General features: G+C 36.9%; 12 protein-coding genes across 12 annotated transcripts; 9 read left to right on the plus strand and 3 right to left on the minus strand.

The window, feature by feature from the left end:
- The first annotated feature begins 5241 nt into the window (after positions 1-5241).
- On the plus strand, positions 5242-47200 carry LOC140159450 (uncharacterized). The gene is made up of 21 exons (XM_072182930.1): positions 5242-5252; positions 5812-5979; positions 7906-7994; positions 8507-8597; positions 12408-12451; positions 16130-16173; positions 22981-23036; positions 24069-24143; positions 25613-25650; positions 26794-26822; positions 30957-31066; positions 32983-33032; positions 33400-33431; positions 36280-36335; positions 36469-36554; positions 40171-40205; positions 40744-40802; positions 41886-41977; positions 42652-42723; positions 43288-43383; positions 45763-47200. The coding sequence occupies exons 3-21, from the start codon at positions 7934-7936 to the stop codon at positions 45984-45986; spliced, it is 1350 nt and encodes a 449-aa protein (XP_072039031.1). The 5' UTR covers positions 5242-5252; positions 5812-5979; positions 7906-7933; the 3' UTR covers positions 45987-47200.
- Positions 47201-47445: 245 nt separating this feature from the next.
- Positions 47446-65547, plus strand: LOC140159451 (uncharacterized). The gene is made up of 9 exons (XM_072182931.1): positions 47446-47456; positions 47992-48262; positions 52923-53186; positions 55569-55760; positions 56659-56757; positions 62932-63033; positions 63428-63487; positions 64263-64343; positions 65074-65547. Exons 1-9 carry the CDS (start codon positions 47446-47448, stop codon positions 65173-65175), a joined length of 1182 nt encoding a protein of 393 aa, XP_072039032.1. The 3' UTR covers positions 65176-65547.
- A 12278-nt stretch (positions 65548-77825) lies between these two features.
- On the minus strand, positions 77826-91893 carry LOC140158769 (HCLS1-associated protein X-1-like). Its single transcript, XM_072181982.1, has 6 exons — positions 91706-91893; positions 87880-88115; positions 81602-81750; positions 80963-81035; positions 79824-79957; positions 77826-79178 (listed from the first exon to the last, which is right to left on the minus strand). The coding sequence occupies exons 1-6, from the start codon at positions 91774-91776 to the stop codon at positions 78960-78962; spliced, it is 882 nt and encodes a 293-aa protein (XP_072038083.1). The 5' UTR covers positions 91777-91893; the 3' UTR covers positions 77826-78959.
- Positions 91894-92117: 224 nt separating this feature from the next.
- Positions 92118-95688, plus strand: LOC140158771 (uncharacterized). Its single transcript, XM_072181983.1, has 4 exons — positions 92118-92562; positions 93616-93823; positions 94133-94629; positions 95149-95688. Exons 3-4 carry the CDS (start codon positions 94186-94188, stop codon positions 95680-95682), a joined length of 978 nt encoding a protein of 325 aa, XP_072038084.1. The 5' UTR covers positions 92118-92562; positions 93616-93823; positions 94133-94185; the 3' UTR covers positions 95683-95688.
- A 16375-nt stretch (positions 95689-112063) lies between these two features.
- LOC140159452 (uncharacterized) lies at positions 112064-115463 on the plus strand. Its single transcript, XM_072182933.1, has 2 exons — positions 112064-112336; positions 113265-115463. The coding sequence occupies exons 1-2, from the start codon at positions 112064-112066 to the stop codon at positions 115461-115463; spliced, it is 2472 nt and encodes an 823-aa protein (XP_072039034.1).
- A 29-nt stretch (positions 115464-115492) lies between these two features.
- LOC140159453 (uncharacterized) lies at positions 115493-117365 on the plus strand. Its single transcript, XM_072182934.1, has 4 exons — positions 115493-115593; positions 115933-116236; positions 116594-116870; positions 116956-117365. The coding sequence occupies exons 1-4, from the start codon at positions 115493-115495 to the stop codon at positions 117363-117365; spliced, it is 1092 nt and encodes a 363-aa protein (XP_072039035.1).
- A 10809-nt stretch (positions 117366-128174) lies between these two features.
- Positions 128175-159351, plus strand: LOC140159454 (uncharacterized). Its single transcript, XM_072182935.1, has 3 exons — positions 128175-128518; positions 150901-152848; positions 158143-159351. The coding sequence occupies exons 2-3, from the start codon at positions 150949-150951 to the stop codon at positions 159102-159104; spliced, it is 2862 nt and encodes a 953-aa protein (XP_072039036.1). The 5' UTR covers positions 128175-128518; positions 150901-150948; the 3' UTR covers positions 159105-159351.
- Positions 159352-161782: 2431 nt separating this feature from the next.
- Positions 161783-174567, plus strand: LOC140158772 (uncharacterized). The gene is made up of 2 exons (XM_072181984.1): positions 161783-162053; positions 172659-174567. The coding sequence occupies exon 2, from the start codon at positions 172707-172709 to the stop codon at positions 174174-174176; it is 1470 nt and encodes a 489-aa protein (XP_072038085.1). The 5' UTR covers positions 161783-162053; positions 172659-172706; the 3' UTR covers positions 174177-174567.
- On the plus strand, positions 166926-169171 carry LOC140158773 (uncharacterized). Its single transcript, XM_072181985.1, has one exon. It carries the CDS (start codon positions 166940-166942, stop codon positions 167930-167932), a length of 993 nt encoding a protein of 330 aa, XP_072038086.1. The 5' UTR covers positions 166926-166939; the 3' UTR covers positions 167933-169171.
- A 10590-nt stretch (positions 174568-185157) lies between the features above and the next one.
- On the minus strand, positions 185158-188955 carry LOC140159455 (uncharacterized). The gene is made up of 3 exons (XM_072182936.1): positions 188884-188955; positions 188321-188536; positions 185158-187923 (listed from the first exon to the last, which is right to left on the minus strand). The coding sequence occupies exons 1-3, from the start codon at positions 188953-188955 to the stop codon at positions 186880-186882; spliced, it is 1332 nt and encodes a 443-aa protein (XP_072039037.1). The 3' UTR covers positions 185158-186879.
- A 500-nt stretch (positions 188956-189455) lies between these two features.
- LOC140159456 (kelch-like protein 32) lies at positions 189456-198591 on the minus strand. Its single transcript, XM_072182937.1, has 3 exons — positions 198410-198591; positions 191598-191984; positions 189456-189869 (listed from the first exon to the last, which is right to left on the minus strand). Exons 2-3 carry the CDS (start codon positions 191952-191954, stop codon positions 189456-189458), a joined length of 771 nt encoding a protein of 256 aa, XP_072039038.1. The 5' UTR covers positions 191955-191984; positions 198410-198591.
- A 3480-nt stretch (positions 198592-202071) lies between these two features.
- Positions 202072-242875, plus strand: LOC140158777 (asparagine--tRNA ligase, cytoplasmic-like). Its single transcript, XM_072181989.1, has 19 exons — positions 202072-202222; positions 209036-209199; positions 209796-209888; positions 219206-219295; positions 220474-220552; positions 222955-223025; positions 223547-223633; positions 224229-224315; positions 229793-229849; positions 232965-233005; positions 233614-233650; positions 234185-234262; positions 235026-235147; positions 236196-236331; positions 237556-237669; positions 239223-239270; positions 240934-241017; positions 241685-241816; positions 242355-242875. Exons 1-19 carry the CDS (start codon positions 202180-202182, stop codon positions 242484-242486), a joined length of 1695 nt encoding a protein of 564 aa, XP_072038090.1. The 5' UTR covers positions 202072-202179; the 3' UTR covers positions 242487-242875.
- The last annotated feature ends 918 nt before the right edge of the window (positions 242876-243793 follow it).

A 243793-nucleotide genomic window follows, 5' to 3' on the forward strand; every position in this document is an offset into this window, starting at 1 on the left:
ATATGCCAAAAATCAGGTTTGAAAAAATGAACCAAATTCATATTATAAGATCGTAAAAAATTAAAGGAGTATTCCTAGCATCCTCTTTTTATGACATATTTCAGTACATATCCACGAAAAAAGCATATTCGCAAAATTTCAGTTGATTCCGATATTGCGTTAGCGAGTTATGCATGATTATGTGTATTACACTGCTCCATAGACAATACGTTGTAATTTCGTTCTGGTGCACCAGAGCGAAATTCAAATTTCACGATATCTTTGCTAAGCGAATTAATCTGCAAGAAATATTTTGTACCGGTACATAAACATTATGTAGCCAGAGGTTTCCAGTGATATAAAAATCTCAACTTTTTTTGAGAAAAGTGGGGCGGTGAGGCTGTGGATCACGAAATGCCCCTTTAAAGCCTTAATGTATGATCTTTTTAAAGTTTTAGATTTTTCTTTTTTTCTTCTAAAATGATAATATGCAATCATTATGAAAGTTCCCAATACATTTGGACGCGAAAAACATTGGGAATTTGCAAAGAAACAACATCATAAACCTCACCTCTCACTCGAAACATCTCGCACTGTTTGGATTAGGACAGCGAGTGCGGCCTCAGAGTTAGTCTCCTCGCGGCCAGTTTGGTTACGCTCCTCCACATGTGGAGGGAGCGTAACTAAGCTAGTTTTGTAGGAGACTACGGTTTCGATAAATGGCCGACATAAAAAGTCATAATCTAAAAATTATGACTTTATGTCGGACCAACAGAAAATCGTCCCGTTTTACTACAAATAGGGGCCAATTTGACAGTTTGCTCATAGATTTAAGTTGGAACATGTGTAAATATTACAAATATGCCAAAAATTCTGAAAAAAGATCGTACATTATGACTTTAAAGGAGATTTCGTGATCCTAGCGATAGCATCCTCTTTTCTGGTTCTGGTTCGAAATTTTTTGTACATAAAACATTATGTAGCCAGAGGTTTCCAGTGATATAAAATCTCAACTTTTTTTTGAGAAAAGTGCGGGGATGATGCTGTGGATCACGAAATGCCCTAGGTTTCTGTATGCTTCGTGCATTGGAGGTATCGTTCATGAGTACACAGGTCGAAGCTATCATGTATTACGCATTACGTATTAAGTGAGGGGGGACCAAAAAGGTATAGTTACATTAGTTTACATAATTTTACACCCTTTTTAATTAATAATTCTTTTTTCCCGCCCATTCTGCCCGCCCTTTTTTCTTTATAATTCTTGTTGCCGCCCCTTTATCTTCCGGCCGCCACCCCTTCTTTTTGCCGCCCCCTGCTTTTACCCGGGGGGCTCGCGCCCCCAAAGCCCCCCCAAAATATGCTCATGATTATGCATTTTGATACTCATACAATTAATGTGCTGTTTAAACCCGGTGTTTAAATCACCAAAATAGACCATATCTTGAGTTGCGTAATTGTCTTTTATTTTCAAGATGCTCTTTCAAAACATGTGTTTAACAATTAAAGCAAGTAGCTAAGAATTGCTTTCAAAATGGTTTCATTTTTCGGCTTTTTGTTGGGAAAAAAAAGAATGAAAAAAAAATATGACTTTTAATTCCTGAACTTTTAAATAACCCTTGAGACAAAGGATTTTTTCCGGGCATTTTTTTAATAGCCTTAAAAAACATGAATTATAAGGCAAATTTAAGCAAAATTCAAAATAGAACTTTTATACACAATCCGGGTACACAATAATTATTATACTGATAAACAAAATAGAATACGTTTTGTCAGTCCATGACACTAAATACTTTAATTCATAAATCTTGACTTGTAGTTCCGTACCCATAAATTCTTAGGTTCTTGAGTTGATTAGTTTTGCTGCTTTTTTGTCTTTGTGTGTTCCTGTCAATGTTCTTGTTATTTTGGTGTTAAAAATCAACCATCTTACACTGAGTGAAAATCTGAATAAATCATAGGCAGTAACATTGGCTGTCGAAAAGAAAGAAAAAAACCTTTTAAAGTTGAGATTGCATTTTGCACATCCAATATGTCCAAGAATCAACATTTTATTCCATCATAATTTGAGGAAAATGATGTTATTGTTTATTTTTTCAATGCAAAATACTGTCTTTTCTTACAAAATATAAAGTCAATATAAAAAGCAATATCGCCTCATATCAAGTATACAAACAGTTCTAAAAGATTATTAGTGAGACACTGAATGAGAAATTAGGTTTCCAAAAAGTATGACGAGTATTATGTTGTGATTGCACAGTGTTTAACCCCTTGGTTTATAGTGCGAGAGGTTGATCTCTTCTGCAGCCACATTGACCCCATTTTTCAAATCCCTCTTTCTTGTTTTACTGAAGGTTTGAACCCCCTATAGTGTGTTGGATTTCTTTTCTCTCTTCTTGTTATGATGGTGCCCTTACCTAAATCATTAGCCTTCAACTAGCCTTCACAAAGCTGTCGTCAATAGCGGTCACCTAGCGGTCGAATGCCATGTGACCGCTATAGTTATTATAGCGGTCATATAGTACTCTGTAGTGAAAAATTAGCCTTCCTATTCAACTACCCTTCGACTACCCTTCGTATGAGGAGAATTATGCAAATGAGCCACGCTAACTAATGGTCGACCGCTAGTGGACCAGTAACCCGAATGCTATACTAATGGTCGACCAGTAAGCTGAATACTAGTACTGACCAGTAGTATTAGCGGTCGACCACTAGTGGACCAGTAAGCCGAATGCTATACTAATGGTCGACCAGTAAGCCGAATACTAGTACTGACCAGTAGTATTAGCGGTCGACCACTAGTGGACCAGTAAGCCAAATGCTCTACTATTGGTCGACCAGTAAACCAAATACTCTATTGACCAGTAGTGGTCCATTATCCAGTATAGCAGAATGCTATACTACATTGTACATGTAGCATAGGATACCTGAATGGGGGTTGGGGTGTGTGTGTGATGTGGGGGATGTGTATGCATGATAGGGGCACTTGACGAATACTGACGGTCAAGGACTTCTTTTCCCCACCAACTGAGGACTTCCAAAAGCTGTGAACATCACTGGTGCTACTGATACATACCTCTTCTGGCATTACAATATGGGGCACCATGGGGGCCCGGCATGGGGGTAGTAATTGATGACCCCGGTGTCCGAAGAATCTCCCCAGAATGTCCTCAGTCACAGTTTATGTTTTCATGCAAAACAAACAGCTTGTAAACAGTAAACACAGATGAATGGGGGACATTTTCCTGGTCTAAAATTCATGAAACAGGGACATTTAAGCACCGGATGTTCCCCGTTGTAAAGATACTTCTCCCCTTTGGCTAAAAGTGATAAAAATATGGTGTTAATTAAGATGTCCCCAGTTGTCGGGGGCGTAGGATATACCCGATTGTAGGTTTCAGACAAGTGTCCACAATTTACACACACAAATGTCCCTAATTGATACACAAATGTCCATAATTGGTGATTAGGCTAGAATTGCATGTTTGACAGTTTTAGGCACATGAATTCCCAATTGACACACGTTACAAGACAGGGTGGTGGGGCGTATGTGTTTACCGACAAACATAAGGACACATGCACATTTCACATTTAAACTGTGGACCATTTGCAATGGGAGACCATCTTCAGTTTCAGAGGTCTGCAAACAAGCACAATTGCATGTATATGTATCATGCATTTGTAAAAATGTCCTCAGTTTGTCAATTGAATGCAGTTTCAGACGTCAGCGTTTGCATAGTCCTAAACTGTCCACGTTTGGATTAACACTCAGGTGTGTGTGTATTGATCAGGGTTTCCTTTAATGCCAAATGAGGACACATGTAAACCAGATGTTTCTACAAACAAGTATCTATACATGCCATGAGGGATTGTATGACTGAAGGGGCACATCCCCCAAATGCCACGTACCCTTCTGCATCGTGCAAGCATGACTGGCAGCGCTTATGCACCCTAGTACTTTCTAATTTCTAATCTTTTGACAATATATATCATTCCAAACAATTCAAAAAATGTTCCCAGATGGAGGCCTGCATGATATATACATGCATGTATATACATTCCTCCATGAAAATCTTCAGCAAGTAGCCCAATTTATTACTGGGAAAAAATTAGCTGCATAGGCCTATACGAGATACAGTATGTAATAATTATTTACATGCCTCAATATAATATCCTCCTTGCACTAGACCATATATTTCAAGAAACTGCCAGCATGAAAACTTACATACCAAATTTACATCCAATATATTTTAAGCTTACCTATTATACTACATTATGCATGTAGCATTTTCACTTGCACACAATTACTATATGGCTCACATAAAATATTATTAATTGTCAAGCAACATCCCAATATTGTACAACAATGCCTGCAATACAGCTAAAAACATCCAAAAACAAGAGTCCCATCATCTCTGCATTCACACCAATTCAAAATGGCAGTTGGAAATATAGTCCCATCATGCACCAGTCCTTGACCCTGGGGTCGACCATTAAGGAACGTTAGTTGAAGGGTAATATACTTAGAAAATTTTCCTTCTTGTTGAGAATACTAAGCCACTTGGTCTGAATGGTAGTTAAAAAGCTATGAATAGTAAGAGGAAGGGTAGTTAGCGGTCCCTACTATTCAAAAAAACTTACACTAACGGTCGTACTACTATTCGAGTGTCTTGAATAGTAATGACCGCTATCAATACAGTATTATTAGAGTTCGAATGGTAGATGAATAGTTATCGAAGGGTATCTTAGCCTTCCTGTTTGGTAAGGGTGTGCATATTAGGCCGATATCTATGCAATACCTTTGTTTTGCCATGGTCTTCCCTACAATGTTTTTCTTTTATGCGTACAAGCTACATCAAATCATGAGATAAGATTCAGCAACAATGCTTAATTTAAGCAGGAAAGGACATGTGTCTTCAATATCTGAAGCTATTTTATTAAAACGTATACTTGTGTATTTGCTGGCTAAATTTTCAACATTGCATTACATAACACAGTTGTCACAACCCGTAATAATTTTCTATTGAACAAAAGTTGCCATCATACTGCAAAAATTTCCTTCCCCTTCTCAACACTGATGTTACATTTCTTTTTGTTTTGTTGTTGTTTTTTCCAGATTAATCTATTCAATAACAGTATGGGTCGACCCGTTAAGGACATGTGTATATTTGCAGATAACCCCAGTACAACTACAGATGAAACATGTGCCAGTTCAAATGAACTGACAAAGTCTAAAATTGGACAGAAAATACGAGCTGGAAACAAAAGAGAAAGAGGTATGTCATAAACTGTATTTTTGTTTTCAGTCAAAAGAAATGTTATGTGTACATTGGTTGAAATTTAAAGTACATTACTTGACAGCTATAACAAGGAAGTACAGTCATCACTTTTGTTGGCATCCAGGATATAATATATGTCCCCTGCAATTGCATTAATTGTTCCAATAATATTTTATTTGTCAGAATTGTGCCTGCCCTTGTTGATACTTGGCCAGAATGTTCCATAATGAGTTGGCATCCTCTATATTTCTTGACCTTTTTTACCCCCAACATGCTTATTTTGCATCGATAGCTCTTTTAATTTGTGTAATATTAATTGATATCAAAAATATACCAGCTTATTGAATTAACACCATGTATTGCCATCATGTAGGTACGTTTTGGCATCAACACCAAATACAGAATCCGAAAATAAAACTTTGTAAATTTATAGTTCTAATAAAGTTGATGGGTTAATGTATTCTGAAAAGTGGATTTTAAAATATGAGAATGTTCTTTTGAGCTATGTCACCATTGGTTGTCCAACTGTACATGAATACCTTTGTTTTTCTTATAGGGACCGATGCTGTCCATTGAAGCACCTGCTTCAATATCTTGCTTGGTTCTACCATCTTGTAATTGAGACAACTAAGGCAGCATCTACCTGCATCAGGAAGAAGTTAAAACACTCAGTTACAGCCATTGTTTACATATTATGTATTCTAGTTCCTATCCTTTTGTCCATGTAAGTATTGAAACCAATATCCCTTCTAAGGGTTTAATTTTAGTGCTGCAGTGATTGATCTTTTATATTTCCATGTCGTACGTATAATATGGGCCACTTGAAATGCAACACCAGTTGGCACCACAGGACATAATATCACATAGCAAAATGATCTACATTTCAGATATATTCAATGTCGTAGGTTCTTCTATATTGCAATTACATGTATTGGTGTTTGTCTCGCCTGAACTTTGTTCAAAAAGTTTTGCAATCACTATTTCTGTCTGGTATGTGTGTATGTGCTGACTTGATTAAAGTTTTGTAATATAGATGACATTCTCAAGGTATTAACTACCACTGAACTCAAACTTGAGTAATGATCATTGGGTAAGGGTCTTACGGTGGCCTGAAGGATGTTGAATTGATGTCATGGGGTCAAATGAGGTCAATTATGTACAAATACTAAAATTGAATTTTTCACCCTGGAAGTAATAGATCATTACCAAGGTTGGTCAAAATACTTATTGTGGGAAAGGCGATGGTGAAGTAGGGAGTCAAGGACAATATGGGCAAGGTCATCTAAAGAAAACATACATGTAATGCTAAAGATCAGTCTCTGGATGAGGGTATGAAATTATTTCCTGGAATATCAGTGGCATGTGATTATGGGGTTTGTACTTTGTAATCACTTGTTCAGAGCAAATAATGCATTTCTGTGAATGCTCAGTTCAGGCGAGGCTAATATGTACCATCGATACTTATTTACATCCTATCTGATAGAGTACTATACTTTCAGCTTTGAACATCATGTTCAAAGTGACAGAAAATAGAAAATTGGATCAAATTAGTACTATTAATACAGAAAAGCCAGATGCCTTGTAGCCCAGGGGGCACATCAAAAATTTTTGGTGGATATGTTCCCCCGGAATTTTGAGGTGGTGGGTCTTTGGGAGCTGACAGCGTACCGGTAAAAGGGGGTCTTTTGGAGTTGCGAACCGGGCTGTGAACAAGTAAAATGGGGTGTTTTGGAGCTGCGAACAGTCAAAATCAATGGTCTTTCTGGCTTTTTGGATGAAAATCACCTGAACAAACCAGAAATATGAGGAATCAGAAAATTTTTGGTCTTTTAGAGATGAAATTATCAAAATCAATTGTCTTTCGAAGCTCTATTTTGGTCAATATAGGGAGCTGCAAAATCCAAAAGGGGGTCTTTCGGGGAACATACCCGTATGGTCATTTGTGTTGAGTGCCTCCCCCTGGGCCTTGCAGCAAGTCTATTCAGTGTTCAGTCCCAGTCAGTACCAATATGTGCCTGTGACTGACAAGCTGAAAGAAACAAAATTTCAAAAGCTCATATTTTTCACATTACCTCAGTCAAATTATTTCACTTAGATGGTGTGTACAAAAACTACCGAGTTCAAGTATGCATGTACTATTCTATTGATCGTAGTAGTGTTATACGCATTTTTGTTTCTAAGGCTAGGAAAATCCAAAATTTGTTCCCATGTAGGTTGTGCGTATTTCATTTTTGAGAGTATTTTTACCACATTTTGTTTTTTCTATTTGAGAAATCCAGAAAAAGTAAGATTTTTTTGTTTACAAGCAATTTGATACCTATGAGAATCAACTTAAATCTATAATTTTCATATCAAATTTACTCTGCACTGATTTGACAATAAATATTTGTGATTTTAGGCATATACCATGCATATAAATCCTGACTATAAAAATAACAAAACATGAAAAAATACATTATTTAGTCTGGCCACTTACAGGAAACAAACTTGTTTTAGCCTAATATCAAAACCTCTGGAGCATATACATATGTAACTCAACTTTAACAAATTGAGTTCATGGTAGGCCTCAATGTAAGATAGAAAACAGAATATGAATAAAATTGACAACTCACCTGTAAATGCACACATTTTGTAATATTTTATGTTACAGTTCTTTGACCAACTATCATGTGGACCAGATGGACAAGATGGGTGAATGTCCAGCTCAAGTGCGGATGCATCATGATATGGATGCAGCAGGTAAAATTATTACTTTTCCCCTTCTTTCCATTTTGCCCCCCTAAATTTAACACCCTTTCATGGTTAAGGATGGGCAAATTTGTCACACCTGTACATTTATCAGCCCAAAATAAAGAGAAAAAAATAATGATACATCTAATCATTACTACCGTTTTATTTGGGAATTTTCAACCGAAAATGAAAAAAGACAATAGACATTCACAAGTCTTATGTTCTGTGATTTTTTAATCAAATTCATTTCAGACTTTAATTGCCATAAATTGTGTATTTCTGGCATTTTGTTTACAGAATATTCTCACAATGATTACATGTACAATCAACGTAAATGATTGGCAATGAAAAAACAATAGCAAATATCAATGCTGGATAACCCACCATGATATTTGTGAATCACTATAGTATTTTGACAATTGCAACATCATGAACTCTATTGACTTTATATATCAGTTTTGGCCTTAATTATTTGACTGGGTAGAAAAACTGGCACTGATTGCTTTACCTTTATTTTTCAGGTGAAGTTTCACATTTGCCATATTATGTTTGTAAGCTCCCAATGTGGTACATGGTTGTAATGAACTGCATGGATGATGTAGAGAACACAAGGTATGTATATTTTGTTTTATTAATTTGTTTGTTTGTTTTACTTATTTACTCTCTATTTTATTAACACTTAAAGGAGGATTTTGTGATCCTAGCATCCTCTTTTTATGACATTTTTCAGTAGATATCCACGAAAAGCAAGCAAAAAGCTTATTCCCAAAATTTCAGTTGATTCCGATTTTGCGTTTGCGAGTTATGCATGATTATGTGTATTACACTGCTCCATAGGCCACTGTTGTAATTTCGTTCTGGTATACCAGAGCGAAATGCAAATTTGGCGATATTTTTGCTAAACGAGTTAATCTACAAGAAATTTTTGGTACATAAACATTATGTAGCCAGACGTATCCAGTGGTATAAAAATCTCAACTTTTTTTTTTTTAAAGTGGGGGGATGAGGCTGTGGATCACGAAATGCCCTTTTAATGCAAATCTCTCTTTACATACCAATTTGAAATTAAATTTTTGTTTGTTTGTATTTCAATGTGAATTTTTATTTTACTCTGTACAAAGAAAAGCACAAACTTGTAAGTATGATATGGGTATGGTGAGGGTTGGGAGTAATTAAATCAATATAAAATTTGCTTCAAAACTGCATACACTAGTTTTTCACAATGAAATGGCAGGCATTTTATAGCTGATTCAGTCTGCCATATGACACTACCACTGATTCTGTCACAAAACTGTTGAGTCATTGATACAAAAAAAAAACAGGCACAAGGTAATAATGAAGATAGAAAGTAAAAGTGTTCATATATATGGTACACAACTAGTTGATACTGTATGTTGTATTCTTATGGCAACAATATACATGTGCATAAGTTAATGACCACGAGTGTAGTCACATAAAAGCTTTTTTCAAGCGCTTTCTGTAAAATGAAAAGCATTTTAGTAAAAATACATTAAAACAAAGAGTAAAATTTACAATGCAAGCTTTATTATTATGTTGTTAACTTGTTTGTGGTTTTCTATCAAAACTAGTGCACCTGTGGCTGTGAGAGCCCTGATGCTGTGAGAGAACTTATTGGGGTCTGGGCGCTTATTGGGGTATGGGCACTTATTGGCGTATGGGCGCTTATAGAATTCATTTCCAGCAAGTTTGGGCCCGATCGGACAAAGTTTGAAATTTACAAATCATTTGCAGCAATGCATTCTGGGTAGACATTACACTGCATTTCAAATTGGGCAGATAGCCAAAAGCTGAATGAAACCCGCTTGGGCAGCTTGAAACTTGTTGTAGATTGTCTACTGGATTCTTTTTATCCACTTGCTGCTTTGTATCCATGTGGGGTATTTTCTCCCATTTGACCTTTGACCTCGACCTCCGATGACCTTCAAAACCACATGGCCAACATGCTTTTCCCGATACCTACCTATATCCGAAATTTCAGCGCATAGAAAATGTCATATGTTTTGTAGACTGTTTGTTTTGAAATAAGCTAACATAGTTTTTGTGGCTCCATTTTTATTTGATGTGTAAGAAATCTTCACAAATTTAGACCTTGTGCCAGAATTGATACTTTACAGGGGATGCGTAGTGCGTAATCAATTACAGAAATAACACCTCTTTTCTTGTGACATCATTTGGTGAATTGTTTAAAAAAAGTGTGCCTCAAATTGCAAAAATTTGCAACAATTTTTTTTGCTTAGATGTTGAGAAAACAAAAAGTACAGCTATCACACACAAAAAAACCTGCAAATCAGCCTTCCGAATCATTTTCCAGGTGTGGTTCTGTTAATGAAACAACTGTTATTATTTTTTCCATTGGATAGGTTGGATCTGTGATCTCATATGGGGCAGTGTAATTTTGTGAATCATGATCACAGTGGCAATGATTAAAATGTTATTTTTCGCATGTGGGTTTAATATTTGTGCAATGGTTTGAAAAGTGTGACCGCGACCACAAATGGGCTAGGCTGTAATGAATAGCATTTTCACTTTTTGAGATATTGGACAGGCAAATACTCCTCAAAATAAGCTTTACATTGATATCATTACATGTCAATTGCACAAGGGAGTAAAAAATCAGTCAATTGGTTGGGAATTAAATTCTTTATTTTCTGATGTGTTTTTTTTTTTAGAGAGAGAGAGAGGTTCAACAGACCATATCTCAAAATAAGCTCTGGTGACATTATGTCCCATTTGTGGTGGATAGTGACAAATACTAATAATTATATTATGCATATTTTGTGACTCATTCCATGCAAAGATTTGTCAAAATGTTGCTGCTTTTGATATATTTATTTGTTAAGCGGAGTAAATGACACCAACCTTGCTTGGGCACCATTCCATGTACACTTTAGATGATATGATAAAATTTGCTTTGAGAATTTATAATAACATACGTATGCAATTTTGGGAATAAAGCAATTACAAAATCCTCAAATTATACACTCACTGAATGGCAGGTGTAAGAATGTATATTTTAAAATCCTTTGACTGAAAATTAGGTCTGCCAACATATTGAAGGTATGTGCACCCTAAAGTTTGTTTGGCTTTTATTAGGCGGAAATTATTTGGCTTTTGTTACTGCACGATTCAATAAAGTCCCAACTCACGCTCGCGTAAATTCACATAAGCGTGCACAGGTCACGCATTACGCAATGCACAACTAGCGTAAGCACTGCGTCCAACAGCGTGCATGCCATTCTATATCAATACACAGTGTTATGAGAAAGATTAAATAAATAAATAAATTTATAGTTTTGTAGGAATGGGTCACTTTTGCCATTGAATATGAATAAATAAATGTTTGAATGTAACCATGTAATATAATTCATGTATTTATATGCACATGTACATGTTCTATATGTGATGCGATTAAGCAAAATCAGTCGGAACTTGGAAATATTAAATTTTCAGTTTCTTATAGGATAGTAAAAAGCACTTGCAAAGCTGCATTTTGCAGAAAACTGCATTTAAATTGAACAACCAGATCCAAAGTTATGAGCAATTAAGGGATCTAGAATGAGCGTTTATGGCGTTTAGACAGTATTTTTTGGGACATGAGAGCACCTCAGGCGTGTCGAATTGCATTCTGAATACGAAGCATGTCTTTCTGATATCAAATAATTTTCATTTTTGAAATTCACGATATAATACAAATTTTATGACAAATTATTAAAATTTGATATTTTTCAAATCTTTGATATATAACAGTCCTCGAAATAAATGTTATAAATCTAATGATATATTCTTAAAGTGTATGTAGCTGGGAGGAAAATCCGACGATCAATTGAAAATTTTGACCTTTTATATTGAAGATATGGATTTTTTCCCAAAAAGACCTTTTTTTTTTTTTTGGTGTTTTGGGAAAAAAAATCCATATCTTCAATACTGAAAGGTCAAAATTTTCAATTGATCGTCGGCTTTTCATCCCACCTACATACACTTTAAGTATAAATCATCAGATTTATAAAGTTTACTTCAAGTACTGTTAAATATCAAAAATATCAATTTTAATGATTTGCCATAAAATGTGTATTACATTGCGAATTTCAAAAAATCAAAATTATTTGATATCAGAATGACATTCTTCGTATTCAGAATGCAATTCGATATGTCTGATGTGCTCTAATGTCCCACAATAAATACTGTCCAAATGTTCATACCCCAGCCCTTAAGGAGTTTCCAAAACAGCAGAATATTAAAACAAAAGAAAATATTTCCTTTCAATGGTTAGCTATATCTCCAAATCAATATTTCCGAGTTCCAACTGATTTTGCTTGATCGCATCACAATATGCAGTATAGCTGTTAATGATGATTGCGCAAGTTCTTTGTCACAGACTGCTCTAACTTTGTCTATTTATAGCGATGATCCAAGTCAGCTAGATGTAGATGTCAAAGAACTGTCAGGTATATAGCTATAGAAGCTCTTCCCAAATATTTTTATCCCTTTAAATGCTCAACAAGTATATTTGCATGCTCATGCTGGTATAATACTAATTCTTCTCTACAAAATATTTGTTTTTTATCCATCTTCCTTCTCTTCAGTTTTTGCTCCATTTTTATGTACATTGGAAGTTTGTAACAAATATTTCTTGCTGGCCTTATAATGCTCACTAAGAAAATTATTGTCTCTGTTAATGTTACTCTTTCTTTTCTCCATATGCAGTTTTTGTGCTAAACTGAAGGGCTTTATGTGGTTTCATCAAGTAAAATATCATGCTGGGTGGAATATTTGCACTTCATGGCCCATATATAACAGGTTACAATACAATTAAAATTGTATCTTCTAAGACATAATCATTTTTGTGTTACTGAAATCAGTGATAGAATTTCAAGCAGGTGAATAATTTTCTAACAGGATGTGGTTTCTTGATTGTGCTAAAGTCCATGCAGCCTTTTGCTTTTTCCTTTTTCATGTTTTTTTGTATATATTATGTTATGCTGTTGTGTGTTTTGATTTCCAGGTCATTCTACCGTCCACAAATGGTACATTTTATGCTTTTAAAAAAACTTGGAGTTTTTCTGATATTATAGGATGAAAATTGTTTATGGTTGAAGGTTGTCATGATATGATGATGTGAAACTAGCAGGGTTTTGAAATCTGTTTTTGCCATTTTTGCAGGCAAAAACAGATTTCCAAACCCTGGCACCTGGTTTTGCCAGTTTTTGCTTGGTTTAAACCAGCAAAAATGGCAAAAACTCTCTTAGTCAGACAAATACTATAAAGTAAGACATAAAGCTCATAAATAGTAACACACAACTTTGAATGAATCATTCCACATATTTTGTGTCTCATCAAGTCCTTAAAATGAAAATTTCTTAATATGTAATACTACTTATAATTACAAAATCTGGCCATATATACTCAAGAAATTAGTTTGTTACTTTAAAATCATTTGTTTTGAGATGAAAAAAGTGAAACATTTGTCACTTTGTTTTTAGCTGTTCCCCTTTTGGCAGCAAAAACTTTTTTTTTGCCAAGTGGAAAAATGTGGTTAAAACCATGCCTGCAAACCCTGAAAACTAGGGTTAGAGCATGTTCATGTGAGGCACTCTTCCCAATCCCACCGGCACCATGATCACATTTGCAAGGGATATCTCAATATTTACATACTGTGTAATTAACTTGTTTGTTTGTTTTGTTATTGTTTTATTTTGTCCTGTTACAGCTTAATGCAGGGGTGTGAGAGTTCAGATTAAAATCTGAGTTCAGATTTTTTGATCTTGATGTTTATCTCTTTTCTGCACTTCCTGTGTACAAAAGTATAGGAGCTTTCCAAGTTTCAGACTTTTTTTTATCTGTGGTCACTCACACTCCTGTTAATGTAATATTATGTTATTTTTAGCTTGCAGCTTTTAATTCATTCCATGCTCTAGTAGAAGTAGAGGTATTTTAGTAAATTGCTGTGAACTTTTGACAAGAGTGTACTTCTCTAATGTTCATTACGTTTTGTTACCTGGAGAGGTTTGATCATGTCTCACCTCCTTTTTCAACCAAATCGACGGTAATAACTCTTGTAGTGAGGGATCAACATTTAACCACAAATTGCCTCAGGCAAAACTCACTTCCTGGGAACTAAATACCACACAAGGTCATTTTTATGTAACTCATTGATTTGTGATACTGCCAATAGCTATATGATATCCTTGTGATCTGGTCAACTCATTGACATGTACCAACCTCAGGAGGGAATTCAATTTTTGATCAATTCTCTCCAGGTAGTGAAACGTAATGGTTGACAAGATGAAACAAACAGCACTATATATGACACATAGTTTAGTGATTTGAAAACAGCAGATCATGTAAGCAGCAAATCAGAGATGTGTTTTATACAATGAAAATGCAATGTACACTCTCATCAAAGGTTTACAGTAATTTCCTACAGTGAATGATTTTAACTACCATATAAGTGGTAATTTTCGTGCTTGTAATTTTAAGTCTCGATTTTGAGTTTCTTATAAGGCCTATATACATTAATTTAAACATGTTTGTGTATTTTTATTTTTGCAGTAGTGGCACAATAAGTGGAAAAATTAATGTTAAAAAATTTCACTTTTGTAGTAGTAGAAGTACAAATATAATGTAAATCATGTTCATTAGTTCTTTAATCAGGGTGTTTGTGAGCTTTTGTGGGTAAAACATAATCAAAACTTGCCCTGAACTTGTTTCCAGGCTATCAAGTTAAAAGACATAATGTAGAATTTCCATTCTATTTTATTTTTGTTATTCTTTACTCAAGATGCTGAAATAATTTTATCAATAACTGTCATGAAAGGTTTTTGTCCATATTAAGAAGAAATAACAAGGTGAAGTGAAAGAAACCCCACTGGCTATTTTGGAACATTTTAAAATATACAACATTATGCCAAATTGCTCTGTTGACATCACAACACAACAATGAATTTGGCTGATTCCATTTAGGTATAAGTTTGGACATGTGTAAACATTACAAATATGCCCAAAAAAATCAGGTTTAAAAAAAAGTAACCAATTTCATAATATAAGATTGTACATTATGGCATTAAGCATTTTTTAACCTTTTTGACCAATTTTACACTTTTACAAATACAATTTATTTTCTTTGCCATTTTCAGGCTCCAATATGTTTAGGTGTAGAATGTTGCCGCATTATAATATCACATAAATGAGATATGGTAATAAGACTGGTAATTGATCCTGGTTCTTTTACTCTGAAAACTAAATCCCACATTTATATATTCACAATATCTAGTGCAATAAGAGCCACTCACTATACTTCTTATTTGTCCCATCCCAAGCTTGTAAAACAGAGAATTATCAGAATTCTTGGCTTGAACTGCATGATCATGAGTCACATTAGTATATCATGTATAAATACCCTAGTCAATAAATACATATGTATTTACTTAGGATGTCATTTGTGAGAATTATTATTTCAAAGCTTGAACAAAATTACCACCATATAATAAAAGGTGAGTTAATTGGTTGCATATACTAGTTTAATTGTGGGTGCATTTTAAAACTTCTTTTTCAAAAACTGCAATTTGGAAACATAAAAAATAAAAATTTAGAGAAATAACATAATTCTTGGCAATTTTTGTTTTATGGTCACTCATCAAACAATAGTTTACATTATTTGTAGCTCTGATTTGTAAACAAACTTTTACCTTTATTTCTAAAACTGATCACAACCTCCTATTCAGACAAAAAAAGAATTTTCTCACCTAATTGATTTTTCCCTTGTATGTTTTTATTATCATTCTAATTTCTTTTCATTCTATGCTTGTCACTTTCTTTTGCTGTCTTTCTCATTTAATCTCTTGCAGTGCTAGCTACTAGTGCTACTTGTTTTTACCTGGTAAAAGGGATGTTTTTATGGTCCCGAAACGTCGGTTGTTTTGTCTTTTTAACCCTAAATTTTGGATGTTGTTGTACATATTAAACAGTTTTTAACAAAAAAAGAATAGCATGATATTAATTTATTCAAGAATCAAGAGTTTTATTATTTGGTAGCTGGATAACACAACCAGTGATAAATCAGCATGTAGAGAATTTCAGTACAGTACAACTAATAAAAAGACTTTTTAATTAATGCTCACTTTCAGATTTCAAGGAACCTGAAGAACCTGCTGAAGATCCTATACCTGAGGTATGTACATTACAGCAGTCTGTTACTGCCTTTTGCTTTTCCTAGTGCAGTTAGTAATGCCTATGGGGTGAGGCAGCTTTTTGTCACACACATCTTTAAACATGTAAGTGTGTATACTCCAGTGCTTTGAGTGAGCCCTCGTATTTTGAGCCTGCTTGGTATCTGTTCACATAGAAGTACAAACCAAATCTGTGGCATCGGGGGTTGATGCTTTGTGTCACACGCAATGTGTGTTTAAAAAAATGTGACGCGTAAAGAGCGTGGTGCGCTCGGCAAGTACAAATCACGCACCAGCTGGCGTTTCAGTTATGCTGATTTGATAATGTGTTCCGGTCAAAAGATTAAAACAAAACCCAGATATAGTATAAGTGGGTGCATTTTTGTCATGTTTTATTTCTATACAAATTTGTAAAAAGAAAGCTACAGTGAAAATTAGTTTCAACAACAATTGAAACTACTTGTACATTCTACCTATTTTGGCCATATTACGTTTAATTGATCAAAAATTGAATTCCCTCCTGAGATTGGTATCTGGCAATGAGTTGAGCAGATCACAAGGATATCATATAGCTATAGGCAGTATATAACACAAATGGTCAATGAGTTACATAATATTAACTGTCTATGAGTGTGATGGTCGAAATATAATCACGAGGTGAAAGATGGATTGTTCCATTCCACGAGCGGGCAGTGGAATGGAACAATATCTTTCACCAAGTGATTATATTTCACCATAACAAAATTTAAGACAGTTAATATTTGTTTTATATCACTCATACATAAATTCTATTACTAAAATACTATTTCAGGTAGGAAATACATTTTTCATCAACATAACACCATGTTTTGCCGTGATATACTTCACATTTTGGGGTCCACCCATAACTAAATCGGCGAGTCAAGAGTCAGCGCCTTACTGGCTTGGCGCCAGGCGCATCTGGCAGAGCACATGATGGTAAAGACTATCACACGGAGAGGGTGATAGTAAAAATGATAAATGGTAATCAACCAATGAACTGTCTAGAATTTATGTATGAGTGATATAATTAAAACTATCCAATTTTATATCAAACTTGAAAATACAAAATCTGGTGTCAGAACAGTTCATATCCAATTGCAACCAAACTTGAGCCAAAGCTGCATTATGAAAGCTTTCATTAAGGTAGTGTTCAAAGTCACATGCTGAGGTCAAAGCTCATTTGAGGTCAATTTGTAAAATTGGCTGCAATTGAAAAAAAAAGGGTTTTGCAACAATGCAAAAATGTTTCGCATGAATATTTACTATGTGTAGTGGTCACTACCCATATCTTTGGACGATCTATCTGGGACCACCGTCCCTATTTAAAGGGGCATTTCGTGATCCACAGCCTCATCCCCCCACTTTTCTCAAAAAAAGTTAAGATTTTTATACCACTGGAAACCTCTGGCTACATTATGTTTATGTACAAAATATTTCTTGCAGATTAATTCGTTTAGCAAAGATATTGTGAAATTTGAATTTCGTTCTGGTGCACCAGAACAAAATTACAATGCATTGTCTATGGAGCAGTGTAATACACATAATCATGCATAACTCGGACACGCAAAATCGGAATCGACTGAAATTTTGGGAATAAGCTTCTTTCGTGGATATGTACTGAAAAATGTCATAAAAAGAGGATGCTATGATCACGAAATACTCCTTTAAACCTGTGAACAATCATTGTCAAAAGTGGCTCATGTTTTTTACAAGCAACCACTCAAACAAGTAGCATAATTAAAGCCTGGCTATATTTATGTATTGCATCATCATAATACATATATTGTGTAATCTATTAAAGGCCCATTCAGTGATTTGCACATCCAGAAGATCGTAAGAATCATTAAAATTCAGGTTTTGGTACTTTGTCATTGTCATGCCAACATAGTGGTTCAGCCAAAAGCCATCATAAGCTAAAATAAGTCATTTTACATGAATGTGTAATTTATATACTGATATAAATTAGCTACATGTATTTGAATGGAGCTTCAACTTTGTAAATACTGCTACTTTGTTTTTTGCCAAATTTTTCATTTCAAAAATAGCAAATGACAATTTGAATGACTTATCCTTTTTACACTTTCGCTGGGATCACTGTTTAACCATCCATGATATGGATGGTTTTAGTACTAATGAAACCATAATTATTTTAAGATCAAGTCATTAAGTTAACATTTATGATATGCAAATAAGTACAAACATGCCTAGCAGTATATTGGTTCAATGGTTTAAGAAACACATTTTATAGGCTGTATTCACTAAACATGTATCTTTCTATATATATTTTAAGTTTTGACCAATATAAGGAAGTTCATTGGAATATTAAAATTGGGTGTGACTGCATATGTAGTTTGGTATTGTATTCAAATGTGTACCTGATAACAAGGTCACCTACATCTCAATCAGGGTAAGCAGGGTGACGTGTGTGCTATGCTTGAATAGATATATAATATATCAATGGCATTGTGATGTGAAGTAAAATGAATACAGATAAATGATTTCTATAATGTCAAACTGAATTCACTTATGCACAGTATTATAGCCATCAAAGTCTGCCGAGTTTGATTATGAATAGTTGCCCAATAAAATTGGATCAAATCTGGATTTTGATTATGCCCTTGAAACCCAATTCTTAGTTTCCCGGCCCATTTATTCAGCTCCTAATGAGGGAACTATTTAGTTTCCCAGCCCATTTGTTCAGCTCCTAATGATCGAGGGAACCATTTCTCATTGTTCACTATTTTTAAGATTTCATTATATTTATAAATAAACAGCTTTTTGTTCATTCCATTTCTGTATTTCCTATTAATAAGCCCAGTGCATGTCATGAACACACATTCATGAAGTACAAGTCATGGATTTCAAAACTTGAAATTATTCTTTTTTTTACAATATAAACATATGCATGCCTGAAGTATTTCACTAATTGTGATGACAATTATTGGCTTCAGTCCACAACATTGCATATCAGTTCAGTGATTTGACAGATTATGGGTCAAACATGTATTGATTATTAATATATTTTCAATGCTCAAATATTTTGAATTTCTTTGTTGTCATTGTCAAGATTTTCTATAGTTTTTAAAAAAAAAAAAAACAAAAAAAAAAAAAAAAGGTTTGAAAATGTTGCTGAACAAATTTTCTTGCTGGCTTAATAGTAGATATTTGCAAAAGAATGAATTATTCTCAGATTTTGCAATTCACACACAGCTAAAAAAAATCACAACACGAGGGGGATGACTGACAAGAAACTCAGAATTGACCTGCTAATTATGTATACTTAGTACGTACAACACATAAGGAACATCTTGTAGAAAATGCATGGGTTTAGTTAAAGATGAACATAGAAGTTTACATAAGAGTTTTGTAACAAGGAATTGCATGAAAAGAGCGACTTTTGATGGTTAGGGACCGTTCACAAACACTTGTTAGAGGGGGCCTGATGCAAAACAAATTTATTTTTTTCAGTCCCCCCCCTTAGGAGGGTCAAAAATGTCAGCCCCCCGCTCTTTGCATCAGGCCCCCTAACAAGTGTTTGTGAACAGTCCCTTACTTCATATGTGATATTCAGTGGGAGACCACTATTTTGTGCACTATTACTGTTATTTGCTAGATCATTAGTGTTCTATTTCAGTTGAAATCCATACAAGGAATGTCCTGATGATATCAAATAATTTTGATTTTTTTTTTAATTTGCAATATACATGTAATACAAATTTTATGGCAAATTATTAAAAATTGATATTTATCTAATGACATGTACACTGCAAAATTCCTGGCGGCAGAGTGACTACATCGCACTGGATCTCTGCAGTCACCACCGCCGTCGACGCCATAATAACCTACCTTATGGTGGCCGACGGAGTCACTACAAGAGAGTGACTACATCGGAAACAAGGCAGTAGGGTACTATGCAGCAGTGTCATCACGCAGTGACTACAACTGCTAGCCTCCGATGTGTTATCTCCTCGATGCCGCCGGCGACTCATGATGTACACCACTGACTAGATTCCGACAGTGGTCCACAACTTGTAGTCACATCAAAGTGACTTCCGTAGCCAGTGCCCCATGCGTTGCCTGCTGGGTACCCAGTCGGTGAACTTCAAGGTGACTACGCTGCCAAAAGGTCATTGACCGAACCCTGTTATGAGTTCGAACACTCTGGGGCGCGCGTGTATCTACAAAATACGCGCCCGATGATGACAAATACTGCGTATCATGCTTGTTTACTGCTTGTATACGCTCATGAATGGAATGAGTTGGTTTTATAATTGATTGATTGATGCTGCATGCTGTACAGTGCATGGGTGTGTGGCCGTACTGCCGTCTTTGTTTTTAACGTGCTTTTACATTCTTTATCATTTATATTTCAACTTTCGATTAATTTTGTTTCATTTATTTATTGTTCTCTTTTATATATTTTTAATTATTTTCGTGCTGCCTGTTTAATAATCTCGTCAACTGTGTGTGTTTTATTTGCAGTTCTTGTTCTTAGTTTATTTGTTTGTTTCATTTCAAACATTTTTATTTTGTTTATTTGTTTGCTTGTTTTCCTACAAAACTTATATCATTGCTTTGTTTACTTCAGTGGTTAGATGACATGTTTTGCTATTAAAAAAGGCCTATTTTTTCATATTTTGCATGATAACGTTATATAGGCCTATTGAAACTTTTTTTATATTTAAAACGAATTGTGTTTTTAAATGTTTTAAAAGAGATATTAATTTTCAGCCGAAGTTCGCAAAGTATGCCTATTATAGGCCTAGCATTTTCAATTTATACATTTTGATTTGCCAAAACTTTTTTTATAGGCCTAGCATGCATTTGTTTTACTTCTACTGCAAATTTATACTTTTACTGCCGTAAGTTTATGCAAAACTTTGGCTTGTGCTATTTTCTTTTTCCGTTTTTCAAAATGGTGTTTTTATAGGCCTATTAGTTTGATTCGTTTTTCATGTTGATTTTTTACGTTATCAAATTATGCCTATAAATCGGTGTCACATCAATATAGGCCTATTGAAATTTTTTTTGAAATTGTGTCTTGTTTTTTATCACGCAAATATTAATACTTGTTATGAATTATTATTGTTATAATTATTTATTTATTTTACACATTTAATATTTTAATTCATCAATAGGCCTACATGCTTCTTATAATATTCCGGCTTTTAACTTCTTTATTTGCAATTTTCTCAAGTTGTTTTCTTTACGCCAAGTGTTTCTTTGTTTCTTCCATTCTTCGTTTATTGGTTTCTTCCAGTTTATTTATTTCTTAATTTTTATTTATTTAGTTATTCAAATAACCACCAATTAAAAAATGTATTTTATTCATCATATTAGTTTATTGAATTAGGCCTATATTTTGTTTACTGATCATGTTTATTTCTTTTACTAACAAATTTATTTTATTCATCTATTATTTCCCTTATTTTTAAAGTCCAGTTTGCAATTTCCCCCTCCCTAATCCCCTAAAAAAAGCAAGAAATAAAGAATATTATTTGAATAAATCAAGAGAATATAAAAAATATGGCAATAAAAGCAAAACCGGCAACCCAAAACGCCGCTGAGCACCCAGGCCCAGTCGCGTAGTCACACCAGTGTGACTCTCCTCATGAAGTCACCACAGCCTTGTGAAGTCACTCTGTAGAAACCTAGGAGGCTGGCTACCCGGCTATTTCGGACCGGCGATATGGAAAACCGAGGTGTAGTTTCCGATGGAGTGACATTGTGATGACATCGGCGTCACACAGATGAGAATCTTGCAGTGTACTTAGAGTGTATGTAGCAGGAAAAGCTGTCCATCATGTGACAATTTTGACCTTATGTATTGAAGATATGCATTTCTCCCTAAAACACTTTTTAAAATGTAGGTCTTTTTGGGGAAAAGTGTATATCTTCAATACAAAAGGTCAAAATTTTCATATGATGGACGGCTTTTCCTCCCACCTACATACACTTTTTTAAGTACATATCATTAGATTAATAAAGTTTGCTTTGAGGACTGTTAAATGTCAAAATTATTTTTTAATAATTTGTAATAAAATTTGTCTTATAATTATTGCAAATTTCAAAAAATCAAAATCATATGATATTGCAGGACATTCCTCGTATTCTTAATGCATTTTGGTGTGTCTAATGTGTTCTCAGGTCCCACAAAAATACTGTGCAAACGTTGCTATCTGTGCCCTTAACCAATCGTTTATTTAAAGTAACTCAAAAAGTAAAAATCATAGCAAAATTTTGGCATATACTCCAAGATTTTGAATGCTTAGACTTGTTCCAAGTCTTTAATTTTTGTGACTCGATTGTCAGAAAACATGCTGCAAATGCATTTTTTGGGTTCTTTTTTTTTTCAAGTACGGTAGTTAGAAAAATATTGAACCTTTTCTTTTATCTCCAGTATGGATGATTAGGATTGAGCTATATGTTTCATTTAGCAGAACTTGATAATATTTTCTTAATCCCAAAAAATTAGTGCTGTATTTTTCTGAAATGGGGAGTAATTGCTGCCACTCAATTCCTCTCCCACCCCACTTGCTCCCTCCCCTGTGGGGTGCTGGCCGACCAATATTTAAGATTTTGTAGACTTTCTTTGTACTTTTTAGCCCAATTATGACCAGTTTGTCAATTTTGCATTCTTTACAGCCCCTCTGAAAAAGTTCTGGCTACGCCATTGCTCCAATCTTTTAATTGATTCATATCATTCAAACATGTAATGTATACATGCATGTTCTCCCAATCAATTATATTAGCTACTTTAGATACGTTTTCATTTTCATTTTTTGTAGGATCTCAATTATAGCATTACCAAGCTAACAACTACACCATGCCAAGAGAGTTATGGGTAAGTATATTTAGAGAATAAAGGTATTGTTTTTAGCTGCTGGAGTGCATCTATCGTCTCATATAACACAGGCGACATCATTATTTTAAGTAAAACAATGAGGTGAAGCCGAGTTGTTTTACGCCAAAAATAATGATGTTACGTGATATATGATATGATAGATGCATGACATGCATGGCTAAAAACAGTACACTTCAATTCAAATAAATATATTAATCATAAGTATACCAAATTTTAATCAAATTAAATCCTACATTTTGCAAGGAATTACCTAGGGCTTAGAATCGATCAGTCCCATTGTATGTTATGCACCTCCCGATTGGTTCAAAGAGCGTGTACGAGTATCGCGTCAACACGCACATGGATGTGATATCGTTTCATATCACATGGGTAAGAACCAATAAGATTGCACATTAGGCGGAGGTGCTGTGTTTAGTGTTAGGTTTGGATATTTGTTAGGACTATGCAGGCAATTCAGAAAATATCACCGGCCTGTATATTAATGAGGAGTATGCAGGTACCGGTAATTCAAATTTTATCCAAGTGGTGTTTGACCCATGAGATTACAGAATTCTCATCAACTAAAGGATAAAATATATTCTTAAACCTGTACTTCATTAGGCGGAGGCGCCATGTTTAGCGTTTAATTATATTCTTTATTTTCCACCCGTTCTGAAGAAAATGACATCCCCACTCATAATAGTGCCCTGCACATTCACTTGTGCAAATTAAGGCTGCAAAGACACTTTGCTATATTCATTTCTTTCATTTCTGTGAAGAAAAAATAAAACAAAAGAAGCGATGTCATATCATAAAATGTGACTCACGCCAAATAAAAGCAAGATGACAAGTGAATAAAATTATCTTCAGAGGTCAAAGGTGAGAGTATGTGGCAGGTTGCCAGGTTGTTGCCGTGGCAAATTATTTGTGGTTATGATAATACTGAAGTATTGTAAAGGGTTTTTCCTATTGTGCCCACCCTTTGTCCTTACATTGAATAACATTGTGCTATTGTTTTGTTTACAACATTAGAGCCATTGCAAGTGAGTGTAGTGTGACAGATATGTCTTGTGCCACCACCAGTGACATGCATGAACAGGGAAGGAGGTAAAACACTTTTTTCTTTGACTAAGCATACTTAGTATTGTATACAGCCAGGGCCGCCGCTAGAGAGGGGAGGGAGGGTGTTTGGTGGGGGGTAGTGACACCCCCAATTCATAATTTTGTCTGCTAAAATTGACTGTTGTCGGCAAAACCATTTGATCATCTGCAATTTACAAGAGTTATATACAAATTTAAAGGGGTACTACACCCCTGGCCAATTTTGTGCCTATTTTTGCATTTTTCACAAAAATTATAGCACATTGGTGACAAGTAACTGAAGATATGTATATTATAGGGGCAAGGACTACAACTACCGCACTGAAAATTTAGCAACTCAAAGCAAGTAGTTATTGACTTATTGATCAAATATTGGGTTTCCCTCATTTTTGACTGTTACTCCACAACTGTTGTCTGTGCTGAAATAAAATTTCCAGTGCAGTTTACTCAAATTCAGTTTTTCCAAATTTTACTGTGACAAAGGTGTTATGTCCTTTTATATGTCATAGGGACCAGCTGTAAAGTAAAACAAGAAGAGTCTTTCAAAAAGACACAGTTCACAGATCAGGTTATAGTACTTTGTTCTAACTTTCCATTTTCATATCTAACCTAGTCTGCACTGATCTTACAATAAATTATTGATTTGAGGCATGAAGAATGATACCTACATCCTGACTCTGGTTTATATACTAGTAACTCTCCATCCAGCAAGAAACTTATTGAAATACAAACTTTCAAATCAATATACTATCATAGGCATATTGAAATCCAATTAATATAACATGCAGATAATAACATTGGCCCAATAATTATTTAGGTTCCAATTAAGATAAGCAAACATTACTGGGTAGATAACAGGAACTAAATTTCGTCAGTTGGGAGAAATTGAGTAAATCGCCTGTATCAAAATAGCAGTGTATTTTTGTTCACTGCAGTGAACATTTCCCCCACTTGAACCCATATCTCATATGCACAGTTTATCCCTTACATACACTGTGTCTTGAATAACTATTGTAGCCCATCAACCTTGTGATTATGAGGCTAGGAAATAATTCCTAATGCCTCATACCCAGGTTTGTATCCCTTTATAAATCCGGTCCCACATGACAAGGACTTTTTAGCACATCTTATCTTGTATTGAGACAATGGCAGCCAGGACTATTTTTTTGCCTTTTTTCTAACCATGTTTACTATTGGATTGAGCCATCACATGATTATAATAGGCTCTACTGATTGGTGGGTAAGGTAAATGCTATTGTTTATTTTGTGATAAGGCTGAGCATATTACTGCATATATGAAAAATACACTGCTATTTTGATACAGGCGATTTACTCAATTCCTTCCAACTGACAAAACTTAATTCCTGTTATCTACCCAGTAATGTTTGCATATCTTAATTGAATCCCAAATAATTATTGGGCCAAGGTTATTATCTGCATGGTATATTAATTGAATTTCAATAAGCCTATGATAGTGATAATGAGTTTCTTGCTGGCTGGATGGAGAGAGGATGTAGGAGTCATTATGCCTCAAATCACTGATTTATTGTAAGATCAGTGCAGAGTAGGTTAGATATGAAAATGGAAGAACAAATTTCTATACACCTGATCCGTGAACTGTCTTTTTGAAAGACTCTTCTTGTTCATATATGCAGTAATATGATCAGCCTTATCACAAAATAAACAATAGCATTGACCTTACCCACCAATCAGTAAAGCCTATTATAATTATGTGATGGCTCAATCCAATAGTAAACATGCTTAGAAAAAAGGCAAAAAATTAGTCCTGTCTGCCATTGTCTCAATACAAGATAAGATCAAGATGTGCTAAAGTCCTTGTCATGTGGAGCAGGATTAGATAAAGAGATACAAACCTGGGTATGAGACATTAGGAATTATTTCCTAGCCTCTTAACCACAGGATTGATGGGCTTCAATCGCCATTCAAGACACAGTGTATTTAAGGGGTAAACTGTGCATATGAGATATGGGTTCAAGTGGGGGAAATGTTCACTCTGTGAACAAAAATATGTGTGTTGCTCTTGTGTAAGAACTTATTGAGTAGTCATGGTATGCACTCTAACCACATGGACAAGTACATCCTGTCGGAACCCGAACCTTATAATATGGATGTGGTAACTTAATGTTAAGGTATCCAGCAATAATTTTGTCAAGGACAAATTAATATTGCACATGGTCATCATTTGTTGAATGTTAATTGTGAAGTGAAGACTGGATGTAAACTACAACAGATTTCCATACATTCAGTATCACTATTATAATGAGTCATTTTATATTGCAAAAGAATAAAATGAGTGATTTTTGACCAGATGTAGACTGTTATAGCTGACTGCTTTTGAATGAAGTGAGCATGCCTTACTATGATGATATAATAATCAGAAAAATGCAATATATCTATCAATGCAAGGATATCGAACACAGGGACTTTACTTACATGTTTAGGGTTAGAAAATTGATGTGCCTGCTCAAAGGTGTTAAAAAGTTTATTTTGCAAGGTAATCTACAAGGATCAAATCATATTCAAATTAAAATACATTTGCATAAGATTCTCACTGCATTGTGCTCTGAAATTGCAACCTTGGGTTCTACTTGATAGCCAAGGTAATTGTTACCATTCTTTTGTTCTCAATTTACAGATGGAAACCACTTATTCAAAGCTGTACAAGTAAGTTGTATATTCAGTTAGTTTACCATCCTACACTTTTTTATCAGAGTTCCTTCACTTTTTTGCCAATATGTGCCCATCCACCACAAACTGGTCGTAAAGTCAGCATTTTCCATTTTGAGATACAATCAAAAACAGTATATGGATTTCTATGTAAAATATATTAAGAATTTGACCTTTGATGAACTATAACTTTACTTCTAGATGTCCAATGAAGCTGGTTGAGGTGTCATTTTAAAGCTGAAAGTGCATTCTTTCAAAATCAGCAATATTTCAAAGTTTTAGGGGCCTGAGCTTTCGATCCTAGCAGGATCTTTATCAAAGGCAGAGTGACAAGACAACACACAAACATGCATATATATAGGGACATGGACATAAAGGAAAAGGAAATTAGCAAGATAATAGAAGACATAAGTGTTTCAGCAATAAACAGAAAATGTTCTAGAGCCGACTTTACTACCACTTCATGGTGGATGGTCACATAATAGAGTGCACTGCATACCACTAGCTCTGTAAATACAGAAGTGGGGTCTTATTGGCTAATTGAATCATATGAAGATTTTTCATTGAACACATGGCCCGACATGACCTGGTTCTTTTCATACGATAAACAGGGTGCATGCATTGGCAAGTAAAAAGGAACATTGCTAAGAACTAATGTGGACATAGTTTGGTTCTTTTGGTTATTTTTTTATCTGGTAGTAGAAATGTACTGCAATGTGTTTCAATTCCCTATTGTGTATGATACAGGTCATATTTGTCAATTCCTTCTTTAGTTAGAACTTATAGGTGCTCATACACAATGTTCTCATTTGGTTTCTGAATAAGGAGCAGCATATTGTGCAATAATACTGATGCATGACTGTGTGGTTTCCTGGTAACATGTTAATTCCAGTAACATGGGAGTGTGACTAAAGCTCCATTAGGGGAAATACCAGATGTACCTTTCATATGATTTTATTGAAATTATCAAACACATGTTATACTAGGGGCAGTCAGTATGTAATAAGAGGTGACCCTTACCAAAGTGAACAGCTAATTAAGCCTTCACTAGGCTGTTACTCAGCAGTTGTAAGTTTGAACAGCCAGTAGCTTAGCTGCTACATGCTTGGAACAGCTATAATTTAGCTTTCACATTTTTGAACAGCTATAATTATAGCCTTCACATTTTGGAACAGCTATAATTTAGCCTTCACATTTTGGAACAGCTAGTTTAGCTATAGCTGTTCAATTTTTTAACTTGGCTTATAGCGGTTAGCCAGTTATAGCCATCACTTCCTCAGTGGTTGACCCAAGGGTCAAATAGGTGCGGATGAATGCAGATGGAATCTAATGTTTCCAGCTTTATTTATAGGCCTTGTTTTTCACTTTTTGGGATGCATGTTATGTGGACAATATCATATGTAATGCATGTAGTTATCTTTGTGTGCAATAATATATGCCGCATCATCATGGATAGTGTAAGTATAGTTAAGCTTAAATTTTACAGGCTTAGTACATGCTAATTAAGTAAAGGCTATAATCATTGAACAGCTAGTGAAGGCTATCATTGAACAGCTAGTGAAGGCTATTATTGAACAGTTTGTGAAGGCTGTCACTAGCTGTATACCTAATTTACATAATTCATCATTTTGAAGGCTTAGTACATGCTAAGTGAAGGCTATAATCATCGAACAGCTAGTGAAGGCTATTATTGAATAGCTAGTGAAGGCTATTATTGAACAGCTAGTGAAGGCTATTGCTAAACAGCTAGTGAAGGCTATTATTGAACAGCTAGTGAAGGCTATTATTAAACAGCTAGTGAAGGCCAGTGAAGGCTGTCACTAGCTGTACCTAATTTACATAATTCATCATTTTGAAGGCTTAGTACATGCTAAATAACAGCTACTATCTGAAGGCTAAATTACCTGTTCAGTGAAGGCTTTCAAACAGCTAATTGAAGGCCTTCATTTATGGTAAGGGGACTTGTGATGTTATATGTAAATTGTTTTCATGACATTTCTCAATGATTACATAATTTTCATTCTTTCCATTCTCTTTTTACCCCAAATGTTTTCAAATATGTGAGGCAGACACCAGTATTACACCCCTACTTGCACAATTTTTAAGCTTCTGTTTCACAAGTGGTGGATGTTATTATTTTTATGCAATGATAATATTTGTGTTTTCATCCACTCAAACATGCCTACAGGATAATCAGATGATGCAAGTGTCAGTTTTATGGTCAAGGAAACAGTGCAACCCACATTGCCACAAATAAGTCCATGTTCTGATAGTTGTAGTACACATTTGGCTTGTAAATTGCTCAATTTATTGTTCAAAGCACTAACAGCTCACTTAAGTTTGTTACTTTCTAAAGTGTTGATGCATTTAATTTGTTCAAATTTTTCCTCATCAAAACTGAGATTTTGGTGTCAGAAAAAAGCTCATATTTTTCTCCTTACCCTTGTAAAATTTACCCCTCAATTAAATTTGTCTTTTTCTAAGTGTTGATGCATTTAAGGGGGTACTACACCCCTGCCCAATTTTGTGCCTATTTTTGCATTTTTCTCAAAAATTATAGCGCATTGGGGACAAGTAAGATATGTATATTATAGGGGCAAGGACTACAACTACTGCAATGGAAATTTTATTTCAGCACAGACAACAGTTGTGGAGTTACAGTCAAAAATGAGGGAAAACCAATATTTGATCAATAAATCAATAAATACTTGCTTTGAGTTGCTGAATTTTCAGTACAGTAGTTGTAGTCCTTGCCCCTATAATATACATATCTTACTTGTCACCAATGTGCTATAATTTTTGAGAAAAATGCAAAAATAGGCAGTAGTACCCCCTTAATTGGTTCCAATTTCACAAATTTGGCAATGTATGACGCATGTGCCAGCATACACCCAAATTAACTGCAAAATACAGATACAATGCAATGACACAGCATTTTCATCAGTATATTATCATTTCCTGATACAAATTAAAGATTACTAAACATGACGTAGTCGCATACATATTATTGTATTGAAAGTGTGCCAATTTGAATGTTTGTTGTTTTCAAATTGGACACATGTATGTTTGTTTGTAAACTTGTTTTTCTTTGTTTTTGGTTTATGATTGAGCTATGGACTGGCCCAAATGATTGAAATTATCACCATTCAAGATAGTTCATGTGTGTTTTGTTATTTATTACTTAGTAAACAATAGTAGAATGATAACTGTTATAATTTTAGTATGTCGATGATAAAGCTAATTCTATGAATTCTAAAGTTCAATAAGTTCAAATCCCACAATATTTATTTATGCCCTCGAACTATATGGGTTTTAAAGATGTGCAGTACTTAGATATGTAACCAGCAGACCATGCAGGTCATTGCACCATTACTGTCTGCTCTTGTGATTCCAGATTTATTTCTTGTATTTTTGTAACAGGAAAGGAAGTTGTGGTTGGGCTTTGTAGTCCATTATCCTTTTCTGAATTACCATTTGCTTAAATTTCCTTTTCACAATGTTTGTATCTATGGTGATTCAAATAAATATTATTATTATTATAAACTCTGGATATGTAGGCTAAAGTTTTGCATACATATTTGTTTCTTGTTGCAATTTTCAAGATTTGAGAAATTGTCTGTTTTTCAAAATCTGTTTTGGGGATGTTAGGAGTGCATTTTTGTTTGCATGGGTTTTTTTTTTTTTTTTTTTTGGGGGGTTGTGTGTGCATTTTTTTGTGCATTTCTATAGTTCTATGAAAATTTTAATTTTAAAAACCTCTTGAAAATAAACATATACATGTCAACCAGAGACATATACACTTTTTTATTGCTTCTGCCAATCTAAATTTTCACATTTTTTGTCCGAAACATTTTTCCCATTCAAAAGTTATGCTGAATTTTCCATTTATAAATAAGGTGTTATCTAATGGCATGTTGTAATGCCAGACTGCTTTAGTGTGATGATTTTGGTATAGAAAAAACATTGGAAAATTGCATTTTGTAAGAAAATTGCATTAAGAAAATTGCATTTTGTAAGAATTTTTGTGTTATTTGATGCAAGTTTTCTTTTTGAATCCCGACAAGCCCAAGGATGTATGTGTATAGGAAATGTTTTGAGTGCATGTCTCATTGTGTGATATTTTTCTTTCAGCCTTCGCAAGAGTCTATTTGTAGAGATGTAGTTTCTGTTAGGAAAAAGGGAAGCAGTGAAATCTTGGCAGCATTGGAGTCTAGTCTGAAGACTAAAGATATCAACAAGCAGTAAGTAGCCTTTTTGGTTTTGCTCATTTGTGAAAAATCTGATTTCAAAGATGTCATTCCTATCTGCATCACTAAGTTATATTATAGTTGAGGGTTTGTAGGTTGGTATTTTTTGGTTAACCGAAGATACACTGTAGAAGTGTCTATAGTTCAGCACTAGGAATTGTCAGTTTGAGGACAGGAGATTAATATGAGGAAAAGGATAAACATTTAATTTGTACTAATAAGTTAATTAATATTGATTTTGTTAATTAATACTAATTAGTTTAATTTTCAATTAATAACTAAAAAATGAATACAAGCTAAACGAAAACAGGAGTCTACTCCTGAAAGGTTTGAAGAAGCACTTGAAATGTGCACCTACAATCCACGAAAAAAAGGTTGGCACACTTTGCCTGTCTTTTGGTATATCTCTGCCCCCGCTCCCCCCAATTCAATGTTGGACCAAACCATGTTGTCAACAGGTCTGTGATGAGACCCTCCAACATTGAAAGATGGGGAGTGGGGAAGGGAGAGAGATAGGGGTGAGCCTGTACTTCACATATATTGCATGCATGTTTCACTCGCCTCCCCATTTTTAATAGGGCACACATTTCCATTGTTTAGTGCAAGTGTGCCAACTATTTTTTTCCTGGATTTTAGCTCGGTTCACCTTTGCAGTGCAATAACTGCTTAATTGTGTTTGGAAATATTGGGGTTGTAGATTCTTTTTCTCATGTTTGTTTGTTGCAACAAGTGTGACCATATTAAAAGTTTTTATAAATAGCGAAAGAAAAAACCCTGGAAGAAAATGTGGTGTAAACTTCAAGAATACTGTAAAGTGGAAACATGCATTCCAGTGGGTTTTGTGGCATTGTATCAGAGCTCATATGACAAACCACATCCTACTATCTAGTGTGACTTTGGGCCAAAAGGGCATAAAAGGTTCCATGTATCAGACAGAACCCATGACATACAAACCAGTAAACAAAACATCCTATTGCCAAATTTCTTGCTTTCAATTCTAGTCAGGTGTAGGTTTACATATTTGAGTCAGGGCTATATATGTTAACTTCCTACATCAGAAATAGAGTAGTTGTAATACATCAGTGATACATACAGTCATTTTGCCAACAAAATAGATTTCAATTTTGACATCTTTAAATGAAACCCAACCCTTACATCTTTTAACACTAAAAGTTTTACAAGTTCAATTCAATGAGAAAGGCGAAGAATTAATATCCTAGAATTGCCTGTGTATGTTGGCAGCCCTGTTCTAAATGCATGGTGGAATAAACAACATACGTGCCATTTAGTTGAGGTGCTCTATGTTACTTTAAAGAATTATAAAGAAAACAGATCTAAGTCAAACTCAGTAGCAGGTTGTTTTTCAATGAAAACTTTCATATTGTATCAAAATAATGATAAGATGGTGCTATTTTTGGGTGTCAAACTTAAAAGACCCATTCAGTGATCCCAGCGCAAGTGTAAAAACATTAAAATTGTTTATAAATTGCTTAAAAGTGAAGGATAAGTCATTCAAATTGTCATTTGGTATTTTTGAAATGACAGATTTGGCAAAAAACAAAGAAAACAGCAGTACTGACAAAGTTGAAGCCCCATTCAAATACATGTAGCTAATTTAGATACTGTCAGTATCTAAATTACAGATTTGTGTAAAATGTCTTATTTTGTCTTAAATACATGGCTTTCGGCTGAACCACTGCAGAGCTATATGTTTGCACATCTATGACAATGACAAAGGTACCAAAATCTGAATTTTGGTTTTTACGATCATCCAGATGAGCAAATCACTGAATGGGCCTTTAACTGTATATCCCTTGAACAATATGATTGATAAATACATTAAATGTTTGAAATAGTGTGCAGAGTAGCACTCCAAAAATGCAGTAACATATTTACTTTGGATTTTCCAGGTATGAGTGTTGGATGCTTTTGAAATGTTTGATGGGACCAGAAGCCGTAGGTAAGGCAATCATAATTTGTTTCTCTCAGGGGCAGTGGGCAGTTGTCAAGAGGGCAGGCAGGCTAGTGGTAAAACTTGTCCTGGTATGTATCAATTTGGTCTTGTATATTCAGTGGCGTATACCAGCCTTGTTTTCCTTCTATCCTGCTCCAAGAGTTACTAGGCCTACTAGGTCTGCTTGCGGAAATTTGCAATTACATAATAATTTAAAATATAACAAACCTCAAAGGAAAACATTATTAATGATTTTTAATTACTAATTTTAACTTAATAGTAACTTAATACTATAGTAACTATTTCTTAAATACTTACCAACTTAGAATTGCTTTGTCAAAACTCTTATAAACTGTTTCTCTTTACTTGCCAGTCAACAAGGAGCCGATTTTCAAGGAATTTCAGGTAATATTTTAAAGACATAATTTTCTTCAATTCATGCACCTTTTTGGTAAATCCCATAAGCCTATGCGGGTAGACCTGAGATGTTGTCATTTGATGTCATTACGCCAATGACATGTGCACATCATTTATTTAGCGAACATTGTTACTGTGTATTTAAAAGCTGTGAAGTTCACAGTAACGGTTTGCGCATCGGCATGACGTCATCAGAGGTCTACAATGTAGGCCTACCTGCGAAGTCTTGTTGGATTTACTGAAAAGGTGAATAGTATTTTCTATTCATGGCATAAGCTTAATGTAAATTCAGTGGTGTAATTGTATTTAAAATTCACCTTGTACAGAATCAGTTTAAAAAGGAAGTAATCATTGCTTCGAATATATAACAGATGCCTCATTCTTCAGCCAAAAGTATAACATCAATCCATTTTTTAGAGCTGACATATTGTATTTGAAATGTCATTGTACCAAAATCCAGACTGAAAGTAAACATTTGAAGTAAATTCAAATTTATAGCCAGAAATCATTATTAAAAACTATACTTCACTAAGAATGCAGCTTAGTAAACTTTCTGGCCTCTTGACCTTGTATTTTAAAAAAATCAGAAAATATAGTGCTTTGGATGAGAAGATGATAGAGGGCGGGTATTGAACTGAAGGCCTATAGATAATAACATCACTGCTCTTCTCCATCTGACTCATTAGCTCAGTTGGTAGAGCATCGTTCCGGTGATCTGAAGGTCCCAGGTTCAAATCCTGGATGGTCAGTGAAATTTTTTCACTGGCTGTCATTTATGACTGGCTGTCATTTATGACTTGTGTTAAAAACCTTTCTCATAATTATAGTGCTTTGTGTTTCTGAAATTAAGAGAAACTTAGTGGATTTAAGTACTTGGCTAAAGAAAGTTTGAACACATAAGTAAATGACAGACTATATATAACAATAAGAAGCTAATAAGTGTCTGTGTTTAATATACATGTGTATAATCAGGGCTATGACACTCAACTCATTTGCATAGCAATAGCAAAATGACCCGTCTCCTCTGCAGCCAATTTGGTTCCGCTCCATCGAAATCAAGCTGGTCACGGAGGAAACTACCCTCCTTTGTGTTTGTTCATTTGTGTATGGAGAGCCCTTCTTCGAGTCCGTAATGACTTAGGCTACGCTCTCAGCTAGAGACCGACGCTGCATTGCACTAGAAATACCTTTTCTGTGAAATCGCTATAGAGCCAACCGGGAACACGTATTCGTTTTGAAAATATAGCATTAAAATTAGTATCACCCTTGTGGTCCCTGTGCAGTGGAAACCTTAATTCTTTCATTAAAAGGAAATGGAAATTTAAAAAAAACACGGATCTACCTGTGCACCTATAAAATGGGCACAGCAATTTGTCTCAAATATGAATGAATTTTAAGAAACATACGGGATATGATGAACATTGACCTGACGCCATGATAGTAGGATCTATTAGTCGTTTTTTATATAACACCTAAGTAGATCCTTGTCATTTGATTGGTTGATTGTTGGTCACATGTCATTCAATAAATAAACTATTTTACGACCTCGTCACTACCGTGGAATTTGGTTATATCGCCGTGCATTTTCGTTATATATGCACCGTGCATTTTCGTTATATTCAGTCGTTCTATTGCACGGCTAGATTACATGGTGTGTTTTTTCAGTCCGATCGGCGAACAGTATGCATAGCATAGGCCCTACCGTGTGACGGGATATTTAAAACAACAAACTTAATTTGCGGCAATTCTGGATGAATATTTTTGAAGAAATATAATCCACATCTACAAGGAAAGCCGCGAATATCCATATTCCGATTTTTTTTTCTTTGGGGAAAGAAAAAGTAGAAAACAAGAAAAGTGAAAAGGTAAGCTTACAATACGCATTGGATAGGCCCGGTGGCTAGGTAAGCTTAAATTCTATTTTACTGCGTAGCAAACGCCTGGTAAAAATAATAATAGACCCTTAAAATAATACTTTTGAATGGCTTATTTTTGGGTGATACAAGAATGTATTGCTAAAAAAAAGCCATATTTGTCTACGATTAGTACAATATTTTAACTCCTGCAAAGCCATTACAATCAACAAATCAAATAACCAAGATCTATTTAGATGTTATATAAAACAAATAATGAATGTTTTTTCATTCGTAATGGAAAGAATATTTTCATTAGTTGAAAAATGGAATGTTCCATTCAACTCAGCTTCGCCGTTGAATGGAACATTCCATTTTTCAACTCATGAAAATATTCTTACCATTGCACTCATAAACATTCATTATTTGTATAATATACAATGTATATACCGTATTGTCATAATACCAATATTTGTCATCATATATAATGAGTAATATTTAGCAACGTAAATGTGCAGTTCATATGCACAAACGAATACTGATCTTTATGATATTCAGGTTCTTGTACATCGCATATAACATGTCACATAGGAGGTCATACGTGTTGACCTTCATCTATTGTATTTGTTCATCTGTGTATGGAGAGGATTAACGCCATTAAAACTCCATCAGTATTAGGGCGTAGTTCAGTGAACTCACCGTATTGCTATTGCAAGTACTTTGATAATACAGATAATATGTATTAATGGGTCGAGACGATTGCATTGAAAAACCTAATAAGTTATTCATAACAGTTAAGTAATCAATCGATAGTGCGGACACTTTTCATTTGCAAACCACCAAAATTCGTGATCTTTAAGCGTTGGAAAAGAAACCGCGTGAATAGAGTACCCTCTCAAGAATATCTTCTCTCTGGTATAATGTTGAAATATAGATTGATTACAAATCTTCTTCATTTTCCTCTGCTCTATTCATTTTTTTAGCAGGAAAGAGGACTTCTGTGCCTTACTCCAATGTCTTGCCTAAAGCACCAGTTGAGGTCAGTATTTCATAAAGCAAGTTGTGTGCAAGTTATTGAAAGGGGACTATAAAACAAGCGCTAATTATTCAATGTAATTTGAAGTAATTTATTTACCATAAAATTAAAATATGTTGTGTATCCATTCTTGCAGGAAACTTGATGTGGATTTCAAATCTCTTCCATCAAGTATATCCAGTTGTCTTTTAGCTGATATGATGGCATGGGTTACCACCCATAGTAAGTATACATTCTTCTTATGATATCAGTATGTTAAAATATATATAACAGTTTTAGACAATTGACCGAAATTTTCTGTTGAAGAGCCTCATGCTTGCCGATTTATTCTGTCATAGCCCAAGTTCCAAACAGTAATAGGACACTATCTATTTTAAGGGGGTACTACACCCCTGGCCAATTTTGTGCCTATTTTTGCATTTTTCTCAAAAATTATAGCGCATTGGAGACAAGTATTAAAGATATGTATATTATAGGGGCAAGGACTACAACTAACTGCACTGGAAATTTTATTTCAGCACAGACAACATTTGTGGAGTTACAGTCAAAAATGAGGGAAAACCAATATTTGATCAATAAATCAATAACTACTACTTTCAGTACAGTAGTTGTTGTCCTTGCCCCCATAATATACATATCTTACTTGTCACCAAGGCAAGGTGCTATAATTTTAAAGAAAAATGCAAAAATATGCACAAAATTTGCCAGGGGTGTAGTACACCCTTAAAATTTTCATTTTTGCATGATAATGGAGCAATACCAAGACAGTAGTGGCATTAAACGTTGCATTGCACAAATTTAATTTGATTGCCTGAATGTGTTATGGAGAGGCAGTAAAGAATTCAGACCCATCACAATCAGATTATCTACAGGGATGGCAGACATGTCATAAGGCCATTATGGGAGCCAATCTATGAAAGATAAATTTCAAAATACGACAAGAGAAAAGGTATAGAGGGTAACACACATAATTATGTCTATTTTGAAATTAGGGATTTACAAATTTGGTGTCAGTATCTTAAAATGAATTTCCTAAAACCATGCAAATATGACATTATTGAAGAAAATGTTTTAAAGTTTATGATGTTGGTAATTCTTTTCTGATCATTCAGTAACAAAATGACGTAGAGAACATTGGATATATTTGGTCGTTTGAAACAAAGGTTTGATGAATTAATATGGTGTTTATGATTGTCAAAACATAATTTCAATTTTTATTTTTTTGCTGAAACCAAATCTGCTCGTGGCACCTGCAACTATTTTTAAATGGTATCATATTTGCATTATGGCCTTTATTTATTTAATTTGGCATTGTTTGACTATTGTTTATGTTTGATACTTATTTTTAACTTAATTATCATATTTGCATATGACAATTGTTTAATTTGGCACTGTATGTCTATTGTTCAAGTGCGATTTAATTTACGTGAGGGGTTTGCAGTTTTGAGGTGTTTTTGCTCTTTCGTCATGATTAGGGGATTGAGGCTGATTATTTTTAAACCATATCATAATATGCAAACATGTACTCCAGGGCACATGCTTGTGGCGACTGCAATTATTTTCAACTATTATCATATTTGCACATATTGTATGTGTCTATTGACTAAGTGTGATTTAATTTACTTAAATGGGTTTCGGTGTTTTTGCTCGTGCATCATTGTCATTGGTCATTTTGATAACAGATATCATATCTTTGCAAATATGTGTACATCCATATCAAAACAATGCACTTGTCAGCTGCTACATGTGTCAGTCTCATTTCACATAATAGCTAGGAATAAATACCAGATTCATCTTAAGGGATCTAAAATGAGCGTTTATTGCGTTTCGACAGTATTTTTTGTAGGACATGAGAGCACCTCAGACCTATCGAATTGCATTCTGAATACGAAGCATGTCTTTCTGATATCAAATAATTTTCATTTTTTGAAAATCACAATATAATACAAATTTTATGACAAATTATAAAATTTTCAAATTTTGATATATAACAGTCCTCGAAGTAAATTATATAAATCTAATGATATATTCTTAAAGTGTATGTAGCAGGAGGAAAAGCCGACGGTCAATTGAAAATTTTGACCTTTCATATTGAAGATATGGATTTTTTCCCAAAAAGACCTTATTTTTTTTGGTGTTTTGGGAAAAAAATCCATATCTTCAATACGAAAGGTCAAAATTTTCAATTGATCGTTGGCTTTTCATCCCACCTACATACACTTTAAGTATAAATCATCAGATTTATATATAAAGTTTACTTCAAGTACTGTTAAATATCAAAAATATCAATTTTAATGATTTGCCATAAAATGTGTATTAAATTGCAATTTCAAAAATCAAAATTATTTGATATCAGAATGACATTCTTCGATTCAGAATGCAATTGATATGTCTGATGTGCTCTGATGTCCCAAAATAAATACTGTCCAAACGTTCATACCCAGCCCTTAAGTGGATGTCACTTTTAATCATCCCCAAGTCACATGGTTTATTAGGAATATGTTCTCTGTATTCCTAAAATCAAGTGACTTCGGTATGATTTGAGGTGACCTCCACTTGAGATGAGCCTGTTTTTCTATTCCTATCTATTATATGAAATGAGACACATGTAGCAGCCGACAAGTGCATCATTTTGTACTCAAGGGATGCTATAATATTTTGTTATAAATTGGTTTGAGAATGTGAAATGGGCCATAAAGCACAATATGTTCATATCAAGGACCTTTTATAATTGGGAAAAACTATTCTATCCTAGTATGATCAGCTCGTAATAGGCAAGAATTATTTGTTTTTTATTACTGGGCGATTCAATAAAATCCCAAGTTACGCCTGCGTACATTCACAAAGGCGAACGTCATTCATGCAATACGCAAAGCGCAAATACTGCGCACATCTTGCGCCCAGCTGTGTGTGTATGCCATTCTATATCAATCCACGATGTTATGAGTCCTGCCTATTACGAACTGATCAGAGTATAGCACTGAAATTTTCTCAAATAAATTCTTTGTTTTTTGCAAAATAAATATTTGCATGCATACAGGGCTCAAAGAATACAGGGGCGGTTTGACCCTTATTTTCTAAAATAGCCCCATAAAATAAGCAACACTCAATGCACGAGTGATATTTCTGAAGAAAATTGATAAAATAGCCCCATAAAAATACCAGTTCTTTGGAGCCCGGCATGCATAACAATTCTCAAATCCTTGCCAGTCACAATTTTTTTGAATATTTCATGCGCACTATATCTTATACTTCACATTATTACCAGTGACATGACTTGTATACATAAAATTATTCTGAAGGGGGATGAAACTCCTAAAATTGCATTTGCTCCTAAAAAATTGCACTTGTTATGCAAATAAATGAATTTCATGCTCTGCATCTTTCACACAGCATTTTGGGAAACAGCAAATATTTTGCCTTTTAAACTTAATTCACTCTGGGCAGTTTGGGTTCAGGTACCCCATGTCTTGCCCATTAACTCATGCAAAGGTGGGCACCCAGCTGATCCTCCTGAACCTAACAAACTCCAACAGCCCAGGTACTTCCACTTGCGCTAGGCAGGGGCTGGCAACACATAGGGCATCCCGTACCCACCCAAACCATCTTGCGAAGTTAATTTATACAATGCCCCCGGGACAATGCCTTCAACTGCATTCAACTATAAAACGCTATGGAATGCATATTCAGTTTCCATAGGCCATATAGCACTAACAAGATGAACAAGGACATGCATGCCAGGAATTTCCCATGATAGCAGTAGTCCCTGCTCAGACTCCGGACTCCTTGTACTCTTCATTATTGTAACATGTCTGTGTTCTTGCAATTTCTTTTGCAGGAACTAAAATCGAAGACACGTGTCCAGCAGTTCAAGTAAGTTGTAAGATTTGCTCTATTCATAATCACTGTCATCATCATCAGGGATTGAATTCAAGCAATGGGATCTATTTTAATGGACATTGAGTTAATGGAAATGGATCATTAGATTTTATATAACTCTCATGCGATTTGAGCCATGCATTATTTTGTTCCATTGCACTGTTCCATTGCACTGTGATAAAACTCTGTGTGAAATTGTTATATAAAACAAATATTGACTGCCTTAATTCGTGCAATAGTAAAAATATATCATTTGGTCAAATTTTGACTGTTCTATTTCACTCGGCTTCGCTTCATGAAATGGAAAAGTGAAAATTTGACCTCATTATATATTTTTCACTATCTCACTCTTAAACATTCAATATTTGTATACCAATTGGACACCTAAAAAGTGATAAGATGTTCCTCAGAATGCACAATGCTTCAGAAAAAGTGGATCACATGGATGCATACAATGTAAATATAAACTCATGGTTCAACAAATCTGCTTTTCATTTTATTGTATTGTTGGTAATTTCTTTTTTATTTGTAGGACAAAGAGGTACCTGGTGTTTGCCTGTTGGGTGATGAGCCTCTACTGGGTTATAGGAAGTAAGTTGATTTTCAGATCTAGCCTGTAATTCCTAAGATTCCTTTTTTAGTCACTTAAGAGTTTTTCAATTTCCAAGACATATTTTTGGAATGTATCTGTTGAAATATTGAAATCCATATTGTGAAGGAAGCTAATGCTAATTATTTAATGAGCAAGTACAGTATTCCAACCTCCATTTAGGCGGTTAATGGTAGAAAATTAGGCTTGGGCCACTATAGTCGTTAATACTAAGTCACCAATAGTCGTTAGTCGCGACTATTACTGGTAGTCGGGACTACGACTATTGAAAACTAAAAGTCAACTAACACAACTATATTTTTATGTTAAAAAATTATGTTGAAAGTGCCAGATATCTGCACCAAAACCAACCAAATGCTAACATATAAACTGCGAAAATGTGATAAAAATGTTAATCATTGTCTTACCAAGTAACACTAACCAACAAATAATCATAAAGTCCATAAATCATCATTAAATTGGTGTTGTTGACTTGTTATCGTAAATTTACACCAATCTTTCACCCAATTTTCGGTCCAATTTTGACCACAGATAGTCGCGACTATAGTCGTAGTTATGACTATATGCTGTCGACTAGGAAAAAAGTAATAGTCGCCCAACTCTATAGAAAATGTCTTATTTATTGGTCCTCTTATTATGTAATGAAAGCTTAAATAAGATAATAATGCTTGATTTGACTGTAGCTGATGGTGATGAATTGCATTGTCCATTGGCAATTGCATTCCAAGATGTACTACTTAAAAAAGAAATGAGTCTGGAATCGCAGTGAATCCAAAATACAATCCTCCATTCTAGCCAGTCAAGATGTACAGAGAAAATTGCTGATTCCAGCCAGTTTTTATTTATGCTATTCTCAACAAAGTAAAATTCTCAGTGTAGCAAGAAAGAAGGAGCCTATAATACACATTATTTACATTGTTGAGGGAAACACTAATAAAAACTGGTTGGAATTAGCAATTTTCTCTGGTTATTTTCTCAGAAAGTATACTCTGCATAAATTGTTGCAATAGAATATTCTGAAATACTTTGTAATTGGTGATATATGTCTACACTTTTTTTTGCAGCTTTCATGACATGGGCTCATTTACCCATCTGCCTGTCTTCATAGGCAATTTTAGTTTCTTGGAAGAGGCCAGGACTCACCATTCCTTGTATGGTATGTTATAGAAGGTTTCTGAGAGTGAGATGACACTGGTCGTCATCATTTTGAGGTCCCAGATACAAATTATTATTTTTTAGATAGGCCAACATTGTCCTTGGTATCAAGCTAATAAAGTATTTAATCAGTAAATTTAGTAAATTTAATCTGCCGTGTGCAAATGAGGGCTCTATTGCAGTGTGATCAATGGTACAAAAATGTGCCAACACGATCATTCAAATTCTGGGGTGTACTTTAATCAATCTCTGTCCCAGAGTCCATCATTAACTACAAATAAACCAGTTTGTTTAAGGTGAAGAAGGAGACACATGCCATAGGACTGCTCAACATCTATATGGATATCAACTACAGAGTGTCTCTGTCTTACAAGGGTATTAACAAAGATAATATACCATATTGTCTGTAATTTGGAAATGAACTGGATTGAAGTTCAAGTTAGAATAGGTTTTGTCCATGCAATTTAGTGATCGTGATAGCCAGCACTGATGCAAATTTTTAAGCGTACTCACAAGACATATTTGCATATCGTTCACATTTTCCTTGACAAATCACAGGCATCTATTAGAGGGGTTGCATTTATTACAGACAGTACAGTGTAATTTATTGCCAGTTGCCCAATATACACATTCAAGACAATATTAGTTATTATTTGTGTAACTTTTTTCCCAAAGGCAAGTTGGGATCAAATGAAGAAGTGGTTCAACGGTTGAGGGATCTTGACTCCATAGCCAGTTCCAATGATGGTAAGTGCATAATACAGGGGCGGATCCAGGAATTTTCAATAGAGGGGGCGCTAAGCCACCGCTGCCGCCACCGCGGCTCGGCGCCCACACAAATTCAAGCGCCGCTTTGCAAAAATATACAGAGTCGGGCGCCGCTCTGCAAAAACTACAGGGGGCACGCGCCGGGTGAGCCCCCTCTAAATCCGCCCCTGTAATACATAATCTCTATTTAATTGTGTCAGGAAGTATGGAGAGGTGAATGATAGTGTGTATGATTACTTTATTTTAAATGCTTTATGATTGGTTGCAAGTGTACCTAATGTATTATTTACTTGTTTTGTTTATGTTTTTCCTAAAATGTTACTGGTGTAATGAAAAATATATATATAAAATATATATGCTTTCTTCTGATATCAAAATTTCAATTTTGTTGTGGTGAAGGGGAGGGTGTGGGGTGAGGCTGACAATCAAGTACATATGATTTTGACCCCTCCAGTTTGTTAAATTATTCCTTTATTTGGTTTTATCAAGTATAGCTGATACATGAATCTCATCACCAGTTGATATTGTTTGTCTCAATTACAGGATTTATCCCAATCTTATTGAAGGATGACAGCATTAACATCTGTGACAGCAATCTTAGTGTTAAGTTGGAGACTGCAGCATGTGAATGTAACATTGGTAAATGTTTTCATCTTACTACTTGCTATTAATTTGATTCAACTTTTTATAATATTTGTATTTGTTACTGATTGTAAATTGATCCAACAAACACATCATATGTTTATAATTAAATGAATGCGAAATATATTAATTAAAAATACCTCAAACATATGACACAAGCAAGCCTACTAAATGGCTCAATGACCGGGGAATATTTTGATCTTCTATATTCAAATCTAGCTCCTCTATCTGGAAAGATACAAGAAATACAGCTGGTTTTCTAAGGTATTATATAATGGTGGGTAGTTTTTAGACCTTTGCATCATTACCCAAAATAACCTGCATATTAGTTATCTAATAGAATGCCATATAATATGCAAAACGAACATTTCTCTCAGCCTTCCTTTCTGCAAGGATGTAAATCATCAGGAAATTTCCTGATTTCAGGAAATTTGCTTGGATCTTTCCTGTACAAAGTATGGGAAATACACAATTTCAGGAAATGTTAAAGCAGTTTCAGGAAATTATGTCAGAGCTTGTTTCCATCCTTTCTTTCTGTCATCTTCTTCCGTTCACCATTTCCAACCTCTTTATTCTTTGTCACTTTCTTTACATAATCTAATCTCCAATCACTTCCCTCCTCAATCTACCTTTCAGTTTCTTTTTGCCTACTGTATCTCTCCATTGTATCTTCTCATTTTTTCTCATCCTCATCTCTCTTTGCTTTCTCTCTCTCTCTCTCTTTCTCCCTCTTTTCTCTTCGCTTTTCTTTTTTCCCACGCTTCCTTTCTGTCTCATTCCCCTTTTTTCTCGTCCTCATCTCTCTTTGCTTTCTCCAGGGGCGTAGCCAGCTTTCTTGGTCAGGGGGGGCAAAATAAAATTTTGGGTCTGAGCGAAAAAAAAATTGCAGTTGCATCATACAATACATAGAGACTGTATGTCTTGAGCTTCCCGAAAAGGGCCTTATTGGGATGATGTGCGTGCAAAAATGGTATTTTACACTATTTTCGCCCATTATCCGGCTAAAAAGGGCTTATACTGTTACAATGTATTTTACACTATTTCGGCCCTGAATTTTGCTAGAAAAGGGCTCCTTGCCCTTTTCTTTTCCTTTGCCCTCCTGATTTTCTCTTTCATTTTTTTGTCAGAGGGCTTTTTTTCTTTCATTTTTTTTTTTTTGTCAGGGGCACTCTGCCCCCCCCCCGCTGGCTACGCTACTGGCTTTCTCTCTCTCTCTCTCTCTTTCCCCCCTCTTCTCTTTTCGCTTTCCTTTTTTCCCGCTTCTTTTCTGCATTCTGTCTCATTCCCCTTTTCTCTTTTCCCTTCTCTCTTTCACTCTTGCTTCTTTGATATTTCTCTCTTTCCATCCCTCTGATTTTTATATTCTTGCCTCTCTAATCATTCACTTACTCTGCCATATCGTCGCCCTGCTACGATAATTGCCTGCCTGAGTCATTTTTGTAATTGTAAGAATAGTACAAAATATGGGTTAAGAATGCATCAGATACATAATCACCCTATTTATTTCTGATTATTCCATTTAATTTGTCTCATTATTATTTGTTCTTGGGCAAACATTAGTGAATAAATATGTGACACGATCAAGGGAAATGAGTCTGATGTCACTAATATTGATTTTGAGATATTGGCAAAGAAAGTGTTAAAATTCTTTTGTTTTATATTGTTTTCAGCGGTTGATAAATTGAAGTAACTTCACAAAGAAAAGTGTTTTCAACATGTGGTTTTCAGTTTCTGAAAGCTCTAAATGTCCTCTTTAGAAACATGTGTAAACTCATTTTTGACCAGGGCCGACATGTGACTCATTCCCCTTGATCATGTCACATATGTTGAACTATTTTTTTTACTTGTTCTCAAAATTACAAAAATGACTAAATTAGGGGTTCATTCATATATTTTCATGACTAAGCGGCCCCTCGGGCATAAACAACCGTTTAGTCATGAAAATATATGAATGAACCCCTAATTCATACATACCAGAACATTTTGTGATTCTTATTTCATCAAATAATAACAAAAATCTACCAGTAACATTATTGAAAAACATAACATTCCTTCATTTTAGCTACCCGGCGATCTCACATCCGGGACACCGGGCATACACGCTGTTTATGCCTGGCTCTCGACCAATCATGCGCGCTGCTACATAGCGTGTATGTATGAATGGCAATTATCATAGCAGGATGTCAATCTCTTTGTCCCTATCTCTTCATCATTGCTCTTGCTCCTTTTCCCTCACCAATCACAATGATCTTGAAACAACTCTCTTCCTGCCTCTGTCTCTCTCTTTATCTCTCATTCTTTGTATTTGACCACTTCCCCCTACTCTCTGATTCTCTCATTCATTAACACAATTTATTTATCTTTTTGCACAATCAGTTACTGTTCCAGGTGGAGAACAAACCCAAGGGAGTTCACCTCCGAGACAAGAAGGGTCATCACAGAAGACATATGCAGCAGAATCCACTCAGTGTGGGTGTGGTGCTGGGGGTGCAACAGGTGGGGGTGCTGGTAATGGTGGCAATGATGACAATGATGGTTGGGATGATAAGAGAAGAAAAGGTCCCAAAGACAAGTTGCTCTTCCCACAACTTACAAAGTGAGTTTATCCATACATTGTTTGTTTTTAGCAATACACAGTTCATGAAATCATATCATTAGTATGATGATAACAATAAATCAAATTCATACAGCAACTTTTATTGTGCAAACAATAACTGTGGATCTGAAGAAAGGATAATATTTTAATATGGGCTGCATGAAGACTTATTACAGGGGAGATCAATGATGTTCTGTTTACAGTAGAAGTACAAAACTATAATGCAAATTGAAAAAAGGAGCAGCAAAAAGCAACATGTGTGGAATATGATTCAATCCCTTACCAATTACCTGCATGGTCAGTCTTGTCCGTGTCAGTTTTCAGTGACCAGTTTGGTCATGGTATTCAGCCACTATCAAAGCGCCATCTATAATACTAAATACCACCCGAAACCTAAAATTTGTGTATTTTGGTTCCTCTGGGGTAGAAATATCCCAAAATGCAGTGCAATCGTATAGTTCACAACTTCCAGTACACAATTGCCATCACTTTTTGGCAATACATATGTCCAGTAGCCTAAAATTGACACCAAAAAAAGAGTGTAATTTTGGGTCAAAGAAGCTGTTGTTTTGGGCATTAAAAAACAAGGAAGACATTCAATTGTCAATAAGATTTAATATATTTGTGGTAGAATAGTAATATTCTTAAATGGATTTTTTCCTTCCCAGTGTGTGTGATCAAGAAGACTGATACATTCATCTAATCCTGATGACGGGATTACTCATAAGCTTCATAGCTAAATGCACTTGTTACAAACTGTTTAGGTGCCTGTGGGTATTACCCATTGTGTTCAATGGAATAAGCTACAAGTCATCCATAATACCATCTTATAAACACTAGGAGATACCTATACGGGTATATACCTAAATGGTCTGTAACACACTCGCTTGCAACATGTGCTGTCATTTCCACCATGTGCAGTTACTTGTAATGCAGTGCTACATTGTGAGTCATTTGATGAAACACACAATCATAAATTAAAAGTAGTTAGATATTCCCTGGGATACCGTATTCGACATATCTATGGAGTGACGTCCGGAGTTACTTTGTGCGTGTACAGCTGTATCAACTTTGATCGCGAGTATAAATATGACAGTTCTTTGAGTCAACTTGTGTGATTTAATACTACGCGCACTGGAGCACGCACTGACGTCACTGTCTCGAGGAAGCCAAATGGACTATAATGCCCCTCTCCTAGCACCCCTGTGAACTATACGATATTGTTAAAATTACAAGAAAAGTGTCCAGTTTGACTTTCAAAAGTTTTGACTTGACAATAATGGTAATTAGTAAGCCCCTGTCCCTTCAGACTGACTGAAGTGCCTAGTGTGCTAGTTACACTACAAGATTCCTATTGAGGCCGCCTGTACAGGTACACCATTGCTAAGGTACTGTGTAGCCAGGGAAGTACCAGTGTAGTACCAGTGCAGTACCACTGCTGGTGGGTCCTGTGCATTAGCACTATGGGTACTGTGTAGGTACTCTGTGTGTACCAGTCGGGTACATTGGCGACGGCGTACCTGTGGAGACAACCACAGTAGGAATTTTATCATGTAGGTTGAATGCGGTACTGTAAGTACTGTAAATTTAGTCACAATAGCAATGAGCAGTCTGCCAGTGGAAAACTGTTGATGTCTTGTGATCATACAAATCTCAAACTGAGATTGCTTTCGAAGTTTGGAAGGGTTGACAGATCTTTTTATTAGAGGGTTGATGGGAACAGGTCTCATTTGTATGCCCTAGCTTCATCAACGGCAAGATTAGAAAGTGTATTCAAGGTTATGAACTAAAAATGGCTTATTCATGTATGTATCGCTTTATGAACAGCAATTTCTTGTGTCTATTTAAAAGTGATACATCGATCAGCATTGCAAAATGATCGAATGTCAATTCAGCTTAACGCTTGGAAATTTGTATGCTGGTGTAAAAGCAAGATTTCTGAAATGTTAAGATTGCTAGAAATAATTTCAGACTTTATATTACAGTCTTCAAATGATTTTTTTTTTCAGCCCTCGAATGAAAGAGATAGATAAACTCCTAGAAGAGGCACGGCAAATCTGGCGAGCATTCTGCTGCAGCATTTGTCACTATTCCCCTCCAGAAGATATGCTTTGGGTACTGTTACCTGAAAGATTCAGTGATAATGCAACGGTGGTATGCAGTAAAACGGAGTGTCCAGGAAAAGATTTTTCCAACTGTCCTAGTGTTGTTGCTGTTAGAATTGACGAGATTTGCCCTTTGCTTATACAATTAAATAACATGCTTCGTCAAGAAAACTTGGTATGTATTGAATTTTTGACATTTTAGTTGGTAGTTTTCATTGTTTATGCACATTTCAGCTTCATTGTTTCTTTTTATCCCCATGGCTTTAGCTTTAAAGAGGGATATTGTAATATGGTATATTCCTTCTGTGTGTATGTTCAAGTTGGGTTATAGTAAGGTAGTGCGTGGGGTATTCCAGAATGATTCCTTGGCCCATAATGATGAAACCTGGTGTAAGTAAATTTAAAGGTCATCATCAGAGGTCATCTAAGGTCATATGAGGTCAAATTAGTAACTAAAGGTGGTTGAATTTGGGGGTTTTCCTGATATTTTCTTGCACATTTGTCATATAATGATGAAACATGGGGCAAGTTATCTTTAATATGTATCACATTCACAGGCTAGGTTTCACAATAAGGTATGCCACCCACAAGCTGTGTGTTATTTTCTGTAACTATGTAAAATAATCAGAGGGTGTATGACAGGAGTGGCGTACCTGATTCTAAGTTGTGCATATCACACCATTGGATTTTTTACAAATTGATCCTATTCTGATGAAATTTGGTGAGAGTAAATATCAATATTTGACCAAATCTGAAGGTCATTTCAAGGTCATTAGGGGTCATCTGAGGTTAAATAACTAAAGATTCATGTGGATTTTCATAACTAGGTTAATATGAGGTCAAATAAGTAAAGATTAATGGATTTTCATGAATGAAATTAAGTTTTGTCATTGTTATTTCAGGGTCATCCGAGGTCAGATAAGTAAAAATTTATGGATTTTCATGAAATTGACAGCATTTTGCAAGGTCATCCATGAAATTAATACAGAATTTGAAATTGTGTGTTATGAACCCGGTGGGAAAATCTAGGTACTGAAAATGTGTATGTCCACATAGACACACAGATTTGATTACAGAGACCAAAATAGTGTGCCAAGCAGTAAATAAGTGCATCTGGATGCACAAACATGCTTTAGCAGGAAGCCTGGCTGTGATATAGGTATAATTTATGTGCAGATTATATTCATGCCTCGGTCACCTTTAGTTAGAGTCTGAAGTTTTCCGTTTTACGGAAAAAAATTACGGAATCGGAGGTACAACACCGAAAATGAGATTTTTAGCTCATTTGCTCGCAAATGTAGCTATAGGTGTAATCCATATTTCTGTATGTTTATTACTTTCTCTTGCTACATCGTTTGACCAATGGAGCTGCTAATTGAGGGAGCAATCTTTGCATGATCGTTCATGATTGTTACTTAATTAGCTAGGAAAATTCGGACGGAAAGTGTGATTTTTGGAGCATTTTCTTACGAAAATTTTTACCAAATTTCATAGAATAGTCTCCTTTACAGACTGTTTGTGGTGCTGATCATATTACAAACACTGTTCAAACTCCTTGATCTGGCGATTTTGTAAAAGAGATGTTGAATTTTAATTGCTTCAGTGCCGCTTCAATGTTTGCTTTTCAGTGTTGCTTGCCATACATTTTCCAAGTCCATAGATATTGCACCAAGGCTAACTAATAACTCAATGGTGCTGCTATGTGCTAATAATGTGTAATTTTTCCAATTGGGAGGTTCTTGGGGGACCAGTAAACAACTATAAAGGCTTAGCAGTCATAAAATACTGAGCTAATAAACTGAGAGCTAATTAAATACACTTAATTAGATCAGGCAAACATGTTGTGAAAGTAATTATATCGAGAAGGTCGTATCTGCAATAGCTACCCTATACATAATCCTAAAAATAAAGCACTTGACAGCTATTGCATAAACCCTACCTAGATGTGTTTTTACAATTTTGTATATAAGAGATACACATTAGGGGTTTAGGGCAAGAAAACCCTATCTGCAATAGCTGCCAGGTGTAAAATGTGTACAATATAGAATGCAGAAATTACCCAAATGTCTATGGAGCAGCTATCACTGCAAACCCAGAACGTCTAAATTCAGCAAAACTTCTAGTATTGGAGATTAGATATGAATCTAGAGTATTAGCCTTTGTTAAACTGATACTGGACAAAATTACTTATGGAAACAATTATTATAGACACATTCATGGTCTGCTAGCTCCCTCCCAATTGGTTTGTTATACACTTTTCTGAAGATCACTAACTATTATTCAATGTTGATTGTTGTACAACTATATGTAAAATTACTGCTCAAATAATACTATTAATAACATCACCATTGAAATCCATGCTTATTGTTTGCTAGCAATTCACTGAACTGGAAATTGCTCCTTTGCAATGATTTATAAGAGCCCATAATGTTACCCATGTTTGCTTCTTATTCCAGAACCACCCATGTGTAAAATGCACCCTATGCTGTTTTGGGCTTATAGTGTCTAATTTTGAGTCTATTTATCAGACTACATTTGAGGTCTGATCTTCTGGATTGTATACTCCCCAAATAGTGGTCTAAATTTGTGCCTATATTTAGTAATTAATCCCTCATTGTTACTGCCAAACCAATTTTAGAGGATCTGCTGAAATATAGGCACTTTGGGTTTGCAGTGTATGGTCCTAAACCCTCAATATAATTGTTTCTTGTTTTCCTTCTCACCCAGTTGTTTGTCTCCAAGATAAGTACTTAGTGGTCCAATTAACATTATTGTTATCTTATTGACTATGCAGCTCGTAAAAATTTGGCCCTGCTTTATATTAATGCTCTGCGTGCTAGCCATGCGCTTCAACGGAAAAAGTTGAAGTTTTGAAATATTTTCTCAAAATATCAAGAGCTATCTTAAGAACTACTGAACTAATACTAGGCTTGTTTGTACTCATTTTAATGCATTTTTCATGCTGATTTCAAATATGGTCATAAAAATTTACATTTCTGAAATTTTTGAATTAAAAAAAAAAATTGAAACATGTCGTCTGCAGTCGACACCCGCGTGAAGAGAGTTAAGGTGAGACAGGTGTAATCGGTTTTTGTGTGAAGATCATAGAAATTTAAAACTTGGTACAAAGTAACTGATATAAACAAAAAATACTCAAATGTTAGGCCAAGTAAAATAAAATACAAGTTTCTCGTCCCCGCCCGCGGCCGCCTCCTTTTTTTTACTATTTACTATTCAAAAAAAAAAAATCAAAAAAAAAAAAAAAAAAAAAATTTTTATTTTTTTTAAATAATTTGTTTAAAAGTTTTTAACTGTTTTTCCTACCCTTACCCAACTCTAACCCACCCCCAAACCTTACTACATGTATACAAACCCACCCAGCCCAACTAGCCAAACACCCTTGCCCCAACCCCTAAAAGGGAATTAGGGGTAAAATTGATTTCACCCCAAAATCGGACCTATATTTAGCTTTTAAACTTAGTAAATGCATGAATATATTAATAAAGTTTTAATTACTTTATTTAGCCTCATCTCATCAAAATGGCAATTTTTATGGCTAATTATAGGAAGGAGAAACCTTTCACATAATTTTGGAAATTAAAAAAAAATTCTAAAATTCTAAAAATACCCAAAAAATACATTCAAGTGCTAAAGCTTTTTTTCTTCTGGGTAAGAATTTTTTCTTCGTGCAACAGCTTTTTTTCTTGCAGGTTAGAAATTTGATTAATAGGCCCATGCATGCATTTTGTATATGATGACCTATTTATCAAATTTCTAATGTGCAATAAAAAAGCTGTTGCATGTAAGAAAAAAATTCTTACCCAGAAGAAAAAAGCTTTAGCACTTGAATGTATTTTTTTTTATTTTTAGTATTTTAGAAAAAATGTTAAATTTCCAAAATTGTGTGAAAGGTTCCTCTTTTATTTTGTTAGCGATGAAAATAACAATTTCGATGAAATGAGGCAAATTAAAGTAATTAAAACGTTTGTCAAGCTGAACAAATGTACATTTTCACTGTTTCTGAATTTTGAAACATGCTTAGCCAAGTGGACTAAAAATGTTACAAATCATTTGTTTTGTCATACATTGCATCAGTATACTCAAATAGCACAATATCGGTGATTAAATATACATTGAACAGCCATATTTGGCATGGTGGCCATCTTGGAAAAAATAGCGAAAAATAGTAAATAGTAAAGCCCTGCCTCCTCCTTTTTTTGAAAAAGTCCGGACGAGAAACTTGTTTCTTTTTTTACTTGGCCTTAAGCAAATTAATTAACTAATTTGCATATTTAATTAGGGAAAATGAGCTACAGCACCATTGGTGCTCTTGTTGTATGATGTCACAAAAATTCTTAAAAGATAAGAGAAATATGTTAAAAACAATTATGAATTGTGTGTGTCAATTGTTATGATAAAAATACTGTTTAATAATGCAGAAATAAAGGTATATTACCAAAGCTGAACCCCCCTATCCCTCCAAACATCGTAATTGCAGGCCTAATATCGTGAGAATATTCCAATCAGAGCATATTGATCGTGATATTGAACACTTTATTGTGATATTAATATCATTGTATGATACATTTTAAGCTGTATTTATGACATGGATTTACAAATTTTACAACACGGAAAATGGATTTTAGAAAACGGTAAACTTCAGACTCTACCTTTAGTCTACTGAAATAAGGTCACTGGTTCTTAAAATTGTGATATCATGTTGAATAGATCATAACATCTTTATATCTATATTGCTCTTGGATTGAGATGTTTGAATATTATAGAAACTTATGGCCCCCATATGATCTGATTGCTATACACCTATTTCAATACAGGACATAGGTGAATTGGAGGCTGCCATCCAACATATCAGAGATTGCTTCATGTGTCCAATCTATGGCTGTGAGAATATGGTATATGCAAATACCACAATAGTGGTATGCGACAATGCACACTGTATGTGCACATCATGCAGAGAGCAACATGGTACACAATGGTGTCCTTTCTGCAGGGAAATGCTCAGAAGCAGAATGCGGTGGCCAAGGAGAATTTATGAAGCGCTAAATGGAAAGAGAATGGAACCCAATCCAGAGACAATAGTAAGTTGTTCTGTTTTAAAATTTTGTGTTTAAGGTTGGTCTGAACCCTGGAATTATGGAAACTTTGGGCCTCATAACTGCTAAATTGTTGGTCTAAAGTATATAAAAGTATACATATTTAGAATGGCAAAGACTTGATAAGTTCATCTGTGAGGTCAAATTTGGGCCAAAATGCTCATTTTTGGCCCAAAATCCCAAAATACTGGTTTTTTTATTAATTTTTAAAAACTAGATAAAAATATCTAGGAGCCGTTTTTTCATTTTTTTGAATTTCGACCAACTTCGAGAAATTTGCACAAAAAATGATAAAAAAATGCTGAATTTTGAACAAAATCATAAAAAAGCCCAATTTTCGCCCAAATTTCAAATATTTTTGGTGAAGTTGGTCAAAAATTGGTCAAATTTGACTTCACAGATGAACTTATCAAGTCTTTGTCATTCTAAATATGTATACTTTTATATACTTTAGACCAACAATTTAGCAGTTATGAGGTCCGAAAGTTTCCATAATTCCAGGGTTCAGACCAACCTTGAAGAGATGAAAGTATATTCTTGGGTTGTGCACATGAGCAAATTCTGAAAAGACAAATTTCCAAGCATGCTGTTTTTGTGTGTTTTCCTGCTCCTTTTTGTCTCGCCTGAAAGAAGGAGACTATATAATCACTTTCCCAGCTGTATGGCTGTATGTATGTAACAAATTTGGTTAAGTTTTGATAAAATGCTTTCAGGTCAACAGTTCAAATGCTATTGAAACAAAACTTGGGTCATAGCTGCAGTGCACTATGGGTGCATACATATATTGGTGGTATCCATGGTCACATACGGAGGTCCAAGGTCATTTGATGTCAACTTGTAAAATAGGCTGAAAATGAAAAATAAAAAGTCTATGAATATGTGTGATGTTCACTTCCCATGTCTTCGTACAATCTATTTGGGACTACCATCTCTATTGTTTTACTTCTGTGTGTTTTGTGCTGAAAGCAATTGATTTTCCAGTAGGGGATGTCAAGCTGAATAACTCTATCAACATGCATGAAAATTGGCATAGTGGTTGGAAAGTTACAGTTTCTTGAAAATTTGGGACTGAATTTTTATGATGATGGTTTCAAACAATATTTATGCATGTTAGTATCATATACATGCCTATAATGTTGTTCTAAATCCACAGTTTCAAATAAATTCCCCTGCAGCAAGGCTCCAATAATCAAAGAAAACTCTTTACATCAAGGAGATTTGGGCTTCATATGAGGAAAACCACATACAGTGTTGCCAGTTTTCATGCTCACTGAAAACAAATTAATGCAACTTTTAGACCTTTTTAATGAATTTAATTATATTTTCTAAATGTTTTTTGATACTTTGATGACTTCTTGTGTGTTAGTCACTTTAAAGCATCATTTCATTTATTAATTGATTAAAAAGCATAATTTCCACTGCAAAAATTAATTAAAATTGTTAATTAGAGATTAATTATGCAAATTAGCGTCTATTTCCTCAAAATAATTGATAAAAAATTTGGTACAACTTATGTTCTTATGAAAACAAATGTAGTATACTTTAAGAAGATAATTGTAAAAATATTATATAAAAACAATTTCTTAATGAAATTATGATGGTGCCATGCCAAAATAAAAACTATAATAAGAAACAGTTCATGGAAACATTCAAATTTTGTGCCAAGTTATTTCGACAAAACAAGCCATAGCTCGGAAACCGGTTGGCCTTTTTGAAAAATTCAAAAAGCATCTTCATGCTGAATTTATGTTCTATCCAATAATATACATTATTCAACATTTTATCACTGTTTTAAATATTGCCTGAACTGCTCCAGTTTGATCAAGCAGATGCTCCTAACTTGGAGATATACACAGACTTGGTAAGTACAAGAATCCTAAGGAAAGGGATCCCAATTTTATTGATATATAGCGATTTTTGGGTATAGCATCACACAAATTATGAATGGAAACCGCAGTGCCAGTTGATCTATCACTTCTGTTTGGGTGAATTGAATCATGTCATCACCATTGCAGGCAAAAAAAATACTGATCAGATTCTCACAGATGAAAGAACTAGTAAAATACAAGTCAAGATGCATGCCTTCAAATTGTTGTGCGTATATCATCATGCACGGTGTGACCAGGCAGAAATTGGGATTATACATGGGTGTTGTGTGTTTTTGTTTTTGTTTTTTTACATTTCAGTTGCAAAAAAGATGTCTCAAGCCAGCATACCTTGTTTGATGTGTTGACTGCTGGAAATCAGTGCCTTCCAGATGCACACAGACCATTTTGTGACATCATTGTTGATAAACAGCAATGTCCCTAATTGCCATTTGATGACAATTTTAATGGGATGTGATTTACATAATTGTCTGAACTACAGGTTGGAATTGACCAAGAAGAGGAGCCACATGATACACCTCCTCCTGTACATGATGGAATCGCCAGACCGCCCCCACAGGATGATTATGAGCATCTGGATGACGAACCTTCTGAGGAGGAACATAGTAATCTCCAGCGTCAAATTCAAAACTACCTGAGCATGCAAAGTGTGCCCATGGGTTATTTTTCACAGGTATGAGTATGTATGTATAAGTTGATATGACATTGTATGTCATTTGCAATGTCAATCAAGTCTTTAAGGGCTCGGTCACCCACATTTGCAAAGTATTTTTGTGGGACATGAGAGCACATCAAATATACTCAATTGTATTCTGAATATGAGGAATGTCCTTCTGATATCAAATAATTTTTGATTTTTTGAAATTTGTGATGTAATACACATTTTATGACAATTACTAAAAATGGACATTTTTGACAACAAAACAGTCATTGAAGTAAACTAGATTTATTGTGACAACACAAAGTGTGTAAAAATATCAACCATTTTCAAGGCAGAAACAGAGAGATTTGACAAGTCAGGTAGATGACAAGGTCTTGATTGCCCCAACTGAAGCCAAGCTGGGTAGAAAATGACATCAAAACTCAAATTTACCTAGTTTGTGTGAGTCCCCTGATATGACTGGTGGACAAAAGTGTTGCCATGCCCCACCCACTTTGAGCATGCCACTTCATGCAATTAATATTTAAAGTATTTTAAAAGGGCATTTTGTGATCCACAGCATCATCCCCCACTTTTCTCAAAAAGAAGTTGAGATTTTTATATCACTGGAAACCTCTGGCTACATAATGTTTATGTACAAAAAAATTGTTGCAGATTAATTCGTTTAGCAAAGATATCGTTAAATTTGAATTTCGTTCTGGTATACCAGAACGAAATTACAACACATTGTCTATGGAGCAGTGTAATACACATAATCATGCATAACTCGCAAAAATCGGAATCAACTGAAATTTTGGAAATAAGCTTTATTCGTTGATATCTACTGAAAAATGTCATAAAAAGAGGATGCTAGGATCACGAAATACTCCTTTAATTGGTTTAATTTTTTCTTTATTGGTTCATTTTGCAGGAAAGGAATAACTACAATCTTCCTGATAATCTTCAAGGATACCAAAGATATCTTGAAAATGATGTGGGTCTAGATCCAAACTATGTTTCAGATGTTGAGGTAAGCATCACTCCAAATAAGACAAGTTGTCCTAAGCTAATTAATAACCAAGGAAACCATTGTAGACCCCGGGGGGCACTCAAATTTTTTTTTTTGTAGGGGTGTGCCACCGCCAGTTTCGTACTTGAGGTCTAAGGAACTGATCGGCCGGCCAAAAAGGGGGGGGGTCTAGGGAACTGATTGGCCAGTCAAAAAGGGGGTCTAGGGAACTGATCGACCATCAGTCAAAAAGAGGGGTCTTGGGAACTGATCATCCGCCAATCGGGAATTGATCAATTTTGCCACAGTCAAAAGAATCGGGTGCGATCCGTGTCAAAAACTATGCATCAAATTTAATATATCACGATTTTGGGAGACTATTTTAATCCAAGCATGGAAGTACTCTCTGGATCAAGATCATTTACATGAATATAGGCTAAGGAAAATTTATGAATTTTGAGAATATCAACCCCTATCAACCTTCATTAGGGGCCTACACTGGGGTTGAATGACCAGACAGACCACAATTTAAAGTAAACCCCAAAATATATACATACCCGTATAGCCTGGACATGTGAGTGCCCTCCCCGGGTTGTAGACTTGCTTAAATTAGACCCTCAAAAAGAACAAGTTGTATTGCCCTTTTCATACCGATCCAAAATTGTAATTTGCTTTTGTTTTCCATATTTAAATTTTTATATTTTTGATATAAAATTTGCAAACTGTTTATCTGTATGTAATTTGTGCTGCATAATTCTGATATATTCCAAAAATGAGCCTGACGAAGCGCATAAATCATCATTTACCATCGTATTTTGCGAGGAACTCACATTTTTTAATCTTGTTTGTGGCAAAATATTATTTAAGCCTTACATTTAGGCCTGTTGGGTTTACATACTCTAGTCAGCGCAGTACAGAACAGACCGAAATAGAAAGGTGTGTGTTGTTGATCTAAGTTTTATTTGTGTTTAGAATGTCTCATCTTGGGCCCAAAGGGACCCTTAAACTTAGACTTATTTAGTTCCATATGTGTGTTTGAAAGAAATCTTGCTTGTTTTCATATTTTTTCATATTTAAGGATTTGTCTGTTTGTCCATACATATGGGCATTGTGTGCTCCAAAACAAAAATCCACATAATACAATATATTATGAGATCAGTTAAAAATGGATATTTAAAAAAATTACTTGATTACCCTGATGAATGTCACAAATAATGAACCAGAATGACATTTCATTATTTCAGGGATATAGTCATTTTGCCAGCAAAATATATTTCAATTTTGATATCCTTACCTGAAAACTAAAGGTACGTTCATACTACGCCGCAATTGCATTGCGATTTGGTGCATCGCAGTGTACTGAAAAATACTGTATTGCGATATCACAATAAAGTTAAACTTGGAAATGCGATGAGTTGCGGCAAAAAGGTATCAATATATCGGCAACACATCGCAACACAATTGCGGCATAGTATGAACGGACCTTAAATAGAGCTTTCAAACTAATAATTTAACAAGTTTAATTCAAGTTTTTTTGTGTGTCAAAATTATTCAAATTTATGCAATTATTATGGAATAAAGCTAATATTCATATATTTGGCTTTATTGAATATTTTAAACAATGAATTGTTTAACCCTGATGGCTGTCCAAAATTGTGAACCAAAATGACATTTAAGTATTTAACCCTGAGTGCAATTTGCAAGCAACCGTTTTTAAATGTTCATTTATTTATGCAAATTATTACTGTATGAAGTTTAATATTCATAATCATACATTTGGCTTGATGGAAAATAACTATTTAAATAATTAAGAGTAGTATTGCGTACCAATCAAAGAAAATCAAAAATAGTTGGCAGACTTCAAAAAATGGAATTTCTTCTTACTTTATATCAGGATGCCACTTTGGTCAAAGTCTACAAAAATCAAAATTATTTCATCACTGCACCTTCGTTACCATAGCAACGGCCAAAACATCAAAATGACCGGTTTTAGACTATTTCGGCACTTTTACAAGGCTAAAAAAATAACAAGTTTCAGGATTCACCATATAAAGGAAAAATAGAAGTAAACCTTGAGAGTTCCACGACATAATTGGCAACATCTAAGCTTTCTAAAAATACAGTTGTTTTAACGAACAGTCTGTCCTACTTGGGATATTCCATTGTTTCAAATAGGGGTGTTTTTCGTAATTTTTGACTTTCTGAAATATAGCAATATTCAATGAGCTGTAACCCCCAAAGTGGTGCTTTTTATATGTTATATTTTTCAGTGTGGCTGGACTAGATAGTACTGTACCCAAATAAATAAAAAAAGTTCTGGTAATTTTAATATAGACAAACAGTGTTGCCATAAAGATAGGTATTTTCCATAAAATAAGAGTTAGACCAGGTTAAAAATGTTACCACACATGAAAGGAAATATTCTCACATAGTTTTTCTGGACCAGTTTTTCATGAGCAACAAGAATTTATGAGGTAAAAATAAAAACCATGTATCCTGAGAACTTCCTGTGAGGGCGCTTTATTCAAAATGGCTGCCAAAATCCAATGAAAAGCTACTATACGTTTAAAAAGGTCGCATAAAAGATAAAAGTGACTAGATTTCGGATTTGTATTGATAAAAGTAATGTATAACTATGTCAAGGTATTAATAGAATGGTACCAACAGGTCACAGTTGGGAACGCTTTTCAAAATGGCCGCCAAAATCCAATGAAAAGCATATATGGTTAAAATAGTCACTTATGAGGTATGATTGCAGTGGCGTAACGTCATAGGGGCACGGGGTTACATGGCCCCCAATCGATCTGAATTTTAAGAATCCAAAAAACGGACTGCCACCCATATTGGTTGGTGCCCCCTCCCATATGATAACTGGTGCTACGCCACTGTATATGCTTGACCAGATTTTGGTTAAGCATTGATAGCGGTAATGTAACTATACGTCAAGATATTAATAGGAAGGTGCCAGGAGGTCACAGCTGAGGCACTTTTCAAAATGTCGGACCAACATAGTACACCGTTAAACTTAAAATAGTTACTTAAAAGAGGTATAATTGACCAGATCTTGAATTAATATTGATCCCAGTACAGTAAAATTAAGTCAATGTAATAATAGGAAGATACCGGGGGTCACAGTTGAGGTTGCCTTTCAAAATGGCCACCAAAAGAGCTGCATGATATCAGCCACAAAGCCACAGATAAAAGTGTTAAGAAAGAAAGTTGTCTTTGATAAGAGAATGTAATAGTGGTCTTTGATGAATCATTCAATAGTTGTCTTTGATCATTGTCACCTCTAAGCAAGTATTTCAGAGTGCTATATAGCGAGCTACAAAGTGCTATATAGCGAGTCAAGATGGCTAATATGATCACCAAATCTCCAAAATGACCACCAGAGAATTGTCCCTATGTATTGACTATTGACAAAGAGCAAGATATTTACTTCATACTCTTCTTGGTTTCACTGAATTCTTTTATTGTGTGTTTATCTTCGAGATCACTCACATCGATATCAATACATTAAGAAAATTATTCTTCATTATCTAGCCTATCTGAAATCAAAGCGGCATATAGGTCATATATATCTTCTTTTGTGAAAACGTTGCATTCTCTGAAAAGAAGATAGCTGCACTTTGAGTCTGCTAAAACCTTTTCCTTCTTTGACACCAATAGACTGCTTTGTTCTCGATGTTGGTAAAGAAACTGTTGAAATCACAAGACAACTGTGATTACCTGGCGATAACTTTGGATGTCATTATTGTCATACCTCTTGTTTGTCTCTCAACATACTTGATGCTTTATGTCAAGGAAAAATGCAACAATGATCAATTGTCTTGCATATAGGCCTACTGGCAAAAGCGAAATCCTCATACATGACTGGTAGGTGTAAATGTCCTGACTAAAGTCATCGGGTCAACGGCACATGCAATGCCAGTTGCCTCTGCTGTAACTTCAAGAAGCAAAGTTAAAAAGTGACACACTGGCCTATTCAAAATAACACGGACTAGACATCTGGTTTGAGAGTGGTAAATGGCTAATTTGTGTGTGCCTTTGATTTAAAAGAAAAGGAACAAAAGAAAACTGAAACAAAGTGTAACTTGGATGGGGGGGGGCTCTCAACTTTAGAAGTGATGGGTATGTGCCTACCGATTATCACAAGTAAGGGCCTATCGGTAACAAAGCGTTATTTTAAAAACGGGGGTCAATCGGTACAAACAAAATAAAACACGGGGGTCATTGGGTATAATATTTTGAAAAAAGGGGGTCATTGAGTATAAGATTTCAAAAAATTAGAAATTTTTGAAAAAAATGGAGCAACATTTGAAAGTTTTGACATTATTTTGTTGCATTTTGATGATGTTCTTCTAGAAAAAAGGGGGCATTGGGTAGCCGCAGAATCCAAAAGGGGGTCATCGGGTATGACTTAAAAAAGGGGGGTCATCGGGTATGACTTTTAAAAAGGGGTCATCGGGTATTAGTCGACTTTAAAAGAGGGTTGACACAGGCACATACCGTCGCTTCCAAAGTTGAGTGCCCCCCTCTGGGGTAAGGATACTTTCTTAGTGCAGTATATTTAGTTAATATGTTGCCCTTTGTGAACATAAATTATTCCTGTGGACATTTTAGTGGTCATCTTGACTTGGTGACTCGTTCTTTTGCACCCTCAAAACGATAACTTAGAGGTGACAATGATTGAAGACTACGATTACATCAAAGACAACTATTTCAATGTTTCAAATATTTTTTCAATAACATTATCTGAGGCTTTGTGGCTGATTATACTGTACTTTGATAAGTGACGGTGTACCATATATATAAGCTTTTCATTGGATTTGGCAGCCATTTTGAAAAGCGTCCTCAACTATGACCTCCTGGTAGCTACCTATTGAAATCTTAATTTAGCGTTACATTACTGTCATCAATACTTAAACCAAAATCTGGTCAATTATACCTCATAATTGACTATGGTAACCGTATAATGCTTTTCTTTGAATTTTGGTGGCCATTTTGAAAAGCGTCCCCAACTGTGACCTCCCGGTACCTTCTTATTAATATACCGACTTATTTATACATTACTTTCATAAATACAAATCCATAATCTAACAAATTCTATCTTTTATCCGCCTATTTTAAGAGCATAATTGCTTTTCATTGGATTTTGGCAGCCATTTTGAAAAAAAGCGCCCTCACAGGAAAGTTTTCAGGATACAGGATTTTTACCTTATACATTCTTGTTCCTCAGTTTCTCCTTTCATGTGTGGGACCTAGCTCATTTTTAACCTGGTCTATTTGGCCGTTTTTCAGTATAGCTGTATGATAGGTTATAACAAGATGAGCAACAGCTTCACTGAGAAACGTTTTTTTCTGGCAACACTGTCATTAAAATATTATCAAATCGTGTCTCACTTTACGGTGTATTGATGCCAATTTCTTTTGGTACATTATCAACCCTAATCAGGATTTTCAGTGAAAGTAAATGCTCAAAATCCATATTTTTCCACACTACCTTATAATGTCAACAATCCTAAAAGTTCAAAGTTTCTGGCAACACTGCTCTCCAGTAAAACAATTACCAGAACTTTTTTTTCTATAGATAGGTAGACCAATACCTTATCTACCTACCCTGCAAAAAATAATTTAAAAAAAGCACCACTTTGGAGGTTACATCATTTTTAAAAAGATCATTTTTTTCATAATTAAATTAATGAAAAACACCCCTATTTTACAAAATGGTATCTACCATATTGAAATAATTAATTGTTTTGTTTACTTCATTTTTGGAAAGGACAAGGATGGATACTTGATTGTATGGGAGAAGATTATTTTAATTCACGTTCTTCATACAGAAATATGACCTAATATTTAAGCATTTTTCCAGTTGTGAAAAGGGTAAAAATAGTGAAAATTGGGTCAATTCCTATTTTGGCCGTTACCATGGTAACCATAGATGAAGAGGTAAAATTTTAACCAAATTTATACATGTTGACTCAATGTCTAACCATGTGCAATGTATAAAGAAAATCGATTTTTTGAAGTCTGCCACCACATCTTTGATTTTTATACACAAGGTCTCTTAATTGTTTAATCCTGATGGCCGTCCACAATAATGAACCAAAATGACATTGTTTGACCATGATTGCAAGTGAAATTGAGATGGCCCATCCATTTATTGACACATGGTTTCTTACTTGATCACAGGAATTTGACAGGAGATCACAAGAAGACCAAATGGAACAAGGTGAAAATGTGCAACCACAGGCAGTCATGGATGAAAATGACACTCCAGCCGATGACGATTTGGTCAGTATTTTTATCTTAGCCAAATACCGTTTTGCTTATTTCTACTATTTATTGCATCACTTGATTGAATCAATCCTTAGGCAGCATTTATTAATTTTTACTGGATTTTATTTTGGAATACTTTTGGGATAGCATTTATTGTGGACTCGGATGGGTTTTTTTAATCATGCCATTTTTTTATATGATAGAAGTCTAAAAATGGGTTGGAAAATTGCTGTAAGGCAGTTGTGGCCAAGAAAGTTTTCAGGCTCAAAACCAGAAAAGGCAGTAGCATAATTTCAGGATGACCAGTGAACACAAAGTTACAAATCCAACCAGAAAGTGACCCCCTGCCCCGGCAGATGAGTGCCAATCCCAATGCTGCTAATTGTTAGGATTGTGTTTTTCCATACAGGAGGTTGATTGTGTTGACAGCTCTGATGATGAAGAAATTGATGCTGAACAAGCTAACCAGGTATGCAGTTTATTTAAAATTGTTGCTTGCAGCATTTTATCATTATTTTTAAAATGAGGTGAGGTATCAGGATTATAATGAAGATGATGTCACAGTTGATGATAGAAAGTCCCAGCAAAGAACAGAAAATTGAAATGGAGAACAGAAAATGTAGTATTTGTCACCGGCAAAGATTTACTATTTAGTAGAAATAATCAAATCAAGTAGCTACAAGCACATATCATTATTCCTGTTATTAGTCGGTTTAAAATCAGAACACAGCACCAACTCCACCAAGCACATTATATTATGCTCAATTAAACTTGAACTAATTTTAAAAGTTGCAGTTTGGTGCAAAAAGGTAAAAGCTATGTGTTGTAAATTTACAAAATTTGTATTTCAGTATCAGCTTCATAGAGAAAAAGTATAGCGAATAAAAGCAGAGATGCGTCAGATCGGCATAAAATGACACTTGCTAGAATATCAGACACAATAAACGTTCGCCTAATGGTGCTATATGGCCTCCCTTGATATAAACTGGAATTTTAGACACAACTAAAAGTGCCCTCTCGTAAAAATCCCACCAGCAAATAAGGGTACTGTAATTTCTTGTTGGGATTTTTAGAGGAGGGAGCTCTCTATTTGTACATGAAATTTACCCCAAGGCAAAGTAGCCCAGGTGCGCCATTAGGCGAACGTTTACAGTATGGCCACCTCTAGGGAAAGATTCTGCTGACATGCACATTTTGTAAAGTGAATTGATACCCTCCTATCTGTTTGTCATTTTCATTAACAGATGGATGCTGTTGGTGGACTAGGAGCACTGACAGGAAATTATGAGCAACTAGCACAAGGCCTGAGTTCATCGGATAGTCAGGTAATGTTGCCATGGAAATCTTGCTGTCTGTTATAAAAATAACTCCAAGAAAGTGAGAAAAGAGCTTTCCTATTTGGGTTGACCACAGTTTTCCCCCGTTGTGATGGATTTATCTTCTGCACTAAACACCCTAAGTTTAATGAGAAAGAATCATGTACTACCTAGTAGGACTTTTGTATACATGGCTAATTTTTCTATTGGTTTTTTTCCACAATTTTCACTTGTGTTTCACTTTGTTTACTATATTTTTGGGATCATTAATAGAATTGAGGGCATGATCAATTAATTTTCTAATTCAATCTTATTTAACCTGGGTAAATCATTAATGTTAAAACACTGCTCTCCCATGATGCCTAGGGGCCACAATAGAGTGTCCTAACAACCAGGCGTTACCCTGATTACCCTCATGCACCAGAGTAATAGACCTTAACCGTTGCACCACGCCTCTGTCTATCTCTTTTCTTTTTTTTGCATAGGGCATAAACAGTGACCATGCCCTCTCTATTGATAAACCATGTTCATATATTCCCCAACCTTCAATTGTATTGATCTTTTTTTTTTTTTAATTGTTACATTTTTAAAATTATTTTCCTACGTTTTTCCTATACCACAATCATCACACTAAAGCAGCTGTAATGTCTCTACCAATAATATGCACAGTTAGATAATGCATTGCATATGTATGACTATGTTGAATATATATTTTGTTGTTATTGTTATATTTTCACAGAATCCAGCCAGAGTTGTTGACGAAGTTGACTCTGGTCTAGATGCTGAATCTCAAGCAACTCGAAGGAAACATAGCACTGAAACTAATCGCCTTCTTAGTTAATGTTAGGAATCTGGCATTATAAAAGTACTAGAGTACTACATGTAGATAGTCACACTTTTATTTGGTTTGGGAATAGACTTCTTAAAATATTGAGATAAAGATAATGAATTGAGTGAAATGCATTAGTCATGATAATTGCAGTGGAGTTGCTGCATTCAGCTCAAGAGCCTCAAGACCTAAAATGAGATCTGCTCCCGCAAAACCTGGATAGATAAAGTCAGGAAATGATGATTTGAAGATATGTTCACATTTAAAATGCTCAGGTTGTCAACTTTAAGGTGGTACTACCCCCCCTGATAAATTGTGTGACTGATTTTGTATTTTGTGACTAATATTGTATTTTTCGCAAAAAATAACTACACACTGGTAACAAGGTTATGTATATTATAGGGGCAAGGAATCCAATTACTTCACTGAAATTTCAGTGATCCAAGACAAGTGTTTCATTATATATGTTAAGAAATGAGGTACATTTAAGCGGTACCTCTTTTCTTATCATAAATAATGTACCGCGTGTCTTGAGTCACTGAAATTCCAGTGTAGTAACTGGATTCCTTGCCCCTATAATATACATAACTTTTGTTACCAGTATCTTACTATTTTTAAGAAAAATGCAAAAATAGTCTCATTTATCAAGGGGTGTACGTTGTACCATCTTAAAATGAAAGTCCTAAACAAGGTATAGCAGTCGCTGATAGGATATGCAACTTATAGAACACGGATAACCTCTATTGTCAAGTGCGATTACCTTGACAAATAGATTTGCATAAGCCTCAGATATAATAAAACAATAGGTAATTAATTGCTGCCTCAATTATTGTAGTTCAAATAGTTACAATCTTGGAAAAAAGTACTTGGAACACTTGGCACACTCTGTCGAAATTCTGTGCAGAATTTCTTATGATAATTTATTTATTTATTTATTTTTATTTATTCACGGTATAAAAATAGCCGGCAGGCAGCATAGGCTGAAAAGCGCCGGCTTTACAAAATACAATTTACATATCAAAAATATACATTATATATACACTCAACAATTTACTTAAAAACAAAATGAAAACAGAGATACAGGCAGAGGAGTAAAATACCAGCAGAAGCATATGGGATTACACTACTTTTCCAAATTGAGTTTACTGATGATGAACGGAATGGTGGAATTCTGAAACCTGTTTGTTTTACAGAAGGGTTCAGGAAAAATTCTGCTGTGACAGAGATTGTACTTCATAGATCTCTGCTCAGGAAGTAGGTGACGGTGTCTTTCAGAGTTGAGGACCTGCTGGCCAAACTTCACGCCCAGATCTTCCCTACGGTTCGCAAGACTGTTGATGTTAAGCTCACGAAGAGCAGACTCGTAGTCCTGATAGTCATTACCAAGGATGATTTTGCAAGTGCGTTTTTGAATCCTTTCGATCTGGTGGCTTTGGTTTTTAGTAAGCGCTGGATGCCAAACTGCACAAGCATATTCCAAAATGGGTTGGATATAGGTCTGAAAAATGGCCAGCATATCCTCAACTGGAGCAGCATCTTTACGAAGAGCATAGAGCATGAATAAACATCTACTTGCACGAGATATCATGTTTTTAACTTGCATGTCCCAACCCAGATTATTTTGAATTTCCAGACCAAGTAACTTCATGTGATCGACAGTCTGAAGGACCTCACCACCTAGAGAAAGTTGTGGGAGTTGCACAGGATTTTTCAAAAAATTTACATGCAAAACATGACATTTGGCTGGCTTCGGCAGCATATCGTTGCATATCATGGAAATGACATATATATATTGTGTTTGGGAACAAACATGACATCTACACCAATGATTTACCCTTTCCCTCTCCCCATCAATCAATGTTGGAACACATTGGGGAACCGCTGAAGACATTGGGATAACATTGCACTAGGGAGAGGGGTGACAGTTTTCCGTTCTTTACACACAGGCGTTACAAGACTTATTTCCAAGATTGTAGGTAAATATCTTAAATTAAAATGCTGTCAGTTCACTGACCTGGTTTGAATCAAAGTATGTGGCAAGACATGAAGGCAATGCTGCAATAATGTGTTAGGAAAATTAATCACTGCTTCAAATTTAACTTTATCATGGTATTGATGTATCAAATCACTCTTCAAATGTATTATGATTCTAATGTATGATGTATATATTAAGACATTAGAACATATTTACCAACACACAATTCTATATATATGACAAGTACTATCTATGTTCGTATCAAGTTCATAGAAATTTATAGGCAAAAATTACTTTAAAATCTACTTGTATTACAACACAAAACACTAGACTCTTACAATTTGTACAATATAAGCATAATACTATGCACTAACATTTTGTGTGTTTATGTATATTTTTGAAATAATTTCATTTGTTAAATGTTGAATATTTGGTAATGATATTATATATACATACCTGCCAACCGTTCCGATTTAATCGGATTCGTTCCGATTTTTGAGGTCAAAGGTAACAAAAATCGGAAAAATCCGATTTTTGAAAATGCAAAAAAAAAAAACCAATTTTTTTTTTTAGATTTTTTTTTCAAAGTTTTTGGAGAACCACTGGACCTATTCTGAAGTGCTAGGATCATAAGGATCATTCACAGTTAATTTTTAAAAAAAGGAAAAAGTCACAAACAAATTACAGTTTGTTATTTTAAATATGCAAACCATTAACCAATATTTACCTCTTCATCTAGCACATATTATAAATGCATGGAAAACCAGTGCATCTATAATATGTAATACATGAAGAGGTAAAACTAGTTAATGGTTTACATATTAAAGATAACAAACTGCAATTTTTTTCGTAATTTTTTTTTCAAATTTTTTCAAATTACCTGTGAATGATCTTAGCGCTTCAGAATAGGTTCAGTGGTTCTTTAAAGTTGCCAAAAACTTTGAATTTTTTTTTAATTAGAAGAAAAAATTTAATTCAAAAAAAAAAAAAAAAAAATTTTTTCAACAATAACAAGTCATTTATGGTCTATAACTTGTTTTTTCCAAAGTTTTGTTTTGCTTCTCGCTTCACTCTAATTAGACACCAACCTTAGTTCCAAAGGTTGGCAAGCATGTGCCGTTACGGGTGAGCGTGTGCTTCGGGGGCCCGGATCGCGCGCACCCTGTACAGATTTTTATTTTTACAATGTTGGCAGGTATGTATATATATCAAACTGAGACATTTATAAGTTGTGTGAAAGTAGTATTTCTAGTATTATGAGTGTAAATGTAGGCAGCAAGTGTAAAAGGTAAAAATGGGTTGGATATAGGTCTGAAAAATGGCCAGCATATCCTCAACTGGAGCAGCATCTTTACGAAGAGCATAGAGCATGAATAAACATCTACTTGCACGAGATATCATGTTTTTAACTTGCATGTCCCAACCCAGATTATTTTGAATTTCCAGACCAAGTAACTTCATGTGATCGACAGTCTGAAGGACCTCACCACCTAGAGAAAGTTGTGGGAGTTGCACAGGATTTTTCAAAAAATTTACATGCAAAACATGACATTTGGCTAGCTTCGGCAGCATATCGTTGCATATCATGGAAATGACATATATATATTGTGTTTGGGAACAAACATGACATCTACACCAATGATTTACCCTTTCCCTCTCCCCATCAATCAATGTTGGAACACATTGGGGAACCGCTGAAGACATTGGCATAACATTGCACTAGGGAGAGGGGTGACAGTTTTCCGTTCTTTACACACAGGCGTTACAAGACTTATTTCCAAGATTGTAGGTAAATATCTTAAATTAAAATGCTGTCAGTTCACTGACCTGGTTTGAATCAAAGTATGTGGCAAGACATGAAGGCAATGCTGCAATAATGTGTTAGGAAAATTAATCACTGCTTCAAATTTAACTTTATCATGGTATTGATGTATCAAATCACTCTTCAAATGTATTATGATTCTAATGTATGATGTATATATTAAGACATTAGAAAATATTTACCAACACACAATTCTATATATATGACAAGTACTATCTATGTTCGTATCAAGTTCATAGAAATTTATAGGCAAAAATTACTTTAAAATCTACTTGTATTACAACACAAAACACTAGACTCTTACAATTTGTACAATATAAGCATAATACTATGCACTATAACATTTTGTGTGTTTATGTATATTTTTTGAAATAATTTCATTTGTTAAATGTTGAATATTTTGTAATGATATTATATATACATACCTGCCAACCGTTCCGATTTAATCGGATTCGTTCCGATTTTTGAGGTCAAAGGTAACAAAAATCGGAAAAATCCGATTTTTGAAAATGCAAAAAAAAAAAACAATTTTTTTTTTTTTAGATTTTTTTTCAACGTTTTTGGAGAACCACTGGACCTATTCTGAAGTGCTAGGATCATAGGATCATTCACAGTTAATTTTAAAACAATTGGAAAAAGTTACAAACAAATTACAGTTTGTTATTTTAAATATGCAAACCATTAACCAATATTTACCTCTTCATGTAGCACATATTATAAATGCATGGAAAACCAGTGCATCTATAATATGTGATACATGAAGAGGTAAACACTAGTTAATTAATGGTTTACATATTAAGGATAACAAACTAATTTTTTTGTAATTTTTTTTTTCAAATTCAAATTACCTGTGAATGATCTTAGCGCTTCAGAATAGGTTCAGTGGTTCTTTAAAGTTGCTAAAAACTTTGAATTTTTTTTTAATTAGAAGAAAAAAAATTTAATTCAAAAAAAAAAAAAAAAAATTTTTTCAACAATAACAAGTCATTTATGGTCTATAACTTGTTTTTTCCAAAGTTTTGTTTTGCTTCTCGCTTCACTCTAATTAGACACCAACCTTAGTTCCAAAGGTTGGCAAGCATGTGCCGCTACGGGTGAGCGTGTGCTTGGGGCCCGGATCGCAAGCACCCTGTACAGATTTTTATTTTTACAATGTTGGCAGGTATGTATATATATCAAACTGAGACATTTATAAGTTGTGTGAAAGTAGTATTTCTAGTATTATGAGTGTAAATGTAGGCAGCAAGTGTAAAAGGTTTATAGGGCAATTATGGAAGCAAAATGATTTATTACAAAAATATTTTTAGCTGTAAGATCTGTCAAGAATCTACTATAAAGTAGGGGTTCTCAACTATATTTGGTCATTGGCCACAGAGGGCCAAACTCATTTCTAAGATCTGAGTTTGAGGGCCAAAGTCACCTTGTTTTTCCTATGTTTACTGTATACATTTCAGAGCTTTTCAAAGGCCAACCACAATTGGTCCGCAGACCAGATCTGGCCTGCAGCTGTCTATTGAGAACTCCTGTACTAAACCATTACTTGTTTCTAAATTTAGATGTCAAATTTCTGCACTTAAAGCCACTACTTGAACATTTTTATGGAGCTCTATACCTAAATAATACAATTATTATTTAAGACTAGTTTGTGTCTGACGTCACTGTCAATAAAATTCCCTAAAACCCTTGATTGGTTAATAATAGCATGTAAAAGGAAAGTCGATTCATCTGGTGCTGATCGGAGAAAAGGAATTGCAGAAAATGGCGAAAAAATTACATTTACAAGGCAAAAAGCAACTTTTTTAGGATATGTTGAGATGTTACCTTCAGGAAAGAAAGTTTTCTACTATTAAGACCTAACTTTTGAGACGGTCATTTGAAAGTGCAAAATTAACCATAAGGCGTTTTACCGCTGTGTTCAGTAACTCATCATCACAACACTTGTAAAAAAAATGTGCATAAGTTTCATTGACAGATGACGTCAGACGCATACTAGTCTTTTTAATTCTGTCTTTGATTATAGTATAATGTGACCACAATTTTCATATCTGGTATTTCAAGTAGTGGCTCTATGTAGAATTTCAGCAAATGACAATTTCTGCACCCTAATCTTCTGCAATATACCCGAAAACAGTCAAGATAGCTCAATCGCTGAGGAACTAGACTGGTACGTTCCATGACGGTACAAGTCCGAGCCCAGGCTGTGTCTTTAGTTTGCTCTTATGGAAAAATTGAGTTATCTTGAAGTCAGAGAAGACATCTCTCACTTGTAGAGTAACATAGGCTATATTGCTGATCCATTGATTATCCTTTCCTGTTGCATTGTGGGATAGAAAAGGGGGAAATCAATCACTAATTTGTTCCCTTTTCTATCCCACAATGCACCAGAACTATTAAGACCTAACTTTTGAGACGGTCATTTGAAAGTGCAAAATTAACCATAAGGCGTTTTACCGCTGTGTTCAGTAACTCATCATCACAACACTTGTAAAAAAAAATGTGCATAAGTTTGATTGACAGATGACGTCAGACGCATACTAGTCTTTTTAATTCTGTCTTTGATTATAGTATAATGTGACCACAATTTTCATATCTGGTATTTCAAGTAGTGGCTCTATGTAGAATTTCAGCAAATGACAATTTCTGCACCCTAATCTTCTGCAATATACCCGAAAACAGTCAAGATAGCTCAATCGCTGAGGAACTAGACTGGTACGTTCCATGACGGTACAAGTCCGAGCCCAGGATGTGTCTTTAGTTTGCTCTTATGGAAAAATTGAGTTATCTTGAAGTCATAGAAGACATCTCTCACTTGTAGAGTAACATAGGCTATATTGCTGATCCATTGATTATCCTTTCCTGGTGCATTGTGGGATAGAAAAGGGGGAAATCAATCACTAATTTGTTCCCTTTTCTATCCCACAATGCACCAGAAAAGGATACTCAATGGATCAACAATATAGCTTATGGGGCGATAGTGACAAGAAGTATAATTTGGTTCACCTCAAGTTTGGTAGTGACAAGCTTTTTCGCGGTTGCGCCGTAAGCGTGCCAACAAACCGCCTCTGTACGCTGCGTGCGTGTACATTCAGCGCTGCTTTAACTTTCCGCCAGGATTCGATACTCATGCGCGAGCAAAATACGCCCATACGTCACTACCAAACTTGAGATGAACCAAATTATAGCTGAACAGACAACATCCAGATCTTGCAAAATATGTTTATTTCTTGACTATGGACCCATGTTTAGCCAGTCTATTCTCAACATGAAAACAAAGTGAACCTGTACAAATTAATAGGAGTATCATTTGATGAAATGAGGTGATAGCATGTTGCAAAGGATTCTGGGAAGGGAAGATATCTCGTTTGACTTGAAAGTTCTCCTGGACATATAGCTCACTGATGGTTGTCCCATTATAAGTAATTCAAAGTACTTGAATTTAATTTCTGCAACCTTAACCCAAACTGGAAATTTATGCACAAGGCCTTGTGAATCCAACTTTCTGCATATGATAATTTCTGCTTCAATTTATAAAAATTCATATGAACATTTATAAACATGTATGTTACTCAGAAATAAATTGGCAAGAAAATGTTCTTAAAGGGAGTAAACCAAAAGATTGATGATGTCCTATGAACAAAACTAGTTTAGTGAGGGAGGGAGGGGGTTAAAAATGTTGATTATGTTTCTGCTATGCTCTTATAAAACATCAATGATATTTTGACCTACTTTCACTGAGTTTTGTTACAGAGGGAGGGGGTCAGCTATGACATAAAACTAGTAACGTTTATTGGACATCATCAATCTTTTGGTTTGTTCCCTAAAATAAAAGTACTCTTTGTAGTGTTTCACAATCACACACATTATTGTAATCACAAGGGCATTCATGTGATATTTAGTTATAGGATTCAATCATGTTTCACCATTGTTCATCACCGATTAACACTGATGCGTCCGCGTCGTCTGAGTGGTTTACTTCGTGAGGGCAGCATTAGCTGCCTGAGCAAAGTAAACCATGCAGAGGCGCTGGACACGAGTTGTTAACCAGTGATAAACAACAGTGAAACATGATTGAGTCCCTTTCAACAACAAAACAAGCTAAAGATGTCTAATTTACATGATTCTTTCATTCGGAATGTCCGTTTGTTATTGCCACTCAACCTTACAAGAAGATTGTGGTATTTCTCTGTTGATATCAGCAATAAATCTAAAGAATAAAGCGGTAATATTTAGCTGCTACCGCCAACATAAGAGAGTTCATGTTTATGCATATGTTCTGGGCATGATGAATTTTACGCGCTCATGCGTAACGCGCACACGTAACCTTGCGTTCGCATATACACTACTGGACTGTGGATTTATCACCAATTAACAATGCTTGGCTCCTGTATAATGGTATAGAAAGAGTTGTTGAATATTACATCAATCACACAAAAAATGTGGCATTAAATGAATTACTGGCAGGTATTTTACAGTGTTTATTAGATGAGTTGACCTATGATGTCACATGTTATATTCTGGACACCCTCTGTCGCTTCACACAAGGCAACATGATACACTGTTTATGACAGACCACATCAACTATTTTCAAAACCAAACTTGCCAGCCTTTGTTGTTTGAATTTTTTGTGACATTATGTAGCTTGTAGCACCAGTAAACAAGTTTGATAACAATTTTAGTATTAATTGCTTTGAACCGAAGTAAATTAACTTCTTATATGTAGTTAATAGGGTCTTTTACGTACCCTGCAGTTTATATCTCTGACCAGAGAGGGTGTCAACTCACTTATATGGTGGTGCAGTACATAAATACCATTTGTGCCTTCGCCAGATATATTAAGTATTTTTGTTGACATGGTTCATTCAAGTACTTTACAAATGTGTAAAAATCAGAAATTCACGGCATCCTCGGCAAATGTTAAAATAAAGCTTTAAATCATGGGAGTACAGATAATTTATGGAGTAGATGGCTCAAGCTAAAATCAAATTAGTAAGCAAAGTTGGAATAAAAATTCCTTTAAAAGGAATAGGGCGGGCAAAAAAAAAAATTGTCAAGAGAAATGAAAGAATGAGTAAGTCTTCACAATTAAAAACAGGGAAAATATGACACAACATCGATTTCCAATGGGGGAATAACACAAAACGTATAAACAAAGTTAAAAGAGTTTTTAACTTTATACGGTTTATACGTTTGTTATTCCCCCATTGGAGATTGTGTCATATTTTCCCTGATTTTAATCTTATCTATTGCTTATCCTGGTCAGTTGGAATAGATTTTCCCTGTTTTAACCCTTCACATCATAACAGAAGACGTTTTATGTTAACATTTTATATAAAACATTGTTATAAAACTTTTGTAGATAATAGTGTTTTTTTTATCATCAGATAGCAAGACTTCTGCTCATCTTCTCTGGTGAGACAACAGGGCTGGGGTATCTTTCCATATCAATGTTTAAAAATATGTCATATCAATTTCCTCAATATGTTGTTTTGATACAATATTTCGATATTATTTTTTTAACTTTGTAACTTTATTATGATTAACATAACTGTATTTCAAAGCGTCAAACTATATCATTATTTTGTCCCAACAAAAATAATCCAGGGAATAAAATATTCATTCATGTTTATTTATTTTATTCAACCTGTGCCATTTCTACTGGTGCACATGCATTCTAATAATTTGTCTATAATACCTTATACAAGCATCAGCAAGCACTATTTGTCACAAGATTTGAAAAGTAAATAGCCTATGTACACACTGAACACAATGCACATACAAGCTGTATTAAGTACATGCCTAAGCTGTCAGTACAGTATAAAATGACATTGGCCTATATGACCTTCACGATGCTATTAATTTAGCCCAAAGATTAGAAAAACTAGCAAAACTGGTGAACTGGTACTGTTCAAATAAAAACATCTGCAAATCTTGCTGCAATTTCCAAATAGTATTTCTATTACTTAAATAATTATTTTTGTTATTTCTTTTAATACAAACACATTACTGCCTATGACGACTTTATCTTATTACTTACATATCAAAATCCAGTAATAATTACAAAACCTGCCGTAAACTATCACCTCTGTGGGTGTTTGGCATATAACCGGCACGAATATTTTCTCAACACTGTGGCATGTGAAAAAGTAGGTCAATAGTCAGAGAATATAGGGCGGGTGCGGCACGCCGCACTCCGCCCAAAAATGCTCTTACATCACAATGACAATCATTCTGGATATAAGCAGGCTTAGACTAGAGCACAGATATTTATACTTTGAATGATTTACAAAATGATTTGCAAAATGCAAGCAAAACAAAAACCAATGTTTGCTTATAACCCATCACAGATGGGCCGATGAAATAAGAGCACATGAACTTATATTGTTCAATTTTGTAGGAAATTAATAGCAAATCCAAGATAATAAATTAATTGTTAATGATATGATATGTAGATAGGTATTATGATACAGTGCATTGTCTCATAATTATTATGAATTGAAATGTATCTTTTGATGATTACATATTTTATTCAGTTACATTCATCAGTGGATTAGTGTGTGAATATTTGAGATCAAGATTAATATACCGTATATCCTCGAATAGTTGCCCCCCCCCCCCCTTCAATTAAATGCCCCGACCATTGTTTTCAACCAAAAATGATGCTGATAAGTCCATGCTATCTTGTGTGGTAAGCTTACCAAGGTGCACACATGGTCGCTAATGCGTCGGTATTTGGTGAAAATCTGACCATATACCCGGAAGTGAACTGGAAGTCATTGTTCATAAGTCATAGTTTGTCATTTCAGCGCCCGGGCGACTATTCAAGGATATATGGTATATATATCCAAATTTCGGATTGAACCAATTTATTTCATTAAAAATTTTAATTTTTAAAAGAGACTGATTGGGATATTGATTCTTGTTTCACATATCCGCTTGAAGTGATTCTGAAGACCTAGTGTTTGTTTTATCAGAATGTTTACAACATCACCAAATGTAGCAATAGGATATATTTTTAAACAAGTAAATCATGGTGCATTAATATGCGGTGCAACTTTAGAATCTAGTACGCTACTTCTGTCATACACCCTCTGATTATTTTGAGAACAGTGTATGCTTGCGGAATGAAGCGCAGCTTGTGGGTGGTGTACCTTATTGTAAAATGTAACCTAATATATTTTCCATTTTATATTTTATGGGTGGTGTACCTTATTGTAAAATGTAACCTAAATACCTAATATATTTTCCATTTAATATTGTAGCAACATATGTAATCACAAATCATGAAGATTGAACTATTAAAAGTCTTAATATTAAATATTTCCTTGAACCCCTATTAATAGTGTTGATAATTATAAACAGTATAAAAACAGGGAAAATCTGTTCCAACTGACCAGCGGGGAACCTTTTAACTTTGTTTATATGTTTTGTGTTACTTTCCCATTGGATGTTGTGTCATATTTTCCCTGTTTTTAATTATAAACAGATAATAAAATATAATGATGTATATTCATACATAGCGGTAAACGTAAATAGAAAGCAAAATTATACTTCTACGCTACTCAAATTTGGTACACTCACCGGAGCGGTTTCACCAGAGGTGTCCTAGTACATCACTAGCAACAACAATCTACAGAGCAATACCATCCGCTGAAGATGTTGGTTGACCCGTGAAAGCGCTCCGTGAGTGTACCAAATTTGAGTAGCGAGAAGTATAATTTTGCTTTCTAGATAATAAAATATTTCTATGTATTGTAGCCTTAGCTATAATAAGCTACACACCACCAGTTTAAATTCGCTAAAGCAATTCCCAGAAATTGGCCTGGCCATAAATGGAGCAGTACAATAGGATGTAAATATTGCAGATTTACTGCTGTAGCTTGTTGTAAACTACAAAGATATCCCTACTATATTTTTGAAACTGTGCTGTACCCCCACAGATGTTTGGAAATATAGAATTAAAACAACACTCATCACATAGAAAATACATTTGTTGGGCTTGGGGGTATACCAAAGTGGAAAACCAAAATAGTAGGCATGTCTTGTAGATGAAAACATTTACAACACTTGAGTGCATTTATAATTAACTCAAACTGGCGATGTGAAGAAGCTTCAAAGCAGGTGATATAGGACATGCGACATGTGACGTACGAGGTTGACGAAACTACATCTTCAAAATTAAGCACCTTTTTACAAAAAGGGCTGCACCCAAATTATTTCATGAAATTTGAAAATGTTTTACAAAGATGCTGATGTCATTCAATATGTGAAGGGTCTTTTCTATGAATAAAAAAATGTTTTCTCAGTCATTAAAATTAACATCACTCAATTTTGTAATGCAAAGAAATTGCAAATAAATCATGGCCTATAAATTATTCCACTTTGTGTCGGCTGTTAATTATTGAAAGGATGTTGATAATTCACTGTTAGAAAATCTTTGTATATTAAGCATACCTTGCATGACCTAAAGATTGGGGATTGGGGATGGTCAACTGTCTGTATGTAGACTCACACAACTGTCTGTATGCAGACCCACAAAAAGCCCATACACACCCCTACTTGTAAAGATATGCAAACAAGGATAACTTTTTTCCATCTTACCGAGGACCTTGCACACCTGAAGCTAGGCTCCAAACTGTAGGCCCACTTGACTTTTTACTATCCAACTATTGCCCACTTACAAACTAGCATGATACGTCCATTTAAATGGAAGCGAAATTTACTGTCAGGGGCCTGTTATAATGAATAGTGCCATGTTTTTAAGATGGGATATCAGTAGGATCTACTCATGTTATTTGTTGAGCTCAGCTTTTACATTGTGAACTAATTTCAGTAGGTAAGAAGAAAGTAGACAAGTCACAAAGAAAATTCAGGTTTTCATGTTAAACATTTTTATTTCACACACTCATTCTTGAAATACATGCATAAAGAACAAAATGGTGTTCACAGTGTGTGTGATCTATCTGTCAGGTATAATAAAGGCAGTGGTGTAGATTTCTTTTTGACATTCGGGTTGATTAAAATTTCTTGGGAAGTATAGTGAATGCAGCACCTTTTGTCACCAAAATATGTTTACGATAATTTTGGCATATTAAAGCTAAACTGGTGAAATATGAAGCAAAAGTGAAATTGTGTGAAGGGAACAAAAATTGGAATTTTATAAGCTAAAATTACCAAATATGGGGTTAATTTTCTCAGAAACCCATAAACAGGCATCAACATTGGGGGATGATTGTTTGAACCACTCCCCCACCCCATCAAAATATTGGATATGCTTCCCAAATCTAGGTGAATTTTTTAACCCAAGAAAGTAGCACACAAATGGAAAACATTGACAGATGCTTGAATATGATGGATTATAACAGAATTCCCATGGTGCATTGCAACAAATTGCATGATGGAAAGGAATGATAACCTGCTGTGTGTTCACATGGCTCATGGAGGACAAACAGTATACCTCCAGATTATTTCAACACACATCCAACAAACTTTACACTTTTAGTGTGTGTTTGTTTCCAATAATGTAAATATATGTGCCTTTGTCAATGGACTTCATCAGACTTGGCCTGCAGACACCACCCCCCCTTGCTGCTTGGCACCTCAACTATGTAGGGAGGATCAAGAAGTTGAGGTTTAGGAAGTCCAGATGGCTGAATCTCAAAATCAATTTGGGTGGCAATTGTCTCCTTGCATTGCACATTGCACAACAGTATATACTTTGGTTCATCTCAAGTCAGTATTGATGTCAATGCTTTTTGGTGGTTGCCCTGCAAGCATGCTGATAAACCACCATTGTATGCGACTTGTGCGTCACGCTCTGTGCTATTTGATACTGCAACCAGGCAGAGCACCCACATCACTACTGAACTTAACATGAACCAAAGTATAGCATAATTACAATCAGACAATCTGTGGTGTGCAATCATTTCCACTCTGACATTACAGATTCAAAGTCTTGTTTTATTCAAATAAATTCTTGTTCATATTATGTCAAGTCCACACTCATCGACTCCATGATCCAAAGAATTTATCAAACAAAGATTGTTCTTGTGACCCTCCATCATCAGGTGGATGATGCCTGGACCAAAGTGATGGAGGTTGATTTGGCCTAGGTTGAGTGGGGTTGATTAATACTGGTGTCTGGTTGTCATCTTGTGATGTTGTTACAGTCGTTGTTACATTGCCATCCGAGTCTTTCTCCGTACGCCTTTGTTCTATTGTCTGCAACAGGAATGAGAAGAAATGTGAAATCAGTTGGTAAGCTTTAAATGTATTTGGTGTTCTGCATGGACTAAAAATCATTATAAAGGGGATAGGCACTACTTATTGTGCCGGGAAGCAGAAATTTACTTCTACCAGCACCTGCATCTGTTGGCAAAGAAGCAGTGTTTTAACATGCTGTTTCTGAGATGCTCGATTTCCCATTGGGTGCTCATCACCAGCTTCCAGGATGCTTACTTGCCAGCAATTTCTTGTTTACACCAAATTTATTTACTGTTAATTCGCTGTCGTAGTGCACGTTAGTAACCATTGGTTACTGGTCTAAGCCTGAGCTTATACAACTGTTCCGAATTTTGATATACCATAGGCTTTGTGTTGTGATCATTTCGATCAGTGGTTCGAAACAAAGAAAGCGTGATCCAGTTGACCTAGCAACGGTCATAATCTAACGTGCACTACGACAGCGAATACATAGATGAGGCTCACTTAGTCAAATTTATTAGTACACATGTATGTTTTGGATGTCACATGTTTTTGTGGCATGCACACATCCTTAATGGCATTCCTAAGTTCTTCCCAGGTTGACCGTCCATGACTATTGACAAAAAATGCAATTTTCACTTATTTATTCCTTCCATTACTTACCCCATCAGGTTTCCTGATTGTCTGTATTGATATACTTTTTGAGAAACCTTTTGAGAAGAATCCAGGGTGTGGTTGCTGCTGTTTAGGCTTCAGTAACTCATCCAAGTTGCCATCTTTTACTTGCTCATCAAGATCTGTTCAATAGAAAACATCCGAGTATGTTAGATACAGCTCCAGGGTTTTGTTTCTGTTGATATGAGCTTTGTAAATAATCTGGGTGACATCTTAGGTAGCCACATCTTTAGCACACCATCTACAGTAAGCCAAATAATTAAGGTACCAGTTACGTTCACCCCCTGTATATCCTAAACAAAGGCAGATATGTCATAATTGGAACCAACAGCCAATAGCTGCATCTTTTAGCTCGAATTTAAGACCTCATTCTTTGAACTTGTTTAAGAAATAAAGACACAACGATCCAAAAACCCAAAGAAGATTCAAATTTAAAAGTTGCAGTTTGCCACATTGCATGTCCTATTGATTTGTACACAAAGTGTTCGCGAACAAGATAACTAGCGCCGTGCTCAGGGCATGCTTTCATTGATTAGCTTACGTTGATTAGAACACAAAAGTGCAACTTTTTATTTCATACCTTCATTAGGTTTTGGATCACAGTTTCTTGAATTCTTCAACAAAGAAGGTCTTAAATCAGACCTAAAGAGTACAGGCATCGGCTGCATGTTTTAATTTTGACACATTTGTATTTATTTAGGATATACAGGGGTGAACACAACTGCTACCTTAATTCTTTTGCTTTTGTAGTTATCATTATCAATTTTTATATTGTGTTTTGATTTCTACAACAGTCTGACTATGATGGCATTACTGCCTGGTGACAGTCTAAACAAATGAACATTTAACATGGTGAACATAGTGTAGTATTAAAAGCAACACAGGAATGGACCTTGTGATGAAAAATTGGGAATCTTGAGAGGTATGCAGGTAAATACAATTACAAAATGTTTACTTCTTTACTCTATAAACACTGCCATTTAACATGGGACACTTATGTTTAAAGGCTATGGGAAGGGATAGAGTACCTGTGTTACAGTAATGTAGAGCTAAGATCTCATGTAATCATATCTATAGATTACAAGTCATCACCCACACACACACACACACCCCACACCCACATTTACCTTTGTCTTCCTGAGATGCTGACGGTAATGATGGTATATTCCATTGCCAAGGAGACCTAAATGCATCCCCAAACTGAAACAAAAATACAACAGATTACAGATTGAAATTTGGTGACATATTTCAAGGATCCATACAAGCATTAACCCAAAATTATTTACTTTTTGTCAACTCACTGTGGAGAACACCGTATCAAATGTTTGTACTCATTTTAATGCATTTTTCATGCAATGTACAATTCTGAAATTTCTGAATTAAAAAAATATTGAAACTTGTCGTCTGCAGTTGACACCTGTGTGAAGAGAGATAATTATTGCAGGGCTGTCAACTCTCACGCATTGGCCGTGAGTCTCACGCATTGGGTCACTTTCTCACGCCAAGGTAGTATAATCTCACGCCTAGGAAGTAAATCTCACGCAAAAAGCTGGAAAATGAGTAAAATCTCACGCATCGTCATGTTTTGTTACTCCTACCCCCCCCCACCCCGCTTTTCACATTCTCGAGCACCGTGGCTCAAATTGGAGTTGGCTAAGCCCGGTACGCCTCTGTCTCACGCCAAGCAATTTCAATCAGTTGACAGCCCTGATTATTGCATATCCTAACAGCTAGCTCAGATACACCACAGCTCATATCTGACTTACCTTGACTGGACTCTCCTTATCCTGCTTAGATTCAGGTTGATGATCTTCTCTTCTTGTGGTGGATTCTTTCAGCTCATCTGGTTGTTTTAACATCTCATCTCTAGGGGATATCCTTCGTCTGTTTGGTGTGGTTTCAATGCTCGGTGGCTCTACATATCAGAACATGCAAAACGAACAAAAATATTTAATTTGTGGTATGATAATGCATTTCTCTTTTCAAAGTGACTGTGTATGTGATACTCAAAAGATATAGTAATGGATATTTAATCTGTTCATCTGGACTTACTATTTAAGCTGAGAATAGATATAATAGTGGTATGATTTTGCATTTCTCTTTGCACAGTGACTGTTTGTGAACATTTTATACATATAACTGTGTATTTGCATAACATTTATTTATTTAATGACATCTTTAATGAGGGTAAACCCTGATCAGTGCAAGCACTGCTTTCCACAGGGGCCCTCGATACAATAAAACATAAACAAATGATTTACAAGGAAATAAATGTAAAATACACTTAGAAAGTCATTGCACCAATAATACAAGATATAAAACAAATAAATATTATAAAATTACAAACTACATAATATATACAGAGTACTAGTATTAATACCATAAAATATTTAAAAGATTAAAACACATGAGACTATAAACAGGATAGACTAGTTAGGTTTGTAAAATGTGCTCCTTGAGCGACTTTTTAAAGTTAATAATATTGCTTATTTGTTTAAAATTGTCCGGGAGGTTATTCCATGCTGTTGTTCCAGAGTACCTGAAGGAACGCTACCAGTTTCAGTATGAACAGAAGAATGAAAAACATTTTATTTGCAACAAATCTAGTGTTGTATGAGTGAATGTTTATTTGTGAGTGAATGTTGTCCCTCAGGTACTCAGGAGCCACATTATTAATACATTTATACGTATAAGAATAATTCTAAAATAATCAACCCGCTGATTTACCTTCATCCAATTGAGTTGTTTGTACAAATCCTTCACATGTAAATCCCTAACTTTACACCCAAGAGTCAGTCTGGCTGCTCTGTTCTGTAAGACTTGAATCTGATTAATATATTTACTTGCGGCAGTTGACCAAATTGTACAACAGTAGTCGATGTGAGGCAAGATGATAGCATTACATAAAATATTACGAGTGTATTGATCAATATACCAACTATAACCTTTTTAAAACACCAAGTTTTTGTGATATTTTGCCAGCCATTTTTTCAATATGCTTATCCCATTTAAGTTGCGGGTCAAACCACATACCAAGATATTTAAACTCATTCACATTCTCAAGAGCTTCATTATTGATTTTTATTTCCAAGTCACCCATTTTTCTAGTTCTTTGGTGTATTCCAAAAGTCATAACCTTTGTTTTAGAGGCATTAAGTGTTAATTTGTTGGTGTTCATCCATTTAGAAATATGGTCTAGATCTTGGTTTAAACCATGCTCAAGATCTTGGTTTAAACCATGCTCAATTTCAGACTTATTGTTTGAACTAAACAAAACTGCAGTGTTGTCAGCATATGAGACAACCTTACTTTTGTTCATTGCGTTGGGAAGATCGTTTATGAATAACATAAAAAGAAGGTGCCCCAATATTGAGCCTTGAGGCACACTGACTGTTACTGGTTGCGGATCAGATTGCACACCATCAATTAGAGTTGTTTGCTCACGACCTTTCAAATAATTTGAAAACCATCCCAACTCAGTGTCTTTGATTCCACACCAGGACAGTTTGCGAAGAACAGTATGAGACACCGTATCGAATGCTTTTTTAAAATCTAAAAATACAGCCCCAGTAACTTCACCTCTATCCATGTTGTTAAAAATATAGTCAGTAACATCAGTTATTGCAGTAAGTGTAGAATGTTCGGGTCTGAAGCCAGATTGCGCAGTTGTTAAGAGCCCATTATGTTGAAGATATTCATACACTTGGGTGTGGACAGCACGCTCAAGAATTTTAGAGATGACAGGAAGGACCGAAATAGGTCTGTAATTGCTGCAATCTGACTTCTTCCCCGCTTTAAATATGGGTGAAACAATTGCCTTTTTCCACTCCTTGGGAATGGAGGTGGTGAGGATGGTAAGATTTAAAATGTAGGCAAGAGGTTTAGAGATCTTGTTGGCACCTGCTTTTAGAAGCCGGGAGCTAATGTCATCAATGCCGGTGGCTTTGCCTGATTGGAGTGAGGAAAGTTGTTTCAGAATGAAATCCTCATCAATTTCCTTAAATTTGAAAGGAACGGTGGAGTAATCAACAGATTTGCAAACATCATCACCATCTCCATTCTCAAAGTTTTGAGCAAGCTTATTACCAATTTCAGTAAAGAAAACATTAAAAGCATTAGCAACTGTTTTGGGATCATTAATATTTTTACCATTTACAACAACTTCATTAACACTTTCACAGGTCTTTGATGGAAGAATAGATTTAATTGTTTTCCATAACTTTTTACCATCATGTTTGCTCTGCTCAATTGTATCTGTGTAATACGATTTCTTAGCATTCTTGATAACATTATTAGTTTCATTTTTCTTATTACGATACACATCCCAGTCACTAGATTTACCACTTCTTTGAGCAATTCGTTTAGAAAAATCACGATCATTGGATAAAGACAAAATATCTTTGTTAAACCATGGTGGAAGGTTACCTTTAATACGAATTTCTACTTTTGGGGCATGTCTATCTGCCACCTGAATGAAATTATCTTTGAAGATAGACCAAGCCACTTCTGGATCTCTGCTTAAATACAAATTCCTCCAGTTAATTTTGTCCAGATCTTGTTTTTGGCAACTGAATTTCAGTCCACACACTTTCAATACTGTCACTTTCAAAATCAGGTTTATATACACTTTGGAGATCATTAGAAACATAGATTGCCACTCCACCACCTCTACGTGTTCTATCGTTACGGTAGATGGTATACCCATTAATAGCAATCTCATTACAATCTATTTTTGCAGAGAGTCTAGTTTCACTTAAACATAAAATGTCAATAGGTTTTTTGGCAAGTGCCATTCTAAGCATATCAATTTTGCAGTTCAATTCTCCAAGAACGGTCACAATGTTGAGGTGAGCAATTCGAAGACCTTTGGCTTGTTGAACACAATCTAGCCAGTCCGTAGCTTTGTTGGCATCGTAGCATGATGTTGGATCTAAATTTAGGTTAGGCTTAGGCAAGTCACAATTGAGGACCGATGTCCCTGCATCACATGTAGGCCTTATGTTAGAGTCAGAATTGTTCTTGTTTCGCTTTACGCAAATGGTTCTTCTTTCAAGTAGTTGGACGACTAGCATTAAGTTTAAGGTCTTTGATCTTCTGCCAATCATTAATAGGCAAGCGATAAGTTCCGATCAAGTTGAAAAGGGCTTCACGACTATAAGTAATTGTATGTTGCTTACTACCTGCAGAGGTTGGAGTGCCAGAATGTGTATTTACTGACTCACTATTGTCATTGAAAGGGCCGGGGTTGGGATTGATATCACCGGAAAGTAGAAGCCGGTAACGGAAAGTGGCGCTTGAGTTTGAGTTATAGGCAAGGTTTCTTCCAACAAACCGTTTCTCAGTCCATGACTGAGTAGTAGATTTCTTAACAGCACTGTTTATGATAAATGTAGTAAACTGATCACTTTGATATTCATTGATGAAACAACACAATAGCAAGGTACGAGGGGCGGTCAATAAGTTCGTAGAACAAGGTACTTGAAAGAGTACTAGCCAAATTCGTTCTATCTCACTCTTGAGCATGGTCACTAAAAACCTTAATGCACCCGTCGCAATTTTTCTTGAAACCTTTTATGTCAACAAAATGGAAGTCTTCTGATAGCTCCTTGAGCCACTCTTCAGTGAAGGCTCACCAGCTTTGATCACCAGCAAACCTGATATTATGAAGGTAGGACTTAAAATTCTAAAATAGGTTTCACTAACTGGAGGCCATGTCTGAACCACAATGTGGTTACTTTAGTTAACTGACCCCTCTGTCATGACTGGCAGCTTGACAAACTAAGAATAGCATACAGGACACAATCCGAGAACAGTCACATTCCTACCATCAACCTTCTTCACATGATGGCTTGCCTCAATTTTGCTATCAAACTTGTATAATATATGCCTATGATTGTACTTTCATTTGGCAAATGATCTGTCATCAAGACTCTCCCTGCATCTCAGAAACAGCGACGAAGGCCTTGCACTATGGTGACCGAGTGATGATCTTCTTAGGGGTGTGAAATCCAGGTGCTTCCACCAAATGCACTCGCAATTCCAGTGATTAATGTATGTCTTATCACCTTTAGCCACATATAGATTAAACTTGCCTCAGTCCTCATTCTAAGTGTATAGAAGGTGTGGACCTGAATATGTCAATTGGTATAAATTTTGTACATGAAGATTCTGGGACCCCATCTAGAAGACACCCTGGAATACCCAATGTTAATGGATTAATGTTGAAAACACATTCATCAGAGTTGTCATATGTTTTGGCTATCTCAACTTTCTTATTTGGCTCTTTATTCATTATCAATGCCACTGTACCAGCACGTATATCATTAGTGGTGACGTCAGCGAGTCTTTTGGACCTTAGATGATCTTCAAGGACGCTCATTCCATTCTTGAACTCTAAGAACTATTTCGTTGCTGTTGAATACCAAGGGCTTCATTACCATTTACAGCAACTGTACATTGTTAAATTTCATTTGTGTTTTCACCGCCGTCCGGAGAAATTTCCATAATGACCATGTATTCACTTCTGGTAGTACCTGTGAATTCATGGAGGTAGGCTTCCTCTGAAGAGTGTCCTGCCCACATACAGTGATGCAAAAATCTAATATCTTTGCAGTAATGTTTTGAAGGAACAAGCTTTCAAATGAGACCAAACTCAACACCATGCGACAAAGTAGCATACCGAGTTCTACGAACTTTTTGACCGCCCCTCGTAAGTTGAACAGGGAACATCTATTATTATCGGGAATTGCCTGTTACACATGATCGCACACAAGGTCGTAGGCAATTGGTCGGACCTCATCTGCTCAGAACATATTGACCCAGGTCAGCATACCGCCATATCCTTCCCGACATGCTTAGTAGCCAAGTCCGTAGAAGAGTGGATCCACACACTATGTACACAAATATACATTTGGCCACATTTTATTATACGATTAATACGAATTTATTAAACATGGTAACAAATATTCTCTAGCAAATCGGTTATAGATGGAACTGGGAGGCATATTATAAATTCGGGATATTAAATATCTTCCTGACCAGCCAGATCTGCGCATGGTCAAAGACGAGTATCAGACCGACGCAAACTGGCTTAGTCTCCACATCAGCCATTTTGGTTCCGCCCCTCCACAGGGAGCGTAACCTGTGTAGGAGTCTCGGTCGGACCTGGTCGGACCTCATCTCTCCCCATCGATTGTGCCCTATAATCTCCGACATTGCCCTTATGAAGTAACATCGCCCTGAGTTGAATCACTGCCATAATAGAGATGTCCGTGAGGAGGATTACTCTGGGCATGCATGGTCACCCAATATGATGAGCAATTCAAGGCTCTGTTGTATACATGTGTATAGCCTATACATGTATATTACTGTATATTATAGTCTCAAAGTTATACAAGAGTACATAAAAACGCTAAAAAACTCACAAATCCACTTGTAAATATCATATATAAAATGTCCAGTAGATGCTAGATGTTATAGTGAGCAACTGGTTCCAAAATTAGTTCAAAATTCCATTCAGAAACAGCACAGAAACAAAAAACAATGAGGTGTGAGAGCTGTTGTACTGCATGCTCAATCACTAGCTGTAAAAAAAACATTAGCCCTTGTACACACACATTACTTTTCCACACCACTACACAAAATTTATCTTTCCACCCCCCCCCCCACACACACCCCACACACAAAAGTTATATGGCAACATTTTTGAGCTACAAATGCAGACTGATGAATTAAAAAACTAAACTTTACAAAGATATGTGCCCTTAGGCATGATCAGAAAAGCCACACTTGTTTCAAATCAGTGTTTGAACTTTAAGTGCCTAAAAATCCACAAAAACACATGCACATGATGTGTATATTATTTGAGTCCCAATTGAATTACAATTCACCCACGCTGAGCCCTACCACAAATACAGCACATCCTTAGTGACCGCGCTGCCCAGAAAAAAAAAGTCTGAATGTATTTTCACTGTGAGATAATAGTTGATATCAGAATACATAAATTTCAAATAAAATGGGGCTATGAAGTAGACTAGTAACTTACCAGAGTGGAAATCTGATAATCCAAAGTTTTTAAACATCTCCTCAAAATGTCTGAACATTTGTTGAGTTTCTCTTTCTAGATCAGCAAATGGATCTGACTGATGACTACCCCGTCCAAAACCTCCTCTTCTTCCTGTCATACCATCATCATTGTCATTCTCATCATCATCATCATTTCCGTGGTGATCAAATCCTGGGCCAAAGAATCCAAATGGTTCATTTCCTCCTCTTGGAAATCTGAAATTCAAAAACATAAATTGTATGATCAATAAGATTTCACATCACCAAATACTTAGTTGTAGTAACTACAAATTTCTAACGTTTGAGCCGTGAGTTCCAATTATTGGAACTACCAAATACTAGTATTAGTAAAGGACAAAACTGAACAAGAGAAACAATCTGGTGTTGTGTATAGCATCCCTTGCAAAGACTGTGACTCCTTATACATTGGTGAATCTGGACGCAAGCTCGAAAAGAGGCTAACAGAACATAAATCCAAAGCGCCAGTTCTAAGTCAGCAATCAAGGAACATATTGACAGGAGCAAAGGGCACCAGATTGACTGGGAAAACGTGAAAGTGTTAGAGAGGGAGTCTAAGGACTTCCCTCGTAGGGTCTTGGAAGCCATCCATATCAGAACCAAAAGACCCAGACTGAACCGTGACAAAGGGTTAGATATCGACCCTGTTTGGGACAACCTCCTGACCCCCCGGAACCAAGGGGGCGCCACCACATCTTCAAGCTTGACGTCATCTACATCTATGACGTCATCGGAGGTGTTCCAACAACATCACTAGCAACAACATAACTTCAGAGCAATAACATCCGCTGAAGACGCCGGTTGACCCGGTGAAAGCGCCCGTGAGTGTACTAAAATTGAGTAGCGAGAAGTCTAAAATTGCTTCCTATTTACGCTTATGCACAAATCAATTAGGTCCCGGCCCCAGGGCCTGGCAATAGTGGGGTCCGAGCCGGACTTGGCCGGGATGTAACAGCTCAATGTGTCCCGCAGTGCAGGGACGTAGTGGGGAGTGTACGGGATGTAATGCCTCTCAAACAGGCCGGGATCTACCCGGGAGTGTACCCGGGCGTAATAGAAGAGTACTCACAACTGTGCCGGTCGTATGCTGGGAAACACTCATGGGGACTTCAACATGGTGCCCGGGGCTAGGGGCGGGACTTGGCTGGGGATGTACCCTGGGATGTACACAGAAATAGTGCCCCACCCTGCGGGACTAAGCCGGGACTGTACATGTTTGTAACAGTTTCTAAAATTACATCCCCGGGTAGGTTCCCGCTATCCCCGGCCCCCGGGGGGCCGGGACTACAATTGATTTGTGCATTACCGCTATGTATGAATATACATCATTATACTAGTATATGGTTGTGCAGTGTGCACCCTTAATTTCAATTCCTAAAGTAAGCATTATAAAAATGGGCAGAAATTTGCATAATTTTTTGGGTAAATTGGAATTGGCCATGACTCATGATTAGTAATTGTAAATCCTGCAAGTGTACCACAGATGGGAGAGATCAAGTAATTTCTAATGATTTTAAGCAGCCTTTGTCTTCTATTTTATATACAGAAACACTGGCATCATTTTGCATATAAATTTGGTAATTCCTGGACATCGTAGGCTCGTAGCTTTCGAGGGCATATCCTAAAAATAACGATGGTCAACCTGTTTTGTCCCCACCCAGAGGGCAAGGGCTGACTTCAACCATCATAGCTGTCGCTAAGAGCTGAGTCGCTCCTGTGAAGAAGAAAATGATGTAACAAGGCAAATTTAGCACATATCTCTATGGGACTTTCATTTGGTGTAAAATCAATCAGATCATAATAGATCACAGTGGCCTGGTATCCACCTCAGTCAGACACCCCCTGCATCACACAAGCATGACCTGATGGCAGCTAAGCTTTGTGGCCATTTTAAAGTACCGTACTGATGCGAGTATATTTAGTCCCACCCCTAAATTTTCTAACAATTTCAAAATTGAAAAAAAAATTTTAATTTTTTTAAAGTTATTATTGTTTCGGCTTTGAGTGTCCCTGGACCTAGACCTATTAATGCTAGGATCATTCATGGTTAATTTTTAAAAAAAATTGAATTTTGCACGGTGTTTTGTGTTTTTGATATGAAAATTGATACTTTGTTTTCATGTCATACTCTATTAATGATATAAAAATGCATTCAAATTCAATGCATTTTGATATCATTAATAGAGTAAGACATGAAAACAAAGTATCAATTTTCATATTAAAAACACAAAACACCATGCAAAATTCAAAAAAATTTTTGATTTAAAAAAAAAATTTTTAGGTCAACCATGAATGATCCTAGCATTTAGGTCTAAGTCCAGGGACACTACAAAACCGAAAAAATAAAAAAATTCGATGCTAGAGTAATGAAAAAGTTTTGAATTTGATATGCCACTTTTCAGTTTTAAAAATGCACTAGCTACTCAAAAGGGCATATCGTGATCCACAGCCTCATCCCCCCACTTTTCTCAAAAAAAGTTGAGATTTTTATCACTGGAAACCTCTGGCTACATAATGTTTATGTACTAAATATTTCTTGCAGATTAATTCGTTTAGCAAATATATCGAGAAATTTTAATTTCGTTCTGGTGCACCAGAACGAAATTACAACGCATTGTCTATGCCTATGGAGCAGTGTAATACATCATGCATAACTCGCGAACGCAAAATCGGAATCAACTTAAATTTTGGGAATAGGTTTTTTTCGTGGATATCTAATGAAAAATGACATAAATAGAGGATGCTAGGATCATGAAATACTCCTTTAACTGAGCAATGAAAATGCATGCCTTTAATTTCTTAAAAAGAAATATGTTAAAATCTGGCCTTGTTACACTCAGGAAATTAATGTTTAAGTTTAATAATTTGCTTTGAGATACAAAAATCCAAACTTTAAATCGCTTTTTTAGTTTTTGCCAAACCGTGTTTTTTTTTTCACCTGCGGCAAAAACCTGCGAACCCTGGACGTCACTGTGCACTGGTCTCTACAATGTAATTTATCGGAAGAATTCAAAACACTGCGATGATAATGGTCACAAATCTCAAAATCTGGTCATTTTACATCCTCAAAATGTGCTCAAACTTACAAAAATAGACCATATAAAGGCAAATAATGTTTTGTAATAAAATTCATATATTATATCTTCATCATGAGTTCATGTGACGTGAGGAACGGTAGGAAGTGGTATTTATGTGAAAATTTTTTTTGTGTGTACCCTAAGGTAGACATCTCAGACCTGCGTGCGGAAAATAGACACTGACAGGTTTAAAACCAAACTTGTTAGCTACACGTTGGACTTTTGCTTGCATTGCAATGCATTCATTGGCAATGTCGGCATTGAAGTATGTCTGGTTCCAGACACAGACTTTAAGGTACATATTTCGAGGTGCATAACAAACACTAAATTGGTGTCATAACAAACACCAAATTGGTGTCGTATGACCTTTCACATGCATGCATTCTTTTGTTGAAAGTGACATCATAGACTCTGGTGACATGGTCTTTCAATTCGTGCAGAGTGTCCTTGGCAGACTTGACTATGCTTCAGTGGTCATGAAAGGATTCAAAAGATAACCTCTGCCCCAATAATCCCAAGCTATTGTCTGAAACTGCACCTCGGAAGATGTATGGTAACAACTCAGTCCTCAAATGATAGTCATATAACGACCAAAAGATAAATGACTGACTATCATTGAGGACTGAGTTCCGCAGTATTGCAGCATTGAAGTTGACTTGTTTGAAGTTGCAAAAATTTGCATTAAAAATTGCACTTTTTACGGCAACTTACTCTTCGTCGTTTCCATTTGGAGGTGTTCTGCGAAATCCAAAGAAAGAGCGGAAAATGTCATTTAAGTCCATGTTTCGAAAACTGGAAAATAAAGGCTAAAAGTAACAGTTTCTTTTCCCAACAGGTAAGCTTACGGAATATCCATCGCTGAAACGCTGATGCAACATCAGCGGGGAAGTCCTTTGACCTTTGAACCGTTCTCTTTACGTCATCAAAATTAATACTGCGCAGACGCAACTACGTCATGCGTCTATTTTTAGAAGTTTCCGGAAGAATCTGGGATCCCCTTGTGTTTGTAAACAATGATGAAATAGTGCCCACTATTTCGTGTGTGTGTGTGAATCGAATGCACACGTGAAAATATATATCTAAAGTACACGTTGCTTTTTGGGATTGGATGAGAAGTAAGTTATCATGACGTGTTCTTAGATGTTGAAAAATACATAAAGAAAACTCTCATTGTATTTTTAACCACATCATCAATATTATTTCAAGACGGAGATCAACCTGAATATTAGAGCTTTTTAGAATTGCCTTCGACATTTAGCAAGACTCATGTTCTACTCTCAGCAGATGCAATTAAGACATTTATTTGAAGAGAACCATCTCAATCCAAAAACCCTGAAAAAGAAGAGAGGGACAATTAACAGATAGTGTCACACACTAACATAGTAGCTGAGTGTACAGCTTCATCTCAGATCAGTACTCGTCGGAAAGAAGAACAAAGCTCCATCCAAGATGACTACATTACTACCGAAAGTAACGTTGGTTTTGCTGCTTGGTGCAGCTGCCCTGCATCAAGGGGATGGTGCAGTGCTTTCATGGAAACCTGCGTTGAAGAGATGGCCATTGCTTGAGTAAGTTAATGCTCATTTTAGTTTTACTTTTTGTTAAGTTGTTATAATTATGTCCTTTATGGATTTGTTTTATTCCGGAGCATCATCGGCAAATGATCTTACTACTATTGTTTATATTTAAAAAAAACTCTATCATGATTGATAATTTCTTCAAAAAAATGATGTTGCAACGAATCCGTTGCAACATTATTATCCACTAAATAATCAATATGCAGAACCTTTGAAGACTCATCTTTTTCAATATTTAATTTCAATGATGTTCAATGTTTTTACCTTTTTGAAGGTTAAAGGAGTATTTCGTGATCCTAGCATCCTCTTTTTATGACATTTTCAGTACATATCCACGAAAGAAGCATATTCCCAAAATTTCAGTTGATTCCGATATTGCGTTTGCGAGTTATGCATGATTATGTGTATGTACTGCTCCATAGACAATACGTTGTAATTTCGTTCTGGTGCACCAGAACGAAATTCAAATTTCACGATATCTTTGCTAAACGAATTAATCTGCAAGAAATATTTTGTACATAAACATTATGTAGCCAGAGGTATCCAGTGATATAAAAATCTCAACTTTTTTTGAGAAAAGTGGGGGGATGAGGCTGTGGATCACGAAATGCCCCTTTAACATGTCTTAACTTTTTTAAAGTGTTTGTAAAGATATCAATTTTTAAACGATTATTATGTGGGATGTGTGAAGTGGGGTCGGGTGTAGGGGTGTGTGTGTGGGGGGTGGTAATTAGAGCTGGTGGGTGTATGGCACACATGGGGAGAACAAGATATAGCTAAAACAGGTGAATCGCCCAAAATTTTGCCGGGGACATTCACTTTTATCGTCTGAGCTGTTTGCACAATGACCCACTTCAGAAGGTTATTTTTTATGACACAGATATCAAAATTATTTTCAAATTATGCCCCATCGAAAAGTCCAATCAAATATAAAGAAGCGTGTTTTGCTTGGAAGTCGGCCTATATGTTAAGCTCAAAGCAAATTAATCCAAATAAATAAAAGTATTGTAACCAATATAAAAATTCAATCTTGTCATTTTGCAGTTTTGGTCATCCATTTGGTCGTTCTCTGCAAGGTCCATCCTCGCTAAGTGTTAATCTCTGGGATGATTTTGACGATATTTGGCCTACAGTTACGCAGGGGTTGGCGAGAACGCATCCAATCAGTGCATTACAGGTACCGCATCATCATCAGCGGTCGTGTCAAGGTGGCTGGGTAAAATATGATGAGGAAAGTGATGTTGAAAATCAGGTAAGCAGAGTATAATCCTAGTCGACCCCAATATTCTCAAAACTACTGAGTACTGAATAGAAGTGGATGTTTTAGTATAAAAGAAAATTGCTGACATCATACTGACATTTTATAACGAAACACTACTCTCCTCTTGCGAGTAGACGGATTGTCAAATCATGAGACGAACCAGAGGGGAAAAACAGAGGAACATGACATTTTAGATTGCAATATAATAAGTTATATTATTATTTATTTGCTTTTTGGCAAATTGGGTATACTTATAACATGACTGTGAATCATATCTGATTGTTTTCTCTGTCTATACAGTTCAACACCGAAGAGCGTCAGTTGCAGCAAAGAGAAGATCAATTACGTAGAGAATGGAAAGATTTACAAGACAGAAAGGAAGGCCACAAAAGGAACGAAGAAAACGAAAATACAAGGAAGAACAGCAACGAATCTTGAAAGAAGAACAGTTGCAACGTGAAAGATTACAGCAGCAATTGGAACAGGAAGAACGACGACGACAACGACAGCAGGAGGCGAAGAGAGTTGAAAGGCAAAGAGAGGAACTCAGACACAAGAAGGAAGAACAAGAACGGATTAGACGTCAAGAAGAAATGATACGAGCTAGGGAAGAGAGGAAACAACTTGAAGAGCAACAACAATTGGAGAGACAAAGGCAGGAGAGAATGAGAAGAGATGAGATGGAAAGACAACGTCTGGCAGAAGAAAGAGAACTCAAAAGGCGTCAGCAACAGGAGGCAGCAGAACGTCAAAGACAAAGAGAGTTAGAGGAGAGGAAAAAGCAACAAAGGCAAAGGGTAAGTAGTAAGCTAATTAGTAGAACGAAAATTTTCTTCGCTGGGGATCAAACCAGGGACCTCCTGCACCAGAGTAGACCTTAACCGCGCTGCTCTCTCAAAGACTGGACACACGCCACTCTTTCCCGGGTTGTTTCTTAAACTGTTTCTGAGGTCTGTCGTCAGGGAGAGGAGGCAAAGATAAACAAATCTGGTGTGACCGTGTGCATCATTTTACTCATCGGTCGTAACTGACCTGCTTCAAAGTCGAAAGAAGATTACAGTGCAGTGCAATATTGGCCGGGGATTGGTCGAATTTCTGCCCAGTATAGATCGAGCTGCCTACCCAGTAAATGGTGCTAGTTTGGGCTCCCCCACCGCCTAATATGTACGCTATATATAACGAAATTGTCTTGGGGTATTGACGATAAACATAAACAAAACCTTGAATTGGTTGTTCTTATGAAACACAACGTTTATAAAATACAGAAGAATTTTATTCCCGTATTATGTTTTTACTTGTTGTTTTTTTAATTACAGGAATCTTTCCGTGAAGAAAATATCAGACACAAATCAAGAAATTTACCTAAATCAGACATTGGCAAATTGACGATCCCCGAAGGCTACAACTTGGAAGACATCACAGTAGAAATTGTTGGAAACCAAGCATTTGTTAAAGGACATCATGTGTGCGGTTGTGACGAAAAATGCTATGATAGGGAATTTGAACGGCGAATTCCTTTACCAACAAATGTGGATACCAGAACCATAAATGCCTCTTTATATCCAGGTGGAACACTGACATTGCAAGGAGTGAAATACAAGCAAGTTATTCAACCTGTTGACACACAAGTTACAGTGGAAGGTGTAGGGTTATCTCAAAGAACTGCTTCTTCTGATGACTCTTGTAAAAAGTTGAACAACTTGAAGCTCAAACCATCTGGATTTAAGTTAAAGAAGATGAATGCAAGAACTGGAGAGGTATTTGATGATATCCAGGTTTTAGAAGATAGTTATCCCAAGTTTGAAAGTGAAATTGACGATGATGGACTAACTATTGAAGTTGTAGACTAGTGTATTTAGAGATAAACAAAGTACAGTTACAGTTATAACTTATTTTTATAGTATTTTTTACAGACAATTTAATTAATAGACACCAGTTCTATGGTTCATAGTAGTCTCAGGTTCATCAGTAGTTGTTGTTACTTCAACTCTCTTGTGCTCCAACATCAAGTTACTCATATTTCTATATTTATTTTCACTTTGGACGCCAATAGAAATAAGACTCCTTTTGGAGGTTTTCTTTGGGAATCCAAGATTTTTAATTCAACATTCTCCTCTATATTTGTATATTTTCTTTGTCATTTTGTATGTTGAATTTGAATCGAAAAAAATTTGATTAATCAATCAGTCCTATACCCAGCCAATATCAACAATATTTTTCAAACTATACTTATGATTAATATATTTATTTGAATTCATGTGTTTAAGAATGTAGAATAAAGGTATTGTTTTTAGCCGCTGTCGTGCATCTATTGTCTCATATAACACGCGACATCATTGTTTTTGGCGTAAAACAACGAGGCGACTTAAAATAATGATGTCGCCTGTAAATGATACGATAGATGCACGACAGCGGCTAAAAACAACACCTTTATTCTCTAATTTAAATTTACAGTTGACAGCTAAAACACACGCAATCAACATACACCAAATAAAATAAACCGATAGAGAAATGTAAAATGTTTATTGCAAAGTTTGTTCCAGCATATTACGGTATTCCGTTCTTGAGATATTTCAATTTTAATATTCACCATGTAAGTCAATGCAGGAGCTTTATAGACGACACCGGTACCAGAATCAAGAAAATTACGGCATGTCTCGCGACATTTTCTTTTGGTATAAAGTTATGGTAAGTTCATGTTTTTACTCTCTATTGAAGATACCTTAAATTAAATTGATGGTGTAATTTTGGTTTCCAGTTTTTTACGCAATCGCTCGCGACATTCGATCTATCTTCAGTAGATAGCAAAACCATGGATAAATAATACCTGCGTTATGCACGAAGTGCGCGAGAAACAAATTTAAAACTCAAAAACCTTTTTTTTTTTACAAACTGACTTTTTCCCAACCAGAATATCATTAATTAAAAGTTGTGTAAGACGGTGTTTTGTTTATTTCATCAAAATATATCTGCTCACGAAACGTGTTTGCATCGAGTTTTTCCTTTTAAAATGAATTCATGCATAATCGCTATCTACCTAAGTATAGTGCAAATTTAATGCATCTTATTATTTCTTTAGAATGAAATATATTAATCTTTTTAGAATTGTGATAGTGGTGCTATCTATGAAAGATCAAATTACAATTTCGAAGTGTTGCGATATTGTCTTTTGTTAGGCCTACAATTATGTTGAATCCACGCGCGACATTCGATCTATCATCTCCAGTAGAATAGCAAAACTATGGATGAATAATAGCGTTGACGAAGTACGTGAGAAACAAGTTAATACTAAAAAAACTTTTATTCACAAACTGACTTTTCCCGGGGACTTTTCCCAGTCAGAGTATTACTAATCAAATGTTTCGTAAGACGGTATTTTGTTTATTTCAATCAAAATATTTCTGCTCATGAAACGCGTTTTATAAAGAGTTTTTCCCCCGTTATAATGAATTCATGCGCATTTGCTATCTACCGAAGATAGCTTAAATTTAATGCATTTTGTTATTCTTAGTCTTGCACGAAACAGATTGATGTTTTAAGAATTGTGATAGTGGCGCTATCCATTCAAGATCAAAGCAAACTTTCTAAGTGTCACGATATTTTCTTTTGCTAGGCATAATAATGATGCTGAATCCACATGTTTTTCCTATCTACTGAATTAAATGCATGTTGTCATTTTGTCTCAAAGAGATAGCTTATTATTTTAGAACCGTGTTGAAGACAAAGAACTTTCCAGTACGGTGGTCAAAAATAAACATTTTAAAAGCAAGCTCTAAATAAACATGTTTAAAGCAAGTCTTCACCGCTTGAAATTTTATTTGGATCTTCAGTAGATATAGCACCAGCAGGCTTAATTCTAAAATATCAATCTCTCTCCTTCAGGAGACAAAAATGACAACATAGGCCTGCATTTTATTTCAGCTATATACCTATTCAGTAGATAGAACAAAAACACCACATGAATTTAAAATTATAAACCAAAACAAAATGTCGCAACATTTGACATTTGAATTTGATCTTCAGAAGATAGCACACATGTGTACCTCACGGACCAACCTGGGTAAAAAACAAATACCATACCTGATAGGATTGCACATATTATCTAGCACTGGTCTCTTTTGGCTCTATCATGGGTAGGCCTATAACTATTATAGCAGTTTTTGGAACTTTATTTATAGGCCTACAACTCCAGATATTTCCATGTCACTTCCGGGGCTCGGTAAATCAGTTCCAGTAGGCCTACTATTGAAAAAATAGTGAGTCCTGTTTTAGACTAGCTGGGCCTCCTACCCGGGGGGCACTTCAATATGAAATGGATATAGGTATAGGGCTGGCACTTCCGCACTAAGGGGCATTCGGTGAGAGCAAAATGTAAAACATATGGGGTCATTGGATGAGAGCATGCATGATTTTTGGCATTCGGTGAGAGCAAAATATAAAAAATATGGGGTCATTGGGTGAGAATATGACCTTTTTTTTAAATGGAATCTTTGGCTGAGAGCCGAAAAAGTGCCACAAAAACCTCGAAAATCGAATTTCTAGTTCTAAATGGCTTCAAATTTCTTTAGTTTTTCAAAATAAGTAACAAAATCAGTGATAAATGAAAGTTGCTGTTCAAATTGAACTAAAGGGTCTTACATCATTAATTAAAAGTTGTGTAAGACGGACTTAGACGGTGTTTTGTTTATTTCATCAAAATATAATCTGCTCACGAAACGTGTTTGCATCGAGTTTTTCCTTTGAAAATGAATTCATGCATAATCGCTATCTACCTAAGTATAGTGCAAATTTAATGCATCTTATTATTTCTTTAGAATGAAATATATTAATCTTTTTAGAATTGTGATAGTGGTGCTATCTATGAAAGATCAAATTACAATTTCGAAGTGTTGCGATATTGTCTTTTGTTAGGCCTACAATTATGTTGAATCCACGCGCGACATTCGATCTATCATCTCCAGTAGAATAGCAAAACTATGGATGAATAATAGCGTTGACGAAGTACGTGAGAAACAAGTTAATACTAAAAAACTTTTATTCACAAACTGACTTTTCCTGGGGACTTTTCCCAGTCAGAGTATTACTAATCAAATGTTTCGTAAGACGGTATTTTGTTTATTTCAATCAAAATATTTCTGCTCATGAAACGCGTTTTATAAAGAGTTTTTCCCCCGTTATAATGAATTCATGCGCATTTGCTATCTACCGAAGATAGCTTAATTTAATGCATTTTGTTATTCTTAGTCTTGCACGAAACAGATTGATGTTTTAAGAATTGTGATAGTGGCGCTATCCATTCAAGATCAAAGCAAACTTTCTAAGTGTCACGATATTTTCTTTTGCTAGGCATAATAATGATGCTGAATCCACATGTTTTTCTTATCTACTGAATTAAATGCACTGTCATTTTGTCTCAAAGAGATAGCTTATTATTTTAGAACCGTGTTGAAGACAAAGAACTTTCCAGTACGGTGGTCAAAAATAAACATTTTAAAAGCAAGCTCTAAATAAACATGTTTAAAGCAAGTCTTCACCGCTTGAAATTTTCTACATCTACTAGGATACTCAGTAAAGTTGCCAAGGCAATATCTGACTGAGAAAACAATACTGACGCCGGTCATCAGACACGGATCAAAAATTGACAAATAATAAATTACACTTAAAGCTACTTAAACTTACAAAAAGAACTGCACTACTTAATTAACACTTTTGTTTTTAAGACCAGATGTAAATGATTCCAGTTTGTTACAATCGAGTAATGATGAGGGTAATGAATTCCAGTCCAGTATGGTGCGCGGGAAGAAGAACTTATACGTTTGTTTTGGGAGCCATGACACGGAATTTAAGAGGATGATATTGGCGAGTATGTGATGCCCTTGGTGTTTGTATATAATCCGGTATGGGGACGGCAATGTTTTGAGTTTGAATTTTGAACATGGTGATTAAACGTGATGTTTCCTTCGTTGTTGGAGTGATGTCCAGTTTAACTGCTCTAACAAGTTGGTAACTGTGCCCTCTGTTCTATTGTAGTTATTATTTACAAATCGCGCTGCCCTTCTTTGCACCATCTCTATCATGTCTATTTTATTAATATCCGCTGCAGTGTGGGGATCCCAAACTACACTCGCGTACTCGAGAATTGGTCTTACTAGTGCAAAGTACATCTGCTGTTTAATTGATGGTGGGCATCTAAATAAGTTGCGACGAATAAACCAGAGAGCTTTGTTAGCTTTCAGAGTTATGTTGTTAATATGTTCAGACCATTTGAGGTTGTGGGTTAATTCAATACCAAGGTATGGATGATGTCTGACGCTGTCCAGAAAGTCATTTTCCATTTTGTAGTCATGAATGATTGGGTTCCTTTTTGTGGTGACGCGGAGAATGTTGCATTTAGCCGTGTTGAAAGACATTTGCCAAGCGGCAGCCCAGTCAGTGAGAGACTTAAGGTCTTTTGCAGATGTTCTGTGTCGATGTTTGATTTTATGACTCGATAGAGTACACAGTCATCTGCGAAAAGTCTGATGTTTGTTTGGGTGCTAACATTATCGGAGATATCATTGATATAAACGAGGAACATAAGGGGTCCTAAGACTGTCCCTTGAGGAACGCCCGATTTTACATGGACAGGTTTGGATATTTCCCCATCAACAACAACACGCTGTGTCCTTGATGTTAACCACTGCGTTATCCAGTCCAAGATCTTACCACGGACACCATAGAAATACAGTTTTTGTATTAATCGTTGATGGGGCACCTTGTCGAAGGCTTTCTGGAAGTCTAGAATAAGAACGTCAGTCTGTAAGCCATGGTCGAGATTTCTGGCGAGGTCTTCTACTGTAATTAGGAGTTGTGAATCACATGAGTGATTGGATCGAAATCCGTGCTGAAAAGAAGATAAGATTTCATATTTTTCAAGGTGGTTCATTATATGTTTGTATATTACATGCTCTAATAACTTACACGATACAGATGTCAGTGACACTGGCCTATAATTAGCTGGATCACTATTTCTACCCTTTTTGAATATAGCAGTGATGTTGGCCGTGAGCCAATCAGTGGGAAGTTGACCTGAATTTAAGGATTGTGCACATAATTTGGTTACGACCGGTGCCAGTTCTTCACTTAGGTCTCTTAAAATTTGAGCTGGTATTCCATCTGGACCATTGGCTTTTTTCATATTGATATTTTTCAGCAACTTTTCTACACCATCTACATCAATACTAAGTTCGTCAATTGTTGGGTACTGAATTCTGGGCATTGATGGAATATTTGAAACATCTTCAATCGTAAAAACACTGCAGTACTGATCGCTTAATGCTCCAGCTTTACCCTTAGCATTTGATATTTCTTTGTTATTCACCATAAGTGAACTTACACCAGAACCATTTGTTTTCATTGATTTGATGTAACTCCAGAACTTCTTTGTGACGCAAACATTGCCTTCATTGACGGGCGTTGTTTGGCCGTCAGATTTACCAGATTGGTCTGGTCTTGATAGGAGACTCATTAAGTAGTCATTTTTGGCGCTCTGCATTTGTCTTTGCACAAGTTTGCGAAGATTTTTGAATTTGGTTTGGTTTTCATTGGTGTTGTATTTCTTAGTTATATTATAAACACGGTGTTTCTTTCGAATTAACTTCTTTATACCCGGAGTCATCCATGGAACGTCCCATTTGTCTTTGATCGTTTTTGCTGGGACGTTGTCTTTTATCATTTCTGTGACATTTGTTTTAAAGGTTTCCCAATTCACGTCGATGTGATTTACGTCTACATTCTGACTAAGATATTGATCTTTGAAAGCCACTGCGTCCAATTTCATTTGGGTAACATTCATCTTTCTAAACAAGAAGACCTTACGGGGAGGTTTTTGTTCTGTCTAGGATTAACATTAACCTCTGCCGTAACAACAGAATGGTCACTCATTCCTGAGGACACCTGCACGTTTTCTATAAGGTCTGGGTAGGTTGTAAGGAGAAGATCAAGAATGTTGTCCAAACGTGTTGGTTCGTACGTGAACATTTTGTTGTAACCCATGCTCTTCTGCTATATCGAGAAATAACCGGTTTACTCTATGGCCATACTGGGGATTTGGTTTCACAGTATAGTTATCCCAATCTATATCAGGAAGATTTATATCTCCACCAAGAATCACATTGGGGAGTGCTCCATTATTTGGAAGTAACCTGAGGGATTGATTGAGAGCCATTAAAGCATCAGTAGATTCATTTGTTGGTCTATAGAAAGATGCTATAAACAACGGTTTTGATCCAACAATGCTAATTTTACACCAGACAATTTCGCAATCAGTATCAAGGAAATATTCAGTGCTTGCAACATGTTTGTCAGATATTGCAACGAACACACCCCCACCATCATTATAACTGCGGCAGGTCCCGGACAGAACCTGAATCCAGTCAGAAGCTATCTCATTGAGCGATGAAAATATAATACGAAAAACATAGAAATATCCAAAACTATGGAACAATTTGATGTTTCTATCTTTACGGGATACATTGTATCCAGGGGGGAAAATCTCACCATTGGTAAATGAATTGTCTATATGAGATTCTTGGCCACATATAACATCGGGCTTATGTGTTTCAATAAGCTCTTGAAAATCGTGTCGCTTTCTTTCACTTTTCAGACTGCGACAGTTAACAAGCATGATCTTGATTGATTGAGGTTTCTTACCAATCTTTGGTTTGCCATGTTTACCATCTAAATCTGTCAATGGGACTTGATGATGTAAATTCACTGGGTATGAAGACATCATCATCTGAATCTAAGATTGAAAAACTGTTTGATACATTCAAGTCTGAGAGTGAGAAAATGAACTAGAAACGTTTGGTAACATACACTGAGGACATTCCCAGTATACAAATTTGGCATTTGTAACTTTGTCATTGAGAGGCCCGCCATCCCTTCACAATTTGTATGTGCCCATTTACCACATTCTTGACATTGTAAGGTTTGGTGATGATCTTGAATATAATTTTCACAGACCATACATTTGGGTATATTTGGCCCAGGGTTACAATGGATATCACCTGATAGCATTAAGAATATGATGATACAAACCCGTTTGACTGGGCTTTTTACAGAGGTTGTACACCAATTGATATAATCATCTTTAGGTATTCCAAATGGCACTGATAGAATTGAAATGTACAGTGTAAGGCCCCATGACACAAGGGAAAAAGCGGTAAAACGAGCAAAATCGCTCAAAAACGCTAAGTTCGCCAAAATTTCCCACAATTTCTGTTAAGTAAGTTAATAAAATGAAAAAGAGGAGAGATTCTGCAAATAATGTGCAAATAATGTGAAATAATGTGCGATTTACCGCTTTTTCCCTTGTGACATGGGGGCTTCTTACTTGCAGATGATTTTACATGCAGAACTCAAACAGGTGATTAAACCATTGGCTATTCCAGTTAAAATCCATACACCCCTATGGAAGACATGCCCTTAATCTTCCACACAGGGAGTGTGAATTTCAAATGAAGTTACCTGAATAGGCGATTCCATTTGATATCTACACCCCTGTGTGCGCGATTGAGGTCATGACCTCCATCTAGGGGTGTATGCATGTCAAATGGAATAGCCCATTGGCTGCAAGAGTGTGGCAGTCAAATTTCACTGTATCAGCTACACATTGAGTATGTATAGTACACAGCAGCAAAATATCGATTTCAATTTTTTGCGGCTTTTTTTTTTTTTTTTTTTATCTCGAAAGCCCTAAGTAATATGCGCGTTCTCGTTGCGAAACTTTGATCCGGAACCAATTCTAATTTTTTGACGCCAGAGGAAAAAGCACTTGGAATTCCAGAAAATGCATTTGAAGTTTTAATTTTACATGGAACCCTATGAAAAATATACAAGTTGGAGTCCAAATTGAGCTATATGCTACACATTGGCTGCCTTGAGATTCCAGTGGTTAAAAATATGAGTGATTTTGAACGTTTCAAATTTTCAGCCCCCCCACCTACCCCCCTGCAGATTTTTTTTTATTTTTTAAAGGCGAGTGATTTCAAATGTAAAATCATGATCTGGAACAGACTTAAATATTGAAATCCTTCAAATCCTACAAAGAAGAAATGTTGGGCTATTCCACTTGAATTCCATACTCCCCACCCGGCAAGACATCTTCCACACAGGGAGTGTGAATATCAAATGGAGTTGCCTGAATGGGTAACCGCATTTGATATCTACACTCCTGTGTGCAAGATTGACGTCATGACCTCCATCTAGAGGGTGTAAGGATTTTAACTGGAACAGCCCATTAAGCATTGGCTGCATTGATTCCACACATCGGACATACAAGGTAGGCTGGTAAATCACTGAGTGTAAGCACATTGTGTACTTTGGAACCTGTGGAGCAAATTTGATTTAAATTTCCTGCTTTTTTACACTCCTCTGTGCAAGATTGACGTCATGACCTCCATCTAGAGGGTGTAAGGATTTTAACTGAAACAGCCCATTAAGCATTGGCTGCATTGATTTCACACATCGGACATACAAGGTAGGCTGGTAAATCACTGAGTGTAAGCACATTGTGTACTTTGGAACCTGTGGAGCAAATTTGATTTAAATTTCCCGCTTCTTTCGAAAGCCCTAAGTAATATGCGCGTTCTCGTTGCGAAACTTTGATCCGGAATCAATTCTAATTTTTTGACGCCAGAGGAAAAAAGCACTTGAAATTCCGGAAAAAGCCATTTAAAGTTTGAATTCTCCCATTGAACCCTGTGGTAAAGCCACATTTTGGAATTCAAATTGTGCAATATCCTATATATTGACTGCCTTAAAATTGCAGGGGTTGAAAGTATGGGCAATTTCAAACATTTTATTTTTTTTTTTGACCCCCCCCAAACACCCCCCTCCACAATGCATTTTTCCCCTTCAAAAATTTGGTGTATGGCGGGTGATACAGGCCCCATGACACAAGGGAAAAAGCGGTAAAACGAGCAAAATCGCTCAAAACGCTAAGTTCGCCAAAATTTCCCACAATTTCTGTTAAGTAAGTTTATAATCTGAAAAAGAGGAGAGATTCTGCAAATAATGTGCAAATAATGTGAAATAATGTGCGATTTACCGCTTTTTCCCTTGTGACATGGGGGCTAGTGTAGGCTGCTCTGTGGCCCACATGAGATTTGCGAATTGCCATTGATCAAATTGAATTGAGTGGTACATGTAGGATGCACACATTTCATTTGTATGGCATCCATATGTATAACATGTTTGACATGATAGGCCTATATCTTTAGAGTTAATATCTGGGTTCGTAGACAATTCAGAGACATCAGTAAAGTTATAATTCAGTTCACCAATTGTTTCGTTTAGATTAACAAAAGTGTTTAAGCGTAGTGAAATCGTTGTGATGCAACAGTTCGATTCATTCTCAATCATCCATCCCATTAGAGTAATTATTTTATTTGGATCTTCAGTAGATATAGCACCAGCAGGCTTAATTCTAAAATATCAATCTCTCTCATTCAGGAGACAAAAATGACATTCAGTAGATAGAACAAAAACACCACATGAATTTAAAATTATAAACCAAAACAAAATGTCGCAACATTTGACATTTTAATTTGATCTTCAGAAGATAACACACATATGTGTACCTCACGGACCAACCTGGGTAAAAAACAAATACTATACCTGATATGATTGCACATATATCTAGCACTGGTCTCTTTTGGCTCTAGGCCTATTATAGCAGTTTTTGGAACTTTATTTATTTATTAATATTAGGCCTACAACTCCAGATATTTCCATGTCCATGTCACTTCCGGGGCTCGGTAAATCAGTTTCCAGTAGGCCTACTGTTGAAAAATAGTGAGTCCTGTGATGTTTTAGACTAGCCGGGCCTCCTACACCACATGCTAATGGAAATGGACCGTTCGAGCCTCATACAATATAAATGAACAAGCCTGGGTAGGCTAGTAATAATATGCAGGCTGGCCCATATAGCTTTGACAAACAAAGCAAGAAATGGACGAGTATTTACAAAAAATCAAAACATGGAACATTTTTCGCGCGCTGCGCACGCAAATGTTCCAGTCCGGGGTTCCAGTAAAACCAGAACAAAGGTACATGGGAGATAAGGGTATTTGACCAGGTACTTCATGTATTTTGATCAATCATTCAATACTCCATTGTGTGAAACAACAAAAATACTCGGCCCGCGTCCTTTGATGTAGAATGGTAGGCCTACATTACCGTAAAATGGGGTAACTTTGGGCACTTTTCAGAGTTTTTAAACCACTGCTTCCAAACAAAGCCAATTATATTTCTAATTATCTCTTTTTTTTTATGACATTAGGGTTCCCTTCTACACCTTGAAATTGAAAAGGAATTTTTAATAATTTTGCAAGGGTGCCCTAGGGGTTAAAAATAGCCTGACCAAAGTTATCCCGCATTTGGGGAAACTCAAAAAAATTGATATTCGCTGTATATGGGCAAGTTTTTTTTTTTTTATGACATTTGACCACTTGCAAAATTAATCAAGCACACATCCTTGCTCACAAATATCGATTTTTAATTTTCTGAAAAAAATGTAAAAAAACGCTCAGTTTTGGTCAAAGATACCGATTTTTTCGTAAATTTCGACCAAATATATTTCTTAACAAATTGACACCAAATATGACTACAAACAATATTGCTGTACGAAATTATGACCATTTAAAAAAAAATATATTTGACCGACCAAAGTTACCCCGCTGACCGAAGTTACCCCATTTTACGGTATGGCCATGGGGTGGGTCAAAATAGTTTTGTACCTAATATGAGGAGGGGTCAGAAATATTAGGTCCATTAAGAGGCGGGGTGTCAAAATGTTTTGGGCTCACGAAGGGGGGGGACATGAAATCATTAAAAAAAAATTCCAGCAACCCCCCCACCACCAAAGTATTTCTGACCACTCCCTTAGTGAGGGACGAAATTGCTTTAGGACGACTTGATAGTAGACCGTACCTGTTGCAGCCAGTGTACAGGGTGTCCCAAAACAGTTCAACCGGGCGAATAAATTCGAACGTAAGTCGAGAAATAGACATCAGAATCCAAATTTTTAAAAAAATCAGCGCGTAGCCCATCTTATTTTACATCTCATACACTAATCGCGGCACACCGACACCGCCTGGCTAATAATTATTTGGTGCAGAAGGGACACTAAAATGAATACACGGGATCGATACACGTGAATTGCTATGCACGATTTTGATATCAGACGAAAATCTTCTGATACCGGGTTAGAAAATGATGAATATCTCCCGTCATGATTTTTTTCTCAAGAAACCAGATTTGGTCTCATAAACTTGGAAATACGTGTTGAACAGATATGATAGTCGCTAGAATGCGCTTTGAAAATTGGCCGTGCGCTTTGAACTCAAAATTTGACCATTTTATATTGCGTTGGTCCTGTTATGGATTACAGCGGCGTGCAGCGTGTAGTACAGCTGCACTCACTGTAGGCAGTATAAAAGTCGATGACCATTGACCTCAATGGGGTATACAAGCTTAATCACGCACAACCAAGATCGATTACCCGGCTATTGTGAGTAGCCTTAGTTATGTCCCTCGACTAATTATTAGTTTAAAAGAGCTTTAAAGGTTTGAACCAAATGGCTAATCGTGGCTGTGGATTTAACCTACCATGGCGATTCCTGCCATGAAGATATAGGGTCGAAGACACTGTGCGCGGTTGACTGATTGGGAAGAAATGAGCGATTACATAACACATGCGTCAATTCACTCCATTCCAAGTTTGAAAGAAAGGTCATTCAACACAATGCGCACTTAGTTCAGGGATCTAGGGCCTATACGGTGATTTAAAAAAAAATTTTGGGTGGATTAAAATTGAAAATTATAATTGAGAAAATATTCTAGGTATGACTTATTGTACTAATGCGCACTAGTCAGGGGCGTAGCCAGCTTTTTTGGTCGGGGGGGGCAAAATAAAAAATTTTGGGCACATCATGTACGAAAAAATGATAGTTACATCATACAATACATGGACGATGTGCGAGCGGAGCGCGCAAAAATTTGGTATTTTACACTCTTTTTGTGCGTTTTCAGGATGGAAATGGGCCTTATCTTTACAATGTGCGCGCAAAAATTTGCATTTTAGACTATTTTGGCCCATGATGGGGCTGAATTTCGGTAGAAAAGGGCTCCTTGCCCTTTTCTTTTCTTTTGCCCCTCTGATTTTCTCTTTTATTTTTTGTCAGAGGGGCACTTTTTTCTTTCATTTTTTGTCAGGGGGGTTAGTAACACTGTCAATGGGTTTCATATTTTGTTCAGTGAAATCCTTTTCGTTCTTTTTAAACAATCTGTTTCTTTCAAAACATTTAATTAGGGTTTGTTCAAATTTGAAAACCTGCACGATATTGAAATTGAAAGCTTGCATATAAGATGGTGCTCGGTAGGCCTACTTGTAAATATCTTTTTTCATTAATGTTGATATAAATGTTGCATAAAGAATTCCAGCGTGCAGCTGGCTTAAAAAAATGTTTTCACAAACATAAATGTTTTTGGAATATTTCCAAGAAATTGTAATGCAAAGTTTAAATCTTTTAAAATTTCAACATTAATGTTGCATGGTATAAAAAGTCACATGTGAAGCTGTAAGCACTTGATTATTGTCAATCTTGGCTCAAAACGTTCTTTGGAAAGTTAAAATATAACAAATTTGCACAACCTAAAGAATTAAAGTTGGAAAGATTCCAATTGCAGAAATCAAAGTTTTCTCGGACAAACTGTTATTTAAATATCTTCAGTGAAAGCATGAATAACATATAGTCCAGTCACAGTGGGTTTTGACTCACCACTAAGTAATTGCAACATAATTTTTTTTCACTCCTATGAATGTCAGAGATGTCCCCTGAACAGCATACAAAAAGTATACTAAAATATACTTGGTGGAAAGGTAGTTTTTGGCGGGAAAAGGTCATACAGGGGTCAAATTTCAAAATTGTTCCAATCATTTTAAAAACAATACCAAATGATTCCTCTAGTCATAAGGATTCAGAAAAATATAGTTTGTTGTACCTGTGATGTACCTTACGGTTCTTGAGTTATAGCCGAAAAGGTCAAAGGCCAAATATTGGGCTCAACAGAGGTCAAAAAACTAAAATTGTCTGATTTAAACCAAAATGGTCTCAAATTGTTCGGCTTGCAAACATAATTCATTTAAAGAATATTTGCACTGTTTAGGTTGTTTAATTACATGCGTAACATCGAAAACTAGGTTGGGGTCTATAGAGTTAGTAGTAAGTGTAGACTTTTTTGTAGGTGAGGTCAAAGGTCACGATGACGTCACTTCCGGGTCAAAGGTCAACCGAGGTCAAAGGTCATCATGTGTCAAAGGTCACGATGACGTCACTTCCGGGTCAAAGGTCAACCGAGGTCAAAGGTCATCACGGGTCAACGGTCATCAGGGGTCAAAGATCGATTTGAATATTCATGAGCTGGGCGTGGCTAATTAGTATATATGAATATTCATGAGCTGGGCGTGGCTAATTAGCATATATGAATATTCATGAGACGGGCGTGGCTAATTAGCATATATGAATATTTATATATGCTGATTTAAATGAATATTCACGAGATGGGCGTGGCGAAATGTGGTGTCGTGAATATGATAGATATGATGAAAGAGTCGCTTTTATTTTATTTCATATTATTTCATTTGAATCAATTGATTTTCATTTTAAATAATTTAATTTCGATGTAATTTATTTCATTTTTATTTCGTTTGAATTAATTAATTTCGTTTGAATTAATTTAATTTCAATGTAATTTTGTTCCAGTGTCATTTATTTCATTTCAATTAATTCATTTCGTTTTAATTCATTTCATTTCAATGTAATTTATTTCTTTTTAATTTATTTCATTGGGATTAATTCATTTCGTTTTAATTCATTTGATTTCAATGTATTTTAATTCAGTTTAATTTATTTCATTTGAATTAGGCCTAATTCATTTCGTTTTAATTCATTCGATTTCAATGTATTTTAATTCAGTTTAATTGATTTCATTTGAATTAATCAGGGTTGGCCGGTTAAAAAGTGGTCAAAACCATTTTGATGCTACAAAATCAAATTAAACTAAGGAAACTTTACCCCACTTGACATAAAATACAAGTGCCAGTATCATACGAGTGCAACAAACAAACAAATTGATGTCACTGTTAGGCATACTCCATATAGTGGCGATGCTAGAGTTTAAATCCATTAGCCTAATTATAAAAAGTTTAAAAGCAATGTCACCCCCAGTTGGTTTTAGTTTTCTTATTAACATGTCCATGTTGAGACTAAGTTATTTGGCATAAATCTCTTCAAAGGACTACAGAACAAGTTTAAATTTTTACAGTTCCAAAATATTTCTTATCAAAGTTTCATGTAAAATATACCCCACTGTTCACAATCCTCATAGTTTAATTTAATTAGAGGAACGGTACTAGTAATTTTTCATATCATTCATTAACATTTGCTGTTTAAGTACTTGGCGTTTGAAGGGACATTTTTTATCTATATTTTCTTAATTAATGATTGATTTATTAATTAATTGATAAATAAATCATATTATTCTAGTATTATCCAAGTAGCGGTTATAGTTATGTTATAGTTATACATGATACATCAACTTCATTTAACTCTAAAATACAAATTAGGTTTTGACCAGATTTGACCAGTTTTGTCCGGTCTTGGCCGGTTTAAATCTGGTTTTAACCGGACAAAACAGGTTTTGACCGGTCCACCCTGGAACTAATTCATTTCATTTTAGTTCCTCTGATTTTAATGTAATTTAATTCAGTTTAACTTAATTTCATTTGAATGAATTCACTTCGTTTGATTTTATTAATTCATTCATTTGATTTCGTTTCATATGAATTGATTTTATTTTAATAAAATTCATTTCATTCGAATTGAATCATTTCAGTTCATTCAATGCATTTTATAAAATTGTTAATAAATATTAATATGTCAATTTATAATTATATAAATAAATCGAAGCCTGGGCCTAGTAAAATAGAAATTAAGTTAAACTGAATGAAACAAATAAAATGTTATTGTGAAAATTATTGACCATTATCTGATATCAAATGTTGTTTCCTGTTTCCTGTGACCATTACGTAACTCTAACTTTACACAGCTCATACGTCACGTATAATTAACACAATACGTCACATATAACAAACACAACTTGTTTGATATAATAAGTAATGTAAACATAAAGGTTAATTTAACTTAATTACAAGTATACCTATATGATATATCAGCATGATCAATGATCTTTCCGTGCATAGAAACTCATAGAGACCTTGACCATTTACATATTAACCCCAGCAAGAAAAAGTTAAAACTTTATTACCAAGTTCAATTTTTAAGTTTCACATTTCACATAAATACAGTATAGGTCTACCGACACTTAGGCCTAATAATACAAATAAAGGTTTTTTTTTTTTTAAACCCTCAATAATAAAAGAAAAAAACAAACGCAACTTGTTGTTGTTGTTGTTTTTAGTAGTAGTATTATATATAGGCCTATAGATATAAACTAGTTTAACATACCGTGTGTCCCTATCAATAGAAAATGACGTCAAAACATTGTATTCCTGTACTTCTGTAGGTCTGTTAAAGATGTTAATAAGATGAAATGAAATCATTATCCATAATTATCCATGCATGTTCACCATCAGTACTATCCCACCATTATTAATCGTGTACAAATCCATCGGTATAAAGCTAATAAAACGCAGTCCACTATATCCTGTAGTATGTACATGCATATAGGCCTACTATGTACAATGCGTGCTGCTCATGATGATGTCTTCAGAAGTTGTGAAGTGATACCAATGTGTTACAAACTACCAATGCAATTATTACCCATCATGCACCACGTGAATTGGTCGCTTCATCGGAACTCTTATTCGCGGGTTCTTATTTTAACAACGCAAACCAATGACAATTTAGGTGGCTTGCGAGTGAAGCGTGTAAACCAATAACGAATTGCGAGTGAATCATGTCGTTAACGACTGAATTGCGAGTGTTTATTAACCATCATGCTTCACGCGAATTGGCCGCTTCATCGATACTCTAATTCACGGGTTTTTCTTTTCAACGTAAACCAATGACAATTTAGGTGGCTTGCTTGTAAAGATAAGTCCGTATCTGCAAAAACCGATGCTTGTGTTGCATTATATAAAGGCATGAACCAAAAGATTTTTTCATTATGATCTCATGGATTTACCGGAGCAGTGGAATGGAAGGAACCATAGACCCTATGACTGAGGACGAAATTAGAAGGATTGACAATGTGGATATACTGAATGCTATCATACAAGAGGATGATTGGCAAACGGATGCTACTCGTTTGGCATATAATAGAATTCTTCAACTCAGGGAAATGGAAAGGGATGACACAGACCCTGTGGGGAATGTTCCGATGGACTCTATGGCGGGTGGTGAAAACCCTGTGCCTGTACTGCCGGATGTGGATGAAACTGTAAGTGTATTCAACTTCTTTTAAATACTAGGTCTAAGATAAATAGGCTTACACTAATTTCCGCTTTTTTTTACCTCATCGTGCATGTTTTTTAGACCTAACTGTAGGTCTACTATTTTCTCTCAATTGTTTCATCTTGCTAAATAGGATATAACATATCCTATTTACCAAGTAGAGGTTGTAAACTTATGATTATTGTATTAATCACACTCCCTGCGTGCATCGTGTATCCTACCCTGTGCACGTATGGACTAATTAATGGACTATGATAGCGCGCCATCTTTCGTCACAAGTGGATAAATAATAGGCCTATATATTGAGGGCTCGCTTTCGATTAACAAGTAAAATTTTTTGATCATTATACCAACTATACTTAATGTTGTAACTATCACACTGCGTGACTCAATGGTAACTATAGTTTATCGATAGAACAACTTCACATAGAAAATTTGAGAAAACATGGATGTAATGTTGCTTATCGTGTACGTACAGTTCAAATTCGCGAAATTCGTGATTAACTCTGAAAGTATCCTTTTTTTCAGCACTCACTTCACGATTTCAGATCACATTTGTTATTTGTTATTAATTAAAGCGCATCCTCTATTATTAGGGGCCTACTTTTATTTTACTATTAGGCCTAGGCCTATAGGTCTTTATTTCTATTTCCGATCGATTGATTTTCCTTTTTTTTTTTTATGTCATAAGAACATTATTTCGGCATTTTATTTAAACTTCCTCATGATTATTTAGCACGGGTCATTCGTGTCGTTGTTTTGCGTGCCATTAAACTGATTAAGATTCTGATAGGATCGTGGGTCCCATAGTCGCGTTTAACGGTTTAATCGTAGGATGAATGAGTTGTTCAACGTTTAAAAAAGTTCAAGACAATTACTCAAGCAATCAACTATTTTTGTTTTGTTTTTATTAGATCGTTGTAACCGGGAGTCGTAAACGCCCCGCCGAAAACAGTGTGGATGATTTGCGTGAGACTGAAGAACAGCGAGAAGAGTCGGATGACCTGTCCCGATACTACAACATCGAGGCCGTGAACACGAAACGCGTCAAAAAATACAAGGCCTCGGCTACGGATTACCGACTGCGACTGAGAAATTTAGACGAAGTAGCTCTGGACGCCTTACCTCTGTTGTCTGGGATTATAGACGATGTACTGCAGAACCTGACTCTCGGTATCCGTCCCAGAGATATGGTGCGAATTATCCTGCAAGCTCCCGGTTTAGATAAACCTATAGCCCTGCCTTTCATCAAGAAAGACGATCTCACTATAGATAGGTTCATGGCGAGGGTAGAGCACGTGCTTCAATCCAACAAGGACGTGAAATTGAACAGTGACATGGACATTAATTTCGTGCATATGGAAATGCCGGAAGGGGGGAAATCGGATAGACCGATGTTTCAGACCTGGGAGGAGAAGAAGAAAAATTTGTACTGTATCGTACCCATCTCCAACCAGAGCGATAACATGTGTTTGGCCCGAGCCATCGTAACCGGTAAGGCGAACCATGAACTGAAATCAACGGGATGGGTTTGGAGAGATATCAGGAGGGGTGGACACCACCAAACGACACGCGCTACGGCACTCCACGAGGAAGTCAAGATGCCTTTTAAAGCGTGCGGATTAGAACATGTAGAAGCTTTCCAGCAAGTCGTTCCCGACTATCAACTCGTGGTTGTTTCCAAAGAACAGTTCGACAAAATTATTTGGAAAGGGCCTAATAAACCCAAAGGAATCTATTTGTTGTACAACAACAACCATTTCGATCTCATCACCTCCATGTCGGCTTATCTGAACAGGGGTTATTGGTGCCACGAGTGCAAGGCTGCATACGATGACAAGAAGCGTCACGAATGCGAAAAAACCTGTAAGGTATGCCACTCCGGAAATTGCCAGTCTAGCGATGAGATCGAGGCTTGGACGTATTGTACCGACTGTAATCGGTACTTCAAATCCCCCCAATGTTACGAGAACCATAAAGCGGACGGATCCAGCATCAAGAAGTTCGGTACGATCTGCAACCAGTACTACAAATGCGAAAAGTGCGAAAGAGTCGTCAACAAAAAATACCTCCAAAAAGGTAAAATACACGACTGTACCGATATCTGGTGTCGTGTCTGCATTGGAAACTTTAAGGTGGGTCACCGATGCTTTATCAAAAAAGTGGAAGTTAAGGAAAAAGAAGAGAACCCGTTCAGTTACATCTTTTTCGACGTGGAATCTCAGCAGGAGACGGGAATACATAAAGCCTGCCTCTGCGTCGCGCAAAAAGTATGCGAAACGTGCGCCGATCGACCGATCGAAGATGCCTGCGACTTCTGCGGCGATGACAAACAAGTCGTCTTCCGAGGAAAAGATTGCATGGAAGAATTTTGTCTGTGGGTTCTCAAGAACGAACGCCATAAACGCGCGATATGTCTGGCTCATAATTTAAAGGGCTACGACGGGTACTTTATCCTGCAGTATTTGTACGACAATAACGTCAAACCCGACGTCATCATGAACGGGGCAAAAGTCATGTCCATCACCGTGCCCAAATCGGGCATCGTCTTCAAGGACAGTTTAAACTTCTTCCCCATGGCTCTTTCCAAGCTTCCGAAAAGTTTCGGGATTCAAGAGCTTTGTAAAGGATTTTACCCGCATCTGAAGAACACGAAAGCCAACGAGAATTACCGAGGAAAGCTGCCTGACATGGAAGATTTCGACCCTGAGGGTATGTCCGAAGCGGGGAAGCAAGAGTTCGTAAAATGGTACGAAGACGAAAAGAAGAAAGGAAAGGAATGGGTTCTGCAAGATGAGTTATTGAAATACTGCATCAACGACGTCGATATCCTTCGAAGATGTTGCATGCAGTTCCGGACCATGTTCATGGAGGTGACCAAGACCGGTCTAGAAGATCCCGGGGTAGACCCTTTGAAAGACCCCATCACCATCGCAGCAGCCTGTAACTTGGTATTGCGTCGCAACTTTTTAGAATCCGAGACCATCGCCATCATCCCTCCTCACGGTTACGGACCCGGTCAGAATTTTTCTAGGGACTCTATAGTATGGTTGAATTACGAAGCGATGAAGGATGGCGACTATATCCTACACGCCAACTGCCGATGGTATTGATCTCGAAAATCGTAAGATCTATTCGTATCATGGTTGCCTATTTCACGGATGCAGGTCCTGTTTCGACGAAGATACCATCAATCCCATCTCGGGAAACCAATGGCCGAGCTGTACAGGAAGACTCTGTTACGTAGGAAACAATTGGAGCTCAATTACCCCGATTACGAAATCGTCGAAATTTTTGAACACGACTGGAAAAAGACGTGGAAAGGGCTACCCGACGACGTGAGAAAAAGGATCGACGTTTCCCGCCATCTGGAACCTATGGATTGTAGAGAAGCGTTGTACGGTGGCAGGACCGAGACGAACAAACTCTTTCACGAAGTCGCGGACGGAGAGGTCATCAGATACCTGGACTTTACGAGGTAAGTCGATCGATCGATTCAAAATAACGTTTGTAATTGCTTGGTTTTTTTTTATTCATTTAATCTTTTAATTTTATCGATCTTATTTTTGTTCTTTGAATTAGCCTCTACCCATGGACGAATAAATATAGCGAGTACGTCGTCGGTTTCCCAAAGATCTACACGAACGATTTCGACGACGTATCGTCTTACTTCGGCCTGATTCGATGCACGGTCCTGCCGCCACGATGGTTGTTTCATCCCGTATTACCCGCCCGATGTCACGGCAAGTTGATGTTCGCCTTGTGCGGTACGTGTATGGAAGAGAAACGTCGGGCCTACTGTCCTCATTCGGACGAAGAGCGAACCATCCGAGGAACGTGGGTAACCTTGGAAGTCCAGAAGGCCGTGGAGATGGGCTATCGGATCGTGAGTACCGAGGTGGTGTGGCACTGGGAACGACGCGCCGTGTACGATAAAGAGACAAAGACTGGGGCTTGTTTACCGAGTATATCGACCGATTCCTCCGATTGAAACAAGAAGCTAGCGGGTACCCCGACTGGTGCGTGACGCCGGAAGATAAACGACGTTACGTCAACGACTACTACGAGAATGAAGGGATCCAACTGGATCCCGACGACATCGCTAAGAATCCCGGCATGAGGTCGCTGGCCAAGCTGTGTCTGAATAGTATGTGGGTGAGTATCATCGCTGATCAGGCATGTGACTCTTTTTAAATAGATAAAAACAAATTCTTACCGAGATTTTCTTCCATTGTTTTTACAGGGAAAATTTGCCCAAAGATCCAACCTGAGTAAGACGGTTATACACGACGATCCTTCCGAAGTGTACAAGTTGTTGACGGACGATACCATCACGGTCGATAATATCAGACTTATCAACGAAGAGGTTGTCGAAGTGACGTATAAAGAAGAAGGAGAATTCGCCAAGATCAACCCTAAAACAAACGTCGTTATCGCGGCCTTTACGACCTGCCACGCTAGACTCAAATTGTACGAAGTTCTGGAAAAATTGGGCGATCGCGCCATGTACCAAGATACGGGTAAGTTCCTAGTTTTTATTTTGTTTATGATCCGTATTTTCAAATTATATTTTTCTTAACTATTCTCATTTTCTCGTCATTTCAGATAGCGTCGTATTCCTCAGTCGCCCCGGAGATTGGGAGCCACCGACCGGCGATTATCTCGGTCAATTGACGGACGAGGTCGCCCCGCACGACGGAAACCATATTACCGCTTTCGTGTCAGGCGGTTGTAAAAATTATTATTATACCACGGATACGGGTAAAACAACCATGAAAGTGAGAGGTATCACCCTCAACGCGCGAAATTCAAAACTGGTCAATGCCTCGACGTTGGAACGAATGGTCAAAGGATTAACGTTACACGGCGAAGGGGAAAGAGTGACGGTGACTGATCCTCGCAAGATCGTGCGTAACGTCAAGACCAAGAACATCGAAAGTCGCGTCTTCAAGAAAGACTACAGGGTCGTGTTCGACAAGAGGTGGATCTCCGACGGATTCGACACCTTACCTTAGGGTTACGGGGTAAATAAAGAGGCAGTCAAAAGCGATTAGTTTCGCGTCACGATGGAGGTCGAAAACGCAGGCGCGCAACAATGTCTCTGCAAAGATTCTCTGAAAAAATACTCCACCTTTCCCATGATCGGACTGGCTCTACTCCTCGTCACCAACGCTGCATTAACCGTCACTCAACATCGAGAGGGTACTTCCTTTAATTTGTGCCACAACTTGACGCTACCGTTCGCGTCTTACCAAACCGAGTCGATTAACGTCGATAAAGTCAAATTTCGAGAAGAGTCGACGCACTGTCTCCCTCAACACGCGCTTCACCTTGGAGAAGATATATACCTCAGCGTGTGTCAATTCCGCGGCAGTGTGCGCGTGGATATCAGACGGTTCGTAGGTGACGTTGAGAAGGAAGGAATTCTTCCTACTATACGAGGTATTTACCTGTCTATCGATCAGTGGAACGCGTTGAAAAGGAACGTAAGCTTCGTAGACTCTACTATCGAGAAACTATCATGGACGCGAGACTCGCGCATCCCTACACGGCCATCGTCTCTGGACCTACGGGTTCTGGGAAAACTCAATTCGTCAAACGACTCATCGCGGAAGGGGATAGGACGGTAGACGGTCCGCCCGATAAAATTATATGGCTTTACGGGGAATACCAATCAGCGTACGACGACATGCGAAAATCTTTCGAGAACATTCAATTTATAGAAGGATAAAATGAATGAATTAATAAAATCAAACGAAGTGAATTCATTCAAATGAAATTAAGTTAAACTGAATTAAATTACATTAAAATCAGATGAACTTAACTGAAATGAATTAGTTCCAGGGTGGACCGGTCAAAACCTGTTTTGTCCGGTTTAAACCAGGTTTAAACCGGCCAAGACCGGACAAAACTGGTCAAATCTGGTCAAAACCTAATTTGTATTTTAGAGTTAAATGAAGTTGATGTATCCTGTATAACTATAACATAACTATAACCGCTACTTGGATAATAATAGAATAATATGATTTATTTATCACTTAATTAATAAATAAATCATTAATTAAGAAAATATAGATAAAAATGTCCCTTCAAAAGCCAAGTACTTAAACAGCAAATGTTAATGAATGATATAAAAATTACTAGTACCGTTCCTCTAATTAGATTAAACTATGAGGGCTGTGAGCAGGAGGGTATATTTTACATGAAACATTGATAAGAAATATTTTGGAACTGTAAAAATTGAAACTTGTTCTGTAGTCCTTTGAAGAGATTTATGCCAAATAACTTAGTCTCAACATGGACATGTTAATAAGAAAACTAAAACCAACTGGGGGTGACATTGCTTTTAAACTTTTTATAATTAGGCTAATGGATTTAAACTCTAGCATCGCCACTATATGGAGTATGCCTAACAGTGACATCAATTTGTTTGTTTGTTGCACTCGTATGATACTGGCACTTGTATTTTATGTCAAGTGGGGTAAAGTTTCCTTAGTTTAATTTGATTTTGTAGCATCAAAATGGTTTTGACCACTTTTTAACCGGCCAACCCTGATTAATTCAAATGAAATCAATTAAACTGAATTAAAATACATTGAAATCGAATGAATTAAAACGAAATGAATTAGTTCAAATGAAATAAATTTAACTGAATTAAAATACATTGAAATCGAATGAATTAAAACGAAATGAATTAGCCTAATCCCAATGAAATGAATTAAAATGTAATGAATTAATTGAAAAGAAATAAATGATACTGAAACAAAATTACATTGAAATTAAATTAATTCAAACGAAATTAATTAATTAAAACGAAATGAAAAAAGCCCGAATTGATATAAATTAATTCAAATGAAATGAATTAATTCAAACGAAATAAATTAAACTGAAATAAATTACATTGAAATTAAATTAAATAAAACAAAAGCGACTCTTTCGTCATATTTATCATATTCGTGACGTCACGTTTCTCCACGCCCACCTCGTGAATATTCATTCAAATTAGCCTCTCATGAATATTCATATATGCTAATTAGCCACGCCCAACTCATGAATATTCAAATTAGCCACGCCCATCTCATGAATATGCAAATCGATCTTTGACCCCTGATGACCTTTGACACGGAAGTGACGTCATCGTGACCTTTGACCCATGACCTCGGTTGACCTTTGACCAGGAAGTGACGTCATCGTGACCTTTGACCCATGACCTTTGACCTCGCTTGACCTTTGACCCGGAAGTGACGTCATCGTGACCTTTGACCTCACCTACAAAAAAGTCTACACTTACTACTAGAGTTCAATGGTCAATGACCTCTTTTACCCTGCTACCTAGGTAACGAAGCATCCAAGATATGGCAAACTATTCTTATTTTGGAGTGTTTTTAAAGGACGAACACATTGAGACCATTTTGGTTTTAAGGAGATCGGAGCATTTTTTCGAAGTTGACCCACGTGGAGCCCAAAATTTGACCTTTTTGCTTATTGAGAACGGTACATCATAGATATGACAAACTATACTTTTTCGGAATCCTTAAGACTAGAGGAATGCGTTGGTATAGTTTTTAAAAAGATTAAAGCAATTTTGAAATTTGACCCCTGTATGACCTTTTCCCGCTAAAAACTACATTTCCACCAAGTATATTTTAGTATATTTTTGGTATGATGTTCAGGGGACATCTCTAAAATGTATAAAAGTGAACAAAATTCTGTTGCAATTAGTGGTGAGTGACACCACTAATTTGGTTAGATTGACTAGACTAATAACACCGGTCGAATTATTTAATAGACTAGGGAGTGTTCATAAATACTTTTTTGGCGGGGATTGGAAAATATGGGGGGTCAAAACAATTTTGGGTCCTAAAAGGGGGGAGATAAAAAAAAAGTCAGTCCTATATAGGGGGGATCAAAAATTTGAGGGTAAAATTCCAGGGTAAAATGTACGAGAAGGCATGTACATTCCAAAATTATTTTGTAATCTCAAGCTACAAATCAACAAAATGTGTGCACTTTACAATTTGGGTGTAACACTATGACTCCAATGAGTAATAACTCCAAACGGTAATTTTTATGACCATAGGGGTAGATCCCGGGGGATGGGGGATAAATTCCCCCAATATTTTGATAGAGGGGATGGTCCATACAAACAATGTTGACGCCTGTTTATGGGTTTCTAACCAAAATTAACCCCACATTTGGTCATTTTAAAAATAAAAAGTGCCAATTTTTTTGCGCTTCGCACAAATTAAAGCCATAGACCTATTATGACATTTCTTTAAAAATAGATTAGTATTACTAATTTTCAAAAAAATATTAGCATTTACTGTCAGATATGTCCCCTTTTAATTTTGAGCCGAACAAGTGAGGTAAAGCAAAGAAAATCGGAATTTACAAATAGCGCCAATGCATGTCACGCCGCGCCGGCGGTTGTAATATGGTACGACCCTCTGGCGTGTGTGTGGGGGTTGCGTGTGTGTGTCCCGCACGCCGTGTACGTAGGGGTGTGTTGACATCGCATACGCGTTCGACTAATATTTCTATCGTAATAATAAAATGCTGATTCAGGCGGTTTATTCAAAATCTCGGATTTTGACAAAACTACCATACTGCAGTTACTGTCCGTTTTCCTATACACAATACACAGTGCTCTCACCATTGACGCGTGACCTCTACAAATGATGCATGTTGGAAGAATGGACACTTGCCTAGTTAACATCACTGTGTGAAAAATAACCAGCCAATATTTTATTTATTCTCCAAAACTTCTAGCAAATATATTTCTCTAACATGACCTAAAATTACAGCTAGGTTAGATGTTCAGAAATGGTCGCACTTTTGTAAAATATGAGTGAGGGCAAGGCATAGCTAGCCAACTCCCCGTGTTAATTGAATGGAGATTTGACCGAAAATATTGGTATCGGACCGCTCACTTCTGAAGGATGCCACAAAAAACGGTAAAAGCTACATTTAAACTATTCTAAATAGGTTCTAGAAAATATAGTTTTGTAACATGTCCTAAATTTTTAGCTAATTTAGATGTTTGGAGAGGGTCGCACTTTTGTGTTTTAGGAAGGATATGTAAACGACAGATAACACCAAAAATATGAAGAAATTATTTCCAAACCGTGTTAAGTCAACAATCATTATGTTGCTCATTTTGAAGAATGCTGGTTAACAAAAAGCAGGTCTTTGTCTCATTTCGTGAACAAAGGTACACATACCATTGTTTCCTTTCGTTTCCTTTATAATCGGTTACCCAACTGAAGCTATAATACCAGCTTTATTGCGATGTCGCACATTGAAAACAGACACTTGTGCACAACCAGAGAAGATCTGATTTAATCAGTTGAGCTGCTTCAATGAGTGTTATACAGCGTGTCCCAAAAGTAACTTAACATTGTGAATTGGCCATATCTCAAATATTTCCTACTTCATACCAAAATGGAGAACATATTCACATAGATTGATCTTTTAGAATTATTCTGATACCAAAAACAGCATTATTGATGACCCATTGACCTTACTGTGCGACTGTACATATGTGTGTATCAAACCCACAAAAGCAAGCTCATGTGTTCTTTGTTGAAGAACATGAAATGATGGGGAGTATATAAAACGGGGACCCCGAAAACGGGGACCCCAAAACGGGGACCCTGAAAACGGGACCCCTAAAATCACCCCATAAAGCTACTGACAAATTTCTAGGGGGCCCCTGTTTTTCAACTTTGGCGTCCCCGTTTTACAGATTGACCCAGGGGAATCTGTAAAACGGGCCCCCCAAAAACGGGGACCCCTATTTTTCACTCTATTTTAGGACTGATGAGTCTCCAAATCTCGACAAAATATTCACCATGGATATACTAATATTACAAATGTAATTTATGAAAGTAGTAAGCACTTCTTATATAATTGTCCAATATACAAAATTTTGGGGTCCCCGTTTTTAGGGTCCCCGTTTTACAGATTGACCTAGGGTAATCTGTAAAACGAGGACCCCAAAAACGGGGACCCCTTAAAATCACCCCATAAAGCTTCTGACAAATTTCTAGGGGGTCCCCGTTTTTTGGGGTCCCCGTTTTACAGATTGACCCAGGGTAATCTATAAAACGGGGACCCCAAAAACGGGGACCCCTATTTTTTTTCTCTATTTTAGGACTGATGAGTCTCCAAATCTCGACAAAATATTCACCATGGATATACTAATATTACAAATGTAATTTATGAAAGTAGTAAGCACTTCTTATATAATTGTCCAATATACAAAATTTGGGGGTCCCCGTTTTACAGATTGACCTAGGGTAATCTGTAAAAAAACGGGGACCCCAAAAACGGGGACCCCTATTTTTTCACTCTATTTTAGGACTGATGAGTCTCCAAATCTCGACAAAATATTCACCATGGATATACTAATATTTCAAATGTAATTTATGAAAGTAGTAAGCACTTCTTATATAATTGTCCAATATACACAATTTTGGGGTCCCCGTTTTTAGGGTCCCCGTTTTACAGATTGACCTAGGGTAATCTGTAAAACGGGGAAATTGACCTAGGGTAATCTGTAAAACGGGGACCCCAAAAACGGGGCCCCTTAAAATCACCCCATAAAGCTTCTGACAAATTTCTAGGGGGTCCCCGTTTTTTGGGTCCCCGTTTTACAGATTGACCCAGGGTAATCTGTAAAACGGGGACCCCGAAAACGGGGACCCCTGTTTTTTCTCTCTATTTTAGGACTGATGAGTCTCCAAATGTCGCCAATATATTCACCATGGATATACTAATATTACAAATGTGAGCTGGGGATCGGAAGACTCTGGCGCCCCACACATCCACGTGGCCACACCCACAATTAATTCACACAAGGCCCGTGACCTCAACACATATTACACCACTTTGAATTAGATCTATATACGTCATGATTAGATCAATTTTGATTTATGAAAGTAGTAAGGACTTCATATATTTTTGTCCAACGTACAAAACTTTGGGGTCCCCGTTTTTAGGGTCCCCGTTTTACAGATCGACCTAGGGTAATCTGTAAAACGGGGACCCCAAAAACGGGGACCCCTTAAAATCACCCCATAAAGCTTCTGACAGATTTCTAGGGGTCCCCGTTTTTGGGGTCCCCGTTTTACAGATTGACCCAGGGTAATCTGTAAAACGGGGACCCCAAAACGGGGACCCCTATTTTTCTCTATTTTAGGACTGATGAGTCTCCAAATGTCGCCAATATATTCACCATGGATATACTAATATTACAAATGTGAGCTGGGGATCGGAAGACTCTGGCGCCCCACACATCCACGTGGCCACACCCACAATTAATTCACACAATGCCCGTGACCTCAACACATATTACACCACTTTGAATTAGATCTATATACGTCATGATTAGATCAATTTTGATTTATGAAAGTAGTAAGGACTTCATATATTTTTGTCCAACGTACAAAAACTTTGGGGTCCCCGTTTTAGGGTCCCCGTTTTACAGATCGACCTAAGGTAATCTGTAAAACGGGGACCCCAAAAACGGGGACCCCTTAAAATCACCCCATAAAGCTTCTGACAGATTTCTAGGGGTCCCCGTTTTTGGGTCCCCGTTTTACAGATTGACCCAGGGTAATCTGTAAAACGGGGACCCCTGAAAACGGGGACCCCTGTTTTTCTCTCTATTTTAGGACTGATGAGTCTCCAAATGTCGCCAATATATTCACCATGGATATACTAATATTACAAATGTGAGCTGGGGATCGGAAGACTCTGGCGCCCCACACATCCACGTGGCCACACCCACAATTAATTCACACAAGGCCCGTGACCTCAACACATATTACACCACTTTGAATTAGATCTATATACGTCATGATTAGATCAATTTTGATTTATTAAAGTAGTAAGGACTTCATATATTTTTGTCCAACATACAACACTTTGGGGTCCCTGTTTTTAGGGTCCCCGTTTTACAGATCGACCTAGGGTAATCTGTAAAACGGGGACCCCAAAAACGGGGACCCCTTAAAATCACCCCATAAAGCTTCTGACAAATTTCTAGGGGTCCCCGTTTTTGGGTCCCCGTTTTACAGATTGACCCAGGGTAATCTGTAAAACGGGGACCCCGAAAACGGGGACCCCTGTTTTTTCTATCTATTTTAGGACTGATGAGTCTCCAAATGTCGCCAATATATTCACCATGGATATACTAATATTACAAATGTGAGCTGGGGATCGGAAGACTCTGGCGCCCCACACATCCACGTGGCCACACCCACAATTAATTCACACAAGGCCCGTGACCTCAACACATATTACACCACTTTGAATTAGGAGAACTTTGGGGTCCCTGTTTTTAGGGTCCCCGTTTTACAGATCGACCTAGGGTAATCTGTAAAACGGGGACCCCAAAAACGGGGACCCCTTAAAATCACCCCATAAAGCTTCTGACAAATTTCTAGGGGTCCCCGTTTTGGGGTCCCCGTTTTACAGATTGACCCAGAGTAATCTGTAAAACGGGGACCCCAAAACGGGGACCCCTTAAAATCACCCCATAAAGCTACTGACAAATTTCTAGGGGGTCCCCGTTTTTGGGGTCCCCGTTTTACAGATCGACCTAGGGCAATCTGTAAAACGGGACTCCAAAAACGGGGACCCCTTAAAATCACCCCATAAAGCTACTGACAAATTTCCAGGGGTCCCCCGTTTTTGGGGTCCCCGTTTTACAGATCGACCTAGGGTAATCTGTAAAACGGGGACCCCGAAAACGGGGACCCCTAGAAATTTGACAAAAGCTGTATGGGGTGATTTTAAGTGGACCCCGTTTTGGGTCCCCGTTTTACAGATTACCCTAGGTCGATCTGTAAAACGGGGACCCTAAAAACGGGGACCCCAAAGTTTTGTACGTTGGACAAAAATATATGAAGTCCTTACTACTTTCATAAATCCTACTACTTTTTCGGGGTCCCCGTTTTACAGATTACCCTGGGTCAATCTGTAAAACGGGGACCCTAAAAACGGGGACCCCTAGAAATCTGTCAGAAGCTTTATGGGTGATTTTATGGGTCCCAGTTTTTTGGGGTCCCCGTTTACAGATTACCCTAGGTCGATCTGTAAAACGGGGACCCTAAAAACGGGGACCCCAAAGTTTTGTACGTTGGACAAAAATATATGAAGTCCTTACTACTTTCATAAATCAAAATTGATCTAATCATGACGTATATAGATCTAATTCAAAGTGGTGTAATATGTGTTGAGGTCACGGGCCTTGTGTGAATTAATTGTGGGTGTGGCCACGTGGATGTGTGGGGCGCCAGAGTCTTCCGATCCCTAGCTCACATTTGTAATATTAGTATATCCATGGTGAATATATTGGCGACATTTGGAGACTCATCAGTCCTAAAATAGAGAGAATAGGGTCCTTGTTTTCAGGGTCCCCGTTTTACAGATTACCCTGGGTCAATCTGTAAAACGGGGACCCAAAAACGGGGACCCCTAGAAATTTGTCAGAAGCTTTATGGGTGATTTAGGTCCCCAGTTTTTGGGGTCCCTGTTTACAGATTACCCTAGGTCAATCTGTAAAACGGGGACCCTAAAAACGGGGACCCCAAATTTTGTATATTGGACAATTATATAAGAAGTGCTTACTACTTTCATAAATTACATTTGTAATATTAGTATATCCATGGTGAATATTTTGTCGAGATTTGGAGACTCATCAGTCCTAAAATAGAGTGAATAGGGGTCCCAGTTTTGGGGTCCCTGTTTTATAGATTACCCTGGGTCAATCTGTAAAACGGGGACCCAAAAACGGGGACCCCTAGAAATTTGTCAGAAGCTTTATGGGTGATTTAGGGTCCTCAGTTTTGGGGTCCCCGTTTTACAGATTACCCTAGGTCAATCTGTAAAACGGTGACCCTAAAAACGTGGACCCCCAAATTCTGTATATTGGACAATTATATAAGAAGTGCTTACTACTTTCATAAATTACATTTTTAATATTAGTATATCCATGGTGAATATTTTGTCGAGATTTGGAGACTCATCAGTCCTAAAATAGAGTGAAAAATAGGGGTCCCCAGTTTTGGGGTCCCCGTTTTACAGATTACCCTGGGTCAATCTGTAAAACGGGGACCCCAAAGTTGAAAAACGGGGACCCCCTAGAAATTTGTCAGTAGCTTTATGGGGTGATTTTAGGGGGTCCCCGTTTTCGGGGTCCCCGTTTTTGGGGTCCCCGTTTTCGGGGTCCCCGTTTTATATACTCCCTCAAATGATGTGCTTCCCTGAACCCTGAACAATAGAGTTGGTTCACTCACTGCACATGCTACATTTAGGTATGAACATTCGTGGATTACATGGCTTAGCGAAAGCGTGACTGCTGTTTAAGATTATAATTAGGATATATTGACAATATTAAACTTTACTAAACAGTTGAAGTGAAGATGAATTTCCTATAGAACGACGGATTCAGGTCGTATGGTTCTTTGCCGAGACAAAGTCGGACAAACTCACTGAAGCAATGTTTAAGGAACATTTTAATGTAAATTATGCACTACCCAGCCGAAATACAATCCAGCAACTAGCGGCTGAAATTCCTATCAACTGGATCTGTTCATGATCTACTTAGAGCAGGACGTGGAAGAACAGGAAGATCGGCTACAAACATTGATGTCATACGAAGAGCGGTGGCGAAAAGCCCAAGGCGATCAGTAAGTCGATTTTCAATGGAGAACAACGTACAGCGTACAACTGTTCATCGAATCCTCAGAAAAGATCTTAAGCAGTTTCCATATAAAACCCAGATAAAACGGAAAATGAAGATTACGCATTGAAAATAAACAAACAAACAATCAAACAAACACAGCCAAATTAAACAAAACAGATTTTAAAATGATAACACGTTATATTGTGTTCACGTCTCAAATGACGAGACTTATTTTGCGTTTATAAAAGTGGGTTTTACGGTAGGCCTACGGTAGATATCCATTAATTTCATGCCAAAGGGTCATGACCACATAGGCATGTTTGATATCATAACATTTCTAAAAGAATTATCTACATACTGTGCATTTTTTGTAACAACACTATTAACCCAACGCAAGTTATGGCAAATTCACAATGTTAAGGGACTTTTGGGACACCCGGTAGCCTACTTGGTTTAATAGCTTTTAATGGGGTTTACGTATTGCAAAGGTCGAGATGAATTCTACTGTAGACATGACTGCATCATGCAGCACCTAAAGTCTTGATTTTTGCAGAGAGAATCTTTGTTTACTAAAGTACATTACAATCGTGTAAAACTTGAATTTTTTTTGAGGGTGTTCGCCTCAGCAAATGTTATAATATGGCTTCCAGTTTTGTATTTCACCAGTTTAGCTTCAATTTCGCAATTTTTTTGCACGCTTGTTCCATAAACTTGTTTTATCGGCAAAAGCTGCTGTATTCACTGGAGTTAAGAAATTTTCTCCAACCTCAATGTCAAAAATAAATCTATGCCACTGTTAATAATGATGTATATTTTTGGTTTCTTTTCAGGACATAAGGGGGGTCAAAATTTTTTAGACCATATAAAGGGGGATAAAAAAAATCCACCTTTTTTAGGGGGATCACAAAAATTTTGACGTCCGAGGTTCCAACTTTTTCCACCCCCCCTCACCAGTATTTATGAACACTCCCTAATGTGGACTAAATTGAATGAGATAGGGCCTACACACACTTGAGGAAGCGGTGAGCGGGTATGAAAAAAGCACCTGTTCGGATCATCAAACTTGGAATGAACTGCATTGATGCTCGCATTATGTAATCAGAGCTTGTAATCATTAATTTCTTCGCAACCAGTCAACCAAATTAAATAAAGTTGGCATAAAAACATTTTACATTTTTTGGTTCTGATGTCTATTTCTCGACTTACGTTAAATTTTATTCACTCGGTAATTTTTTCTGAGACACCCTGTATATGACAGGCTGCAATTAGTGACAAACAGCGGGAGACCAACACGGGGAGACCAGCAGCGCAGCGCATGTATAAGAATACACTTTTGATGTAAACCGTTTTGAACACCGGGTTTGAACATTATACCGTGACTGTGAACCAATCTTATAATCTTGATTTTACTCATTATTCTATGTTCTTATGGTGCTAAAATAACCAGGGTCCTTCCTATTAGGCCTAGTGCAGAGTGTAAGTATGAACCATTCTTTGATGAGCAGAGTAGTGAGTCCCTAGTACAAGCTAGACTGCGGAACTCAGTCCTCAATGATAGTCAGTCATTTATCTTTTGGTCGTTATATGACTATCATTAAGTACAAGCAACTTATACGATGATGTCCTCATTCAGACATAGACTGTAAGGTACTAATTTCGAGGAGCATAACAAACACCAAATTGGTGTCATAACAAACACCAAATTGGTGTCGTATGACCTGACCTGACATGCATGCATTCTTTTGTCGAGAGTTGACATGGTCTTTCAATTTGTGCCGAGTGTCCTTGGCAGACTTGACTATGCTTCAGTGGTCATGAAAGGATTCAATAGATAGATAACCTCTGCCCCACTAATCCCCAGCTATTGTCTGAAATTGCTCCTCGGAAAATATATTATAACAACTCAGTCCTCAAATGATAGTCATATAACGACCAAAAGATAAATGACTGACTATCATTGAGGACTGAGTTCCGCAGTCTAGTCCTCATTCACAAACTGATACTATCTGTCCATCGTATAAGACTGTTACCGTACGGCAATGTGGTGAAGGAATCAGGGGCGTAAATCCATTTTTGAAAGTGGGGGGGGGACACAATGAAAATTATTAGTCATTGATATTTCTGCGCAACAGCGCTGCACGCCGCGACGTAGGGGGGGTGTGTGAGGGGGGATGTGGCCCCCTCAGAAGTAAGAAACTTTTGCAAACTGAAGACCTAATTCAAGCCATTTGGTGGACCATTTTGGCACTATTATTGTGTAAAATTTTAGCTTGAAACAGCTGAAACACAGTGAAATGACAGCCTAACTTGTGGACAAGTCTTCACTAAACAGAAGCAAGGGCGACCACTTATTTATGTATACGCAGGGGGGTGTCTGAAAAATTTGTAAAATGAAGGTCCAATTGAAGTCATTTGGTGCATAATTTTTACACTGATTATCATAAAAACAAACAAAAAAGGGACCAAACTCAATTTGCAAAATTTTACTTCAGATTTGAGATTCAGAATTATTTATACTAAGGTCGTGTTCTCACTACAGACATGGGGTCTCGTACCTAGGTCCGAGTCCACATACAAGTGGACTCAGTCCACATTGATTTCGCGTTCTCACTAACACCAAAATGCTGATATAGGATCGACTCCACTTACCCGGATGTTATAATATCAATGCATGACGTCACAAATTCTGTTGCAATACATGTTTTGAGCCGAACTCACAGCACAAATCAAACTTTACTAGACTATCAATTTTGAAAGATCATTTTTATTTCCAGGCCCCTGATATATTTCTGCAATCTATGGATATGTTATTTTGTGATATGTAGGCCTATAATTGGGAAAGATCTGAAATAAAACGCGCTAAAAACTATTATTTTATATAGGCCTATACGTGCAAAATGAGAGAAATACATCGGGTTGTTATTTCTGATTTTGGTCAAGCACACCGATATTTACACGCAACACAACCTCTAAATCACTATCAAAAATACTATTTTTGATTGGTAATTTTGACTCAGTCTAGCAAAATGTACACCTCAAAAACGAATATATTACACCTGAATAATATCCTTTTGTACTATCCTGTAAAGTTCAATGTCGTTTTGTTTAATTCTGAAACTGGATAAAATCTGTATCTTGCCGCGATGCCGTTGTTTTCACACTGCACGAGAAGCATGCTGCTCATCAAACTACGGCAAGCATCTCAAACGAACTTCCGTGTATAGCCACTTTCTCCGAGCTTTTTCCACATAAAAAATAAATGTTGTAAATTACTACATGAAATAAAGCCTGTAGAAATTTGTTCTATAATACCAGCTATGAATTTTAAAGTTGAAAATGCATATGTTTAAATTTTATAATGGAAAATTATATAATGTAGACTGTATTGTATAGGCCTATAGTACAACGACGGCCATGAAGGTCGTGCATAGAGCATTTCCTATGGGCGGCTATTCATGTAAAAATAAACGGTTCATATATTGACAAAATTATGTGAAAAACGACAAGGAATTAAGAATAGACTATCAAATTAAATGTCAAACGACTACACAATAACAAGACGCTACGCTGCGACCATGCCCCGGGCGGGCGACCATGACAGGATTCCCCGAAACGACGACGCAACAACGAAACGACGACTAGTTCAAAATAAACGATAGAGGGTGCTATAATAGAAGGTGTTTCAAATTCACCCTGTATTTCACCAAATAGCAGCCGATCACGACGGGATACGGCAGCCTCCAGAGGGGTTGACTCTGCAACTCCAACTGATTTAGAACAAATTATGGATTCATAACATAGGCCTACTACATCTAGGCATAGGTCTATTTAGATATATTTGTGAAAATTATGTGCTATATCCAATGGCGACTTCAAAAATTAGGAAAGCACGATCAAGCAATAGATTAGTGGGCAGATTACTATAGTATAATGGTAAATTACCGTTTGGTCTAGGGGTCTAGAAGCCCTAAAAGCACTCTCGGCGGTAAAAAGTCAATCCCGCAGTTTATACGTTTACCGGGTACAGGTGTTTCCCAGGCCTAATTTTAATTTTTAAGGATGTGCTACATCAACACATCAAGAACTTAAAAAGATACGGAATTCCGGGCGGAATTCATTGAGTGCAACAAATATTATTGCAAGAGATGATAGGCCTATATAAGTTCCAGGCTGAAAGTAAAATGTCTTTTTCTTTAATCTGTTTCTCACTTTTCTTTCCATATTTAGACCAGCATGCTTGTATTGGCTTTTTTTAAACAGGGGCTTGAGTAATATTTGTTTGCGCCTGGTCTCATCTGGACCCAAGAGTGTTGTATAATATTTAATGTTAATACTATAGCCATGTTCTTTAAAGTACATAACCCGCTAACCTTGTACAGCGGGGTCAAGCCACATGCACAGACCATGGTCAGGTATCTACAAACTTTAAATCTTACTTATATCATGGGAAAAATCATGAGCAAAGTATGTGTTCCCGTATCTGTTGGACCTCCAGGGGCGTAACCAGACCTGACCTTCCGGGGGCAAGATTGAAAAATTTCCCAATTTTTGACCAAAAGTTGTATTATTTATGTGCGCGATGTGATAAACGGGTGGGGTCCAGGGCCCCGCCTTAGGGCCCCTGGTGGGGTCCAGGGGAAAAGCCCCGGCAAGGGTCATGGGGGCGGAGCCCCTGAAGATCATGGTTTTTGGCATATTAGAAGCTAAAATCCAGTGTTCAGAGTACAAAATTTCACAATGAAAGTAGTATAGATCTTCTTCCTCTTTCTTTCCCTTTTCTCTTCTCCTTCCCTTTCTCTTCTCCTTCCCTTTTTCTTCCCTCTTTTTCTCTTCTCCTTCCCTTTTTCTTCCCTCTTTTCTCTCCTTCCCCCTTTTCCCCTTCCCAATTTTTTGCTCTTCTTCCCAGTTTTTTGTGTCCGGGGGAAGCTTGCCCCCCCCCCCCCCCCACTAGTTACGCCACTGTGGACCTCTATAAACAGCCTCACCGTTCTTTAGAGGGCCCAAGGCGTAGGCCCTACACGTGATCAAAATACAAAATTTCATAGGCCTACTCGTTGTAATAAACGTTGGGATCAAATCTTGGATCAAAGTATGGATTTGTGTGCTTTATTAAATTCCGTGCCGGGATTCCGTGCTTTATTTGATTGAAAAGTATGATAGTTATTTTACAGTTTGCACAGCATAAGAACTCTAAATGTGTATACCGTATTTTTTTTTTTTTTGGTAAAAAATTGTACTACTGTATAAATCAGAAAAAGAGTGAAAGGGATAGAATATTTATTTTATATTTTTGATAAAGAAAGGGAGAAAAATGAATAAAACCATATCTCTTAATACTAATTATGGCGTGTCCGTCCGTCCGTCCTCTGTCCGCGCGCTATCGCGTTCGCGCGGTGCGTTATCGCGTACGCGCTATCGCGTTCGCGCGGTGCGTTATCGCGTACGCGCGGTGCGAAATCGCGTGCTCGCGGTGTGCTGTCGCGGAGTATCAACGGGGGTGTGCGCAGAGTACCGCGTCGCGCATCGGAAAGCATAACAGTGTGACAGGTGCATCTCATCAGACCAATCTAGGCCTTTTTCAAGACATGATTAACATAAAATCATCAGTTATGGTAAGGCCTATATAACCCGTTTGCGTTCACATTTCTCCCGACTGAATTGACGGCCTACATCCAGATACTACTAGAATCTCTGGGTGTTTTTGGGTCCTCCATCCAATGTGGTAGCAGGACAGGACTTGAAAGAGGCGAACGAAGAGTTGATTAAGTTGTGAGAGACGTATATCGTAGTAGTTTGAAAGATCAGGACAAGTATTATGGGTAACGGTGTTAGGTAATTAGAGATAGGCCTATCACGAGAACCAGAACCGCCCAACCCGAGAACCGCGAAATCTAGTTTTATATAATTACCTATATAGTGATCACCTATGAGCGCAGAATGTATACATTGTACAAAGATGAATTTTGTTTCATTAAAGTATAGACATTAGACCTGCATGTGTTTTGAAAAAATAATATAATATTTAAAAATAATAGTATAGGAATAGAAACAAATACAGAGTGACCCATAAAAAAGCGGTTGGGTTCCAACGAATGTTATGATGTTTTGTCAAATCGTATAGGAAATCGTCTGATAATTCTAAAAATGACATTCAAATTTAAGGTTTTACCGTCGTTACTAAACCTATCGACCAAATTTTTTTAAATTGACATATTTTGTACGTTAATATGTGTAGATAATAATTCAGGAAAAAAAACAGGGAGTGCCGGACCTCACTTTTGAGCTACAGCCGTTTTAAAAGAGGTGTACATCTCCAAAAATCTCTGTACACTTCATGGCAAAATCAGCAATTTGTCCAAAATATACCACCTTTTGCGTTGTATAAAAAAATTGTCGAGACGAAATTTTTTAAATTTTATATATGTTAAGAAAAAGAAAAAGCTCTGTAAAATCGCGCAAAAAAAATTGGGGGTACCGGACCTCGTTTTCGCGGAAATTGACCAAAATTGGTCAAAAATGCATTTTTTCTGCGACACCATGCGTAGTCAATTGCGTACATGGATATTTTGGTGCGTACCAAGCAAGGCGCTGGCATACAAGCGCGATCTAATGCCGGATCAGCGTTCGTGTACGCATATGGCCACAAAAAAGGATTTATCTGTTTACGCAGGAAAGTTTTCACTGCAAAAAAAGGTTACCTAAGAAGTGTCCATAATAGAAACAATTATAATGATGTCGACTATAAAAGACTTAATGAAGGCTTACAATTCTTAGCCTAATTCTAATTTGGTGTATTTTGGTCATAAACGGTGGTGTAAGAAAGACTCCCATTCTGCAAAGATATTGGACCAAAGAGTTATCAAGTTACATAAAGTGAGGAATTTTCAGCTTTCACTATGTTCACCTGACTCGAATACTCGAATGACCTAAAAGAGGATTTATTAAACATGTTAAAGCATGGTTAAAACGAAGCGTTTGACACCATTGGCGAAAGTGTTTGACTATAGGCCTACGATTATTATAAGCAGTTCTACTTAGCATGCTTAGTGCCGTTTATCGAGAGGAAAACTTTTTGGTCACAAAAACTATACGTAATTATCTCGAGGTGGATTCATATCATTAATTGTTGCAGTTCAATTAAAGCAAAGTTAAATATTGGGTTTCCTAGCTGTAGAAAAACGTTTGGCTAATTATGATATCATTCAGTTTTTTGTAAATGTATGACACATTTTTTAAACTAAATAGTTTTGACGGTGTTGTCTGTATCGCATGCATTATGAATTCAGTGCACGTAGTAGCCTAGGTCTTTACCCAATAACACAAAATGCTTTAAACATTTAAATGTTGGATTATAAACTTTAAAAAAAATCAAAATAACAATAAAAAACATGAACAATCAAAAACATATTCTAAGTTAGAACAATGTTGCCAAAATAATATATGTCTACAATAACATTTTCACAACATATTTTAATGTTGTTGTTGTGCGTTTCATTATGAAACGTTCTACAAACATATAACCTTTAACGGCATATAATATAGTGGTTAATTTAGGCCAAAATATTATTGAAAAAGAATTAACCAATTTAACCAACACTCGTTTAGGCCTAATGTTTAAAAAAAAACATGATTCTGTGTTTGTTGGGTAGGCCTATAACTTCATACCATCTATTGGACCCTACTGTCGTAGGCCTACTTTGGGGGAGGGGGTCCAGGTCCGTTATCAGTGGAAGCACGCTGGCAACACAGATTATAATTCCTTCTATAATCTGTGCTGGCAATGAGATTTGGTTTGTATATGTTGTATTTAATATGTCCGTATTATTAGAACCGTCACTTTTTTGCGCTCAGTAAACATTGTTTTCTTTATTTTATGGCCCTAGTTATCGCATGTGCGCAAAAATAGCATTGACACGCACAACACGCATCGTTCTCTGCGATGTCTGCAACGCAACGCCGAGCACGACGCGGAGTACGCACGCGTTGAAAACAGGCGCAATAGTCAAGTCGAATCGGGTGATGACGGTAAAACCTTAATATAGATCTGTTATAGTTCTTGCGTTAAGCTTATTGGTGACACGATCTGGTACATGGGGGGCCAAAGGAGGCATTTTTGAAAATTGAGTTACTATAATTATTACATTATAGATACAATAGGCAACCATTTACTGAAAACATCAAAGGTCCTATAGCATACTTGGTTTTAAAGTTACGATGTTTTTGATGTCTATTTTCTTATGTATTTTATTGTTTGTTACTCCATATTTTTACCTCTATCTCAGTTTCAAATTTGCCGCCTTTGGCCGCGCCCCCATGGACCAAATCGTGTTAAATTTGGTCAAAATATATAGAGAATTTACATTTTTTTGACATTTTCCCATAGGCTATGAGCCTTAACTCAAGAACCGTAAAACCTACTGAATTGGGATGAATCGTTAATATAGGCCTAATATTTTGAAATTCAACTGCTCTCCATTATGTGCACAGTCAAATGGTGCGACTTGAAGTCAAAAGAAAATTTTATTGCAAAATTTATCCTGCAACCATATCCTAGATTATTTGCTAATGCGCTTTCGCATAATGTTGTATATTTAAACACCGATTGGTGAAAACACCATAATATGCCAAAATTCGTTGAAACCCACTTTTATGGGACACCATGTATAAAATTCTAATTAATATTTTACAAACATACCCCTACTCATATTCATCATGAAACGCATGCATGCACCCCTACTCGTATTCACTATGAAAAACACACCAACTTTAATTATAATTTATGGAATATAAATAGCGTAGCGTCATAGGGGCACGAGGGCACGTGCCCCCTATTGATCTGAAATTTTATAAAATCCCATAGGAAAATTGCCGAAAAGGGCCTGTGCCCCCCTCCCATTAGACCCGATGCCAATCAAGGTCGGTGACCCCCCCTTATGATGATTCACGCAAGGCCATCGCCACTGGAGCGCAGATGCCGAAAAATAAATGCCGAGTTATAATTTGCATGTCACAAACAAACATTTGGTCAATTATAAAGGGTTCAAAAATAACTCCCCCAAAACTTACAAAACATACATACATACATACATCATCATTTTATTTTCATTCAAATCAACATACAAAATATATATAAAAGACACAGAATTTGAATGAGGAGATGCTCAAAAGGCCCAAAGGCCTGAAGCGAGCACCCCCTTACCATGCTTTACACTGCCTTAAGCATGTTAAGTTACAACATACAATTACACAAACTTAACAAATAAAAGAAAAAGAAAGAGGAAAAGAACATGCAAAGAAAGAACCAATATAAATATGTATAACATTTCAATAAATAGACATCATTCATGCACAGTTCACACAAGAAATTGATAGTTGGGGTGGAAATGGGTGGGGATGGGGGAGGTCATTAAATAATGCCTAAGTATTAGATGTAATTTTTTATTATTTGTAACTGGTTTACTGATTTTGCCATCTTTATATATTTATCAGTAATATTCCATTCCTAGGAGCATTTGTGAGCAAATTCTGGTTTTGTATGACATAATATTATAGTCATCGGCATTTCTTGTGTGATACTTATGTCGATTTATCTGCTGCAAGAAATAGTTGTCGAATGCTACAGGTATAGCTGATTTGAAAAATGTTTATACATAAATATGCTTAATTCCATATGATAGGCCCCCATACATTAGATGTGTCATAAACATTAAGTAATTCATACTTTTTAAAAATACCCAGCAAACACAAAAACGTTTTAAAACGTTTTTAATAAGTTACATTTTGGCTTTTGGTTTACATAAAAACGTTTTAATAACATTAAAATGTCGGGTTATATAAAGGTCATGAAAACGTCTTAAAACGTTTTGTATGAAAACACACTACAACAATATTTTTAAAATGTTTTCAAAAATGTTATTGTAAACTATTTATGCAAACATTTTTGCCAAATATTTTGTCAACACTTAAATAACATTATGTTAAAATATTTGCACCCAGCAAACACATAAATGTTCTTAAAATGTTTTTTTTTTCAAAACGTTTTAATAACATTTAAATGTTGGGTTATATAAAGGTCATAAAAACGTTTTTAAAACGTTATTGCAAATATTTTGGGCAAACATTTTTCCCAAAATATTTTTTCAACCCCAAAATAACATTATGTTTAGAATGTTTTGTATCAAGTTTTCAAAAATGTTTTTGGAATGTTATTAAAACGTTTTTATACCCTTTATATAACCCAACATTTAAACGTTTTCTGTAAACATTTTTTGTTTGCTGAGCAGTAGATTATCAAAAAATGATTTTTAATGTTATGAAAACGTTTTATACCCTTAATGTACCCTATATATAACCCGACATTTAAACGTTTTCTGATACCCTTTTACAACCTTTTGCGAATTATGTCGAAAACGTTTTGTGTTTGCTGGGTAGGAGCATAGTGACATAAATAATGACTATTTGAAATGATTCTAAGTGCCTTTTTTGCAGTACAAAAATCTTCTCTAAGATTTCTTCGCATATCATGACGTAGCCCCCCCCCATCCTCCAAAAGTAACACCCCCCAAAAAAAAAAAAAGAAAATCAACTTGGACCAAAATAATCACATTTTCCAAAATGATGCTTTCATAAAAAGTTGCACTTTTCAAAATCCTTCACATAAAATGTACAATTTTTATAAACGTGATAAATGTTTTGATCGATTTAATTGTTTGTTTGTTTTCTTTAATTTTTAAAAATGCGTCCGATAACTCAATGCGGTCATCCATGCAATCATCTTTCAGTATAAAACAATGACTCATGGACATGGACTTGGACATTTGTAATTCAGCAGTTGTTTCAAAAATGGTAAATGGTCACCAGTAAAATCACTATAGAGGAAAAATAAGTTTTGTAGTATTTATGCTTAGTTCTTTCGTTGGAAGAAGAGATGAAATTTACTTGCAAATGTTAGATTGAAATAGTTGCAACAATCTAGAGCGATGTCTCTCTTGGATAAAGGCGTATAAGAAGAAATGGTCATCAGAGATTGGTTGAATAAAGAGGTTGGTTTCGATTGTCAGCATCCAGCTTCATAACTGCTGCCAAACTCTTGTGCCACATCACGATTGTTACATATTTACAGTGAAATCACACAAATTCTTTTCGGGTGGCATGAGGGGGCGCAAAGAGAATTTCAGGGGGGGGGGGCAAAATCAACAAATTTTGCCCAAATTGCCGCAAAAAGGGGGATTTTTTTGTGTGTGTAATTTGGGTTTTTGGTGTGTGGGGTCGGGGACGGGGGGGGCAAGAAAAATATTAGGGTGATGCCCCTTGGCCCCATCCCCCTAGCACCGCCACTGCGCATCTATCCAAGAAAGTCATCACTTTAGATCAAGATCCAAGATGTGAGCCTACCTAAATGTTCACCCTTGTAAATGTACGTATGAGTGGAAAACTCATTTCTCCACGAGATTTCTCGATCATGATTTTATCATTTTGAAAATGTTGAAACAACTGCTGATTATAAACTTGAAAGAAAACCTCATTCATGTCAAAATTCATTCATTTCACCGAATGGTTGTTTTGTACTGAATGGTGGTTGTATGGATGACTGAGTGATCAGAGACAGAAATACAAAACAAAAAATAATAAATTATAATATTGATAATAATTATTGTTTCTTACATTACATTCTGAAAGCAGATTTTTGGAAAATGTGATTATTTTTGACCAGAGACATTGTTTCTGGAGATGGAAGAACTTTGAGAGGTAGCAAAACGACCGGGCAAAACGATTCCTCTATTCGCAGATGTTTGAATTTTTCAAATCGACAAAATGTATGCAAAGAAATATTTTGCAATTTGAAGGGGTATTTCTTTTGAACCCTGATAGTTTATAATGATTGCATTATACGCTATGCCATTTATATACACTCTTAGAAAAAAAAGGTTGCTAAAAGGTTCTTCGCTTGTCCCGTATATGGAACCCTTTATGGTTCTCACAGGAACCTTTGTAGGTTCTCTGTGCACGCAAAGGGCTCCTGCATTTCCTGGAACCTTTTGTTGAGGGTTCAAGAGGGACCTCAGGGGCCCGTAAAAGGTTAAGAAAAGATTCCTTGTAATTAAGGCATATTTTCTTTGCTTTACTATACGGGCCAACAAAGGTCTCTTTTCTTGTCCATTAGGCCTAAGGTATCTCAGGTATCCCTTTTTTGCTTTTTACGGACCCTCCCAGGTCTCCCGGTCAATAAAAAGCTAACAAAGGTACCGTAACTGGTCCGTAAAAAACTAAGTAAAGATACGTGGATTTAAAAGAAATATAAGGTAGCATTTGAAGCACACACTCTAATAAATTATTTCACTTGAATTATTTGCTTTTGCCAAAATGATCACCATCGATATAATGAAATCTTCGAGAAATCAAGGGAGTGCAGCTTAATCGTAGGAACACATATTTTGCAAATTTGGGCGCTTCCCGCGCATTTATCTCCTTCAATGTTTTTATTGGCAGCTAAACTGCTGCTTTCGCTCCGCTTCAACGCTTCTTTCCTCACAAAGAAAGTTACGCCACTGCTGCCCCCCCCCCCACACACACACAAGTTAATGCTAATTAGCACGTACTAGCTAATTAGCAAAATTTGAGCTAATACAGATATTTTTGATTTAGGTATAAGATCGACAGTGGCGGCGTGTTAGAATTTAGAGGGAGATGAGCAAAATTTGGGAGCCTGGTCATGTTTTAAATCAGCAATTATTACTAACGGTAATTCATCCGTTCTTATTGTTTGTTGTGAATTGGCGCTTTAATTAATTGAGCTAGTAGCGTTAATTTGAACAATTTTAAGTAGTTTAATTTTGATTAGCGTAAATTGGTGATTAGCGCAAAATTTGTTAACTATAATCCTCGAAATAAGTCTTTGAACGCTTGCGTGTAAATAACGGAAAACTGTGACAATGTTGAGAAATGCTAATGTCTTCAGATTCCAAATGTGTTGATGGGGAGAGGGAAACAGTGGCGTACCGTGGCTGCTCCTACCCCGGTGGGCTGAAAAAATTCAATTTTGCCGCCCCTTCCTCACTGTGTGACAGCCCTAAAAGGTTGACCCAATTTTGGTGAACTCAACGAGATGTAATCGTGGGTGCGCGCTGGTTCGAATCCGAACGGTTCTGATTTTCTCTCTCCTTTATTATAATGCCAGTTTGTCTGAGCTTCATTTCTTTAAGTGAAATATCTATTAGAGTGTGTGCTTCAAATGCTACCTTTTTTTAAATTTAAATCCACGTCTCTTTTTTTGTTTTTTACGGACCTGCTACGGTACTTTTATTTCCTTTTTGGGCCATAAAAGAGCAAAGAAAACAGACCTTAAAATGGACCCGTAAAGGCAAGAGACCGTAGTGGGCCCGTAAAAAGCAAAGAAAAGATACTATAGGCCCGTTAAGGAAGGAAAAGAGACCTTAGTGAATATATAAAAAGCTTAATAAGCAAAGAAAAGATACCTTAATGTACCCATAAAGAGAAAAAAGAGACCTCGGAGGGCCTGTAAAAAGCAAAAAAGACATAAATTAGGCCTAATGGACAAGAAAAGAGACCTTTGTTGGCCCGTATATAAAGCAAAGAAAATATGCCTTAATTACAAGTATCTTTTCTTAACCTGAGGTCCCTTTTCTTTGTGGTCATAGGACCACTCAACACAAATGACCATACGGGTATGTTCCCCCGGAAAGACCCCCTTTTTGGATTTCGCAGCTCCGAAAGACCCCTATATTTGACCAAAATAGAGCTCCGAAAGACCCTTGATTTTGATAATTTCAGCTCTAAAACACCCAACAATTTCTTATTTCTCATATTTCTGGTTTTTGCAGGCGATTTTCAACCAAAAAGCCAAGAAAGACCCTTGATTTTGACCGTTCGCAGCTAGCTCCAAAAGACACCCATTTACCGGTAGGCCGTCAGCTCCCAAAGACCCACCACCTCAAAATTCCGGGGGAACATACCCACCAAAATGTTTGATGTGTCCCCCCGGTTAAGAGCACCCAATTTGAGCACTTTTTGTGAAAAATTGGTGTATTGATGGGTTGCATAAAGAGCAAAAAGTAAAAGTCAGCATCCCGAGTCGTGGCACTTCCTGTAAAAAGTTTGGAAGAACAACAGGGAAGACGCCCCCTTCCGGAATTAGTAATTCATCGTATGAATGAATGAATAAATGAATAAATAAATAAATAAATAAATGAATGAATGAATGAATGAATGAATGAATGAATGAATGAATGAATGAATGAATGAATAAATAAATAAATAAATAATGATAAATAATAAATAAATAAATAAATAAATAAATAAATAAATAAATAAATAAATATAACAAGTTTACTTTACAAGTGACTAACTTTGGAATTTAAAGTGCTCAAACCCATTACAGGTGAGCTATAGAAACAAATTCAAAGTATAGACCTCTGGCAAGGCAACCGTTACTTAAAGTTTCACGGAATACCCTCACTTACGATCATTGGGTAAACCGATCATCAGACGGATAGTTTGTCATGATTTCAAATTTACAGAAATGTTTATACGAGTATATACATTCTGTGGTGTCAAAATCATGACGAACTGAGCCAACCAGAACAGTCTCTACTCCAAAAGTAGTCGAGAGTGCTCAACCACTAAAAATAGTGGGGGCGTATTATAACAAGTTTACTTTTACAAGTGACTAACTTTGGAATTTAAAGTGCTCAAACCCATTACAGGTGAGCTATAGAAACAAATTCAAAGTATAGACCTCTGGCAAGGCAACCGTTACTTAAAGTTTCACGGAATACCCTCACTTACGATCATTGGGTAAACTGATCATCAGACGGATAGTTTGTCATGATTTCAAATTTACAGAAATGTTTATACGAGTATATACATTCTGTGGTGTCAAAATCATGACGAACCGAGCCAACCAGAACAGTCTCTACTCCAAAAGTAGTCGAGAGTGCTCAACCACTAAAAATAGTGGGGGCGTATTATAACAAGTTTACTTTACAAGTGACTAACTTTAGAATTTAAAGTGCTCAAACCCATTACAGGTGAGCTATAGAAACAAATAAATAAATAAATAAATAAATGAATGATTGGATGAATGAATGAATAATTAATTAATTAATTAATTAATTAATATTTATTTATTTATTTATTAACTAATCTACTACTATTTCAATAAGACAATTCTGAATAAAACTATAGGCCTACTCCCGGGGCCTACTAATATTAACCATGATATCTGCTCTGTAGAGCTAAATCGAATTTTAAATTACTACACGATACACAAAACCCAAAAGTATAGCTAATCATGATAGCAACTTGGCAAGTCAAGAGAAAACGCATTGCAGAACCGTGATTTTGATCATGATTTTTCTATCGGATTATTCTAGCGACGTTTGCTCTCCACATACATTGTAACTCCAGTCCCATGGTCATCTCATGTCTCAATACATTTGCACATACTAAAAATAGTAATATGACCCTGACCCAACCAATATGTTGCATACAGAACTCAGGGTGTTGCAATGTTGGCGATAGAATCATGTATTAATAATTATGGAATAATTTATCATAACATGTATATCGAATATCATCATCATAATCCTGCTATGATTCAGCGATTCACTAAATAAAATACTTTTTTATGAACTTAAACTTCAATGCTTACAACAATGATTACAATCCAGTTTTTACCATTGCTTTTAAATGTTTAAAAAAGTTAATCACAGACCCTCTACTGAGAAATGTTTCAAAAATGTCATTTTTAGCCAATTTCATACATTATCAATGATGATGCTCATTTATATGATGTTTAAGTATGGAAGTGGTGACGTGGTCTAAGGAAAGCCAATGGATACTTTTAAAATATTGTAGGATAGAAAAAGTGTCAAAATGTAGACGAGGATTTTTCTTTATTTTTGTGTGTATTTCAATGGGGAGGTTTACGTTTGATCGGGGGGCAAGTTTTTATTAATGATTACGAATGATAGACCTATGCCAATATTTAGGCCTATAGTAAATAAGACACATAAGTCGCTTATCCATGCTCAGCATTTAATGCCAGACCTACATGTCAATCCCTGCATTATCATGTACAGAAAGACATGCTTAGTCCGTCGTTTATATTAGTCGTCGTTTCGATATTGGTCTCGTCGTTGCGTTGTTGTTTACCCAGACACCTAGGAGTGAGATTATACTACCTGCGTGAGACCGCGAGAAAGTGACGCCATGCGTGAGACTCACGCGGCACGCCAATGCGTGAGAGTTGACAGCCCTGATGACCATTATTAATACTGCAGAGATCATTCCAGAAAGGAAAGCAGTAAATATGTCATGCATGTTTCGTTTTGTTTGTTGTCAATTTATCATGACAAATTGACATGCAATATGCATGACTGACAAAACTTTATAAAAAAATTTAATTTCAATTAAATAACAATAATTTGATAACATAAAACCCCGACGCTATTTAACACATGGAAATGAACATGTGTTTAATTTGCACAAAATCAGCACTGTTCTACCGATTTTTCTCGATTTTTATAGTACGCCGGGAGTATTTCAGTCGGGGAGTTCAGTGTACGCTGTGCATACACGGCGCAGAATTCGGCAACCTTTACGTTGACCGATGTCGACGAAGGTCCGCATGGAGCCTCGATTATAATTCCAATTTATTGCAAATAAGAGAGTCCGCCGCTCACAAATTTCACCTCAACATAAAATTAACATATTATAGTTTTATATTTTATTATTCTCTAACTGTTATTTTGTTTTATACGGCAAATTCACACCTCTTGAATAATGTAAACATGACGAGAACATTACTTACCGTGACCCAAGCAGTGAACACATCAAAATGACTTCCGGCGATGATGGCATTTCAGATTTGTAAATTTGGTATCAAAAGTTAAACAAAGTCAACATTCATGTAATTTTTTACGTATTAACAGTCGATTGATGATTTTTATTTTCTGTAATGAACTGTCAAAAAGTTGTTTAAAAATCAGCGGGAAAAAATATCATTCCTCATACCCACGGGGGCAAATGTCGTCCACCAAAGTCCTTACCGGTAAAATTTGACCTTTTAACGGTCGTATGCGAAAGTTGCCGTCGTACTGGACAAACAAGAACCTAGACCTATAACTTTGGTTTGCGTAGTGAAGTCAACACTGCTTAGCAACGATTTTGACAAGGACGCAACCCGGACGCAAAAAAGCTGACATGTTCGCGTCTACAGAACATGTTGCATTTGACGCGGGCGATAACGGCGCAGCAATCACGCAAACGATCGCGTTTTTCGTTCCAGACATGAACGCTTATTTCTCCGCGTCCGACCACCCGACCAAAATCACCTTGGATACGTGGCTTCACCTACTGCCATGGTTAGGGATGGGCAGTTACAGGTCTAGGTGGTATGTCTATGGTTGTTTAGACTAATAGCGCCCTCTATCGTTTAATTTACATTAGTCGTCGTTTCGTTGTTTCGTCGTCGTTTCGTTGTTTCATCTCGTCGTCGCGTCGTGTCATCTGGCCGAAGCGCCTTATTCTTGTGTTGTTTTACTAAAGTATGTGGTCGTTTAACGTTAAATTTGATGGTCTATTCTTAATTCCTTGTTGGTTTTCATATGATTTTGTCTTTGTATGAACCGTTTATTTATACATGAATGGCCGCCCATAATTTCCGGTATAAGTGGATCGAGTCCACTTGTAAACGCGTTCTCACTATGCTGTTTGATACCACGTCCTAGGTACGAGACTACCTCAATGAGGTGGTCTCGATGCTACATCCTGGATGTAGCATCGAGACCACTTATTTCGCGTTCTCACTATGCTTGGAAGTGGACTCGATGTAGGATCGAGTCCACGTCCTGGTATCAAACAGTCATAGTGAGAACGCGCCCTAAAGCATGCATGGATTGATGTTGAAATCAGCATTGAATCCGTCTTAAAACTGACTTTGGTGATAAAATGTGACGGGCCCTGCATATCGACGGGCCCGCAGTACAGGCTTTTGGGCCGTGGTCCCGCCTTCAAGCAATTTGCCCAAAATAATCACAGGCCTATAATATATTATACTTACGATCGACCCGGCTGTGCATATTTTTAGGTATGGGCAGTGATGGGCCTACTCAATTACGTGCAATTTAACATTTTTTCTTCTCTTTTTCTCCCTTTTCTCTTCTCTTTTTCTCCCTTTCTCTTTTCTTGTTCTCCTTTTCTCCCTTTCTCTTCTCTCCTTTCCCTTTTTTTTGGGGGTGGGGACCAAAATGTGGGGGGGGACATTTGATATTGTGTCCCCCCCACTTTGAAAAGTGAGGGGGACGTGTCCCCTGTCCCCACCCGATTTACGCCCTTGGAAGGAATATTACACAGTCAAGAATAGGCTCCATCATTTTTTATTATGATCCCTCCCAGTCTCCCGAAACATCAAAACATCAAAAGCGTTGCACTTATACTTACTTAAGACTGTCCTTTTTCACATAATGCAGACAAAGTAGGGCCAACTTGCCTAGAAATGGTCAAATTTTGGCAAGAAATATCTCTGTGTAATCCTATGTAAGTCCCATATCACATCGTTATCGGCGCGGCGATCGAGGTTTTTTTCTTCTGAAGTTTGGTTGGTACCCACCAGCGTCATGCATGTGATGTGACACAGCTAAAATAATCGACCGGGAATCGGGGATCGTTAAAACGTCAACGAATTTCAAAACACAGAAAGCAGTAAACTTAATGGCGAGCAGTCCGAATTTTGAGCCATACAAGTTTACGTGGTGAACTAGTGAGTCCCCGGCTTTTATGATTTTTTTTTTTTAGCTCCAAAGTCTCTATGCCCAATTTTAGTTCACAGACCCCCACAAAATGTTGATTCATCAAGCCCCTATTTTGCCAAAAAACCAGGTCTTAGTTCACAAAGTTGAGTGTTCCCACCATTCACGTACAGGTAAGGCTAATGAAAGTCGATTCCTTGTTTCCCGTTACCCTACTCCGCTCAAAACCAATTGCTGGCCAAATATTTCATTATTTTGAATAAAATGTTGATTTCGAACCAACTTTAATATATAAATAAATAATTTTGGTTTTAAATATATCATAAATCTCTTTCTGTTGATTTTCAGGGATTTTATTGCAGTAGGAGCATGGTATATGGTTAATAATGAATTAATAATGAATACCTACTCACTTCTCTGTCCCGCACTTTTTGATCTGCTCTGATCTCATCCCGTAAAAAATATTGTGAAACTTTTGATATAGTTGTACAATCACGAATCACCTTCATGTGGTTGTAAATTACATCATTCTGTAAACTACAAACTGTGATTTATCACATATATGTATAGTTATTGGTTCAGTAGCGTAACTTTGGTTTTGGGTGTCCGCGGGCATTAAGGGTATTCCGTTGTCACCCGATTCGACTTGACTATTGGGCCTGTTTTCAACGTGTGCGTACTCCGCGTCGTGCTCGGCGTTGCGTTGCAGACTTCGCAAAGAACGATGCGTGATGTGCGTGTCAATGCTATTTTTGCGCACCGGTAATAAGTAGGGCCACAAAATAAAGAAAACAATGTTTGCTGAGCGCAAAATGGTGACCGTTTCTAATATATTTATACAACATGTACAAACCAAATCTTTCCAGCGTGCTTCCACTAATAACGGACCTGGACCCCCTCCCTCAAAGTAGGCCTTCGACAGTAGGGTCCAATAGATGGTATGAAGTTATAGGCCTACCCAACAAACACAGAATCAGGTTTTTTTTTAACATTAGGCTTAAACGAGTGTTGGTTAAATTGGTTTTAATAATATTTTCGCCTAAATGTTGTGTAACCATTATATTCAGAGGATGATTTAAGCACTTCCCACCACGCCACTGTGTTGACTTGCGGTTAGCACAGCTGTGTGAGTGAACATGACACCACTGCTCGCACATTGCATTGACGGGCATGGTTAAATTTGAATTTGGACTGATATATTTACAATAAAAACGCATTCAAAATGCTAGTCGATTTCACAATTTATGTTACCTACAGAAGGTGTGTATTATCCTTTATGCATACATCACTTTTGTTCTGAAATCGACCAAGTAATAATGACACACGCACAATTCTTAAACAACATCTTTTGCACAGAATTCAATGGGATTTGAAAAGTAAACTGGCAGTTGAATCTCTAGTGATAACACGTTTGCAGTGCATGATGGGGCTTCCTTAAATCATCCTCTGCATTATAGGCCTATTATTATTTTTTTATATGTTTGTAGAACGTTTTATAATGAAACACACAACAACAAAATCAAAAACATGTTGTGAAAATGTTATTGTAGACAGTCCTATATTAATTTGCCAACATTTGCTCTTCACTTTTTCAAACGACCGAGAAAAAAAAATTGGGTCAACCTTTTCGGGCTTTTGAGGAAGGGGGCGGCAAAATTGAATTTTCTTCAGCCCCCGGGGTTGGGGCGGCCACGGTACGCCACTGGTAAAGACCTACTTCGTGCACTGAATTCATAATACATGCGATATAGACAACACCATCAAAACTATTCAGTTTCAAAAAAATGTGTCATACATTTACAAAAATTATATCACAATTGGCCAGACGTTTTGCTACAGCTATAGGCAAACCAGTGTTTAACTTTGCTTTAATTGAACCTCAACCATTGATGATATGAATCCACCTCAAGATAACTCCGTATAGTTTTGTGACCAAAAAAGTGTTCCTCTCGGTAAACGGCACTAAGCATGCTAAGTAGGCCTATGCCTATAATAATTTTAGGCCTATTATAGTCAAACACTTCCACCCATGGTGTCAAACGCTTCGGTTTAACCATGTTTAATAAATCCTCTTTTGGTACTTCGAGTCAGGTGAACATGGTGAAAGCTAAAAATTCCTCTCTCTGTGTAACTTGATAACTCTTTGGCCCAACATCTTTACAGAATGGGAGTCTTTCTTACACCCGTTTATGACCAAAATAGGCCTACACCAAATTAGATTTAGGCTAAGAATTTTAAAGCTTCATGAAGTCTTTTATAGTCGACATCATTATAATTGTTTATTATGGACACTTCTTAGGTAACTTTTTTTACAGTGAAAACTTTCCTGCGTAAACAGACAATTCCTTTTTTGTGGCCATATGCGTAAACGAACGCTGATCCGGCATCAGATCGCGTGTGTATACCAGCATGTTGGTACGCACCAAAATATCCATGTACGCAATTATCTACGCATGGTGTCGCAGAAAAAATGCATTTTTGACTTATTTTGGTCAATTTACGCAAAAACAAGGTCCGGTACCCCCAATTTTTTTTGCGCGATTTTACAGAACTTTTTCTTTTTCATTTATAAAATTTTAAAAAAATCGTCTCAACAATTTTTTTATACAACGCAAAAGGTGGTATATTTTGGGCAAATTGCTGATTTTGCCATTGAAGTGTACAGAGATTTTTGGAAATGTACACCTCTTTTAAACCGGCTGTAGCTCAAAAGTGAAGTCCGGCACCCCCTGTTTTTTTCCTGATTTATTATCTACACATATTAATGTACAAAATATGTCAATTAAAAAAAATTTGGTCGATAGGTTTAGTTACGACGGTAAACCCTTAATAGCTGGGTGCCCCACTGATTTTTTTAAAAAAATGAAGCGCTTGGGCGAAGCGCAATTTTCGAAGCACGCGAAGCGTGCGAGCCTTACGGCGTGGGGACCAGGGGCCCGCTTAAGGGCCCCTAGTGGGGGTCCAGGGGGCGAAGGCCCCGGAAGCTCTTGTGTTTTTCAATACAGAAACAGTATTTTCAATTGTTCATTTATATCCATTGGACTTACAAAACCATAGCCATACAACATCATCCAGCCATGTCTCTGCCAAGAGGACTTGTATTAGCCTACATTGGCTATCCAGGCTTGTGCATTTTTATTGTATGAGCTCCCGGTATGAGCTTGGAACGGTCTATGGATTTCCCAGGCACCTGCCGGGGGGGGGGGCTTTGGGGGCTGCAGCCCCCCTTTGGTCTTAAAATATCAAAAGGGGAGAAAAAAGCACCCGAAAGTGGATCCATAGGCCTATTTCACAAATTTTGAATGAAATTTGAACGCGTTTTATACTTATAGCCACTTTTTCTGTCAAATTCTCTGTCAAAAATCCTATAAATAGATGCATATAAATTAAAGGTATGCTCCAAAATAACCAATAATAATGTAAAAATGTTGCACCAAAGGCCTTCATTGAGGCTGACGCGCCGATATTAAACCTTTCAACATTTTGCGTTCAGACTTCAGCCCCTGTTTCCCTTGTATTTCACAGTTCTCGGATATCATGGTTATTGGCTTTTGCAGATCTCAAATTCAGGGTGTGTCCTTTGGCTAGGGTCACTGTCCCCACAGCTGAGCTCAATTGCAGCTTTTTGCATTTTGACCAGCCTTTCGCCATTAATTTGAAATTTGGCCTGACCTTTGACCATGACCTAATGCAGACCTGAGCTTCCTTGTTTGAGTTATACCCACCCACGAAGTTTGAGTAATTTGCAATTTTTACGTTTTTTTGACCTATGACCTTTTAACCGTAGGTCTGACAAAAAGGCCACTGTGGAAACTTTTGTTTGTTAGTCCAAAGGTCCACCCACCCACCAAGTTTGAGCTCCATGGGGGCTAGTTGAAATTTTTACCTTTTTTGACCTGTGACCTCATAACCGTAGGTTTGACAAAAAGGTAACCATGGAAACATTTGTTTGTTAGTCCAAAGTCCACCGACCCACCAAGTTTGAGCTACATAGGACAATTTGAAATTTTACCTTAAGTAGTAATAAACCCATAATTAATCAACATTTCCAGCCGCATTTTTCATTAACTTGTGGAATACATCTCTTTTGTTGTTTTCCTCAAGTTAATGAAGAATGCGGCTGGAAATTTGATTTATTATGGGTTTATTACTCAGAAAATCAAAATTGCAAATGAGAAACATGTAAAAATGACAATTAGCGTGGCAGGCTGACGATATGACCTCTTAACCGTAGGTCTGACGAAAAGGTCGCCATGGAAAGTTTTGTTTGATAGTCCAAGGTCCACCCACCCACCACGTTTGAGCTCCATAAGGGGCATTTTGAAATTAAAACCTTGACCTATGACCTCTTAACCGTAGGTCTGACAAAAAGGTCACCATGGTAACTTTTGTTTGTTAGTTCAAGGTCAACACACCCGCCAAGTTCGAGCTCCATAAGAGCAATTTGAAATTTTTACCTTTCTTGACCTATGTTCTCTTAACCATAGGTCTGACAAAAAGTTCACAGTGAAAACTTTTCAACAATTTTTAGTCATTTGACCTAAGATGACCCCTGGATGACCTTAGATGACCCCTAAATGACCTTCCAAAAATCTTAGAAATGTTGATTGTACCCATGAAGTTTCATGCCCATTCGACAGGTTTTAGTAATTTGACCTCAGATGACCCTGTGTGACCCTGGATGGTCCCAAAATGACCTTCCAAATATTTGGCTCTAAATGTTGACTGTACTCACTGAGTTTCATGCCCATATGACAGTTTTTAGTAATATGACCTGAGATGACCCCTGGGTGACCCCAGATGACCCCAAAATGACCGTCCAAATATTTTGCCCTCAGAAGACCCCTGGATGACCTCGGGTGACCTTGACTCACTAACCAATACAAACTGGTTCTGCCTGGGGTCAAGATGCACCCACCCACCAAGTTTGAGCAACGTGGGACCCCTACTCCCCTAGTCTCGAGAAAAGAGCCGGACAGACAATCAGATGGACAGACAGATTCCAGTGAATTATAGTAAGGATATGTACTTATTCAATCACAGATTAACTCAGATGAGTCTTTGACAATTTGTTTCATATTTCCACAGGTCGATCAACCTAGCTGAAAGAGTGATACCCTGGTATATAACTGAAGGATGGCAACAAAGGGGGCAACAATGTTAAGACCTTTTATATGTTCAGTTTGCAGGGTCATGTTCTACTCTTTTGACAACTTTTCACAACATATACGTAGACACAAGAAAAGATGTAAAACACACCTTAACCATTGTCAAGGCATGGGTGCCCAGAGTGATAAAGTTTTCCATAGATATGGGATGAAAGAACATGTCACATATAGACGCTATGGAAGGAAACCACATCAGTGTGAATATTGTCAGAAATGGTTTTCATCCAGTAGCAATCTGAAAGCGCACATCCGAACTCACACCAAAGAGAAACCCTACCAGTGTCAGTACTGTCAGAAATGTTTTACAAATGCGTGCACTCTAAAAGTGCACATCAGAATTCACACCATGGAGAAACCTTATAAGTGTCAGTACTGTCAGAAGTGTTTTTCACAAGCGGGCACGCTAAAGGTGCACATCAGGACTCACACCAAAGAGAAACCCTATCAGTGCGAGTATTGTGGGGTATGTTTTACACACACGCATGGCCTCAAAATACATGTTTGCAAATGTAATAGAACTCAGTCCTTTAATAAACGCCATCATCAGTGTCAGTACTGTCAGAAATACTTTTCACAAAGCTCTTATTTGAAAGTGCATATCAGATCTCACACCGGAGAGAAACCTTATCAGTGTGACATTTGTCTTAAATGCTTTGCACGAAATGGCGGCCTCAAAAGGCACACTACAACTCATACCAAAGAGAAACGCTACCAGTGTCTGCACTGTCATAAACGCTTTGCACAAAATGCGCATCTCAAAGAACACATCAGAACTCACACTAATGAGACACCCTATCAGTGTGAATATTGTCAGAAATGTTTTGCACGACATCGAAATCTCAAAGAGCACATCAGAACTCACACCAAAGAGAACCCCTATCAGTGTGAATATTGTCAGAAATATTTTACACGAAGCGGGAATCTCAAACAACACATCCGAATTCACACTGAAACACTCAAATGTGAGTTTTGCCAGAAATGCTTTGGGAGCAATTCTCATCTCAAAGAACACATCAGAACTCACACCAACGAGAAACCCTATCGGTGTGAATATTGTCAGGAAAGCTTTGTACGAAATAGGTGTCTCAGAGAACACATCAGAACTCATACCAAAGATAAATTTCGATGCAAGTATTGTGGGAAATGCTTCATTAAGAAAAGTGATCTGACAAGACATATCAGAACTCACACCAAAGAGAAACCCTACCAGTGTGAGTTTTGTCAGAAATATTTTACACGAAGCGGGAATCTCAAAGAACACATCAAAACTCACACCAACGAAAAACCCTATCAATGTGAATATTGTCAGAAATATTTTACACGAAGCAGCAATCTCAAACAACACATCCGAACTCACACTGATAAAACACTCTACCAATGTGAGTTTTGCCAGAAATGCTTTGGAAGCAATTGTCATCTCAAAGAACACATCAGAATTCACACCAAAGAGAAACCTTATCAGTGCGAACATTGTGGGAAATGCTTTGCACGGAAAAGTTCTCTGAAAGACCACATCAGAACTCATACCAAAGAGACACCCTTTCAGTGTAAATATTGTCAGAAATATTTTACACGAAGCAGGAATCTCAAACAACACATCAGAACTCACACCAATGAAAAACTCTACCAATGTGCATTTTGCCAGAAATGCTTTGGAAACAATTCTCATCTCAAAGAACACATCAGAACTCATACCAAAGATAAATCCGTGCAATGTGAGTATTGTGGGCAATGCTTCATTAAGAAAAGTAATTTGACAAGACATATCAGAACTCACACCAAAGAGAAACCCTACCAGTGTGAGTTTTGTCAGAAATGCTTTGCAGAAAAGCGCAGTCTCACAAGGCACACTAGTACTCACACCAAATGAAATTATCAGTCCGAGTCTCATAAGAAATGCTCTGCATCAAGTGATGGTGTCGGAGTACATGATATACCTGCCTGGAACACGACATGCACTGACCTGCCTGGAGAGCATGGTTTTAAAGCTTTTTCCTGAAGGGGTTAAAAAAACATATCTAAAACTTCTTAACCCTTTCATGATGTTTAACATAATATTTAAAGAGCATTTGAGGGGGTGAAGGGGGAAAAAGGCCCCACATTACGTTTTCCTACCTGGAGAGAATTGATCAAAAATTGAATTTGCTTCCGAGATTCGTATTTGTCAATGAGTTGACCAGATCACAAGGATGTCATTATAGCTAGAGGCAGTATATATCACAAATGGGTCAATGAGTTACATAAAAAAGACCTTGTGTGGTATTTGGTTCACAGGAAGTGGGTTTTGCCTGAGGCAATTTGTGGTTAAATGTTGATCCCCTCACTACAAGAGTTATTACCATCGATTTGGTTGAAAAAGGAGGTTTACATGATCAAATCTCTCCAGGTAACGAAACGTAATGATTTTAAAGCAGAAAACCCCGCTGGAGAGTTGACATACCAAATTCCTAGGTGTACTAATTGACGATTGCCTATCACATTAATTGTGTGTCCAAAACAATTGCTAGAAATATTGGTGTGATGAATAAACTTTTAAACACTTGATCCCATCAACCCGTGATATTGTTCCTGGATATATACTGTACCTTATTTTGAATACTTGTAAATCTTATATAACTGGACAAACTTGTCAAGCTTCAGAAGTGGGACAATTAAGGACAATTTCTAATAGTCACTGTACAAAAGTCATACTGTACCCATTTTTTGCCAAATACAATGTTCTAACAGTAACTGATATACTTTTGAATTAATTGGATATCTTCATGTATAGATACTCTGATAATATTTTTGAATCTTTTCCATATTAAAAAATGAACCAGAATGAATTACACACAGGATTATTTTACTTCAATACTCTACTCTACACACATGTCAGGAACCAAGCAGTTGTCCAACTGATGCAACAGCAAAATGCACTGACACGGAACAGCTAGCTTCCTGGACCACATTCACAGGCGAATAATTGGCACCCAGCAAAAGAAATCTGTGAGAATGCGTACAAGATCCTTACACAGGTGATAATTTCAAAAGAATAAGTGGAATAGTGTGGAATGGGCTGTTTCTACTTTAAACACATTTTCTTCAAGAAACTGGTCTTGTTCCACACTATTCCACATATTACTCACAGATTTCTTGTGTTAAGTGCCAATTTTTGGGCTGTGAATGTGGTCCAGGAAGCTGTTCCATGTCAGTGTATTTTGCTGTTGTGTCAGTTGTACAACTGTTTGCTTACTGACCAGTACAGTGTTTAGAGTATTGAAGTAATCATGTGTGTCATTTTGATTCATATTCATGGACAGCAGAATTTTAAGATATGACCTTGTGAAAAATTATAAGTCTCTTTTTGAGCCCAGTTTACTTTCAGAAATTAGGCGCCGGTTCGCTATTTTAAGGACCGTTATCTCTAAGGTTTGCTATCTCTAAGGTTTGCTATCACTTATTTCAAACAATGTCCACTATATCTAAAGGTTCGATATCGCTAATTTGGAACCAGGTTCGATAAAGGTATTTATTTAATTTTAAATAAGGCCCGTTATCTCTAATTTAAACAAGGTTCACCACTCTAAGGTTCGCTATTACTAATTTTAGATAAGGCCCATTTTCTCTAGTTTTAACAAGCCCGGTATCTCTATGGTTTGCTATCTCTAATTTCAAATAAGGTCCGCTATCTCTAAGGTTCGCTATCTCTAATTCAAAATAAGGCCCGCTATCTCTAATTCGCTATAAGGTTCGCCATGATCAATGATCTCTAATTTTAAAATTAGAGATAGCGGGCCTCATTTAAAATTAGAAATAGTGTTAAAATTAGTGATAGCGAGCCTTAGGGATAGCGAACCTCAATTAAAATTATTGATAGCAGGCCTTATTTAAAATTGGTGATAGCGTGCCTTATTTAAAATTAGTGATAGCGAACCTTATTTAAAATGAGTGATATCAAACCTTAGAACTACATGTAGCTAACCTTATTCCGAATTAGTGATATTGAACCTTAGAAGTAGCAGACAGTTTTTGTCTCGCCTGATAAGGCAGGAGACTATGTAATTACTTTTCCGTATGTAGGTATGTGTGGGGGTGTGTGTGTGTGACAATTTGGTTAAAGTTTTGATTAAATGCTCTCAGATGAAATGCAGTTCAGATCCTATTGCAAGGAAATTTGGGCCATAGGTGAAGTATGAAGGTCTTTACGTTATGAAGTTGTGTCACATAATTTCAAGGTCACCATAGGTCATTTGAGGTCAAATGTTTTCTTGAAATTTGGATTAAGTTGCTCTCAGGCTATGTATTTCGCCATGCTTTGACGTATCAAGCCGCAATTTTGGACAGTGATAGGGGCAAGTGTGTCAAGCTGCTCAGTGATGGAGGAAAGTGCAGGGAGGCAGGATGGGCAGTACGGGGGAGGAGGGGAGTAAGGCAGAAGATAACAAGCAAAATACCCTGTAAAAAGATATCTGGAGATCTGTATGGGGTACAGTGACCAGGGGTCGATTTAGAAAATAAAATTTACATGCATGACTGATTTTTTTCACAAACTTTTGCATGCACAGGCAAAATTCTACATGCACAGAGCCAAAGTTACATGCATTTGTGCATATAAAACCCCTGTAAATCGAGTCCTGACAGTGACATAACTTGATTAGATTTTAAGGTCATTTTGGAATAATCCGGGGTCACCCAGGTGTCATCTGAGGTCAAATTACTAAAAACTGTTGTATGGTCATGAAACTTGGTGGGTACAGTCTACATTTAAAGCCAAATTTTTGGAAGGTCATTTTGGGGTCACCCAGGGTCATCTGAGATCAAATTACTAAAAACTATTGTATGGGCATGAAATTTGGTGGGTACAGTCAACATTTAGAGTTAAATATTTGGAAGGTCATTTTGGGGTCATCCGAGGTCATCAAGGGGTCATCTGAGGTCAAATTACTAAAAACTGTTGTATGGACATGAAACTTGGTGGATACTGTCAACTTTAGAGCAAAATTTTTGGAAGGTCATTTCATGGTCATGCGAGGTTACCCAGGGGTCATCTGAGGTCAAATTACTGAAAACTGTTGTATGGGTATGAAACTTGGTGGGTACAGTCAACATTTAGAGCCAAATGTTCGGAAAGTCATTTTGGGGTCATCCGAGGTCATCCAGGGGTCAAATTAGTAAAAACTATTGTATGGGGATGAAACTTCAGTCAATATTTAGAGCCAATTTTTGGAAGGTCATTTCGGGGTAATTATCATGGGTTGTTGCAGGTTCATTTCTATATACCAAAAGTAATCGTGAAAGCAGGCGAGACTCCTGGTTCAAGAACCGCCTTGTTTAGGTATAGTGAACCCTTTTATCTATTAGAGATAGAGAAATTTTCATCTCCATTGAACTTACACGTTAGTTGTAGTGAACCTAAGAGATAGCTGTCCTTAGAGATAGTATATAATAATACGCTATTCTCTGCAGATCTGTGTCTGTGACTGCTAATGTGAGGCCATTGTAGGTCGTATGGGGCTCAACCTCGGTGGGTGGGTGTAGTTCTGTCATGGCAAGAAGAAGTTTATGTTCATTAAGTCATCCTGTCCCGGGGCCCCCTCCCAGGGAGGTCGTGGGGTCATCTGAGGTCAAATTTGGTGAAACATTTAGAGCCAAATTTTTAAAAGGTTATTTCGGGGTCATTCATGGTTACCCAGGGGTCATCTGAGGTCAAATTACTAAAGATTGTCGTATGGGCATGAAACTTTGGTAGGTACAGTCAACATTTAGAGCCAAATTTTGGAAGGTCATTTCGGGGTCACCCAGGGGTCATTTAAGGTCAAATTACTGAAAATTGTATGGGCAAAAAACTTGGTACAGTCAACATTTAGAGTCAAGTTTTTGGAAGGTCATTTTGGGGTCATCCGAGGTCATCCAGGGGTCACTTGAGGTCAAATTAGTAAAAACTGTTGTATGGGCATGAAACTTTGAGGGTACTGTCGACCAAAGTATTCTGTGTCGACATTTAGAGCCAAATTTTGGAAGGTCATTTCAAGGTCATCCAGGGGTCAGCTGAGGTCAAATTAGTAAAAACTGTAGTATGAGCATCAAACTTGGTGGGTACAGTCAATTAGAGCCACATTTTGGATGGTCATTTCAGGGTCACCAGGGGTCATCTGAGGTCACATTAGTAAAAACTGTCGGATGGACATGAAACTTGGTGGGTACAGTTACCATCAGCCAGGTAATTGCGTCCAGCCGAGAACCGCCAAATATGGGTAACCGCCTAGTTTGTAATATTAGTGTATCCATTGTGAATATATTTGCAAGATTTGGACACTCATCAGTCCTAAAATAGAGAGAAAAAAATAGGGGTCCCTTGTTGTTTTATTGGGTCCCCGGCCGTTTTCGAGATTACCTCAGGTCAATCTTGAAAAGTACTGGAACAATATGCGTGCATTGTATTTGTTTTATCTGATTTGAAGTCAGAAATAAAGGCTGTGCAATAATTCTCTTCCCCCATTAACCCCTCCACCGTGCATTAGATGCATCAAACTCAACATCTCAGTATGCGTGCATTACTTTGTATGATTTCATTCCCAACAGGTAGGTAATACATGTTTATTAACCTATGAATAATAAATGCTCATATCACAGGTTGAACCCAGATGAGTCTTTTGACAATTTGTTTTTTTATATTTTCCACAGGTCGATCTACTTAGCTGAAAGAGTGATACCTTGGTATATACCTCAAGGATGGCAACAATGTTAAGACCTTTTATATGTCCAGATTGCAGGGCCATGTTCTACTCTTTTGACAACTATTCACAACATATACGTAGACACAAGATAAGATGTAAAACACACCTTAACCATTGTCAAGGCATGGGTGCCCAGAGTGATAAAGTTTTCCATAGATATGGGATGAATGAACTTGTCGCATAGACGCCATGAAAGGAAACCACATCAGTGTGAATATTGTCAGAAATGTTTTTCATCAAGTAGCAATCTGCCAAGAGCACATCCGAACTCACACCAAAGAGAAACCCTACCAGTGTCAGTACTGTCGGAAATGTTTTACACAAGCGGGCACTCTCAAAGAGCACATCAGAATTCACACCATGGAGAAACCTTTTCAGTGTCAGTACTGTCAGAAATGTTTTGCTCGGAGACAGGGCCTCACAATCCACATCAGGCCTCACAATCCACATCAGGATTCACACCAAAGAGAAACCCTATCAGTGCGAGTATTGTGGAGAATGTTTTGCATACATTTATGTTCTCAAAATACATGTTGGCAAATGTAATGGAACCCTGTCCTTTAATAAACGCCATCATCAGTGTCAGTACTGTCAGAAATACTTTTCAGAAAGCTCCGATTTGAAAGTGCACATCAAAAGTCACACAGGAAAGAAACGTTATCAGTGTGACATTTGTTTTAAATGCTTTGCAACAAATAATCACCTCAAAAGGCACACTACAACTCATACCAAAGAGAAACGCTACCAGTGTGTGCAATGCCATAAATGCTTTGCACAAAATGCCCATCTCAAAGAACACATCAGAACTCACACTAATGAGAAACCCTATCAGTGTGAATATTGTCAGAAATGTTTTAGTACAAAGTCTTATCTCAAAGCGCACATCCGCAGAACTCATAACAACGAGAAACCCTATCAATGTGAATATTGTCAGAAATGTTTTACACGAAATGATAATCTTAAACAACACATCAGAACTCACACCAATGAAAAACTCTTCCAATGTGCGTTTTGCCAGAAATGCTTTGGAAGCAATTCTCATCTCAAAGAACATGTCAGAACTCACACCAAAGAGAAACCTTATCAGTGCGAAGATTGTGGGAAATGCTTTGCAACGAGAACTTATCTCAAACGACACATCAGAACTCATACCAAAGATAAATCCGTGCAATGTGAGTATTGTGGGCAATGTTTCATTAAGAAATATAATTTGACAAGACACTTCAGAACTCACACCAAAGAGAAACCCTATCAGTGTGAGTTTTGTCAGAAATGCTTTGCAGAAAAGGCACTCTCACAAGGCACATTAGAACTCACAACAAATAAAACTATCAGTGTGAGTATCGTAAGAAATGCTTTGCATGAAGTGATGGTCACAGAGAACTCGAGTACAAGACACTGCAAATAAAACCCTATGTGTGAGCATAGCCAGAAATGCTTTGACAAAGTAGTGACTTGAAGAAATGCATCAGATCTCTCACTAATTATAAAGCAGATAAAATCTAAATAATATTTAATTCAACAGGACATCTGGCCTTCCAGACATCACTATTATCATCCATAATAATTTGTATATTTTGATGAAATTGTCTTTTATTATGGAAATAAAGAAATAATGATTGATGTAAATAATAAATCTTTAATCAGTTACTCTCAAAGCTGCTATAAAATCACCCGAGTGCAACAGAATTATTACACACAGGTGTGCCAGAAATTCGGTGTCATTTTTTGACACAGAGCCTGCCTAGCTCCTCTTTCGATGTACATTGATGTGTGTAGGCGCCACCTTAAGGGGGTACTACACCCTTCAATAAATTTGTGTCTATTTAAGCATTTTTCTCAAAAACTAATAACACACTGGTAACAAAAGTTATGTATATTATAGGGGCAAGGAATCCAATTACTACACTAGAATTTCAGTAACCCAAGACAAGCAGTTCGTTATCTATGACAAGAAATAAGGTACCGTTAGAATGTACCTCATTTCCTATCATATATACTGAACCGCTGTCTTGAATCACTGAAATTTCAGTGTAGTAATTGGATTACTTTTACCAGTGTGTTACTATTTTTTGTTAAAAATAGTCACAAATTTACCACAGGGGTGTGGTACCCCTTAAACATACAAATTTGGAATGCTATAAAGTTAGCATAAACAAAAGGTTAGTTCCCAATAGATACGTAACCAAAATTATAAACTGGCCTCAAAAAGAAAATTATAATTTTTCACAAGGTTATATCTTAAATTCCTCTCCATAAAAATGAACAAAAATTGCACACATGATTACTTCAATACTCTACTCTAAACACATGTCAGTAACCAAGCAGTTGTCCAACTGACATAACAGCAAAATATACTGACATGGAACACCTTCCTGGACCAAAATTCACAGCCCAACATTTCTTTTGTTGGGTTCCAATTATTCGCCTGTGAATGTGGTCCCGAAGCTGTTCCGTGTCAGTGCATTTTACTGTTGTGTCAGTTGGACAACTGCTTGGTTACTGACATGTGTTTAGAGTAGAGTATTGAAGTTATCCTGTACGTGTGTAATTTTTGTTCATGTACAGGCGAATAATTGGAACCCAGCCAAAGGAATCTGTTGGGTTGTGAATTTTGGTCCAGGTAGGTGCTCCTTGTCAGTGCATTTTGCTGTTGGGTCAGTTGGACAACTGCTTGGTTACTGACATGTGTTTAGGATAGAGTATTGAAGTAATCCTGTCCGGGAATCCTGTGTGCAATTTTTGTTCATTTTTATGGAGAGGATTTTAAGATATGACCTTGTGAAAAATTATAAGTTTCACTATGGGCTATTACGGTTGAAATACATGTACACAAAATAATCAACAATTTGAAGTGTATTACTAGAATTGAAGAATCAGTTTATTTCTGGTATAAATTAAACATGGAATCAAATTGTAATATAAAGTAAGGCCAAAAAAATCGCACGATTTGACAAAAAAGAAATGCAGAGATTTTTTATTCAATTACACATACAAAAAAGTAATGGCCTATGAAAAGACCCCCCCTAAATATAATAATATTAATATTATTTTAGTCCTGAATACAAAATATAATAAACAAGCATAAAAGAATCCGATACGAAAATTTGTTACTCTGAAACGTTACAATCGTAACTTTCAGTCAAAAAATCCACAAGAAATGACTCTTGATACAACTTGGGCCTATATTTAAAAAACAGAAATGGCTGCCTGCATCTGGAACTCTTCATATCTGAAACTCTTCATATCTGAAAGTTTGAAGGTCTTATTTCATACATCAGAATTATCTGCAAGATTGCAAGATGGCTTTAGGTGACCGTGGCCCTATTGGCTAATGCACAAATTTAGATTTCTTTCTATTTAAATAATATGTTAAAGCTTATGCCCTGTAGATTACATTCGGTTCTTGAGATATGGCCTGTCAAAATGGCGCGAAACCAAAACAAAAAATTGGCAACAACTCAGTTTCTTTTTATTTTCTATATTTTTGACAAGTCCAGTTGTCAGATGATTTTCTAATTACATACATGAATTATGCAAAGTAAAGATTTCAGATACAATTAAAAGAGCTATGGTACTGAGGCATGGTACATGGGTAGAACACACACTATACTACAAAATTACGGTTGCGTTTTGGCAAATTTCAATTTGCATAATTAATTAGGGCCACTTATTAACTTTGAAAAGGCATCCATGGGTTTTATACGGTATCTTATTTTGTAGCCGATCTGAACATTTTACGTTGTATAATTCTTGCATATAGGGCCTATAATTAGAAAATAAGGCCTACCTGACAACATTGCATAACAAAAATAAAAGAAAGTTGTTGCCAACTTCTTGGTTTCGCGTCATTTTGACAGGCCATATTTTGGTAACCGAATATCCAATTAAAATAAAATTTTCAGTCTTGAAATCAGGAGAGAATGGACTCACATATTTCAATCAGACAAAAATCTATATCCAATAGCGTTACCTTAAAGCTAGCATTATAAGTGTCTCCTTAACTAATAACAAAAGGTGCCCACTGGTATCTTGGAGGTATTGTCTTTTTTTAAAGACATTTCTTGTTTGGTTCTGATGTCTATTTCTCGACTTGCGTTAAATTTTATTCACTCGGTAATTTTTTCTGAGACACCCTGTATATGACAGGCTGCAATTAGTCAGAAACAGCGGGAGACCAGCACGGGGAGACCAGCATACACCGGGGCATACACGTAGACGGTGGTTCTTTTGTAAACCGTTTTGAACATTAGATAACCGTGACTGTGAACCAATCTAATCTTGATTTTACTCATATGTTCTTATGGTGCTAAAATAACCAAGGCCTTCCTGTTAGGCCTAGTGCAGACTGCAGAGTGTAAGTATGAACCATTCTTTGATGAGCAGAGTAGTGTCTAGTGAGTCCCCGGCTTTTATTAATTTTTTTAGCTCCAAAGTCTCTATGCCCAATTTTAGTTCACAGACTGGGGGTCTGATGTTGATTCATCTTGTTCGAAAATTTCTAACTTTCGTATGAACAACCGATAGCTTGTGATACGAAAGTTAGAATGTGGAAGTATACGTGCTCATGTAACGTACCTTGTTTGGCACATGTACACGGTTGCCATCCAGGGCCCAATATCATGCATATGAATAAAAACTTCTTCCTCAAGTTAATTATTGTCTCAAAAATATGAGGATATTGTTATTGAAATATTAGTGACACATGTGCTATATTCCTTCATCAATTCACCTTGACGATACTCACGAAAAACATCATTTTGTGTCAATTTTTCTCGAGTGATCGCCAGACATCACACAGTCCCCATTGTAAATAGGTGATCGACACATGTAGTGCTGGGCTCACATGTTGAAGAACCGGAAGGGTATCACCATCAGTTTGCAATGACAAGTCAACCTTTGCAAATCGGGAGATGGATTGATTTGCCCAGCACTGGATTTTCTCAAATCTTTAATCACCGACGCAGTTGGCAGTTGTCAAAACAACTATGATCAAGCAAGGTTGCCGAATTAAACGGACTCATTATATGGTCGGAATTTATACTTCAGCGCCTGTGTTTCCGGTTAAAAGTAAGCATACACTTCAGCTAAGATACATAAATGTTAGCAAATTGGACAATCTAAAAAATTGTTTTCATGCGTTTTAAAACTGAAGACGCTACGCCGACTGGCCGTGGTATACCAGCAATCTCTATCTTCTATCCACACATTAACCATCGTGTCGTCGTGGATAGATAGATAGATTTCTCGATCAAGATTCATCAAGCCCCTATTTTGCCAAAAAACCAGGTCTTAGTTCACAAAGTTCCGGTGCTCCGCACCGAACACCCGAGCTACCAAAATTTAAGTTGAGTGTTCCCGCCATTCACGTAGGCCTACAGGTAAAGGTTAGCTTACAATTGAACATGTTAGGATGTCATAAGCCAAGTTTGATTGTTTAGTAGTTAGTTAATTACTATACTTGCACCTCGCAGATTTATTTTGAATAAGTGGATTAAAAGTCCTATTGTTGAAGAGGACTAGAGGTATACCCGTATGGCCGTATGCATAACAGCACACATATAATCGGCATATAATTATAGAGTATTATAACTTTGTTGGAAAAATAGTTTTGTAACATTTTGAAGATGTTTACTGTGGCGATCCAAAACCATGCTACAGTTATTTATAGATGAATATGTTAGCATGATTACTTGGCAATGCTTGGGCACTGTGGATTCTGGATTTGTAACAAAGATCCACATTTTCGCCGATTTTGTTATCGATCTGACCAAGTCTTTGACCTCCGATTTCGACCGAAGGTAGCTTACGACACTCCCCATATTTTTCTGCATCCCCCGTGCGAATTTGGCGAGGCTCAGATCAAAACTGACGGAGCCTTTTACCCTTCAAAACTCACTGTGGAAGACATTGCCTTAATATAGATTTTACCAAGTTCAAGTACATGAATCAGAATGCATCAGAGCTATTTATAGAACACAGGCAGCAAGTGCAATTGTTTATACCATGGTCACTGACTTTTGAAAATGCACATTTTCGCAGATTTTGAGCCCAATCCTTTACCGATCGCAACCAAATGTGATCCCCGCATTCGACCGAAAGTAGCTTAGGACACTCCCCATATTTTCCTTGATCTTCCGTATGAATTACAGCCCAATCGGACCAAGTTTAAAATTTGACCTTCGACCTCCGATTTCGACCGAAGGTAGCTTAGGACACTCCCCGTATTTTCCTTGATCTCCTGTAAGAATTACAGCCCAATCGGACCAAGTTTAAAATTTGACCTTTGACCTTCGACCTCCGATTTCGACCGAAGGTAGCTTAGGTCACTCCCCGTATTTTCCTTGATCTCCCGTATGAATTACAGCCCAATCGGACCAAGTTTAAAATTTGACCTTCGACCTCCGATTTCGACCGAAGGTAGCTTAGGACACTCCCCGTATTTTCCTTGATCTCCCGTATGAATTACAGCCCAATCGGACCAAGTTTAAAATTTGACCTTTGACCTTCGACCTCCGATTTCGACCGAAGGTAGCTTACGACACTCCCCGTATTTTTCTGCATCCCCCGTGCGAATTTGGCGAGGCTCGGATCAAAACTGACGGAGCCTTTAACACACATACATACACGCAAACACGCATACAACATAAGGCAAATTATAGTAAGATAATAAGCTTAGATCTACAAATTCTAAATAGCTCTAGTCTTTGTTAGACTTGCTCCAAGTCCTCAGGCTTTCTAATTCTATAAACTGATGCAATTTTCTATCAATTGTTCATTTATATCCATTGGACTTACAAAACCATGGCCACACAACATACAACATCATCCAGCCATGCCTCTTCAAGAGGACTTCTATTAGCCTACATTGGCTATCCAGGCTTGTGCATTTTTATTGTATGAGCTTGGAACGGTCCATGGATTTCCCAGGCACCTGCCCGGGGGGGGGGGGCTTGGGTCTTAAAAAAAAAAGAGGAAGAAAGAGAGCGAGAAGGAAAAAAGAGGGAGTGAGAGTGGAATAGCCAGTGGGGGAAGGGGGGGAGGTAGTACCTCCTAATATCAAAAGGGGAGAAAAAACACCTGAAAGTGGATCCATACGCCTATTTCACAAATTTTGAATGAAATTTGAACACATTTTATACTTTAGCCACTTTTTCGGTCAAATTCTCTGTCAAAAATCCTATAAATACTAAGATGCATATAAATTAAAGGTATGCTCCAAAATAACCAATAATAATGTAAAAATGTTGCACCAAATGCCTTCATTGAGGCTGACGCGCGGATATTAAACCTTTCAACATATTGCGTTCAGACTTCAGCCCCTGTTTCCCTTGTATTTCCCGGTTCTCGGCTATCATGGTTATTGGCTTTTGCAGATCTCAAATTCAGGGTGTGTCCTTTGGCTAGGGTCACTGTCCCCACAGCTGAGCTCGATTGCAGCTTTTAGCATTTTGACCAGACTTTCGCCATTAATTTGAAATTTGGCCTGACCTTTGACCATGACTAATGCAAACCTGAGCTTCCTTGTTTGAGTTATACCCACCCACGAAGTTTGAGTAATTTGCAATTTTTACGTTTTTTTGACCTATGACCTTTTAACCGTAGGTCTGACAAAAAGGCCACTGTGGAAACTTTTGTTTGTTAGTCCAAAGGTCCACCCACCCACCAAGTTTGAGCGCCATGGGGGCAAGTTGAAATTTTTACCTTTTTTGACCTGTGACCTCACAACCGTAGGTTTGACAAAAAGGTAACCATGGAAACTTTTGTTTGTTAGTCCACCGACCCACCAAGTTTGAGCTACATAGGACAATTTGAAATGTTACCTTAAGTATAATAAACCCATAAATTAATAACAAATTTCCAGCCACATTTTTCATTAACTTGTGGAATAGGCCTGCATCTCTTTTGTTGTTTTCCTCAAGTTAATGAAGAATGCGGCTGGAAATTTGATTAATTATGAGTTTATTACTCAGAAAATCAAAATTGCAAATGAGAAACATGTAAAAATGACTTAGGCAATTAGCGTAGCAGGTTGACGATATGACCTCTTAACCGTAGGTCTGACGAAAAGGTCGCCATGGAAATTTTTGTTTGATAGTCCAAGGTTCACCCACCCACCCACCACGTTTGAGCTCCATAAGGGGCATTTTGAAATTAAAACCTTCTTTGACCTATGACCTCTTAACCGTAGGTCTGACAAAAAGGTCACCATGGTAACTTTTGTTTGTTAGTTCAAGGTCAACACACCTGCCAAGTTCGAGCTCCATAAGAGCAATTTGAAATTTTTGCCTTTTTTGACCTATGTTCTCTTAACCATACATTTGTAGGTCTGACGAAAAGGTCACAGTGGAAACTTTTCAACAATTTTTAGTCATTTGACCTAAGATGACCCATGGATGACCTTAGATGACCCCTAAATGACCTTCCAAAAATCTTAGAATGTTGATTGTACCCATGAAGTTTCATGCCCATTCGACAGATGACCATGTGTGACCCTGGATGGCCCCAAAATGGCCTTCCAAATATTTGGCTCTAATGTTGACTGTACTCACCGAGTTTCATGCCCATATGACAGTTTCTAGTAATTTGACCGGAGATGACCCCAAAATGACCGTCCAAGTATTTTGCCCTCAGAATTAATTTGCCCTGGATGACCTCGGGTGACCTTGACTCACTAACCAATACAAACTGCCTGGGGTCAAGATGCACCCACCTACCAAGTTTGAGCAATGTGGGACCCCTAGTCTCGAGAAAAGAGCCGGACAGACAATCAGATGGACAGACAGACAGATTCCAGTGAATTATAGTAAGGATATGTACTCATGATTCAATCACAGATTAACTCAGATGAGTCTTTGACAATTTGTTTCATATTTTCACAGGTCGATCAACCTAGCTGAAAGAGTGATACCCTGGTATATAACTAAAGGATGGCAACAAAGGGGGCAACAATGTTAAGACCTTTTATATGTTCAGTTTGCCGGGTCATGTTCTCCTCTTTTGACAACTTTTCACAACATAGACATAAGAAAAGATGTAAAACACACCTTAACCATTGTCAAGGCATGGGTGCCCAGAGTGATAAAGTTTTCCATAGATATGGGATGAAAGAACATGTCACATATAGACGCTATGGAAGGAAACTACATCAATGTGAATATTGTCAGAAATGCTTTTCATCCAGTAGCAATCTGAAAGTGCACATCCGAACTCACACCAAAGAGTGGAGTATGTTTTGCACGCATGCATGGTCTGAAAATACATGTTTGCAAATGTAATAGAACTCAATCCCTTAAACAACGCCATCAGTGTCAGTACTGTCAGAAATATTTTTCAGAAAGCTCCAATTTGAAAGTGCATATCAGATCTCACACCGGAGAGAAACCTTATCAGTGTGACATTTGTCTTAAATGCTTTGCACGAAATGGTGGCCTCAAAAGGCACACTACAACTCATACCAAAGAGAAACCCTACCAGTGTGTGCAATGTCATAAATGTTTTGGACAAAATGCCCATCTCAAAGATCACATCAGAACTCACACTAATGAGAAACCCTATGAGTGTGAATATTGTCAGAAATGTTTTGGTACAAAGTCCCATCTCAAAGTGCACATCAGAACTCATATCAACGAGAAACCCTATCAATGTGAATATTGTCAGAAATGTTTTACACGAAGCAGGAATCTGAAACAACACATCCGAACTCAACACATCCAAACTCACACTGATGAAACACTCTACCAATGTGAGTTTTGCCAGAAATGCTTTGGGAGCAATTCTCATATCAAAGAACACATCAGAATTCACACCAAAGAGAAACCTTATGAATGCGAACATTGTGGGAAATGCTTTGCACGGAAAAGTTCTCTGAAAGAGCACATCAGAACTCATACCAATGAGACACCCTTTCAGTGTGAACATTGCCAGAAATATTTTACACGAAGTGGGAATCTCAAACAACACATCAGAACTCACACTAATGAAAAACTCTACCAATGTGAGTTTTGCCAGAAATGCTTTGGAAACAATTCTTATCTCAAAGAACACATCAGAACTCATACCAAAGATAAATCTGTGCAATGTGAGTATTGTGGGAAATGCTTCATTAAGAAAAGTAATCTGAAAAGACATATCAGAACTCATACCAAAGAGAAACCCTATCAGTGTGAGTTTTGTCAGAAATGCTTTGCAGAAAAGCGCAGTCTCACAAGGCACACTAGTACCCACACCAAATGAGACTATCAGTGCGAGTCTCATAAGAACTAAATGCTCTGCATCCCCGGTCTGCATCAAGTGATGGTGTCGGAGTACATGATATACCTGCCTGGAACATGAGATACACTGACCTGCCTGGAGTGCAGGGTTTTAAAGTTTTTTTTGAAGGGGTTAAAAAAACACCATATCTAAACTTTTAACCCTTTCATGATGTTTAACATAATATGTTAAGAGGAGTAAAGGGGGTAGCTGGATCGAGGAAACCCCGCTGGAGAGTTAACATACCAAATTCCTGTGTACTAATTGACGATTGCCTATCACATTAATTGTGTGTCCAAAACAATTGCTAGAAATATTGGTGTGATGAATAAACTTTTAAACACTTGATCCCATCAACCCGTATATTGTTCCCGGGATATAGTCACTCTTTACTGTACCTTATTTTGAATACTTGTAAATCTTATAACTGGACAAACTTGTCAAGCTTCAGAAGTGGGCAATAACGACAATTTCTAATAGTCACTGTACGAAAGGCATACTGTACAAATTTTTTGCCAAATACAATGTTCTAACCGTAACTGATACACTTTTGAATTAATTGGGTATTTTCATGTATAGACAGTGTATAGATACTCTAATAATATTTTTAAATCTTTTCCATGTTAAAAAATGAACCAGAATTACACACAGGATTACTCTACTCTACACACATGTCAGGAACCAAGCAGTTGTCCGACTGATGCAACAGCAAAATGCACTGACACGGAACAGCTTCCTGGACCACGTTCACAGGCGAATAATTGGCACCCAGCAAGAGAAATCTATGAGAATGCGTACAAGATCCTTACACAGGTGATTGTTTCAAAAGAGTAATTGGAATAGTGTCGAATGGGGCTGCTTCTGCTTTTCGCACATTTTCTTCAAGAAACAGGTCTTGTTCCACACTATTCCACATTACGCACAGATTTCTTGTGTTAGGTGCCAATTATTGGGCTGTGAATTTGGTCCAGGAAGCTGTTCGATGTCAGTGTATTTTGCTGTTGTGTCAGTTGGACAACTGTTTGCTTACTGACCAGTGTTTAGAGCAGAGTATTGAAGTAATCATGTGTGCAATTTTGATTCATATTCATGGACAGCAGAATTTTAAGATATGACCTTGTGAAAAATTATAAGTCTCTTTTTGAGCCCAGTTTTAACGTTCAGAAATTAGGGGTGGTGCAATAATTATGTGTACCCCTGGGGGTGAATTCTCAAAATGGTCTGCCAAAAATGCTTGCCCCCCCCCCCTTTGGCCATGCCAAAAAATCTTTGCCCCCCCCCCTTTGACGTGCCCAAAAACCTTTGCCCCCCCTTTGATGTGCCAAAAAATTTTGCCCCCCCTTACACATACAAGATTTTGGGGAACCCGAATTTAAAACCTTAAATTGTCTTATCATATAATGCGAGCGCAGTGAGCAGGAAATTTTGCATATTTGAATGTGTTCCTAACGTTTTCCTATGCCTTTTTAGGGCGTAATGTAGAAACGGTACCCAAAATATCTGTGCCAAAATTGCTTGCCCCCCTTTCGACCTGCCAAAATCGCTTGACCCCCTTTGACCTGCCAAAAATGCTTGCCCCCCTTCTAGCCTGCCAAAAATCTTTGCCCCCCTATAATTCACCCCCCCTGGGTACACATAATTATTGCACCACCCCTTAGGTGCCGGTTCGCTATCTCTAAGGTTCGCTATCTCTAATTTTAAATAAGGTTCACTAGCTCTAATTCAAAATAAGGCCCGTTATCTCTAATTCCCTATAAGGTTCGCCATGATCAATGATCTCTAATTTTAAAATTAGAGATAGCGGGCCTCGTTTAAAATTAGAGATAGTGTTAAAATTAGTGATAGCGAGCCTTATAGGGATGGCGAACCTTCAATAAATTAGTGATAGCAGGCCTTATTTAAAATTGGTGATAGCAGGCCTTATTTAAAATTTAGCGATAGCGAAGCTTATTTAAAATGAGTGATATGCAAACATTAGAACTAGCGAACCTTATTCCGAATTAGTGATATTGAACCTTTAGTAGCAGACATTTTTTGTCTCGCCTGATAATGCAGGAAACTATATGTAATCACTTTTCCATATGTAGGGAGGTGTGTGTGACAATTTGGTTAAAGTTTTGATTAAATGCTCTCATGATGAACAGTTCAGATCCTATTGCAAGGAAATTTGGGCCATAGGTGAAGTATGAAGGTCTTTACGTTATGAAGTTGTGTCACATAATTTCAAGGTCACCATAGGTCATTTGAGGTCAAATGTTTTCTTGAAATTTGGATTAAGTTGCTCTCAGGCTATGTATTTTGCCATGCTTTGACGTATCAAGCCGCAATTTTGGACAGTGATAGGGGCAAGTGTGTCAAGCTGCTCAGTGATGGAGGAAAGTGTGGGAGGCAGGATGGGCAGTACGGGGAGGAGGGGAGTAAGGCAGAAGATAACAAGCAAAATACCCTGTAAAAAAAAATCTGGAGATCCGTATGGGGTACAGGGACCAGGGGTCGATTTAGAGAATAAAATTTACATGCACGACTGATTTTTTTTTCACAAAATGGGCTGTATAACACACAATTTTTTTGCACAGGCAAAATTCTACATGCACAGAGCCAAAGTTACATGCATTTGTGCATATAAAACCCCTGTAAATCAAGTCCTGACAGTGACATAACTTGATTAGATTTTAAGGTCATTTTGGGATAATCCGGGGTCACCCAGGTGCAGGTCAAATTACTAAAAACTGTTGTATGGTCATCAAACTTGGTGGGTACAGTCTACATTTAGAGCCAAATTTTTGGAAGGTCATTTTGGGGTCACCCAGGGTCATCTGAGATCAAATTACTAAAAAACTATTGTATGGGCATGAAATTTGGTGGGTACAGTCAACATTTAGAGTTAAATATTTGGAAGGTCATTTTGGGGTCATCCGAGGTCATCAAGGGGTCATCTGAGGTCAAATTACTAAAAACTGTTGTATGGACATGAAACTTGGTGGATACTGTCAACATTTAGAGCAAAATTTTTGGAAGGTCATTTTATGGTCATGCGAGGTTACCCAGGGGTCATCTGAGGTCAAATTACTGAAAACTGTTGTATGGGTATGAAACTTGGTGGGTACAGTCAACATTTAGAGCCAAATGTTCGGAAAGTCATTTTGGGGTCATCCGAGGTCATCCAGGGGTCAAATTAGTAAAAACTATTGTATGGGGATGAAACTTCAGTCAATATTTAGAGCCAATTTTTGGAAGGTCATTTCGGGGTAATTATGGGTTGTTGCAGGTTCATTTCTATATACCAAAAGTAATCGTGAAAGCAGGCGAAACTCCTGGTTCGAGAACCGCCTTGTTTAGGTATAGTGAACCCTTTTATCTATTAGAGATAGAGGAATTTTTATCTCCATTGCACGTTAGTGGTAGTGAACCTAAGAGATAGCTGTCCTTAGAGATAGAGCCCTAGAGGGAAGTTACAAGAAATAGGCCTTCCAATCTATATAATAATACGCTATTCTCTGTAGATCTGTTTGTCTGTGACTGCTAGTGCTAATGTGAGGCCATTGTAGGTCGTATGGGGCTCAACCTCGGTGGGTGGGTGTAGTTCTGTCATGGCAAGAAGAAGTTTATGTTCATTAAGTCATCCTGTCCCGGGGCCCCCTCCCAGGGAGGTCGTGGGGTCATCTGAGGTCAAATTTGGTGAAACATTTAGAGCCAAATTTTTGAAAGGTTATTTCGGGGTCATTCAGGGTTACCCAGGGGTCATCTGAGGTCAAATTACTAAAGATTGTCATATGGGCATGAAACTTTGGTAGGTACAGTCAACATTTAGAGCCAAATTTTGGAAGGTCATTTCGGGGTCACCCAGGGGTCATCTAAGGTCAAATTACTGAAAATTGTTGTATGGGCAAAAAACTTGGTTGGTACAGTCAACATTTAGAGTCAAATTATTAGAAGGTCATTTTGGGGTCATCCGAGGTCATCCAGGGGTCACTTGAGATCAAATTAGTAAAAACTTGTATGGGCATGAAACTTGGAGGGTACTGTCGACATTTAGAGCCAAATTTTGGAAGGTCATTTCAGGGTCATCCAAGGTCATCCAGAGGTCAGCTGAGGTCAAATTAGTAAAAATGTATCAAACTTGGTGGGTACAGTCAATTAGAGCCACTTTTTTGGATGGTCATTTCAGGGTCATCTGAGGTCACATTAGTAAAAACTGTTGGATGGACATGAAACTTGGTGGGTACAGTTACCATCAGCCAGGTAATTGCGCCCAGCCGAGAACCGCCAAATGTGGGTAACCGCCTAGTTTGTAATATTAGTGTATCCATTGTGAATATATTTGCAAGATTTGAACACTCATCAGTCCTAAAATAGAGAGAAAAAATAGGGGTCCCTTGTTGTTTTTTGGGTGCCAGGCCGTTTTCGAGATTACCTCAGGTCAATCTCGAAAAGTACTGGAACAATATACGTGCATTTTATTTGTTTTATCTGATTTGAAGTCAGAAATAAAAGGCTGTGTAATAATTCTCTTCCCCCATTACCCCCTCCACCGTGCATTAGATGCATCAAACTCAACATCTCAGTATGTGTGCATTACTTTGTACGATTTCACTCCCAACAGGTAGGTGATACATGTTTATTAACCTATGAATAATAAATGCTCATAGCACAGGTTGAACCCAGATGAGTCTTCTGACAATTTGTTTTTTTAAAATATTTTCCACAGGTCAATCTACTTAGCTGAAAGAGTGATACCTTGGTATATAACTAAAGGATGGCAACAAAGGGGGCAACAATGTTAAGACCTTTTATGTGTCCAGTTTGCAGGGCCATGTTCTACTCTTTTGACAACTTTTCACAACATATACGTAGACACAAGATAAGATGTAAAACACACCTTAACCATTGTCAAGGCATGGGTGCCCTGAGTGATCAAGTTTTCCATAGATATGGGATGAAAGAACATGTAATCACACAAAGATCCCATGGAAGGAAACCACATCAGTGTGAATATTGTCAGAAATGCTTTTCATCAAGTAGCAATCTGAAAGAGCACATCCAAACTCACACCATGGAGAAACCTTTTCAGTGTCAGTACTGTCAGAAATGTTTTGCTCGGAGACGGGGCCTCGCAAGCCATATCAGAACTCACTCTAAAGAGACTCCATATCAGTGTGAATATTGTCAGAAATATTTGTTAACAAGTAGCAGTCTAAAACTACACATCAGAACTCACACCAAAGAGAAACCCTACCAGTGTCCGTACTGTCAGAAATGTTTTACACAAGCGGGTACTCTCAAAGAGCACATCAGAATTCACACCATGGAGAAACCTTTTCAGTGTCAGTACTGTCAGAAATGTTTTGCTCGGAGACAGGGCCTCACAATCCATATCAGAACTCACTCTAAAGAGACTCCATATCAGTGTCAATATTGTCAGAAATATTTGTTAACAAGTAGCAGTCTAAAACTACACATCAGAACTCACACCAAAGAGAAACCCTACCAGTGTCAGTACTGTCAGAAATGTTTTGCACAGGCGGGCATTCTCAAAGAGCACATCAGAATTCACACCAAAGAGAAACCCTATCAGTGCGAGTATTGTCAGAAATGTTTTAGACAAGCTGGCACTCTAAAAGCGCACATCAGGACTCACACCAACGAAAAACCCTATCAGTGCGAGAATTGTGGAGAATGTTTTGCATACATTTATCTTCTCAAAATACATGTTGGCAAATGTAATGGAACCCTGTCCTTTAATAAACGCCATCATCAGTGTCAGTTCTGTCAGAAATACTTTTCAGAAAGCTCCGATTTGAAAGTGCACATCAAAGGTCACACAGGAAAGAAACGCGTTATCAGTGTAACATTTGTTTTAAATGCTTTGCAACAAATAATCACCTCAAAAGGCACACTACAACTCATACCAAAGAGAAACCCTACCAGTGTGTGCAATGCCATAAATGCTTTGCACAAAATGCCCATCTCAAAGAACACATCAGAACTCACACTAATGAGAAACCCTATCAGTGTGAATATTGTCAGAAATGTTTTGGTACAAAGTCTCATCTCAAAGCGCACATCAGAACTCATAACAACGAGAAACCCTATCAATGTGAATATTGTCAGAAATGTTTTACACGAAATAATAATCTTAAACAACACATCAGAACTCACACCAATGAAAAACTCTACCAATGTGAGTTTTGCCAGAAATGCTTTGGAAGCAATTCTCATCTTATAGAACACGTCAGAACTCACACCAAAGAGAAACCTTATCAGTGCGAAGATTGTGGGAAATGCTTTGCAACGAGAAGTTCTCTCAAAAAACACATCAGAACTCATACCAAAGATAAATCCGTGCAATGTGAGTATTGTGGGCAATGCTTCATTGATAAATATAATTTGACAAGACACTTCAGAACTCACACCAAAGAGAAACCCTATCAGTGTGAGTTTTGTCAGAAATGCTTTGCAGAAAAAGGCACTCTCACAAGGCACATTAGAACTCACAACAAATAAAACTATCAGTGTGAGTATCGTAAGAAATGCTTTGCATGAAGTACGTGATAGTCAAAGAGAACTCGAGTACAAGACACTGCAAATAAAACCCTATGTGTGAGCATAGCCAGAAATGCTTTGACAAAGTAGTGACTTGAAGAAATGTATAGTGTATATTGTTGTGGAAAAAAAGTTCACCTGGACTTTTGATTTTGCCACTTTGGCCATTATGGATGATTTTTGGCAAATGTTTTCTAAAAGCATGATTTCAGTGCCTCGGTTTGAAGAAATACTTAATGCTATTGACTAGTAAAGTGCCATTTCATAAGAAACCCCTTTGATACTTTCACAATTGGGTGTTAAGTTTGCCTCAAAAAGGGGTCTATAGACTACATAATTTAAAACAACAAAGACAAAGAAGATATTAGCTGACTTTTCACCCTATATATTTATATTTGCTGGAGATCAGTGGCATAGATTTCTTTTTGGCATTAGGGGCAGATGGGGATGGAAATTGTGGCTATCTTTTAGAATACCCTACCATTTTTTACATTCACAGTGTATGTGTATGGATCGTTCATAAAAGCCCCCATTGAAAATCTACAGTGGTAGGCTATTCTAAAAGAAATCCGAAATTGTTTTTGAAGTATAGTGAATCCAGTACCATTTGGCGACAGCATACGTTCATATAGACGAATCCAAGTAGCCAAGTCATGGTCAGGATTTGGTCGGACATCTTTGGGTAGCCGCTAGCACCAACCTGGTGTTTTGAGCGTCCAAATTGTGCAAATAAAAGCCGCCTAACACCTAGAGAAGATGCAAGGACGAGGAGTTAATAGAATAATAGCTAATAATATATACCATGGAGATAATTCCACAGGTAATCCCGTCGCATTCATACATAGTCCTTTTGTTCGCAAGTATATCAATGCAAAGATACCGCGTGTAGTTAATCCGATTATTATGTCATTTCAACAGCGAATAGACCATGCTGCGTGTTTTGTCGAAGGAACTGTATCGTGTTATTCTTTTGTCTGCCTGTGTTTTCGCGGAAGGTGTAAATCGGGTGATGGAATGCAGTTTAAACTTTCCGCCAAGGCAGAATCATTTCACATTTTGAGTGCATTGGAGCTGACGGCTACCCAACTAAAGGCTGCTAGTCAGGTGTAGGAATGCGTGAATTTAGATTCGTCTATAGTCCGAATAATCAGACCCAGAGCAAAATATTAATTTCTGACATGATCCTATTCTGGGTCTGAACTGTTTCTATTCGAAATCTTGATGGCAAAGTGGACAAAAGAAGCACATGGTCCTACTTCAGTTTTTTATCCCCTATTCATGTTGCGTGAATCACTCTATTCCATCCTTTTGATACTTGAGTATTTGGACAAGCGGAACAGTTTTGACAGACCCTTTGTCTACCTCTCTGTTTGTAAACAAACGAGGACCTCGCCGAATAGGAAAGTCAGCGTAATTGTACGGCACTGACGTTCATATTGGAGAAAAATTGGCACTTTTTAATAAAATGTTGGGGGTTGTAAAACTAAATTTGAGACCTTTGAGTAAATTTTTGGTGAAAAATTATTTAAATCACATTTACAATTTCATTTTACGAACCATTTTAACCTGACCTTCAGGGCTATTACGGTTGAAATACACAAAATAATCAACAATTTGAACAGTGTATTACTAGAATTGAAGAATCAGTTTATTTCTGGTATAAATTAAACATGGAATCAAATTGTAGGAAGCATCTCATATTAAATACAGGGTGTATCAAAATGATTGGTACCCACCATATTTCACTGATTATGGACAACACTACCACATCAAAATGCAACATAGCATCTGCATAATTTGTTGATTAATGTAATAAACAGTTATATAACAATATATTATGGAAATTTCCAGAGGATACAATGTTGCATTTGGAAGAAGCAGGCTTTACAATAAACATCAAAACTGATGGGTACCAATCATTCTGATACAGTCTGTACAGAATGTTTAACAAAGTGTACAAATTACATTGCATCATTTGCTATCGATATGCACACATATACTCCTATAAATACGCACACACACTATTTTGTTGTTAATCTATTGCCTCAATAGGCCAATGAAAGACCAGTCCTTGTCATTTGTTACCATAGCATCATCACACTGATTTTCCAAAAAAGTTATTCAGAAAAGAAAAAGCTAATTTGAAGTTGTTGGATCCTTAACACCATAAAAGTGGAATTTTCATAAATATTCTTGGAATGCATTCTTAACATCAAAACTTAGTAGTAATGGGATATGACAAGACTCATCAGAGGATACAATTTGTTTTCATATACAGGGTTAGAAGTATGGCTGGCCCTCTGGGCAAAAATCTCAAATCTCTGCACAAAGAATGCTTCATTAATTTCTTGATACATGCATTCATGCCAATTCTTTTTTAAATTACAATGTAGGTATAAATTTCCACAAAAAAAACAACAAGATAAATGTCCCAAATTTTGTGTTTCTTAAGGAATATGGAATGAGCGTTTTGAGCATTTCGGCAGTATTTTTTGTGGGACATGAGAGCACATCAGATATATCGAATTGCATTCTGAATACGAAGAATGTCTTTCTGATATTAAATAATTTTCATTTTTTGAAATTCACGATATAATACAAATTTTATGACAAATTATTAAAATTTGATATTTTTCACATTGTTGATATATAACAGTCCTCCATTAAGTAAATTTTATAAATCTAATAATATATTCTTAAAGTGTATGTAGCTGGGAGGAAAAGCCGACGATCAATTGAAAATTTTGACCAAAAAGACCTAATTCTTTTTGGTGTTTTGGGGGAAAAAATCCATATCTTCAATACGAAAGGTCAAAATTTTCAATTGATCGTTGGCTTTTCATCCCACCTACATACACTTCAAGTATAAATCATCAGATTTATAAAGTTTACTTCGAGTATTCTTAAATATCAATTTTTAATCATTTGGCATAAAATGTGTATTACATTGCAATTTCAAAAAATCAAAATTATTTGATATCAGAAGGACATTCTTCGTATTCAGAATGCAATTCGATATGTCTGATGTGCTCTAATGTCCCACAATAAATACTGTCTAAACGTTCATACCCCATCCCTTAATGAAAAGGTAACTTTTTTTTTAGATTGTTTCCTGAAAACTTAACATTTATAAAAATCTGACAATACCAAAGGATTCCTTGAACCATTTCCTTTCCAAAACTAAACTGACCTCAAAAAGAAACTTATAATTTTTCACAACGTCATATCTTGAAATCCCCTCTATCAAATTCTACCCAAATTACACACAGGTTTACTTCAATGCTCTACTCTTAAAACATGTCAGTAACCAAACAGTTATCCAACTGACACAACAGCAAAATGCACTGACATGGAACAGCTTCCTGGACCACATTCACAGCCCATCCCTATTTCATGAAAAAGGTGTATGAAAAGCAGAAAGCAGCACCGTTTTATCATCAGAGCAAGGATCTTGTGTGCATTCTCACAGATTTTTTGTGCTGGGTGCCAAATGTTGGGCTGTGAAAGTGGAGGAAGTCCAGGACGCTGTCCCATGACAGTGCATTTTGCTGTTGTGTCAGTTGGACAACTGCTTGGTTACTGACATGTGTTTTGAGTAGAGTATTAAAGTAATCCTTTGTGTAATTTTGGTTCATTTTGATTGACAGTATTTTAAGGGATCCTACATCGAGTCCACTTCCAAGCATAGTGAGAACGCGAAATAAGTGGTCTCGATCCTACATCCAGGATGTAGCATCGAGACCACCTCATAGAGGTAGTCTCGTACCTAGGACGTGATATCAAACAGCATAGTGAGAACACGTTTACAAGTGGACTCGATCCACTTATACCGGAAATGATGTATGCACAACCTTGATGGCCGTCGTTTTACTATAGGCCTATACAATATACATGTCTACATTATATAATTTTCCATGATAAAATTTAAACATATGCATTTTCAACTTAAAAATTCATTAACTGGTATTATTGAACAAATTTATACAGGCTTTATTTCATGTAATTTACAACATTTATTTTTTATGCGGAAAAGTCGAGGGAAAAGTGGCTATACACGGACATTCGTTCGAGATGCTTGCCGTAGTTTGATGAGCAGAATGCTTGTGCAGTGTGAAAACAACGTCATTGCGGCAAGATACAGGTTTTATCCATGCAGTTTCAGAATTAAACAAAACGACATCAGGCTTTTAACAGGATAGTACAAAAGGATATTCAGGTTTAATATTCGTTTTTGAGGTGTAGGGCCTACATTTTGCTAGACTGAGTTAAAATTACCAATCAAAAATAGTATTTTTGGTGGTGATTTAAGGTTGTGTTGCGTGTAAAAATCGGCGTGCTTGACCAAAATCCGAAATAACAACCTGATGTATTTCTCTCATTTTACACGTATAGGCTAGGCCTAATATAAAATAACAGTTTTTAGAGCTGTTTATTTCCGATCTTTCCAAATACATCACAAAATAACATATCCATAGATTGAAGAAATATATCAGGGGCCTGGAAATAAAACATGATCTTTCAAAATTGATTGTCTATAATAAAAGCTAAATAAAGTTTGATTTGTGCCGTGATTTCGGCTCAAAACATGCATTGCAACAGAATTTGTGGCGTCATGGTCATGCATTGAAGTGCTTGATATTATAACATCCGGGTAAGTCGGAGTCGATCCTACATCAGCATTTTGGTGTTAGAGAGAACGCGAAATCAATGTGGACTGAGTCCACTTGTATGTGGACTCGGACCTAGGTACGAGACCACATGTCTGTAGTGAGATATGACCTTGTGATTCACAAGTTGTAAAAAATTATAAGTTTCTTTTTGAGCTCAGTTTATATAGTTTCATTATACTCTGGACATTAACTTCAGAAATAATGAAGTCAGAAAAGGTCCATATTCTCTCCTTACTTTTGCACTGCCCCAATCAGAACCCCCTTCCATGTTTACTTTGTTAACAGTGCCAAATCGGCAGAGTGCTGAAGGATCTTGCCAAATAGTATAGTATCAGTAAAGTTTTTTGCGATAAAAGATGTGACATATTCCAACCAAATTTGTTATTTCAGTACTTTCCTATCATAATGGAACATGGAGTTATTGCACCAATAATCATTACAGAGTGAAAAAAATATGTGTGGTGAATTATAACAACAAACATGAGTTGAGGTGTACAACTAGGGGTGTAATCAAAGTCTTAGCTAGAAATTGAGGGTTGCCTATCATCTGTATAAAATTGCCTGTCCTAATTTGACCTTTAAAACATTTACCAGATGTCTATAGCCCATTGGGGGTTCAAAGAGTAAATATGTGCTATATTATGGCCTTGTTCTACAAATTGGGTCTACTAAAAGGTCAATTAGTTTCTCAAAACATACAATTTATAATATAGCATCTGTCAAAGGCATTCATTTTGCCCATCCCGCAAACTCCCCATCTAAAATGACGGCCAGACGGGTGGCCAGCTAAGACCCTGGGCTGGGTGTAATTTCATTCAATTTCCTGTCAACAACATGTCCATGGGTTACTTTGCAGTACTTTTTCAAGGATCATTTCAATTATACAAAACTAACTTCATCATTCAAATCATTTGTACCAACTGAAAATTCTTGATATATTCATACCAATTTTTTTAAATATAAATTACCTGGTAATTGTTTTCTTTTCTATAAAATGTTCTTTTTAAAATAATTATAATGTCCCAATTTCAAGCACCATTTTCGGACAAATTTATAGATATTAAAAATGTGACACGATCTGGTCCATGGGGACCAAAGGAGGCATATTTGAAAATTGAGTTACTGTAATTATTACATTATACATACAATAGGCTATCATTTACTGAAAACACCAAAGGTCTAGCATACTTGGTACTAAAGTTACGAAGTTTTTTGATGTCTATTTTCTTATGTATTTTATTGTTTTTTACTCCATATTTTTACCTTTATCTCAGTTTCAAATTTGCTGCCTTTGGCCCCCATGGACCAGATCGTGTCACAAATATTTAACATATCACCCTATATCTTATGTATTATTATCTCATACATATTCCCACAATATTAAAAAGGCAAGTTCAGATACAGTTGTCATTAACACACACACACTCTGTTAACAGTTTGACACAAAATACTTGATAAGACAAGGTGGTTTATAAAATCCATGGTAGTATCTTTATCACCATATTTAGGTTGGGTCTATAATAGCGCTACCATAAAAACTCGATAGTTAGCATGTGTGCTTTATACTATCAAGCACTTTTAAAACATGCAAACATGAAGTGCCTCATCCACAAAAGTGTAAAGGGTTTTGAGCAAATCATCAATACACATAGTTATATATGAACAATTAACCCTGCAAAATTGTGTCTCAACACCATTAGCTCAGTTGGTATAGCACCAGACTTTGGTACAATTTCATATTTCTAAAGTGCTCGATAGTAAGGCCAAAAAAAAAAAAAAAAAAAAAGTAGTTTGCTTGCCCTCAACCGACCGACCCTAATTTTGGAAATCAGAAAAAAGGTTTTTTTTTCTATTTACTGTACAAAAGAATACCGACCCTAATTTTGGAAATTCCTGAAATAGTTTTTTTTTTTCTTTTCAAATTTTTGCATTCTGAAGATGTAAAAAAAAATGTATTTTAGAGCTTGTGTTCAACATTTTAGTTGTTTTCTAATATTAGTTGATTCATTTTGACACCAAAATTGTCTGATTTTTCATATTTTGAGCCTTAATTAATACAAACATTAGAGTTTCCTAGTAAAAAAAAAAAAAAAAAAAAAAAAAGAAATCCCGACCGACCGACCCAATTGTTAAAATTCAATTGAGGGCAAGCAAACTATTTTTTTTTCTTGGCCTAAGCACATATGCTAACTATCATGTTTTTACCGTATTGGTGCAACAATGGATCCTGATTGGTCTTTCTAAACATTGTACAGTGATGTTGGTTTTTATTAAACAAAAACCGATAGCACTATGCAAATTAATGTTCTCTATTGTTATTAGGCTAAAAAAAAAAAAAAGGTTTGTCTCAAAGCTCACGAGAAATTTAAAACAAATGCGAAATGCGTTTTTTTTTTTTTTTTTATTCCGACTTTTTTCATGGTATTTTGAGAAAAAGTCTGATTTTCGCCGATTTTTTCTGGAAAAACTTTAAACATTTTTTTTTGAAATAAAAATATTTCCGCATTTGTTTTTTGTCAAATCGTGGGATTTTACAAACGCGCGCGCAAGCTTTGAGACGAACCTTTTTTTTTTGGCCTTACAAGTCCAGGGTATGATATAAAAGCCATTGGTACGAAGGAACTGATAGCGCTATATGACAAAACTTTAGAAACCAAATGTGGTGCCTAGATAACCTATATACAGTACATAAAGAATGACAAACTCCTATAAATACAAACTTAAATAATACAAGAACTTTTGAGTTAACATATTCTACAGTAAAATGACATGTATGTACAAAAAAGAGAACATATTCTATAGTAAAATGACATGTATGTACAAAAAAGAGAACATATTCTATAGTAAAATGACATGTATGTAAAAAAAGAGAACATAATGATAGTAAAATGACATGTACAAAAAAGACACCCTTGATATGACTTTGTTTTTGATTCAACTTTACTTTTATTATTCAAGTTTATGATTGAATTGAGTTGTTACAGTAAAAGGTTTGGCAGATAATTTATCTATGAGCTTTGGTCTAAATCTCAATTTTTGTTGGGGGTAAAGTGACCGAAAAGGATGTCAATTCGGTCAACTCACAATACGATGTGCCTCCAGCAGTAGCTGGGGAAAGGCAGTGGCGTAGCCAAGGGGGCAGCTGAGCTGTCTCCCCCTGTAAGAAGTCCTTCCCTGTAGGATGCTGGCTGTCCTGATATTTAAGATTTTAGGCCTTTGTACTTTTTAGCCAATTTTTTTACCATATTCGTCAAAGTTTGCTCCCCTTAAAAGTTGTTTTCCCCCCCTTTTGCCCACCCTCTGAAAAAGTGCTAGCTATGCCACTGGGAAAAAGCCATAATAAGCAGTACATCATGGGGAAAATGTCAACATCCAAAATTAGCTTTGTAATATAAATACAACACAGGAGCATGTCATTGTGTGTTTAAATATCAATATAATTATGTTACACACAAATGTAAACTAATAAGCCGTTTACAATAATTGTAGTAGATCCATTTTCGATCTATTGATCACACAGAGGAGCTGTTTTCAGCATTATTATTATCATACTTGAGTAAAAGTCTAATTGTGGCTTGGAAGGCGATATCGACCCTGGAGGTCAAAAATTGAGACTGGCAAGAGCAACCACTGGCGGCACATTGTATTGTGAATCGTAAGTATTGTCCCCACACCTTTAGCGTGCAATATGTCTGTACACACAAAAGATGTACAACACTAAAACCTCAGTACCATTTACACATATTATAAATTTGCATAAGAAATACATGTATAATACATTTACTTTCAATGTAAAAAATCATCTGCTACCATTGGAATTTGAAAGATATACAACCTCAGTATTATTTACAGATTACAATTTTGTATATCAATCTTATATACTGGTAATACAAATATACTTTTATATTTTAAAAAATCAGACACTGCCATGTAAAATAATCACATCTTATAGCAAATGCAACGTGTACTATTATAATTATATTATAATTACATTATATTCATAAAAACTTTAAATATTTGCAAGGTAAAAATATCCTTTGACTGCCATAATGATCCATACTACCGTCCCATGGCCATTAAAAAAGTTTGATTGTAATTGCACTTGCTCTATTGGACCTCTATTGGACCTAACTAGTGTTCTACCCATAATAACTGGCCATTGTAAGTTGTAGCATGCAGTTGGGTGTTACAACCAACTGGGTACAAATTGTTTAGGGCCTATCAATGAGTGAAATTTGGTAACCTTGCTTTGATGCCATTGGCTTCCACTGTGGCTCAGTTGATAAGAGCACGGGTCAAATACCTCTAAGGGTCACTGGTTCAAATCTACATTTTTTATAATTAAATCACTTTGTTTTGAACAGAAAATATTAATTTTGACTTTCAAAACATAGTGCACAATAAGAAACCCTGTTTAAGGTTATACGATGTATTGTTGGTCGAAGCAGCAGAAAAAAAAGTAGTTCACAGCATCTTGCGAATGGTAGTGAGCTTTAGCAAATATTGCATTGCTCAATTCATAGCGAGCGTGTAGAAGAAGTCAAACATCACAGATATACTTTTGTAGGTCCTGTGGTTCTTAAGTTATGTTGTAAAGAGGGCTGAAACAACAACACTTTTGTAAAACATACATAACTCATTAACAACAATAAATTAAGCAAGTTTTCAAAGTAAATGATTTGTGGAATGAACTTTTGCAAAACAGCAAAGTGTTATTTTTCAATAATATATTGATTCAGATAATGAATTTGGCTACTTCGACCAACAATACCTCGTATACCCTTAATGCATAATTTGTTAAGAGGTTGGAGGATTAATCAAATCAAATACAGTCACCTTTTAATACCAACCTTATTTTTCATAACTTACAGCAAAACATTCATGTACAGCTGAGTAGTAGTACAACATCCAATACAGCCTATTACAACTTTTTAGAGCATTTTCCCCACTATTTCAAGCCAGGGTGCCCCTCAGGAAAACTAATATTGATCTTGCCACAGGGCCAGTTTTAACCAGAATCTCATGGCAGTATATATTTACATACATGCTATTTCAGACAAAAGAAAACTGTTTTCAGTCATTAATTCATAAATAGATACAAAATACATTTGAAGATTATCATTCATCCAGGTAATATTAATAATAATCTGAACAACTGGACTTACTCTGGCGGAAAAAGTTCATTAACCTGTTAACGGATGTTGCTGTATCATCTGATGATGCATCCAGGATTGGATGTGAATATTTGCCACTCATAAGTCCAGTTGCTCAGGTTATAAGTTCAATACACTTTTGTTTCACATTGTATTGAGTTTGTTCTAAGTGACTTCAGTCACCATGCGCGGTCGCTGACAAACCGCTCATGTACTTGTATTAAACGCACTGTGTAATTAGGTTATAGCATGTGCGATTTGATACATACCTATGTCACTATCAAATTCAAGGTGAAACAAAGTATAGGCTATACAAACATTAGGCTTTTCCAGTTGAAATCCATACACCCCTATGTTACTTCCATGGGAAGACATGACCATAATCTCCCACACAAGGAGTGTGAATTTCAAATGGATGACTCCATTTGAAAACTCAATTGTACACCCTCTTTGTGGGGAGATCAGTCTTTCATCTCTTGTTCATATATTAATGTCTTTAATAGGGGGTGTAAGATTTTCAACTGGAATAGCCAAATTCTTGGTGACATACTCATCCCTTGTTCATATATTAATATATTTCACAGGACAAAATGGGATGACACTATCATATACATGTACATATTAAAACTCTTAGCAGTTGGTGACATACTCATCCCTTGTTCATATATTAATATATTCCACAGGACAAAATGGGATGACACTATCATATACATGTACATATTAAAACTCTTAGCAGTTGGTGACATACTCATCCCTTGTTCATATATTAATATATTCCACAGGACAAAATGGGATGACACTATCATATACATGTACATATTAAAACTCTTAGCAGTTGGTGACATACTCATCCCTTGTTCATATATTAATATATTTCACAGGACAAAATGGGATGACACTATCATATACATGTACATATTAAAACTCTTAGCAAGTTTCTTTGCACTTGATGATATGCGCACACTGCTTCATATGTGAAAAGAACCAGGTATTAAATGCCAGTGTAATACAATGCTATGCTGCTGCAGATCTAGGTGATATTTGTGACATTTGAGATGTGTGACGCAACTCTGAAACGACTTTCTGCTTGGTTACCTACTGAGTGACAGTGCAATATATCTAGTTTCCAACATACAGTAAGCCAAAAAATTAAGGTACCAGTTACGTTCACCTCTTGTTTATCCTAAACAAAGACAGGTATGTCATAATTGGAACAATCAGCCAATAGCTGCATCTTTTAGCTCGAATTTAAGACCTCATTAGTTGAAATTGTTTAAGAAATAAAGACATGTCGATCCCAAAACCCAAGGAAGCTACCAATTTAAAAGTTGCAGTTTGCTGCATTAAATGCCCTATTGATTTGTACACAAAGTGTTAGTGAACAAGAGAAGTAGCGCTGCGCTTCTATTGATTAGCACGTTAAAACTAACGTTGTGCTTTCATTGATCAGAACACAAAAGTGCAACTTTTGATTTCGCTTTTTCCTCAGATTTTAGTTCACCGTTTCTTTAATTCTCAACCAAATTCAACAAATAAGGTCTTAAATCAGAGCTAATAAGATTACAGGTATTGGCTGCTTGTTTCAACATGGACATATTGGTGTTTGTTTAGGATATACAGGGATGAACACAACTGGTACCTTAATTTTTTGGCTTACTGTATATCAAATGTGGACAATGAGGGAAACAATCACAATTAGGGTTTCAAACAGCAGCATAGGCAAATTTCGGACTGCAAGCCCACTACTCTATTACCTGTTGATCCATCCCTACATTTGGACAGCAGTCCCATTTACCAATATCATTGGTTGAGTGGTGGGCATAAGACTGAACAAAAATGTTTGTGTTTCCAGTAACATATTTCCTCAAAGGAACAGCCAGTCGGTCGGATAATTATCATATTTTGAATTCCAGCCAGATGCTCTTGATTGGGTTGGTCATTCTCTGAATTGTTTTACTTTATATAAATATATCCATATGATTAGTGAAAGGGAAAAACATATAAGGATTGAAAAAGAAGGCCTATAATCAAACACACACTATTCCCATCAAGTGTAACAAATAAGCATTCTATGAAAAATATGTGACATGAAAAATAACTGAGGCTAGAGTGTCCTACTTGCCTGGGCCCACTAGAAACTGCTCCCACTGGGAGAGTGCATTAACCATGTGCATACTACATGCATCATATGATGCCAGCATGTAGTACAATATTTACAATATATTTAACAAAACGATTCCAAAATTGTGTGTATTAAAGTTTTAAAGGCAAAATCCTAAAAATATTTTTGTTCCAGCACTCAGGGTTGAGAAGGGGCAAATCGGGTGACTGGAAACACAAAAGCATTTTTGTCCGACCTACATCAATAACTACAGAATTAAATGTATATATTTGCTCAGGAGTAGCTCATTTCAAACAAGTTGAGGGAGGGCCACAGCCACAGTCGGTTGAAATTTTATGAAATTCTTTGGGTGTTTGGAAAAACCAAATGCACAATGTAAATGTAGACTGTGTAGATCTGTTTATAAGTGATCAGGCTTAAATGGTATCAACTCTAGCCATCTCAATCATCTTCAAGATACTTGATATCAACCTGAGCAGCTGAAAATGATTCGCTGAAACCATTGGGAAAAGTGTCATATGACTTGAGCGCTTCTTTGAAGTTGTCATCGGTCATCTTGACATCGCTGATGTAAATCAGATCATGCCTCCACCTGTAGAATATATCATTGCCGATGTAGAAGAAGGAACTATAGAGATAACGGTCAAACAAGTCCTGGTTTGATGACTCTCCTACCTCAATGAATCTCAAACGAGACCCTTCCTCTTCAAACACAAGTTTGTTGGCAGTCATTCTGAACCACTTTGATCTTGGGATTCCCACAGCATCTATTTCCATTGTGCCAACAAGATAGCATTCTCCTTTGTGTACCATAAGCATCACAAAGTTTGGCCTTCCTTGCATGCAATGTACCACAGGACGTTCTTCTAACACATAGTGGTCCCATCTGTAGGTGATAGGATCATACATGTACATTACGTATTCGATAGGCGGATCATCCGTTCTATGCACCAGATAATTGACTTTAGGTGGACGCTTACTCAAACCACATACCAGAACTTTTCCCTTGTATCCAACCCCATGCGGTCTCCAACAGTTAGCAGGAAGAGGCTTTATCTGTTCCCATGGGTTTCTTCTGACTTCTAGAATCATGGAATCGTACCTGACTTGGTTGATGTCGTATCGCTCTGCAGTTCGCGTCTCCATGTCGATATCACTGATTCTGGTTTCAATGCCTCCAACGACATAGATGTAGTGATCCACATGAACCATGGCGCATTCATATCTTGGGTTGATCATATCAGATAGCACCAGCTGACTAGGGTGTTCTGTGATGTCATATCGGCAGAAGTTATTCTTAGCTTCGCTGTCGGCAACCCCTCCACAGACATACAAGTGATTCCCAATTGCCAAGCATCTGTATTTGCTCAAATTCTTGAACACCTTTGGTTCAAATTTGGGAGTCACCTCTTTCCATACCCCTTTCTTCCTGTCATAGACTTTGACAATGTTGTTGACAGTTTTCGTACCAAGGAGAACTGGTACCTAGAAGAGCAAAAACAATGAAGAAAGAGGACATTTTTTTTTTTAAATAGTTCAGCTGGGTGTACATGTGTGTATCAGGGCTCAAATTACAAACTTGCCCATTGCCAGTTCAGCATAAAAGTTGGTGACAAAAAATTATACAAATTCAATAAAACACTTTCAAGTAAATATAAATGGCATCTAATCTCATTTTATAATAATTCTTGGAGCCCCATTTATTTTCTTGTGTGATAATATTTACTTTGATTTTTATTGGGGATGGTCAATGCTGGCCTTACTGATTTTTTAAATCACACCTTACACATATTTTATGTTTTAGGTGTCAGAATTAAATGACTTTATATCCTTGCAATGAATTTATCTTATCTGAAGTCATCTTTCATAATTAAGTACTTACTGTGACAAGACCACGTGGTTGAGAAAATCCTTGGCAGGATTCATCCCCTTTTAGCAACTGCCGACAATCAGGATGTTTGCCGATCCGTGTGTCAAGGAGTTCCTTAACTTTTCCTTTTGACAGGTAACCTAACCGTAGTGTCCGTAGGAGAAGATACGCACAAGTCTGACGACGACTCCAGTCATAGAAGAGCCAGGTGGTGAGAATATCAAGGATCTGGGGGTAAATGTGAAGACAAATAACATGCATGAGTTTTTAAAAAATCAGTGACACAGGTGAAAAAAAACACATGGTTTTAACCACATTTGTTTTTCCACTAACAAAAAAGTGACAAATGTTTGATTTTTTCATCTCCAAACAAATTATTTTAATAACTTGTTTGGAGATGAAAAGGTTAATTTGTCACTTAAAAGTAACAAAAATAATTTCTTAGGCAATACAAAAATAACTTTTATAGGTAACAAATTAAGAAATGCAAGGCATAGGTTTTCATTGCTCAACAGTGCACTTAACTGAATGTGTCACCAAGGCTTATATTAACCAGGCACCCAGGCTTTTTTTACCCCATGGTTGCCCAGTTTTGGCTCATGGTGTGTCCAATGTTTTACACTGTAAACTATAGGACCAGGAGCCATCTTTGGGAACAGGAGCTCCTTTTAGCTCCTGGTCCAGGCATACTTAATATAAGGCCTGTGTGTCACATCAAATTAAAGCCATATTATAACATTTGCTGAGGAGGACGCCCTCACTGACTTTTTAAAATTAATTTTTTGACATGATTATATTGTACTTTATTAAACCAATATACCCTGCAAAAATCAAGACTCTAGGTGTTGTAGTGTTGTCAAAATCTGAGATTTTGAATAAAACGATGGAACCAGCGTTTTATTATTACGATGGAATTATTAGTCTTACTGTTTATGAGCTTTCTGTGTTACTGTTTAATTGACTGGTGAGTTTCTTCAAGTTTTATCTAGTTTTTGTCATTTTGACAGCAAAATAGGGGTTTGCCGGTAAAACCAAACTGGAGGGAAAAGCAAATGTCAAGCAAAACAAACAAGGAGACAAATGAATGAATTTATAAATGAGTTAAGAAAATATTTAGTTGCAACTGGATCACAACCTAACATGTTCCCTACCTTCTCTTCTCTTTGAACCTCTCCTCAAGAACTTCCTCTGTAATTCCTTCTAAATTCATCTCTTTGACAAGTTTTCTCATCTTCTTGCATTCTCCTTTTGCTGCCTTTTCTTTCTTTCCATCTTTCTGCTCCCCCTCATCCTCTGGTACAATCGCAGCTACGCTATTCCTCTTAAGACACTTCTCAAGGAAAGCACTGCTGACATCCGAGTTGAAGAGTTCTAGTTGAGAGAACTCAATGAAGTGTTTTGCCAGCAAATCAAGTGCAGTTGTAGCTAGTTCATCAATACACATTCCTTTGGCCAACAGATCGGCTAGTTCCCAGATGCGGTACATTTCTGCAAGGTTTGCAAAACCACACTCCAGTGCCCTCAATAGAACTTGAGATAATAGTTTGACAGCATGTTTCAGCTACAAAGCAAGGCCAAAAACAAAATGGTTAAACATACACAAACAAATTTTACATGCAGGTTGTAACAGGTTTCATATTGAAGAGTATTTTTGTCACTTGGGGAAATTACATGTCTGATTGTGCACATCAATCTGCCTTCCCCTGACAACAGTAGCGTAGCCAGGATTTTAGTGTGATGGGGGAAAAGCCAAATATTTGTCCCCATATGTCAACTTTTTGTCTCCTTTTTAGTCATTTTAAGGCCATTTTACTCTTTGCCGTGCCCATTTTATCCCTGAACATATTTTGAGGCGGGCACTTTGCCCCCCTGGCTAGTGGCTATGCCACTGCCTGACAAGCCAAATCACAATATATCCAATAGGGCAAGCGCTTTCAAAAAACAATAAAAACAATAATATTCAAACAATATCTCCATTAAAAATACTTTTGAAGCTATAGGAGATACCCCTTGTAACAGAAACTGACACCAACTCATTTTTCATAATTTATGATTTTATGACTTAACGCCCTTTTAGTTCTGAGGTCTTTAATTAAGAAATAAAGGGTAATGCATGATCCTTTACACGAAAATAATGTGTCCGAGGCAGTAAAAACGTAAATAATGGGTGAGGCGCAGCCGAACTCATTATTTAAACGATTTTACTGCCGAGGACACATTATTTGCGTAAAGGATAATGCTGCACCCTTTATTTCTATTCTATTACCACAAAATAGTGCGATTTAAAGAGAAAATATCACATTTTTGGCACAAATATTTAAAGTTGTTTACCTCAAGGTGTAGCGCCTACACGTAGCCAAAGCGTATGCACATTCCAATAACACAACCTAACATTCCATTCTCCCCTATAAGCAGGTATGCACATACATTAACACACCCCTGGCATTCCATTCTCCCCTACATTTATAAGCAGGTGTGCTGTGCGCTTTGCTGTGCGCTGTGATGATAAAAGAACATAAAGTTCGTTGCCCTTGACACTTTATCGCTAATTAATGGTCTGTCACGTGACACGTTTCAACAAATCACAGTGCGCTATTTTGAATAATGGGTCGTAGGGGTAATAGAATTAGATTTAAAGTTCTTACCACACAGCATGAATGATGCTACCAATGAAAAACAGAATGCAATTTAATAAATATTAAATCCTTTTTCTCTAAATCTTATGTTTATGAACCCTGTTTGTCAACTATACCCTCTTGGCCTCTGTGCAAATTTTATAGTAAAACAATGTTGTAGAGCATTGAAACTGCCTGGACAAAACCACCTCCTTGCATTGAAACTACAGGGACATAACAACCTTCTTGCCCATTTATCTCAAAATGCACTCAATGTGATTTAACCCCTTTTAGTTCTGAGGCCTTCAATTATATTGTAGATGAGATGTTGTCTGCTCATAAAAATGTCCCTTAGGTTATGTACCAAGTTTCCAATAATTATTGTCTTTGGTATCTTTCCCCCTCCCTCTTGTTCTTTCATGTCAGTATCTTTTGATCAATATATCTCACTCTTTTATGCAATATCTCCCAATTCCTCTTGCCCTCTCTCTAACCATTTCTTCAAGTAAATATTTCTCTCTCTATCTCGATATCTCCTGATAATTGATCTCTATCGACATGCACGATCCTAATTTTCTCTGGCAAAAGATTACCTGTATAAGTTTTGAACTTTTTAATGATCTTTCCAAGACCAGCCAGCAAGCATAAACATTGAAAACAATTATTACATGTACCTGTAAGTAGGCCGCCATGTTTAACAAATCAATGGCATCATCAGTAGATAAATCATCAATTTCCATATCCCCAGTGTAAGCATAGCCCAGCAATCTCTTAAAACTTTCACTCCTCCCTTCCAATTCAATTTCATCTAGATTCTTTTCTTGAAAATCTGAAGTGAACATCGAATAGAAATAATCACTGCTGGAACTCAGGACATTCTTGTGTGCTCGAAACTTCTTGTCTTCTACTGTGATTGTTACATCGCACAGTTTGTCATCTTCTCGGAGGAAATCAAGCATGCCAAGAACTGAGCAGCGATGCCTATCAGTCTCACTTCTGTCAAAATAGCCTCTTTTATGATTAGTAGCCATGTTTGATGTCGGAGGACACTCTGTTTTGGTCTGTAAGGAAGTAAAATAATAGTAAAATATTAATAAGTGTAAAACTTTGAGAGATTGATGAGAAATAGAGAGAGAAAGAGATAGTGGGTGATTTCAAGGGAAAGAGAGGGGAGAGAGAAGGGAAATAGAGGCAGCAACAAGGGAGGGCGGGAGATGGATAGAGAGAGAGGGACAGAGAAGGAGAGGTATTAAGTGAGAGAGTGAGATAGAGGGACAGAGCAAGGGAGGGAGGAGGGAGAAAGCCGAAAGGGAGGAAATGAGAGAGACAAGTGTGGAGAGAGAAAGAAGTTAGAACAAGGCAGGGAGAGAGGGAGGGAAGGACAGTAAAAGAGAGGGTTGAGAGGGAGAAAGAGGAAAGAATGGAAGAGAACAGTGATGGAGAGAAAGAGAGAGGATGGGGTTCAGGAGGGGTGGGAAAGAGCAGGGACGGTTGTATCAAACAGCTGGGGATGATATTGTTTATGTTTTTCTTTATATCCAAGTTATTTCAATTTGGGCATCTATTTGTATTTTGGCCACCCCATATTTTTCAATCTTACTACAGCCCTGGGAAAGAGGGAGGAATGATAAACTGAGGGTGGGAGAAAGAGATAAGGGAGAGGGAGAGAAGATTATAATAATTAACTAGGCGGTCACCCGTATTTGGCAGTTCTCGGCTGTTGAGATTACCTGGCTGTTGCAATTAATAAACTGCGCAAGACGCTATACCCATACCACAGTTTATACAAAAAAAAAATGTATAAATTTCACCTCAGATGATTTCGAAATGACCTTCTAAAAATTTGGCTCTAAATGGTGACTGTGCCCACCTAGAGTTTCATGCCCCTGGTGACCCCGAAATGACCTTCCAAACTTTGGCTCTAAAAATATACTGTACCCACCACACCACTCCACGCCATACATATATTCTCCCAGTCACATTTCCCCAATATGAAATTTTTTTAAAGTAAAATTATTAATTTTACTTCTTTTAAAGTTTGGCAGAGGCGGGGTTCGAACTCACGCCCCACCGCTTTGGCTATCACGTACGGTATACCATATGACCAGCGCCTTAGACCGCTCGACCACGAAGGACTTGATAGTGTCATTGTGAAAATTTAAACATATATTATTAATAAATCGCAACTTCATTACTACATCATATTTTGGAATTTTATCGGCTTAAAACATTAATGTGTATTATAATAAAGCTACCATTATTTATATTGTTGAATTCTTAAGCGCATAGAGACAATTAATACGAGGGTCCTATGAATAGGCCTACATACACAATACATAAAATCGATTTTGATATCGGCCACGTGCTCTGCTGTTCATGTGGTTTCCCGTAGTGTGGCGGAAGTTGTATTACGAAGTGCATCCGAACTCCATTTTGAAGCAAATGCTTTTGACAAGGCATTGGATTGTTCCAGTTTGCATCCTAAATCCACATTAGACCCCTAATTTTATTTACGAAATCAAAAGATTAGATTATCATAACAACAAAACGGTAATCTTTTGTCGGGTCTAATGTGAAAATTACATTAAAAAAATACAGTTTTTACAGAATTAATTTTCACTAAATTCCAAAAAAAAAAAAAGGCGATATAAGATTGAAATAAATTCTCTACCTTCTATACTAGATCAATTGTGACGCAAGTTGTTATCAAAAATTGTTGTGATAGATGTACAGTTAATATTCACATATTCCATTACCTATCTGATGGTACAGTTTTTACACAGAAAATATTTATTTGAAAAACCTGCCAGTCGGCTTTTTCCGGAAAGGTCACAGGGTCGCCGTGACCAGTGCAATAATTAAAATTAAAATTTTTCTTATTCTAACAGCCAGCGTTTCTAAAATGCATTATGGCGAAATGTGGTGTATGTACCCACCAAGTTTCATGCCCATATGACAATTTGACCTCAGTTGACCCCTGGTGACCCCGAAATAACCTCCCAAAAATTTGGCTCTAAATGTTGACTGTACCCACCAAATTTCATGCCCATCCGACAGTTTTTACAAATTTGGTTTTTACTAATTTAACCTCAGATGAGCCCTAGTGACCCTAAAATGACCTTCCAAAAATTTGGCTCTAAATGTTGACTGTGCCCACTAAGTTTCATGCCCATATGACAATTTTTACTAATTTGACCTCAGATGACCCCTTGATGATCAGTTTTTACTAATTTGACCTCAGATGACCCTGATGACCTCCAAAATGACCTTCCAAAAATTTGGCTCTAAATGTTGGGTAAACACTGGATAAGGCTGATGAGAAGGTAGACTGCTCTGCATTCCCTTTTTTGATAAACAATTCATACCATTCCATGCATAAAACACAACATATCCCCAGTGACTGCCCTGCCCAGAGAAATGGATAGCTAGCTGTTGGATCAGAACAGATTGGTGGATTTTCCATGGTCAGAAGGATTAGAGGGATGATAAATAAAAATGGTCTATTACAGTTGACTAATGTATGAGAAGGGGGTCATGGTTAGGGTTAGAGGAGGTCATGGTTAGGGTTAGAGGGACCTCCTTCTCATCGTCCTTAACCAATGACCACTAAGTTTCATGGCCATCCGACAGTTACTAATTTGACCTCAAGTGACCTTGGATGACCTTAACCAAAAAACAACTAATACAAAATGCGAACATTTCCATGACATATCGTGTACTGTAGGTAAGCTTAAAACTTGCATCAGTCATGTCAGTCACGATCGCTAAATTGAATGGACAAAACCTATTTTGACTCAATTCCCAGCCATTTCACTGCCTAATTATGGTAGAATTTCACTAATTCCATGCACTTACAGGTGTAATTTTGTTGTATTCCCCACGAAAATATCATTTTCCGTGGGCGCCGCCATCATGTATAGTGTGAATCCCTCCTTTTAATAGGAGCACTGCACCATCGGGAAATTGAACATGATTTTTAAGCATTTTTCACTGACAATTCACTTCCAATAAACGCCCCCCTTTTGGAAAAATGCAACGCCCCCGGGCGTTTATTACAAACAATACGGTATTTACAAATTTGGGTGTGTAAAACACTCCCTACACAGCTGGCTGCCTAAGCCCTTGCCCTAACCACTGATCTGGAGCATGTAAAAATACCAACCTTAATCACTGACCTTCTTGTTAAAAAAACGACCCTTTTCACTGACCAATAATATATTATAGGTACGGTACCCTTTTCACAGACCTCACTAAAAAGGCATCCTTTTCACTGACCATCAACCATTACCATAAAAAGGAAGGTATTCTTTTCACTGACCCATCACCTGTATGGATTGCCATAACTAACACAAGCTAACACAAAATTTACATTTTAACATTGATCAATAAATCTACAATACTTCCCAAAAGGACTTACTACATGAAGATAAGACATGCATGGATGTATGACAGTTTGTTGTCCTCCAAATCCATACCCTAAATCGTAGAACTAATTTTTGTCCAATCCAGACCCTAAACACTGACCTGTGCTGAAATGTATGTACTGTATACCGGTACCCTTTTATCCAAATTAGCATGAAATTGCTACCCTATTAAAACATGGTACGCACGGACCGGGACAATGCATGAAAAAAGTACATTTTCCAGCGGATTTTTGCTCGAGTATGACAAGTGACAACACGTTTATTCTGAGTGCCACCCGGGCAAATTTGTTCTATCTCATGTCAAGATGCACCCAAGTTTATAATAATAATAATAATGTCAGAATGGTTCTTATATTAGGCTAATGGAACTCGATTGTTAGTTTCCTATTGACCGCCCGCATCACTTTTTCGATTTGACCAAAACTTTCATTATTTTTATGAAAAAGTCAATTATCTGAAAATTGAGATGGAAATAATCAAAATTGAAACTCTCAAAATGTCTGACATCCCCTGCTGATCATAATCAGCAGTTTTCTTATTTGTGGGGGTAGAGGATGTGGTAAATAATGGAAATTTACGGATAACCTCATCATGTTTCTAGTGATTACAAAAATTGCAAATTTCTTTTCATTTTTAATAAACACAAATTCAAATCTTTTCCCAATTTGTTGCAAAATGTCTGTAATAATGATCTAAAGCATTAATACATGTTTTGAAATAGTCTTTCATCAACAATATATACTTTGGTACTGGTGGGGTACCTAAATGTAGAGAAAGCTGTTCATAAAATCATTGATTTTGTTGACATAATGGATAATGAAAAGAGACCAAATAATGAATAATGAAATATAGCGACCTCGTCCTTTTTTTCAAACATCCAATCGGAAACTAATAATCGAGTTCCATTGGCCTTAAGGTGCAAAATTTTCAGAGGAACTCAAAACGCTCAAAGCAATTAATTCTGTGAATCTGGTAAAGCTTGGCGAAAGAGATGGGTTTTAAGCTTGACTCGCACACACAGGTGCACATAGCCAACTTGTGTATGGGGTTATGGTTTATGGTATACCAGATGGGATAACGGGATTAGGCCTACAAAGACTATAAATATCGTAAGGGTATGCGGTAGGAAGGACGGAAGCTAAGGTATTTAATAGTCTCTATCATCATGTAATCTGTTCAGCGATTCTTCCCGTTTTATTTTAGTAATCGCTCCCGTTTACTTAACTACAATATTCTATAAACAAAAATATATTTAGGGGATACACCCGGAGTGGTGAATTCTCAAAATGGTCTGCCAAAAATCACTTGCCCCCTCTTTGGCCATGCCAAAAAATCTTTGCCCCCCCTTTTGACGTGCCAAAAAACCTTTGCCCCCCTTTTGAATTTTGATATTGTGCCAAAAAAATCTTTGCCCTAGTACAAGGAACTTATACGATGTCCTCATTCACAAACTGATATTATCTGTCCATCGTATAAGATTGTTACCGTACGGCAATGTGGTGAAGGAATATTACACAGTCAAGAATAGGCTCCATTATTTTTTTATTATGATCCCTCCCAGTCTCCCGAAACATCAAAAGCGTTGCACTTATACTTACTTAAGACTGTCCTTTTTCACATAACGCAGACAAAGTAGGGCCAACTTGCCTAGAAATGGTCAAATTTTGGCAAGAAATATCTCTGTGTAATCCTATGTAAGTCCCATATCACATTGTTATCGGCGATCGAGGTTTTTTTTTTTTTTGAAGTTTGGTTGGTACCCACCAGCGTCATGCATGTGACGTGACACAACTAAAATAATCGACCAGGAATCGCGGATCGTTAACACATCAACAAATTTCAAAACACAGAAAGCAGTAAACTTAATGGCGAGCGGTCCAAATTTTGAGCCATACAAGTTTATGTGGTGAACTACTTTCCCCCCCCCCTTAAAGGAGTATTTCGTGATCCTAGCATCCTCATTTTATGACATTTTTCAGTACATATCCACGAAAAAAGCCTATTCCCAAAATGTCAGTTGATTCCGATTTTGCGTTTGCGAGTTATGCATGATTATGTATATTACACTGCTCCATAGACAATGCGTTGTAATTTCGTTCTGGTGCACCAGAACGAAATTCAAATTTCACACACACAGATATCTTGGCTAAACGAATTAATCTGCAAGAAATATTTTGTACATAAACATTATGTAGCCAGAGGTTTCCAGTGATATAAAAATCTCAACTTTTTTGAGAAAAATGGGGGATGAGGCTGTGGATCACGAAATGCCCCTTTAACACATGCCAGATTTAATTTTTGGGGAACCCGAATTTATAACCTTAAATTGTCTTATCATATACGCGAGCAGGAAATTTTGCATATTTGAATGTGTTCCTAAGTTAGGACCTAACTAACGTTTTCCTACACCTTGTTATGGCAAATATAGAAACGGTGCCCAAAATATCTGTGCCAAAAATCGCTTGCCCCCCCTTTCGACCTGCCAAAAATCGCTTGACCCCCCCTTTCGACCTGCCAAAAATGCTTGGCCCCCTTTTGGCCTGCCAAAAATCTTTGCCCCCCCCATTAACCACCGGGGGTACACATATAAGGCCAAGTAACAAAAATTACATGTATATCGTCCGGACTTTTTCAAAAATCGGTGAGGGAGGTCCTTATTATTTGTTATTGTGTTATTTTTTACCATTCATTTCTGTGTCAAATTGCAATTGCAAAGTGTTTGTCAACACATCATCAAATCGGGGAGGCCCCCAGATATTTTTGTTATTTACCCAAACCAAAGCCCTACCCCTAGCCTAGGCTAGGGTAAACAGCTTGAAGAAAGTGTTTGCAATGTGTATGATAACCAAGCAAGAACTTCTGAACATGGTTTTTCATCGCAACAATTTTAGAAATAAAGTAAAGGAGCAAATAGGAAAAATAACAAAAATATTTGAAAATCTCCAAAAATCGGTGAGGGCGGGGACGACATAAAAACATGTTATTTTTGTTACTTGGGCTGGCCTAATCCACCCATTTTTAATATTAAAATTGCACTTACGGTAAGCTTACCCTTTTTTTACCTGTCACTCAATGACGATGACGGACCAGCATGACCAGCCTGCTTCTTCGTTTCAAAGGTATAGTTAGTGGCTAGTCATGTTAGTTTAATAATATAATGCAAAGTTTGCAAATCAAAACAGAGCATTTTTCTGTATTTTAACAAACAACTTCCGTAAACCGGTGCTGTGCGGTGCAATCCGGCCAAATTTTGCAGCTTGAGCTTGATTTTGTTTATGGTTGGCATTTCAGTCAATGTACCAGAACACTGCTTCGATGGTTAAGTGGAATAACTGTCTCTCTGCACAACTTGAGGTAAAACAGGGAGTTAGACAAGGAGGAATTACTTCTGCACCTAGTTACAAGATCTACACAAACAGCCTACTTGACCAAATGCAGAATCAGAAGATTGGTTATGCGATTGGAACATCCTATATTCCAGCACCTACTTGTGCAGACGATATTGCCATTGTTGCTTCAAATCCAACTGAGGGTCAAATCCTGCTTGATCAAGTGCAACATTACAGTAGAGATCACAGATACATGATCAACCCAACTAAGAGTGCAACCATCAAATACCACACAAATGATGAGATCAAATATGTCATCGGTGATCAACCTATTCCAACTCCACCGGAAGCAACCCATCTTGGCATTGTAAGAAACAAGAAAAACGAGCCTAATATCGATGAGATGATAAAGATGGGTAGGAGAGTAACATATTCTCTCATGGGTGCTGGACTGCATGGTAAAGATGGTTTGGCTCCTCACCTTGCATATCATCTAATCTGTACCTATGCTATACCTAGAATGATGTATGGGGCCGAGATTATGAAGTTCAATGTCAAGAACCTTGCCCGTATTGAGTGCTTTCATAGAAAACAACTGCGACAGATTCAGTTTCTGCCTGAAAAACCGCCGCCTGCTAATACAGCTGTTTATGCACTGCTCGGTGCAAAACCTATTGAAGCACACATCGACTCTGCTATCCTAACTTTGTTTGGGAGTATTGTCAGACAATCCAATAGCATTGAGCACCAAATAGCGAAGAGACAGCTGGCCATCAAAAACAGCAACAGCAAGAGCTGGTTCATGATAGTGAAAAGTGTCCTTGCCAAGTACAACATGGCGACACCATACTACCTAATGGAGAATCCTCCTCCAAGGCTGTCTGGAAAGCTGAAATAGCAAAAGCAGTCTCCTCTTATTGGCAAAACCAATGGAAGATTGATCATGACTCCAAATCCAGCTTGAGGTTCCTGAATATAGATGCATGCAGACTAGGTTCACCTCATCATATCTGGAGTTCATTACCTTCAGATGTCCGTGAAGTAGAGAAGGCAGCTGTAAAGGCAAGATTATTGACTGGCACCTACATACTACAAGCCAATAGGGCTAAATTCAATCAACACAACTGTGACGCAACCTGTTTGCTGTGTGAAATAGCTGAAGAGGATATGATGCATTTTCTTATCAAATGTCCTGCACTCACTGAGCAACGCTGTTACCATGAATCTATCCTGAAGAGGACACTTCTTGAGCATTGTAAGATACAAGAAGTCGATGACCTATTCTCAAAAGAGGATGTTTTACTACAATTTATTCTGGACTCCTCCCATGAATGTATTCAGAGTGTCATCACCCTACCAGTAGATTGGCCCAGTTTTACAGAATCGATCACTCGTCAGTGGTGTTATGGTCTACACAGTAGAAGATCGTCCCTTCTAAAACAGCTTTCTTATGCCGATATCTAATATGCTTGCTCAACTTATACACATGCCTCTGTGGATTAATGCATTGTGTATGTACTTCCTTGATGGTCTAGCTGATGTCTGCATGGCCGTTTCTTCACATTTTTGTCACCTGTCTAAACTCTGTATACATGTAGCATATTATGAACTCACACCTGTGATTACTTAGCAATCTTATACATATTGCCTCTTGTATCTGATTGCTTTACATTATGTATTTTGTGTAGAATTTAGCTAATTGTATTATATGTATTTTGCACTAAAGTACCAGTATTTATTTGTATTTTTGATATGACATTTTAATATTTAATGGGTGCACCCTGCCATGTCCTTCACTACATAAGCATGTTCTATTTATATGATAATGAACTAATAGGGTAAATTGGGGTAAATGGAACGGTGGGGTAAATGGAACACTGAGAATACAATTTCCTCAATCAAGAATAAAATTGGGCAACATCATACCGAGTGTTCCATTTACCCCAACGCCATATATGTTCTGCTTTTGTTTCATACCCCAAACTTGGGTTTACTCGGTATTTGAGTGGTAGAAAATGTCAAATGATGTCACTGACCATGAAGTGGTGCTACGGTTCAGTGAACATTACTAATTTAAGGGTATTGATTTCTAAATATTTGAATGTTGTGTTGAGAGTTGTCATACAATATTGGCAATATGTTTGTTATCTACAATAACATAAACGTTTAAAACAATAAAATAGCAGATTTTAATGATGAAATTATGCAAATTAATATGCTAATTAGCTAATTAATTAGTTTGGTGTTCCATTTACCCCACAACAGATCAAATTGAGGTAATTGGAACACGGTTCACTGACTTCAAATATATATAACATGTTAATATTTTTTGACTAATTGGTTTAAATATTATGAAATTATATACCACAAATAACTAATTCATGGTAGATTAGGCTCTCTATTGATTTTTTTAAATCTGAAAAACATTTTTTCTGTTATGTACCAAGAGAAAGTGTATTTTTACGTGGTATTTTACCATGTTTATAAAAAATCATGAAAACTAAACTTATTGTTGTTATTCTTTTGTTTAGTCACAAGATATATGTTAAATAAAATATTCTGATGTCTTTCCAATGTAAATACAGCTATGAATGTAGGCTCCTTGCAAGTAATGCCCCTTGTTCCAATTACCCACCTTACCGTTCCATTTACCCCAATTTGTTGGGGTAACTGGAACACCATGACCATGTATGTATTTCGACAGAGTACAAGAAACAAAGCATAAAATGGGAGTTTATCTGTTTAAACAAGTTGTAAAAACATATTATCTACTTATTGAAACAAACAAAAATCATATATGGATACCCTCCCGACCACAGAAAGTGATTTATTGCTTAAGCGTTCCATTTACCCCAATTTACCCTACTTGTTACGCATCTTGGTGACTGCGAACTATTTTCTGCGTGCTATATAAATGATTATTTTTGGTATGGACCCCGGGATGGACCCTTCAACAGAGCATCTGTCATCGAAGGGGTGCGCCTGAAACAAGAGGCGGGAAGTCCAACCTACTACTACTACTATGGCGCCCTCATTGGGACTGAGAGTAAGTTAGTGTTTTTACCTGAAAAATAATGTTTTTACCATTGTTTTACAACTTTATGAAATTCTAACCAGTGAAAATCAAATGATAAATCTTAAACTATTGATGAACTCAAATTGTAGTGGGTAAATGATTATATTTAATACAAAACTAAATTATTTTTCTTATAAATGTGTTTTTAGGTAAGAAACACTGTGTGCTATTTTTAGCCACTTAAACTAAGTTTACACTTTAGTCGCTGAAATGACAAGCGATCGACTTTTGACCAATGAAACACCTATTTTTTCTCGACACACAGAACATGCTGCACTTCATTGGTTGAAGTTCAATCATTTATCGCTTAGCGACTGAGTGTAAATTCAGCTTCAGGTTGTCTGATGCAACGTGTGTAACACACCTCGGTTCCAGCTTTTGGAACAGGATACCTGTTTTTAGTAGAATTTTGTGGTGATTTCAGTAAATGATGGCAGGTGTTAATGAAGGGATTAGTAAATTAAGTATTGGTGAGTATTGCGAATTAAACGTGAAACGTTACAAGGAGCCACTGGCAGAAGAAACGGACATGAATCATGAATACTCATACTGTTGGTTTTTTTGTTATACTGTTACACTGAGTGTTAGTGTTATTCAGATTTCCTTTTGCTTTTACAAATTTAATAAGCGTATGTACTGCTACTCGTCCACCGCGTATTATTTTGCACAAGGTCCAATGCACACGCTTGACGTCGCGCACGTATACGTGATGGTTAACGCTGTCCGTATAACAAAAAATGTCATCCCTTTTAAACAAACATTAATTACCGGTACATTAACATATTCATGCGAAAAGAACGCGCAAGTTCCTGGGACCTTGCTTGTGAAATGTGACTAATTCCTCATAAATGGAATTACTGACATCCCGCAGCGTCATCATCCCTATATCTTCGTGTCAAAAATTGCCGTGATAGTACGGCGAATCCTCTCGTTTAGCTCTACGCTGCTACGCATGGCGATTTTGTTCGAGATAAGCCGAGCGACTCGGGCTAAGCATAGTACGACTATCATGTGAGATACCACCAAGTTCTATTCTACAAATTATTACGATTTGCGCATGCTCTAATATCCCATCACCCTGAGTAAAGATAAACACTCGTGCTGAACGTTATACCTGATCTCATGTACCAATACCTTGTGTATTGGTACATGATTCGGCGGGTATACTTCAGCAATAGCGAATAAGTGGTCGTTTTTTACTCTTTTCAAAACGTCACATGTACACCAAATACAGCCCCCAAAATGGTATACTTTTAGCGTGCCTTAACTCCGAAACAGTTTAGTCAAAGTTAAAATGCGATCCCCAACCCTTTGCTTACCTTGGACGAATTTGCAGTATTTTCCGCTAGCTCCGTGTTGAAAAATGTCCGGTACTTGCCCGGTACAAACATAGAAATGGCCACATTTGCTTCAGTCCTGGTATGAATATTTCTTCCGTAATCCAATGGTTCCAACGTGGGCATCATGATGATAGTCTCCTACACAACCAGATTGTGTCGGCCTGACGCTCGTCGATCCTAAAAGTGAGGACAGCGTGAGCTCTAACTGCGTAAAAGTCTGTTCGACAAAGGCAATAAGGATGATTGACAGCGCCGTTCATTGGGCGGAGCCATTATATTACGTCATGACAGCAGACAGGTTGCGCTGTTCTCTGACCTTGACTGTTCGTCACGTAGACATACCGTGACCTGGGTACACGTACAAAGCTGGGGGGATGCGACTGCGGCCGCCATTTTGACACGCGGTATCTACTCTTCAGAAAAATTACTTTTGGTGACGTTTTATATCAAACAATTTTCGATAACAGATTTCTACTAGGATTTCAATTTTTTATTAATGAAGGTGCATGTAGTTTTGAGGAATAACACGGGATGTTTCGAATTTTATTTCAACTGGTGGTGTAGGAAGGTGAGTGAATTCGTGAATGAGGCCGGGGATTGAGGTTTCGTTGTTTCAACGATCCGATAGTAGGATACGAAACGTAGGCTAAAAATGTCTAATGACGCCATGTTTACATGAAAACATTAGCTGTTGCGAGGTCAGTGTCGTTGAATTCGTTACCTAAATTCCTTTCAGGATATTCTGATTTCACTTATTTATGATGTGTACGAAAATTCACCATATAAACTCAAAAGTGTGAATGCAAGCTGTTATTGCTGACAATAGAAACATTGTTGCAAAGTCATTAAAAACAGGTATGTATTACAGACATACTTTGGCCGAAACGAGATACAGGCCAGTTAGGCAGTCTAGCTGAACGTCAAATTGGTCACTTATCGCTCACTGTTCAAAATGTGACATACACCAATTACAGTCCCTGAAACGATCTACTTTTTAGCCGACCTCAATTCCGAAACATTTAGTGATAGTTAAAAATGCGATCTCCAACCCTTCGGTTACCTTTGGACGAATTTGTAGAAATCTCCGCGGAGTCTCCGTGTCTGAAACTCCCCGGTACAAACATCGAAAATGTTGCATTTCTCAGTCCCGGTGATGATCTGCATCGCTGTTTTCATACATGAATATATGTATACATGCATATCTCTGACCCCTGTAAGGTCAAAAACGTGGCGTTGATTTCAACCAATCCGATCCACCGATTGTGACCACGTGGTCGGTTTCATGAATATTTAATAAGCAGCTTGATACTGACGTCATATCTGAGGTGACCAGGAGGCAGGAGATACCATTTTGGTCAACTGAACTCGACTCGTGCGTTCTTTTGGTTGACATAAATCGAACAAAATTTTCAATAACGGGTAATAGTAGGATTTCAATTTTTATTAATGAAGTTACTTGTAGTTTTGAGGAATGACAAAGTTGTTTTTGGAAACTTAGATGTTTGTTTCAACTGATGATGTAGGATCGCAAGGTGAGTGAATTCGTGAAGAGATTTGCTTGTTTGAGTGATAGTAGGATACAGGATGTAGGCTAGTCCTCTGTGTTTGACCTGCTCCGACGTCTCAATTCAAGGCCGTAGCATGGTTGAAAAATGTGGGGCGACCATCACAAATGTGGGGCGGCCAAATTACAAATATATTCCCGAATTGAAATAAAGATATAAAGAAAAACATAACAAATTTCACAAAAAGTGGGGCGGCCATGGCATCCCCGGCCGCCCCGCTTGCTACGGCCCTGTCTCAATTCACGCGGAATTATTCGTACCTGCTTACCAGACAGCAATACTGCATATTGCTGTATGGAACCAGACATAATATCCCATATGGTGTTGCTATTACAAGGAAATTCGATTTGTTTTGAGGTAAATCCCAGGTTTTGTTTTTAATACACTAACTTGAAATTAAATACACTAATTAGCGACCAATCCTGTTGGCTCTGGATACATTTTTACTGCATTTTTGGCGAACGATTTTTAAATCGTAAGTTAAAATTGTGATATATTTAATTTTGAGAATTACAATTATATAAAGGAACACAAATAGTCCATTCACCTAAAATCCAGGTGCTTGTATTGAATATTCGATCACATGTGTATTTCACAATGTATATGTTTAACTTTCTTTATCTATGTCAACAATAGAATATTGATTTCACCAACGGAGTATGGAGCTATTTAAGGGGGTACTACACCCCTAAGGTAAATTTGTGACTATTTTTGCATTTTTCTCAAAAAATAATAACACACTGGTAACAAAATTTATGTATATTATAGAGGCAAGGAATCCAATTACTACACTGAAATTTCAGTGACTCAAGACAAGCGGTTCAGTATGATAGGAAATGAGGTACATCTTAGCGGTACCTTATTTCTTATCATAAATTCCTACTATAAAGACCTAACGTTTGAGATGGTTTGCATGTCGAAAGGTGCAAAATTAACAATAAGGCGCACGGTTATAAATCCGCGTTCAGCAAGTCATCATCACGACACTTGTAAACAAACCGTGCTCGAGTTTGATTGACAGGTGACGTCAGACGCGATAAATTATCTTTATCTTTGTCTTTCATTATATAGTCAGCCAAATTCGCCTAGACCGGGCCCAAACATAATACATATTTACATAGAAATTTAAAACTTTTTCAAGAACAGGTAGGTCAAGGAAACCTACATAAATATGTTGTCTATACTTCACTTGACCCAAATATATGATTTTTATGGTGATGAGGCACTTGCACATGGAATTTTAGAGGGATTTTGAAAAGCTGCTATCATCATGAGACTGTCTAAGATCTAGAAACACCACCGAAATGCTGTGGAATTTTGCTAGCTGAATCTTTTTGATGAAAGTCAATCTTTGACAAGATGTAACTTTGCTACGGATATGACAAAAAGGTTTTCAGTTTTGGCTTTCTTTACTCAAGGGCTTTAATTTGATAAAATGATGCAATTTGGTGGCAAATTTGAATTCACCTGGCATACCTATATACTGGTATTGTAGTCTACGGTGTTTTTATTGGCTCTGAGCGAAGCTAGACAGGGCCTACTTGATCGAGACCATTGGACAGCCAATTCAGGCGTTGGTTTTTATGCTCAGGATGTTTCTCTATGTGATATTTAGTCTTGAAATTTGTTTCTAAATTTTGCTACGTTATTTTTTAACCGATTCCACTCCAGGTGGATATCAAATACTGTCCATAAAATATGTTGTTTTGGTAAAAAAGCCATGATGAACGAGTTGTTTTGTGGTATCCTGTATGTGCTAGAGATTATTTTGGTCTGTATAATTTAAGGGGGTACTACACCCCTGGCCAATTTTGTGCCTAATTTTGCATTTTTCTCAAAAATTTAATATAGTGCATTGGTGACAAGTAAGATATGTATATTATAGGGGCAAGGACTACAACTACTGCACTGGAAATTTTATTTCCGCACAGACAACAGTTGTGGAGTGGGAAACCAATATTTGATCAATAAATCAATAACTACGGTACTTGCCTTGAGTTGCTGAATTTTCAATGCAGTAGTTGTAGTCCTTGCCCCTATAATATACACTTCCACATATCTTACTTGTCACCAATGTGCTATAATTTTTTGTGAAAAATGCAAAAATAGGCACAAAATTGGCCATGGGTGTAGTACATGTACCCCCTTAAGTTGCGTGAAACTGACGGAAACCAACGGAGGTTAATTTCTTAAGATTCAGTTCAGATTCAGAAGTTATTGACTATTTCATAACTATTTCTTTACAATTTAAATAAAGAAATAGTTGAGGAATGTCAAAAAATGGTCAAGAACATATCTGAATCTTGAATAAATCTGAGCTAATAAATCGGGTAATGAATTTCCTAGTGGACTATTTTTCCTTGGGCAAGTGCACATATTTTTGTGACCTTCATTTTGTGCAGAACACGGACCGAAATTGAAGTCATGAAGTCATGCAAAATGTTTGTATTTCATCACACTCTTTGTAGTTTTAATTGTTAGAATATAGTTAAAAACAGTCAATTTAATCATATTGTGGACATGATTTTGAGGAAAAATTATATTTTCAATGAGATTTTACTTTACCCCTCTTTGCAAAATTGAACAATTTTCGTATTTTTCCATAGCAAAAACAATCTAAATAAATGCTCGAATAAACGATGTTCCACTTTGTCCAACAATTTTATACTTCATAATATCAAAGATTGATATGTTTTCTCCTGAAAAACAACATTGTTTTTAGGCCAGGACTTCTTAAGAAATTCAAGACCACGGTTTATTTGATCGATGTTATGTCAACGGTCCCGATCTCGCCATTTTGGACTGCAGCTTGCAGTCCCCACCGTAGCATGATAGATATCAATATGATAAAGGACACGAAGGTGGGGTGTTCCGCACTAAGTTCGCCTCAGCAGCCAATCTGAGACCAATGATTTCAACACAGTAAATATGTGATGTACACTTAAAGTACACTCTCGTCAAAGTGACAAAGGTTTGCTGCAAAACATTATAATGATAATCATGTAAATTAATACCAAATGAGAGATCCTATTTTTCTCATTTAACATCTTGAAATGAGGAGTTCCAAATAGGTTTTTTTCCGAAGATATCATCAAAAAACTGTTAAATTAATACATGTAGTTTCATACTGGTATACCACAGTCGAGACTAGTTGTCGTGAGATGATAGCGGTGGCAAACTGTTTCACATTGATTAATATAACATCGAAGCATGAGCATGTGTAATTACTTCCTTGTTATGGTTTACCACCGCTATCATCAGGCGGCGGATGACATGATCGAGCCGGCAACTCGTGAAACCGCCCGGCCGTATGGCATTTTCCATATACTCGGTTAGTTTTGTGGGGTTCATTATCAAACCCCAACGGTTTTAGCTTATATTTATATTATTTATCAACATAGGCCTATTTGTTTGTGATATTTCAAGTGTTTTAACATTTCAAAATAATCCCATTCAATTACACGGTTGACGATGAAAATTTACTGAATTTAGGGACTGCACGTCATACACCACCTGGCTATCATCTCACGACATCTTAAAACAACTGTGATTTAGGTCTTGTTTCTCAGAAATATATAAAAAAAGGCTATACTGTGCGTTGACTCTCGATTCATCTTTTTGATCTGCCGCTCCAAATAAAAAAATATGGCGCGCGTCAGCGTCACTAAATTAAAAAAACGCGATACTAAATTTAAAACGCGAAAAATTGCGCAACAAAACGCGAGATTACATGACACTAGTATTCAGCAGGTTTTTGATAATTTCTCTGGAAATATACCAATTTGGAAGGCCTAATTTCAATATACCGTAAACTGGGCTACTCTTGCCACCAGGTGGCTATTTCGGCCACTAAAAAAGGATAAGTCGCTTTGGTACACGGTCAGTATTCAGTAACTATTTTCTGTAATGGGCTGAATTCGATTTGAAATCCATGCCCTCTGTGGAAGCTTTAGCTAAAATCTTCAACAGAGGGAATGTTGGTTTTAAATTAGAATTTGGTAACTTTCATTTGTAATACTCACTCCAAGATAAAGGTACAGTCATAGAGAAGTATGGGTTTTAAAATAATTAACCCTAGCCAATTCCATTTGAAAAACATGCTCCCTCTGTGGAAGACTTAAGCTAAATTTTCCACAGGGGGAGTGTGGATTACAAGTGGAATAGCCCAATATAACAAATAATAATATGTATAGTATACCCATTCCAAACCTCTCTTGTTCAGGTTTTAAGCAGATAAGAATGGCCGATTGTTCTCAGGAGAAAAAAAGTATAAATCCTGACCGTATAACTTCCTCCATTTTATGCTTGGGAGGACAACTCTCAATTATTGGTTTGCCTTACATCATTTGTTTGTTGGTATCTTTGTTTGCTGATGCAGATGATAAGAAGATGGAGGTGATGTATATATCTGAGAAAGAGGGCATTGATGAGACGGGTGATGGCAGTGAGCAGAAACCAGTCAAGACACTGCTACAGGCAATGAAGTGTGCTGGAGGAGAGCCATTTCCAAAGTTTATGGTGGATGCTAAGAAAGAAGGCGAGGTAAACATACAGAACAAAACTGACATCACTGTCAAATTTAAAGCTGTAATACATGTAGTGTAAGATTTCTATGAAGTCGTTTTTACCAAAATGATGAAATAATGTAATCACTAAACAGCCACAAAGGTTTTTTATGTATTTGAGGCCAAATGAATGAGGTATTGTGTAATGCAATCTAAAGTAAATAAGATGAGTTGTGTCAAGTACTGTACATGTAGCCTAACCTGATTTAGTATAATTTGGGGGTAGGGGACACACACTAGAATATGTGGTGCATGTTATTTATGGAAACACTAAAAATTGGGTGTCATAGACCGTGAAAAATAGCTTTCTGGGCAAAAATGTGCAAAATTTTGTGAACATTTGCCATTTTGAAGGTAAACTTTCTACAGAATTGTTTGCGAAGTGGGAAGATTTGGTGCAAGTTTCTAAAAAAAGGAGGTCATTTGGTGTAAGCTGATCAATGTCAAAACAAAGGGGTCATTGAGTGGCAGATTTGCTGAAAAAGGGGTCTATTGACAGTCACATGACGTGTACCAATATATATATGGAGTATAATAAAAACAAAAACTTTAACAAAGGTTTTCTTTTTGCAGAGGTGGGAAGAAGTATCCCAGGCCCAGAGGAAGAAAGTGTCCAAGCTCTTTGCAAGGGAACAGAAGAAGGCAGCAGACAAGGAAAAGAAAGAGGTAAGTCATGTGTGTTGTTGATGTGTATCCAGTGGAATAGCAGTAAAATGACCACATTTAGTGATTTCTGTATTTTTTAATAACTTCTTTTACACCATTTTTACCTGATTTGAGGCATTGTAGCATTAAAATGAAATTCTTTAGTTACAGTTAAGTAATAAAATTTTGTGATTTTACCATTTCCTCCCTCCTTGGAAATTTCAACCAGTGCACTGTGCTTCTCACCATAGTGGGATGTAAAGTCAACAAAGCTATTTTGTGAGATATTGTAATTGTGTATCGAGTCTCAATGAATAAGGAAAATAAGAATTCTAAATGTCTTTTACTGCATTTAAATATTTTTGATTGATTTTTAAGGTTTTTATTTATTTACCGACTCTCAGTAAGAACATACATGTATATCAAAAAATTAAGTTGTAGACTCTACAGGTTGAAGGTAAAAGATTGCTAAAAATACACATTACAGACATTTTTAATTGGGCTCCTTTTGCTAGTATGAAGGGCTCAAGGCAAAATGAAGTTTTATGAAGTATTTTTATACTTTGGTGTGAAAATAATTATATTAATTGGAATTCATAACCTCATTAATATACGCGATACATGTGATCCAATCATTTTTATTTATTTGCCAAAACGAAAACACTGAACGCCGTCAGATTTTAGGAAAGACAAAACGTGAAAATTGTTTATTTTTGAGGAAAATTGTGTGTTATTTTGTAAAGTAAAGAGATGAAAGTGACGGTTATGAATGAGGTTAATAACTTTATATCGATAATATGTCGGGCACTGTGAAAAATCTTAATATTTTGCTTTGGACCTCGGAATATTCCTGGGTTCCAAAGGCAAAATGTTTTTTCACAATGCCCTCCAAATAACCGATGCGCAGTTATTAACCTCTAAACAAGCCATTCTCCAAATTGTATTCAACTTCATTTGTGATGGCAGTAATATGTATATCAAGTGACCTGGCATTGTGATTGTGTTAGTTACTTCTAAGTCATGGTTGGACTAACCTACAGTGCCAAATCATGCATTAAGTTATTTCAGGAAGATATGACCTTAATCTTCCACACTGGTAGTGTGAATTTCAAACAGGATTACCTGAATGGATGATTCCATTTGAAATCTACACTCCCTGTGTGGGTGATTAAGGTCATGTTTTCCATAGATGGTGTATGGATTTCAACTGGAATAGCATTGCCATGTCAAACCACAAAGCTTGCATTTACAAGGCGAGGGAAATATATTGGTTGTTATTCACATAAGGACACAGATCATGGATTTTTCATACTTATGCCAATGTTATATGGTATTATCTTTTGTTTTCTCACAAACAAAAATTAGATAAACTACTGGCAACATCTATATAAATAAAAGGAAGTCGCTAAATCTTGTTCGCGAATAGACTCAGAGATGATTTCACTTTCAGCTCTGATTTATTCGTACATTGATCGGGTACATATTGCCATTAAACCATCTGAGGTTCATTTTTGCAAAACTATTCAATCACTATGGAAATAACAAAAAAAATGGGTGGTTGCTAGGCTGTTGAGGTCAATAACCTTACGGCTCAGGTCATGACCAAAAAAACGCATCAAATGCACGCGCGCGATGAGTGACGAGTCACGCACACTGACACGTACTGCGCCTGGGTTTATAGGTCCCGCGCCACAAGAGGGTTGTCTGATGGTCTGAGGGGGGGGTGGTGCAGGGCATAGGAAAAATATTTCCTGTCTGGGAACTCCAACTATGTTGCTTTAAATTTTCTGTGAAATTCGCGAGCGCCTTGTCGCTCACCCTTAACGATTGGGGTCCAGGGGCTCAAAAAGCCTTAAAAAATCATGGATTTTAGACTTAAAAGTAAGAAATCACCATTCTGAGGCTCTAATTCAGGCATGAGAGTGGGCTTTGATAAAAAAAACCTCTGAAATATTATCCACGGTCAAAGAAGCAGAGCCCCTGCGGGGGTCGAGGGGGCAGAGCCCCCCGCAGGGGTCGAGCCTGGGCGATTTAAGCAGATTTAGCACCCCAAAAGAGGCCCTTTGTGACATAAAAATGCATATATCTAGATGTTAAAGTAATTCTTGACCTGTTTCAGACGTTTTTGAAAAATATGCTTCCTTCATCCTAAAAAAGTGGTTTTAAATGTTCAGTTTCCTATACTTTTGTACATGAGAGGCATTCTTTAAAGTTTTTTCTTTGCCTAATAACATGGCCTACATGGCTGAAATTGATATATTTAATGCACAATATAAAAAACGATGATTCAGAAAATTTTTGACACCCCTCTTCGGTATGTGGGAGGGGGCCCCCATGGGTGGGGGGGGGGTAACTAATGTGCATGAAGAATGCATTGTAAAGAGTAATGTGTAAAATACGCTACATTTTATGCTCTACAATACAACAATGAACAAGAGTTGAGTGTTGGACTTCCTCATCTTCAGAATTATCTTGTGGGATTCATTTCCGACATGGTCAAGTAATTATAGCATAAATTTTAATAACTCGTTCTTCCTGACCTTACACTTGAAACTCTTACCCATCTCACAAACCTTACTATAAATATACAAACCCAACCAAGCCTAACACCCTTGCCCAACCCCCAAAAGATAATTACATGTAGGGGTGAAATTGATTTCACCCCAAAATTGGACCTACATGTATAACAGTATAATGAGTATATAGCATGTTTAGTATTATTTAATACTTTATTTAGCCTCATCTCATCAAAATAGATATTTTTATGGCTTATTATGAAAAAGAGAAAGCTTTAACATAAATTAAAAAATACAAAAAAAAATCTAAAATTCTGAAAATACAAAAAAAATACTTTTTTTTCTTGCATGCAACAGCCTTTTTCTTGCAGGTTAGAAATTTGATAAATAGGTCCATGCATGCATTTTGTATATGATGACCTATTTATCAAATTTCTACCCTGCAATAAAAAAAAAGCTGTTGCATGTAAGAAAAAAGTTCTTACCCATAAGAAAAAAGCTTTTGCACTTAAATGTATTTTTTTTGTATTTCCAGAATTTTAGAAATTTTTTCAAATTTCCAAAATTATGTGAAAGGTTTCTCTTTTATTTTGTTGGCAACAAAAATAACAATTTCCATGAAAATTGAAATGAGGCCAATTTAAAGTAATTAAAACGTTATAAACACATTCATGCAATGCATTTAAAAACATTAAATATAGGTCAGATTTTCTGTCATTTTCAGGTGAAATCAATTTCTACCTAATTCCCTTTTGGGGGTAAGGGCAAGGGTTTGGGTTATGTTATTTGGGCTTGGGTGGTTTGAATACATGCAGTAAGGTTTGTGGGTGCGTAAGAAAACATTAAAAAAAAAACTTAGAAAAATTTTTTAAAATAAAAAAAAATCAATTTTTTTTTTTAAATTTTTTTTTTCTGTTACCTCAATTTTTTTTTTTTTTTCTGGGAACAGGCGCGACCGCGTTACCGCGGATTTCGAGGGCCTGGGGTGGTGTCTACTCAGAATCACGAACACTTGATCAAAATAAAGACCTTGTCCTAGGTCTAATCGAAGCCATTTCGGGGACCATTTTTGTTTTGTCATTGCTTTAAAGTGTACAGGTGTCCAAAACAGAAGCCAAAACGGACACTTTTTTATACGCAGGGGGTATCAGGGGGGGTTGAGTATTTGAAAAAAATCAAAAGGCTCAATTGAAGCACCATTTTGACACTAATCAATACGCGGAGAGAGGGTGTCTGATGGAGGGTGCGCCGGGAGGTGGCGGGGGGCAATATGAAAGTAACGTACCTGTCCCTACCAGAGTATGACACTAGGGGTCTATCGAAGGCGATTATGGTCAAAAAGGGGGTTATTCAGTAGTGGGGGCCTCCAAGAAAATGTGTGAAAACGCTAAAATTCAGTGCTATTAACCGTAAAACATAACTTTCTGGGCAACATTTTGTGAAAATTTGCCTTTTTGAAACTGAAATTGCTACAAAAATGTTAAATTTGTTCACAATGCGCGCGAAGCGCCTAAAATATAAAGTTTGCAGATTTGGTGTAGGGGTCATTGGGTTTAAGCTGGTGAAAAAAGGGGTCATTGGGTGACAGATTTGCAAAATAAATCTGAGGGATTGAGTGAGTATAACAACATTATCACAGATCTGGATATTCACTTAAAGTCATAATGTACGATCTTATCTATATAATAATACGCTATTCTCTGTTTGTCTGTTTGTCTATTTGTCTATTTGTCTATTTGTCTGTTTGTCTGTCTGTGACTGCTAATGTGAGGCCGTCGTAAGTCGTACGGGGCTCAAACTTGGTGAGTGGGTGTAGTTCTGTCCTGGCAAGAAGAAGTTTATGTTAGTTAAGTCATCTGACCCCGGGTCCCCTCCCAGGGGTCATCTGAGGTCAAATGACTAAAAACTGTCGTGGTGAGGCCGTCGTGGGTCGTACAGGGCCCAAACTCGGTGGGTGGGTGTAGTTCTGTCCTGGCAAGAAGAAGTTTATGTTAGTTAAGTCATCTGACCCCGGGGTCCCCTCCCAGGGGTCATCTGAGGTCAAATTACTAAAAACTGTCGTATGGGCATGAAACTTGGTAGGTACAGACAACATAAAGAGCCAAAATTTTGGAAGGTCATTTTGGGGTCATCAGAGGTCACCCCAGGTCATCTGAGGTCAAATTGGTAAAAACTGTCGTATGGGCATGCAACTTGGTACGTACAGACAACATTTAAAGCCACAATTTTGGAAGGTCATTTTGGGGTCATCCGAGGTCACTCACGGGTCATCTGAGGTCAAGTTAGTAAAAACTGTCGTATGGGCATGAAACTTGGTGAGTACAGTCAACATTTAGAGCCAAATTTCTGGAAGGTCATTTTGGGGTCACCAGGGGTCATCTGAGGTCAAATTAGTAAAAACTGTCATATGGGCATCAAACTTGGTGGGTACAGTCACCATCAGCCAGGTAATCGTGCCCAGCCGAGAACCGCCAAATATGGGTAACCGCCTATCTATATAATAATACTGGTAGTCTGTCTGTATGTCTGTCTGTGAGTCTGTCTGTCCGCCTATTTTCTCGGAGACTAGGGGTCGCCACGTTCCTCAAACTTGGTGGGTGGGTGCAGCTTGACCCCATACAGAACAAGTTTGTATTGGTTAGTGGGTAAAGGTTACCCAAGGTCATCCAGGGGTCAAATTAGTAAAAACTGTTTTTCTCGGAGACTGGGGGTCGCACGTTCCTCGAACTTGACGGGTGGGTGCGTCTTGACCCGGGACAGAACAAGTTTGTATTGGTTAGTGGGTCAAGGTCACCAGAGGTCATCTAGGGGTCAAATTAGTAAATACTGTCATATGGGCATGCAACTTGAGCGGGTGGGTGCGTCTTGACCGGGACAGAACAAGTTTGTATTGGTTAGTGGGTCAAGGTCACCAGAGGTCATCTAGGGTCAAATTAGTAAATACTGTCATATGGGCATGCAACTTGGTGGGTAGGTGCATCTGGACATAAGACGGAACAAGTTGGTATTGGTTAGTGGGTCATGGTCACCCAGGGGTCATCTGAGGTCAAATTAGTAAAAACTGTTTTCCGCCTATTTTCTCGGAGACTAGGAGTCGCACGTTCCTCAAACTTGGTGGGTGGGTGCATCTGGACCTCAGACAGAACAAGTTTGTTTCGGCTAGTGAGCCAAGATCACCCGAGGTCAAACAGGGGTCATCTGAGGTCAAATTAGTAAAAACTGTCGTATGGGCATGAAACTTGGTGGGTACAATCAACTTTTAGAGTCAAATTTTTGGACGACCATTTTGGGGTCATCCAGGGGTCATCTGAGGTCAAATTAGTAAAAACTGTTGTATGGGCATGAAACTTGATGGGTACAGTCAACTTTTAGAGTCCAATTTTTGGACGGTCATTTTAGGGTCATCCAAGGTCAAGTTACTAAAACTGTCGTATGGGCATGAAACGTGGTGGGTACAGTCAACATTTAGAGCCAAATTTTGGAAGGTCATTTCAAGGTCACAATGGGTCATCTGAGGTCAAATTAGTAAAAACTGTCCTATGGACATCAGTCACCATCAGCCAGGTAACCGCGACAGCCGAGAACCGCCAAATACGGGTAACCGCCTAGTAATATATATTTGGTTAATTTTTTTCAAACCTGATTTTTTGGCATATTTGTAATGTTTACACATGTCACAACTTGCACCAAAATGGAATCAGCCAAATTTGTTGTGTTTGTAGGTAAACAGAGCAAAGTTCGACATAAAGTCATAAATTCAAGAAATTATGACTTTATGTCCGCCCATAGAACTGCGTGTTAAACGGCCAAAATAACAAGCAGTGTTTCTTTCACGTTACCTCGTTATTTCAGCTCAAAATGGACAGAAACCGTACATTAAGCCTTTAAATAAAAGTTTAGCTTCTTACATGACAGGAGCTAACATGATTATCAACATCTGATTATTGCTGGATGAATAATCTACACTAAGACAGCATGATTATCATTACCGTTTACTCCCGTTTACTAAACACTCCCGTTTACTAACCGCTCCCGTTTACTAACCGCTCCCGTTTACTAACCGCTCCCTAACCGCTCCCGTTTACTAACCGCTCCCGTTTACTAACCGCTCCCGTTTACTAACCGCTCCCGTTTACTAACCGCTCCCGTTTACGTTTACTCAACTAGCGGGGACCCGCGCAAAGCGCGGGTCTCCCGCTAGTTTTAAATATTTCCAACCTGACACATGAAATTCAAATTAAGTTGATTTATGTGTAATTACAAAGGTCCCACTCCATAACATAGCGTCTTCAAATCATCAGGGCTTATTTTAGCGTGCCTCTTGGCACGTTTGTGCAGTGAGAAATAAACATTTGTGCTAAAAATATTTCTACACTATTCAAGTTTCAACCACACTAATGACCAGGAAATTAAAGCAGTTCCTCCTCAAAGTAAGGCTGATCAGGTCAACAACAACAAAAGTTTAGTTTGTGGTAATCAGTCAAACATTCATTTTGCAAAAAACAAAATCAAGTATTATAGCCCTACAACGTCTCTGGCCCTTCCTCCCCAATTTTTCGGTCACTCTTGGTGGAAAGCAAGTAGTTGCATTCTTATTAAAATATGTAAAACATAATACCATTTTAAAGGTAGGTGGTCAGATTTTTTCTTAAATTGTGTTTTGTACCCACATTGAGACCTGTACCAAAATAATCTAATTCCCAAGTTTTGAGGTAAATTGCACTAGCCATTTTGATATTAGAAGTAAAAACATGCTTCACAATTGTGCATAGAAGTATGTGTGGTATACCACAATAGGGGATGAGGCTATCATTTTGTTTTTCATCTAAATGGAACAGAGGCTCCAGAAGATTTTAAATATGGGGGGGGGGGGCAATGGTGTCTGTCCCAAATTATTGGTGGGTGGGGTCCGGAGCCACTGATGTAATATATTTTAGGCCGCGATTATGAGAAAAAAATGAGCTTTCTTCTGATGCCAAAATATCCATTTAAAAAAATTGGGGATGAGGCTGTAGATCGGGTCACTCATTTTTAACTTGATATAAGTAAACCAGCTGTGTACTTTCATCGCGATGCAGCTAGATACCAATATTACAATTCAATTCAATGGATTGAATTTTGAATAAAAATCTACATTTTGATTTAATCCAAAATAATTTATTGTTTTTCTGAGCATATTTTTTAAGCAATGTTTTCAGTGTTGCATTTTTTAAGATGATAATTACCTGACACTACAATCAGAATATCATATCAAGTTAAATAATTGTAAAACGCACATTTTCCACTTAAAAAATACACAGCCATGTATTAAAAAGTGTGGATAGGTCTGCGCCTGAGGTTCGGCTGCAACTGGCCTAGATGATGCGATCTGATTGTGATGATTCACCATGGCAGCAAAATTACAGCGCTTTGAATCATTCAAGATCTAGCTGGAAAAAGGCACTATATAAATCCAAATTTTTTTAAATTTTTTATGTTTAACAGTAGGATTCTATGCAACAAATAATGCTCAACCAATTAGAGTCATACGATATCCGATACATCGAAAATAATTAATTTAAACAAAATTGATTGTTTTGAACAATCGCCCAACTCTACTCCTGACCCTTTTACTGACAAATTATAGTCTTGAAACTGTTTTAGCCATTGCTGGCATTACATTGTGTGCATAGCATCCTGACAAGATGACAGATTGTTTGAATTATTTAGTAAAAAAGTGTAATCTCCTGCTGCCCTCATATCAATCATTTCTAGCTGATCTGATTGATTCAAATATCCTTTTTTAATAAAAATCTATCTTTCTAAATAAACCCAAACATTTTCTTTTCTGATTAACATTTTACCGAGATTGATATATTATGTAATTGTAGGCACTGTGTGCTTTTTATGAAACTTTGCAGATTTTTCATTCCTGTTTTTGCATCCCGATTAACATTTAACTAGGCATTACTGAACCAGATGTGTACTTTCATCAAGCTGTAGCTAAGTAAAAGTAATGGCAAGTCAATTAAGGGATTTACTTATTAAATGAAAACCTACCCTTCGAAATAACTCTAAGCATTTTCTTTTCTAATTAACATTTTATAGAGATTGTAATTTTGTGATATTATAGTAGGGCGGCCACATGAAAATTTCAAACCCACCCCTGGAATTACTTGTCAGCATTGTTCCTTCTGCAAAATGATTTTAAAAACCATTTGAATCAACTCAATCCGACAATCCGTTGCGAAGATACAGCCTTCCAAAGATTCACAAAATTGGCCATTTTTACCCCATTTTTAGGAAAATCCTGATTTTGTCATAAATTTGCATATTCACGAAGCGATAATTGTGGGAATAAAGCTAAAGAAGGCATGAGATGTATTGTTTTTTATTTATTTAATGTTCTTTCATGCAAATATTAAACATCCAGGGTCATAATTGCTGTATTTTCTTCTTTACAACATTTTTAAAATGGCTGAAATCACAAAAATAACTCTTTTGCCTTGACTTTTAAGGTAAATATGTGTGATTTTCACCGTTGATAGTGAGACTGTTGGTCTAACCATCTAACGAGCCATTGCCTGTATGGTTAACATGTTTATTATTTTAAGTATTTTTTGTATTCCTATCATCCTCATTTATGACACATTTTAATAGATATCCACAAAAAAAGCTTATTCCCAAAATTTAAGTAGATTCCAATTTTGCATCTTTCACCCATTTATGTCCAGGGCATGATTTAATCCCCTTTTGCCTTTTGTGAAAATAATGTAACACTTTTGAAGCCAGGCAAAGTGTAATTCATACAGTGATATAAAAAAAATGTATGTTTCTTCTCAGGCTGAAGATGCAGAGCGAAGAGCCAAGAACTTGGAAGATGCCAAGAAGATCACCATCCAAGAAGATGCTTCCTTGCCCAAGGCTAAACAGGTAAGTATTCAATATTCACACATTCTTATTCTAACAACTTGACAGTTTTGGAAAAAGAAAAGAAAGGGGCATTATGTATACTATCCAGTGTCTTAACTTTGCAAGAATTTCCATTATTATGAACAAAAATTACAAAATATTATTACATGTATTTGCAAAATGATCTGACTTCAAGAAGTTGAATTCCATTTAAAAAAAGGTTGAAAACCCAGTACTTACATGTGACACAATCTGATCCCAACAGTTGTTATACTATGATCTGTTCTTACAGCGTGAATTATTCATTTTTGTTACTGCACTAGTCAATGATGTCCCAACTTACACCTGCGTAAGTTCACAAAAGCACGTGTTGGTCATGAAATATGCAAAGCGCAGCACCCAGCTGTGAGTATGCCATTCTATATGTTATGAGTCCTGCCTATTACAAGCTGATCAAAGTATAAATGAGATACTGGCAAAAAATATTACCTTGTAACCAAGTATGTTATGGATGTATCAGTTTCAGCAACAGCAACAGCAGGCTTTTAGCTGTTGAAGTAACTTAATGTTCAAAATTGCCTCATTTTGTCTGGATTAGATCATATCACCAGGGCTCCCATGGTCCTTGAAAGTCCTTGAATTTGAAAACACCTTTTCAAGGCCTGGAAATTCCTGGAAATTTGCAAAAGGTCCTTGAAAGTCTTTCAAAATTAGAATTTTGACCAAATTTGGGGAGCGAAGAGGAGCAGTCATCTTCGTTAATACATGTATGTGCCGCATAGAGAGCCGCATCATGATTTTTGTGTTGTGGTAAGTCCTTGAAAATCATGCTTTTGGGCCTTGAAAGGCCTTGAAATTTAAAGGTTTCAAGGTGCAGGAGAGCCCTGTATCACATATTGATTGACAAATGTTCTTGAAGTCAAAGTATGAGAGAGTTATATATATGTTTACTTTGGGAGGGTAGGAAAAAGATTCCTCTATTCACAGGTTTTTAAATGTTTCAAATCAATGAAATGTATGTCAAGTTATATAAAGAAATGTTTAGTAATTTTAGAGGGAGGGGGAGTTAATTTCTTTTGAACCCTGTATGTCATGTTATATAAAATAAATTTTAAAAAATTTTTTAAAATAAATTTAAAATAATAATATAAAATAAATTTTGGACTTATGTTGTTGTATTTTGGTACTTTTCTTTCCAGATCAAGATCAGAGAGTCAACTTCTAACCGTAATACCAGGGTCAGAGTCCGAGGATGGGTTCACAGATTACGCAGACAGGGTAAGCTTCAGGTGTTTAAAGTCCTTGTATGAAGATGAAGATAGACATTGCAATGATGACTCACACAGCGGCGTAGCTGGGATTTTTTCCAGGGGGGCAAGTCTGTATGGGGCGGGGGCCCAAACTAGGGGGGGCGGGGGCCTAAATAGACAATTTTGCCAGGCTTATTGATAATAATCGTATGGTATTGCATATCGTATGGATTCCAATATCTCTCTTTCCCTCCTCTCCCTCTCTCTTCTCTCTTTTTTCCTCTCTCTCCCTCCTTTTTCCCCTTTTTTCCTTGCACTAGGGGGCGGGGGCCCAAATAGGCAATTTTTGCGCACATTTTCAGAAGTAATCTTCATGTCCTCAGTGCAGTGAGCCCTTTGCAACTAGATGAAGTTTGAATGACATTGGTGCAGGTGCAACATGACAGCCATAATGAAGAGTAATAATTAGGGATGACCAATGAACCATCAACTTGATTAGAGCACTCCCACAGACATGCAGGGAGCTCAACTGTGCACTGCTTGCACAGACATTTCTAAATTGAGCTCATTCTTTTATTTTTCATAATTTTTCTGTAAAAATTGGGGATGTTAATGCCAATTATGCTTTGTAACTATCTTGCAAATTACAGCAACATAACTTATTTCATTTTCCTGTAAGTGCGAGTCAAAATTGGTCCATCGCCACAGTGCGCTTAATTGCCAGTGGCTGAGTTCAGCACTGCTCAAGAATGGCACAAAATATTCATGTCAATAAGATCAGGTGAACAACGTGGCCTACTGAGCTGTAATTTGGCGGAGTTGCCAGTAATACCTCTATCATACCCTCTGTAAAAAGGTTAAAAAATTGAACGAGTAGATCTCGAGTTACAAATTAAATCACCAGCTTCCCTTTGGAATTTCCATACTCCTTTCAAATCATGCTAAGAAGACACCTTTCTGAACATAAATGTGAAGTTTCGTGCTCATTCGATGTATTGTTCACCTGATTTCAACCCTAAACGTTTTCTTATATTTAGGCCTATACCATTTACAACTTGCTGCTGGCTATACCTTGTTTAGAACTTTCAAAGAAGTACCTGAATGTGCAACCATAACTGTTTCAAAATAGCCCGCGAAAGTCATGCAGCTAACTTCGAGGTCATGCATTGAATTGTATTGAATAAGGAATACTACGGAACCAGCACCTTTTGTTAGAAGTCACACATGAGCATGATGAGTGAAGTGGATAACCTCTATTGTTGTGAATGAGTCAATGACCTTCAATGACACTTAAGATTTTCTTTGCATACACCTACTAATTGGTCATATTAAACCCAATAACATTGACATTTTTGGTTGTGAAAAAAAAAGTTCACCTGTACTTAGTGCAATTTTGATTTTGTGCCATATCGGCCATCTTGGATGATTTTTGCCAAATGTTCTCTAAATGCATGATTTCAATGCCTCGGTTTGAAAAAAAAAATTATGCCATTGACTAGTAAAGTGCCATTTCATAAGAAACCCTTTGATACTTTCACAATATGTTGTTTCATGTTTGCATATGTTAAAATAAAGAAATATATAAAGGTAAATATATGCTTATGCCAATTTTGCTCCCAATTGCTATTTTTGGACCTTGTCATTTCATTTCGTTCCAATGACCGGTCAGAATGGGAAACTTTGAAAATTCATAATTCAAAAAGGTTTTGACCGATTTTGACCATTTAACCACCAAAATACCTCTATTGATGAGTTCTATCCAAAAAACAAGGAGCAACATGAAATTTTGATGGTTATCCCTAGTAATATTATCAAATACCTAGTTGGTACCTAAAAGTTCAATAATGTTATAGTTTCTTTTGATCGCTATTAAGAGCGCACAGTTCTGTCCATACCTGATCTGGCAAGTTATTTCCATGGTCTTGTTTTCCCTATGGCATTCTAAAGTTGGACTTTTTTCCATAACTCAACAAAATATCTCTTCTCTGCAGGCCCACCCGACACAGATTTTTCATTTTGGGAGTTAAGTTTTATTTGTATGCAATTAAACTCAGCTAAAGTTGGCCAAAGTGGATTGATTTTGACTGAAATTTGTTGGAAAAAATTCAGAATATTTTCAAAATGTGCTTGCAAAAGATTTTTATGTTCTTCAGATGTTTCAAGCTTGACCTCATTTTTAGAAATAAAACCCCCAAAAATCCTGACCAATTGACAGACCCTACTTCTTGGGATAACTCCCTCCACCCCTAGAACAGGGTTGTTTAGCCACCTAATTCTCTCCTTTATTTGATCTTTCTTTAGTGATGTGATGCACTCCATACAGCATTTAGGCCATCCATTATGCATCATAGATCTCAATATTGAAACAAATTACATTGAAATCCTGCAATCTAAGTTCTCTGTTTTTTTGTTTTTTCTCAAATCTTGTAGGTAAGACATTGATGTTCATCGTGCTACGAGATGGAACAGGCTTTGTACAATGTGTTCTGAATGACAAGCTAGTAAGTGTTACTCAGCAGTGCTCTTTTCTTTCCAGAACCAAACCTTTGCAACTCTTATACCTGTGCAGTATAAAAGGGCGCAGACAGCAAAATGGGCTATTCCAGTTGAAACTGGACCATTCAGATGACCCCATTTAAAATGCATACTCCCTGTGTGGAAGATTAAGGTCATGTCTTCCATAGGGGTGTATGGATTTCAAATGGAATTGCCCGGTGTATGCGTGCCCTTTTTATATTGAATGCAGAAAATCGGTGCTGCCACGGGGAGACAACGTGAAATGTCTGTAATACTGAAGGTGAAGGAACTTAATTGTTATCTTTCTAGCTTCATAACCTTCATTTTTAAATGGCAATAATGAAAGGAATGCTTATTTAAATGTTACTATTACACTTTGTTTGGACTCGCATTCCAAATAAAATTGCACATTTGGTCATATTTAATCAGAAAACTTGTACAGCCGAAGTAAAATTGTATGTGTACTTTTATTAATGTTGTGTATTGTTTTGTGTTTGATTTACAGTGTCAAACTTATGATGCCATGATCTTATCAACAGAGAGTACTGTGACTCTCTATGGAGAAATTAAAGAGCTCCCTGAAGGCAAAACAGTAAGTCATTTCACAATATATCAATGTTAACATTTGCTTTAAGGGTCCTGTAAATGCCTTGCTTCTTGCTGCCAAACCAGGGCAAAATATTTGGTTACATTTGCTTGCCTGGACAGAATGTTGCCGTCACATTTTCGTCTGGACCAGGGTTGGGCGATATTTTGATTAATCGAAAATAATTGTTTTTGTAATCAGGTACTCGATCATTTAAAAACACCATAATTAAAGTATCGACATTTTAATTCAATCAAAAATGGTTTTTTATGCAATATTTGATAGATCGAAAATAATTGATTTAAAAAAAAAATCTACATTTATTGTTTTGGACAAACGCCCAAGCCTATTCCTGACCCTTTCACTGACAAATTATAGTCTTTAATCAATTTTTATGTCAAGAAAAGCAAAGAAAAAAATAACAAGCAAATAAAGAAACAACTGTTTTAGCCATGGCTGGCATTACATTGTGTGCATAGCATCCTGACAAGATGACACATTGTTTGAATTATTTGTTAGAAAAGTGTAATCTCCTGCTGCCCTCATATCAATCATTTCTAGCTGATCTAATTGATTCAAATATCCTTTCTAATTTTCCTAGGCACCAGATGGTCATGAGTTGATATGTGACTACTGGGAGCTGATACATGTTGCACCTGCTGGTGGTGCAGACAACTTGGTCAATGAGGTATGTATGAGAATTTGGCCATTCCATTTAAAATCGACACTACCCCTGTGGGAGATATAGCTAAAGTTTTCCACAGACGGAGTATGAGTTTTGAATACAATAGACATTGGGTAACTTCCATTTGAAATACTCACTCCAGCTGTGGAAGATATAGGTAAAGCCATAATACAGGGGGAGTATGGGTTTCAAAATGATTAACATTGACCAGTTACATTTGAAAAACATTTTCCTTCTGTGGAAGATATTTCCACAACCTTCCACAGAGGTAGTGAGAATTTTAAATGGAATAGCCCATGCGATCTCCGCTGATGGATAGAATCACAATAGGGATCATGAAACAGAATTAAATCACTTTTTTATCAGGAGTCTTGGTGTAATTGGAGTGCATATTTGTTGGCAAAACCTAACCCTAATGCATCCCCTAACCAAATTCAATACAAAATAAATGCTGAACTTGCAACATTATCTGAGTAGCAAAATTCATATCCAATTTTAAAAAGTGATTCCCTTGATTATGCCTATTGGCTTCACTCATGGTCTGGTGTCGGCCAGAGAGGATATCTTACACTTCCCACAATGCATTTCTTCCATCAGCATATGTGTGGGGCGAAGGTGTTCCACGTCTATTACAGTATTCCAGTTGTAGCCCGTACCATGTATCTTTAGAAAAGGGGCTAAATATGATTTGAACAATAACTATAGCATATTTCAGATGGAAAAGTTCAGTTATAATCTAGACTATGCCATAGTCTATTTTTGATGTTAATCATGATGAAAGCATTCAGTTGAACTCGAAATTATACTGATATTAATTACATCAAAATACTATAAAATTGTTATGAAAAAGTTTATATAATTATATTAGTGACAGTAAAAGTAAAGTTTACGTAGGCTTATATAATAATAATAATAATAATGGAGCGTATTTATAACGCGAAAAAAACATCAAAAAAAAGATCTCAGGGCGCGAAAACAAAAAAGAACCAAAGGACACACAGTGAAACACAAGACCTTAGGAATCAGGGAAAGCATGTTGGAAAAAATGAGTTTTAGACTACATTTGAATTGAGCAAGAGAAGTGATATTATGGATGTTGTTGGGAAGGGAATTCCAAGCTACAGGGGCAGCATAACGAAAGGAGCATACCGGCAGATGATAAATTAACCCGCGGGGTTCTGAGTAGCTTTTCAGATGATGAACGGAGGGAGCGTTGAGGAACATAAGTACAGAGAACCGCGGAGAGGTAAGGCGGAAGGGTACCGGTAAAGTGGCGGTATGCAAACACACATAATTTAAACTGAATGCGGAATTTTATGGGTAGCCAATGAAGCTCATAAAGTATGGGAGTGATATGATCATATTTACGTTTTTTTAACAATGAGCGGGCGGCAGAGTTTTGGATCCTCTGGAGGCGGAGAATTTGATCAGAAGTGATACCAGCCAAAGTGGAATTACAGAAATCAAGGCGAGGCGTGATAAGAGAGTATAAACGAGACACGACGTTGCTTCCTCAGACAAATATGGACGGATTGTGCTAAGTTGTCTTAAAGATAAATAAAGAGAGCGACATATATCGCTTATATGGTCAGACATGGACAGCGTTTGGTCCAGCCGAACACCGAGGTATTTAACAGATTGTTGGAAAGATATGTCAGAATTCAAAATCTGGATGGTATCATCTTCTTCTCTGTCAACTTGTTTTATGCGAGAGGGCGTACCAACAGTTAAGATCTCAGTCTTGTCGGTGTTTAACAAAAGTTTGTTGCTATTCATCCAACTCAAGATGGAACTGATACAGTTTTGAATGGAAGATATGGTGAGCTCAAAGTTTATTGGGGTGTCAGATTGCGAGACTTCCGTGTCGTCGGCGTACTTGTGGAAATTACATTTGTGCATTATAATGATGTCGGATAAAGGTTGAGAATAAAGAGTGAATAAAACCGGCCCAAGTCACGGAACCTTGAGGGACTCCGTACTGTAATGGAAATGGGTCCGAAACCACTCCATTAATATTAACAGATTGAAACCTCTCAGTCACGTATGAAGTGAACCACTCAAGTACAACTCCTTGGACACCGAAAGTGGTCGCCAGCCGCTCAATGAGAATAGAATGGTCAAGCGTATCGAGCAGGGCGCTGAGGTCAAGGAGAGCCACAAGAGAAACTTTTTCACATCGGTGTTGTTAAGAAGGCCGTCCAAGACACTCAGCACCGCGTGATCTCTACGCTATGGCCTTTTCTATCTGCGCGGATTGGTGAACTTCAATAAGATCATTGTCAAAGAGGTGTTTTTGGAGCTGTTTAAGGACGACCTTTTCAAGAACTTTAGAAATAAAAGGCAAGTTAGAAACTGGCCGAAAGTTCTTAAGACAGTTATTATCAAGACCGGACTTTTTAAGGATGGGTACAACAATAGCACGCTTAAACTGAATAGGAACAATACCACTCATAAGGGACTTATTGATAGTATAATTAATCAAAGGAACAAGATCAACAAAGCACTGTTTCACAAGATACGTTGGAAGTGGGTCTAATAAGCAACCCTTTGTTGGCATACTATGGACCAGCTCAGAAATCTCATCTTCAGTGACAGGATCAAAGTGATCGAAAACAGGACCCTCAAAAGCAGTAAAAGATGGTGGCAAACACTGACAAGAATCAAGTTTATCCCTTAGATGCGGATTTTGTCTGCAAAGAATTTGCAGAAGACTTGCGGAGATCACTAGGAGCAACATTATTTGGAAGCACTGAGGTTTGAGATTTTCTGAGAAGGTCATTTGCAATTGTGAATAGCTGCTTTGTGGAAGATGCAGCTGAGTCAATTTTGTCCGCAAAGTATTGCCTCTTAGCATTAGTAACACACTTATTAGCATTATTCCTCGAACTTATGTACAATTCTTTATGAACAGTCAATTCAGTTTTCCTCCAGAGCCGTTCAGCACGCCTTTTCTCACGTCTTGCATCCCTCACTTCAGTCGTCAACCAAGGAGCCGATGCACGATCCCTCACCTGCCGAGTAGTCAGGGGTGCGTGTTGGTCAAGAACTAGTTGCAGACCAGTATTGTTGGCGGCAACAAGACCACACCGCATCCAACTCTTCCCCTACGCGCCGCGCCACCGAGCTCAACAACACCCTTCTATAGATTGTCAAAGTTAACTGCTCGCAAATTACGCGAGGTCACCGAAGCGTCTACTAGGCGTATGTCTAGAAACATCAAAGTGACCAAAAACAGCAAAATGATCGGACAAACTAGGAAACTTCAACACGTCCATCGTGCTTGGTAACGCATCTGTCATTCCGCACAACCACCCAGTCCAGGATACCATTAAGCTTATGAGTAGGCTTGTCGACATGTTGAGAGTAGCCAAAATCAGTTAAAATCGAAATTGTCGTCTGACTTCAGAATCAGTTGGAACTTCATAATGGAGATTGAAGTCCCCAGTAAAGGATACATCGACCTTCAAACTAGCGTAAGATGATAAAAGGTCAGTAAATTCAGACAAGAAAGTTGGAAAGTTAACTCTAGTATGTTTAACAAGATGTTCACCAGGGTGCAGTCTATACAAGCACACACATATGATGGAAACTTGGTGAATGGACAGTTTTAGTTCCACGCTTTCAAAGGAGGTGTAATCAAGGTGAGTGAGAGTGATCATATTAGATAAAGATTCTCTCACAATGATGGCAATACCACCTCCCGGGCTCCACGAGGGAAAGAATGACAGTTAAATCCGTGAGGGGTCATAAAACTCATATATGGCTCATCGCCTTTCTCATACAGCCAAGTTTCTGTTAACATTACAAGATCCAGATTATTATCAGTTATGATTTCAGCAATGTCCGTGGCTATCTAACTACATAACTGAGCATTAAAGCACATCCACTTTATGTGACGGGTGTGTGACTCCGGATCGGCAGCAGGAGGGGAAACCAATGATATATCTTTGCGCTACCCCTCTCCTACCTCTGTGGGTGCGGCGACGTCTTAAGTGAAGTGATTGAATATGGTGGAGAAGCGGGGTAGAAATAGTATATGGGGGGCAGCATAGGTTTATGAGTTCGTCACGCTGGTATTTTATTGTACGATTAGTATCCAGTTCAATAGAATCAGTTTCAGGACAACTTTCAGGACCTGGGTTTGGATTTACGTCCCCAGCCACTAAAATATCTGGCTGAAAAGTTGCCGATGTATTACTGTAGTAACAAGCATGTGATCCTGAGAACTTCAAACGATGATATAATTTAGCATTGTCCTCATAATGAACAGAGCAAGGTAGGCCTATACTCTCATGCACATTAATCAGCAGCAAGGACAACAAGATAATGTATCCCATAGCTGAGTAGTTCCAGTCAATGCAAACAATTGATGAACAATTGATGAATCAAGTACTCACAGATGATGCAAACAGGAGATTATATTGATTTGATGAAAAGGTCCAATCCAATAGTGGAGTACAGTATCCTATATGCTGTGATAGGTAATGGTTAAGCTTACAGAAGTGAGTTGAGTAATGAGGTAGAAAAGTCCAAAATGAAAAATCTATGAAGAAAATGAAGAATTTTGCAGTCCAACTTGCTCAGGATAGTCAAGATGAAATACCCAATCCTCAGGTTACAAATGTAAAATAGTCACACTGCGATAAACAGCACAAATAAGCAACAAAATACAGAGCTGGAGAGGCTGCATGTCACCATGCGCACATCATCCAAGTTATTATTGAATGCAACATATCATAATGTCATAATTGTATTGGCACTTCAATACTGAACAATTCTGATTTTAGAATCTGCCAGTTTATTAATCGCGAAATTCCAGGTTAAAAATAGACTATGGACTTAAGATTTTAAACGGGCAAAGTCCCTAACACTCACACTGTCAATCATACTTGTTTATCAATCAAATTTAACCGCAAACAAATACAAGACGCGTCCATGCACAATACTGACGCGTTCATGCAATTACACAACACAAAGGCGGGGTAGGCCACATACTTGTGTACCATGTAGTTATTAATGGTAATGACAGGTACCGGAGGATTTAAACCATAACGAGATCAGGCGACCAATCACAAGCCAGATCCATTTAAAGATGCATTACATCATGGCCAATTTTAGTAGGCCAGATTTCCGACAATCTCATCCATAGAAGCTCATAGACAGCCGTGTTAAGCATGAAAACTGCAATCCAATGTCAGTAGTCCACTTGGGAAGCTAACAAACAGAGGGAGTAGGGTGACTGAAAAGAACAGATGTGAAAATCTATCAATTGTGCACACATTAATTAAATCAGAGTTTTAAGCTTAAATACAATATCCAGAGTATGCACAATGGGCAAGTGGACTACGGGGTAGTCTAGTTATAATCAGGCTTTCAGTGCATCCGATTTGCAAGAGTGAGAATAAACTAGTTAAAGTGACATACAAAGAATGGTAGCAAGTTTTCATTTTAAAATATATTTTGTTTCTCTCTCACAACAGGAATCTCATATAGATGTTCAATTGGATCAAAGACACATGATGCTCAGAGGAGAACATGTAAGTTATAGCTTGTACAGATTCAGTAAAACTCTTACCAGGGCATAATTTTGCCCTTTAAGCAGAATGGCCTGATTGAATCCTGTGTGCTGAACAAAATACTGAGCTTCATGACACCAATTGTTGCACATTCAAAACAACTGCTGTGTGAAAGAATTTGAAAATCATTACATTGGATATATTCTGTTTTCAGATAAGTGGGGGCCTCTTCCAATTATCCCCAAGTCACAAGGCTTAGGAATGCAGAGAATGTTCCTAAACCATATGACTTGGGGATAATTTTGAAGTGGCCCCCACTTAAGATTAGTCTGATATTTATACCTAGCTATTATGTGAAATGAGTCATGTGTAGCAGCTGACAAGTGCATCCTTTTGATATAGATGTACACATATTTGTGATAAGGCCAAAAAAAAAATTGTTTGTTTGTCCTCGTCCGACCGACCGTGTACCCTGGTCCCGACCGTTTTTTTTTTTTTTTCCAATTTTTTAAATTCAATATTTTCTTTTCAAAATGCATCTACAAAGTAAATTTGGGGAAAACAGAAATATTATTACCTGTACCCATGCGTATTTGGATGTTTACAGAGTCCAGGTGGAGACCGTGGAGCTCATTTCGCATTGTTGTTGTATTTTCGTCGCTGTTGTGTAAATACAATGCACTTTTCAATGACATGAAATTATGTATATTTCTAGTGCGTACAACGTATATTTGATGTACAGATTTTAATACATCGCGAGTCAGAAATTTGCTGAATATGTACAATTCAATTCTAAAAACATTATTATTTCCATAAATTTATCGTAACAATAGTTTATAAAGATGATAACGCATATGTTTTAGAAAAATAATACAGTCTTTTATTTTTTGTTAAAACATGTATATGTTCATGTTTGAGCTTCATTTACATAAACCGCCGTTGTATAATATGACGATACACACGCATTCCGGTCTACACCTCATCAAATGTTGATTGTTAAAAAAAAATAAAAGTGCATTTTCGCCGTGATATTCCATCTCCATTCGCTATGGTAATTTTTCTCATTTCTGTGTCAGTTTTGGTCCGAAACATGGTCAAAAACAGGTGCAAAAACATGAGCAAAGTCTGTCAATCTGGAACAAATTTTCGTTCGTAAATTTTACTTCCGCATTTCTTTTTTTTTTTAATTAACGTGTTGTTGATGCTACAAAGCTAAACTAGCGTGCTGCCACAAATAATACGAAAAAGGGTTATCATTTAAATTTTGTCTTTAAAATTGCTTTTATTCATCGTAACAATAATACTAATAAAGGAAACCTAGATTATTTATGAGAAAATAAACTTAAAATATTAAAAATTGAATATTGTCAGGTTGTGATAAATAACTGTTGTGATTTGGTAGTTCACAGCATCTTACGAATGGTAGTGAGCTTTGGCAATAACTGTATTTTTCAATTCATAGCGAGTGTGCAGAAGAATTAAAATATCACAGATATACTTTTATAGGTGCTGTGGTTCTTTAGTTACGTTGTAAAGAGGGTTGAAACAACAACACTTTTGTAAAACGTACATAACTCATTAACGACAATAAATTAAGCAAGTTTGCAAAGTATACAATTTATAGAATGAACTTTTGCAAAACATCAAGGTGTTATTTTTCAATAATATATTGATCTAGATAATGAAAATCAATTTTTAGGTTGCTTCGACCAATAATAATATAATAAATAAATAAATAAATTTCGGAATTTATATAGCGCTTTTTCCAGAGGATTCAAAGCGCTGTAATTTCGCTGCGTGGTGAATCCTCACAATCAGATCGCATCAACTAGGCTAGTTGCAGCCGAACCCGGCGCGAACCTATCCGCACTTAGATTGTAACAATACACCCATTTTCTGCAGCTCCCCAAATTCCATTGGGTGAAGGAAGTTTTTGATAACGAAACAACTAATCACCGATTTTGAAAGCAGGAGGAAACCGGAGATCCCGGAGAAAACCTGCGAGAAAGCGAGCATGGATCGGGATAAACCAAGTGCACATGAGTCCTTGGGCCGCGCCGGGGCTTGAACCGGGACCTCAGTGGTGCAAAGCGAGAGAATTACCACTGCGCTAACTCGCCCTCCCAATACCCCGTCTACCCTTAAATAAACATTAACCGCACGTTAGCGGCACGTGTTCAGTGCATGCTTGCTCAATATTAGTACTCGTGAATCGGAATCCATGGCTTGCTTGTAAACAAATCAATCGGGACTTCCCCAGGTCATCAAACAGCGATCGTTCGGAAAGCATGCAAAAAGTGCACGATTTCCTGATGTTGCATTTACAAATATTGCAGAATTTACTTCAATTCTTAGCAGGTGGGTCAAAATTTTGGGGCTTTTATTATCTTAAAAATATAAAAGAATAAAATTTCTTATTTTATCATCAATTAGTGATAAAATTTGAAGTTTTGTCTCGTCCCACATGCATGTGACATGGACGCAAAATACTTGATTAGTCATGTGAACTCCAAATTTGTAAAATACGCGTCTGGACGCACACTAAACGGGAAGCCTGATGCAGAACCATCTCAAGAGTTAAACCAGTAAAGTGCTGCGTGTTTTGATTTATTTACCAGTCTTCAAATTGTCAGTTTCAAGTGCAATATCTGTAAAAAAATTTTTTTTTTAAATCCGACCTACCGACCCAACTGTTTCATAAGCCTCTATGGACAAACAAACAATTTTTTTTTTTTTGGCCTAAAGCTGGATTCTTTTAAGAAATTGTTTTGCCACAGAAGGAAAAAAAAAACATGGTTTAACCATGTTGTATAAGTTTTTTTTTTATTATAAACTAGTTGAGTTTATGCACTTCCTGTATTACTTTTTTAATGTTTGATTGACTGCATGAGTTTCTTCTAGTTTGGTCCTTTTTTTTGTGGTTTAACCAGCAAAAAATTGTTGCCACTTTGCTGGCAAAAATCTGTTCTTGCAGACAAAAACCAACCGTTTTAAGAATTAGGAATTATCAACTCAACTGGCTGGTGTTTAAAAATGGTTATAAAGGTCTTAGTGCAAGGATAACCATTTAGCCAGTGTCAATGCTTGTGGTGTATCAGATTAATTCAATTCCACATTTATTGTCTTTTTGTTGTAGCTATCCAAAATTATGCGGGTCAGATCTACTGCTATGCAATGGTAAGTTATGGTTTATTTATTCATACCTGCCAACTATTCCTGTTTTGGAAGTGGTCCTTTTTTTATAGTTTTTGGATGGAAAAATAGGAACAGTTTTTATTTTTGAAAATACTGATAATGGTAAACTCAATCATAAGAACAACAACAAAATCAAGACAGCTGCTGTATTGCATTTCCTCATCAATTTTGATGATTTTAGATCCATATAGGCTCTCCTGTATCCTAAAAATACCCATTACCTCTGAGTGTCAAGAGGTTCTGTTTCACAGTGGTACCCTTGGGTGGAGCTTTAGCCTAGTGTTCCAATTTTGCAGTTACCAGTGTTGGCAGGATCTTGTCCACTGTGGTATTGAGTAATTGACTCTACATCATTGATCCTTTGAAGGCCAATAGATAAAACATGTGAATAGACCTCTGTGATAAATCTAATATCTTCTTTTTATACAGATTTAGAGTAAAATACTAACTTACCAGCCTTATTCTAAATCCAGAAAGCATATGTAGCTAGCAATAGTATCATTTGAAAGTAAAATCCTTTTCTTCATTATTAATCATAAGTGTCAACACATTCAACTTTTACATATTGACTTGATTTTTTTTCTTTTCAGTTTTCGGGATCATTTCTTTGCAAGAGGTTATAATGAGGTAAGAGTGTGGATTAATTACATACAGATGGCGCCCCCAACAGGCATAGTCTCTGTTCGTTGCATGCAATTTTAGTGAGGGCCAGTCATTCTATGGCCCGTGCCTCTTGCATGGCGTTGCAATATTTTGAAAAATACTCTGTAATAAGCACAGAGTTGGCGTAACATTTTTGTCTCTCGCATGTCATGTAACAATAAGCCCTCATTAACAGGTGAAGGTGGACTTTGCCGGTTGGGACGTCATCTTTATGTTGTTAATCTATGGGTAAGAGAAATGAATAAGAAATTAAACAAGGAATAAGAAATTATATATTAATAAAGAGAGGGAGGTGGGAGAGATGGAGAAGAGATTTAATTAAATAGAATTAAAAAAGCATAAACAATGGAGGGGTGAGAAAGACAGTAGGAAAAAGAAGGAAAGAAAGTAGGACTAAGCAAATGAAGCCATGTGTTCTGCAAAACTACACTCCTTGCTTTCAATATTATATTAACTTTATCATGTAACCTTTGCACATTAACATTTCAATTTTAACAGGTAACTCCACCCACTCTAGTGCAAACTCAGGTTGAAGGAGGCTCAACATTGTTTAACTTTGACTTCTTTGGAGAAGAGGTAAGAACATAAAGAGAACCAACGGGAAATGACTAGTTCACTGGACCAGAGAGAACAATTGAGTCATTGTTGCATTTTGAATAAACTAGTAGATAGAATATCATGTATAATGAATACTTGCATAAACATGTTGAAGATGGTCTAATTTGATAGCCTCATACCTGTAAGTTAGCCCAACCTTTTTCCCCATCAACATGTGTAGATTTTTGTGCATTGTATATCCATTATTGTTCTCATTACCCATATGGGAATATATGGTCTGGAATGCTGTTTTGTGTGCATTCTTAATTGTTACCACATAGTGTGCTGTAGAAAAATTGATGTGCATTTTCTCTAAGATGAAAATATGTGATAAAATTGGCCACTCCTTCAACGCAATAATAGGGCCTTCATTCAAGAGATTAAAACTTGGTATGACACTCCACAGGTGGGGGATGGGGCTAGCATCAGTTGTGGAATGGGCGGGTCAGGGGAGCTTTATCAAGGGGATAAAAAATAGTGTGTAGTGTGTAATGAAGCAGGACAGAACCGCAAATTGCTCGGTTATGCTCTAATATGTTGCACAAAATGTTAAATTTCCACTTTTTCTCATTTCCTACTATATATTACACATACCCGCAAGATTCAAACATTCTAATAATAGGCTTATTATTCACCAAAGGCAAAAAATGAAGATGATCAGTGACTCTATTGTAATATAATAATGCTTGGTTTCTCCCAATATCGTTTCGCAATGTAATGCATGTTTTGATTTGTTTTGCAGGCCTACCTCACCCAGTCATCTCAGCTGTATCTTGAGACTGTGTTGCCTGCCCTAGGTGATGTATTCTGCATTGCCCAGTCATACCGTGCTGAACAGTCACGTACAAGAAGGCATCTAGCAGAGTAAGTTGGGGAAAGTAATGAATATAATGTGCACGGGCAAATCAGAATACATTCCTGAAGATTTTAGAAACTGTGTGTTTAGATTGATATGGGAAGTGTTAACCATAGGTTATCATCAAAGATATACTTCTGCATTACATTTGGTTGTCAAATATAAATTTATCCTTACACAAATAGGCCTATGTACCTGAATCATAAATTACCAATGAAAACAACTAGAAATGCTGTTGAAATATTGATGAATCAATTGGTTTTATAATCAGTATTGTAAAATTCTCAAACACTTGATATAATTTGTATTAATTCACCTGTAAAATTATTTAATAATCCAACAATGGTTTTATTCATTGAATCCGACAAAATGCCTGTACATACGAAATACTGCTTGTGATATGAAAATAGTGCAAAATTATTATGGAAATGCAAGTTTGAATGGCAGCCAAATTTAATGCACCAAACCAGGAAGACATATTCAAGACAAACAGCATATTTTCCTACAACCATATAAAAAAGCAATTTCATTTGATAATGCATCAGAGAATATAGAGTATCCTATAGTATCATATCACCTGACTCTTATTTTAAGGGGATATATAGTCATATGTGGTCTAGCAGTAGAGCACAGGCCTCATGATCGTGATATATGGTCAGTTTGAGCCCTGCCGTGGCCAAGCATGTATAAATGCGTACCGGCATTCTTTAATGCTGGGAAGGTAACAAGACTCACTGTGGAGGAGGTGTAGTGACAGCAACATGACATGGAGGCCCAATCGCCAATGAAAGAGAGATGGGCACTCTGTTCACTATTATATGCAGGTTCTCCTTTACCTTAAGTAGATGTGCTTTCACAACGGGATTCCATGACTGCAGCCAGTCACTGTGTGAAATGGTCAGACCATTGACCTTTTCAAACAGTGACTGGCTGCACCAGTACTGTAGTTTTCACACATTGACCGGCTGCACCGATAATGTGATATCCGGCGGCACACCCAAATAAAAATCAGTTGTCTCCTTCACCTTTTTTGACCTTTTATTTTATGTCTTGCAGGTACACCCATATAGAGGGAGAATGTCCATTCATCACATTTGATGACTTATTAGACAGATTAGAAGAACTTTTATGTGACGTAGTAGATAGAGTTCTAGCATCACCTGTGGGAGAATTAGTCAAAGAACTTCACCCAGTAAGTTATCATAGGATCATCTTTATTTCAGCATAATTACAACCTTGTGGTTTCATGAGTAATGTAGAAGACAGAATGATACAACATGTTTCAATGGAGCAAAGAGTTGATGGGTGATGCAAGGTGATAAGTGACAATGGTCTCAGTAGAAACAAATTGGCTGATGTGGAGTAACCTCAATGTCGGCCGTGTCAACCACATTTTGAGGTGGTTAAAAGTGGGTGATACAAGGTGACATTCCTAGTAGAAACAGTGATGATTAAGTTAGAACACCAAAAGTCACTTAAACTGACCTATAGCAGCTTAAGTGTTTCCATACTTCCGGTCTCCCCACTAAATGCACATAGAGTGGTGATTGGTTACCCACCTGTTGCAGAGCAGTAGAAACAACCCAGTTGATGGTGACACACATCAAAAATACAGTGGAATTAAAGGGCGGTGATGCAAGGTGTTGAGTGTTAACATGTGTAATTGGGTAGGGAATTGATATTCATGAAGTAGTTGGAGTGATCGATCCAACTTGAAAGTCCAGGTACTTTAATTGGACCGAGTTCGTTGTAAATGCAAATGAGTGTGTTACAGTTTATTTACAAAATAGAGTAACTTAATTGCATTTTCAAAATCATATTAATTTTCCAGACAAGTATTTCAATTTCTGATTATCATATTGAGTAGCTGGGCATAAACAGAATGTAGGATCAGCAGGTGACAAGCTCTAAAACCAATCACATACACTGTTACATAACAGGCAAATTAGAACAGATAGATACATTATCAAAATTTCATCTTGGGTAAGATTTATTCATCGATATAAATATCCAGAAGTTCATGTCTTCTTCAATTTCAACATTTTCCCTGGATTTGATACTTCTTCCATTTTAGTGCCTCCCTCATATGTATGAGTATTATTGCACTGCGTACAGACAAGCTGTACTTAACATATTACACTACACAAAATATTTAAGGGATCAGAATCTGACAATCCTGGTTTGCAGTATTTCTTTTCGGTTCTTATAACTAACCAAAGTGTTTTTCGGTGCCATGAGACTTCAGTACTCAGTGGTGCAAGCGTTCTGTTGCCCAATTATTCCTGAAGAAATTACACTTTCCTGATTGACAATATGTTAATGTTGGTTTTGAAAAATGCTAAATAAGTTTGATGTTTTAAATATTTTGAGAAATTAAGTAATATATTATAATATGTCTTATTTTTTCTTCTAAAAGGAATTTAAACCACCCAAGCGTCCATTTAGACGTATGAACTACACTGAAGCTATTGAATACCTTAAAGAACATGATATCAAGAAAGAAGATGGAACCTATTATGAATTTGGAGAGGTTAGTGTGTGTATTTGTGTGTGAGTTTGCTATTTATTATGCATTAAAAATAGTGACCTTGGTTGGTTAAAAAAAATCACCATTTTGGTCCTTGGTTAAATGTCAATTCAGACATCCTGATTTTGATAGCTATACACTATGTACAGGGTGCTTATGTATGGGTACATGCAGTAGGGTTTGGTACTGAACAGAACACACAACACCAGATTATTAGCATTATAAACCGAGGACACACCTGCATTGGAGTGGAGGACAGACCCTTTTAATGGCAGTGTGTAGGGTGTACATGTTCTCGGAGCACAGTCCACAATTTTTTAATATGCAACGAAAAACTGCATTTAAGAGTATGCATCCAATATGGGTGATATAAAAATCAGTCCCTGTTCAAATATCATAAAACAATTGTGTATAATTTGCATAGAATGTATGTAAAGCTCATAAGAGGCATTCCATGTCAACTCCAGGGATGTGCACCGCAGCACCTCTTCAATTTTTTTGTTTTTCTGTGTGGTAGTAGATATTGATGAGAAAGTAAAATCCTGAAAATTTGAGCTTCATACTCCATTTCGTTTTCCGTGGCATCAATTTGAAATTTAGGGGTGAGCGTAAAAATGTGTCGCATAGCGAAAGACGATGTTTGGAGGTCCATAAATGTATAAAGGGAACCCCAAACAGCTTTGAAAAGTATGTATCCTGGGGTACTTTTTTGTGTAGAACTCAAATCTGGCATCAGAAAACTTGTGACTCATTTACTTTAAAAGATATAGGGCCCTCAAAATGCAACTTCAGTCCATCCAGGACCAACTTCGGGGGTCAGAACTCCAAAAGTAAAAATAATTTTTTGTCCATTTTTTGCCAGTCAGAGCCCTTTGGTAGGACATTACTCTTATCCCATATTGAGCCTATTAGAATACTTTTAGCTGAGATATTACCCATGCAAAACTCCAATTGTACATTTTTGTACATTTTGACCCCCAAAACCAATGTCAGACATTTTGCCCCACCTATATCTTTTTAAGTAAAGGAGCCACAAGTTTTCTGATGCCAGATTTGAATTCTACACAAAAAGGTACCCCAGGATACATACTTTTTAAAGCTGTTTGGGGTTCCCTTTATACATTTATGGACCTCCAAACATCATCTTTCACGTTGCGACACATTTTTTACGCTCACCCCCCTAAATTTCAAATTAATGCCACGGGAAAACGAAATGGAGTATGAAGCTCAAATTTTCAGGATTTTACTTTCTCATCAATATCTACTACCACACAGAAAAACAAAAAAATTGAAGAGGTGCTGGTGCACATCCCAGGAGTTGACATGGAATGCCTCATAATGTCTCTGATTAGATGGTCAAAATCAGAAAAACATGTCCTTGTTCAACAGTTCTGGACAGAGTCCCTGTTTGATGGCTAACACAAGTAGGGGTGTGTCTGGCTGTGTATTTGTGTACATATTAAGTGAACAGGACTGAGGAAACAAATATGAAAAGAAACATGACTGATATATGCATTCAGATGAAATGAGCATTCTAATTTCTTTGTACCTTACAGGATATACCTGAAATGCCTGAGAGAAAGATGACAGACCAAATTAATGAGGTAAGAAAACTTCATGATCGTCTACACAGTGTAAATTTCATGCAGTAACAGTGCAAGTTTTGCAACATATTTGAATGCATTAGAAGATACTGCATTAGTCGGGCTGAAAGAGTTCACATTTATGCATTCACCTGGCACTGCAGTATGGAGTCAAGCCCATTTAGTATGCAGTGTAAGCCACATAAATTGATGCGCATCAACATAGATCGTGTGGAGTTTCCAAATGTCAGGTGTAAGACAGGATTTTAGATAGATAATGGTTTTTTTAATAACTGGCATTATATCAGATATATTGATTTTGTGTATCAGAAACCTTCTAATTACAAACATGCAAAGGTCGGAGAAACATAATGAGGTGATAGTGGAATAGAAATAGATTGTAGTGTCAAATGGTTACCACTTGAACTCAAGTTAACTTGAAAGCTTGAAAGTGACACATTGAATCACTATTAGCATTTGCACAATTGTGCTCATCCACCACAAACTGGTCGTAAAGTCGGCATTTTCCATTTTAAGATACAATCAAAAAATAGTATATGGATTTCTATGTAAAATATATTAGGAATTTGACCTTCGATGACTTCCAGATGTCCGATGAAGCTGATTGAGGTGTCATTTTAAAGCTGAAAGTACATTCTTTCAAAATCTGCAATAAACAGATAATGATCTAGAGCCAACTTTACTACCACTTTGTGGTGGATGGTCACAATTTACAACTGTTAGTATGATATGAGTCATCAGCAGTGGCATACCGGGCAATATTTAAAGGGGGGACCTCACTCCCAGAATGACATTAGGCCATCTTAATTTTCTCAAAGCCCTTCCCAATTTGAAAACCTAATGCGGAATACAGTTTTTAAGGGTTTTTTTTTCTTTTCTTTTTTTATCTGTGGGACGAGCTTTTGGACAAGAATTGACCACCTTTTCATCTCTCAAGGAGGTTTCACTGTGGTCATCATGAAGAAATTTATTGAGATTTACAATTTAGGCTATTTTGATGTCTGACGTAATATTTGTGTGTGTGAATTTGGAAAAAAATAAAACAGCAGAAAAAACTGAAATATACTCAATCCTGCGGGAATAACGCGCAAAAAGCAGGCAATTTTACTAATGCGTGCGGGAGCTTTGATACAGGATACAAACTATTAACTTAAGATGGCCTTAACCATGATGGTTGTGCACCTTGTCCTGGACACAATTCTTGAAACTAAAGCGTCACCAGATAATGGACCATTTTGCCCATATAAAAAATAAATCAAAAATCTTGGACTCTAAAAGCTTTGAATTATTTCATAACATAAGGATAAGGAGTTAAATACCATGTTATTTATTGTTGATATAGCATGCCATCTATCAATACATTGGTTTGCCGCAAGTTCTGTAGTGACATAGCATTTTGCTGATCGCAGTATCGAATCACACACTTAAGAGTTAATCATGCAGAACATACACACATGCATTCAAGGGCGGTTTTTCGGCACGCTTGCAGCATAAATGCTAAAAAGCATTGACATAACTACCGATCTTGAGGTGAACCAAAGAATAGGCAGCCAATTCTGAGATGCTTATAGACTTATGAACTGCAGAAGAGGTCTCCTAGACTAGCCAAAATCATGAGGGTACTTGATAGGTAACCAAGATATGATTTTGTGTTTGTTCATAGCCTATTATGTTATGCCGCTTCCCTGCTGAAATCAAATCTTTCTACATGCCTAGATGTCCAGAGGACAAGAGAGTCACAGAATCAGTAAGTTTTACTTCTCAAATTCATGGTTGCAAGTGTGGAGGGTGGGTGGGAGCAGGAGAAATAGAGAGAGTACTGCAGTAGACTGATCACAATTTATGTAGACAAGAGAAATGCATAGTGGACCCAACATACGGCATGTATTGTCCAGCAATACTTCTGTAATGTTTGAGTGATTGGTGGGTGAGTAACAAGTAAGGCAAGAGGGAGCAGGGGGAATAGAGAGAATGGTTATTGATCTCAATTGATGTGAACAGGAAAATAAATATGTGCAGTGAACCCAACATACAACTTGCAGTGTCTTGCAATACTTCTGCAATGAGTGAGTGAATGAGTGAGTGAATGAGTGATTGAATGAGTGATTGAATGAGTGAGTAGCAGGTGAGAGACAAAAAGAGTGAGTAGGACAGCTAGGAGTAGGAGGAATAAAAAGAGCAAATATGGGCCACAGTTAATGTGAACAGGAAAATATATGCAGTAACCTCAACATACAACTAATGCAGATCTGTAGCTTGATTCACCTGGTTTTTTGTTTTGTCTTGTTGTTTGTTTGTTTGTTTTTTTGGGGGAGGGGTAGGTGTAGATCAGTAAGTAAAAAGGAAAGGAAAGCAAGAAAAAACCAGAACTTATTGCCTAAACCGTTGTTATATGATATGTTTCTTGGTTACAGGTGGATATTCTTATGCCCAATGTAGGTGAGATAATTGGTGGATCTATGAGGATATGGGATAATGAAGAACTACTAGTAGGTTACAAAAGAGAGGGTATCGATCCTAAACCATATTACTGGTACACAGATCAGGTAAGCATGCAATGTAGATATATTAGAATCATTTTACAGACCCTTATTATTTCTAAAACTCGCACAAAATTCATAAACTTTAACTTAATTTTAATGTTAACCAAAAACAAATCATATTTCCAAGCTTAAAAGCTGATTTTAAAGTAACAAGTATGATGCTAAAGTTTGTTAGGCTTATATAAGGCGAAAATTATTCGGCTTTTGTTACTGTGCACGTCAACAAAGTCCCAACTCACGCTCGCGTAAATTCACATAAGCGTGTGCCAGTCACGCATTACGCAATGCACAACTAGCGTAAGCATTGCGCCCAACTGCGTGCATGCCATTGTAAATCAATACACGTTGTTATGAATCTTTATTTATTTTTTCCGCCTTATATAAACCGAACAAACTTTAAGTGTGTTCTCTGCTATTGGACCAAAAGGTACTTTTCATTTGTACCAAGGTTAAATTTTGTTTAGATCATATAAATTGTTTTGGTATTGCAACTTGAGATCCTTAATCTTATCCTCACTTTTGCTTTGTTTCTCTCTTTCAGAGAAAGTATGGTTCCTGCCCTCACGGTGGCTACGGCCTTGGTTTTGAGCGTTTCTTGACATGGATCCTCAACAGACACCATATCCGCGATGTCACCCTGTACCCACGTTTCTTGGAGCGCTGTACACCATAGAGATAAACTTGCACGTGTAGAAGAACTAGGGTGTATTCAGAGAATTCTAATGGATTAACATGGAGTGTAATCAATAGTAGCAGGGAAAGAAGAGGGTTGATTTTGTGTAGATTTCTTCAGTAAATCTTGCCAACGTTATTAATCATCTTTTCTTTTGGGTATTTATGTCAGAGATATTGAAATATGCAGGGGGCATTTTACTTGAGAAATCAAGCTTCGAATTGGCACATTCAAGGCTAATGTCGCAAGCTATCATTTTTTAGTAGATCGGTATTGACATTTTTTGCAACACATGTTACATATTCTGTTGATGTTCAAATTTGGATGAAAGTTATTTTGATGAGTCAGCTGTATCTTTTAGAGCCTAATTTGAATGGTTGCCTAATTTGAACTGCAAGTTAAACAACTTTTTGATGGGTGATCAGCTGTGTTTACTTCTGAACTTCATTGCTTTACATGGTGTCATACTTCATTGATTTGTTCTAGATTTCTAGCCTTAAATATGAAGCTATTGGTGAGCAAACTTGAAGCTAGACTTCTCAAGGAAGGGGGCATGCTGCCATTCCATTAATACAACCAATCTGTCTCACTTAGCAGTGTATACCCAATTATACTAGGTATACAACATCATGGTACTGCCTGCATAATGTGCATATGTACTGGTGGCCAATAGTATTGTATTGTGCTGTGTCACTTTGCCTGCAAATTTAAGTATCATTCAATAATTACTCCTTGCTATTATTGATACATACAACTCAAGAGACACACTCAATGGTCATATTATTGAAACAGGGTGATTGTAGAATAAATGAAGTTAAATTTGTCAAAACCCAAGCTAAAACATTTTTTTTGATTGTTTCATAGTTAAGAAGCCACCAACTTTAACAAAATTAGTGTTCCAAGTAAGCAAGTCAGAAGAAATACACAAGATCCCCAAGGAAAGAATCCAAGAGCCATTTCAAGAACAAAGGTAGTCAAAAATCATAGAGTAAGCAACAGGAAAGCACAATTTAGATCACGAGGAGGGAGCAATGAGAACAGACAGAAGAGAAACGAGAGAGTTAAGAATTTGAGTCTTGTCTATGATCCACTGCTTGAGACTGTAACTAAGTCTAACATCATGACTGCAAACATAACTTCCTGCTGGATTACAACAATACCAACTTTGAGAAAGTCGATGATTCACCAACGAAACTGTCAACAAAACAGTCAATTTTTAGCTTGGTTTTTACAAATTCAACTTTATTTAGTCATATATCTGTGCTTGTATCTTGAATATTATAGAAAAGTAAGAGCTTTTGAAAATA

This window comes from Amphiura filiformis, chromosome 8 (genome assembly GCF_039555335.1).
Source record: "Amphiura filiformis chromosome 8, Afil_fr2py, whole genome shotgun sequence".
NCBI classification, from domain to species: domain Eukaryota; kingdom Metazoa; phylum Echinodermata; class Ophiuroidea; order Amphilepidida; family Amphiuridae; genus Amphiura; species Amphiura filiformis.

Bases quoted from the DNA above. Each gene is read 5' to 3' on its own strand.
- LOC140158777 (XM_072181989.1), top strand. From the start codon at position 202,180: ATGATGGCAGGTGTTAATGAAGGGATTAGTAAATTAAGTATTG. The intron at 220,553-222,954 runs GTAAGCTTCAGG...CAAATCTTGTAG, and splicing joins TCACAGATTACGCAGACAGG to GTAAGACATTGATGTTCATC. The intron at 241,817-242,354 runs GTAAGCATGCAA...TCTCTCTTTCAG, and splicing joins ATTACTGGTACACAGATCAG to AGAAAGTATGGTTCCTGCCC.
- LOC140158773 (XM_072181985.1), top strand. From the start codon at position 166,940: ATGCATGGTCTGAAAATACATGTTTGCAAATGTAATAGAACTCAATCC.
- LOC140159455 (XM_072182936.1), bottom strand. From the start codon at position 188,955: ATGGCTCCTGGTCCTATAGTTTACAGTGTAAAACATTGGACACACCAT. The intron at 188,537-188,883 runs GTAAAAAAAGCC...ATTTACCCCCAG, and splicing joins CAAAACTGGGCAACCATGGG to ATCCTTGATATTCTCACCAC. The intron at 187,924-188,320 runs GTAAGTACTTAA...TTGCTCTTCTAG, and splicing joins AACCACGTGGTCTTGTCACA to GTACCAGTTCTCCTTGGTAC.
- LOC140159453 (XM_072182934.1), top strand. From the start codon at position 115,493: ATGGTTGCCTATTTCACGGATGCAGGTCCTGTTTCGACGAAGATACCA. The intron at 115,594-115,932 runs GTAGGAAACAAT...TCTTTGAATTAG, and splicing joins GTACAGGAAGACTCTGTTAC to CCTCTACCCATGGACGAATA. The intron at 116,871-116,955 runs GTAAGTTCCTAG...TCGTCATTTCAG, and splicing joins CGCCATGTACCAAGATACGG to ATAGCGTCGTATTCCTCAGT.
- LOC140158771 (XM_072181983.1), top strand. From the start codon at position 94,186: ATGGAAAGATTTACAAGACAGAAAGGAAGGCCACAAAAGGAACGAAGA. The intron at 94,630-95,148 runs GTAAGTAGTAAG...TTTTAATTACAG, and splicing joins AAAAGCAACAAAGGCAAAGG to GAATCTTTCCGTGAAGAAAA.
- LOC140159450 (XM_072182930.1), top strand. From the start codon at position 7,934: ATGGACAAGATGGGTGAATGTCCAGCTCAAGTGCGGATGCATCATGAT. The intron at 36,336-36,468 runs GTCAGTATTTCA...CCATTCTTGCAG, and splicing joins TGCCTAAAGCACCAGTTGAG to GAAACTTGATGTGGATTTCA. The intron at 36,555-40,170 runs GTAAGTATACAT...TTTCTTTTGCAG, and splicing joins GGCATGGGTTACCACCCATA to GAACTAAAATCGAAGACACG.
- LOC140159452 (XM_072182933.1), top strand. From the start codon at position 112,064: ATGATCTCATGGATTTACCGGAGCAGTGGAATGGAAGGAACCATAGAC. The intron at 112,337-113,264 runs GTAAGTGTATTC...TGTTTTTATTAG, and splicing joins TGCCGGATGTGGATGAAACT to ATCGTTGTAACCGGGAGTCG.
- LOC140158769 (XM_072181982.1), bottom strand. From the start codon at position 91,776: ATGGACTTAAATGACATTTTCCGCTCTTTCTTTGGATTTCGCAGAACA. The intron at 81,036-81,601 runs GTAAGTCAGATA...TTTTTGTTTCAG, and splicing joins ATAAGGAGAGTCCAGTCAAG to TTTGGGGATGCATTTAGGTC. The intron at 79,958-80,962 runs GTAAATGTGGGT...TCTATTGAACAG, and splicing joins AGCATCTCAGGAAGACAAAG to ATCTTGATGAGCAAGTAAAA.
- LOC140159456 (XM_072182937.1), bottom strand. From the start codon at position 191,954: ATGGCTACTAATCATAAAAGAGGCTATTTTGACAGAAGTGAGACTGAT. The intron at 189,870-191,597 runs GTACATGTAATA...CTTGCTTTGTAG, and splicing joins ACATGGCGGCCTACTTACAG to CTGAAACATGCTGTCAAACT.
- LOC140158772 (XM_072181984.1), top strand. From the start codon at position 172,707: ATGGCAACAAAGGGGGCAACAATGTTAAGACCTTTTATGTGTCCAGTT.
- LOC140159451 (XM_072182931.1), top strand. The intron at 48,263-52,922 runs GTATGTATTGAA...ATTTCAATACAG, and splicing joins TGCTTCGTCAAGAAAACTTG to GACATAGGTGAATTGGAGGC. The intron at 55,761-56,658 runs GTATGAGTATGT...TTCATTTTGCAG, and splicing joins CCATGGGTTATTTTTCACAG to GAAAGGAATAACTACAATCT.
- LOC140159454 (XM_072182935.1), top strand. From the start codon at position 150,949: ATGGCAACAAAGGGGGCAACAATGTTAAGACCTTTTATATGTTCAGTT. The intron at 152,849-158,142 runs GAAATTATCAGT...GCCTCACAATCC, and splicing joins CACTAGTACTCACACCAAAT to ACATCAGGATTCACACCAAA.